The sequence below is a fragment of the Rhyacophila brunnea genome, unplaced genomic scaffold (genome assembly GCF_057557595.1).
Source record: "Rhyacophila brunnea isolate RB1 unplaced genomic scaffold, BYU_Rbru_1.0 scaffold_19, whole genome shotgun sequence".
Taxonomy (NCBI): Eukaryota; Metazoa; Arthropoda; class Insecta; order Trichoptera; family Rhyacophilidae; genus Rhyacophila; species Rhyacophila brunnea.
This window is the reverse complement of record NW_028232848.1, coordinates 30,681,881-30,970,238: the sequence shown is the minus strand read 5'-3', so window position 1 is coordinate 30,970,238 and position 288,358 is coordinate 30,681,881. Positions and strand designations below refer to the sequence as shown.

Genomic DNA, 288,358 nt, shown 5'->3' with positions numbered 1-288,358 from the left:
AGTAACATTTAAAAAATTTTATATATAAGTATATCTATATTATTATGACGTATGTTAAGAATTATTGAAATTTATACATATTGTAGGTGATCTAAGATAGAACAAAAAATACATACTAGAGATTACTGTGTAATTTTCACAAGACGTTTTTCTGTGACCACTACTACTATTATTTTACTACTGATTCACTTCATTCAATCATACGGAGGCAGGGTGTACGTGACAGAATAGAGATATTCCAACAAATTCACAGTCACAGACTAAGCAGTGGATCAATGTAGGCTGATTATGAATATACACAATCAATGTTACCGTATAGTGTATGAGATGTATGTAGTGATATAGACTATATTAATTTTCCTCCGTAAATTAGACTGGAATCGACTTCCAGTGGTTTTATAACTAGGAGTTTAATATTATGTAATAATATTAGGATTGTGTTGTATTTTATGTAGGCTATCTGTACAAAATTGATTAGCTATAAAAATGTAACAGACTACCTGGCGAGACAAAATGTTCTGCCAGTGAGCCATTTCTACCTAGGGACATATATATAGATATTGTTGTCACTTGTCGATTAAATTTACATTCCTTATTAATATACTACGCGATAATTATTGTTACTTTTAAATAAATACCTCTCCATCGCAAGATCTTTTTTAATACATATACATCACAAACATAATAATATGTTCCCTGGGTTCTTTATCAAAAAAATGTCATTTTATCTAACTAGAATTACCTCATTTAAATAATCCAAAATTTCACAATATTTATCCTAGGGATTGCAATTGCAATTTCTATTGCATACCGGTACTCGTGAGATATATGAAAAAAAACAGAAAAAACATTTTATAATAAAAATATTCCATATACTTATATATTTTAAATTTTTAAAAATAGGTAAAGGTAAGATATGGTTGAGATGCTGATGTTTACAAATACATGGTAGGTAGTTGAACTATTGGCATTTTCTTCATGATTATACAAACGAACAGTATTTAACAGGGATTTCAGACATATCTACTTAAAAATACACCTGACAACTTCTAATACCCGCGAGCGACTGGCGGAAATATTTGGATAAATTTAAAATTACGTAAGTAAGTACCTACCTACCTTCAATGCAAATGTATTTCACAAATTTGCATGTGACATTACTGGTCACAAAGGAAGTCGAAGAGCAACGGAAGTAAACCAAACATCGCGTAACCCGACATAAAAATCACAGTCCTGTCAAACTTTTATTGTTAATTAATACATTTTGTTTCTACTTTCAATAACGAATATATCGGTATTTCGGTATCGAAAAATACTATGATACCGGTATTGCAATCCCTAAATTAGCCCCCCCCCGCGGATTATTGTGAACGATTTTCAATACCTTATTTTTCTCAATATTTTTGTATGCACGTTGCAAAACATTTTTGCATTCTGATCATAAATTGATTTTTAATTAAAAACTGGCGATAATATTTAATTAGGAAATCACTTAATTAAAAAATGTTTACACAACATAATGAGATTAGATAAATATTAATTAAACTCAGATTTTTTTAATTTTCCAAGAAGCCACATAATTATTAATCAACGGATATTTTTTTGTGATTAATATTTTTATAATAATTTGTACAACATCCTTTCATTTCAAGCGATTCCGCAATATTTTAAATCTTAAGCAACGCGGTTGTAGGGTTTTTTTGCATCCATCTATGTATTGAGACCTCATGTACGAAATCATAGCAAAATTTCACACAATTTGACCCGAGGCCGATGTTTACAGTGTACAAAAAAATACATTAATGATGCCGACAGAAGTGTAATGAGAATATCCGCGGCCAATGTGTATAAAAAATAATTAGTTTTTCCATTCGCCAGCCTCCGCATCTCATGTATACTGTGGCATAATACAATATGATAAGAACTTTCGTTGTCGTGCACCAAAATGCGTGTGATTATCATATTGATTTAATCCAGGGGTAGTCAACCTGATCCCTACCGCCCATTAGTGGGCGTTCCAGTTTTCATGGTGGGCGGTAGGGGTTTTAAAAAGATTTTCATTATGATTATTTTCTTTATAAATCACCATTACTGTGGAACCGGTGGGCGGTTAGAAAATTTTACTACTAACAGAAATACAAAAGTGGGCGGTAACTATAAAAAGGTTGACTGCCCCTGATTTAATCTATTGTTGTTTACTATGTGATTCATTCACGGTCTTTTAACAATATGATTGTTATTTCTCTACAATTGGTTCATTTATTAACTCACCTCATTCACGCTAAAAACGAACCATTTTTAACATTTAGTATAATCGACCCTGGTCAAAATTTAAATGAATGTCTTTTCTTCATTCTCTTTTTGAAGTTATACTTCTTTTGGGGCGTTTGGTAGAGGGTAAAATTGAGAGCTGCGCGCGCACACCGTTACGAAAGTGCGCGACAGTATGAAGTTAGCTGCGAATCAGTGAGCTGTATAGAAACGCAAAGTTTGATAGTAGAATTTATTATTGTCGGCCATTTGCAATTCCTTATGTAAACAAACGATTAAACGTCAGAGTGACAGTTGTGACTTTAAAAATAAAAACAACGAGTAATAATAATAATTATATAGTTTAGTAATATAAGTTAAAATGTATAGAAATAAACCAATGGCGCTCCAATAAGCACCCCTTTTTCTTGAGTGTGTAATTTAACAAGATAATTAAGAGCTAGTCGAAGAATTTAGGATATCATAAGTTTTGTTACGCCAAAGAAGTATAACATCTAACGCTCGTACATAAGTACACACACCGATTTTTTTTTCTCTTCTCTGTTTTCTTAACGCACATCAAGTATCAGCCACAAGCATCTGTTCTCGTAGCTCAGTACACGAACTTTGTCTTTCAATTCTTCTTCATGTTCTTCGGTATCGAGTAGTCTTCGAATAGGCTTGGATGCAAAGCAACTTCAATTTGTGCTTTTTCACTATATTGGTATTGATCCAATAAAACCGTCGTTTTCCCAACTTTCACTTTCCATTTCGGTGTCAGACAGTAGACATGTGTTAAATGTTGCGAATTATTCGTTGAATAAAAGAAATGGTTTTTTATACATTTATATTCGGTGGATGTGCGTGGCAGCGAGTAACTACGAACCGAGAGAGTAGAAGAAACTAGTGGAATCCTTCGTCCAGCAGTGTATCACAACCAGCTGACGATAATGATATAACATTATATCTACAGCTCATTGCAATAATTAATTGAAAAAAATGTATTAGCATTTTATTAATTCAAAAATATATATTTCCATCATTGCCGCAAAGCCTTAATTCGTCCCCGGTAATTACTTCTTAAAGAGAATCTCCAACTAAATTTATTCATACTAATGCATCATTGGCTTCGAGCAATTTTGAATATTTTATTAAAAAAAAACATAAACGTGTAAAGAGAGAAATGTTTAAATCTGAAATAACAACATTATGTCCTAATTTTAAATCTTTTGATGTTACGTATTCACAATCAACCGTGGGCATCACATTTACACTTATTATTTAATTGGTGAATTACATCGAAATGTTCAAGTATCGTGATATTGGTAAATAATTTTACATACTTCCCTGCAACCCTCAATCTTCCCCTATCAATCATATGTATTATTACGGAAAATATGACTAAAGTATGCAGCTTTGTTAACACATATTGGTTAATCAATTTTATAACCTAATTTGCCCATAAAATTCTTACCATACCCCAAATACAGCCACACCTTCAAAGCCTAGTCTTCGGATGGTCTAATTGTTTATTAAGAGGTATTCAAACTAAATTAAATAGCGGCGTTACTTCAAAGAGACCCATAGATAGGGCGGTCTTCTAACTGGACAGCGCAAGCGCTACGTAGACAGATAAGGATATAACTCTATGTTTAGCGGCGTGACTTCAAAAAGAGACCCATAGATGGCGCTGCCCATTGACTGGACGTCGCAAGTACTATGTGGACGTATTAGGATTTAACTAGGGAATCCAATCCCAAGCCAAAATTCTGATCCCGGGATTTCGGGATTACAATTTGACAATCCCGGGATCCCGGGACTGGTCCCGGGATTGGGATTTTTTTCCATTGTTAATATAAAATTTTTATATTTACAAATAACATTGATAAAATCGGTCAAAAATAAATCTAGTATAATTTATACTATTTAAGACATTTATTGTTAATATTGTATACGTTAAATCTTGGAAATACACAAGTTTAATGGAGTAAATAATATTGTAATATAAATAATAATGTGAATTTAATATGAGATTGCTATTTCTGATAGTAAAGACATAATGAATAGATCAGCGAGATTTAAAATAGTAAAACAAATAATCATGGCGTACTTATGGCCTTTCCGCTTCATAAATCTAATTAGTCAGCCAAATATGAAACTGCCGTAAAACGTATGATATCATGGTGGAATTACTTTGTTAAAAGTGCGAAGCATTGTTTTTTTACCAATCTTTCTCATTTTTAATAATCTATGTGAAAAAATAAAATGAATCGGCAACCTACACATCAAACTTCATTCAAACTCAGTTTATTTCTAATGTAGTTATTTTGTATTAAAAGTATTTTTTCTGTTATATTTTCCATAAAAATTGATAAAAAAATCAATCCCGAAATCCCGGGATTATGTTTATCAATCCCGGGATTCATAGGTATCGAAAATAGCTCGGGATCCCGGGATCCCGGGATTGGATTCCCTAGATTTAACTCTATGTTGATTCTGTAATCGATATCTCTCACAGATCTCTCACAGTCTAACAGCCAGTCAGCTGACCATTTTGAATATACAGGTCCTCTATTTTCACACTAAGCAATTTACACTATCGAGATTCGTTTCTATTGATAAGTGTGGTATCTAGTGTTTAAATGTGATACCTAACTGAACTAATCTTTTGGCAAGTTCATCTGGTTATTTGGTCGAGCGAGTCATCTTATCTTGTAAATCTGTTTTCGTGTACCGTTTGAAGTATTCTCTGTTGTTAATGGTAATCTCTGTGAACTCGGAATAAATACTAAAACCGGAAGTGTTTCTATAGTATATATAACCCAGGGAACTCACTCTTTCTTTTATGTGTTATAACCAGTGTTGCCAACCGTACTATAATTATAGTATTATTTGTACTATAATTTTGGTCCGCGTACTATGTACGATATATAGTACGCCCAAAATACCATAATTTTGAATATCGGAAAAAATATGTAAAAAGTACTATAATTTCGATTTTTTCGTTCGATAAATTGGTGCAAATTACTATAATTTCGCGATATAAGAAGATTCGGAGAACTTTGCTTACTTGATTTCTTCGGTAAGCATTTTTGGTCGGAAGAGGTAGGTACCTAAATAAAAAGGGGTCTCGGAATTTCCTAAATTCTCCGTTACATTTTACATTTTCAACAGATGACAACACGTACTATATTTTTTCCCCAAATACTATAATTTTGGAGGCTCCATACTATAATTCCACTTTGAAAAGATGGCAACACTGTATATAACTAAAACATACTGTAACTGGCGACGAACGTGGTCCCAAAGTGTTTCTAAGTTATTAATAAATAAATAAAAACCATCCTATAATTATTAATAGTTAATATTATATTCATAAGAAAGGAGACACTGAAGATCTGAAAAACTATCGACCAATTAGTCTACTGCCAATTCTGTATAAGGTTTTCACGAAAATACTCTCAAACCGTCTCGAAACAGTTCTAGACGAGAACCAACCAAGAGAGCAAGCCGGATTCAGAAGAGGCTACAGTACTATGGATCATATACAGGTTGTCAGGGAAATCATAGAGCGCTACCAGGAATACAAACTGCCATTATATCTTGGTTTTATAGACTATGAAAAGGCGTTTGATTCCATCAAAAAATTCTCAAGTATAGACGCCCTTAACAACCAAGGAATTTCCAGACGCTATATAAACATATTTAACAGTATATACAGTGATGCCACAGCATGCGTGAAACTCCACAAACGGTCGTGTAAATTCCCCATTAACAAAGGTGTCCGGCAAGGTGATACCATTTCACCTAAACTATTCACCGCTACTCTTGAGGACTTATTTAGGAAACTTGATTGGGAGGAAAAAGGTGTTCCAATTAATGGGGAGCACCTCAGTCACCTGCGCTTTGCAGATGATATTGTTATACTCTCACAAGACCCGAAATACCTCCAAGGTAGAATGCAAGAACTCGCGGATGTCAGTCAAACGGTCGGTCTAAAGATAAATGTCTCAAAGACAAAAGTGATGAGGAACTGTTTTTCGGACCCTGCGATTATCTGTATTTCTGGCACCCAACTCGAGCAAGTCAGCAGCTACGTCTATCTCTATATAGACGGAAGCATGCACGATGAAATTGCTCGAAGAACAAAGCTGGGATGGAGTGCTTTCGGACGTCTGAATATTATCTTCAAGAGTGACCTACCATTATGTCTTAAGCGTAGGGTGTTCAACCAATGTGTGCTACCCGTGCTCACGTATGGCTGCGAGACGTGGACCCTCAACACGAGAGATGTCCAAAGGCTAAGAGTCACACAGCGAGGCATGGAGAGGTGCATGTTGGGCATCACGCGAAAGGACCGTAAGAAGAACGAATGGGTTAGGAAGCAGACAAGAGTACGCGATGTAATAGACGTTGCCAAACAGCTGAAATGGAGATGGGCGGGGCACATTGCTCGCCGAAAGGACGGCCGCTGGACATATGCTGTCATCCAGTGGTACCCAAGGGGTACGAAACGGCCACAGGGTCGCCCTAAAAGCCGCTGGATTGACGAACTGGTAAAGTTCGGCGGAAATACGTGGCAGCGAACGACACAGGACCGAGAGAGTTGGAGAAAGCTTGGGGAGGACTTCATCCAGCAGTGGATTGACCCCGGCTGATGATGATGAATATTATATTCAAAATAGCGACACCAAACCAAAAGTTTGAAGTGAACCAATTGAACGCATGACCCAATGTTAGGGACATTCGTCAATGACAAATGGTATTAGCCTCAATAAACGTCTTCTTAATAATCGAGACCTAGACACGAGACAATTTTTTTTACGGCATGAAGGTATGAACGCTAAATCAAGAGCAATCACGTAAGATCGAGGCCTTAGATATACTGTATTTGAACCTAATGATGTATCCTCAATTCCTTCAACGGATATGGTGACAAAAACAATATGTCGACGTCCTCGAATGAATGGGAAAGGATCCCAACAGTACAGATTTCCCAAACTCATTGTCCAACCAAAAATCAACGAACGTAGATCCAAGACTCCAAGACGCTGCATATTGTGATTTAAGAACCTCCGTGGTTGGTACGAGTACAGTTACACCGAACTCTAATGAACCGAAAAGCAGATGATAAAGCAAAAATTACTCTGGTAGTCACTGGTATACATTGTTATACATTTTATACCTTATTTTCCCTTCGCTATATGCGCAAAATGACGCAGTGTTTCAGTTCTATTATCTCAAAAAGTAAATCGACAACATCCATGTTTTCTCTCTGGAAAGTATTAATGAATGTTCCTGATCGACATAGTAATTAACAAAAAAAGTTATTTTTTAAGTATCCATATTTGAAATACCAGACCGCCCCAAATTTTTAATAGAATAAATTTAACCGCGTTAGCACCTGTGTACCAAATTTAAAGTCTCTGGGTTCACAGAAAGTAGATTAAAATTTACCGTAACAGAAAAACATGGCAGGTTTTAGTCAAATATAGTAGATACATACTGTTAAGTAATATTTAATAAATTCACGATATAAAATTTTATCGTGTAATAAAAAAAAACTAAAATCATTTTAATGCCAATTCTTTATTGGGCACAAATCATTTTTAGTGAAAGTAATAAAAACAATTAAATGGCTATTCTTTGGGCTATAAAAATAATATTATTCCGGAAAATTTGTATACCACCCACAATAGTGAAACATTTTTTTTTATCAAGGATTCAATAATTTGATATGCTTATTCCGAATCTATTGTAATAGGTAGGTTTTTGTTGCTGAACAAAAGATTTATAAATAGTCAATAAAAATTCAAATGAATTGTGTTTAGAAATATTCAGCTTGCCTATTTAAAATGTGCCATAGCCATCGAATTACGCAAAAAATTAAATATTAATATTTTATTGATGAAAAAAATCAAACATTTATTACATTCACGTGAATCATTATTATAATTTATAATAATGAGCATCACGAATTTAAGTGCTCGAATTGGACCGGAACGCATCGGAGTTTATCGCTCGGGCTCTAGGTGAAACGAAATTTTGCATATGTCGCCAATCGGCGAGCGGCATTCGAGGTGGCAGTACCTACGTTGATTTTTATTGTGATGGCGTCGCAAGAATATATTCTTATATCGTGTAAAGATTACTAAAAAACGTTATGCCTGTACACGAAAAATATACCATGACAATGAATATATTATTATTATTCGATACTAATATAACAATAAACATAACACTAAATGGACGCATGTTTATGACAAATTATGTTCCGTGCGGCACACCTGATTAGCTCAATCCACGCATCGTATAGCCACGATCTCTTTATATCATGCCTCAGCCGAGGTATAGCCTTAATAAATATAATTCCGATAGCCTATATCCCAATACAGTACATTTTGATGAGGAGTTTTAAATGTGTGAGTGTCATACGAAAATGAAGCTCACATTATAGACGTGCAACACCTTCAATACACTTCATTGCATAAACCGAGAGCAGTTGTCAGTATTCGACGTATGACGTATTCTTGACACGTGCTTAAGTTTATCCCGTATTCTTCCGCACTCAAGATCGGTTTCCTGCTTCTCGACACCCGTTAGGTATTTCAGTTCCCATCATTTCTGAGTTCCCTGCGCATCTATTCTATACACAATACTGCTTTCGGCCTTTACGGCAGCTAACTAGGGTAGGAAAGTACATCGAAATATTAACACTTATTGTAACAATTACAATAATTTTGCCGTCTGAACTATCAAAACTGTCTATCTCACTCTAGAATTTATCACAGCCAAGGGAGGTGCTGTTAAAACATAGCACTTATTGAAACAATTACAACTAATTTATTGTAATTCTTACAATATGTGCTAATACTTGGATACTTTCCTACCCTAGAGCGGCCGAAAGCCATGACGATGAAGAAGAAAAAGTTTTTTTATTTTATTCACCTAATCCTTGCCTCGGCGTAATGATAAAAAAATGTACAGTGAGAAATTTTTATTAAATTTATTTCTCTAATTTAACACTAGGCAAAGAGATAATTATTTTGATTCAAATCTCAGTCAAAGTTGTAAACAAAGATGTTTAATTGATCATTATTTTATCTAATAAAAATTGTTAAGTAACTTTATTGCACTGCTATTTCTACTAAGTGAATACATCATTAGCTGCATTGTACTGGCTATAAAAAATTCATACATAAATTAAATTAAAATAAAACAATACATTATTATTATACATACCTACCTATCTATTACAGAACAGTAAATAATTTCCTATTATTTTTAATTTATTCAAAATTCACACCGTTTAAGTTATGATTAAAATAGTCAATGAGACAGCCGTGAAAATTCACAGACAGACAGCCATAAACAGATGACGATAAAATTAAAACATACATATTTATGATATATGAATATTTTTATTTTATTTATATATATGACGGCACAAATATCATCTGATTTGGTAAGCCCAATCCGATAATGAGTAAACTATAGATTAGTATAGATAGACTATAGACCAGTGATGGCGAACGAATAGCACGCGAGATGTTTTTGCATGGAACGCTAACGTTCTATGATGAAAAGGAAAAAAAATAAATACTTAGTTAGATTTAGTATCTTTTTAGCAATAATATTTACCAATCGATGCGCAAACGGAAACGACGAAATTCGTGCGTAAATGACAGATCGCATTGTATAAAAAATAGCAGGCAGATACTCTTGAAGAATAAGCATTACGTTTAATTTAAATAGCATAGATCGGTCCCCAGGTTTTATGCGACACATGTAATATTATCGCACTGTCCTCATCAGGTGGCGGGGGAAGCTCTGATCGATTGATCGATTTTCAATCATTTTACAATGCTTGAGACCGCTGTAGCGAGAGAATGCCGTATCTGATCGGAACAATTCTGGCATATTAGTAATTTGTGCATAGCTCATTTAGTGCTAACAACGCGACTGGCGCGTTTGCAGTAGTTGGCTATTAGATATAATTAACATAATATTTAAATGTGGTAATTAAAAAGTAATTAACTGATCAGCAGTGAATGTAATAAAAATGTGGCAATTTGAAACAACACCAAACCGGCTCTGCTTTTGTCAATCGATCACAACTACAATAATACACCAATTTACACGTATCATCGATCTATTATTACGACGGTAACAATATATTATTATAACAATAATATTTTATTAATAAAATATATTTATTTTTTTGGGGATTTTTTATTTGGTATGTCATGAAACAACGTCCCTTTTCCAGGTGTGCTGGGGGGTAACAACATTTGAATGACACTGATGTAGACTGTAATAAATCAGAGCGAGAAGAGAGGAAACTGTCACAATTCTTTGTTTATTTCACACAGACGTAACGTTGAAAATTGCACGCGTTTACTGAGATGGTAGCAAACAATGAGACTTCGCAATGTGTTTTGCATGGTCTTCAACAGTATTACATTATAATAATTGCCTCTCACGGCTTATCTAAAGCTTTGATGTTTCCGTAATAAAATATGCAAACTGAAAAATAAATTCGCACGGTGTGAAATAATTTGACAATTCTCTTGTCGAATACGACAGTTTTTATTCGTTTATAATCAACGTGTGTAAGCCATGTTTTATATAAGAATTAATAATTACTGACGTATTCATGGAAGGAACGAAGAGTTTTGATTGCCACTAGTGTTCTCCATATTTTTGTATGGTGTCAACGTCAACTTAAGGACCCTAAGGGTAAGGAAACAGAATATTGATGCATTCGAAATTTCGGCGCCCAATGCTTCGTATTTCTTGGACAACACAAACATAGACCCCTCCAAACCACCCTGCCCCGCACCACACTCGATCTTAATCGAGCGTATCATGAGGACCTACGTTTGGATATGAAGCATCAGCAGTTGTTTACGCCTGTTAATGTCTCAGGAGCAGCTACCCAAGACTGAGGTCGCCACGCTCTCGAGTGAGCTTAAATAGTTGCCGGGAAGAGAAAGTCACATGGAAATTATATAACAAAAAATGAAACGTAATTCAATAAAAATGCTATGGGAGAGAAAAGCACGGAGAATTAACAGAAATAAATGGATTTAATGATATAAAAAACAAAGCTGAAACAATACCAACACACTAAACTATGTGAATCTCAGAGTTTCACGTTTGAAATAAGCCGCCGCAATTATTTTCTAAAGCTTTATAGTTGGCCTTTGTGGCTACCAAGTCAGACGGCCCAATGGGCTCAACAGCTCGTTGGACTGACTTGAGTATCTCTTCCCTTTCGGAGCACATTCTCAGACATTCAGGCAGACAAGATGTGGTTTGCATCATGTAGCTCTCCACCACATGGACATGTTGGTCAGGTGACAAGTCCAAACCCAAAGAGCTTGGCATAGACAATCATCCAGAAAATACAAATAAAGGAACGGTTCTCGATAATCTAAAACACATTATTAGTAAGCTTGTGGTGAAGCACGAGCTTCTAGCTGGCGCTTAAGCAGAGAAAGAGCGTACAGGTTCGATCAAGTGAAAGACCTTAATGGAGGCAGTCTTCACCCTGTCGTGAGAGAAGCAGATGACCGTGAGGGGTGGAGACTCTTGGTCGCCCAGAAGATAGGTCACGATCATCAGCTATTTCGCATCCTACAATCAATAATTTCGTTGATTTCTTGTCGTATTCCATTTTGAAACGATCTGTCCAATAGTGACATGTTGATAGAAATATAAGTAGACCTACTGATATTGAATATAGAATGAAGTTCACATTTTCAACACTGCAAAACACTCTTTACTGACTAATCTTTGATAAAAGGAAATATAGATGTATTATTTTTATAAAATACATTTGTCAAAGATCTAATACCGGCCTAAAAACACGTCGACGTTGAAAAATTCGGTATTTTTTTCTGTAGTTCTTTTCGATGATATCCTCTGCGTTTTAAATACATTAGAATAAACATAATGATAACATACATAAATCAACTTTCATTTCATTATTTATGTGACGACATAAGTCATCCACAGCACATGGCCTCCTATAGAAGTGCTTCTCAAACTTTTTCATATCACGGCCCCCGAAATCAGAAAAAATAAATCCAAGGCTCCCCTCCCCAAAAATTTTAGTCTCTAGTGACCAACAGTACTTTATTTAACATTAATTATTATTATAGGTACAGTTTTATTAAAAATAATAGAACATTTCATTTACTTGCTTGTAAAGCAAAATTTAATTAAAAAATAACTTAAATTATCAATATTAAATCAATATCCGGCACAGTGTTTGAAATGCTAATTCGTAGGGTTTGCTCCAAAGTCTCCGTTGAAAGACATGACCTATGTTTATTTTTTATTACCAGTAATGATGAAAATGCTGTTTTGCATAGGTAGGTATATTGTCGCAAAAAGAATTACAACCAACAATGCTGCTTTTGCGATTGATGGATATTTTTGCTGTCACCTTATCCAAAATTCTCCAACTAGAAACAAAATCTATAATATTTTCACCCTGCAGTGAAATAAATCGTTGAAACGTTGCGTCTTCGATCCTAGGATCACGTGACTTCTAATGTAAAATACCACAGTAATAAACTGTTTAGCATAATGTTGAATAAAGACACCTTTTGATAATCATAAAAATACAATAGAAAAAATCCATAAAAATGTATATACTTTTAATATATTATTTTACTTTCTTATTTCAGAAGTCCTTGATTAATTTTTGTAACTGAAATTGGTATGTGCCAAAGAATGCTGATCTTACCTAATTTTTTTTCAGAATTGTGTGTTAAAAACTTAAAACAATCAAATTCCTCTCAAATATATGCTAATCGTATAAATAAACATATATATTTAGCATATTTTTATTGCAGGCCGATTTGCATTGAAACACAATAATAAAATTTTATTGCTATTCTTTTGCCCGATACAACTAGTTTTTTTATTTAAACTTTCCATCAACTGACCTAAGACAATATGATTATACTGTTATTATTCTCAATGCCAACATATATTTTAACTAACCTATTAAATTGAGCTAGCATTTACTTGGTAGTATTCCATTTCACAAAATGATAATAATTTATATTAAACTGTAGAATGCAGTGGTTTCCAAACTTTATGCTACTAGGCCCCATATTTAAAAAAAAATGACACCCCCCTATTTCCGATTGAACCCATTGAACCAATATGCTGTTCGAGATAATAATATGTTTTAAGTCGATAGCCAGCGCTTGAAATGGAAAAGTTTACGAACCGGACCACTCGTCAATTATCTGAAGATAGTAACATAGTTATCAATTTTTTTATGTGTATTTTGTAAAAATAAGTGTTTTTTTTAATATATTAATCTAATAAGAGATTTTTTGTTTAATTGCCTATTAATTATTTTACGATAATTTTACCGATTTCATGAACCGGAACAGCGCTCCGGTCCATTTAAATTCCTGTTGATAGCTATGTTTAGTTGTAACACCATTGAATAAAAACACTCACAAAATGAGACGGCGTGATGTTTCTTCCTCACTCTGTTACTATTCAACAGTAATAACACATACTCACATGAAAACTGTATTAATTTACTTTTCTACAGGTAGTATATAATAATTATTTACCCATATTATATGGATTCCCACGTGAAAAAGGAGTCAAGTTGAGGGTTTGGAGAGGGAGGCGAAGCGATACCTTCAGATAGACAGGCCAACTCAAGAGTGCCACATCTTTTTCACTTGAGGGCGCTAAATGCTAACAGGGATGGAGCCAAGCAGGGCTAGATAAGGACTGTAAGTGCACCAGAGCGCCGTTCCGGTTCATACAATTTCCAAAATTATCGCTTCGTCTTGTGGACAAAATAATTTGACCACCTGTTACCTGACCGCCTGGCTTGAGGTAGACACGCCATATAACTAAGACTATTACACACTTATTTCTATTAAATACACATACAATTAGAAAACTATGTATTTATATATTTATCTATGTAAATAAAATTATCGAGTGCTCTGGTTCGTAAAATGTTCCATTTCGAGTACTGGAGCCAAGCCGTGGATAATGGTGCCAGGGATGGCCACATCATTGATGATTAAATTCCATTATATCAAAAATTAGATGGACAACCACCATAATTTTATAAAATAATTTATATCTGAAAACCGTACATGAAGAATCTTGATACAGTATACGTTAGTGGCGTGCGGTGACCTTTGCTTGTAGGAATGCAGATTGCGATTCTATAGGTACCTATTATTTTCTACATATTAATATGGTTATGTAATTATGTAATTAATTGATTCCTGACAGATGGTCGATGGAATAATATGTTACGTATAATATGTTGTAGCCTAGCAGCTCTGAATTTTTTTAGAAATAATTAACTACGTAATATTATTAATATAGGTAAAGTTAAGTAAAATATATGATATGATTTGCATATAAATACCTACATAATAATAATAATATATAGTACTAAATCGATTATTTCTGGGGATGCGTAGAATCTACAGCATGCATGGACCGCACTCCACTATTATCTATACATTTTAAAGTCCTAAACTCAGCCTAAACTGGAGTGAGACCCTGACAGATTTTTTTTCTTCATAAAAACGTTTCAGATTTTAACTTATCATTTTATATTATAGAGTAGATAGGTATATATTTTTAAATACGTATTTTACATATGCTTGGTTTTCCATCAACCACCCGTCACATTTCCACACTCGTTATGCAGGCATATACCGTGGCGTAACGAACGTTATGCGCTCTTCAAAATTGTTCTGAAAGTGTCCCATGAGCAACTTCCCAAGACCTTGGTTGGTGTGCGCTAGCGTGTGCGTGATTCCTATTTCGATATAATATATTATGGTCAATTCTCGACGAGAAAAGATCTTCTCGCTGGCCGTAAAATACTGCAAACTTTTTAAAGGCCGATACCAAGTCGAAATGGAATAACCGATCGGTCCAACTGAGAAAGGACCGACTTGAGAAGCTCTTCTCTTTCAACCAACATATCGGGACACTCCCAGAGGAAGTGATCGGCATCGTGCAATTCGCCACATAAACAAGTCGGAGATTCTATTAGGCCAAACTGACAAAGCTTGGAGGCAAAACTACCATGTCCGGTTAAGAACTGAGAAGTTCTATGGTCTGGAGTCAATCTGGTTATCTCCATATGCCACTTTATATTTGGAAAAAAAACAAATGCGTTTGTCAGCCCTTGGAAGAGGAGATCTATCGCCCTTCCATGCACGCAACGCGGTGTCATGTTATCGCATACAATAACTTTTCGAGCGCACCGGCCCACGATTGTACGAGGGTGGGTCAATAATTCCTTAGAAAAAAGCATTAAAACAGTTTTTATTTTTGTATTTTTTTTTTATTTCTCAACATAATCTCCTTGGAGCTCAATACACTTGGTAAGACGTTTCTCAATTTTTTTTACACCGTCAGAAAAATAAGTTTTCGGAAGGTCCTCAAAATAAGCATTTGTCCGATCGATGACTTCTTCATTTGAAAAAAAACGTTGTCCACTTAGCCATTTTTTTAAGTTTGGGAAAAGGAAAAAGTCACTGGGGGCTAAATCTGGCGAATACGGTGGGTGGTCGACCAATTCAAACTTCAATTCTTCAATTTTAGCCATTGATCGTAAACATGTGTGAACACGGGCATTGTCCTGATGAAAGAGGATTTTTTTCCTGTTTAAATGAGGCCGTTTTTCTTCAATTTTGTTTTTTAGCTGGTCCAATAAAGATGCATAATAATCCCCTGTTATTGTTTTTCCTTTTTCCAAATAGTCAACGAAAATAATTTCACGTGCATCCCAAAATACAGTAGCCATAACCTTACCAGCTGATTTTACGGTTTTCGCCTTCTTTGGACATGGTTTGCCTTCGCAATCCACTGCTTTGACTGTTCTTTCGTCTCGGGAGTATAGTGGTGTATCCATGTTTCATCCACAGTCACAAAGCGACGAAAAAATTCATCCGGATTGCGTTGCATGAGCGACAACAGGGCTTTAGAGGCCACCACCCTATTGCGTTTATTGTCGACTGTGAGCAAACGCGGCACCCATCTTGCAGAAATATTTTTCATGCCCAATTTGTCATGTAAAATAGAAATGACGCTACCTTTTGAGATCCCTGTAACCTCAATTATCTCACTCAACTTTAATCTTCGGTCACTTAACACCATATCGTGGATTTTATTGATCATTTCTGGTGTAGTCACCTCTACAGGACGTCCTGAGCGTGGTTCATCCTTTGTTGATGTACGACCACGTTTAAATTCATTTAACCAGTTATAAATAGTTGCAAGTGAAGGAGCAGATATGCCGTGAACTAAATCCAACTCATTTTTTATTTCCTTTGCTGTTAACCCTTTTATATTAAAATGTTTAATAACAGATCTAAACTCAATTTTCTCCATTTTCCATTTTTCCATTTTCCACAAGCAAATTTTTTTTTAAATGTACGAGAAACACAACAACCCGACCAATCTGATTGAAACTTCGCAGCATACTGAATCGGTAGTGCCGCTGCATGAAAACAAACCGCTTACAGTACTAGTCGCGCCACCTGTCGGCTTTTCTAAGGACTTATTGACCCACCCTCGTATATAGACTTTTTACTACAAACAATTTCTAACGTTTATTAAAATATATGTCCAAACTTGATTCGTGATCAAAGTATGTCATTTTAAACAAACGACCTTGTCGCAAAATCGATGTTATTTAAAAAAAATAACAACAGTTTTTGTTATGATAATTCAAAAATTTTGGCGCCGTCCAATTCGTATGACGTCATTCGTGGCTCGATTATCATTCGCTATTATTATGACAAAAAACTGAGTTTCACAATTTATTTTTTTCCCAGTGAAATTTGCCGCAATTAAAAACCACAGTATCGCGTCAATGTGAAATTTGATACACACGAAAATAGTAATGAGTGATGATTAGATTTTTTTTATTATTAATTAAAGAAGAAGTTTTGTATATAATATATTAATAATATTTATTTACTTTAGATGATAGAAAACGTTCAGCGTCAGAAAAGGCAGTGGGGTCATTAAAAAATTGTTACGTTTTATTGCCTTTTACAATTTCTTCTTCTTCTCCGTATCGATGATTTAATGGCTACAGGCAGTGAGTGACTGGTTCAGAGACTTGTGATTGATTTTGAGACCCCACTATAAAAACTTAAATAACAACCTTACATATCAAATAACAAACCGCCCTCATGGCTCCGGGCGTATACGGTATGGAATCGCGCGAGAGAGGGTGTAGTTTGGTTAAACTGATTTATTGACACCAGTGACGTCTCTTTCATTTTTAGTCTTAAAATGTATGCAAAATTATTAGGAGTATACATACTATTATCATCTACTGAACATCTACGAAATCCACTCTCAAACAGCGGTGGCTTTAGTTACACGAATGTCTGAAGCACTGACTAGTTTGGAAGGTCCCTTATTATTATTTTTTAATTATGCTGCTGGTACTTTATAATGAAGTGACCGCATCTCCGCTTCATGGAAAACAGCTACTGCTTACAAAAGTTTGCCACCTCTAAGCAACGCAAGGCCTGTCTATTCCCACAGAATGTCACTGATTGACACAGTGGAAAATACAATTGTGTTTCCATATCGCGTGCGCGAGAAAAGAGTTCCTGAGTAGGTATGTAGAAATTAAGTGAAAGAGTTTATATGGCGCCATCAGATATACTTATTTCCGGGACAAAGGAAATATGTATGAACTGGCTGGGATCCATCCGAACTCAAAATAAATTTGAAAACAAAGCAAATACAAATACAATAACCTGGGGTATTCAAAGCGATAAAAATGGATTATTATAACGAAAAGTTATAGCATGACAAGGTTGTGAGCTTCATGTACCCTTTTCACATTGGGAAACTAGATAAAATTATTCAGAGATGTCAGGCCGATAACATAATCTGCACAGCTATTCTAAACAGTTAACGCTTTAGCACGTTTCCGTTATTTCTATTGGTCCAAATTAACGCGGAAGCAATTCCATACATAAAGCGGTTATCTGCAATAATTGGTAAATTCGTAATACGGAAAATTTTTGATTTGGTAGACATGTGTGGAATACGTCTTTTATTTGCGGACCTCGGTCAAATTCGGGTTGGCGTGTATCTATGATTTTTCCATCCGAATCCCGAAATTTTGTATTGAAACGTCAAACAAGAATTGAACATTATCAACATAACCTACAATTATATTAATCATGTCATTGTAGTATGTATTAAAAAAAAAAAAAGTTACTACTCGTCACTCGATATTTGACAGCTCGCGGGGAACTATATATTGAGGCGATGGCCTTGACCCGTGACGTAGATTATTTATCAAAATATTCGCATCTCAACTTTCAATATGTAATTGACGTACTCTATCTCGCTCTAAAAGTTAACACATCCAATAAAGGGGGTGTTAAAAAGATAGCATTTTTGACAGTTAACTTCTTGTGATAATTAACAGCATGAATACAATCAGTTATATGTTAGGTACCTAATATTCCTGTAGGAGTAAAATAAACATTCTTTTACATAATATTTTTGAGAAGGACAGCACTTCATGTTGAAATTTCTTCAATGTGAATAATTATGTTTTGATGGCGGATACAAGAGAAATAAAATTGATTCCGTGTTTTCTTATTCAACTTCAAAGGTTTTGTTTACCATAAGTGAAAGGTGAAACAATAATGTTCGATAACAATCAGCATCTGAAACGATTATTGACCAAATATTTATTTAATAGCCATGGTGCTCGTTTTAGATCGATTTTCCGAAACGTTAAGACATAAAAACGGCGGCTAATAGTTGAGCAAAAGATAATTTAATACAACAGCTAATTTGCAATATGTCAACACTGAGATATCATATAATATTGCCGATGTTCATTCGACTCTTCCCTTTTCTTCTTTAAACATAATATCGTCACTATTCTGCCAGAAGACACTAATTCGAAAAAAGACATATTGAGTTAGTTATACCAAAATATTCCTTATTTCAAACTTTACCGTCTGGAAACCTTCTTAATAAAAAAAACAGTATATATTTTAAAGTCATCCTTTTTACGATTACTTAATAAACTCACATGATAGACCATTTCAAACATTTTAACAACTTCAAAGTCAAATTACTCAAAACTAGTATTCTCCAGTTAGTGTGTTCTACCAGATCAGAGACGAATATGCACTATAGTTACATGTATATCTTTCGGAGTCTCTTACCATGGACCCCCTTGGTTACCACCAAAGATTTTGTAGGTTCCTGTATAGTGTATATTATTATAGATAGAGTCGAAAAGTAAATTCTCATACAAAATTTCAGAGTTCTCAAGTTTGGTGATTATTTCTTTCATACAATAACGGAACATTCAGTGATTTTTATAGTGAAAACATAAGGCATAAAGCCCATTGACGCAGCGAGTGCGGCGCTCGCGCAAAATTTCTACAAGTGGCGCATAAATCATCAAAAATACAACGTAATCAAATACGCCAGCGCCCACTGGATTTGGCGACGCATTATACGCGCGCGCCGCATGAATCATCGTTTTTTCGCGAATCACCGCTTCTCGGCGATACGAATGAAAGAAAATACAATGGAGTCCATTCATTGAATACAGCGAGCAAAATCACGCTGCGTGAGGCATCGTCGATGGACGGGCGGAAAGCAATTATTTGATTACAGAGAAGTCATTGTTTTATTTTATTCCGTGTCATTATATTTCGCTGGTTGAATAATGTCGTCGTAAATATTTATTACAAGCCCCGAAATAATATAATATTTTTATTGCTTTGTTATGAGAGACGCTTTAAAAATAATTGTTTTGTGCTGCTTGGGCCGCTTACTACATAGGTGAAGGGTAATTCGCGGCGAGAGACGTGTGATTATGGTTATGAATAAACACTGCATACGCGGACTTCGCCCGCCCGACGCGTTCTGTGAGCGCTATCGCTAAAAGCGAAGAATATTCGACATTTTCGTTTCTTATTCTTATCACACATTTCTCGTTAAAAATCTCTTATGAAATCTCTTCTGTATGCGGAGAAGATCCAGATAGGATCGTAGAACCAGTGGAAATAACGAACGAACCTTTTGAATTTTTTTGTTATTACATTATATACGTATATATATAATTGTATTATTTTATTATCTAAGTAACAGAGCCGTCTGTCTCTAATATATTATAATATACTAGCTGAAGTACCCGGCTTCGCACAGGGTCGCTTCGTGGTTATATTTATCTTAGATATTTGAAAAATAATAAGAGGTAATTATTTTTTTTATTATTAAAATATCTGTGTAATAAAATATGGCAATATGTAAATAATTCTAATAGGAGTAAAGGTCAAACATAAGAACACTAAATTAAAATCGAATCCAAAATATGAAAACGTTATTAATGTTATTAATATGTAGTAAAAAAAAAATCAAAATTGGATGGGACAAACAAACTACAAACTTTGTATGTTATATAGTAATAATTTAGAAACCTTCGTAGGTGTGCGCACACAACTGACAAAAGTTTCATCGCAATCGGATGAATGGTATAGGAACGCATACGAATAGTAGAAGAAGATGATTTTCTAATTCAGAAATCTTCGTGGGCATGCGCATGACAACTCACCAAAGTTTCATTGCAATCGGATTAATGGTATAGGAACGCATACGAATAGAAGAAGAAGAAGATGGTTGTACTAATTCAAAAACCTTCGCGGGCGTGCGCACAACAACTGGTCAAAATTTCATCACAATCGGATGAATGGCATAAGAACGCATACAAATAGAAGAAGAAAAAGATGGTTGTACTAATTCAGAAACCTTTGCGGGCGTGTGCACAACAACTGGTCAAAATTTCATCACAATCGGATGAATGGCATAAGAATGCATACAAATAGAAGAAGAAAAAGATGATTGTACTAATTCAGAAACCTTTGCAGGCAAGGGCACAACACTTGATCAAAATGTCATTGCAATCGGATGAATGGTATAGGAACGCATACGAATAGAAGTAGAAGATGATTTTCTAATTCAGAAATCTTCGTGGGCGTACGCACGACAACTCACCAAAGTTTCATTGCAATCGGATGAATGGTGTAGGTAGGCATTCGAATAGAAGAAGAAGATGATGGTTGTACTAATTCAGAAACCTTCGCAGGCGTGCGCACGACAACTCACCAAAGTTTCATTGCAATCGGATCAATGGTATAGGAACGCATACGAATAGAAGAAGAAGAAGACGGTTGTACTAATTCAGAAACCTTCGCGGGCTTGCGCACAACAACTGGTCAAAATTTCATCGCAATTGGATGAATGGTATAAGAACGCATACGAATAGAAGAAGATAGAATAGAAGAAAAAGAAGATGAAAATGGTTGTATCAATTCAGAAACCTTTGCGGGCGTGAACACAACACATAATCAAATTTTCATTGCAATCGGACGAATGGTATAGGAACGCATACGAATAGAAGAAGAAGAAGATGGTTGTACTAATTCAGAACTCTTCGCGGGCGTGCTCACAACAACTGTTCAAAATTTCATCGCATCGGATGAATGGTAGAAGAACGCATACAAACAGAAGAAAAAGAAAATAGTTGTAACAATTCAGAAACCTTTGCGGCGTGAGCACAACACTTGATCAAAATTTCATTGCAATCGGATGAATGGTATAGGAACGCATACGAATAGAAGATAGAATATAAGAAGAAGACGGTTGTACTAATTCAGAAACCACAACAACTGACGAAGGTTTCATCGCAATCGGATGAATGGTATAGGGACCATACGAATAAAAGAAGATAGAATGAAGAAGAAGAAGAAGAAGATGGTTGTACTAATTCAGAAACCTTCGCGGGTGTTGGCACAATTACTGACGAAAATTTTATTGCAATCGGATCAATGGAATAGGAACGCATACGAATAGAAGAAGAAGAAGAAGAAGGTGGTTGTACTAATTCAAAAACCATTGCGGGTGTTACCACAACAACTGACGAAGGTTTCATTGCAATCGGATCAATGGAATAGGGACCATACGAATGAAAGAAGATAGAATGAAGAAGAAGAAGATGATAATTTTTCTAATTCAGAAACCTTCATGGGTGTGCATACAACCACTTACTAAAATTTCATTGGAATCGGATGAATGGTATAGGAACCATACGAATAAAAGAAAATATAATAAAGAAGAAGAAGAAGATGATGATTTTTCTAATTCAGAAATCTTCATGGGTATGCATGCAACCACTTACCAAAATTTCATTGCAATCGGATGAATGGTATAGGAACGCATGCGGGACAGACAGACAGACATACAGACAGACAGACATTCATTTTTATATATTAGTATAGCCTATACTCTTCCCGCAAGTGCAAGCAATAAGTTTACAAAGTTTTATCGCAATCGGATGAACGGTATGGCTGCGCATTAAATACGAACAAACAAACACACAAATATTAATTTTTATATATTAGATAGTATAGAATATACAGATGAAGCTTTTAATATAAAGCCTACCCACCTTTTCGCTTTGGATATGTTATTTTGGTGACTCGACAAAACAGAACAATGACAAAACAGAACACCCAGTGAAAAAATAAAACATTATTTTTGTCATATATATGTATTAATTAAATAGGTACCTACTCAAGTTTACAAAAAAAATATGTATTTAATACATAATATAAGCTTTGCATCTTGGCCATTTGGCGTAAAAGCCTCAATGCATCTACTTAATTTTGACAATCATGCACAACTGCACATAATTATTAAACTCATTATTTCGTTGTACCTAGTCAAGCGTTTTGAACATATTAGATTGATTAAGACAAGATATACCTAGCTTGCCGGCAACACCAAGTTAAGGCTTTCCAGCGATTAGGAATGCAAAAAATATATAATTTAATTTGATTTTTTTTTACGGCGTATTGAAAACCTGTGTGATTAAAAATCTATAATAAACATAATAATATAGAGATATGAAAATTTCATCAAAAATCATAGTTCTGTTTCTTCATGTTCTGTTTATTCATAGAACTGTTATTTTAAGCAATGCAGTTGCCTACCGCAGCCTATTTTTCTTTAACAAGCACTCTTAGCCACTGGTATTTTCAATTTCATTCAAAATATTCAGGTCACTACAAGTGTTTTTTCATTAACTTTTAACTGTGTATTCAAAATACATTTTTATATTGAATACATCAATATTCATTTAAATACTTATTAAATTGTGTATGAAAAAACCTGTTATTTAAATAGTGTGTATTGGTGTGGTTAAAAGCCAAGTCTTGGTCACTTTTTATTGTTATAACTTATAACCGAATAGCAATGACACAGAAAACAATAGATCCGAAAGTGAATGATTTCATATTTTAATATCCTCTTATTTTGAAAAAAAACATTTCACAACTAGTTTTAACACATAATATAAAAAAATACATTTGCCCATTTAAATTTCAACACGTAATTTAAAAAATGGCAATGAATAACAATAGGCTAGCAATAGTAATAATATTAATGTTGCCATATTTCACTCTGAAGTTACATTTTTTTAAGATATAATATTTGAAAATCCTCACTTTGGAATACAAGTAGGGATACTAATTAATTGAGGTGTTAAGAATTAATAATTACAAGATAAAAAGAATTTTTTATATACAAAGTTTTAAAAATTTTCTGTTGAATCATATATACTTGACTTGACTAGCTTAAACGATCAAAAAAATTGTATTTGATAGAAATAATACTGAAATGTCATTTTGACACTCATATCGATTTCCATAGTAACGCACGTATATATTGATAATTTAGTTGTTAGGACCCTAGCAACCAATAATAGTGGATTGGATTACGGATTTCTTCCGAAATAACTTGTCATAGAAACAGAATTAACTGAAAATGAATTAAATTCTACTTAAAAATGGCTAAAAGTATTTAAAAAATGCATTGGCATCGTGTCTTGATATATTCTAAAAGTTTCAAATGTCTAGCTAGTCGGGAAGTTAGTTAAAAATCGATTGCAAGATTTGTACCGGACAAACAACCACCAGACAAACAACCAACGGACAAAAAACCACCGGACAAATAAGAATACGACCTAATAAATACGTTGTAAAATAGAAATAGTGATATAATTAAACGATAAGTTATGATTAGGTCTCCCATCACCACCAGGTTTATTCTAAACAATTAACACGGTAACACATTGCCGTTATTTGTTTTACTAAAAAATAGCACGGATGTCACTCGGAGCAATCTCATAAGCAAAGCGATTATCTACAATAATTGTTAACTCTGTTACTCAACGACATTTGACAGCTCGTGGTTAACGCGGTCCTAAGCGACCGTGTTAAAAAATATCAGAATAATAAATTAACAATCAAATTTATATCCCTTTAAGATAAGTGCACGTTGGGGATATTTTAAATTTACAACAACGTAGCAATTGAATAAGGGAAAAGAATCAGGGGTATGCGATGTAATGAACTTCGCTAAATACCTCAAATATAAATAAGCTGTACACTTAGCTCTTAGAATGGATAATTTCTGGAGAAATTTAGTTATAGGTACACGGTAGTTAAGAGGTAGAAAACGATTGAAATGTTGACCCACATTGAGGAAATAACACAATCTATGAAAGTACAAGGCAAGGCGATGGACATAACCGATATAAGTAGAATTTGAATAAAGTGACCGTCATCTACAAGTGGATAAATTCAAACTGATGATCAATATGTACAATTATATATATCGCTATGAATAGTGGTCGCGGTAGTAAGACGCGGTCGTATAATGTAACCTAAGATTCGGCGGAGACATCGATTCTCAAAGCTCAAAACCGGAGAGCTTTCAATCTTAGTATGGTGACACATCTCACTGTCATAATTACAAGAGCCCAAGCAGCACGCACGCGTTGACATTAGCCATTGACATCTGGTTTGGAGTTTTCCGAAATTGCATGCTTGGTTAATATGTTCTGGAAAAAACAAATTATAAATTGCCAAATAATTGAAAAAAAAAATGCAAAGATGTTATAGGTGTATTATTATCATCCTTGATAAAAATACATTTGATAATCTGATCTTACAACTTTATAGAAAATTGTAAATTATTTCAGGTTTCTTGTTTACTCTGGCGTTGATGTTATTTCCACGTTTTGAGTTAATTCTTTGTTATGACGAAGGTCAAGATTTGTAATATGTAAATACATAATATAATATGTCCTAATGTATCCTTCTTATAGATAAATAATATGCTTCTCAAGCGGAGTTTCATTAAAACTAATTGAAAATATACTTCGTGATAAAAAAATAAGGTTATTTCACTATTGAAGAAACAAAACTTTGATAATAATATGAATGGCAAAAAGTAAATTACATTTTCACTTACATGCCGAGCATCTAGATTTCAATAGAATGAAGGTTATATTAAAAGCAGATTTTGAAATGAGAAATGGGTGACAGCCTCTATGAGCTTGGTCTTGTTACACGTCGAACATGCCCATAGAAATACAAACCACATCCTCTAAGAATGCAGCTGCTCAGTTTGGTTCAACTAGTTGTCGGTTCCATCGGGGCTTATCGCCATGAATCCCAATTGTGTTCCTTTAAAAGCTTTTAGCGGCGACATACTGGGTTTTGTATTAGCTTTTGTTACGTATTAAAAATATATTTTGCTTCCAAATGCTCCTCTTTCCATGTGTATTATTAACTTGAGTCATGTAAATTCAGTGAAACCACACTTCAGTGCATGGTTATTGAATAGCTGTTCCTGACACATTCCCATTCTGGGATAAGTAATACGCACGATTAAGGTGAATACTCCACCTAACAAAGGGACGAAGCGGAAAAATATGAAGCTTGCAATTTGATTTTTTTTTAATAATTATTAATTTAAAGTATTTTAATTAATGAATACGTATTTAAAAGCATTAAATCTAAAATAAACGTTACAAAATGTAAATTCGTTAAAAGATCCTATCTTATTACATACTATTTTTTGATCATCTTTATTATTAAAATTGAGTTTATTAATCTAATTTAATCTACAGTATTTTTTTTGTCTAATTAATATTTTTTTTATATTTATTTTAAAAGCATCGATTTTTATAAAGAAATTAAAAACGTGTACAACTTGAAATCCTTTTTATTTATATCAAATCGAGCTTTAATATTGTTACCAAAATAGTTAAGTTTGTGGGCCCATTCATGTTTGTGGACGAAATTTGCAATGTGAATGAGTTTGGGTATAATGAAATTCTTAAATATGGAACTAGGGAATCCAATCCCGAGCCAAAACTCTGATCCTGGGATTTTGGGATTACAATGTGACAATCCCGGGATTGGCATTTTTTTCCATTGTTAATATAAATTTTTTATATTTACAAATAACATTGATAGAATCGGTCAAAAATAAATCTAGGATAATTTATACTATTTAAGACATTTATTGTTAATATTGTATACGTTCAATCTTGAAAATACACAAGTTTAATGGAGTAAATAATATTGTAATATAAATAATAATATGAATTTAATATGAGAATGCTGTTTCTGATAGTAAAGCAAATCATGGTGTACTTATGGCCTTTCCTCTTCATAAATCTAATTAGTCAGCCAAATATGAAACTGCCGTAAAACGTATGAGGTCATGGTGTAATTACACTGTTAATTAATTTATGTGAAAAAATAAAATAAATCGGCAACTTACACATGGGTATAAATCAAATTTCATTCAAACTCACTTTATTTCTAATGTAGTTATTTATTATTAAAAGTATTTTTTCTGTTATATTTTCGTTTTTATTTTATTTTCCATAAAAATTGAAAAAAAAATCAATCCCGGGATTCATAGGTATCGAAAATAGCTCGGGATCCCGGGATTGGAATCCCTATATGTGACTGTATGGAAATATTGGGAAAAAAATATGGCAGTCAAAGACTAAATTGCTAAAATGAGATAAGTAACATTAACTGAAGGCTTGTTTTGATTTAATGATTCAAATTACCTAACTGATGATCATATCGATTGCCAAATCATTCTGGTGGAATTAATACCTACCTGATTTAGCGCTCGATCTGGTATTTAAAAAATTTCAAGTACCAATTACATTCACAGTTGGAATGAATAATATCATTCTGACTAAAGGTCAGAGAGTTGAAAGAAATGGTTGTATTTTTTTTGTTTTTAGTAATTCGCAGATAGTACAAAATGAATGAAAACAAAAATTGCGCATTTATTCATATTCTTTAGATAAGACAAGTAATCTTATATTCAAGTAATTAGTAATATATACCAGAGGCGTGCGGTGACTTTTGAAGCAAGGAACGCTGTGAAGGGGGAAAGACAAACAACAAATCATCTTGTTATTGAAATTCAATTTCCACTAAGATTTTTTAAAACATTTTATGCAATTTATATATAAATGGTGATAAAGCGGTTATTTTTCATAGTCGCCTAAATTAAAAATTAAATAACGGCTCTCGTGGTGCAGTGCTGAAGGCACTGGCCTTTCATCCGGGATCTCCGGATCCAATTCCCGGTGAGGTCACAATATGTTTACGTGATTTTCCTCAAAGCCTAGTAGTGGTTGTTTCACTTATATTACTAAATATACTACTGTATCACTACACTTCCTATTATAATTGGGCCACTTGGCCTGTTGTAGTGCTATAAATAATCTATATGTAAATATATATATATATATATTTATTTATTTACATAATTCTAAAAAATATGAGAAAAACCCTTTTAATTTTAGAATTATAAGGCATGCCCTGCGTCTACCGCGTGTGTGGACGTCCGCTACTGGTAGGTATATACATATTATGAAAAATCTGGAGGCCAGCGCTCGAAACGCAAAATTTTACGAACCGGAGCGCTCGATAATTTTACGAAAATATCAACTATATTATAGTAACATTAATTGTAAATATGATTTATAAAAATAGGTGTGTTATTTTTTTATTATATGAAATATCTAGCTCAGACGGTCAAATTAATATTTCCAAGAGACGGAGCGATAATTTTGAAGATTTTATGAACCGGAACGGCGCTCCGGTGCGTTCCAATCCATTTCGAGCCCTGATCTGGAGTAATTCAGACGCCTACTACTACTTGAAATTGGACATGCCTGATATGACTCATTAACTTAATAAAAGTGTAATCAATAAGATATATTTTGCGTTTTATTTAAATAAATAATACAATCCATTTCCACCATAAATTGACAGTCGACACAATAAAAGAAATCATTAACATCCTTTAGTTAGAAATTACTAAAATATGTAATACGTATGGAACTTGGCATGTTAGGTCACAGTAAGTAGGTAGGCTGGAAATAGCTTATTTTCTCTCATATGTTAACAACTAGTGTCAGTGAAAAGTCACGACCGATGAGTTTAAGCTGATTCTCCAAAGATAGTTTCGCAAATACCGTCGTATTCAAAAACACAGTAGCGGAACTGCCACTCTATTGCCTTAAACGAGGACATTTCCGGTTCGTGTACTAATGTGAATCACAAAGTTTGGTTTACGAGCTATGTTTAAAAGTTTTTATTTGAATATAACATAATCACTACCCATAAGGACAATATTCGGAAGAGGGTTTTTCTTAACTGTTTTCCCTCGAAAGACTTGTTGAAAAGGCGAATGTAAATGTAAATTCAACAGCTCAATACTTAGCTAGATTACATGTGGGAAAGGGCATTAATGTACTCACAAGACCCAACCCTAGAAATAATAGTCAGGAAACCGAGGTCTGCCTCTCAGACCTAACAAGGTCTCAGTTAAAAGAAAAGGTAGGGAAAAAAAATAACATAATCAACAACATCAGAATACCTTGGGCATAAGATCATAAAATTAAATCTATCAATAAGTAGACAAGAGTAAGCGATGTCGCTAAACAGATGCAATGGCAATGGTGTATACAAATGCCGTCATACAGTGGTACCCAAGGGGCACTAAACGTCCACAGGGACGCCTTAAAACCAGAGGGTCGGAGCGGACCCTTTTTTGAGTTTCTCCGCTCCAGGACCTAATACTTGCTCCAGTTCCGCTCCAGGGTATGCTCCGCTCCGGGTCAAGCCGGGTTTTAATATGTATTCAAATGTTAATTTTTTTTTAGAATAAGTAGTTTTGAAATTATTTTTATTTTTCGTATTCTATTAAACAAAATTTCCGAGAGCAAATCGTCTTTATTATCTGCCTCTTCTGTCAAAAAAAATAAGGTTATTTATCACTCGGTAGTGTTGGTGTATTTCAAATAATTCCAGTACTGCAAAGTGGTAAGTAGGTATAATATTTTAATTGGATTTTAGGATGAAAATTTAACAATAAAAAAAACATCCGGAGCAGTGGAGAACTACGCATTTTCAGTGCTCCGGCGCCGCTCCTGCTCCGGGTAAAACCCCATTGCTCCACTGCTCCGTGATCCTGCTCCGAGCTCCGCTCCAACGCTCTGCTTAAAACGTCCTCGATAGACGAACTCATAAAGTTCAGTGGATGTACGTGGCAGCAAAGAACTAAGGACTGAGAAGAATGGAGGAAGCAATGGAGAGGATTTCATCCAGCAGTGGGCCTACCCCAACTGATGATTATCATGGTGATATATAAGTATAACATTTGGTGTATTACGATAAATTTATTACTGCCTCCGTATGTATTTTTTTCTGTTTGATATAAATACTATTGTTTATCCATGTCAAACATGCAGTTTTTGTAACTATTACACGGTATATTAATTTCACTTCCATTTCTAAATAATGTTTCGCATCTCTGAACGCCTCTGTCTACACTTTGGTACACTAAAATAATTGTATAGTTTCCGAGCTCATTACGATGGTAGCGACTCGTCTCCTTATGGGTTAGCGTAACAGCTCATTCAAATTACGTTGCGTATGCCGCGTCGTTATGCAATTTTCATTGTTTTATTTGCATTTGATGTGTAATTTTATCAGAATTGAATGAATAAATTTAATCCCGGTCTACTACGTAGATAAACAGCGCAATTAAAAAGAAGTGTTCAACAGTAATCGTCTACTTTGGCACGCCACTGAGTTACATAATGTAACCTAAAATGAATGTAGATCATAATATGTGTGCATACATAATAATCATCGCCAGTTGGGGTCAATCGTTTGCCAGACGAAAACCTAACCTAACCTAACTCTTTCTAACAATTTTGCCATAGAACATATGCGCGTGAAACATATACGTAATGCATAATGACATGTTGAGCATAATCTGAAAAGACGACAATCGAAACCGATGGATAAAAAGGCAGATACTACTGCCTTTCTAAGGAAGAAGGCAGTAACTGACTCTTACACACTTTCGAGATAAATGACATAATGTGTTTTTTCTCAAACTTTAGTACTGTGAATTAATAAAAAACGGTGGTAATTTTTATTAGTAGGATATTAAAATACAAACAAAGTAATAATAAACAAGCAGTAACTGCAATGAATAGGTGCAATTAATGCCTTTTTGCTAAAAAAATGTATTATTTTAAAAAATGTCTATTTTTTCACTAAGGATTTTAACAGTATTTTAGTGATAGTACTGATTTTAAAGTGAACAGAGTATATAGCTTTCAAAATTACCTAACGGATGGCATTCATAACTCAATTTCACAAATTTTGCGAGTTACTGCCTTCTTCATTAGAAGGGCAGAATAGCACGTGATGTTAAAGAAGTAACCAAACTGATGAAATGGTAATTAGCCTAACATAACCGCTCGATAAACACAGTCGTACAGTGGTATCAAAATAAGCAGTAAACAATTACAGAACCGCTCTAAACCCACAAGATGACTAACTCGTTAAATTCGGTTGATGTTCATCACAGTTACATTTAATAATAAATTCTGTACTATTTATTTGTTATTTTTTGCGACCCGGATTTCACCTTCCGAAATCTTCAAGCATTATGCGCACTCACCAATGGCAAATACATACCTACTGACACATAATACAGTAATAAGTAAAGATGCAAGTATAACGTCTAGTGTTGGTGAGTGCACATAGTACCTGAAGATGCTAAGAGGGGAAGTATGGGGTGAAAAAATGACTCAAATCGAACATTACAAAATTAAAATTAATTAGAATTTAAAATTCTAATTCCATCAAATAACATTAATAATAGTATAGGCACAGTTTACATTATTGCCAGTCCAAATTTAGTAGGACTGGTTTTATGACTCAATTTTATTAATTTTAGAATCTGGTGGAATCCTGTAACATTGCAAAAACACCATAAAATTATTTTTAACAAAATAAACTAAGCATTTATTTAATTTTAATTTATGATGATTTTATTGACAGTACTTATTATAAACTCAATCGTAAATATCAGCTCGAACAGTTGATACGCTACATCTATCTGGGACAACAAGTGTCTATAGATGGATGTATATTTGATGAAATTGTTCGCAGAGTAAAGCTAGGCTGGAGTGTTTTTGGCCGCCTGAATAATGTCTTCAAAAGTGACCTTCCACTGCGAAATGCGAAAAGTGTTCAACCAGTGTGTGCTTCCCGTGTTCACATATGCGTGTGAAACATGGACCCTAAGTAAAAGAAAGATCCAGAAACTTAGAGTAGCACAACGTGGTATGGAGAGGTGCATGGTGGGCATAACGCAAAAAAAACAAAAAGAGGAATGAGTGGATAAGGAAGCAGACAAGGGTTTGCGATGTAATAGAGTTTATTAAAAGCCTTAAATGGAGATGAGCTGGACACATAGCTCGAAGAAGAGACAATCGTTGGACAAATCTAGTCATCCAGTGATATCCAAGAGGTACAAAACGTCAATGTAGACCTAGAGGCCGTTGGATCGATGAAATGATAAAGTTCTGCGGAAGTACGTGGTAACGCAATGCACATGACCGAGAGAAGTGGAAGCAGCTTGAAAAGGCCTTCATCCAGCAGTGGATAGATTCAGGCTGATGATGATGATGACTTATACTTGATAAATATCACCATATGAGTGAAACACGTATCGTAAAGAAATCTTGTGAAGACAAAGTAAATTAACATGCAAATTTACGACCCACAGCTTCTTAGAAGTCGTACTTGATTGTTTATAGAATAATATTGTTATTTTTGATTACATATTATTATAATCCTATCAATATGTATTGGAATATAAAACGCATATTACGATACCTACTAGAAAAAATATATTATTATAAAACATTGTAAAGAAGGTATTTAATTTAATGAATGAAATTCCAAACACAAAAAACAAGCATTTTATTCAAATTGGTACCTATTAATTATATGTTTTTTTTTGTTTCCAACGGAAACAACTGTTATTGACCAATTGGGAAGGATGTGTTGTGTTTAGTAAGAAAGTTGTTTGTTTTTTTTTCGTGCGGGTAACACTTTTTGTTAAGTAAGTATTTAAGTGTTACGAAAATATTTTATTTTGTTATTAGAATGTTATATAATGTGTAGTTAAAAATAAAATATAAAGTACACATGAGATTAAAATATATAAAAAAAGATTAATAATTTGATGTGTATGTTGCTGGCACCTACATACCATCCGCAATTTTTATTTACGATAAGTTAGTAAAAAAAATCTTAATTCGGTATTCCATGCGAAATATTGATTCTCCGATTTATATTATCATGTACCTATCATGTAAGCTCCATGACTCGAGACCACAATTGAAGCCTTCGAATAGTTCGAAATAATATAGTGTTGGCGCTGAATGCTTCGTATTTCTTAGGACAGAGCATAGGTGAACCATTCAATCATACAGGGACTGCATGATATAGGAATGACTCTCGACAATTAATACTGCCCTGCTAAGTAAAAAGACAGTATTGACATACACTGTCTTTTCACTTAGCTAAAATATACACTTAAATCAATCTGTTGACGCAAATTTGAACCTGAACTCAATAATTTTTGAAGTTATACTTCTTTTGGCGCGTTTGGGAAATCAGATCAGAGTGTATTTTTGGCGTGTGACATGTAACACATAATTTATTTTTTCACACGAAAAAAAACGCGCTCGGTTGGATTCGAACCACTGATTGTTCGGTTATCAGCCGAACACACTATCTTTACGCCATGGTATAATACTGCAATCGTGACGATTAACCAGTATAATATTATAGTTTAGAATTTTGCCTTTGGATTATTCAACATTAATAGCACTAAAGTAATGCCGAGTGATAATTACATTACATTCCATAACTGAGTTTTTCAAGTTTTGTGGCGTTTGGTAAAGAGTGAAATTGAGAGCTGCTCGGGCACACCGTTACGAAAGTGCGCGACAGTATGAAGCTAGCTGCGAATCAGTCAGCTGTATACAAACGCAAGTTTGATAGTAGAATTGTTCCGTTGCCTAGGCAACGAATTTATTATTGTCGGCCATTTGCAATTCCTTACGTAAACAAACGATTAAACTTCAAAGTGACAGTTGTTGCTTTAAAAATAAAAACAACGAGAAATCATTATATAGTTTAGTAATATAAGTTAAAGTGTATAGAAAGAAACCAACGGCATTCCAATAAGCGGTCCTTTTTCTTGAGTGTATAATTTAACAAGATAATTAAGAGCTAGTCAATGAATCTAGTTTATCACAAGTTTTGTTTTTGTTTTGTTACGCCAAAGAAGTATAACTTCTAACGCGCGTACATAAGTAGGTACACACACCGAATTTTTTACTAAATTTATAAGGGAAATATGATTAAATCTTTCTTCCACAATCTGATCATTCGAGAATAAAATTTCCAACAAATATCCCTTACGGGCGTCACACTACCGACACTTGGTATCTACCAGTGCTTCCCAAACTTTTTCATATCACAGAATACTATTAAAATTATTAAATATATAGAATTTTTACGTAGGTATTTTTTACTTTTTCTAACTCTAAAATTAATAAAAATATAATATAGAGAATATATAATATGTGACTACTATAATAGTAGTGTAGTGAAACAGTAGTGTATTTAGTTATAGAAGTGAAACAAATACAGGTCAGCGCCTTACGCACTGAACCACGAGAGTACATTTCACTTGACTGAATATTATGACATTTTTCAATTCATTTTTTTTTTTTTTTACAAATTGTGGACATTGCAAATTAGAAGATTTAGACGTTCACAACATGACATAAAACATTATTATAAGGAAGGAAGAAAAACAAAGTAATAAAAGGGATAAAAATGAAAATATAAAAAGAAAACATAACTTAAACATACCAATGCAGTGAAAATACAATTATACTTAATATATATAAGTTCAAAGAAGTAAACCGAGTTTGCTAAGGAGACCCTATTTTAAGTATTTATAAAATAGCGACCACCTAAACTTACCCTCACGCAAGTGGAATATATCAACACCAGAAGCAATTTGGTTGAACATAGTTATCGCCCTCCCAATTGGCATTACCAGTTGCAGGTTGATTCTGCACCTTGGGAGAATAAACAACTGATGCTCTCTATGTCTAAGATACTCGTAGTTATCAGGGAGACACGGGTCAACACTGCGCAGAATGGCAGAGTTCTCATTTATACCTCGTATAAGTTGCAAAAAATACGTAGCTCTCTTTCTCAGTGGAAAAAATACGTAGCTAAATAAAGATCTCTTCTAAATTGCAGACTGCAGTATGTAAGCATACCTAAGAGAATGCCAGTACAATATTGTATAGCGATTCATAAAAGTGTTCCCAATAAGGCTTATACAATTTCTTACTACTTATAAATAAAAGAAAAATATTATAAGAAATGTCGACGAAAATATTATTTTTTATCAGGAAGAAATTTTATAGGTAATGTCACATTTTTTTCAGAACGCTCGCGGCACACAGGTTGGGAAGTTTCGATGTAGACAACGTAATATTGAACATTGATATTAAAATATTCTTAAAGATTGCCCTTTCATTATAATAATTACACGGTCATTGAAAAGATTAACAATCGTTAAATAATTATATTGAAGAGACGATTCACATAAAGCTCTCAAAGAAAATAATTGTTATTAAAAAGGTAGTACTCATTCTTAAATAATGAAAGTTCTCTCAATCATTGTATTTTAAATTTCGAGTCCAAAAATGCATTGTTTTTTTCAATCTTTTTTTGAAGAGAGTTTTTAACAAAAGAAAGGAACAAAGATTATTTCACTTGAATAAAACAATTGAAATGATTGTTTTAAATATATATATATTATACGAAATATAGTAATGATATTATTTGGCTGGATAGTATTTAGAAACATTTAAAGCACATTAATGATATATGACCCAATGCAGCATGTAACTTTAACTAAACAGTGTATGTATTTTTAATTATTAATAATAAGTTAATGTATTTTTATTTAAGCAAATAATTTATATTTATTTCATAAATATTTTTTTGACCATTTTCGATCCTCATAATTAATAATTTTGTTTTTTTTTTAAGTTATAGCTACTTCTTTTGGGGCGTTTGGTAGAGAGTGAAATTGCGAGCTGCACGCGCACACCGTTACGAAAATTCCCGACAGTATGAAGTTAGCTGCGAATCAGTCAGTTGTATACAAACGCGAGTTTGATAATAGAATTTTTCCGGAATATATTATTGTTGGCCATTTGCAATTCGTTATGTAAACAAACGATTAAACGTCAGACTGACAGTTGTTACTTTAAAAATAAAAATAACGAGAAATAATAATTATAGAAATAAACCAACGGCGCTCAAATAAGCGGCCCTTTTTCTTGAGTGTGTAATTTAACAAGATAATAAAGAGCTAGTCGAATAATCTAGATTATCACAAGTTTTGTTTTTGTTTTGTTACGCCAAAGAAGTATAACTTCTATCGCGTGTACATAAGTATACACACCGATTTTTTTTTACGAGAAATGGATGTCAGCCATTTGCTCAACCTATTAGGTCTATACTGTGACTCATAGACAAATTGAGAAACAATATGTGTACTTATCAGACCCAAGATTCAAACCTGGGACCCACGACGCTATAGGCCGACGCTTAAGCCGCGCGGCCATCGTGGGTTATCATGAATATTACAAATATGTATTTTAAACAGTTACTTATACATTTAAAACTTAAATACAGAATTCGGGGGCTAGTAGTATGACTAAAATTTAGTATCTCCCCATGCCAGCGAAAACGGATTTAAAAAATAAATAAAGTATATTTCTTTCCCGGCGGGAGCATTCAAATAGTACCTGAGACGCGCCATGTGGACAATGTTTATAATAAGCATTTTTCAACTAATTAATTTTTGTTGTTGCCCATATTATGGTACGTTGTGTTGCAGTGTGTTACTTTGCATGTATTCTAAAAATGTTTATGTAATATTACTAATATAAGTAGAACCTTTTGTAGAAGTAAAGAGAAGTAATATTTACCTTATGCGATTGTGCAATAAATACTTTCATGCTAATATTATTATATGGGGATAAACAACTCACCCCGTGTCAGCATATTGATCGGCGATATTAAATATCCATTTTCCGCAGTGTCAAATTATGGCAAACTCAGTAAATAGCTTAGTGCAATAATAATTTCTGCATATCCGTTTTTTCACATAGTCAGCTACATCCGATGACGCAAACTCCTTTTAAAATAGCTGACTCAATTATAATAGGTATTTCCTAAATATAATTTTTTGATATTATTTTGATTGTGAGTACCTTCGCCAATAAATAGCGCACCACAATCGATTGAAAAGGTAATTCGATTATAAGTTTCCGGTAGAATATATCGCACCGAATTTGTATGTATTTATTATATTGTACCTACCGATTGTACTTCTGTACTTATGTAATAGTAAGGAAACTCTCGCTTCTCCATCATCACGAACAACCACGACCGTCTTTCATCTCCACCGCCGAACTCATCATCATCATCAGCGGCGCGACAACCCGGTGTGGGTCTTGGCCTCCTCCAACAGCTCCCTCCACCTGTCCCTATCCAGTGTAGCCGCTTTCCAATTCGGTACACCCAGAATACGGCAGTCACTGGCAGCTCCATCCAACCAGCGAATCTTTGGCCTACCTCTTCTTCTACGCCCTATTGGATTACTGGACATCACTCTCTTTGCCGGTTCATTGTCATTCATACGGTACACATGACCTAGCCATCGCAGTCTCCCAATCTTAATTGATTGAATTGCGCTGCAATCTTCGCACAGCCCGTAGAGCTCAGCATTATATCTTCTCCTCCAATTGGTGCCGTCCCTGATCGGTCCATATATAAGGCGGAGAGATTTTCTTTCAAAAATGTTCAAATGTCCACCGCCGAAGTAGATACTTATAATTACATAGAGATTTGTTGACTATTTCTAATGATGCTCTTCACCTACATCATCTATGGACCGCACGCCACTGCTATGTGTGTATTATTTTAATTTTAAGGGTATGCTATAAAGGTAACCGGACAAAACAGAAATTGACAAAACAGAACAGTGACAAAACAAAACAGCCAGGGGAAAAATGAAACATTAATTTTTGTGGAATCTATTAATTAGGTTAGGTTAGGTTAGGTCATTATTTCGTTGTAACTAGTCACCCAATCATTTTGAACAACATAATATTATATTGATTGAGATGAGATATCCTAAGCTTGCCGGCAACACTATAATATATACTGTACGGCAACACTGTATATAATTTGATTTATTATGGCGTATTGAAAATCAGTGCTATTAATAATCTATCAGCATACTAGAGATAGGACAATTTCAATATTAAATTTATATTTTTCCTGAAAGGACATAGTTATATTTATCATTGTTCTGTTTTGTCACTGTTCTGTTTTGTCGTGTTCTGTTTTGTCATGTTCTGTTTTGTCATGTTTAGTTTTGTCATGTTTTGTTTTGTCATGTTCTGTTTTGTCATGTTTTGTTTTGGCATGTTCTGTTTTGTCACTGTTCTGTTTTGTCATGGAACTGCTATAAATAGAATCCGCGTTTACTTTATGGTGACTGCTTTAAAACAGATGAACTCAGTCTGTTAATGAGTTATAAATTTCTCCTCACCAATCATCATAGAGTGGAAATGAATAATATGACAATTTTCGTCATAGAAAAAATCTAAAATTTTAACGTACTTTGTAGATTCTTTAGAAACGTTAGTAAGTAGGTATTATATAGTATAATTATTATATACTATTATCAATGTAGTAAAATTTACTGGCAGTAAAGAAAAACGAGTGCCAATAAAAGGGAAAGTCAAATTACGATATCCGTAGTTATTTCCTCGGTATGGAAGTTAATATTGTTAAAAGACTATTTTACGAGGATTGATTGTCCAGGATAGAGTTTCGAAGAGAAGAAATATGTAGACATACTAAAGGTCGACGAGTGCGAATGTTTACCTTCTTTATAATCAATGGTTTAGTGCAAAGATATTGTATATCCAGTTTGGTATGTTTTGAGAAAATCGAATTTTAAATGCACGAGAAATGGACATTCGTGAAGTTACTGCCAAAAGTCGATAATTTAAGTATTTAGAGTTAACAGCAGATTATATGTCTATACATAAATATGTATGCTAGAAAAAAATCAAGTAATCCGATGTAATATTGGACATGACCATAAAGCACAAAGAAATTAGCATTATGCCTGATTTTATAGGGCCTGATTTATCTTATTTCGTACAGCACATTTGCCCGAATCTAGTGGATGCAGGTTCAAACCCCACTCTGAGCAAATATTTATTCTAATATATAGCTTTCGGCGAAGCTATTCTATACACAAGGCAGCTATCGGCGGCTATTGACGATAGTTTATTCTTGTATTGAGGCCGTTGTTACAATAAGTTAACCGTCTGAACTGTCAAAAAGTGCTATGTTTTAACAGCCCCTCTCTTTTACAGACAGTTTAGACGGCTTATTCTAACAGTTATAATACCTCAATACATACATATGATAAAGTGATAATATTTATCACTTTGGCCGTCGATAGCCGCCATATGCAGGTATATAATCAGTGACGTTCCTAGGCAAAATGCCGTCCCTAGGCAAAATGATGCCCCTAGGCAGCGCCAAAAAGCCTCCCCATTTTTTATACAGTATTTTTATCACCCTTTCATGACTCCTGTATTTAAGAAATGTGTTGTATTGATACATTACTAACAAAATATACACCAATAAAGCATACATAATTAAATTTAGATATAAAAAGCGAATACATATAATTAAGTTAGACAGTTACCCAAATCAGCAAAGTCTGATGTCGTATTTGGTTGATATTTCTGACACATTTGGTTTGTACCATTTAGCAATACACAGATTTAGTTTTCCACACCATTTTTACAAAGCTATTATTGTAGGTAGGTACAACATGTAAACAAAACATTTTTAACTATTTCTATAAGTAGGTATACCAAATCTCGATTTGCCGCCATTCAAGTAACCGCCGCCCCCAAGCGACGCTCAATCTGCCTTCCCCCACGGGACGTCACTGTATATAATACACTTACTGATGTGTTCCAAATTAAGTGTGTTATACATATTTGATTCATGACTGAATAATACATAAGATTTAAAAATATAACATTCTTTATTCAACATAATATACACTTTAACATCTAATTAAAAATTACATTTTTATCTTTGCTTGGATATTTTATTGCTTGCTTTGTGCAGTTTTTACTGCAGAATAGAAAACGAAAGTAAAATGATTGCATATTATGTGCGGAAACAAGAGGAATGTAAATAATATAATAAAGTAATACATACATAGTAAGGTGTAACTGAGGTCACCTGTGTTTTGTTGCATCTTGAATTTGCAACTTGTTGGTCGATAAATCAGGTGGATGCATCTGCCGTGCGGCCCTACCAAGGCCAGTAGCGGAGTATGGCAATGCGAATATTTTGCTAAGGCGTTTAATATATTAATATTCTATACGTAGTGAGACACAGCGGACAACCCATAGAGATTTCCTCATGAGAAACGCTGCTAATTTCCACTTGGGAAGTCGATTATTCCGGAGGATGGTGGTATTTTCCAGCCCGTCTATCTGACAGTGCCTGGAAATATTTTATTATTCTTCTAGTTATGGCAGTTAACTGAAAACTTCAGAAGGGTTATTCAAACATTGGATCTAGAGTGGTCATTGTGACCCAGAACTTCACGGAACCCGGGGGTTTCTGCGAGAATCGCAATAGTTTGTGTAGCATGTACGTACAACTAGAATCCGTTTTACGGATCATCATATCTCGTGTCCGAAAACTTATACGTATGCAGTTCTCCGTGAAATGTTAAATCGGAAATATATGGCCGTATATTAAATACCGTCCAACCTCTTTGGGTCGTATACTGTACTGACATAAAATCATGTCTAGCCAGCAGCAAACATATTTTGAAAATAGCCGATATACTGGATTATTTGTTAGGTTAGATTTTCATTCTTGAATTCATGAATTTTGCCAAAATCAGCTATGAAAATTGAATTAATGTTCATATGGAATCTAATAAAATTGGAGACCCTATAGTATACGGTCATCTTTGAAAGCTCAAGGTGAAATGCAGGGATATAGGCATACAATAATGAGAACTGAAATACTAAACAGGTAAGGCGAAGGCAGGCAACCGACTCGAGTAAGGAAGAATCCGGGTTAAACTTACACACGTGTCAAGAATACGTTGTACGTCGAATATTGAAAACTGCTCTCGGTTTATGCAATTACGCTCATTTAATGTTGTTGTATTACACACACTATTGCACGTACATAATGCGTGGTTCATTTTCGTAGGACACTCACACCAGCGCTCGAAATGGAAAAGTTTACGAACCGGAGCGCTTGACCATTTTCTGAAAATATTAACATAGTCATCAAATGTTATGAAAATAAGTGTGTTAATTTTTTTGTTATATGGCCTATCTAGCTCAGACGGTCAAATTATTTTTCCATGAGACGGAGCGATAACTTTACCGATTGCACGAACCGGAACGGCGCTCCGGTGCGTTCCGGTCCATTTCGAGCACTGACTCACACATTCAAAAACCCTGCACCAACATGCGGCGCATTGAATATAGCCTTTCGGTATTCTATTTATTATCTGTTCTGTGGTGAAATGTTTTAGGTACAATTTACAGGTAACCATCATATCTATCAGCTACGTTGAGTTTATCAATATTTTACAAAATATGGGCCGCTGACTGTTAGGCATGGGACAAATGGGTGACCGGAAAACTGGATTACGGGAAAGTAATCAGAAATACTAATCCTCTGTTTCTGGAAACCCGGAATTTTAATTCATCACTAGAATACTGTATATATTTAAATACTAAACTAAATGGCCGCCACTGTTTCAAAACACGAGTTTATTCGTCATGTTTTATTTACGTCTATAATTTATGTTAGTTTGTAGTTATAATGACGGCGGTCTTTTCATTGCTATTGTTTACAAAATTATGCCATTTTTCATTATACAATTTCCTGGCATCTTACTTATATAGTTATGTTATATTACATATACCAATTTATTTTCATTTCAAAGCAAATTCAAAACTACAAGCTTGTTAATTAATTGCAGTAAATTTATTTCTAATATTGAAACGCTTAGAAACCATTCGAATTACAATAAAAAAAATACTTGTCCAAACACCACGATTATCTCAGTGTAGCATTGAAGTCTTGAGAATGTCGTGGAAATATAAAATAAACAATTAATAATTAGGCAGACAGGAATACGCGATATGATAGAAATCGTCATGCTTATGGCGTGGCAATGGGAATGAAATGTCGCTACAATCACTGGATAAATGCATACATACAATGATCCGCTTATACCGAGGGTGCACTAAACAACTACATGGCCATCCCACAGCCCACTGGCGGCCTTCGTAGTCCAGTGCGTAAAGCGCTGGCCTTTCTTCTGGGCTCCGGGATCGACTCCCGATAAGGCCACACAATATATTTGTGTGATTTTCTCAAGTGTGGGTGTTTGTGATTATTTTACACCTATTACTGATTACACTACTGTCACTGGGCTTCATGACTAGCTGTAGTGAGAATATATATTTGTATACACAATTGTATATAGTCGTCATGTTTGGCGGATATAACTATGAGACAGCGAAATTATGTGGGCAGATCTTCAACTACCAGTAGATTGACCTTAACTGATGATAATTAAATGGATGAGTGGTGGAATGCCCGCTTATGAAGTCATTGGTCAATTATACTTTATAATAAATCTTTTTTTTTTTAATTTCTACTTACTCCGGGATGAGCTATGTTGACACTTTGCTTTGGTTAGGTCCTTACTTAAGCATTGTTTGTGATTGTTCACCTAAATATTGTATGCATGTTTTTAAAGTTTCCGTATGGTAAAGATTGACCGGTGGTAGTAGTTGTCACCGTTTCCAGGGGGCACCAGCGTGGCACACGTCATGCATGGGTATCAAATGTGAAAAACAAGGCTAAAATCCAGAAGACGCTTTAAGGCGACAACCATACCTCTGATCGTTCTACCTGAAGAAGATAGACAATCCGCATGGGAGGCGAACCTAGCCTCTGAGGGTCTCTAAGATTGGGTAAAGCCAGCAGAACATCTCCCACCTGGAGCCAGTCTCGGGTACCGTATATGGAACGCCTTAAAAAGACTGAGAACCATGGTAGGGCGCAGTCGAGACAACGTGGTGAAGTGGGGGTTCTCCGATGACCAAACTTGCGAGTACGGTGAAATGCAAAGCATGGAGCATCTTTTTTCATGCAAGGCTTGCCCAGTAAGCTGCAATTTCGACGAGATCCTACAAGCCGTGGAAAATTTTGTTACTTTCTCCAACTTCTGGAGCGACACATTATAGCTATTGAAGACCCGATACGACGAAGATCTAAATATTGTAAATATTGGTAAAAACACAAATGTAATTAATTAATTTGTAATTCGTTTATACTTATTCTAGTAAAAGGCAACTAATCCGCCTCTAATTATTATAATCAAGTTTTGATAAGAGCAGAGGTCAAAGTTTCAGTATGAATTTGTCGTTTGGTGTCAGTACCTACGTGAAATAACTATTACAAATCAAAGATAGGAATGCCTATTACTTTAAGCTTTAATAAGCAAAAAATATTGTAATGATCTTTAAGCTTCGTCGAGTGGAGGAATAATGAAGAAAAAGAAGAAGATATCCACGTAATACGGATGGTAGTGCGGTAATATAGTCATCTCTCGTCGACTTGTAAAATGCAGCTTATATAAATCATTCATCTCGATTTGTATTGCATAAGAAATCATTGCCCGTTGGTGGAGGGGTCAAATCATCTGCCTGTACCTTCACAATATTACATCCCAGTTCCTTTCTCTCGGGTCAAACGTCACTGGCGGTACTAGAAAATTGCATGCGGGCGCTGTAGAGTTTACGTATTATCTATTCTATACGTTCGTAATTTTTTTTATTCAGAATCAAATTTATTTCTCTGAGACCCTTCAAAGTACCTATACACTATGAAAACATAATTCAGGAAAACTATCAAGTTTAATCTAAATATTCAATTATTTGTAGGTACAACCAATACCGATTAATTTTACAACTTTTTTATAATAGAAAGATATACATATGAGGCTCTTGGTTTCGATTGGAAGTTGATTACCTCTATTATATTTTTTTTTTTTTTTATATTTTTCTTGATTCTAAGTACATTTCTGTCGTAGGTATGGAAATTCATAAACTGTCAAATTAAGCTCAGTTTTTTAGTAAAATAGTATTAAACCGGAGGGGGGGGGGGCGGTTATTGCAATGTCAGTTCCGAATCAACCGATTTTTGACCAATTTTAAACATGTTTTCTTTAATAATTTTAATGATTCTTGTCTTTTTGTTTCGTTATTCGCCTTTCCATATTATTTTCAAACTAGAAAAAATACCAGGTAGGTGGCAGCGCCAACTGTCAACATTCTTTGATATGACGATATGCTAATACTGCACTATAAGAATCAACCAAACTATTATGAGAGTATCCTAGCATTAGTTTACATTCACGACCCGATTAAAATAAATTATTCCTTTACTTGCGTGTCACTTTATTTTTAAAATTTTGAATTTGCATTTATGTGAATGTTTTCTCTCATGCGTTACAGAGAGACAGATAAATCAGGACACATATTATACTTATAAGTATTGTATAATTTAGTTACAATCTAAAATGTACTTGATGGTTTTTTGTGAATATCTCAAAATGGCGGATTATGGAAGTAACGACCTTTATATGCAATATTTTACTATGTTCACTATTTTGGTTGTATTACATATTATTTTCTTTAAATACTTACTGTTTCAGTCATGTTGTGAATGTCTTGAACTTGTACTTTGTAATGTACACCCATGTTATGAAATTAATGAATAACAATCTTTTTTTCCGTCACAAGATTTATCTAGCACCTAACTATTACACTCACCCTTAAGGCGACGACCATTTTATTTCACTGCCTAAATCTAAAACTAAACTCTAAAGTATGATAAAAACAAACAGGTACCTATCAGCTATTTAATTAAAAAAAAACGATATTATAAAACGTGATTACCAAAAATAACTTTAATTTTAGAGATCTGGATAAAGTTAATGAAATATAATAAGCTACTGCGTTTAATCAATAATATTGATTAATGATTTTAAACCAATTTAAATGTAGCGTAGATTGATAAAGTTTATATTTATATTTGTCATATCCGAAATTTTTTAATTGACATATCTGTTTACAAATAATTACAAGATAAAAAGAACTTTTTATATACCACGTTTTTTAATTTTCCGTTGAATCATATAAACTTGACAATTCTATGTATTAATAAATATTTTTTTTTACTTGATAGAAATACTGAATAAATATAGAATACTGAAATGTCATTTTGACTTTAATTTCCATAGTAACGCACGTATATACTAATAATTTAGTAACTAGGACCCCCTTAGTAACCAATAATAGTGTTTTACTTTTTACGATTTTTTTTCCGAAATAACTTTCCATACAAAACAGAATTAACTGAAAATGAATTCAAGATGGCTAAAAGTATTAAAAGAATGCATCATCGTCGTGTTCTGATATATTCTAAAAGTTTCAAATATCTAGCTAGTCGGGAAGTTAGTTAAAAATCTTCAATCGTCCAATACAAATCTTGGACAAACAAGAATACGAGCTAATAAAAACGTGGTAAAATACGTATTGATAATGACAGCAATAATATTAGGTAAGTATATAAATTGGCGATTTTGTATATCGAACACTATTACTTACTATTGATTACTATTATCACTAAATGATAAAAATATTTTAGAAGATAAACGACGTGTTATGCAAATAATTTAGAACATCGATTAAACCATTTTTTTTAAATATCAATTATTAGACTCGATAGTTGAATACGATACAAACAACACTGATACGCAAAAATGACTTATTGTAGTACGTACTTTCTTTGAACTTTGAGAATTGGAGCAAATTATTATTCACCGTAAACAAATTTATGCAAAATTTAAGTAATTCACAAGAGGTCGCTCTCGGATTTCGACTAATAAATACGTTTATGCTAAATAAATGCAAATAAAAAAGAGAATTCGGTAGTTTTTTTGCGGTGACAATGACAGATTGTAGAGTCATTGATAACTTACTATTCACGCAAAGAAACCAAAAAAAATAAAAACCGAAAAAACAGGTCTCTATTTTTTTCTGTCAATGTTTTATCGTTAATCTTAATTGTCTGTCTTAGTTTTGTCAACAGTAATATAAATTATACACGCGTTAAAAATATCATCTTGAGTCCAGGTATATACCCGTACAGATACTCTGATCTGGTCGGCCCGACATCCAGCGTGACTAAATCAACGCAGCTATTTTTAACAGTGATCATGTTAGCACGTTTCCGTTATTTTCATTGGTTCAAATTGACACGGATGGCATTCCATACGCAAGGTGGTTATCGACGTATTATTTATTGGTAAATTTGTAATACGCCGTAAATTTATGTTGGTAGACATGTCGGTCAAATTCGGGTATATTCGTGCTAACGAATACGCCAGAACACAAGAATTTAGTATTGAAACGTTAAACATATCAACATAACCTACAATTATATTAGTCATGTCATTGCGATTGCAGCACAAATGTAGCTGCAGTACAACAAATATTATGTTAATACTAACTGCTACTAGCCACTCGATATTTGCAGCTCGCGGGGAACTATAAATTAAGACGGCGGCCGTGACCTAATTATATTTCAAAACAGTCTGATCTTGCATCTCAATTCACAATTCCACCTACGTGAGAATGAGTTTAGGTGGATGTTGTTTTATAAATTCTTAAAATAGGGTCTGCTTAACTCATCCGGTGTACTTCCTTGTACCTATCTAATTCATCTACTGATATATCTCTTTTTTTATGTAATACTGCTATATTTATATATCTTTGTTTCTAAATGTCATGTTGTGAACGTCTTAAACTTATAATTTGTAATGTCCACAATATGTTAAAAAAATAAATGAATTGAATTGAATTGAACATGTAAAATTGATATACTCTATCTTGCTCTAAAGGTTAACACAGCCAAGAGAGTGGCTGTTAAAAGATAGCAGCTTATGACAGTTCAGACGGTTAACTTATTGTAATAATTAACTACCTGAATACATGAAGTGATAAATATGATATATTTATTTTGTTTCGGGAATTTCCTGACGGGAATTCTCGAGAAATTTTCGAGATTTTCCATCCCGAATCTCGAGAATTGAAATTTTTAACATTTCGGGAAATCCCGGATCTCGAGAATCTTTTCTCGGGATTCGGGATTTCTTTATTATCAAATATTAATTGAAAAAACGATTTTCTATATGAAAAGAGTGGACAGAAAACTCAAAACGTTCAAAGAGCGATCGGGGCATTTAACACAATTAAGCCAACGTCGATTCAAAATGATCGCAATTTTTGCAAACGCAGGGATTGACAGTCTGTGTTTTTTAGAAATTCCATTTTAATAAGTAATGTTTTTAATTATTTTTGTTTTCTGCTTTTATTTTGTTTGTCTTCATATTTTTTTATTATTATTTGTCTGTTTTTACACTGATTTATGGATTTTTACAGGTTTTTTTTAAATTACCCGATATCTCGAGAATTCTTTTCTGAAAATCCCGAATCTCGAGAATTCAAATTTAATCATTTCGGTAAATTCCGAATCTCGAGATTGAGATTTTCTCGGTAAATACCCAACTCTACGTGTAGCTCTTTTTGAGTGTTTTGGGTGTTTTTGCTTATTGAATAGAACCGACGCATAATGTCTCCTATTTTATTTAAGAATCAAAATTTTGTTATTAAGCCGGTAGCGATGTTAGCTATGTATAATATTTGCAGCTGTATAGTTTTGCCAAATCAAAAAATTAGGAACATAGAATCTAAAAAAAACAGTTTAATTGAGCTGCATTTACAACTGTGCCATTGATATATTATCTACCTATAATTTTCCATAATTATGAGATCCCAGTTACCGTGGTAACAAATAGAAAATACATATAGCATTGCAAAAAATGTATCACGTAATCCGAACGGATTATAATATTATTGTACATTTATCAAAGTACTTCAATTGTTACAATAAATCTGATTTCCATTATTTCGTATACCTAAATATTGGTATTATCTTTATAGAAGCGTAAATAATCTCCATTTCAACGTTTCCTGTCTTCTTCTTTTAGCCTTAATTCCTGTTCCAATTCATCCGAGACAATAGCCGGAGAAAATTGGTTATGTGATTATAATTTACGAAAATTCTATGGGAACTTTTTACGCGCGGCTTAATAAAAATGGAAATTCACGATTATTATATTAGCGTATTGATAACATTACACGATTAGATTCGGCGGATTTTGTAATTGGGTGTTCATACAAAGGTGGATTTTATATGAACTAATAAACTATTTCTTTTATTCAACGAATAAGACACAAGATCTCAGATTGTAACATTCTATATACTGAATAAACATAATTTGAAAACATCTCATGCATATACAGTATACACACTAGAAAAAATCGTTTTGTAGAAAAAAATACGAAAACCGACGGGACTTGAACCTGTATCTGCTGGATTCGCGCCAGTATGATTTACCAATTAAACTACGTGCGCCTTAGATAATTACGAATTACAAACGAATGATTAACCGTATAACAATTTGCTATTCTACCTGCGGTTCATGTTGAGTGAAATTAAATAACAAGCGACAAGCAGATTTTTTTCTACATGTGTTTATACAAGACATTTGACGTGTTGCAGTCGGGACGAGTTTGTGTGTGCAACAGGGCTTAAGCTTAAGCTTACAAGGCGGCGTGGCAAATTTGTAAAATTTTCTACACCCTAGAAGAGGGCCTACGAGGAACACTCAACGCACACAAAAGGAGACGTCCATCGCTTTCCCATGTTTAGTACCTGCGATTTCGTCACCGGCAGTGTTGCTTGCTTTTGATTATTTCAGAAAGTAGATCGACGGTATATTTTTTACACTCGAAACTATATTAACCGCTAATGAATAGGTACTGTAACTTTGCCCTACAGTACGTAGTTGTCCGTAGTATGGCACTTAATTATATCAATCAGTAAACTCAGTCGAAGTTCACACTAGAGCGTGGCAACCTCAGTCTTGGGTAACTGCTCCTGATACATTACTCGGTATAAAAAAACTGTCGATGCTTCATACCAAAAGTAGGGCCTCGTGATACGTTCGATTAAGACCGAGTATGGTGTGGAGCGCATTGGTTTGGAGGAGTCTTTGTTTATGTTGTACTTTTGCCATAATATGGCCGAAGTGAAGATTTCTAGCTTTAATACTATGCAGAACTTCTCAGTTCTTTTCCATTCATTTGAGGGCGTCAACATTAGTCACCATCCTAGGCCAAAGGACTTTGAGGATTTGCCTATACAGCCATATCTTGAAAGCCTCAATTCTATGTGATATTCCATGCCACAGTAAAATATTGACGAACCGTGCGTAATCATTTAATTGCTATATAGCCATTATTTCATGGTCGCAATTTTATAGCGTTATATATATGCAAAATACGAAAACGGGGATCGGCAAATAATGGGATAGGTACACGAAAAAGCGGTAGGATATGTAGTTCTGTAAATTGCTGCTAAAGCGCGACCCAAATTGAGCTGCATGTCACGGTGCTTGTCGTATACTGTCACTGGCTGCCGCTACGGGAAAAAAGTGTGTAATGTCGTTGTTCTTGGTGTTGCTAAAATCTGCCGTAATCACTAAAACAACAATGAGGGCACTTCACGTTGAACTGCACTGCATCGGCACCTGCATGACGTTTTGAACGTTTTTATCATATTCCACATGACTGCACTTTTCGAATGTCATGTCAAAATCACGTTTTTTTGTTTTTAGCGGTTGGAACTATGTATTATCTATGAGAATGTTGTATATTATCTATGGTCTGCAAGTTGGGTTCTATTCAAAATATTATTTATGGATGTCGTTAACGTATGCACACGTATAAACTGTTAAAATTAATTGAAATTAGCGTGAATAATTATTAATAATACTTAATTCAAATTACTAATACATTATAGTAGGCACTCTTCCTCAGAGTCATTCTTCAGTGAATTTACGGAGACCATCTCAGTTTAAAATATTCTGCTACATGACGAAACCATAAACTAAATTTTCGCCGCTACAGCGTGACAGTAGGTGACATGCACCTCAATGTGGGTTGCGCTTAAGACGTCCGCAATCATGATATTATAAGTAATGATTGGTCTATATATTGTGTGACATATTATCTTTATATACGAACAGCTCTTACTTATTCCGTTTATAAATAACATAATATTCTTGTGGTATGTACGTATAATACCCAAATTCGTATAGACGATAACTTTAAGAGAACATGAAAGAATTGTTCAATACTTTATATAATTTAAACAAGATCTAAAAAATGGCGAACATCGCATAGTGTATGCGAAGCTTGTTTAAATAGCTACAATAAGAAATGTAGAACAATGCCTTTCGAAAATTCAGTTCACAAACATGAAATGGCTACATTGTTGTTTCTATAAATCTTCTCCAAAGTTGCAAACTTTTTCTCATTATATTTAGAACCGATATTTACATTTGTGCACTAAGCTTAAATTTAATGAGCTGAGAACATATATCTTAGTCAGGTTGACACTTAGTGATTGCGTTAGGTACAATTCTTCTACTTCTTCTTCGGAACCAAATGAGTTAAGGTGATGACCCGGATGATTTGACTATCTGACAGCATTCTCCGTGGCTTGCGTCCGCCTCTCCTGGCATTCAACGGCAAGCAAGTCTATTGTGTAAGTCACGTGGCATTCTTGATTTGATCCATCTAACGAGAGGGAGGTCTTCCTAGTCGTATCCGACCTTTGATCTGATCAAGTATCACAAGTTTTTTCATTTCCCTTAATATTTTTTTTCTGTGTCTTAATAGTACGCGATCACAATAGTTTGAATACCACTACTCTATAAAATTAATCCTTTGGGCAGGCCATCTCCTAAATGTATAATACAATAATTATAGATAGATAATAAATAAAAAGTCGGTGTGTGTAGGTACTTATGTACGCGAAGTTATACTTCTTTGGCGTAACAAAACAAAAACAAAACTTGTGATAACCTAGATTAGTCGACTAGGTCTTAATTATCTTGTTAAATTACACACTCAAGAAAAGGGGCCGCTTATTGGAGCGCAGTTGATTTATTTCTACACACTTTAACTTATATTACTAAATTATATAATTATTTCTCGTTGGTTTTATTTTTAAAGTAACAACTGTCACTTTGAAGTTTAATCGTTTGTTTACGTAAGGAATTACAAATGGCCGTCAATAATAAATTCGCTGCCTAGGCAACGGAATAATTCTAAGCTATAATATTATACTGTATAATCGTCACGATTGGAGTATCATACTGTGGCGTAAAAGTAGTGCGTTCGCCTGATAACCGAACAATCGGTGGTTCGAATCCAATCGAGTGCGTTTTTTTCGTGTGAAAAAATAAATTATGTGTTACATGTCACACGCCAAAAATACACTCTGGTCTGATTTCCAAAACGCGCCAAAAGAAGTATAACTTCAAAAATTATTGAGTTCAGGCTCAAGTTTAATTGCATTCAATAAATTTGCGTCAACAGATTGATTTAAGTGTATATTTGAGCCAAGTGAAAAGACAGTGTATGTCAAAGGAACAATTCTACTATCAAACTTGCATGTGCAAACAGCTGACTGATTCGCAGCTAACTTCACACTGTCGCGCACTTTCGTAACGGTGTGAGCGAGCAGCTCTCAATTTCACCCTCTACCAAACGCCTCAAAAGAAATATAACTTCAAAAACTCAGTTATGGAATGTAATGTAATTATTGCTCGGCATTACTTTAGTGCTATTAATGTTGAATAATCCAAAGGCAAAATTACGAATAATTAGAAATAAAAACATAAAAGTAGGCATACTTTGGCCACACAATAATAGCATCCCGAGATATGATCTACGTCAGCATATTCCCATTTGAGGGAAGATCTCCGATAAACGGGTCCCTGAAGAATGTACTGGCTTAAAAATTTCAAAGACTGGTTTGAGTTCAGCACTCCACCCCTATTTAAAGCAACAATGGCCGAAGTCATCGCCGACGTCTATAAAGGATTTGATATAAAAGGAATATAACTCCAATTGAGAACAAAAAGCGAGTCAGGCCAATAATTCACTGACTAGACAGAACAACCAATGACTACCATATACTTGGAGTAGGTACCTACTTACCGAATTGGAAAATAGCTACTTTTAATAGGACAGCTGGAGAGAGTTGCTGGAAGAAGCCAGTGTTGTCACGTTCCAGATGTTAATTATTACATAATAGTTTTATGATTATATATTATATAGCAGTGCGGTACGTTTCTGTGTCCAGCACTTAAAATAATTAAATAAAAACGATAATAGTAAAATAATACATGAGTTAGTATTACAGAACTCGATCAATTGACACTGAGCCAAGTTTAGAGTAATTGAATATAAATTATCTATTACCGCACCGATTCGGATGATCTGATTACCGCATCGTGTGGTAGATGCTTTATTACCCAATGATTAAATAGAGCAATAGAAATCGATTAAGTATGTACAAAGGGTTTTGTCGATCATGAGAAATAAATAAATATTCCAATCCAAATAAAAAGATAGTTTTGTTAAAAACTTCACTGAATTTGATTGAGATTTTGTCAATAGATGTTTCGAGTGTCTTCAAATTATATTTGTTTTAGTGGTTAGCAAAAACATACAAACGAAAGAAAACAAAAGAAATACCACCAACGATATTTTTACTTTTAGTTTTAGTGCAGTATCATCATTATCATCAACACAGTTTAATTTATTGCTGGATGAAGGCCACTGCAAGCTCATTCCATTAATATCTACTATGTGTATTGCACTTCGTATCGTCATATCGGCGAAATAGTTAACTTTTCGTATACGATGGCCTCTAATTCTACCTATCAAATGTTTCAACTTCTAGCGTTCCATCTATTTCGATAATTTACATCTTCTAGTTATTTAATTTCATTAAGAGTGTTTAGGAAACTGTAAATATTACATCGCATCACCGTGTTTGTTATTTTATCATATTATTTCATTCTCCGTCATCCGTGATTTCTCGACTTTTTTCGTTCTCAAGATTATAGAATTCTTAAATTCAAGAATTTTCTTTTCTCGAGAAATATATTTATATATTTTTCTCATCCGGCTCAAATTTTCTATGGGTCGAATCGGTTTAAAATCAAATTCGAGATCTTTTTTACGCATTTCTAAAAATTTTCACTGACGAAATCGAAAGCTTTTTTTTAGTTAACCGACTAAAAGAAAGAGAAGATGTTTAATAAATAAAAATATAGGCGAATATAAAATCTAGTGTTTTTCCATTTCAGATGCAGATTTTTTCTCCGTTTCAAATTCCCATTGTTATTTGTTAATAACAATTTCTCGAATTCTCAATATTATCAATGATGATTTCTCGAGATATGATAATTCTCGTTATTTCGGAAAATTTATTTCTGGAGATAAGGGATTATCGTTTTTTGATTGTTTTTCTCAAATTCTTGAGAAGAGATTTCTCAAACACAATCTCTATACAGAACGGATTAATAAGATAAAAATGCGAGTCAGTCGCCATAAACCATACCTTTTAAGCCAGTTTCTATTTATAACTTATTGACGGCCCAACAATATAACGCAAGAACGTTGAGAAAAAATGTAAATTATGATACAGATGTAAATATTAAAAATATTATTTACGCGCGTTTAAGTTTATCTCATTTATCTTCACACTGAAGAGTTGTACCTTCTTACAGCCTGAAGGTAACCCACTTATTGTTGTGTTTCCTTGTCATAAGGTACGCGCTATGACCGGCATGCACTTTACCACATTACAGTAATGAGTGACATTAACGAAATTGACCCCTTTTGACGATTAGGCTGGAACCAGCTTCTGGTAATCTCATATTCAAGAGTTAGCTTAATTTTAATTAAGAGTAGTCTAAATTTTATGTGTTTCATGTCAAAACTAGCTTTAAAAATATTGTGGCAAACATTTACCACATGGTTTTGTTTGTGAGAGTAATTCTTTAATAACTTCAAGTAACTTGTCTAATTACGTGTGTCGTAATAAATATATAGGTAATTAATTACTAATTACTAAAATGATTTCATATACAATACTTTCGCGTGATGTAGGCCCGCGATCGCTATTCTAGTGCTTTGATATTCACCTGCCAAACAAACCAATACGAACGTATGACAGAGCCTTAATAGTATTAATACTCGTGCCTAAGTACGTATGTGAGTACCTGACTACCTTCTGGCGACAGTAACCACAAAACCGTAGTAATTCGAGATGCCAACTACCCGATACTTTCACTCGAAGATGCACTGTCATCCGAGTGACGCAACCTCAAGGTCAATGAGATACGGTCAACATAATTAAATTAATTGATAATATCACGAGCCTTGAATTTTATTTAATTAAAATGTTTACTCATAAGATGAGCTGATGAACGTTATAATTTTTTAATTATTAATAATATTATAATGTTACAAAATTTTGAATAGAAAATGTTTCATTGTCGAATTTCAGTAGAGTGTTTCGTAATAGCTATAATATCATAACTTAACACGAAAGTATTTTTTAGATAAAAATATAATGATAATTATGTTTCACACGACTAGCAGTCAAGATACATTAACGAAGCAAGATGTAGGTCGCTATAAGCCTCTTTCTTAATTGAAGCTAATTAACTATAATTATAATTATTTATGAACCGAATATTCAATTTAAAAACGATAATATTATTATCCGTTGTTATTAAAATGAATACTTTAAATTTAGATAGTCGGTTTGTCTCAATACTTTGCCCCATAGGCTTAAAATCTTTAAAATAATTTGTTGATAATTAACTACAGCTCACAGTGTCTGCTAAACTGTTAGGTTCCAAGTGTGCCACGAATCAGAAAAGTTAAAACTCACAGCTTGATTGGTTTCCAAGCGTAGACGCTTCCTCAAACAAATTTTGTCTGAAGTGCAAAATACAATAATATAAAACTTATCTGCATCATTTTTTAAGTCACTTATTTATCATATATATAAAGTAGGTCATCAATCCTTTGGCAAGATACGACAGAACACACCTGACATTAATAGTAGAAGACAATTTAATAGACTTGTAAAACGATTCTGTGCACAAAGCCTCATTTTCTGGGCTAGAGTTGTGAAAATTTTGGATTTCGGTTAGGAATACAATATTTTCGATTGACTACTATTTATAGCCGTATCTTTGCAAATCAACACTCATGAAAATGAAATTAAAAAGACAATTACGTTACTACTGACGCGTTTATTGGTCTAATTTATAAACGCGTTTTGATATAATTCTTTCTTAAAATCAATTGCATCTTTCTCATTAATATAATTATTACCTAAATTACCTATCTTATTCTTCTTTATTTCTTTCACCCTGTCACGCCCTAGCATTGGGGCATATGGTAAGCACAATTTCGCGCCACTTCTTTTGGTCTATCTCCAACTCTCGTACCATGCCAGACATGCAGCGCGTAGATCAGCTGTGTAGCACCGCTGCAGGGTGAGGGATGGACGGCCACGGCAACGGAACCCTTGAGGCTATACTACAAGGGTACGAAGTGTCGAATTGAAGTGATGAATTACCGAAATTTTTATTGGCTGTATCACAAAACAAATTCTCCTTTCAGTGTGCCGTTAGGTAAAATAGTTTGGCATTCGCTGACAGAGTATAATATATTTGAATTACCTCAGAATACTCATGTACTTGTAAGTATACAAACGCCATGATACCATTGCAGAAAAATAATGTTGCTCCAGCCATTCCCAATCAGATTGCAGGCTCTTTAGGAGTATCATTTTCTGCCACAAAACGGATGTCCGCTTTTACAACATTTTCAACATTTTCAAACCCTTACGCCACCCCTAACGTATATACAGCTATACCGAGTGTGCAATATGGACGAGACGGGTTCTGTTACACATTACGTTGGGTTTTTCATTTTGAAAAAGAATACATCAACGAATTAATAATTGGCATTCAAAAAAATATAATTATTGGTACTCAAAGTTATCTTAATAAAAATATTATCTCTAATACAATGTCTTTTGATATCAAGTAATTACAGCAAAAAAAAAAACAAAAATATAATCATTAAATGTAATTTTTTAATTACAAATGAAGAATAAAGAAGGTCATTAATGATTATCAGATGATTAAAAATGTTTCTTAAATTTGCACAAAGATGTTTGTTGCAGTTATAAAGATAGACCTTATTGTTAAAAAAAACTTGTTTTAACAACAAAAAAATGTCTGATTCAATCTTTTATTAGGTCATACGGAAGTCATTTATTCTTTCGAATAGAAGTGAGAGATTAAAGAATTAGGAAACACTAATAGGTAAAGCATAATGTCAGTGCTTACATGCATTAGAAATTAAATAATATGAATGATAGTTTTAAAAAAATCAATCTCTTTTTAATGTATGCATATAAAATTACCACAACGCTTCTGTATTACGATTTATTTGTAAATATTTAAGATGAATAAATCAAAAACCAATTTATTATCTAGATATCGGGTAATACGTCTTGTTGCAGACAAATGTTTTAACAGAATATTTAAATAATATTACCATAATTTTGTATTATTATTATCGTCATCGGTCTGAATCGATCATACGCTGGATGAAGGCCTTTACAACGAGCATTTTTTTTAATAAATATAAAACCTTTTTATACACATAATAATATAATTCAGTGATATACAAACTGCGACCCGCGGACCGTATGCAGCCTAAAATAACAAGTACTTCATCACCAATTTCACTATTAGATTAAAAATAATAAAATATGTGCCTCGTCTAGTCATATATCATTATTTTTCAACACTTTTACCCACTGCGTCTCGTGAAAAATTAGAAAATAGATAAATTAGCCCTTCTTTCAAATAGGTTGTGCACAACTGATATAATTGAATAAAATATTTAAAAAAAAAATGTTATTTTTAGCCGCCATCTTGATATTTCGTGGGAAATCACGTTTACTATACAGCACTTTAAAATACATATACATATTAATTGAAAATAAATCAAATCAGACGGTAATTATAGAAAATCGAACTTTCGGCCACCGTCTTAGTATTTAACGGGCTTGCAATCGTAAACTATCTAGTTTAACTTCAAATTTGTATTCAGGACAATAAAATATATGTCCAAGCTTAAAATCAAACGATAATTTTAGAAAAAAATATTTTTCTCAGCCATTTTGGAATTTTGGGGCTCCTGTTCATTACGGCAAAATTCAATATTTTATACAAAAGTACACAATTTGATGGTTCTCTCGAGCTAAGCCGCCAGGCTATAGACCGAACCAAGACGAGGACAGATAGAGTAACAATAAGAATTCATATTTTTAATAGCTATTTAAGTTAATATCTTGTGGTAGAATGTTAGATAATAAAAATGCAACATAATAATTATTTAGATGATGAACTAGGCAAGTTACGTTATTGTTCATGTTGCAAGCAGGGATAGCAATACCGGTATTTCAAAACCGGAATCCCAGTATATTCCGATACCGAAATACCGGTTTTAAAAATCAGATAATACCGAAAATATCGCTATTGAAAATGGAAACAAAATGTATTAGGTAATTAACATAAAAGGTTTACCAAGACTGTACATTTTTTGTCTGTTTACGCGATGTCTGGTTTACGTCCGTTGACCTTCGACGTCCTTGGTGACCAACAATAACACATGTAAATCTTTATAATTATATTTGTCACTAGCAATCGCTTATGATTTTGTCCGCTTGAAATACGGAAAGAAAGGTTAAAAAGGCACACACAATGAAGGACCGACTGATTCGTATTATTAATTGAATGTAGTTATGCAGAATGTAGCCAGTCCACAATAATGTCGAGCTGAAATAATGGCACTTTGGCAACAACATGATATTAAAAATGTATGTAAAATGTAAAACTGTAAATAGTATTTTATTTCAAGAATATTTTTTTGCGGCTTGGCTATTTTCAGCAGAACGTAGAGAAAACCTTCTCGCATCTGATCTATATCATATCTCATTTATTTTTATTTTTTGTGGACTGGCTACTTTCTGCATAACTATGTCCAATTGTTCTATTTCTATATTTTTGCAAGTTGTGTTCTTCTTGAGAAGTGTCTTTTTAGATATCGAGAATCGAGATGAAGTATACAATAATTATATTATGTTAGTGCATTGGCATTATTGAATGTACCACGATGGCTGAGCATAAAGTGTCATGCAAAATTCACAATTCGTGTGTTTGGACCATTGCTCATAAAAATAAAAATCTGTTATTAGAACCTCTACTCTACTTCGTGGGGACCCATACTAGTAATCTTATGATTGAACTTGTGTATTACCAATAATTTAGTCTATAAGCTATGTATATATGCAAGTTTCATCAATGTGGTCCAGTAGTTTTTTTAAGTTATAGCCGATCAAACGGACAGACAAACAGATACTCCAATTTTATTTTTAATATACAATATAACTAATCGACGTAAGATAAATCATAGGTGAAGGATTTGAATGTTCTATTAATTTTATTAGGCTTAGTGTAATTTCATTATGAGTTTATGATGACTATATTAAATTTGTCATTCGCCTCTATCATAATTCCATAATATCATAATTCCAGGCATATTTAAGCTATTGGAAGGTTTCTAACGAAAGGCTAAAATTGTTCTGGTGACCAAATTAACATAAAGGCTGCAATGAATTAAACGACCACGATGGCCGAGCTGCTAACGCGTCGGCTTATAATTTCGTGGGTTAATAATCCCAGGTTCAAATCCTGGGTCTGGCGAATACACATTTTGTTTTTTTTAATATGTGTTTAGAGTCAGAGTGAGGTCCTAATAGGTTGAGCAAGTGACTAACATCAATTTATAGTCTGTTAATACAAATCTCCACTCTGTGGAAGCCCATGTGGTCTTCTTAACCATCGGACATGGTAAAAAAAAACTATTATAATTAGATAATTTGGTTGATTACTAATCACGCTGAAATTTCTTATAACCACGTGTCCGAGGTCTTATCTCAAATTCCGTCAATTGCATGAACTGTATCGGTAGGTTAATTGGTAAAGCAAATTGTTCGGAATGCAATACATATCCCGCTCTATACAAATGTTTGTTCTAATAAGGATGTTTCTGAGGTGTTCCAAATTAAATATGTTCAGTAACAAATGCTACCTAAAGTCTTACATTTGTACATTATTCATTGAATAAAATTACTAATATTTAATCAGGGTGGGATGAAGTCAATATTGATTCCGATAAGGGTGTTTAGGTACTTGGAAATATGAGTATTTACCGAACGTGATATTTGAGTATTTTACACATGATTAAATTCTAAGCTCTAAGTATGTATACTGAAATATGCTAAATAATATTTTATTACTTTATTCCAAAACTTATTAGATATAGTACTTTTAATTTTAAAATAAATTTTACTTTCTTAATATTTGTTTTGGTTAGTGGTGTATTAATGTTTTTACACATATGTGGTTATTTCCGTAGGTAATCAATAAGCAAAATTTCTTACGAGCTTATCTGTCATTAAATCAGAAATATCATAATACCAATTTAAGTTTTTTTCGTTATTGCGAGGGCAGATTTTTGAATGTCGAACGGCGGGAGACGCCATCGTCGGCGCCCCTCCAAAAAATGGCGGCGGCATCGGCGGAAGAAGCAGCGAAGATGAACTAGCCCGCCCCGATATAAAAGAGCCGCTCGCCTCTCAATCGACGCACTCATTCACCCCGACCTTTCGGTGTACCATCATCTAAACAACATGAATACCTTTACCGTGGTAAGTTTTCATACATAACATACTAAACAAATTTACTAAAATTCATAATACAACGATCAAAACAAACGAAATTCAAATCAAACCGCTCGTATCAAATTGTTCCTTTTTTAAAATTGTGATTGAAATAATAATAGTGACATCCGTATCTCTATGGATTAATTATCAGTGTGATATAAAATAAACATGTTCAAAATACGAAAACAATATTACTATCTATACTCATATCAAAACAAAAGAAACGCAAAGCGATCTGTTCGTAAAATTTTGTTCCATTTTTGAAATTGTGATAAATAACTAATGGTGACATTGTTTATTCTCTATGGATGATTAATAATCGTGATATTATAAAATGGACATGTTCTAAATACGAATATTTAGCATCAAAATTTGATATCCCATGGTACAATTTCACTCCTCTTTTAAAATCGTGAATATTAATAATTAATAGTGACATGGTTTATTCTATATAGATTAGTTTAGTCGTGCTATATCAATTAACACGTTCCTAATATACACTCGTGAATATAGATTTAGTATATCGTTCTTTATTAAATTTGCACATTTTTGCACCGTGAATTTTTCCCTGTTTTATAGAAAGAAAAAAAACTAAAATGAATTCGTGAATAAAAATTAATTAAAAAACGTAGATTGTGTTTAATTAAGTTCGTCCACAAAAATAAAGTGAAATGTGTTTTTTTCGTCTTTATATAAAAAAAGTTTTAATTAAAACGTGATGTGCATAAAATGTTCTCAAAATTTTCACCGATGAATCGATAAAAACGTTTCCCAAACTTTCGCCGGTTTTAAAATAAGGATCGAAATACTGTGATAGTTTGGCTGATTAGAGATGCACATAGACCTATTATCATTCTGATAATATATATACATATAATAATAAGTACTCGTTTATAATAGAATATATTATTTTCTTCAGTTTGAAAACGAGAATACGTACTTTGCATTTAACCGAGAAAATTGTTATAACGCGTAACCCTTTCTTCTATTAAAAAAATTTATGTAATTATAATATTAAACCAGTGTTTACTTTTGCCGTTTTGAAAGTATAAAAATATATAAAAAACTTTATTTTTTCGGAAAAATAATACCGCTTTCATGGATGCTGAAAACATTTATGCACAAGTAAGGCTAAACGCCCACAAGTCAGGCTTATGATAATCGTAGGTGCCGGGTCTGAATCCCAGGTCTGGAAAATTCACGTTTTGTTTCAATGTGTTTTTAGAGTCAGAATATGGCTCTAACACTTGGCTTATATCCATTTCTCGTAAAAAAATCTGTCACATCGTGCCGATTAAAAAAAACTAAACAAATTCACGGAAAACCATTATCTAAAAACTTAACCATCTAATATTTATTTGTATATAAATTGTGAACGGGTTATTTGGATTTGCAAAATTTTGTTATTTTTTTTTAAATTTTGCAGAATATTCTTTCTTTTTTATTTATTTAAGGTATGACCTATTTTTGTGTTATATTATTCGTTGGCGGATTTTTAATATTATGTAAATTTTCTGAACTAAAAAAATGTGTTTTCTCTGACAGTTTATTAATATATAATATTTTAAAAATCCGGACGCCATACAGATTCGAATTTCGAATAATATAATGCAGTTGTTTATCTGCAAAATTGAAACTGTCTAGTTAGATCGAACATCTCATAAACATAACAGTTTATAACACATTAAAATTTATAAGAGTACACTTAACTTACAATACGTACATTTGCATTAACAAAAAAGCATATAACAATATATTGTGATTTCGAAACCATTAATCTGTTTTCGAATTAGTGCCACATACGTCTTTGTGGTACGAGTATCGACCGTTTTCAATTGTTGCAGTGAATAATTTGTATGTATTCGTGTCGATTAGAAAGTGAACATCTCTCCACAATAGTGAAAAAAACCGAATCGTGATTTATAAACATAATACGGAAGGTTCTTCAATCGTTTTACTTTTGTCCAGACAACCGATTGACGTTTTGTAATTGTGTTTTAATTGCTTCATTAGTTCGTTGATTGCATCTATTTGTATTACATTTAAAATTATGCTTTAATAGGGAGAAAGGTCTGTACTTATATCAGTGGTAAACCCATCCCTAAGAAAATATTTTTTATTAGAAGCGTATATTACATACTTATTTATAATTACATTTTATTCATACTATAATAAAGTATAGCTTGGAAAAGCTTAAGAAATATAATATCTATTACAAAAATCCTAGAAAAATAAATACCAAATTGGATTGCAATACAAATCTTCCGCTTTCCAAGTGACTGATTCGATTTTTTAAATTAGTAATTCAATATATTCAATAAATCTCATGAATTAAAGAAACATTGGGTCAGAATTTTTACCAATTAAGTATAGTGAATTTAATCCTGTTAACTGATAACAAGTATAATTTAGTTAAATTCAATTTTCTAATATTATAATACAATTAATAATAAATTCCATAAATTATTTTATTTCCATAGTAATTTAGTCATCATTTTTATAGTCCTAAAAAATCCATAACAAAAATCCATCGCCAACTAATGATATTAGTGAGTGGCCAAAACCGTTCTGGATATTTAATACATTAGAAACATATAGATTTTTTTTTTCAATTAATATGATTATAAATTATAATGGTAAACGATAGAACACACATTTGACGATAGCCGACAGATTTTATATTTAGATAACTGTTCAAATATAACTAAATATTTCGTTGGTATATCTTGTAAAACTCATAAATTTCGAAAATTATTATCGAACATATGTGTAACATGATATACAACATACTAATCAATCTATAAAACCTCCTAATTTGCGTCCATATAACGGAAATATAAAGCATATTAAATACCGAGAATCATTATCATTTTTTGTTTCTTTGGTTTTTTTGTTTTAATTTTTTGAATTTCGAACTTATATTTTAAAGAAATATTAAGTACAGACCTACAAACTTATCTGTAGAATGGCGAAAAATAGAACTACGAACTACCATAGGACGCAATATTTAAAATGTCATTCAAATGTCAGATTTTGTCCAGTTACAAGTCTTAATTGGGTAGTTTTCGACATTGGCTCCCCCATCACATTCTTCAGTTAAGTTTGTCGGTCTGTACTCGGTTTTTACAGTCGTCTAAAAAAATATTGTTTTGTATTTTTTCTTTTGTTTTAATTTTTTGAATTACGAACTTATATTTCAAACGAATGTCACATTGTCGTTTAACTTTTGCTTTTAATATCTAACCGCTTTATTCTTCTGGTCGTTGAATATAATATTCTCACAGTTCTGATTATATTTTCATATAAAACATTGAGTACAAGAATAAAATAAGGTAACATAAATTAGACATAAAATGAACTCTCTATCGCTCGTAGAAAACGCAAGTTCAAGCCGCAGTTTCATATTAAAACAGCATCGCAAATCGCAATAATAATGCCGGCATTATAGAAATGGTTGGCTCAACCTCAAGAAGAAAAAGTGATAATAATACTCTTCGACGATCACTTTCATAAAACATAAGATGAATTCGGACATCGTGGCCTTTGCGGGTCACTTAGTAGAAGAAAGGAAGACATTTAAATTACATTGTTATACTGAGTCACGAATTGATGACTTGTACTGACCTATTCAGTACTGGTCAATCTTATTCCACCATTGCGGAAAGAAATTGATTTAATAAATTAACCACAACATTAACTGGGCAATGTGGCATAATGAAGAGTAAAATATAATCATCATCAACTACCTTTCAATAAGATCTCCCATTATTATCCATTGCTATACTAATACCCCCTTTACACGTGCATGGATTTACTGTTGACAGTGAGAAAATGTATGGGTAAAGATGTATTATCCTGCAGTTGGCAAGATTGCATGCATGAATCAAAAAAGTTCGAAAAGCTTCTGATTTTTTTTCGATCTGCGCCTGCGCAGTAGAACAATAGTGGCGAATCGCCCGACAAAAAACGAACTACTAGCGCATTTTCAGGTTGACGAATTTTCACTACCTGTCAAATAGTACGAAATAGTACCATAAAATGACAACATCGCGTCTCGCTCTGTCAACACATTGACTGCTAACTAGATAAATACTTTTAAATTACCACATTTAAATAACATGCTAATTATATCGATTGGCCACCTTAATCGTTACGCGCTGGGCGCGTCTTTAGCGTCCAATGTATTAAAGAATGAGATTGGAGAGACTCAGCACTTTTACGTTTAAACAGTTATTGTCACAATAGTTTAAAATAACCACTATTGCTGCCAGTAAATCCATGCACGTGTGCAGGCGCTATTACGCTACCATGTACTTTCTCAGAACTTGATGAGTTCATCAATATCAATCAATAGCAATTCTATGGTCGTTTAGAAACCCATGAATGCATTTGACTAATGATTATCCACTCGCCAAGGAATATATTCGTCCCGTTGCAATTCACCGGTTTGATTCTCCGGTGCTCTTTCTGGGATTTCGTTTTTCTTGTGCACATTTTTGTTTTAAAAAATGCCCAATTATTTTGGAATGGTTATATAATAACTTTCCTTCTTCAACCCTTCTGAACGGATTTTAAATCCACTATATTTTGATGGCTCCCCATAAAATAAATATAAAATACTCCCCACAGTAAATCTAAAAGTAAAAGTATAATACATGCAATTTGAACAGTAAAATAACATAAGTTATGAAATATTAATATATACAGTACCTAACTAATTAATAGGTACTGTGAAATAAAATAATTTTAAGCAATCTATAATACATAAACTAAACCACACGATAGACAGCATAGTAAAGCATCACACCTGTCCTGCGACGGGGTATTTTGATGACCGCAGATATATGGGTTAATGCGGTGGGAATGTGAAAATGTAGAAAAATGCAAATGAAACATATATTTTTTTAATCTCTACTCCTGTAGATAATAATTTTATCCATTGAATACCCCAAAATAAATTTTATAAACGGCAATTATTATAAAATATATTATGGAACCAAAACTAAGACCTCAATGTTGCAATTTTACAAAATTGGAAGCATTCAATTCGATCAAAGTAATCGAATCTCTATATAATTTCTGTTTTGTTTCATGAGTTTTGTTATTTAATAGACTTGCAGAGAATACCATACCATATTAATTAAAGATAATTAAATGTGTGATTAAAATAATTATGTAAAATTAAATATGTCAAGTACCAACCTTTTGTTTCAGCAGTACTACTTATAAAGTCACAAGACGTATATTTATTGATTTGTTACATATATCACTACATACGTACATAATTAATTAAGATAGAATATATCCAAATATATATAATAATTAAATGGATTCTTATTATTAATATTTGTCTTATTTTTTCAAACAATACTATATGTAGGTACCGAAGTATGGACGTCAAAGTGTGCGTTTGCCACATGTTAAACATCTTTCGAAATAATATCTCTTTTCCCACGGCTACAATATCGTTAATAACATTACACGTACGTATTTTATATAATTTGTAATTTAGGTAATTTTAAAAGAGTTTTTTGTTTATATTATTGTGTCTTAAACGTGTTTTTAATACACACGTAGTATTTTACTGTGTCATTTTGATATGAACAAATAATTAATTGGAAAATAGTTTCACACATACAAATCTATCACGTGGATAGTAATGTAGAAATTGGCAATCGGTATAATTAGTTTGATAATATTGTTAATAGGGATAATCTATTTGTAATACTTTTGGTCGTCACATAGTATTGACTCGTGTGTCCCTGAAATCTTAGAAATTGTGAGCATCAGTTTTGTGTTCTCCCGAGGAACAGAACTAAACTGCCATTGGTGATGCCAATTGGGAGGGCAATGACTCTGTTCAACCAAATCGCTTCGGATGTTGATATATTTCATCTACGTGAGGATGAGTATAGGTGGACGTCGTTTTATAAATTCTTAAAAAAGGTTCCACTTAGCTCATTCGGTGTGCTTCCATGTTTTATGATTTATATTTTTATATATTTTTTTAAATAATTTTGTACCTTTTACTTTACTTTTCATACTGTTTTTGTGATACTGCATATATTTATTTCTTCTTTACACTGTTTCTTTGTTTTTAAATGTTATGCTGTGAACGTCTTAAATTTTTAATTCGTAATGTTCACGGTATGTAAAATAAATAATTGAATTTGAATGTTTTACCTTTTTTGAATATTTTTTTTCCGCATATTTGGACTAAACAATGCATTTCGCAGTTAACGATTAAATTTCTTTGTTATAATTATATTTTTACGGATCCGCTACCTGACACAATGAACAATAAAAGTTTTCAAATCGCGGTAAATCAAAATTTGTCTTCCTGACACCCAACGTTACCAACGCACGAATGTTGCATGCTAGGAAGTAATTAAGAACGTACTGTTAAAATAATAACAATCTGATTCAAAAATATAATAATTTCTTTCTTTCCGTTTCCTCAGTGCGCGCTTGTGGCGCTAGTAGGATGCGCAGTGGCTGAGGCTCCTGGTGGCTACAACTACAACAGGCCCAGCGGCGGAGGAGGTGGTGGTGGATACTCCCTCGGCGGGGGCGGTGGTGGATACTCCTTCGGAGCATCATCCCAAGGAAGCTCCTTCGGAAGCGGCGGCGGTGGCGGATACCAAGCCGTCAGCTCCGGCCACCAAACCTCAGAAGGACAACAAGTAGACCCACAACTCCTCGAACAGATCAAGCAGATCCTTCTCCGTGAAGAATCTCAAGCCGGATCTCAAGGAGGACATGGAGGCGGCGGACACGGAGGCGGTGCCCCGTCATCTTCATACGGAGTACCTTCTTCATCTTACGGAGTACCTTCATACAGCTCGAGAGTCGTAGGAATCGATCTTGAAGGAGTCCACCAAGCTCTCCAGGTCGCGCAATACGTACAGCACTCCTCAGGATCATCAGGCGGCGGTGGATACCCAGCGGCCAGGCCATCAGGCTCATACGGCGCACCTTACTAAAGTGCACACACTTTTCTTCATCCCCAACCTTATCCCAGATCCTCATCCATTCCCTTACAATCATTCATCTACCCTTGCACATCCCTACCCATCCCGCCCTTGACAAGATGTACGCGCCTTTCTGCAATATTTGTATAAAGCATTCTTATCTAAGTTTAAGTTTTTTAATTTTATATTTATGATGAAAAAAAAACCGAAAATACATTTTTGCCACCGTAAAAAAAACAAACCTGACGACTTTCAATTTTTTACCACTCCTCTATTTGCGACAATCACTTTTGGAGACGAATAATTAAAATAAATTGCTACAAAATTTGAAGTAGCTATAGTGATAACATCTTGACAGTCTCCATAACAAAAAAAAACTACTTACTATCAACATTATAATATGTTCAAACTAGTCATTAATACTATCTTCCATTATTTAATATTAATTTCTAGTGGCGGGTTTACGGACTAAATGCACTGAACGATTGTGAGGCCTCTCACGATAAAAAATAAAATAAAAACCATTAAAACCCTAGTACAAACAAATATTAATGTCTCTCTTTTCCAGAATCACCAAAAACAATATTATTATTACAATTACGTATGTGTTGTTTTATTGCTCCTTTTAATATAAGTTACAGGGATTTTGTTATGCTTTTGGTAATATTTTATACTGATTTTTTGAGAAATACGCACTTTTTTAAATTTTAGTATAATTTATTTAATAATCATGACGTGACTGTTTCGAGGCCCCTTTTAAAATCTTCTGACGATCATCTTCGTCAAAGAAAATCACCGCTGCTAAGATTTAATAATAATTAAAGGTCAGTAGTATTAATAAATTATATAGCATACAATAATCTAATCATAATGCCAATAATCATTAATAAACAATCAAGTTTCCATTATTTCGCTTAAAGTGCTCCAAACTCTCGGTTGAAACCAGCGCTCGAAATGAGCCGGAACACACCGGTTCGTAAAATCCTCGATACTACTGCTCCGGCTCGTGTAAAAATTAAATTACATTACATAATTTACTGTAAAACATTTATTTCTACAAACGATAATGAGATTTTGTGTTATTTTGAAAATATTCTGTTTACCATTTCAATTTATATTCAATTACAGACTTAGTTTTTTATTGGGTGTTTCTCATAGAAACAAAATTTTCTATTTCAACGCCTGCTAACCGATGAGTGAGTTACCATAGAAACAATAAGTATTGACTCATATACAAATTATACATAAATATTAGTTGCTATAAATAATTAGCAATACAAATACTAATTAATGCGAGTGTTGTACCTTCCATTGGATTTGGCTTTAGTATGCCAGGTTTCACCTTCCGACATCTTAAAGTATGTGGATATATTGTATGTTATTACTAAATTAATTAATTAAATGATTTATAAATAAAACAATATTTAATAATAATACGAGTATCAAGTAAAAAGCAGTGACGTCCCATAGGTTTATTCAAACCGTGCACGGCGTATGGGCACTGCATATAATATAAAGGTAAATAAGATAGTAATACAATTGTTGACAGTATATTTCGTGAAAAATTTCCCCTGCGGCGCTGAAACGTGTCACTTGCCCAAATCTACGGTAGGTGTTTTTACTTAGGACGAGCACTATTCGGAAGATTATCAAGCTACCATAGTATTATATTACATATAAACGATATTGTATACGTCCAGTTTTGTATTTTTTTTATGAAAATCGGACTTTAAGATTTGAGATGCATGAGAAATAGACATATTATTATGTAATTGGACGTACAATATTTTTACAGCATAAAAATACGATGCAAAAGAACGTTTTGTGTATGTTGATTATAGATGAGTGATACTTGATTTCGACAAAAACTGGACATACAATATCTTTGCACTACATCATCATGTATTATAAAGTTAAAAAAATCAATTCACCAAATTTAAACCTATCCGAGTAAATATTAACATGTATATAAGTACCATAATATTATGCAGTATGGGGGTAGCCAACCTTTCGGATACCATGCGCCAATTTTTTTCACAGACGAGTTCAGAAGCGCTATAGAACTCAAGCACCTTTTCTACCTTCTTACGTTCACGTTTGGGGTTGAAAAATAGGGATGTGTGTAGGATCTGCTTCGCGTAGGGGAGGAAAAGGAATAACTCAATCACGAAATTAAATTGATTAATAATTTATTACAGTTCAAAAAACACACGTTTATTGGAGCACCAATCTACAATAGTCAGAAATGATCTCTTGGACGAGAGGATGATCGCTGTCGTGGACCCCGCTGATGGTGCTACAGTTGCCTGAGAATCTCGTTTGGTGAAGATAACTCTGGACCACAGTTGTTGAATGTTATGAGAGAGAGAGAGAGCTCTGATCAAGATGGAGCACTGAGAACTTTTGAGCGTCTGGATTGCTCTAGTCTTTCAATGTTTGGTGTTCAATTTGGTACTGAGAGCAGCAGAATTTTTTTTTAAATTTGAATTAGTTATTCGCGACCTTGTTTTGCTTTTAATTAATTTCATGGATGAAAATGCTTGTTCACATCTGTATTTCCAAAGTAAGATTATGCGCAAAGATGCAATGTGCCACTTGTAATCATTGCGCCACGGTTGGCCATCACTGATGTAGTACGTAGTTACATTATGTACTTGTTGTTTTAATTTTCGTTTTTCGTAATAGATACTGCATTGTCATTTGCAGATTTAATTTCAATGCGCGTTTTATTTCACTGTCCGCGTGGTCAATCTAAAATGACTCATGCTTACTATGACAAAATATTATTTTATGAAACCAAACACTCGAAAAAACAAGTGTTTTCTTAGTTAAATATTTTAAAAAAAACATGTCAGTGATAGATTGGTATCTACTTAATAAACAAACTATAATATATTATATTATTATAATTTGTGCTAGTGACCATTATCACTCCCCTCCATTTTGCGTGTGTGAAATATTTCAACTGTCACTTTGTGTTTTGGTTTCTGGTTTATCGTCTGCGTTTTAGGATTTGGAGGTAGATAATTGATACACTGGAATGGTTTCGGAAACGACGAGGTTTATTTGGTGTTAATATATACTATATGGTTACATTTTTTATCATTTAATTCTACGGAGCGCAAAATGTACGCGTTCGCGATTTTGCTGCTTGTCGCGATCTGCCCGCCAAAAAAGAAAACCGTTGGACTCGCGAGCTGTGCACAATGCGACGTTGCCATACGTGTTTTTTTTGGACAATGTTGCCGGTCAGATATTATTTATTAGTGGTATTATACATTATTTAATTATTTTCGCAATCAGCCGTTATTATTTGTTGGCTTTGATACCGATTCGGGCGTCTCCAGGTACACAAAGACACACCCAAATGGGGACCATACGGGGGCGTCACAAGCGCACCTCTCTGGAAAGGCCCGAATGGGGTCGGGCCAACTAAGGGCTGATTACGATAGCGTGTGTAACTGGACAGTGCGGTGGCTTGATAAGGGGTGGTTGCGTCTCTAGACGTTGAAGGATCGAAGCCCCACCGGTACGTCGGCGGCCGGAGAGACTCGGATGCATCACTGTAGCATAGTGGTTCGCGGTTCCCGGGCCCACCGTAAAGCTGCTGAGAGAGGAGGGCGTCGCGCCCAGCCCTCTCAACACCCTCGGACCGTCGGCAACCGGAGAGTTTCGGATGCAGCACTACGCCGCTTTGTGGGCGTAGTGGTTCGCGGCTCCCAGGCCTACCGTACGGGCGGATGCTGAGAGAGGACGTCGCACCCAGCTTTCCCAACAGCGACCGTCCGAAAATCAGTCGATCCCTCACGAAAGTGCATACCGGCGCATTACTTGACCCCCTTTTTTGCTCGCTTGCCCTGCCGCGGCTATCGAATTACACGCACTGCACTGATATTATACTAATATAATATGCGAAAACTTAATTTTATACTTAAAATGGCTTTAGAGTTTATAAAAATAATTTTAAAAATATATCAGGGCCCGAAATGGACCGGAATGCCATTCTGCCTCATACAACCGCTCCGGGTTGTAAAATTTTCCACTTCGAGCACTGAAATAACTTATTATACATCGCTTCCAAACACAAAACACTTAAAACTAACTAATCTATGATGCTAATGGCTGAGGATGCTGCTTGGCTGCTATCCGCTGATGGAGGCTGCTTTGCTCAGCTGAAGAAGGCCGCTTTGTAGCTCTTTTCATCATGGTGCATCTGGGCCAGGGCTGCTTGCAAGGCTCACAGACACGCTGCTGTTGACGAAGGGGGCTCAAGCGGCTGATGATGCAGGGCATTTGACGCCGTTTTCCCTCGTTGGAGCCAGGGTCTTGCCCGATACACTCGTCCGTGGGCCAAGTTCGCTGGCGGATGCAGTTGGTCGGGAGTACATCGGGAGCCATGACTTCGCAATCCGGGTGTTTCTGCTCTTTTCTTCACTGGCTTGGCTTTGGCAGCATCCTCTTTCTACTGTTTATTATTATAGTTTGTTGAGCGCCACCAGAGGCAAGCCTCTGGATGTTTCTTCCTCGCCGTTTCCTATTCCGGTGTTTGGATCTCAGGGTGTGTGTTCGGGTGAAAGAAATTCCACCTGCTTCTTGATTCCAGACGATCAAAATCAAGAAGCGTAGTCCCACGTTGACTGGGGCCACTTATCACTCCCCTCCATTTTGCGTGTGTGAAATATTTCAACTGTCACTTTGTGTTTTGGTTTCTGGTTTATCGTCTGCGTTTTAGGATTTGGAGGTAGATAATTGATACACTGGAATGGTTTCGGAAGTGTTAATATATACTATATGGTTACATTTTTTATCATTTAATTCTACGGAGCGCAAAATGTACGCGTTCGCGATTTTGCTGCTTGTCGCGATCTGCCCGCCAAAAAAGAAAACCGTTGGACTCGCGAGCTGTGCACAATGCGACGTTGCCATACGTGTTTTTTTTGGACAATGTTGCCGGTCAGATATTATTTATTAGTGGTATTATACATTATTTAATTATTTTCGCAATCAGCCGTTATTATTTGTTGGCTTTGATACCGATTCGGGCGTCTCCAGGTACACAAAGACACACCCAAATGGGGACCATACGGGGGCGTCACACCATAAACAAATGGAGAATGTTTTCAATAGACAGTGAATAATTCGTAGTAAAAAAATCAAACAACCAACTTATAAACACTTCTCAAAACTGAATTTCTTCCTCTCTGTCATGTGCATTGCGTTGTTATGTATTTCAGCGGAAATTAAACCATTCCCGTACAATACGCCTGAATTAGATAGCTAATTAAATTATATGTTGGGTAGTTACTGGGTGGTTTGCGCATAGACTTTTTTCTGACTTAGGTTGCACCATGGACGATAAACTTTGATGACACATACAAGCATAAAACAAGTGGTTCTGTAATATCTGAAATAACTTACTTTTTCTGAATGAAATTAACTGTAGACCACATTAAACGAGATTTAACTAATTTTAGTTTCAAATAATAAATGCTTATTCAGAATCACGACATTCCTTATCTGGTACAAAGATTTATGAAGTCCATGTAAAAATAATACATAACATTATGAACTTTTCAAGGGTTTTTTTACTATATCGTCGACCCAACAGCCTCTAGATTTATATAACGGATGTTTTATACCGCTTAGGGATAACTGAACGACTAGATTTATTCAGTGATGGTCTCTTCTTTAAGATAAGCACATTTCCATTCAATTTTTTTTATCAAAATCTATTATTAGCCCTGTAATATTTATTTTTTTGACATCACACTTTATGCCCGACTGCCAACATGATCCTTTCCATACCACGATCTGGTAGGTAATCCGTTTATTTTTTCAACGGGTCTGTGTTCTGCATTCATATATTATGTTTACTTGAACTACGCATTAATTATTGAAGACTTTGCTATTTAGATATAATTAAGTTCTATCTAAATATCTAAAATAAATTTTTGCATTACGTACAAAAAAATATTGACAAAAGAATTGCTGGCATTCTGACAAAACTCGCTATGTATCAGCAAAATATATAGTACTCACATTCACATTTAAAAGTGTATAAATTAAATTTTTTACATTGATATTAAATATGATGATGATGATGATGATGATTAAACTGGCGCTAAGGTCCATTTAGGTCCATGGCCGACTGCACAACCATCCTCCAGGTGTCTCTGTCCAGAGCTTCTCTTTTCCAGTCGGTCACACCCAGCTTCGCTGCATCCCTGCTGACGGCGTCCGACCATCTCTTCCGAGGTCGGCCTAGAGGCCGGATACCCACTGGGACTCCCTTGTAGACCCTGTAGAGAGCTCTGCTTTCTTCGCACCTTACAACGTGACCGGCCCATCTCAGCTTTCTTGCCCTCAGAATATTCAGAATATCAGAATATATCAGAATATTAAATATAGTGGTAATAATTTATCACGTCGTGTCTTATTTAAACTTATTGCCAGTTTAAAGAGTATTGTTTTTATAATTCAATTAGATATTTAATTCTAACATATCCTGTGACTTCCCTAGGCAAAGTGCCGCCCTTAAGAATGTCATTCTTTTTCATTTTTAGTTTCAAATTTTTGAAATTTCGTTAAGTACCTACCAGTGGCGTGCGGTTCATAGTTGCTGTGGATGCGGAGCATGCCCAAAAATGCTCGATAAAATAGTATAATAAATATTGCTAATATACCTAATATATTTTTGTACAATTAAGTGGTAAGAAAGAAAAAACGCATGTTAAGTGTTGAACCGAACGTCGTTTCAAGATTCGATTAGTTAGAAAGCTCTTTTAATAACCAAATTAGACAATAATATAGTAGGTAATGTATAGATGTATTTTCGTCTATCTACAACAAACAAATACACAAAAAATAATAAACTTGACATACACACCATCTATTGAGAATTAGAGCATTTCCACAAAACATACTCTCAAACATTTTTATGATAGATTGGGAGACACCCTTGTGAAAATGTTCCCTGTGCGATAAACCGCCATTATAATTATATGTATTGCAACACAACGATAATTATTTTGTCAGGATTTTCTATGCTTTCACTATTTTTTAAACTAACGTATCGATACTTTCTAACGAAGCAACCGCATCGTCTGCTTCATTAAAAACCACCACTGCTTTCAAATATCGTAATATGTATATTTTTGTTCCATCATTCGCCGCCCTATGCAACACATGATATGCCTATCCCCACGGGCCGTCATTCAACCTGCCACTTCCAGTACCTAATAGTAACTTTAACCTAATCTAACCTATGATTTTATAATATACCACAGCACAGAATTGATTATTTTTTTGTTCCCTGTAATATGCCTATAATAAATTAAATAACAAAATTAATAATATCGTGTATGTTAACAGTAAATAAAATACAAATTTTAAAATATACAATACATTTTGAACATCGATAGATTTACATAAATTAATATCCAATCGATAAAGAAACGATTCATTCATATTAATCGTGAATAAATAAAATTATACAATGATTGGTTTAGAAAAAAAAACACACAAATTTGACTATTAAATGTTTGACGATCATTAAACTACTGTTGGCTTCTTTTAAATAGTTACGAAAAATACGTATTCTATATAATTAATTATCTAAATCGTTTCATCACACATGTTGAGAAGAAAGATTTTGATTAATTTATTTTTAAAATTTTTCGATTTCTTTGATGAAATTATAAAGAGATTGGATATGTATTGCATTTTAAATCAAAATAGCTATAAAATACAAAAACGTGCTAATTATAATTTGATTTCTCGTTCATTTTTATTGAGGTTCCAATTATTGGAGTTTAAATGCAAAATGATGTAACTATAAATACGTTAAATTGAGTGTTTGTATTCTTGTGCTAGATTTTTTCCTTCATATAATACATAGTGTGTAATTTTGATACTGTAAAGCAGCGTTTCTTAAGCTTGATATAGTCATATATGTCGGGATATTTTTTCGCAGGAGAGAATTATTAATTTATTATTCATACAGTACTTGTATATACTTGACGGTTGGTGGTGGAAACTTAGGTAGCACACATTATCTTTTTCTCTTCAAATTCTTTCTTTAAGCACCATGGTGTATGGCTGTTACATCAATCCCGTGTGGCTACGTATCGGGATAGCAGAGTTAGCACGTAAAATGTTTTCTTCCAGACATATTTTAAGAGCCAAAACACACAGAGCTCAAAGCTAGTGCCGTTTAGGTTCCCTGCACCATGCGCGCATAGCACGGCTTCATTCAATGTGCTCCGCCACGACGCGTCATGGAAGGCGGCCCTGCATATCCACGGCTGTGCATATATGACGTGTGAAGACGGGGAACTGAAAATCAAAAATAATTACACATTATTATCGATACATAAAATATATATGTACATAATAATGACTATGCCGCGCATGCGATATACTCATTCAGCTGAGCCGAACACAAATATATTATTTTATGACATATGACTATTTTCCTTTTGATAATTCATCAAATGATCATTTTCCAACTGCATTTCTACAAGGCATCCTTCCTTTTCACTCCCTTGAACCCCGCTCTTGAAACATTTTTTCCTGTTATCGCGAGGGATGGTTTCCAATCTGGGGTCCTAAAGAATTTGAATTTACATGCGCCTGTCAATTATCTACGTGGTCGCAGTCATGATCTATTCTGGGTTGGAACCATTTCCTCGTGTCAAGCCTATTACCATTAGCGAGGGGTGCAATTAATACAAGTCAATGAGCTCTCCAAAGACATAGACATTTTCACTGAAGTGCTATGTATCTTGTCTTCGAATTTTTATTTTACTGTATAAAATTGTATGTTTTTTTATTTTTCCTTCTTCTCTCTTGCGAGGCTAATATTTGTTATAGTGTAAATCTCATGCTGTGATCGTCTTAAATTTAGATTTTGTATGTCCGCAATATTTTGTTTTCTTAAATAAATAAATTATAACAATATTATAATTTAATAGATAATATTATTATCTATTATGGTGACATACTCGTGCCTAATATAACTGATTTTTGGCTCATAATAATTCATCTTGTGGTGGAAATAACCTAAATATCGATCAATAATATCTATATATCAGAGGCATCGTGTCATATGTACGATTTTGCACCTAAAGTATCATTAAGTAAATTCACTTTTTATTCATAACAGTGACATCGAATTCCTAAAACCAAAAAATCTAAATAGGTATATATTTTTTTAATGTGTTCTTTCTGGACATACCTACGATGTGCTGGATCATAAGTACAAGATAATTACATTGTATTCAAACACCTAACTAAAAAAAGCATTCGATAAAAAAGTGTAGGTACCTACTCATTCAACTTTTTAGAGATCATTTATATCCGCCGCGAAACGGAATACGATTTCTGCGACCTGGTACTGGGTCGCGATCCACCAAATAGGAAATGCTATTGTAGAAAATAAACATGATGAATTGAAAAATGATTTAGTTTGATAGTAATTCTGTCGGTAAATTTCACGATCACGAGGATGGACCTTTTAAAGTTGATATTTTAAGTGTACACGAGAGTACGTAAATAATATGGCAACAATAAAGCAGCAAAAAAAGTGTATATGTTACGCCGAATGGGCGAAATTGACTATTACATGAAATGGGCAAAATTTTGCCTAAATCATAAAAATTACAAGCCCGTTGCCTTATTCATGAATTAGGCAAAATATCTAGTGCGTGAATTCGGCAGTAATTTTTCTGCCTAGTTCATGCATTGGACAAATTAGATAGTAGCGCTACGGTGGTGTTTATTGTAACTAAACCAAATGTGTCAAATGATCATGCATTGGTCAACATAGATGGTCGCGCTCCGGTGGTGTTTTTAGCAACTAATTAAACTAACCAAATGTGTCAAATGTCATTGATTATATAAAAACATACCAATCAATAACTACAATGATGTTCATATCCATTTACTATGCCTACAAAAAACTAGAACTATACTATGATAACGGAAGAATTTTAATAAAATGTATTTTCGCAATTTGATTCGTGCTTGGGTATCAATCGTCCAGTGGTCGATTGTTTGTTTGTGATAGTTTGTTGATACTTGTTAGCTAACCGCAAAATGGGCATTCAGTTGAATTCAAAATTACAAAACCTAACCTAACCTAACCTAATAATAATAATATTATATTATGTCCAATTACAACTAATAAAACCATCCGTATTACATTTACTTTTTCTACCGTCATATTGACAGTTTAAGAATTCCATACCCTGGCGAATTCACACACTCGGCAGATAATTTACCTAATTCATGAATAAGGCAACGGGCTTGACTATTACATGAATTAGTCAAAATTTTCCCCATTTCATGTAATAGTCAATTTCGCACATTCGGCGTAACATAATATACAAATTAGTAACGTTTCATGGGGGTAGGCCAACGCCCCCTGAAACTGTAAACTTCAATAATACTGCTAGTTATTGCTCAGACTTCGAATGCAATATAGTAAACTGTAAAAATGATGATTAAAATAAATAGTAGGTAATTATTTGAATACAATATTCAGTGGAAAATCTTCATTTATTGTGAACAGATTACCGCACTGCATTCAGATATAATCAATAACTAGCACCACCAAGTTTCAGTGAATTAAACAGTTATTGACGTGGACAGCTGTTTAGGGCCACAAATTTAATATCCCGGATTGATATTTAGTTTAAAAAACGACATACTGGGGCTTTCAGGGAACTCAGAAATAATGGGAACTGAAATACATAACGGGTAAGGCGATAGCAGGTAACCGACTCGAGTAAGGAAGAATCCGGGTTAAACTTACACACGTGTCAATAATACGTTTTACGTCGAATACTGAAAACTGCTCTCGGTTTATGCATTTACGCTCATTTAATGTTGGTGTATTACACACACCATTGCACGTGCATAATGCGTGCTTCATTTTTGTAGGACACTCACACATTCAAAATCCTGCTTCACCATGCGGCGTATTGAATATGGCCTATCGGTATTCTATTTATTATCTGTTCTGTGGGGGCTTCTCAATTGGTAGGGCCCCTGTGCCGAAAGAAAAGGGAAATATTTGTATTTTGATGGTTTTATAATTGCTTGTGGTAATTTATTAATCTGTTTGTGCATACGGCCGTATTTAATGTGCATACGGCCCTTAGATAGGTATTCAGTGGGAACTTAGCGAATGTGTGGGTATGTATGTCTTCACAAAGCATTAAAAATAAATTGACTTCATGTCCGGTCGCTTGCCTTTACCATCTATTAGTTCGTTCGTCGATCAGTCTCACTTTTACTTGTCATCCTCGTTATCAACACTCAATACATATCATCTAACTAGGATTACCAGAGTATCGACATATTTTATCGAGTCATTTGTTTCGAGTGTTCGAAATCGAATGTCTACCCACGGTAATATAAAATCGACTGAAGGAAATGTGTAAGACCAAAATTCATCACGAAGTATCAGAGCAGTATAATACCCGAGGAGATTATTGAACCTGAAAAAATAATGATAAGCTTTCAGTCGGATCAATGAGTTGCTGATATTTATGATTGCTTTACTATTGAAACCAGGAGATCTTAGGCGAACTGTAATAGCAGCTAGCGTCACGGAATAGACGTATACTAATAGCGAGTGAAACAGTGATTTTGTTTCCAAATGCTTTTTTTAACCACACTGGACTAGCCTTCTTACCGGTCATGAACATTTCGCCGCGAAACTCCACGGGTTCCGGGTTCCGCTTGATAGAGAATGGGCCGGATTTCATATGTAGACATGATCACCAAGAAGTTGAACACGCTGTCTGGGATTACCCGCTGATAAATTCTGAGCACGTGAGGCTGTTTGCCAAGGTCTGTCCTTACACGGACCCATTTGGCCACGCAAACTTGATATCAACCGAGGCCTACTTTGGGGCATTTGAAAGATGTGCAACATCGTATGGAGAACAGGTTAATCGGGTTGATCCCGATTTCTCTGTAGATTCATCATCGAATTCAAATTTTGATATCCAGTATGGGGATACAGAGAACCTTATTTAGCTTTAAATTCTTTTTTAAGCACCACGGTGCATGGTTGTCACATTAGTCCCGTGCGGCTCTGTATCGGGATAGCATAGTGAGCATTTATAATATTTTATTTCAGACACTTTTTTTTTCGTACCCATCCCAACAATCTATCCACCTAAACTTCCATTATAACTTGCATGGTCTCAACTCGCAGATTTACGCCGACCATCGTGAGTAATCTTTAATCGTATATATCTATTACACGCAACGGTTAAAAATGTATAAATTTGATCGTCACGATGTTTGTGGAGATTGGCTTAGGTATATCGTATGTTAAAATAACAGCAAATTTTTTGTTCAGCCTGGTGACTTCACTAATTACTTCGGACAATTAATATATATTTAATCTTTAAGTGATTTCTCCTCTAAGATCGTCAAAACTAACACCCCCTTGACACTTCGGGTCTAGGACGATTTGGCACCGGACAACTGGACGCCACGGAATTCGAAAATAAATAGGCGTTAGGTACTTATAGGTACTTTAAAAAAAATAATTAATATTATTTATATTTAAATGATTATATTATGATTTAATAGTTGGTGGGAATGTAAATATGCAGACGTAAATAATGATTTGATCGTGCATATGTTTAAGTTCCAACAAAAAAAGAGTTTTTTATTTTATATAAAGCCTTAGGCATGGTAATTCTCAATCCGTAATAAAGAATGCATTATATTGAATTAAAACTACTAAGTAGTAGATAGAAACTGATTAAAATACATCGTCTACGTTCTGTATACGTGTCTACGACAGTGCGGCGTCCAATTGTCCGGAGTCCAGTTGTCCCATTCCCGACACTTCTTACCGGTATTTATCATCTTTTGGCTCGTATTATTATAAATATTTTAAAATAATCAGTAACGTCTGAATAACAATCAAATCATAAACCCAAACGCCAAGATGATCTGTAGTACTTTTACTAATAATTTGACATTTTGATGTGATATATTACTATATTATAACGCAGATCGTATACAATCACAAAAAAACTTATATCGGGATCGGGTTAGCTAGCGTCTAATTAAAGTAATCGAGAAAATTAGTAAAAACAAATACCAACATTTTAAGACGAGAAAATTTTATGGACACCCTATTCGCATACATTAATACAGATCCTCAGATGCACACACGCACACAAAGGAGGTCGAGAGGAAAAGAGAGAGAAAGCGATTTTATAATGCGTAAGAGTGGTTTGCAACTGACCCACACATCTTCTATACCTAATATATCTTTAATATTGCATGTAATAAAATTGTGTATAGATATTATAAAAAACCATGTTGTACAACTTTATATCAGTTGACTACATAGGACAGTAGTTAAAAATATAATAAAGACGTTTTGTGTTGGACGAACATTGTTTGGAGTTTTTTTTTTATATTGGAATAGAAATTATAAATATATTATACATCAGTGGTTAACAATTCCAATATTCGAAATTTATCACATTCAGTTTTTGGTTCATCTTAGAATTATTTTCTAAGTTGGCACCATACCGTTTTTCTAATTTACTTACTGGTCGTGGAGGCCTTGGGCTATATATAGCCTATGGTAAATCTGGACCCGCAGCCACTGATAATAAACATAGCGACATCTAAAAATACTGCACATTTGTATGGAGGAGTAATATTAAGGACGCAAAAGAAGACGTGGCATCCCAGACTATAATTTCCTAGACATCTTGAGGTTATACTCGCGGGTACAGATGCACTGGTGAGATCGATGTGATCGAGAGATTGATTATATTAATGAACTGAGAGACTGGGCTCGAGTGGAATGACGGTTGACTTTGTCGAGTGACCGGACTCAATGTGAGAGTGGTGCGTCGAGTGATGGACTCGAGTGAATGAAGATTGTCCTTCCAATGTATACAAATGCAGTACATAATATATTACAAGTAGGGATTCCAATCCCGGGATCCCGAGCTATTTTCGATACCTATGAATCCCGGGATTGATAAACATAATCTTGAAACTTTCGGGATTGATCTTTTTATCAATTTTTATGGAAAATAAAATAAAAACCAAAATATAACAGAAAAATACTTTTAATAACAAATAACTACATTAGAAATAAACTGAGTTTGAATGAAGTTTGATTTATACCCATGTTTAAGTTGCCGATTCATTTTAATTTTTCATATAAATTGATAAAAATGAGAAAGGTTGTAAAAAACAATGCTTAACACTATTAACAAAGTAATTCCACCATGATCTCACACGTTTTACGGCAGTTTCATATTTGGCTGACTAATTAGATTTGTGAAGCGGAAAGGCCATAAGTACACCATGATTTGCTTTAATATTTTAAATCTCGCTAACCCATTCATTAAGTCTTTACTATCAGAAACAGCAATCTCATATTAAATTCACATTATTATTTATATTACAATAATATTTACTCCAATAAACTTATGTATTTCCAAGATTGAACGTATACACTATTAACAATAAATGTCTTAAATAGTATAAATTATACTAGATTTATTTTTGACGGATTTGTAATCCCGAAATCCCGGGATCAGAATTTTGGCTCGGGATTGGATTCCCTAGTTACAAGAGATATTGTTGCAAATAACAAATCATAAAAGACCCTATTGATCTAGTTACGATTGAGGAAATGCTGAAGATCATTAACGCTTTATTGTTTTTTTTTTTGACAATAAAACATACATATTATTAAAGTGGGTCATTCATTTAATGCTGAATGGTATGATTGCTACATACATGACGGGTGGAGATTGGGAACCTAAAATTATTATCAAGCGAAAAAACTGCATACTTAGGCCATGTTTTCCGACAAGTATGATTTACTACAACTCAAACTGCAAGGGGAGGTGGAGGGCAGCAGAAGCGTAGTAGAAGGAGATTTTCTTGGCTATGCGACTTCTTTAAGTGAGACAATGTCCAAAACGCCTTCAAAATTAAATTCAATTTTTTTATTTATTGACATATAATATTATGCACTTGGACGACTTGACCAATTGACTATATGGCCGCGCTAAAAGCCGCTGGATCGACGAATTGGTTAAGTATGGCGGAAATGTTTTCAAAGGAAAAGCTAAGTACCATGAGTCGTGGTAGCTAATTTCTTCCCTGATTCGTCTCGATTGACTATTATCCTACTTAGTTTCAATAGCTTCGGATAGATAGTAATATATACTTATATATTATTTTATCATGATCGTCGGCCAGGTACAGACGAATTTGAGTTTAAACCAATACCGCGACCATCTACTATAGAAAAAATAAAGGTTATCAAGTTGACTTTAACCAATTTACGAAATGTAATCAGCGCTCGAAATTGAAAATTTCGCGAACCGGAGCGCTCGATAATTATTCGAAAATATTACCATATTTATTTAATTTGATATAAATTTTATAAAAAATAAGTGTGTTCGATTTTTTTGTTATACGCATATGCTCAAAATATTTTTTTTACGAGACTGTACGATGATTTCGGGCATTTCATGAACCTATTCATTTCGAGCCCTGAATGTAATTTATAATATCTAATCACATAAAGGAATCTGACCAAATAAACACTCAATTAATATTTACAATGACACAATCATTTATCTGTTTACACACTTTTTTATATACTATATAAAATTCTTTTGAATCATAATTAGTTTCTAGCAATATTGAAGAAAAAAATCACTACAACCGTCTATTTTGATAATAAATAAAGATAGCGAAATAGTTTTTTTTTTAAACAGAAATCGTGTCAAATAGTAGAGCCAAACCGTCGGCATATTGTCAATATATCAAAGCATCGACAGGTAAATAATTTTTTTTTAAATATTTATGAATTCAAAACGGTCATTAATTAATTATCGACGACGATTTGTCGGGGAAAGATGATACTTTGGTATTTTACAAATATAATTAAATGAGTCAAATTACATGGACTAATGATTTATTGAAAAGAAATTTTGAATATATCTGAGCATACGTATATTTTATATTAAATTGTAGTTTTGCGTACTGACAATAATAAGCGTTAATCCCCGTTTACAAGTGCATGGATTTACGACTGACAGTACGTATTATCGCGGTCATAAAAATAAAATGCACGTGTAAACACTGTTATAGTACAAGTTGCAAGATTGCATGCATGGATCAAAAAAAAACAGAAGCTTCTGAATTTTCACGTGATAGCAGAGATACTGCCTCTGCCCATTAGAGCGATAGTGGCGAACCTGCCGAAAAAAAATAACTACACCATGCAAAACAATTTTGACGTTTACAAATTTCGTTTCGCGTTTCGCTAACGCTTGAAGAATGAGATTAGCGAGACATTCACCGCTTTTATGTGTACAAATTTATTATCGCGATAATTTAAAATACACACTAATGGTGCCAGTAAATCTATGTACATGTATAGTCGCTATAAGGTATAAGTTATAACTGTTGTAGAGTTATAACTTGTGACATATCTATAATATTCAGAAGGTACCGGTAACTAGGTATGAGTCTACACCAGTGGTTCTCACGTGAAATTTAGCTATGGCCGCACAATTGACATTGACAGTTCTATGGAAACATCTGGTGGCCGCATCAAATTTCACTTTTGTTGTGATTGAAAAAATTAAAACTAAATTTTATTTACTAAAAAATGGATAAATTTATTTATAAACAAGTCCGTTTAATAAAAGACATTTTAACATTTTAGTACATAAATAAATATCTATTTAATCAAAAATAATGCAAATGGAAATTCCTCAATACTCCTTTTTTCCAATGCGAGCCGCATGGTTGCTTCTAAGTTTACATCTGTCAACTGGCTTCGATATTTGCTTTTTATGAAGAGCATTACATTACACTGAATGGTCTTTCACAGTATACAGTAGTAGAAAAAATCGATAATATTAATAAAGCAATTCTTGCCAATTATTTGAATTAACTTTATTCTCAGAAACGGAATATTTCACACATGACATCACAAAAACACATTATGGGTCATTTGAGCGTGGAAATAAATTTAAGACAAGTCATGCGTAGGTATTCAACCAATTTTATATATTTTATAAATAAATTTTTGAAATATTATTCTGTAAAGCGCTGGTGGCCGCAGCAAAATCCTATGGTGGCCACACATGAGAACCACTGGTCTAGACTGTAGACCAGAGCTGAGATTTAGAATATGATAATGAAGATACTATAATATAATATGCGATATTTCATCAGTAACAACCCAATGCAGGTTTTGCCTACCTACAGAAACATGTCGACGCCATTCAGGCTGTCACAAGCTTCCTCCAATGCCCAGTGATATAGTATATGTCGCACCCCCAGTAAAATACTGTCGTAAGTCTGAAATGGGCGTTTTCGAGTTATGGATGTGGTTGGATTCGTATTTTTTTTTGCTATTTTAATAAAATACTATCGTATCTCAAACTCAAATAGTGTCGGAGAGAAAGCACTTAATACAGTACATTACTTTCCGAAAACTGTTGAATAGATAATAAAATAGTGTTGTAACTAAGTTACGACAGTATTTTACAAGAAGCTTTCTAAAAAACTAAAACAATACTTTTCAAAAAAATACTGTTGTAACTCTGTTACTACAGGAAAATCTTGAGATACAGCGTAATTTTCTCACTAATTGCATGGATATTATTGTTCCAAAGTATTGAAACAAAAAAAACTGGAAGCAGCAGAGGCAACAATTTTTGTTATCAACAATTAAATGGAAGTAAAATACAAGAAGTATGCAAAAAATACTTTATCAACACATTTGGGGTGAGTGAAAGGTACTGCTCCACTGCATGGAAAACAAGAGATCTTCTTTCCGGAACGCCAATTCCAGAACAAAGAGATCACAAAAATCACAAAAAAATTAGTGATGTTTAAAAAAATGATATAAGAGCTCACATTAAGTCTTTCCCAGTGATCGAGTAACATTATTTGCGTGCACAGACGTCCAAATTGTATTTAGATGGTAAATTAACAATTGCTGAAATGTATCGGTTATACAAAAAACAACAAGCTGACAGCAATATGCCATTTGGAAAAGAACACTATTATACGCATCTATATTTAATGACGAATTTAATATTGGCTTCTTTAAGCCTAAAAAAGATTTGTGCGTTGAATGCGACCTATACAATAATTCTTCACCACCAGATGAAAAAAAACAACTTCAAGAAAAATATGAGACACATCAACCTGGAAAAAAGAGGCAAGGGATGAAAAGATCAAAGACGTAGCAGAGTCCCGAACTAATGGCCAAAATAGCGTCATTAATGTAGCTGTATATGATTTGCAGGCTGTTTTACCGCTTCCTTGCGGAAATGTGTCAACTTTCTATTATAAACGAAAGTTTGGCAATGTACAATCGTACAGTCTATTATATCACTGAAAATATTGCAAACTGATACATGTGGGACGAGAGTCAAGCTGCATGAGGATCCAATAAAATTGGTAGCTGTGTACTCGATTACAATGCATGTAAAAAATATCACCACAATGAGCATTTTATTTTTTACAGTGACAATTGTGCCGGGCAGAATAAAAATAAATACATTGCTGCAATGTATTTATATGCCACCGGGAATTCACAAAAAAATACAACGATCTCTCATAAGTTTTTGGTCACCGGGCATAAACAAAATGAAGGCGATATCGTCCATTCTACAATTGAGCAGCAGAAGACCAGGGCTCTAAAAAGTGGACCAATATTTGTGCCCAGCCAAATGATTACCATTGTACAAACAAGTAAGAAAACAGGACAACCATACATAGTTAAATCCATGACGACAAATAATTTTCTCAACATGAAAAAACTAGCAGATGAAATCGGTAAAAATTACAACACGGATGAAAATGGAGAAAAAGTTTTGTGGCAGAAGATTAAAGTTATAAAAGTAGACAGAGACTATCCATACATTATTTTTTTTACAACCAGTTATCATGAAGAATGTAGGAAATTGAATGTTCGACAACAGCAAATAGGCAAACCGTTACCAATGGATGGTCTCAATATATCCAAAGCATATCAAGAGTGGCCAAAAATAACGACAATTAAAAAGAAGGATTAGCTTTCCTCTGCACCGCTAAACATCGTGAATTTTATTATGATTTTTTGCTTCTCTTCCAAGTGATGTTTAAAAATTAAAAATCGTATGTAAAAAATTTATTTTCCCATTAAATTAAATAATTTAGTATTTTTTTGTTGTTTTGAACTAATAATTGTATTTTTCTTTTTTTTTCAATAAATCTTTAAAGATTGTACCATAACTTAATATTTTGAAAACCTTCCTTTACAGTGCCCAACAAATTAGTTGAAATTATTAGAGTGATGGTAGGGAAATTTACATAGAAAGTATTGAGTTGATTCAAATTTTACCATGAAATTGTCAAATATCCTAATAAAATACAGTCGTAACTCAGAAATATTCAAATATCTCCGTTTGTATATGTTTTAGAGAAAAATGATGAATACAGTTGAAAATAGATCATGTTTTTCCATAAAAATGAGTAATAATTTTTACATTCAGACTTTTCCTGTATTTACAAAGAATATTTGAAACTTCAAATGGCTCTCCTGCAAAATGCCAATTTTTGACTTACTACAGTATTTTACTGGGGGTGCGATGTATATATTTCCACACAGCCCAACAACCTTATACTAGGTCTTCCGAACCTCCTTCATCCTTCCGTTATATTGAAGACGAGACTTGTGTGTGGTTGAATATCTTCCATTCATGAAACATGACAGAATCACCTCATTTTCGCGTGTTTTCAGTATTCTACTAGTTAACGCTTTAACACGCTTCCGTTACCTATGTTTCTTGATCTGAAATTACAGCGATATCACTTGAGTCAATTCTGTATAACGTGGTTATCTAAAATGCAAGTTAACAGCCTCTGCGTATGCACAATGCGACTGAGATTATTATGTCACTTTGACGTTTTGCTTAACTTTAAAAATGAACTGATAATATGTAAATATGTGCTAGTTTTTTATTTTTATTTACCTAGTTTTTTTTAATATGGCGTTTATAATTAATATTACATTGTATATTCTACATCGGACAACGGTACATTACCTTATTTCAAAATATTTCGCGTAATCAATACCATCTCATAGCTACCGGACGTGTAATACGTATATTGTGGCTTAGCTCACTGCGCGGTGACGCTGATGTTATAAAATATTAGTATTTGTTTTTATAGTAATTTATTTGTCTCTCGGAATACGACATAGCATATCTATCATTTTTTTAAATTGATTTTAGATTTAGGTGATATGTGAGAATAGCTCTGGGTGGACTCTCGATTTGCAGTGTCTTTATAAACCGTTGTATGATTTTGTTAGACAGTGTTACTTTTCTAGTAACTTCTTGGCGTGGTGATCGCATGTATATATATATATATATATTATGGTTTCCATGACAAAACAGAACAGTGATAAAACAGAACATGACAAAACAGAACATGACAAAAAAGATAAGGACAAAACAGATAATGACAAAACAGAACAGTGACAAAACAGAACAACGATAAATATAACTATGACCTTTTAGGAAAAATATAAATTTAATATTGAAATTGTCTTATCTCTATTATGTTGATAGATTTTTAATAGCACAGATTTTCAATACGCCATAATAAATCAAATTATAAACCTAATTTTTGCATTCCTAATCGCTAGAAAGCCTCAAATAAACGGGACTTAACTCAGTGTCGCCGGCAAGCTTAGGATATCTCATATAATATGTTCAAAATGATTGAGTGACTAGGTACAACAAAATAATGACCTAACCTAACTTAACCTAAATAGATTCCACAAAAAATAATGTTTCATTTTTCCCCTGGCTGTAATGTTTTGTCACTGTTCTGTTTTGTCATGTTCTGTTTTGTCGTGTTCTGTTTTGTCATGTTCTGTTTTGTCACTGTTCTTTTTTGTCATGTTCTGTTTTGTCACTGTTCTGTTTTGTCACTGTTCTTTTTTGTCATGTTCTGTTTTGTCCGGTTATAGGTAAATCATTCTACAGTGTCAGGCGATTCGCGCGTGTATTGAATTGCTTGCGACAACGCTTGTTTCAATGCTAGCAAACAATACCACTCCATCTGCAAGCCACATTTGCCGTACCCATGGTGCCACTGTAAAACGATTTACCTATACCATATTATAAATTCGTCGACTTTCTCTAATTCGTAGTCATTCATTGATCATGAGTTATGAGTTGTAGTATAGGAGCCGATATTTAAAAATATTTAAATAATTTATACGCTGTATTTATTTCATCGGCTAGATAAAACAAACGAGATACATAAATAACTGTATCGGGATTATTAGCCACAATTTAATTATATGATTTTAAAACCCATTTAACATTTTTTAAAGGTCATGTAAAGAAGAAATCAAACATACGGCAACACCTGAAATCTCTCGAACTTTGTAATAAATACTCTCGATATCCACTCTAACCTAAGTACACTCCTTCCATACTTCAAACTGTCAAGAATTTTGTAGAAAATTTCTCCAATAATTATCGAAATCTTTCTTTGGTTTTTTTCTATGATTTTAGCTGTATCATACATAAACTCTTGCAGGCTCATTTTTATCGATATGTATACAATTATTATTTCTTATTGGTATTTTAAACAGGTAAATAGGTATATATTTTTTAATATCAACAAAAAATTTTGCAGACAAACCGGCGTATGTGAGATATTATGTTATCTACACATAACTACACGGAATACACTACATTTTGAGGCAGGGTTTTGAATGTGTGAGTGCCCTACGAAAATGAACCACGCATTATAAACTTACAACAGTGTGTGTAATACACCGATAATAAATGCATGCACACATGTCAATGCATAAACCGAAAGCAGTTGTCAGTATTCGACGTATGACGTATTATTACCACGTGTTTAAATTTATCACGTATTCTTCCTTACTCAAGATCCTGCTTCCCATTACCTGTTAGGTTTTTCAGTTCCCATTATTTCTGAGTTCCCTGGTTATTTACTATCTAGCTATATTGCTGCAACTACATCTGGTCTCCAAACTCAATAAACAGGTCCGGTTTTAGGGCGATTAGACCCAGGGAACACCTAATTAATGGGAACTGAAATACCTAACGGGTATGGAGTACCAGACAACCGATCTCGAGTGTGTAAGAATATGGGATAAACTTAAACACCTATCAAGAATACGTCATTTAAGCTAGTCCTTCATTCTGACAACTGCCCTCGGTTTATGCACTGACACTCATTCAATATTGGTGTATTTGAAGGTTGCAACACACACTATTACACGTATATTATGTGTTTAATTTGCGTAGGACACTCACACACATTTAAAACCCTGCTTCAAAATGTAGTGTATTCCAGTATAGCTTATCTGAATTATATTTATTAATCTGTTCTGTGATCGGGCCCCGTGGTCTGTGAGAGTTCACTCGGCCTAAGTGAATTTTAGCATCGCAATATATTTCTTTTATTTTGTTAACTGTCAATTCATGGTGGAACGGCATTGTATTGTTGTTTTTATTTAATAAAACGCAATTTTTTGTAGTACTTATTCCACTTTTAATCAATAGATTAGGGCCGGTTTCGGAGGCGGACGAAATTTTTTTGGACGAAAAAATTTGCTCCAATAGTAAAAAAAGTCGCCTGCGGTGCTATTGTCCTTCGATAATATTTTTACACAATTTCTGTACAATGTTTAATTGTGTATGGATACTCGACAACTGCATAATAATCCAAATGGATGTAAGTATTAAAATATACAAAAAAACACTAAATATACACATTAATTTTACTACGTACACCATTTGGAAAACGCTACTGTAGAGCGTCACACTGCCTTTATCCTTAGAGATATTTAGGATATTAAAGATCCTAGCCTGGGGGCCGGCTTCAGGGTGTGGGGGCCATGGTTAATACCGTTAAGTAAAATAGTGCAGTAGGAGACTTTTTCAATATTAGAGCAAATTTGTAGTGTCTGTTTATCTCACTTAACTAGACGACACACCATGCCGGCTGCGGTTACGTGTAAATTGTACGCAAAACATTTCACCGTAGTATAGTTCGCTGTGAGCTTTCTATCGGAAAGATATGACCGTATACTATACTGTCTCCAATTTTATTAGATTCAATTTGAATATTAATTCAATTTTCACAGCTGATTTTGGCAAAATTCATGAATTCAAGAATGAAAACATAACCTTACAAATAATCCAGTATATCGGTTATTTACAAAAATTGTTTGCTGCTGGCTTCCTGTAAAGTGTAAACTGACAAGAACCGTGTTTTATTTAGACATAATGTTTATGTTAGTACTATACGACCAAAAAAGGTTGGACGGTCTTTAATATACGGCCATATATTTCCGATATAACATTTCACGGTGAGATGTGATACCTTTGTTGGGGCCATGAACAGGACCTGGGTCAAACTGTGCAGGAGGATCAAGTGGTTAATCCGCAATTTTATTATAGTAGATAACCGCCTTGTTTATGGAATTTCTCCGAGTGATATCCGTGTTATTTTGGTGCAATAAAAACAACGGAAACATCATGTTAACTATTTAGAATAGCCCTGATACTATTCACACGTCAAAGATAAACACTCTATTAGCACAGAAGGTGTTCTTCGGCACCATTGCTTTTACAACTAACTAACTACCGTAATGCCGACAAATTTTGCTGCTCATCACAATTGAGTAGCACCAATTGCATAACTACTTCTGAGTTGAATTATCAGCACCCGTAATGATTTGCAGCGTGTCCAATCAGGAAATAAACCAACATAATGGCCGACGAGTTGCACTGACGCCGGTGGATCAATTATATTAGCGTATTTTTTGTAGCGTGATGCGTTGAAATGTGGTTACCACGTACCATCCTATGGTCCGGTCGCGTCTTTCGTAATCGCGGACCCCTCATCAGAGTTTATGTAATTCTCTTTTGAAGACGATACTCCAGAGGTGCTTTCTTCTACGGCAGTGATTGGCAACCGTGTCCAATGGATTTCCAATCAAATCGAGTAATTATACAAAATAAATATACCTGTCAGCCCGAGGCTAATTTTGTAAAAATTGCGTGTGCAAGAAACAGGAATCGATTTCTAATTGGACATAAAAAATCGTAAATATTAATTTAATTTTATAATTAACATAATAATATGCGTACATTCAAATGTATTTATTTTCATGAGCGACCATTACTTCCAGTTTCAAGACTGGAAGACACAAGTTTCAATCAACAGAGAGACCGGAAGGGGAAAATATTTTCGGATAACTAGACTGCATTGGTCGGACTTTGTAGAAAGATAAAATGTCAAAAGGCGATGGAGGGTGTTTGCGGCAGACAAGTGGAGTGGAGATATTTCCTGGAGACTGCATGGAAAATACCATAAAAAGCCTAATTATTCACAACGTCCAGAGAGGGCCACTTTTTCGACACTATTTTTATGTAATAACTTGTGATAAAAATAATTACATAATAATATTATTATAAAAAACTCCAGTATTTTTTACACCACTCTATAATAGGTTTCTTTAAAGTTCTACCTATACTTATATACATATATACTTACCTACTAGTACCTCCTGTTTATTGGAGATAAGACCAATGCGAAATACATTGGTTTTAGACGTGTAATTACATAATACAGTTATAGTTAACAACCCAATTATAATATATAATACCATAGTTTATTTTACCTATATTCATCAACATCTTTGTGTTAAGTTAAACCAACCAGGTACGACCAGGTGCCCTATGTTATAACTTGTGACATGAAGTTACCCGACGACATGACGTAAACTCAATACACGCATCGAGGTGAGCCGCCCAATGTTCACGGCTCACCATAGATATTATTATGCTGAAACACCTATTTGTGTATGGGGACAATGAATAACGCCAGTATTTGAGTAGCGTTAATTTCTCGAATGCTATTGACTCACTCCGGTAGTACGTCACAATGATGTCATATGACGTCATGTCGACCGGGCGACTTCATCTCGCAAGTTACAACATAAGGCCCCAGGGTCGGTCTAAGTGTGGCCAACGCCCGTGTGCTAGCTCAGAATTGCCCCCCACAAAATAAAAATAAACATAAGCGATACTATAAAATACCTTTGAAATAAAAAACATTATCTACAGCATGAACGATTTTTTTATATACCTACAACTGTAATGCATTTATTAGTCATAGATCTGAGACTTTATAGGCCTAAATAAGGATATTAGAGTACTTTTTTATATATTTTGCTCCAACTCTTTGATTTTCCCCCATGTAGTAAATCTAAATAATGACTTTCGTCGGTAGGCATAATTCATATAATCAACATTAGATCAGTTTACGTAATTGAACATAATATTATATTATATATATAGAATTTAATATATAAAAAATATTACAATATATAGCATGTTTTTTCGGACTCTTGCCACCCGGGAGTTTCGTACCCCCAACACCACAGCTTGGCATGCTCCTGGATACGAGCCATTGAAATTGACGAGGAAAAAGACTAAAGAAATAATCAAATAAGTTAAAACTGAAAATAATAGCAAAGTTTAGTCACACCATGAGCCATGCCAAGAGGTATCACTCATATCAGCGTCAGCATCATCCTATTCAAGGGAAGATTTCTTGTAAACGAGTTCCTGATAAAAGTAGAATATATATGGCTCAAGAAACTCAGAGACTGGTTTGATCTCATAACTCAAATCATCTCCAGAGTAGTGACAATCAGGGGGGAAATGGTTATAAATATAGCCAATGTCAGAACGGATATGCCACAGAAAGAATACAGTACACTACAAGGCATGATTGAGATACTATTTATATCGAAATTGATGTTTGTCTATAATATACATTTTCCAAAGAAGAAAATAGTGATTGATGAAAATAGTTTTCACCAAGACCTGAACAAAAACGTTGCATAAGTACGAGTGAGAAAGTATTCGGCACCCTTATAATATCTGCGACACGCGCTAGAGTAAAATAAAAGGTTTACAGATGTGTGAAATGATTTTCTGTGGTGTCGCCGCCAAATCTTAGTTTGTTGTTTAACTAAGCGTCGATAACCTGCGAGCGCGTGTTGCTAAAATTGATATTTTTAGTTAATTAAGTAGAAAAGATGGTTCTGTGTGTTGTATTAAAATGTGGTAGCCAAGTAGCAAGAAGATGGTATTACGTTTCATAGGCAGGTGATACATGTTCGTGATAATTTATTTTTATATTATTATATATTTTAATATCATAATATATAGTATCAGTGACCATAATATCAGTGACCTAGTGTTTCTTTAAAATAACTTAAATTGTGGATATCTTTACCTAATGGTTGCATTTTGACCGCTTAAAAATACTATATAACGTAAAAAAATAAAAAATTAGATTTAAATTCTGAGCGTCTAGTGCGAGCACTAGGTACTTTATTTATTATAATTATAATTATTTGTTACTCATCTTAAGAAGTTTTTGGAGCAATTTAAAAGGAGGCTCTAACTATTTACCATTATAGAACATAACCAGTAGCTACATTACTGAAATGACTACATCCAAATGGCGGAAATTTTTCAAGAAGAAACATCAAAAATTTAATAAGAGATTTTGGATTTTCAAAATGAAAACTTATGGAATCTACCTGACCATAAAATAGTACCCTCTTTTAAAATAGTGAGCTTACAAAATTAAATCCTGTTTTGGTATCACATATTCGTGCAAATCTTTATTTTCCACGATGAACATATTAATAAAATCAAAAACCAGATCTCGTTTTATCAATACCAACCAGCCTTGATTATTGTTTACGATTGGGATTATCATCTTGCACTCCTATCTTTGAAAAATTAGTATGTGAATTCCAATATCAAAGATCATACTAATTGTGGTTTGTTATTTTGATTACAGGGGTCCTCATTATCCGAGTCCCCGCATTTACGAATTTGCAGAATAATGCAAAAAAAAAAACTATTAAACCACATAAAAAGAGCGCTTGAAATTGAAAATTTTACGAACCGGAGCGCTCTTTAATTTTAGGAAAATAATTACCAAGTTATCTCATTTTATATGTATTTATAAAAAAATAAGTGTGTTAGATTTTTTGTTATAATATATGACCTATTTAACTCAGACGGTCAAATTATTTTTTTTCACAAGACGGAGACATAATTTTGGTGATCTTATGAATCGTAGCGGCGCTCCGGTGCGCTCTGGTCCATTTAGAGCCCTGCATAATAAAACACAAGCGAAATAATGCACAGTAATAAACTGTCACCTTCAATCTTTCAATCTTTCAATCTCACACTCCCACGCTTTTTCTGTCTTGCTCACGTGTATTTTTCTTTTCTAAACATATCTCAATTAAACCCATTTACTAAGGAATTTTGGTGCCCGTTTTATGCGGATATTTTCAGTTTTATCGGTTTTATTACCTTTTCCTTCTTTATAATAATGTTTCATGTCATGTTTTGAACGTCTTAAACTTGTAATTTGTAATGTTCACAATATGGATTCCAATCCCGGGACCCCGAACTATTTTCGATACCTATGAATCCCGGGATTGGTGAACATAATCCCGAAACTTTTATGGAAAATCAAATAAAAAGGATAATATAACAGAAAAAATACTTTTAATAACATATAACTACATTAGAAATAAATTGAGTTTGAATGAAGTTTGATTTATTAGCCATGTGTTGCCACATAAATTAATAAAAATGAGAAAGATTGGAAAAAACAATGCTTCGCACTTTTAACAAAGTGATTCCACCATGATCTCATACGTTTTATGACAGTTTCATATTTGGCTGACTAATTAGATTTATGAAGCGGAAGCATTAAACCTATGTATTTCCAAGGTTGATCGTACACAATACTAATAATAAATGTCTTAAATAGTATAAATTATAATAGATTTATTTTTGACTGATTTTATCAACGGTATTTGTATATATATTTTTTTTATATTAACTATTAAAAAAATGCCAATCCCGGGATCGTCAAATTGTAATCCCGAAATCCCGGGATCAAGATTTTGTCTCTGGATTGGATTCCCTAGTCCACAATATGCTCAAAATAAATAAATTGAAATTGAAAAAATGGTAGATGCGCTGGTTTATATCTTCAAGTAACTGGTTGACCATCTGCGTCAGTGTACCCAGGTTCATGGGAGAGTGAAAATACTGTACGGTCTGTACGTGTCTCGTTATAGAGATAATTAATACGAAGAATGGTATAGCACGATTGTCTGGTCATAGTACATACGAGTATCGAGATGCTCATCGTTTCTCTGTTCCGCCAAATAGGAAGTGATTCGTAAATGACTTTCGTCCGGGGAGACTTTGCATCTACATAGTTGACAGAGATATACAATGTAACTTATTATAATTTGATAGGTTGGTACTAGGTTAGTTTGAGTAGGTAGTCAATTTACAAAACTCAGTTTGTCCATTTTTGCAGTTAAGAAATAATCAAGAAAAACATAGGATCCAGCACTGGCGTAGGGTGACTTTTAGAAAGAGGTAGGCTATGGAGATCAGAGAAAAGGAACACACTTGCCAGGTATACTTACGGGAAATAAGAAGATAATACGATATTACTACTGATGTATATGTGTACATGAGTGACACAATAATTCGATGAAATCTCAACAGCTTAATGACGACATAAACTTGAGCGATGATTTTAAATTATGTATTTTTCTAAACTTTTATACACATGAAAAATCATTACATAAAATTATTTACTATTTTTAAAAACAGTCTAACTAGGTATATGTATTTATATATGAATGAATGATATAGAATTGTTTTTTTTTATAATTATCTAATAATTAATTATTTTAATAATACATTATACGCAAAGATTTTAGGTCTACCCATCAGAGCCTATTGTTTTCTATACACTGGGATAGACATGCTGAGGTCACGTGACATACAGTTCATACAAAAAAACCTCACAATTGCCTGCAAATAATTCGAAAAATTTGTTAAAGACAGACGTCGCGCTGTGGCATATTTTTTTAAACTTACCTTTAGACACACTTTAAGTCACAATCTACCAAAACCCGACTCCTGGAAGAAATGTTATTGGATTGTTCTGTTTAATTATTATGTTTTATGATGCACTTTCATCAGATTCATTCCTGCGAGTACCACGCCTTCTTATGCATTACCATTAGCATCAGCAAGAATTACACAAAGGACACCCACAAGTGACTCCGCCTATAGAAATCTGGATCTGATCTGATGATTTTTCGTAAACAGATTAAAGTGGTCGAAAAACTATCTATGTTGAAATATGGATCTACACGTGCCCGTTTAAATAATTCCACGTACAATAAATTCACATTGAAATAACGGTGCATATTCTAAAGAAGCATTAATGTTATTGGCCTATTCTACTGACGTGTCCACTTTGATACTGCGATTTTATATTGTGTAAAGTTGTGTCATGTGTATATCAGTGGTTGAGAACATTGACTTATAAAGTTAATTTTAATTATATATCAACAATATTAACTTGAGCAGGTATTCATGTAGGTTGAACAGACATGTCGTATGATAGGCGGGTAGGTACGTGGGCAAGGTAGGTTAAGTCAGTGCGTCTCGTCGACATGGAAATGAGAAGGTCTATGGGACCGACGAACGTAATACCAACATAATGGACATTTAAACGTTACCCGCACGAATATAAAATTATTATTTCATAATGTTGCCAGGTATTCATGCTGTCCACGTAACCATTATGTGATGTTTCTCTCTCGCCACAATGACAGTAATTGAAGAACTTTTAAATACCTTGTATTATAAACATACGAATTATTATACACGGGCATATAATCGGCCACAATACAACTATCAAATTAGCCGAAGAGAAAGTGTCATAATTACTTCATGATAAAATCATTGAAGAATTCTATGCATTGTTCCTTTTTTGAAAAAATCTACACAAGCCAATAATCTTAAGTCTAATTTAGACCAGAGTCGAACTTTAAACTGGCTAAAATGATAAATAAAAAGTCATCGAATGTAGGTATTTGTATTTACATGTATGTGGTCCACAAAAGTTTGAAAACAAAAAAAAACTATGCAGAATGAAAGAGTAATTTCACATCGCATATTTAATTGCAAAAATTAGATAAAAACAAAATGTTACAAGCATAAAAGAAGTTTTTATACAATGAACCACCCTAATTTAAATAAACAATATTGTTTAAAATCACAAAATAACAATATCTGTTCAATTAGGCTAGCGTTAATATATTATTATCGGTGTGGAGAACATAAATACTCTCTACTTACCAATTTAACCACACTAAATCGTTATAGAATCGGTATCGAATGTTGTAAGACAAAAAGTAAAAATTCATTATTATATTCAATTTTAGCAGCAGTATTTCTCAAACTTATCATCATACTATTATTCAACCCCCGTGGAATATCAATCACATGTTTGATTCATGTCACTAATTTTAGTATGTTTACAATTTGCACAAAGAAGAAGAAATGGAAATATGAAATTCACTCTGAAAAGGTTCATGACAAGTCGAGAAAAAATGTTGAAAAACTACTAGACCGATCAGAACTTAATTTTGACTGTTTAATAATACCTCGCCACCACCCATGGGGGTCGCAACCCATTGGTTGGTAATTCATGCTATAAAAACATAGATTTTACCAGCGTAGCAGATTTATATGCAGTATCTATCAGTCTTTCATATTATTTCCATAGTATTCCTAATAAAATAATAGTATGGAAAACCAATTTACAGTATATATCTGTACACTAGAGAATGAACCACAGAAGTCCAGTTTTTACCGTTTCTGAATTAAATATGCAGAAAATTTTCTTTTATTTCATTACACAAATGAATGAAACACTGAAGTCCATAAGTAGTAAATTAACCGATATAGCTAATTAAAAAATCACTGAAGTCCAATTCGCTTTAGTGCATAAACAACGGTGTCCTTTTTACGATGTTTACGCTCTAAGAAAAATGTTAATAAACCATTATAATAATTCCATAAACACGGAAGTCCAACAAACGTTTGGTAGGTACGTATTATCTATACTATAATTTTCATTTTTCTTGGTAAAAATCCACACGCGTAGTCGGATTTCGACAAAATTTGGACAGTAGACGGAGGCTGACGAGCCGGAGTGCGTGGTTGGGGTCTCAAATTTCAGATTTAACCCGTTGCAACCCGGGGACAGTTTTACGGTTTTTGCGGAAAAAAGTCGCCGCGTACAAGGTCTTGAAACGCGGAAGTTAATGCTGCAACCCCCATTTTTTATTGAAAATGTCGCTAGAATGTGTACATTTAAAAAATATTGGCGTTTATTTTAGCTTGATCGGAGGTCAAATGGCAAAGTTAGATTAGAAAAACTAATAACCGCCAGGTTGGCGCGGGCGACGTGTTACGCGTAGATCGGAATGCTTCACTCACTAGACAATAATTGTATGTAGTGGCATCAGAGCCGGAGTGCGTGGTTGGAGTCCCGAATTTCAGTTTTAACCCGTTGCACCCCGGGGACGCATCAGAGCCGGAGTGCGTGGTCGGGGTCTCGAATTTCAGTTTTAACCCGTTGCACCCCGGGGACAGTTTTATAATAATAAATAGAATTTGTACTACTTTTTTAGATATTTAAATGCAATAAATGTACAAAAAATAAAAATCTAAAATATTATATTTTTTACTTTTTTAAATTCAATTCCTTGCACTTTACGTAACTCCCGGGCAGCGCCGGGTGATGCAGCTAGTTATACATAAACAAGTATTACAAAAATGTTTGATTTATTCTCCAAAGAATATAACCACATGAATGAACCCAAAATTGTGGCTCTGTCGCCATATACCTATTCAAAATGGATTTTCAATTAAATAAAATAAAAATTTAATTCGGGTTTGATTTGCCAAGCAATGATACCTGTGACGCCTTCGATAGCCCTAAGATGAGTCTTAAAGATGTCAATATTTCTTTTGAAGAAAAAGAAATTCAAAGACACCTTTTGGAAGACCACATACAGGAAACAGCTGCAAGAAAAAAAATTACCAGTATGAAAGTAATAATGGTTGACTTTGAGAAGTGTTTACCTACTCCATATAGTTTCCATCTGAGAAAATTGTGGACTCTGAATTTTACAATTTACGATGATGCAAGTGGTGAGTGAGACACGACACTGATGTGGATGAAATAAAAAGTGGAAGGGGTGGCAATAAGATCGGCTGCTGCTTGATGAAATGGGCATCTAGCAATGTTTTAGCAAATATTGAAGAGCTGACGATTTGGTATGATAATTATTTGCCCTGGCCAAAATAGGAATATCATGATTCTTTTTTCATATACCTGGTTTCTGAAAACCATTCCTACGCTGAAAATCATAAATCACAAATTCATATTACGAGGCCATTCACACATGGAGATAGACACTGACCACTCTATAACAGAACGTAAAAAAAGATGCTGAACGGTATGCAGATTGTTACTCCATGGGATTGGGTTCAGTTTGTAGGGACATGTAAAAAAAACAAGCCTTTTAAAGTTATTAACATGGAGTTAAATGATATAAACAATTATTGCTCTTTGTATGCATCATCTTCAGCTCCTTTTGTGGCTCGAAAAAAGAATATTGATGGCACACCTTTTTTTTCTTTTTTATTTATATCTTAAGATGGCGCTGGTTATCTACGTTATAAGGCGAAGTTCTCCGATGAAGATTTCCAAACTGTGGACCTCCGACCTTCTCGCTCGCCGTAAAACGCCGCAAACTTTTTAAAAGCTGACAAATTTTCCCCCGTAGATACCAAGTCGCAATGGCCGACCGGTCCAACTGAGGGTCAAACCGACTTGAGAAGCTCCTCTCTTTCAACCGACATAATATGGGGACACTCCCAGAGGATGTGATCGGCATCCTGCAATTCGGCACATAGGCAAGTCGGAGATTCTATTAGGCCAAGAGCTTCGAGGCAAATCCACCGTGTCCGGTTAAGATCTGCAAACTATGAAACAATGGATATCTCCAGAATTTCAAGAATTTCAAGAATTTTATGATAGAATTCCACATAATTCCTCATCAGCTGATGTCCCGGAAAATGACCAGGAATAATTCTCATTGCGTTGATTTTTTTCTAGAGCAATAATAAATTTCAAATAATCTTGTACTTATATAAATTTAAAAATATATAATTCCTTTTCATATTTAGACTTACTGAAATATTTTGTGTATTTATAATAAAATAATTATTAATAATATGATGCACAGGAAATAAAAATAATTTATTTTTACCTATATGGACTTCCGTGTATTATATTTTATAGGTGAAGTATTGCTTAGTGGTATTTCTACATTATATGTTAGAACATAAAACACGGAAGTCCATTAATTTATTAATTCTAAATAATTTGGTATTTCTATCTATACTATGGTCATAAACAAATTTAATTATGAATAATACCGTTTACAGGCCCTAATTACTATAGTTTTTTTTTTAAAGTTATAGAGTTTCAAACATTTAACCTACACTAAAATCACTCTCCTGAACAAAAGTCCAAACGTGACTTCCGTGGTTCATCCTCTAACGGGTATTGATATGTGTTACTAATACGTACTTACACCGTACACAGTTGGCAACACTACGCGACTCACAGATATTAAATCAAATTTAATATGTTCACAAAATAAAGTTTACCCACGTACCCACCCACCCCTTCGAATTTTTCGCATAGTCACAGGGGTACGAATACGACAAATAGAGGAAAACTGTTCTAGATGTCGTCCAAATTTATTATTTAACCTGGTCCAGACTAACATAATAGGTATATTATGTTTTTAAACATTTACCGCTACACAAATACAGGTGCTTAGATAATTATTAATTTGTTTTAAACGATGTGTCCTCACTAGTGATATAGTGGAGCCGGAGCGCATTGGATCTGTGCTCCGGCACTTCTTCAAATAGTTCTTATTAATATTGTATTATCGACAATAAGTAATTTTAAATCACGTGAATTCAAAAAATTATGTCTTCGTTATTTTTAACTTCGCGATTAGTCAGTCCAATTCCGTAGTGCTTATGAGAAAATATACCGTAATTTTTAGTGAGGAACTAGGATTTTAAATTACCAGCGATACGCCCTATTTTATTTCGCACTGGTCCCACACCTGCAAAATGAAAATTTTGAACATTTAAATAATCGTACAAATTTATATTCTACAAGACCACTTGTCGTTATTTCCTATGAAACAGTCATCTCAATTATGTCCACACTAGCTTATCTACCTACACATTCGCGCATGTTTAGCACATAAACGAATAGTTTGTAAACAGTTTTTATACAATGTCATTTGTTTAAGGACAGATGTAGGCTTCTGGTGTGCATGTATTCAATTTTATGACTCAGAAGAGTGGATTTGCAATAGAAGACGTATTAAAAAAAACTAAACGTCTAGTATTTTACTACGTTTTTCTTAGCTCGTATTTTTGTTTGTCCGGTGGTTGTTTATCCAGTACAAATCTTGCAATCGATTTTTAACTAACTTCGCGACTAGCTAGACATTTGAATATATCACAACACGATGCCAATGCATTATTTTAATACTTTAGGTAGAATTGAATTCATTTTCAGTTAATTCTGTTTTGTATGAAAATTTATTTCGGAAGAAATTCGTAATCCAATCCACTATTATTGGTTGCTAAGGGGGTGGTCCTAGCAACTAAATTATTAATATATACGTGCGTTACTATGGAAATCAAAATGACATTTCAGTATTCTATATTTGTTTGTTTGTTGCAAAATAGCAAAAAAAATATGATTTGTTGACAATTGCCTTATTTGTCCTAAATTATTAATACATAGAATTGTCAAGTTTATATGGTTCAACAGAAAATTTAAAAACGTGGTATATAAAAAGTTCTTTTTATCTTGTAATTATTTTGAATTAGCTCTACAATCCGATGCGGATCTGTGCCACGAAGAGTTTTCTTAACATATTTGTTTTGACTAAAATGAATATTGTTAGCCATTCGCTCAATCTAATATGTCCATGCTGTTAGATCCAAACACACATTTAAAAAACAATGTAAATTTACAAGGCCCGGGATTCGAACCCGAGACTCACGACATTATGAGCCGACATGTTACCGATCTCAGGTACAATCATTACGATTACAAAAACCTCAATTGTATGTAAACGTAAACCATGTATTAATTCCCCCCATTGTTTATTGTAAATTGTTTTGACATGGTGAGATACGCTTGTCATCTCATTTGTCATACTATGCAATACGATATTGCGAAAAAATGGAGTTTTTAATATAAGTTCTTTTAACTGTTGATAATTAATACTTTGATCTTTAATGTCACTTTTTATGTGTCTAATGATGATTACATGTATTGAAAGGTAATTGCTATCTAAATATCATTTCAGTTTTGATGCAATTTAGTGGAATGGTTACGAACTTTGACACGGTTGTAAATAATAAGTATAATGTGCATCTGCAACATAAATTATAATATAGAACTTTATTTAATACCTCTATGTATGGAACTAATAGCTATAATAATAAAATTAATATTATAATAATTATGATACAGTGGCCAACCAGTGGCGTGTGGTGATATTTGACATATTAAATCCATTACTATTACCTATTGGTTACATGAATAAACAGAACATAATATAACAGTACATGAACAAACAGAACAGTGACAAAACAGAACAGCGATACATAATAGAACTATAACTGAAATTGTCATTGTCGTATCTCTTTTCATGTTGTATAAATTTTTAATAACACAGGTTTTCAATACGCCGTAAAAAAACGCAAATTATATAATTTCTGTATTCCTAATGGCCAGAAAGCCTCAATTAAACGGGACTGAACTCGGTGTTGCCGGCTTGGGCGACTAGGAACAACGAAATAATGAATAATTCTGTGGATTTGTGCATGATTATCAAAATCAAGCAGATAAATTGAGGTTTTTATGCCGAATGGCCAACATGCAGTGATTATATATATTAAATACTTATTATTTATATATATTTAGTTTATAAACTTAAGTTTTATAAGTATTTAATTAATAAATAGAAACGACAAAAATGAATGATTTATTTTTCCCCATGCTGTTCTGTTTTTTCACGTTCTGTTTTGTCGCCGTGAGTCCAATCTCTTTGATATTAGACAATATTTTAATAGATTAATTATACTTAGGAATCAATAGTTTTTCAAAATATTATTTTCTCAACGCTGACTTTCATACAGTATATTTCAAATAAAAACATTTTCGTTTTAAATAATCGATTTTTTTGTATGAAATCATATTATATATGCAGGGCTTCTCTGATAATAATATTATGTTAAATAGATAAAATATTGTAATTTACTATATAATCAAATTTTCAACATACCTACCTGTATTTTGTGTCTAATAGATTTATGTAAACAAGTAATGTTATACACAATATGTCAAAAACGAACCCATGTTATATTTTTATTTCATAAAATATTTTCAAAATACACAACATGTGTAAATAGGTAGGAAATAATATAATAAACTTTTTTTTTTGTTTGTAATTAACTGTAATTATTTGTGTTTTTTATTTAACCGTTTTATCTAGACAATAATGCTATGTTATTTTTTATAGAACAATATGTAAAAACAAGACCATATTTCTTATTCCAATATTTAACCATTTGCTATGGTTTATGTTTAATTTTTCAAAATATTGTGTTTTTTGTGTTATTAAAAATGAAATACTTACTTCCATTTGCATTATTCTTTCTTACCCTGAATCCTTATAAAGTTTTTATTGCGGGAACTTTTTATAATGAAAATACGTTTATCATAAAATGGTTGTAAGCTTGTGTTGATAAAAAAAAAATACTCAGTGGGGCGTTTTTATGTCCGAGTATGGCCCATTTGCAGCAAAGTGTACCTAATTTCAGAGAAATAAAACTTTGTCTCACAAAACGAGTACACACTGACATTTGTGTGCTAACTCTGGAGGAGTCCAATCTCTTTGGTCGCCGTTCTGTTTCATGTTATGTGTATTCATGTTTCGTTTATTCATGGTCTGTTATATCATGTTCTGTTTTGTCCGGTTACCCAACAGGTTATAACATTATCGATTGATTAGTACCACAGTATTGCGGTGCGAGTTATTCTTAGTGGAAACACAGTTTGGGACCAGTTTCATCCACTTCAATGTGACATTACCGACATACAAAATATACAATATGCAGCTCTGTACATATACTAACAATTTCAATTTAAAGTGAGGCTGGTTAGAATGATTATTAATTAATCGTGAGATTTTTTACAAATTCCCTGTCATTGAGCTTTATAAAGCTTCACCTGCATAGCCAGTGATTTCCAAACGGGGCTCCGCAAACGCGAAGTAAAACTTGAAATCATTCTAGTTATGGAGAAATTTATGTAAATGTTATGTCTATCAAAAATCAAAGGGTTTAAAACAAACTCTCTGCAACACGTCGAATTCGTTGTCGTGCGACATTTTTGTTAGAAAAAACATCTACATGTTGTAAGAAACAAATTTTACTCGGAAGGGGCCGCAAGTTAATAGAATAGCAAAATGTCGCATCGGCGCATGTGCAGACACTGCTTTTTCATTCGTTTAGTCGAGCCGCGACATCACTGTCCAGGCATGGTCTCGCCTGTGCGCGTAGAAGAGAGATACAGCATTGTCGGCGATTTCAATTTATGGCCATGTCCCAGTCGAAACGATTTTGTATATGTGTACCGGGTTTATTTAAGGTGTGCTTTTTTCCACTAATTTTGGAGAAACGTGTTTAGATAAGTTGTCTTAAAAAAATAAAAAAATTAACACCCTGTGTATGTTTGTGGATGTACGTTTATACCACAAATTCAATTATTATCTTGCGATACACCTTATAAATAATTACCCACAGTAAACAATAAAATGTAGTATATTATAATGACTGTGGCAGCATTTTTCTCAGCATACCTACATTTACAACAAATTAATAAGACATATGAAACCCAGTCGTCATTTACTAAACTTTTGAAACAGGGTTTGCTTGATTACTTAAACCCATAAAACCAAGAGACACAAAGCTCGACGACAGTCGTCAAATATTGAATGGGCATTTCGTTTGAGAGACAGACGTATAACACGTATTTCAGTTTATTCCTCAGGTTTCCACACCAAATCCGTACCCTGTTATAAATACCACACCTGATAGGTCATAGGGTAAGCCAGTTCCCATTATTTTTTATACTCTGCATTTGCCCTTTTTAACTTTATATTGTCTCACAGATACGCCTTCCTCAAGATATTACATGTCTCAAGGATTCCGTTGTACAAAAAGTGTTGGGAATCACTGGTAGGTATATCATAGAATATATTTCTTTCAATTGCATTGTATAAGTCTATAAGTGACCTACTTTCTTTTCAAATAATTTCCAGGATCTGTAAAGTCTTTGTTTCTTTTTGAGTGACAATGACCGCATTGTCGATTATAGATGCATCGTAGAGAATTCAAGAGAAATGAATCGACAATTGCAGGTAATTTTGTCGAGTACTGCATTGATGACTGCTTTCTCTCGTATAATCAAAAATTACCATACGATCGAAAATTCATAGACGAATTCCTTAGAACTGATCTCGTACAAAATAATTTGTCACGTAGTTTTATCCTATTACAGAGTTTCTATTATCTACTATGTATTATTTAGTAATAGTGTGTAGAAGTTGAATTATTGAAACCATAGCATTGTAGGCACTAGCGACCTACAATAAGAACCTATGTTGTTCGGTCGGTATTATAGGAAACTGGAATTGGAACATACCATAGTACAGACATACAAACTTATCTGGAGAATGGCCAAAAATGGAACTACGAACTACCATAGGACGCCATATTGAAAAACGTTATTTGAATGTCAAATTTTGCCAATTACTCGTCGTGATTGGGTAGTTTTCGACAGTGGCACCCCATTTCATTCTCCAGATAAGTTTGTAGACATTTTAGTAGATTTATCTCGAAGAGATTGGACATATATTTGATTTATTTACTATTTCCGCAATGTCAATTAATAAGATAAGTACAGTGGCGGATTTAGGGCCCGAGGCCCCCACGATAAAAAATAAATAAAAAAACATTACCTAATTCCAATCCCCTACATACCTACCTAGTAAAAATCTCAATGTAGTATCCCTTTTCTAGAATAACCCCCTGTAAATTAAAATAATAATAATTAAAATATAAGATGACAATAATAACACATAATAATATTACTAGTTTATTTTTTTCCTTACAAGTACGTATGTGATTGAGTGGTCGTGTTTATATGTATGGTGCAAAGAGAGGGAGGAGTCCAATCTCTTTGGTATGATGAATGGTGATGTTAGTTGCGGGGATTTGGTATATAGTTTAAGAATTTTATAACTGGTTTGAACTATTTCGAGCCTACTTTTTAAATTTTTTGTTGAATCCATTGTAGTAGTAATAAGTAGGTACCTAGCAGTGGTGGCAATTAGTGACTTTTTGAAGTAGATTATCATTCATACTTACCGGTTTAAAATTTTTAATTTCTTTTATTTTGATAACTGTCAATTCATGGTGGAACTGCATTGTATTGTTGTTTTAATTTAATAAAACGCAATTTTTTATAGTACTTATTCCACTTTTAATTAATATATTAGGACCGGTTTCGTCCGCCTCAGTTGAAAATGTCCCACTGAGGCGGACGAAACCGGTCCTAATATATTAATTAAAAGTGGAATAAGTACTATAAAAAATTGCGTTTTATTAAATAAAAACAACAATTAAAATTTTTAGAAAAAAAAATATATTCGTTACTAATAATGAATAGGTACACAAAAATGGAACGTAGAATAATATCGTAGACATTAGAAAATATATGGTGTTAGTTAAATTTATATAAATGCTGAACAAAACACAATGAGGATAATTTTCCGTTTTATTTTTAAAACCAAAATGCAATAGACATACCTACCTAATCCAGGACTTGACAGCTAGAGGTTGTGATTGAGAAATTTCGTCTCGAGAATGGTCGTGAAATAAATTTTCCGAAATTTAGAGAAGTCTCATTTCTTGAAAATTCAGTATTGTAACTGTTAATAGGCTAAGTTGTCGAGCGCAACTACAACTCTAAAATTTCGTGGGTAAATAAAAACATCGACTTTAAAAAAAGTTAAAATATGTAAAACTTCAAATCCAGGCAGGTGGATAGGATACTCCACCTGCCAGAGGCATATAGCAGAAATATACGAAGCTTGCAATTTGAGACATTTTTATTATTATTGAGTGTTTTAATTAGTAAATACGTAATTATAAAGTAATGTAGGTAGGTATCTAACAATATTCAAACTCAAATATAAACTTGTGTATCATATTTTTGTAATCATTTTTTCGCAAGCTTCGAAATTTTCCGCTAGGTGTATCTGGTAGGCCAACCATTCACCGCAAGTAGACATAAAATACCGCACCATATTATTTTTAATCTTTGTTAAAAACAAATGAAAAATTTGTCAACTCTACAGAACTTACTATCAAGTCTCAATACTAGTTGTATTATTCGAACACCTTCCTTAATTTGGCGCCTCCAAGCAACGCATGATGGGACGTTATTCCTGCTACCCTCATTTCTCACTTATTTTGAAATTCCATGTGAATTTCTCCATACGATATCCTGAAAATATTTTTGTATATTATATATTTTAGGTGAGATACGTACCTACTTTTCAAAAACAAATTTATATCATGAGAGGAAACATTGGGGGTCACAAATTCGTGCAACAACGGATAGTGAACAAATCACCCTTATCAGGAATTATTATTTTTTTAAACACCTCGCGGCGCCCCTGAATAGTAAGTTATCATTGCGCCCCAGGGCCCCGCGCGCACAGTTTAAATACCACTGTTGTACGTAAAAGAATTAGAAAATTAGGAAACTCGAAACAACAATTTCGATTTCATTCAATAGGTCGTTTTTTTCTGGATACATATAAAATTTTCATTCTTTGAAGTTTTTTTTTTGATACAAAATGATTAATCAATATTATAAAAAATGTTGCGATTAATTAAAATGAAAATAAAATAATATTGTACATCTCTACAATCTACATAATGAATAATGATAATAAAATTTATTTATTTTGATAATTTTTATATTTTTTTTTTTTACAAAGTTGGTGTCTATTATTGACATCTATGTACATTTTTGTTGAGCTTAACGTCGATATTTCATAAAGCAGTTAACCGCTTTACCGGCAAACGCTATTTCCTGTCTAATTTTGTAAATAGTGATGTGTTGATCATCTGTCAAAATGTTTACACTTTGGAGTTTATTTGAAGCTTCGATCCTATGTTTAAACGCAATATGCATCCTAAACGAAGAAAGATTTCTTTCTAAAAGTAAGTCATACTTCAATTCAATATTGGTTCCATTTCCCTACCGGATTCTCTTGGCCAAAATATGCCGGTTTGACAGCACTTTTTCTAAACAATGAATTTGTAATATAATCATATTATTATGTATTAAACTAAGCATTGATTTGTTTTAAAGTCATGTGGACCAACGTCGAATCCACCCAATGTCATTTTCGTTGACTAATTATGTTTTTATTTAAGTAGATGTACTTACTCATCTGTATTCATTGGTAAATTTTCTCTTTTCAGTTGGATGGGGAAGTGGTGGATCAGGGTATACACAGGGCTATGGAGAACAACCTTCATTCAAGGGACAAATGTTAAATTTAGTTCAATCTATAAGGACTGTTACTAGAAGTAAGTTATTAAATTATATGTACTAAGGCGGTTTGCCATAAAGAAAATAATCGCACCGTGAGTGTAAAACCAAGCATGTGCAAAAGACATATTTTAGAGATATTAGGGTTTGAAGTCTTCGTTTTGTTAGGACAAATAGAGTTTCTAAAAAAAAACCATAATATTTGGTTAATATCTACATTATATTGCATGTTCTTTCAGTTACTTCACTTTTACATTATCAAGTTTCAAGCATTTAATCTCGAAATTGAAAAATTTGCACATGTCTTGGTTTTACACTCACAATGCAATATGTCTGTTGCTCTGTCGGAAAGTATAAAATTCTTAAAAATATACAAAAAGGGTCGTTTACGTTCGATACCGCCTGCACATCTGTCCACCTATCCGCCATAGCGATTGTAGGATCAATACAGTGGAGTGTGTGTTTGGCGGTGTACAGAGAGAAGTTGCTGAAATGTGTTGTTCGCCATTAGGTTGGTAGTTTAAACCTGCTAGTCCTCTGTGTGAGACGGTTAAAGATACCGTTGTTGCCATAAAGATTCTGGAATTAAGCAAAACAAGGACTCATCGGTTGCTATAAATTTTGGGAAAAATCCCTCCTTTAAAAGAATTATTTCCATCTAAATCCCTATGTATGTATGACTAGACTAATTTAAAAGTTTTATAAAATATGGACACAATTTAGAAGGTATGAACTGTGGATTGATTTTTGGAATGATTAGATGTGTTATGAGCGTGTTCAATAATAATTAATATCTCCTTTGTCAAAAAACCAAAATAGGATTTATGAGTATTATAACATAGATAGATCGACGCATGGCATTTAGCCAGCGATGTCCTTAAGTGTAGATATATAATCATGGTCGCACTAGATTTTGGTAAATTTTGTACAACTATAATATACTTCGTACTGGTTTAGCTCATAATCATATTTCCATGTTCGCATTTGCAGTTTCTTTTCAGACTTGGAATGTGTAGTTGATGAAAATTGGGTTCCTAACAAAATAGCAGTGGCGAAGGGTGGAGGTAGGCTGTTAAGATCTGACATAAATACTCCACACTAAACCTTGTCAGAGAAACGTATTTGTTTTCATTGCACTCATCCTACAATGTGTAGATAGTGTTTGTTAGTTATTGAAATTAAATTAAACCCTGCCTAATCTAAATCGCCAGCTAGACGATCATGCTTTACGACAACCTTGCGCAAACTGGTTTGTATCGGGAAGACCGTGTGTATGGATGGGAAAACTGTCGCGAGCGACAACCCGGTGTGGGTCCTGACCTCCTCCAACAGCTCCCTCCACCTGTCCCTATCCAGTGCGGCTGCTTTCCAATTCGGTACCCCCAGAATACGGCAGTCACTGGCAGCTCCATCCAACCAGCAAATCTTTGGCCTGCCTCTTCTTCTACGCCCTATCGGATTGGTGGACATCACTCTTTGCCGGTTCATTGTCATTCATACGGTGCACATGACCTAGCCATCACAGTCTCCCAATCTTAATTGATTGAACTGCGCTGCAATCTTCGTACTGCCCGTAGAGCTCAGCATTATCTCATTCTAACCGGTTTGGCGGCGTGCGTATTATAACGATATTATATTGATATTTTAATGGTATATATCTTCTCCTCCAATTGGTGCCGTCCCTGATCGGTCCATATATACGGCGGAGAATTTTTCATTCAAAGATGTTCAGGGCTCGAGTTAATTGAACAAAAGTTTAGTGTGCATTATTTATGTCGAATGCCTCCACCCCTCGCCACTGCAAAATAGAATACTATAAAAAAATAATACCTAAGTTCGTAATCTTGTACGATTATAATAATATTTCTAATCGGTTTCTTTATTTTTGTTTCCAGTTCCATTAATATTCTTAAATGTATTAGCAATATTTTTCAAATTAATACTCGGTTGAAGAGGCACGGAGGATGATAAACGATGGACGATGAAAGACAATAGAAGAAGAATTATCAAGATAATACCACATTACAGAATGTTAATCCTTACAAGATAATGAACTAACCCTTTTCTACCTATTAATTAAGTTATTGTGTAAAAAAAACAAGACTACAAATCCATTTTCGATAGTTTGGTTACTGTTTGCTTCCATTAGATCTGTTACGATTAAATAATTGTAATTTTGCATACTTAAGAGTATTTTCGCACCAATTTCTTTCCCACAAAATTGTACCATTTGACCAGTTTTAAAATATTGTTTTGAAATATTATGTTTGTCAGCTATTTATTGTGTCATAAATCATTAACTTGTGAAACATTTATACTTAAATATCTTTATTGTGATTTATACACATAATATATATTTTGTATAATAAAGAGATAAAGTTTAAATTGTTGTTTTCTTAACAAATTTTTCTCAATATTTAATGTCTAATATTTTCATAACAATATTGTATCATACAATGATAAATAATTTATTAATATCATTTTGGACGGATAACAGTACAGTGACATCTACCCGTGGATGCTAAATACAGTTTTTAAAACGAGTTGAATTCAGTTTTATTATAATTATTTAGCTTATTGTGTAATTCCCTAGATGCTCTTTCCATAAAAATGGACCATCAAATAATAATATAAATATAATTACACAATGAAATTTAAGACACGGGGATTTGAATATATCTAATTGGGAAAATGAAGCATTTCTCCATACTTCAAAATATGTATATTTTCACTTATATGACCTACCTACAGTCAGGGCTGCACCGAATGGAGATGTTAGGGTGCTGCAAAATACCTGGAAAAGGCAATTTTATGATTAAAACTTAATATTATCTTACATTCAGTGACGTCCCTAGATAAAATGCCGCCCCTAGGCAGCGCCAAAATGCCGCCCCATTTTTATACAGTATTTTTTATCGTCCTTTCATGACTCTAATATCTAATAAATCTCTTGTATGGATACAACACTAACTACATAATAATATATAGGTACAAAATAAAACATACAAAATTAAATTTAGACATAAAAAGCGAATAAATATACCCAAACCATCAGAGTCTGAGATTATTCAACGTGGTTTATATTTTACACACATTTGGTTTGTTCCATTAAATTTAGCAAAACACAGATTTATTATTTCCACACCATTTTTACTATGCTATTATTGTAGGCATGTAAACAAAATAATTTTAGCTATGTCTATATATACCAAATAATTCTCCTCGATTTGCCGCCCTTCGAGTAACTGCCGCCCCCAAGCAACGCTCAATCTGCCTACCCCCACGGGACGTCACTGCTTACATTCAAAACTGAGACTTATATTTGAAGTTGTACCTACGTATATTACGTATAGATGAAGAACAGCCCTTACCATAGACTACTATACTTTAAATTAACTAATTTACCAAAGGGTGACAGATCAAAGAATTAAGGTATAGTATATTTAAAAATACAACGTAATAATCCTGTTTAGGAGTCCAAGATCTCTGGTCTACGACTAATGTATCATAATTGTATAAACAAATACTGAAAAGCATTAATACTCTCAATAGAATAGATCAGTATCCTCAGTGACGTCCCGTGGGGGTAGGCAAATAATTGATGGTCGCTTGGGGGCGGCTGTTACTCGAATGGCGGCAAATCGAGTAGAATCATTTGGAATATATAGAAATAGCTACCTTAACTCATTTAGTGCTGACAACGCGACTGGCGCGTTTGCATTAGTTGGCCATTAGATATAATTAACATGATATTTAAATGCGGTAATTAATTAGTAATTATCTGGTCAGCAGTAAATGTGTTAACTTAGTAATAACGAAAATATCTTTTCATTAACAAATTCAGCTCACTGGTTTTTTCCGGGTTCGCGATATCTAGTTTAGGTACTGCCGTTGCCCTTCGGCGTCTTTGATGACCAGAAATGACACGGGCAGATTTGCGAATAATTAGTCTGATATTTTGTTAGTAATAAATCCATACAGCACATTTCTTAGATACTGCACTCATGAAAAGATGATAAAAATACTGTATAAAAAATGGGGCGGCATTTTGGCGCTGCCTAGGGGCGGCATTTTATCTAGGGACGTCACTGAGTATCCTAATACAATAGGTACCTACCTATAAAATATTTCTGAGAGGGGCATGAGTCGCAAAGCTATAAAATTTGAAGAGGCATTTTTTCTATTGAATTTGTTCAACCAACAGTTAAAAAATCGCCTGCTCTGAATTTTTTTTAATGAATTAACTCTGTTTTATTTAACACTTGGATTAATATATTTCTTTTACATTGCCATTAAAATATTTATATTTGCGAGGATTGGCACTCAGGCGGCAACTGCCTTTAACATAGCGCTACCTACATCTACAATCTACCTAAAATTGTCTAAATGATCCTAATCTTATTTTTAATACTTACATCCACTAGCAAATTTTTAGTGTGCGTTTATCTCACTTATTTGGTCGACTCGCCACGCCGGGCCCCCCATTAGCCCGGGCCTTCAGGCTAGAGCCCTGTCAGCCCCCCCCCCCATGATTGTGGGGGCCATGCAGTAGGTGCACCAAATAACGCGCAGCAGTTCGTTTGATGTTTTAATGCATTATTATCTATTCTTCTTTTTCCTGGTCTGTGGGTCTTAGCCTCCTCGAGCTTGTGCCTCCATCTAGGTACCCCGGATATATGATGATGTACCATGGTCCATGGTTGTATGGTTTTATGTATTCTCCGGCCGGGTGGCTTACTTTTTTCAAAAAAGATTTTTTCTATTGGTTATAACATACTCTCTCAGAAAGTGTTTTTCTAAATTATATAATGTTAACGAGAGGTGTTTGCAAAGATGAGAAAAGACACGGAATCAAAATGACAAAACACACCAGTACTACACGTCTACAGATTATTCAGCTCCGAAAGATATCCATTTTTATTCATTTTCGACATGGCACATGGGCCGTTATGCAACTCAAAATGACTCCCCATATTATTTCTTGTATTTTGTAAGTATATAAATTATCAACCTAGTCATTTCTTTATGTGTAAGTAGATTAAATAGATAGGTAGATAGATACGTGCAAGAAAAATGTTTAATTTTTTAATATATAAACTAACTTTGCCATCTCCACAGAATCTACTCAGATAACCTATTTGCTTCTTTAATTTACCATCCTCTTGGGATGTGCTACCCCTAAGCAACGCATAACCTGCCTACACGGATGAAACGTCACCCCTAGAAGGAGTAGTAAATTAATAATGATAAATAAGTAACATTTTAATAAAAATAATAATATGTAGCTATCACAGAACAGATTAATAAATAGAATTCAGATTGGCTATACCCCAATGCACTACATTTTAAAGCAGGGTTATGAATTTGTGAGTGTCCTACGAAAATAAACCACACATTATAGGCTTGTAATAGTGTGTTGCAACCTTCAAATATACCAATATTAAATCAGCGTCAGTGCAGAAACCCAGTGGTCAGAAAGAACTACAAAGTTAGAATGACGTATTCTTGACACAAATGTTTAAGTTTATACCAAATTCTTCCACACTCGAGATCGCTTGCCTGTTACTCCACACATGTTAGGTATTTTAATTCCCATTAATTCTGTGTTCCCTGGTAGACTATTTTTGGTATTTTTGTGTACACATCGGATAGGTACACGAATTATCATAACCAATGTTCCCTGTAAGGTGTGCGCATGTGCGCGCGCACATCTACCAAAATGTGTCCGCAAACATGTTTTCATCCTCTGCACAGTCCTCACACAAATATTTATTGTAAAAGAAAGTTTCCTTTGCCAGATTTTAGTTTTGCTCGAATGCACGAAACCATCACATGCACAAACAATTCAATCAATATGAATATAAAAAAAACGTTCTGTAAGTTTAATATTTTACAACGTTTTTCTTAGCTCGTATTCTTATTTGTCCGGTGGTTCTTTGTCCGGTACAAATCTTGCAATCGATTTTTAACTAACTTCCTGACTAGCTAGACATTTGAAACTTTTAGAATATATCAGAACACGATGCCAATGCATTTTTTAATACTTGTAGGCATCTTTAAGTAGAATTGAATTCCTTTTCAGTTAATTCTGTTTTGTATGAAAAGTTTTTTCGACACCATTATTGGTTGCTAAGCGGATGATCATAGCAACTAAATTATTAATAATATATACGTGCGTTACTATGGAAATCAAAATTAAATGTCAGTATGACAATTCAGTATTGGTTCTATGATCGTTTAAGCTAGTCAAGTCAAGTATATATGATTCAACAGAAAATTTAAAAACGTTGTATAGTTGTATGTTTTTACTTCAAAAATTCTCGTTGTAGTGTTATTATTATTTATAAAATCACTGAAATTAATAAATATCTTAAAATATAAGTTTTAACGAAAAATTTATTTTATGTGTGTTTGCGGAAGGGGGGTGTAAATTTACTGCATCGGGTGACACCAACCCTAGCTCAGATGCGTTGATGATCCGCACACACAATAGAAAAATTAGAAGGAACGTTGATCGTAACATAATAATGCTGAAACTATAACACTTTTTTAGCAATCGTTTGATAATTATTCTCGCAGAACACCGGTTGGATATCACTTCCTGCGAATAATTAATTGAAAATGAATAAAATTGACTCTGCCGATAAAAAGGTTGGATGTCACTATAATAATATACGAAAGTTATTTTTCAACACTTTCTTGAATAACATTTTTATAACCCGCTTCATTAGTAAAATTTTTATGTCTGTGAACCAATACGGATTGCCTAGACCAGTAGTCGGCAAATTCATTAGTCAACAGAGCCAAATACTAACAGTTCAACAATTGAGATTTCTTTTGAGAGCCAAATTTCTTATTAAACTGAAATTATATACCTATGTAGGTACACTGTTTATTAACTTAATAAACTTTAGTTAACGATGTAAGTCTTATTTGAACAATAGGTACACTGAATAAAACTTGATATCATACTTAATAATGATCTTATTTATTGATAAAAATTAAATTGTAAGTAAGGTATCCATAAAATTAAATCATGACAATGACAGGACTGACAAACACTCGATGTGAATAATAGCCATGCATTTCCTTGGAAAATTTGGGTAAGTCAGGTTTGTATGTTGATGTTTTTAATGTTAAGTCTTATCAAAGACGACTTCTCAACTGCTTTCTTCCTTGCATCATCGACAGGATAAATGACGCGTGTTGAGTTGTAAAGAAGTGTCCCTCCAAATTTCACTTCTTGTTATGCGCCAATTTTTACCGACAAATTTAATAATACAGGTCGGTAGGCCACTTCAGTTTTCAATAAACGCGAAAGTCTCGGTCCATTCAACTTTAAATCCACGGTTTTCGTCATCCGTTTTTCTTTGCTTCTTCTTTGTAGCTTTGTGAAATAGGGCAAAGAGTATTTGTGGCAGAGCCGCACTCAAGGGGGCAAAGAGTCACATGTGGCTCTCGAGCCGCGGTTTGCCGACCACTGGCCTAGACTATCCGTATGAAGACACCGGCAGCCCATATTTATGTTATTAATAATTGTAACATTGAGAAAGTTAAAGATGCGCATCTGGTGCCCGAAACCAATCAATCGACGTCGTAATAATTACATCGTTAAGCAGTACCTTGCAGCCAAGATTCCGATCAGAGACCTTCGGCTAACTAAAAAGGGCGCGCCATCACAACGATTCAAGTCCAAGGTTACCTATGTTATATAAGCTATGTTACACCTCGATGCATTTCGGTGCAGTGAAGTACCCAAAAAATCGGATAAAGACAAAGATATCGAAAAACCTTTCCTATATAGAGATGAAACCTTAATTTTCAAATTGAAGCAAAAAAAATATCAATGGTCCACTGATTAAGTTAGCTACAAGTGATTTCACATTACAGGTTAATTTACAGAAAACTACACACTACTGTTATGACCATGACCCACATCCTGAAGTGGCCCCCCAGGCCGAGATCTTCGGCGGGGCCCCCTAACTATCGCAGGGTTAAAAGCAGTGTGTCCCTCTTCAAAAGCGTTTCCCAAATGGTGTTGTAGGTAAAATTAAGGGTATTCGGTGTATTTTTGTATTATTGAATACAGCCATTTGAATTATGGAGTTGTCGAATTTCGACACACAATAATCAACAATCACACAACCACATATTTAAAAAATTTAATACTCTTGAAGTAAAATAGCGCCGCGGGCGACTTTTTTATCATTATAAAAAATGTGATGTGTGGTTATCTCACTTATAAAGTAGACGCGCCACGCAGCAACCGCCCCCCCCCCCCCCTTGTGGGGGCATGGCTATGACATTCATTTGCCAATTTGCAGAGCGTATAGAAAGACAATATTTAATACTAAATAAGATACACATAGATATAAACGTAAAAGTCTCAAGTAATACATAAATGTTCAGTATTGTTTTCATATTATAGTAACGCCACATTGTCGAGGTGCCTTCGTCTGATAAGATCTTATACAAAAAATGCCGCTTTATTTCATGGATCGATGACTGGCATTGATTAAAGATTATCAAGTTAATTCGTTGTATGATACTAACAATGATATTGTTATGTTTGACACACGGTTGGTTTCATTGATTCAAACTGACTGATTCGCGATGAAAACAAAAGGAAACTCCTCCATGGCCAGTGACGTCCCGTGGGGGTAGGCAGATTGAGCGTCGCTTGGGGGCGGCAGTTACTCAAAGGGCGGCAAATCGAGGAGAATCATTAGATATATATAGAAAGCTACATAAACTTAGTAACAACGGTAAAGTCTTTCCATTAAAAAAATCAGCTCACTGGTTGGAAACAAAATATATATATTAATTAGATAAGTACCTACTATACAATTTACAACAGGACTTTATTTTTTTGTCGGGTTCGCGATGTCTAGTTTACTTCCATTGTCCTTGGACGTCACGTTCTTCACAGTCACTCGCCAGTTATGGAAGTTGTCAGGTGTATTTTGTAAATGTACCTATCTGAAACCGTATACTCGCAATATTGTCTATTGAGACAGAGATGGCATTTAAGTTAAATTTAGTCGTATAGGTAGATACCTATATATTGATAGTAATGTACCCATACAACACAATTCTTAGATATTGGAGTCATGAGAGGATGATAAAAAGTACTGTATATAAAAATGTGGCGGGATTTTGGCACTGCCTTGGGGCGGCATTTTGTCTAGGGACGTCACTGTCCATGGCACTCCTAAATGAGGAGGTAGCTTAATGACGATTAACTCTCTTCGCCCGAATGAATGAACAACGAGCGACAATTAATACATAATTAACCGAAAATAATAAATATAAACCATATGGTAGGTATGATAACCGTGTTGCTAAAATTGCTATTTTTGTGTTAAACATAAAATCAGTGTTAAATATGTTTAGTTAATTAAGTAGAAAACATGGTTCTGTGCGTTGTATTACGACTTGCTTTTCCCTCCACCACCCGCCACGTCACCCGTTATGCAGGCGTATACGGTGCCGTAACGAATGTTAGGCGCTCTTGAAAGTTGTAGCGAAAGTATCCCATGAGCAACTTCCTTCAAAAGACCTTCTCCCTCGCCGTAAAATAACGCAAAGTTTTTAAGGGCTGATCATTTTTCCCTCGTAGATACCAAGTCACAATGGGCGACCGATCCAACTGAGGGTCGGACCGACTTGAAAAACTCTTTCCTTTCAACCGACATATGGGAACACTCCCAGAGTTAGATGTGATCGGCATCCTGCAATTTGTCACATAAGCAACTCGGAGATTCTATTAAGCCAAGATGACAGAGCTTTCAGGCAAAACCACCGTGTCCGGTTAAGAACTGAGAAATCCAATGGTCTGAAGTCAATCTGATTATCTCCATGCGCCACTTTATATAATATTAGGAGAAAAAAAAGCGCTTGTCTGCCCTTGGAAAAGGAAGTCCTTCGCCCCTGCCATGCTCGCAGCGCGGTTTCATAAGCCAGGTCACGTATAATAACCACCTGCTACTAATAATTTCTCGTGGCTTCAACCGTGGACCCCTACGCTATCCATAATCAGACATTCGGCACTTTCAGTCAAGATGAACAGCTGATATTATGTCGTATCCACAAGTGGTTATCAAATGTGAGTAGCCTAAAGGTCATACTTATTAGAATCATTAGTGTTTCTTTGTATCGACCGTGCTGTTTTGTCTTTTAAACATGCTACACGCTCGAACTAATCACCATTAGAAATTTGATGACATTTCAAGTCTACTTAAGGGCTGACATGCTCAGCGTAGGTCAAAATGGAGCTTTTATTGTATTTTCAAAACATGATCCTGGACATTCCTTAAACGTTGTAGATAATCTATTTATATAATTTTGAAGCCTTATTATCCTTTATATTTATTTTAAACATTTGATGACTGACATAACCTAACCGAAAAAAAAACTTTTTTTTAAAACGGTACATGTTCAAACACGCGCGTTCACATGATCTTACTCCCTACTTCAGTTTAAGTTTGTCAATTTATGGCTACGGCCGTATGTTGTAGCTTAACCACTGGGGAATGCCAAAAGAAATGGCATATTTCAAAAAAACACTACCTTATTCTTAGGTCAATAATTATTATAAAGCAATCATTATTCGTAGGATGTTTATCACACTTGAATGGTCAAAGACATAGCTTATAATTAGTATCTTTAGAATTATCTTCAAATGTGTTAATCTTGCCCATTTTTTGAATAATAAAATGCCTAATTCTTGTCAAATTTGGGATCACAGAGATTATCAATATATCTTTTTATCGTAAATATTTCATTATAATAATGTCGACATAAATTATACTAATGGTTTTATAAATGCGTTTAAAAATTATTAATGTAAAAAATCTTAACACCACTGCACATGGATGTACTGAAATATGACTATATTCTAAAACATTAGAGCGAGAGGTTTAAAAGAATACTATTTATTGTAATAAAAATACTGTATCCAGTCATAAAATGTTTAAAATAAATATAAAGGATAATAAGGCTTCAAAATTATATCCAGGATCATGCTTTGAAAATGCAATAAAAGCTCCATTTTGACCTACGCTGAGCATGTCCCCCCTTAATCGTTTTATAAAATAAATTGATTGATTAAACTGGCGCTAAGGTCCATTTAGGTCCATGGCCGACTGCACAACCATCCTCCAGGCGTCTCTGTCCAGAGCTTCTCTTTTCCAGTCGGTCACACCCAGCTTCGCTGCATCACTGCTAACGGCGTCCGACCATCTCTTCCGAGGTCGGCCTAGAGGCCGGATACCCACTGGGACTCCCTTGTAGACCCTGTAGAGAGCTCTGCTTTCTTCGCACCTTACAACGTGGCTGGCCCGTCTCAGCCTTCTTGCCCTCAGAATATTTCTGATCTTCGGCTTGAAAGACTCATAAAGTTCGGCATTCTTACGAATACGACCAAGGGGTCATCTTTAATTGGTACAAGTATTCTTCGGAGAATTTTGTTTTCAAATACTTGGATAGCCTTTTCTTGTTTCTCCGTAATGCTCCAGGTTTTGCATCCGTAGAGAACTATAGGTTTTACGATCACGTTGTATACCCGAAATTTCGTTTTTCTGGACAGCAGTTTGGACCCAAATATGCTCTTAAATGCAAAGAACGCTCTATTCCCACTCTTCAGTCGGCAGGCAAGCTCTGTGTCAAGATCATTTTTTTCAGAGATCCCAGTTCCTAAGTACCTAAATTGTGCTACTTTTTCAAATATGGAATTGCCAATTACAATATTTCCTGAGTTTCGGTTTTTTCTCGACACTCTTAGGTACTTGGTTTTCTCTGCGTTAACCTAAAGATTAATTTTCTTATCCGTGGCCTCCAATGCAGTGAAAATATCAACTTTATGTGCCTGATCATCGCCCAGGATCACCAGATCATCTGCATAGCCAAGAACTTTATGGGATTCAGGTCGACTCCTCCGTCACTTTTGAGAGCTTCTCTCACTGCTTTCTCTAATGCAAGATTGAAAAGCAACGGTGATAGAGAATCGCCCTGCCTCAGCCCACCTGTCACCTCGAAGGATTCCGATACATCTCCTTGGATAAGTATCCTGCTTCGCGATCCTTCTGTACATACCCTAACCAAATTGATAAGCTTTTCTGGGAGCTGAAACTCTTTCAATATTTTTCAGAGAGTTTCTCTATGTACAGAGTCGTATGCAGTTTTGAAGTCAACGAAGAGACAGTGGACATCTTGGTTATATTCCCACCTTTTTTCTAGTATCTGGCGCAGTGTAAAAATCTGATCCATTGTGCTGCGATTTCTCCTGAACCCACACTGATAGTCACCCAGAGCAGCTTCTGCATAAGGCAACATTTTTGCCAGGACAACATTTGAGAGAACTTTATACACTGTCGGTAGGAGAGATATGCCAAGATAATTTGTGCAGTTGTGCTTGTCTCCTTTCTTGAGGATTGGGGACACCAGTAACTCTCTCCATTCGTCAGGTATTCTCTCTTCTTCCCAGATTTGTTTCAACAACACCAGCATGGAGTTGAGAAGAGCTTCCCTCCGTGCTTGAGTAGTTCCGTGGGAATGTTGTCGTTGCCTGCCGCCTTATTGTTTTTCATTTGCCGAAGAGCTCCTTTGAGTTCTGCTTTGCTGGGTGATGCAATAAGTGGTTCAGCTGTGTCTACAGTTGGATATTCAAGTGAGATGGATGGATTGGAGCTTTGCAGTAAATCTTGGAAATGTGTTCTCCATACATTAAGAACTAAGTCCTTTTCCGCCACTATATGACCTCGGGTCTCGGATTGAGGACATTCTTGATTGGAATCCTCTTTTCTCCAGATTGACTTCTGCAAAGAATGACCTTGTATTATTGGCCTTAGCTTCTTCCTCCATTTTCTCAAAACGGCGTTTCATAAAGGCTCTTTTACACTTTCTCAATTGATTTCGAGCTTTATTTGCCTTGTCTGTGTATTCCTTTAAATATTTCTCCTTTTGTGGATTTTGTAGACAAAGGGTTTTTGCCGCTTTTCTTTCACCTACTATCTGCCGGCACGTGTCATCGTACCAAGACTTATCAAATTGTTTTTTTGTTACTATTCCTAATGTACTTTCCGCCGCTTGATGGATGGCTTGTTTTATTTCTTGCCACCGGTCCTCGACATCCCGAGATATCGAGCCCTCTTCCCGTATTTGGGTTCGATTAGAGACTTCCTTAATATAAGAGTCTCTTTTAGATAAGATATTAAGGTTTTCTACGTGGTATTTCGTCCTTATTTTGGGAGTTTTGCGGATGGTTTTCGAAAGTTTTTCTTTAAAATTAGCTATTGACAAGCTGTGGTCCGTGTCACAATCTGCGCCTCTGTAGCTTCTGATGTCTTCAATTGTCTTCCAATGCCGGCTGTCTATAAGAAAGTGGTCAATTTGATTGTGCGTCCTGCTATCTCTGGAATTCCAGGTGACCTTATGAATATCTTTATGTGGAAACATAGTGCTCCGCACAACCAGATTCTTAGCACTGCAGAAGAGAGCAACCATCTTTCCATTTTCATTGGTCGTGTTATGCAGGCTTTCACTTCCAATAAAAGGTCTATAGACCGCCTCTTTTCCCAGTTTCGCGCTAAAATCCCCCAATACACATTTAATGTCATGCCCTGAAAGTCTGTCAAATGTTGCTTCAAGGAGGTCGTAGAATTCTTCCTTTTCGGTCTCGTACATTAATTCAGGTCATGTACATTAATTAGGGAAATGTTTGACCATCTTGCGTTGATTCGGAGTACACATATGCGTTCACTGATGGGTTCAAACGAGTGAACGCTGCTTACTGTCTCTTTGGCAACAACAAAGCCTGTTCCAAATATATGTTTGCCATCCAAATTCCCGCTATAATAAATGACGTCTTGTCCAATGGCAATTTCACCACTATTTGGCCAGCGAATTTCCTGAATAGCGGTGATTTGGACCTTATATTTGGTTAATTCTTCCACTAGGTTTTGTGCTGCTCCTGTTCTGTATAGGCTTAGTACGTTCCAATAGCCAATTCTTAGTCCGTTTTTCTTGCTGGGTCGTCTTTGTGAATTTGCCATTTGTCCGAGGCACGGTTGTTTAGTTTTGTGAACCCTGGTTGTTATTTTACGGGAGTGGGTGGTTAGCCCTCTGCCCAACCCCAAACCTGGAGGGCCAGGTCTGTTGGTCCGCGGGAGATATTTTATTTTTCTCCTACCCTTGATTAGGGCATTCTCCTATCCGCCACCTGGAGACGCGCTCTCTAGGGGTTACAGACTCCCCCGAGAGTATATTTATAAAATAGGCTAAAGCCGCGTTGACACGGTCCAAGTACGATCCAAGTACACTTGGATCGAGTGCCATCCAAGTGACAGCTTCATACTAATTATTCCTATCCAAGTTAACTTGGATGAGTAGGCCGCGGTCCAAGTAGCTTGGATAAGAATAATTAGTATGAAGATGTCTCATACGAGTGCACTTGGATGGCACTCGGTCCAAGTGTACTTGGATCGTACTTGGACCGTGTCAACGCGGCTTAACAGAAAAGTAAGAAACATTAAAATATTCACACACACTAATAATAAAAATAATGAATACCGTTTATTATATACTTCGAGTAAAATTCAATAAACTGTGTGCGATTGGTGTGAATACCACTCTACTTTAAATCTACCGAAAAATGTCATAAGTACCTATTTTTCTCTGATTTGAGTACCTAACCAATTGTATTAATATTGACTTGCTCTACATATTATGTAAATAATAACATGACTTTTAAAAAAATAATACGTTTGGATTAGATGCTGTACATCACTATTACAATATAATTGAAAAACATTATTCACCTTATTTTCCATAAAGCGAATTCACATACATGACGTCATGTAAAGTTGTTTAACGATCAAATTTTCCACCTCCAACAGTTATTATAATATTATATAACATACCTTCCAGTTATTATTTTAGTGTTCAGATAGATTAGACAATATTACACATTTTTTACGATACGCTTACCTACTGAAGCCGAAGATTCCCGAACGCTCGCCTGTTGCCGAAAATTACCAAACACATAATTAAATTATAATGTACAATTTATTGTAGGTAGGGTTACTCCAACAAAAATTAAATAATACCCATTACAGGTAATCAGATAGACAATGACTCTTTGTTGTCAAGACAAATTCTACAGATAAACAAAAAATAAGATGACATTGAGCTACTTTACAAGCTGCTTGTTGGCGAATTTACAATCTCCTTTTAAACTCGCCCAGTGTCATCATCGAACAAGCAAACAAGCAGATTGTAAACAATCTACCGAGAAAAGTTGAAAGCCGGGCTACTTTACACGCTACTCGCTGGCGTGTGGGCCAGTCTGCGTCTGCGCAGTAGAGCGATAGTGGCGACCTCCCGGTAAAAAAAAACGAACTACGTCCTGTCAAAATAGTCGCTAGCTTCTGGCTTCTGAGCGAGTGGAAAGTTTTGTGTGTCATCATCACAATCGCACTAGCTGACTCGCCCGCTTTTAAATTCACCAACAAGCAGCTTGTAAAGTAGCTCAATGTCATCGAGACTTTAGGATTGCTGGATGAATGCACAATTCTTTTTTTTCGGTTTTATCATACGGTAAACCCTAAATTTGGCATACGGTTTTGGCATTATGGTAATTTAGTGTACGGACAGGACACTCTTATAATGCTCCTCGTCAACTGTTAAATAACTGCACTTTACAGCTCGTCGATCCCTATTAAAAAAGTCGGATCTTTTTTTTCGGATTATTACGTAAAAGTTATTTAAACACTTTAAACATTTATACCACAATCACAGTTTTTTTTGTTTGTTTGAAAAAATTCGAGATACTCAAGTTAAAAATGACGGATCTACCGAGAGTGTCCGAATAACAATGTCGGTTCTTACCAACCGATATTGTTGGCTGGGCGTGGGTGAGCAAGTGCGTCGGATCTGACAGTTGCTGCCAGGTTGCTGCTATGTTCACCGGACAGACGGATGTTTTTATAAACGTTTAGAAAAGTTTCTATAACCCGTATTTTTATTCATTATGGCAAGCAATAGGTCACAAAGGATATTTGATGAAACATCTTTGATTGCTCGTACTGAAAAATAGCATTTTGCAGATCTGACTTTTTTAATAGGGACCGACGAGCTGTACCAAATGATTTTTATAGTTTTATTTACGGTTGGTTACTTGATTGCACCTAGAGTTAATCAGTCAGATATAAATGCATAATGTGCATGGCGCCACTGAGAGGTGACCTCGGGGTGTATAAAGTTACATACTCGACTGAGACAAGCGACTTGTCCTTCACTGGGACAGGCAGGTAAATAAGGAAATGTAATTGGATCGCTTCAAGAAAATTGCACATTGTTTGCCAATAAACAGCGGTAGAGAAATTAAAAGGGGTTGGAAAATGTCGCAACATTTTCCTACTGCAAGCAAACAAAAGATAACTTGCAATGATGGAACGCAGAGTAAGCAGTCGGACATACTCATATGACGTCACGCTTTAAGGGGTTGTCTGACAGCGTTGCCAACTTAGCGTTTTTCTTCCAGGTCTAGCATTTTTCGATAGGCTTGCAAAAAATGCATCTAGCTTATGGCGTTTTTGTTAGCGTTTTTTATGCCTTCAACAGCTTTAAATGTGCTGAAAATAAACTAGATATTTAGTTTATTTATTTTCTTGCACATCACAATATGTCATATCTGACCATCAGATTCAATATTTATTGAAGGTAGGTCGGTACTTGAGAATTAAACAACACAATGAAACAATATGAGCATTCTTGACGATATAGTGATATCATGGTATTAGATATTATAATTTAATGTGTGCTTAGGCATGTGGTATCGGATTGACGATTATCGGGGATTCCACTCTCTGATATTACTAATTATTGCTTATCGTGGGTTGTTAGATAAATAAATTATTTTTTGTCAATGTGAGTTTCTCGGAAAATTTGGTGAGATTTTTACCCATATACCGATTTTTTTTTTCAATTTTTGCACCTTTTTTTCCATATGCAAAAAAGCGGTATATTCACAAAATCTAGCGTTTTTCCTGCCAAATGGCTTGTTGTCGTGCCCCGTCTAGCAGTGGCGAAGGGTGACTTTTGAAAACAGGTAGGCTGTGGAGAAAGCACACTTGTTAGATGTATTTACGGGAAATAAGAAGATAATCCTACATAACTACTGATGAATAGGTAGGTACACAAAAACCGATAAAATTTCAAAAGCTGGTTTCAAATTAAGCAATTAATTTGAATTATGTATTTTCCTAAATATAAACGCAAAATACGCTCAAAATATATTGAAAATATCCGTTGTTGTGAATCTGTTCCATAACAATTTATAATTTAACCCGTAAACTAGACATTTTAAAATAATTCTATATTTAAAACACAGACTTAGATACAATATCAGATTTCAACTTCCATAATTGGCTGAATAAATTGTCTTAGTCTATGAATAAACTAACTGACAAATAAAAATCACGAGGCCCCACATCCTGAAGCGGGCCCCCAGGCTACGATCTTTGGGCACCTGTACCTATCGCTAAGGATATAGGCAGTGTAATGCTTTCCAAACAGTAGCGTTTCCCAAATGGTGTACGCGGTAAAATTAATGTGTATATTTAGTGTATTTGTATATTTTAATACATCCATTTGAATTATGGAGTTCTCGAGTATCGACACAAAATTAAAAATTGTATTGCAAAACCACATAATTTTAAATAACAATATTATCGAAGTTACTAGTGAAGCAAATTTATGATGTGTATTTATCTCACTTATGTGATAGACTCGCCTCGCCGGGCCTCTCCTGAGGCCGGGCCCCCAGGCTAGGGCCCTGTCACCCCCCCCCCCCTTGTGGGTGCCATGCACTACATACTACATCCCTATTCAGAGCGACGGCAGATAAGGAAAGGTAGGTATACCTACGTTAAAAAGACACTTTGAAATAACATCGAAAATATCACAAAATTTAGCACATTATGCAGTTTATAAAATGAAAATAACAGACTATAATAATATATTGGATGACGTGTCAAATAGCAAGACATTGATTGTGTCGATCTGTTTAAAACTATGTGATAGATCCATGTTATTTTTGTGATATATAACAATAATTATTATATATGTTACGCCGAATGTGCGAAATTGAATATTACATGAAATGGGCAAAATTTTGCCTAAATCATGAAAAATGCAAGCCCGTTGCCTTATTCATGAATTAGACAAAATATCTGAAGAGTGCGTGAATTCGGCAGTAATTTTTCTGCCTAGTTCATGTATTGGACAAATTAGATAGTAGCGCTATGGTGGTATTTTTTGCAACTAAACAAAATGTATCAAATGCTCATGCATTGGTCAAAATGTGCATATATTATCTATGGTCAAAATAGATGATCGCTTTCCGGTGGTGTTTTTTGCAACTAATCAAACTAAACAAATGTGTAAAATGTGAAATGTGAAATGTCATTGATTATAAAATAAAAATATACCAATCAATAACTACAATGACGTTCATATCCATTTACTATGCGCAAAAAAATCTAGAACTATAATATGACAACGGAAGAATTTTATTGAAAAGTATTTTCACGATTTGATTCGTGCTTGGGTATCAATCGTGCAATGGTCGATTGAATGTTTGTGATAGTTTGTTGACACTTGATAGCTAACCTCAAAATGGACATTCAGTTGAATAATTGAATTCAGAATTACAAAACCTAACCTAATAATAATAATATTATATTATGTCCAATTATAACTAATAAAACCATCCGTATTAAATTTACTTTTTATCCTGTCATGTTGACAGTTCAAGAATTCCATACCCCCGCGAATTCATGTACTCAGCAGAAAATTTACCTAATTCATGAATAAGGCGACAAGCTTGACTATTACATGAATTAGCCAAAATTTTGCCCATTCCATGTAATAGTCAATTTCGCACATTCGGTGTAACATAATTATACACTTATTTCGTAGGTACCTACTCTTTTTTAAGGGTTGTTGAACCGTAGACTGAAACAGATATAGGAAACATGAAACAATGCTACGCCTAGGCCCTGGACTAGACGAATAATTTCTTCGCTGCATTTTAATGCATTAGGGATGAAAGGGAAACCCTCCTGTTGCTCTGCAGGGGCAGAAGGGGGAGAGAGGTTTGAAACGAAAGGGTGGCCACCAGTTAGAGGGGCTCTTAGAAGATCAATAAAATCACCACGCTGGTGACACGTGGTTAAATTACTGGTTACTCTCCAAGCTTTCCTATTTACTTTAATAAAAATTGTTTCCATCTAAATTTAATTCTAAATCATTATTTTGAAATTTGATTTTCTATGTGCGAACAGGTATACAGTATAATAGTTTTTGTGGTTCTTGCATTGGGTTCTTGTCGGTTTACAGGTAGCCAGCGGCAAACAAATTTTAAAAATAGTTGATATACTGGATTATTTGTTACTTTATGTTAGGTTAAGGCTATACCTCAGTTGAGGCATGGTCTAAAAAGATCGTGGCTAGGCGATGCGCATATTGTGCAAATGACGCGTGCCGAACGAAATATAATTTGCCATATAAATCCAACATGCTTCCATTTAATGTTCTGTTTATTGTTTTATTAGTAACAATAATAATATCTGTATTCATTGACATGTTTTGTTTTTCAAGGAAATGGGTAAGGTTTTATAGTCATCTTTACACGATTTAAGAATTAATACCCCCGTCGCCATCACGAAACAAATTGACGTGTTCACAACTCGACGTTCGCTCTCCGATTGCCAGCGAGTCCAAAATTTCGTCGCACCTATAGTTGAAAATTATTTGCCGTTTCACTGAAGTACCGTCTTAAGTTATGTTATGTTACTTTAGGGTAGGTTAGGTTTTCATTCTTGAATTCATTAATATTGCCAAAATCGGGAAACTTAGCGCGGTTCCTGTAAACCGACTTGTACTGTTTTGGTTTTTTTGTCATGTGTCATGTTATGAATTCTTCAATTTATATATTTTTTTTGTTAAATAAATAAATTTTAAATAGTATAGTATAGTTTTATAGTAGCTACCATTATATGTATCTGTCTAAAGTAGGAACGTACCTATATGACAAAAAAGTTAACATTAACTTTGATATTTTCAGAAAATTATTAAGCTTTCTGGTTAATAAAGTTTTCTATTTCGAGCGCTGGTTATTAACGGTATTTTATACGCCCTGCAAATTGGCAAAAAATGACATGACAGCACCGCGATTTCCTAACTATCGACTCGTGTGTCAGCCGACGACATGACGTAATTGTGACGTCAGCCAATACACGTCCGAGGCATGCCGCCCAGCGCACAGTGCTCACCGTAGATATTATTATGATGAAACACCTATATGTGTATGGTGACAATGAATAATGCCGCTGTCTGACCAGCGTTATTTTCTCGAGTGCTATTATCACTCCGGTAGTACGTCACAATGATGTCATATGACGTCATGTCGAGCGGGCGGCTTGCACTCACAAGCTCTAACATAGGCCCCCTAGCAGTGACGTCCCTAGACAAAATGCCGCCTCTAGGCAGCGCTAAATTTTCGCCCCATTTTCATACAGTATTTTTTATAATCCTTACAACACCCCAATGTTTAAGAAATGTGTTGTATGGATACATTAATAACAAAATATATACAACTATATCCAATTTAAATGCCATCTCTACTTCAATAATCAATATTGTGAGTCCACGGTTTCAGATACATTTAAAAATACACCTGACAACTTTCAAAACACGCAAGCTAGGTAAGTACATATGTACCTATTTATAATTCGTAAATCTGCACGTGTCATTGCTAGTCATCAAGGACGTGACGTCAAAGGACAACAGAAGTAAACTAGACATCGCGAAACCGACAAAAAATACAGTCCTGTTAAACCTTGTATGTTAATTCTTAATACATTTTGTTTCCAACCAGTGAGCTGATTTTTTTAATCGAAGGATATTTTCGTTATTAGGTACTAAGTTTTGGTACCTATTTCTATATAATATACCTAATGATTCTCCTCGATTTGCCGCCCTTTAAGTGACTGCCGCCCCCAAGCGACGCTCAATCTGCCTACCCCCACGGGACGTTACTGGCCCCTAGTGTGAAGTTCTCTGCAAGTGAACCTGCAATTATTCATAGTTAGTTAGTTGTAGCTAACTTAATCAGTGGACGAGATATACTTGTTTGCTTCAAGTTCATACATTTAGGCTCGTATCTCCATAGAAGAAGGTTTTTTCAACATCTTTGGGATAATATAAGTTTTCATGCTTGCTCTACAAAAAGAAAGCAATGCAATGACTATCTATCCCAGAACGAAAAAAACGATTAGAAACTGCGATAAGTTTGTCTCATTATTTGGGTCGGAGGGAGATTACGAGATCGTGGTGCTTAAAGTGTAAACATATTCTTATCATCTTATCAATTATTCGTGTTTTTTCCCTTAAGGCTTATACTTCAGCTGGGGGACGGTCTAAAACGATCGTGACTACGCGACGCGAAGATTGTGCAAACGACGCGTGCAGAACAAAACATAATTTGTCATAAAAATTTAACCTGTGGCCATTTTATGTTATGTTTATTGTGCTATTAGTAATAATAATAATATATTCATTGACATTTTTTCTTTTTCAAGTAAATGGCTAACGTTTTTCAGTCATCTTTACACGATTTAAGAATTAATTCCCCCGCCGCCATCACAAAACAAATTGACGTGTCCACAGCTCGACTTTCGCTCTCCGATTGCCAGCGAGTCCAAATTTTCGTCGCACCTATAGTTGAAAATTATTTACCGTTTCACTGAAGTATGCTCTTAATATTAAAAATACTAGATCATTATGCGAAACATGGTACACAAAGACGGATTTTTATGAATGACGTGAGACGGTCGCTTCGTAAAGAAAGTATAGATATCTTAAAAATCATCTATTTTACCCAATGGCGATTGGCGACTTAACAATTACTGTAGGTACTTGTAATAATCTACTACTACTTCATCATGTTCGATCCTTAGAGGATCATATGGGCCTCCACAGAGTGGTGGTTGTATTACAAGATTTTGTTTTTACGAGAAATGGATGTTAGCCACTTGCTCAACCTATCAAGTCCATACTCTGACTCAAAAAACACAAATTGAAAAACAATAAGCGTACTTGCCAGACCCAGGATTCGAACCTGGGACCCACGACGCTATATGCCGACGCTTAAGCCGCTCGGCCATCGTGGGCTTTGTAACAATCAATTATTGCGGTTTATCGTGACATTTTGGTAAGGAGGGGGGGGGGTCCAAACCTGGCAATGCCCCGAACCATTGCCCACTGAAGAAGGAAGCCGATACATTACACGACTGGTCCTACTTTTCGCCCCTCCCGTTGTCTATGGATGACCTGTCATTGCCTGTCATTGCCTATAGTGTGCTCATACTGACGCGTCTGTCGTGTTCATTTGTAGGAGTATTCTTAGTTTCAGATTATTTTAAGGTATCTTGGAGACCTTGGAGTTCATCTGATTTAGTGGTTATGTGTTATAGTGTTATTAATAATTGGAAGTGACGATCAAAGTAAGTAAACTTCTACTGTGTATAACAGTGGCGAAGGGTGGAGGTAGGCTGTTAAGATCCGCCATAAATATTTCACACTAAACTTTGTCAGTCATACATACTTGTTTTCATTGAAATAAGACTACATTTTACAGATGGTGTTGGTTAGTTTTTTAAATTCAATTAAACCCCGCGAAAACCAAGCCATAATAGATAATAGTCAAAAAATACTCGTATATCTATAAAATATCTAAAATTATGCAATTAAATCATACATACATTTGGATATTTTATAGATAGAATAATAATTTTTATCTATTATAGTTTGGTTTAGGCATAGCTTGATGAATTTAAAAAATGAACCAACAATATGTGTAATACGTATTCTTAATCTAACGAAAACAAATAAGTAACAATGAAAAAATGTGCACAATTTTGTCATATCGCCTAAAATATACCAATACTATTATGGTTTGGTTAAGACAGGGTTTAATTGATTTTTAAAACCCACGAATACCATCTGTAAATTGTAGGCATATTTCAATAAAAACAAATACATTTGACTGAAAAAGGTTAATGTGCACTATTTATGGCGGATCTTAACAGCCTACCTCCACCCTTCGCCACTGGTGTGTATAATAATATCATAATACTCAATGTGACAGTCGATTCTAAGCGACAATAACTAATAACTTATTATTATACTCTTCACTCATTATAGAATACCAAACTCTGCTGGCAAGTACGTTATCAATAAATAGTATGGCAGTGGACCACTCGTTGCTTGTGCAAAACAATATGCTCAGGCTTTATTAATCTAAAGATGGCGGTGCCCGAACGTAAGTACCAAAAACCACCACTGTTCGGAATAGTATTTATTTAATAATAGAACAAATTATTATTGTCTGATGATGAATGAAAGCAGTGACGAATAATTAATATCTTTTATTATGAGTCCACATTTCTTTCAAATTACACCCAATCGCTCGAAATACACTTAGTCATTCAATTCCACCCACGACGTATCTATCATAGAGACATTTCTAGATTGTCAAAATATGCAGCGTTTGTATTTATTAGAAATCTTATACGTGATTGTATTTTGTATTGGCTGTGTGTGCATACTTAAACAATGAGTAGGTACAATAATCATAATACATACAATAATAAAATCAATTATATATACATATTGCGGATATAATGGAATAAGAAAAAAATCATTATTTTCGATTAGGTATACAAGAAAAAAATCGATTGACACCCCGAATTGTGAAGTAAATGAGAGAAGTAAAAACCCCAAACATTATCTTTAGCAAGATAATATTATCTTTTTCTTCGGCTATATCCGCATCTTAGTTGGAGTATATGGACACCACACAGGGCCTCCAATAATCCTTGTCGCTAGCCAATTTTCTTGCATCGTTTCTATAGAGTATAGATAGTACTTCCAGGACGCCGGAATCCGGTTGGCTTGAAGAACGGACAAGCCAGGTTGAGGTTCTCTTTTAGCATTTTGTAGCACATGACCAAGCCAGGTCTAACAGGTTCTCTTATCTCCTCGTTACTCCTAAAGTCATATCCAGTATTCGTCGCCAACATCTGTTCTTGAAGCTCAGTATACGGCATTCGTAAGGTGCCATGATTCGCTACCGTGTAGCAGCACCGTCAGAATGCAATGCCGAATAGGCGGCATTTGGTTTTGACCGAGTAAAATACTGAGTCCCAGACACTCCGCATCTAGTTGCATGTCACTCTAGCCATTCCCATTCGAATACCGAGCTCTCTCTGCAAAATGCCATCTCTCCTGGTGTATATCAGTATACCCCCAGGTTTTTGAAGCTGTCGACACTCTCGATGTTTTGCCCGAGATAATATTATGGTTGAAGCAAACTATATTCCGGTCAATCTAGCAGAGTTTCCCAAACTGACTTAACTCCACCCCTCCCTTTAGACTTATTTTTCATAAACACCCTCACAAAATCCCCTATATAGTAAAGCAAAAATAATCAATTGAATTTGAATAGAAAAAAACTATTTACAATTCGATAAGATAATGTAGGTACAACCTAAACGTGTGATTAAGTGCTGCGTACTGGTGAAATCATTGAAATGCGAAGTTTGTTGTTACACAAGTAGAAAGGATTAACTGCTTGAAATCGCATTAAACGATGCATCATCTCCTATATATTATTATCCTACAGCTTTCCCGGTGTTTGGCGAGCGATTGTGTGCCTTATTCGTCATGTCCGATGGGTTAAAAAAAATCGGTTCTCGGATCGTTTAAAATGGGTTTTCCATAGTTGACAGCCGTTTGACGAAATTCCACTCGAAGTCGGTGATTTTTATTCATTTCCCGATACATTTTCCAGCGACACGCCACTTTATTGACAACTGATTATGTCGGGAATTTATTTTTTCACAATGTTTGCAACACTCAAACCAACTAACCAAAGATGGCCGCCTTAAATTTAAAATGCGTTTTAACCGATATATACAATCAATTTTCATAAACTAATCATAATAAGATAAACCGATAAACAATTAGAACTGGTTTATTTAAATTTTTATGAATTAAGTACTTTGTTTTTAGTTAAGTTTCTACACCTCTGACGGAAAGGAAGTCTTTTGACACTACGTATTTATCACGCTATGTATACTTAACTACATTATTCCAATTTACTCACCACATATTTACTTATCGGATGCATTCGAGTGGCTATATTTCGAAGTGAGCACAATTTTATAAAACTAAACACAGTCACAAAAAAATCACTTTTAAAAACTATCATCCGTCATCTCATCATTACGAATTTGTAGCTGAAATTATTTACGTCTTATAATGATTTTAAAGATGCACGTCACTATATAATAACTCACATTTATAGCAAGTACCTATAGATAACTATAATTATTCAAATAAACAATAACATTTATACGAATTCACATTAAAAATGTTTATTTCGTTTCACTGCGGGCGCGCACGTATCGTCATTTCAACGCAAAGAATAATATTTCAAAATTTGATGTCACTTTTGTTTTTTTTTTTGTAAGGCTGTTGAATGAATTTTTTTTTGAACCAATGAAACTTATATACATTTAATTAGCTCATTATAACCCAAAAATATTTAAAAGGTATCAACCAGTGTTGCCAACTAAAATTTTCAAAGTTCAGTAGATTTTTTGATTTTTTCTTCAAAATAACAGTAGCTTGACAAAAATGTATGAAATTCAACGATTGTGTTTGGTGAAAGCGTGCATATTGACATAATCTCACAAGTGTCTTTCATAATCATAATTATTTCTTCTTTTCCTGGCAAGAATTTCAGTAGATCTACTTAAATTTCAGTAGACATGGCAACACTGACTAAGCGATCAACCCAGTGTTGGCAAGTCGAAAATTAAAATTTCAGTAGATTTTGACAAAAAATTCAATAGATTTCATAAAATATCAATTTTGAAAAATGTGGTTTATTAGATATGATTTAAAACTAATAAGAATAACAATAACTAATTATATTAATTCATCAGTTAATTTACAGTTATGGAGAAACACAAATATCAGTAGATTTCTTGAATTTCGAAAAAAAATAAAAAATTCAGTATATTGGCAAAAAATATCAGTTGGTCTACTGAAATTTCAGTAGACATGGCAACACTGGATCAACCATAGAATATTATTTCAAAATTTGATAACGTAACATTTTTTATGGCTTAAAATGATAATTTTCTAAACCAATGAAACTTATATACATTCAATTAGCTCATATAACCCAAGAATATTGAAAAGGTATTCAACAATAATTGGTGTTATACATATTATTTAAATCATTATCAACCAGGATCAATCCACTGCTGGAAAAAGGCCTCCCTAGCCTGATTCTATTCCTTTCTGTCATTTGAATTCCTGTATTTATCAAAATCGGTGATATTATATTTATCCTCATATTCATATCGTCATCATAATCATCGACCTGAACCAATCCACTGCTGGATAAAGACCTCCCTACCCTGATTCTACTCCTTTCTGTCATTTGAATTGCTGTATTTATCAAAATAGGTGATATTATATTTATCTACATATTCGTATCGTTATCATCATCATCATCAACTAGGATCAACCCACTGCTGGATGAAGGATTCCGCAACCTCATTCTACTACTATCAGCGAAATGTCAAACTGTCTGACGTGAATAAAAAACCCATCCCGAAGAGAAAACTATGGCGCCATCTATGCATACTTCACAAATTATATTAAAATCCAACACCGCCAAGCCGTCTGCAAGACCTAGCCTGGCGACCGCCAGCTGGCTCAGCTAGTATTAAATAAATCTTTTAAATGAAACGTTTGTTCTTATCTTATAACTTATAACATAACAGTAGAATGTATGACCACTTAAAAATATAAACATACATACCTACTGCTGATTTTTTTCCAAAATTTAACTGTAATTCCTTTTTTGCCGTAAACAGACATGGCATAATTTGTCATAACTCCAAACCACGTACAGTTATTATTTATGAGTGCAGAACTAACATCCCATTGGATAATGCCTCAGAACAGATTAAAAAGAGATAATACCTATTGGTGGGAAGAGGGGTAATAACTGTTTTCAACGAAATCGTTGAATGCAGTTATAGCGCATATTTATGGGTTCCATTTACGTGAGGTGAGGTGAGTTTAGGTTGATAATATTTATAAATCTTTAAGAAATGTTCTATTTATATTTTACATTTTTTTTACGATTTTGTATTTTTTTTTTTTTTTTAATAATATCGATTAAAGTATTTTGAAAATGTTATTAATTTTCTTTATTTTTTTCGTGTCATTGCAAACGTCGTGAATTTATAATATTATGTAATGTAAATTTCAAGCATCGTTTAAATAAATAAATTTGAATTATTCAGTTTCCAATATTGAAACTGTATATCTATGCTTTAGTTAGGGGTTAGTTAGTTATAGTAATGTTTAATTTTATCATAAGTAAACGAATTTATAATCTAAATTCTAAATAATTTTAAGTGTTATAAACTTTCAAATATTGTATTATTCTTATATTGGTTAAAAACACAAGTGCATAAGGTATTTAATTTGTTTTACCTGATACCTACTAATATATTTTGTATGGCATCGTCGCATAGCAGATCAATAATAAACCCATGTTAGAAGCAATCAGAAATGCGTTACATTTTGCCCCGGCCTCCTCTGAGTTTTCATGGTAAATGCAAGTGATTTTAGTTTCAGTATGAGTCGACTACCTTTTCAGTCGAATTTGTCTAGATGCGAGTAGGTACAGTTTCTGTACGTACAGTCGTTGCTTTCAGCGGTCAGCCAGACAGCTTTGAGTTTACGTTTAGTCAATCCCGCGATTGCTGTTCGTTCGGTTGTGGCGCGGTATTGCCGTCAAAGTAACAACTTTTATTCACGTGTTTGCTGTTTCACATCCCTAGCCGGCTTTCTGTGTTTACATAAATACAAATAATAATTCCTTAGGGAAATCTTGGAAGTAAATTAATTATACATTTTTGTAGTGTTGGAACATTAATGTGTTCATAATAAATTTAAACGTCAAATTCGATTCGAATTTCGAATAAGCAGTTTGTAGTGTTTTTCTTTCTTTTTAACTACGGCGGTTAGAAGAAAGATGCATACTGTTATTTTTAACCTGTAAAAGTTAATTTAAGAATTGTTTCGTGTTACAATAAATTTGTAAAATGTTTTCGAAAGACTCACCGCGTAATTCGACTGCGGACCCGAAGAAATCCATAGAAATGGACCAACTGAAAAATAACACCAAACAAGGGAAAAGTTCTCCCGAACAGTTGTCCCCGGAAGTTTCAGTCAGTAAAAATCCTGACAATCCTGAGAGCGATGTCATTATCGGAAGATTTCGAAAGATCAGTTCTGCCAAATCGATGGCTACCAATGGCAATGCCAAGTATTCTGAGTTTCCAAACGTTGACAAGCCAGAAGGAGATGATGCCGAGCAAGGATTGATATTTAAGCCCATCGAGAGAGATAACTCTAAGCCTGAACTTGGAGACAAGTTTGAAGATGTTTCTGAAAACGTCAAAATTGTGCCCGCAGCTAACAGAGCTAAGATTACGAAGAGTAGTTTCAGGAATACGGAGAAACCTTCGAGATTCAAGGATAATCCCTCCACGACTAGATTTCAGGTATGATTCTTATTACATTCTAATTCGTGCAGATGTATATGTAAATCTACAATGGGAATATTGTTAAAAGACAAATCATAATAATATATTTTATGTAGGTACCTATGTAATATTTCTACAAAATTTATTTTGTATGATTAAACAATTTCGACTATTAATAAATTGTTAGTACCTACACTATTATAGAATTTAAATTTAAATTCAAAGTTATTTAAAATTTACAAAATACATTATTGTGTTCTGAAGCACGAAGACAGCGAAAAACAAATTCCCTATATTATAATAAAAATGGCGTATAGGCATGTACACATTTTGAATCAGTTTAGATTTGAAAAAAAAGTAAGTACTTTCATATTTTCACTTTTATGGTGAGAATAATATAGGCGCCTGCTCATAGTGGAGTTTATGTTAACAGACTTTTTACTAGGAATGATTGTTAGCCATTCGCCCAACCCGTTCGGTCCGTGCACTGGATCAAACACACATTGAAATTTATTTTTGCAAGTGGCAAGCCACGGATGCAGAGTCGGGCGCTCTGAACCGTACCACTTTGGATTGGATTTCAAAAGGAAGCTCTTTGAAATAACCTACTTCAATTATTTATTACATGTAGTATAAATAGATAAACTAAAACGTAAAATTTAACGAGGTTGTCGCGCGACATGTTGCCAGTGTGGACCCGGCATTATATTTTAGTACGACTAATGATGAAAATAATGATGCATACATGTGTCTATATGAATAATAAATAACTTAAATAGGATGTTTCAAAAATTATTTCAAATATGAGATAATTACTTGATATCACAAAAGAAATAAAATAGGTACTTACCTACTTAAATAAAAAAGGCGCACACTGTCAAATATGAAATAAGTACCTACCAATAAAATGTTAATTATCACACCTGGGAAAAGCCGGGTTAGGTACTTTATATCGTAATTAATACGTCGTTTCTAATAAGCTGTAATTTATTTATTCTCAGTGTATCGGTATAGGTAGTTGGAGATATACAAAATAAGTTGACTTTATTTCAACTACATAATAAGCCTGAATATTATACAAAATCTATTTGTATAATGATATAATCTTTCAGTTGGCCAAAGTAAAGCTTGACTAATCTTCATATTACGATAAACAGCTTCCACTAAGCAAGGTTGTAGCGTGCGAAGTATGTAACTATGTATGTACTTATTATACATGTGCTGCTGTAGTTTTGGTTTATTATATGTAAATATTTATAATAATCTGTTTACGTTAAAAAGTCATTTCTTTCGCATTGGCTGTCTATCTATCTATATCATTAAGTTTCAATTATTATTAATTATTGATAGTACCAGTACCTACTTACTTAGTTATTGATAAATTGTATTGTTTCGTAAAGCAATTTTACACAGTGTGGCAATTAGGTCGATGATTTGTCTAATGTAATTTTAAATACAAACTTGTGTTCGGATCGGTGAGACGAAATAATTGTTGGTGCTGTATTTTGGAGGGTTGTTTTCAAAATATTAAGACGATCCACTTAGTCACGGAATTATTCATAATTCACAAGCGACCAAAACAGAATGTCCGTCAAATACACGAGTAAAATAATCTTATTTATTTTTTGTACGGGTACCTACCTACATATTATTTTCATGCGGAGACAAAAAAATATTCATCGGATTTTGTTTTCGAGTGCAAGCATAGAGTTTTTAAATCTGGTTTTTTTTTTTTTAAATTTTACTAAGATTTTTTTTTTGTTTTATTCATTGCGATTAGAAAAGCCCTGATTTACTTTCAGTTATTGTATATATAACAAAAAAATTAACATCATCGAAAAGTAGATACTTTGTAGGCCTCGTTCACCAAGTACTAAGTAACACTAAGTATATCGAAAGCGCTGAACACAATATCAAAATTTGGATTTATGGGCTAAGTATATCTGTAGATATTTATCACTCATCAGATCAATGAAATGCGAAAGTCGCCATACACCAAGGCGTTGAAGCCAGCTTTGATGTATTACTTAATAACGGACAGATCTCAAATATTACCAATATTAAATGCGCGTTTTGTTTACGTGACAAACTTAAATGCTTATTATAGGTACCTACATACGCAACTAGGTATTAAAAACAACGTTCAAACAAAAAAGTATTCTTACACGTGCTTAAGTTCATCTCATATTTCTCCACCATATCCGACCTTAAGAAGATCGTATTATGGGCTTCCACAGAGTGAAGGTTTATATTAACTGATTTTTGTTTTTACGAGAAATTGATTTAGCCACTTGCTCAACCTATTAGGTCGATACTCTGGCTCCAAACACACATTGAAAAACAATGACTGTGTATTTGTCACGCTCAGGTTCTTTCTCCTCACTTGGGTATCATACCTTCTTACAGCTTCACTCGGGAAGTCAATCATTTCTCATATTTTTGTATTTCCTTATAATATGTATTTAAGTAGGTATGTACTTTAGAAAAACCCAAATTTATTTAATTCCCAGTATCGCTTATATACGTATTTACTATTTAGTTTGAAATCTAAAGCAGATAATATGTAGTGTAGATAGTAGATGCAATATTTACTTTGTAAAATTCCATTTTATGAGTTTTCATTTTGATGGAGCCCGGGTGCTGAGGGAAGTTTCGTATGCATAATATGAGAATTGCGGTCTATTTTGTGATTCGTTTACCTGAAACGATAGTATACATGAAAAGTCACGGTGTCAACTCCGGACCCCACTCATCATGTCCGTAATCAAGTACCTACTTGTTTTATAGTAGGTACATTCACTGTAATTGAACTGCTCATTGAATTCATTTGATTTTGTAACAATAAATTTTCTATTATTATAAGTACATTTATTTTAATTCAAGCAGTTAGTTACATTGAACAAAATTGCACTGCGATCATTGCGTAAGTAAAATCACATAATTTTATTTTTTTAAGTTTTTGTACACTATGACGTTTTCATGGTTTAATTGATTTATTACCTACAGTTATTGTGAAAAATGAAAATTTGTTTTTAATACGTAGCCAAATAAAGATCTCCTCTAATTTTAACAGCCGGACAGCATGTAAACATACACAAGAAATCGGTCTGATAAAGCCTGGGATCATTTATTATGAGGTATTTTCATAATATTAGTTTACCCTAATAGTCGAATATCTACTTTTACTATAAATTGACTGTTCCATTATTATTGAAGAACAACATCCATGACAATTACTTAGCATTTTTATAGGTACGAGTATAAACATTACATTTTTGAAAGACGTGAAAGTTTAAATCGTCACTGTTCTGGCAGAAGACACTAATTCGAAAAAATTACATATTGAGTTAGTTACACCAAAATGTTCCTTATTTCAAACTTTACCGTCTGGAAACCTTCTTAATAAATAAACAGTCTTTATTTTAAAGTCATCCTTTTTACGATTACTTAATAAACTCACATGATAGACAATTTCAAACATTTTAACAACTTAGAGTCAAATTACTCAAAACTAGTATTCTCCAGTTAGTGTGTTCTGCCAGAACAGAGACGAAATAATTTGTATGTTTGAGTAGGTATCATATTATTATAACATTGGCTGTAGCAAAAAAATAAACCTTACTTTTGAATGTATGTATGTCAGTTGTGAAGGGTGGAGGTAGGCTGTGGAAATCCGACATAAATAATACACGCTAAACTGTGTCAGTCATACTTATATGTTTTCATTTAACTAATAATACAAATTACAGAATGATAGTGTTAGCTAGTTTTTGAAATTCAGTTAAAGTATTAAACCCTGCCTAAGCCAAACCATAATAGTGGAGATCAGCTCTGGAGATCCGATAAAAATAGTGCACACCCTGTCAGTTATATATAGGAATTTATTTTCATTAAACTGAGAATATTGGAATAGAACTGAGCATGCTTAAACCAAACCATAATAAATAAAAAATATTATTATATCTACGAAATATAATGTATAATTGAATGGGAATTTTTTAGATAATAATTTATAGATAGAATAATGTCTCAATTGACTTTAAAAAAAACTAACCAACACCACCTGAAATTTGTATTATTAGTTTAATGAAAATAAATAAGTATGGCATTCTAATGGATTTATGTTTGGTATTATTCCATATACTCATATGGAATAGTACAAAACTTAAATCCAGTAGAATTGAAATTCAAATTCCATCAAGCACCCTCGGTCGATAGTATTAAGTAATATTATAAACAAGTCTGCACTATTTATGTCGGATCTCCACAGTCTACCTCCACCCTTCGACACCGATGTATGCGATAGCAATGGGCGGCATATTATCTTTAATCGTTTTATAAGTATGTATATCTGAAGATGCCGAAGTGATAATATTAGGTACCTATATGTACGGGTGCCGGGTGGTGCTTTTGATCATACCATGGCAATTCGCAATCAGTTAAATGTTAACGATAATAATGTGACTTTTACCAGATTTTTGTCGTTATCGCTGCTATCTCACGTGTCAGACAATTATTTATTGATGTAGCCACATATATTCATATTATTACATGTCACGCATTATAGAGGTGAAAAGGTGTATATAACAATTTTATCAGCGCTCGAAATAGTTTATAAACCGGACCGTATGCACTAAGTATCTAATATGCACTACTACTAAAATTTTTGGAAGGTAACGTTTTTCTGCGCTGCTGGGGAAAAAAACATTTTTTACGAAATATGCAATCAAAAGTGGTACTTATTATTATTTTTTCTTCCCTTATCTGCCACATATAAACAGTCCATAGTTTATCTGCGACCACAAGACGTGACTACTTTGTAGTTATATATATATATATTTTTTTTTTTTTAGAATTATTAATAACCATATCCTTGCTTTTTCGTGCAAGGTGGTTGTTAGTAATTTTGAACAACACCCAGGCTTTGAGAAAAACACATACATATTCTGTGTCCTGACCGGGAATCGAACCCAGGAACTCTCGAGTGGAAAGCGAGCGCCTTACGCACTGCACCATGAGAGCCGCCTCTAGTTATAGGTATATTATTGAAGATCGTTTAATTAGTTCAATGACTAAAACGAGTATCATACAATGTTCGGAGATATTTAAGGTGTCGGAAGGCAAATCTTAGAATACTAAACCGAAATTATCAGAATTTATGTTTTATTATATCGCCTAAAACCTAAAATCTTATTATTGTTTGTAAAAAATAGGTGTGTGTGTGTGTGTTTACAGTACTACTTTATTAAAAATTGTAAATTAATGTAAAGAATTTTATAATAATTCCCGAACCAGAGCGCTTTTTTAATGGTTCACGAGAGTGAGCGGTAGTCTCGAGTACTTTTCTCGGAGCTGTGCTCCGTTGCGTTCCCGTCCATTCCGAACGCTGTAATTTTATACGATTTGATAATACCTAATTACAAGTGGCGTGCGGTAGATAGATGCTGTAGGGTTAGCCACTCACCCATCGCATTGGGTCCGTTATACGATGAAACTGAGTTGTGTTGGTATAGATATACTATCATAAATCGTGTTAGAATTTAGAACTAAGCTTATCTCAGTATAAAAAGTATGAAATGATATGTCAAATGTTGGCATGTGGCGCCCACACTCAGCGGACAACTTATAGTGATGGATCTATTATAACACCATCATTTCCATAGAAATAGGTAGTAAGCTAATCAAAATTAGTGTTTTAATTTCTGTATTTTACGGAGATAAAAAATAACATCGCATGTTATTGCAATCCAACTAATTATAAGTACATAAAGATACTGTTATCACTCTAAAATGAATAAAGAAGTTAGACCTCCAAATAATTTAAAAATGGCCGTCTCATACAAAAGTGTGGACACCCGAGTGACCCTTTTTTTTTTAAACAAATTATTTTATTTGAAGGCATAAAGCCCATTGACGCAGCGAGTGCGGCGCTCGCGCAAAATTTCTACAAGTGGCGCGTAAATCAACGAAAATACAACGTAATCAAATACGCCAGCGCCCACTGGATTTCACGACGCATTATACGCGCCCGCCGCATGAATCATCGTTTTTTCGCGAATCACCGCTTCTCGGCGATACGAATGAAAGAAAATACAATGGAGTCCATTCATTGAACACGGCTACCAAAATTACGCCGCTCGAGGCCTCGTCGATCGACGGGCGAAAAGCAATTATTTAATAACAGAGAATCATTGTTTAATTTAATTGCGTGTCAAGTTTATCGCTGGTTGAATAATGTCGTCGTAAATATTTATTACAAGCCCCGAAATAATATAATATTTTTATTGCTTTGTTATGAGAGACGCTTTAAAAATAATTGTTTTGTGCTGCTTGGGCCGCTTATTACATAGGTGAAGGGTAGTGCGCGGGAAGAGACGTGTGATTATGGTTATGAATAAACACTGCATTCGCCGACTTCGCCCGCTCGACGCGTTCTATGAGCGCTATCGCGAAGACAGCATGTTGGAAAATCCCTCTACTAATAATTCCTCTACTAATCTTCTAATTTGTCTTTATGAAACATGTCTATAAATGTTCAACCGTGCTGTAGATGCTCTGCATCCCCAGAAATAATCGATATAAAATATAAATAGTAAGTATATATTTAATTCTTTAACAGCATTCTTATACCTAGCCAATCGTCACCGCACGCCATCGCTAATTTAATTACACACCTACATATAAATTTAAAATACTAGAACTCGAATAGGTACATTATAAGTGAATGTCACAATATCGGTACGTGTACCATAGTTTTCAGATACCTATCTGGTTTACACTATTTTTTTATCGACCTTTATTAATAGATATGTATAATATTAACTCTTTTCCATTATGTACCTACATGCAAAAAGGTCTTAAATTTACTGATAACTATCAATAACCTTGACGTTATTTGGTAATGAAGATTAGATAACGAAACAATGTATTTTGTCATGTTAATATTGGGAATTCACCTATATTGCTGATCTATTAAATTTACTAGGTGGAAAACCTATCCGAGGTTTTTGAAAAAATATCTAAAATCTTAGGACCTTCGTCTCTCATTATGAATTTTTGGCTGGCATCTATCGAACGTGTATCATGTAAAATAACAGATAAGGATTGTCTAGAATTTGATACCTAATCCCATCGCCATATTTTCTACCACCGCCAAAGAAAGTGTTTTGCGTATGTAACCATCTGCGCTTACTTGAACTACCGTAGCAAAATATGTAGAAGACAGTCGACGTGGTATGACGGCGTATATAAGGGGAATACGTACATACAAACACAGCCATAGTCGGCGTTAACGTCTGCGCCTACGTGAACCACCGAACGGTGAATTCGATCCCCGGTCGCCTGTCAACCCTTCCAAAAAATACTTAATTACGTGACATATTGTGACTTCTTGAAATGTTCAAACACGCGCGTCAATATCATTTTACTCCCTACTTCAATTATAGTTTGTCAATTTATGGCTACGGCCGTATGGGGAATGACAAAAGAAATGGCGTATTTCAAAAAACACTACTTTATTCTTAGGTCAATAATTATTATAAAGCAATCATTATTCGTAAGATGTTTATCACACTTAAATGGTCAAAGACATAGCTTATAATAAGTATCTTTAGAATCATCTTCAAATGTGTTAATCTTGCCCATTTTTTGAATAATAAAATACCTAATTCTTGTCAAATTTGGGATCACAGAGATTATCAATATCATTTTTTATCGTAAATATTTTACTAAAATTATCTCGTCATAAATTATTCTAATGGTTTTATAAATGCGATTAAAAATTAATAAATGTAAAAAATCTTTACATCACTGCACATTCATGTACTGAAATATGACTATATTCTAAAACATTAGAGCGAGAGGTTTAAAAGAATACTATTTTATGTAACAAAAATACTTTGTGCAGTCATCAAATGTTTGAAATAAATATAAATGATAAGTAATAAGGCTTCAAAATAATATAAATAGATTATCTACAACGTTTAAGGAATGTCCAGGATCATGGTTTGAAAATACAATAAAAACTCAATTTTGACCTACGCTGAGCATGTGGGCCGTTAAAACAAGTGAAATGTAATTTCTTATCTGATTTATTATGTAAACTTTTTTTTCCTTGTCCGAATAAACACGAAATAAGTATTGGTATCTTCAAACCTTCAATTTTCTTCCTATTTTAAGCTTTATTTCTGTCGCGCGTGGGGACACCATACCCAATCACGCCGAAATGTAATTTAAACTATTCATTTATCTATAAAATATCTAAAATTGTGCCATTAAACCATGCATAGTTTTAGATCGTTCATAGATAGAATAATATTTTTATCGATTGTGTTTGGTATACCATGGGCTGAATGAATTTTAAAAAACTAAACACCATCTGTAATGACTGTAATATGTATTCTTATGTATTTTTATATGTATTTTTGTGGGATCGCCCATAGCAAACCTAAACTATTATGGGTTGGTTAGGCAGGGTTTGTGTAATTTAAAAAACTAACCAGCACCATCTGCAAATTGTATTCTTAGTTCAATGAAAACAAATTAGGGAAAGTGTGCATTATTTATGTTGCCCCTCGCCACTGATGTATATAATACACAATACTTATGAATGTCCCATTCATTAATGAGAATTATGCAATTGTAAATCCCAGTATTTAAAAAAAGTAGGTATGGAGCGGTTGAGAATCACCGGTATTGATAATGGCGTGACAACCAAAATATCTATTGACAAAAACATTTTTTTAAGTAAATATAGATACTTATTACAATGTAACGCAATTATTGTATAAAAATAGCATTCCGATAAATCATTGCAAAGTGGCGACGTGGTGTCTATGGGAAATAAACATATACCCTTTTTCAACATTTTTTACGAATTAATAATATAGTCAAGATTCACAATATAATAATTAAGATAATGATATGAAAATCACGCTCTAAAAAACTGTAGTCATATCTAACTATTACAGCGCTCGAAATGGTCGATTTTACGAACCGGAGCGCTTGACTATTTTCCGAAAGTATTAACATATTTTTATGTAATAATTTTATGAATTATAGGTGTAAAAATACCGAAGTGTGTTAGATTTTTTTGTTATTCCTATATTTGCCAAACTCAGACGGCCAAATGGGATTATGGCATGCAAATTGTCGGCGTCGCGGACGGAAATTTAGGTTTACGTCACATCATAAACATAATTTTATAATCATCCATTTAGTTTCGTATAAAGTTTTAAAAATATATTTTAAGTAAATAATTATATTATTTTTGATACTTCACGAAAAGAATGCAATATTTCATTTATTCCACGAGAGAGAACGATAAAGTCGGAGATTTCATGAACAGGAGCTGCGCTCCGGTGCGTTTCGCTCCGGTGCGTTTCGCTCCATTTCGAGCGCTGAACTATTAACAGAAATATTAATAATAACATTTCCAAGTCATCAATCACATTGTAAAAACAACCCGTAATTATGTAGTTAGGTATGTAACGAAATATACGCATACATTTTAAAAACACCAAATTGGTCGCCTTTTAGTTAATGGAATAACGGGATATAGGTCAATACTTGTTTTTATCACCATTTATTAATATACTTTCTAATTTCTCCTGTGCGTATCAATTATGTAATGAATTAATTATTGACGGGGGGAACTGTAGAGGAATTTTTAATGTTATGCCATTTGACACGGTATCCAGTAACAGTGACGTCCCTAGATAAAATGCCGCCCCTAAGCAGCGCCAAAATGCCGCCCCATTTTTTTATACCGCATTTTTATCATCCTTTCATGACACCAATATCTAATAGGTACATGTGTTGTATGGATACATTGCGAAAAGAGATGCCTGATTTAAATGCCACCTCTGCTTCAATAGACAATATTGCGAGTCCACGGTTTCAGATACATTTTAAAATACACCTGACAACTTCCAAAACTCGCGAGTGACTCTCAAAAATATTTGGATACATTTTAAATCAGGTATGTAAGTATGTACCTACTTATAATTTAATTGTAATTCGCAAATCACCAAGGACGCGACGTCCAAGGACAATGGAAGTAAACTAGACATCGCGAACTCAACAAAAAAATATAGTCCTGTTAATTTTTTTATAGTAATTAATACACTTTGGTGCCAACCAGTGAGCAGATATTTTTAATGGAAAGATATTTATGTTATTACTAAGCTGTTTAGGTATCTATTTCTATATATACCTAATGATTCTCCTTGATTTGCCGCCCTTCGGGTAACTGCCGCCCCCAAGCGACGCTCAATCTGCCTACCCCCACGGGACGTCACTGTCCAGTAATAATAACACGGTTATCGCTTCATGTTGCACATTCTGCATAATTTACAAATAGATTAAATTATACTCGTATCTACCAGCAAAAGAGCTTTGCGATCATTTGTTTATATTTGCCACTATCATGGAAGGTTTCAATTTCTTGCAGATATCATTCATTAGTATTGCAAATTGTACTTAACCATGTTTTGAAATCAACGGGAAAACGAAGTATCTGGTTACATATTATAAGCACACTGTATGATGGCAATTTTGTTCGAAATAAATAAAAAAAGATTTCGTGAAATGATTATGCTTTTTCAATTTAAATTAAAATGAGGATTAAACGAGTAGATTACACGTGACATATTATATAATTCGTTAGACGCCGTTTTTACGCCCCTACATACATATTATATTATATGGGTGGAACAGGTTTCAAACATGTAATTAATTGCTATATATATTATATTGACATAATATACTATACGTAGGCATGTGTCAGTGGCGAAGGGTGACTTTTGTAAACAGGTAGGCTGTGGAGAAAGCATATGTATTTTCTTAAATATAAACGCAAGATACGCTCAAAATATATTGAAAATATCCGTTATTGTGAATCTGTTGCATAACATTTTATAATTTAACCCGTAAACTAGACATTTTAAAATACTTCTATATTTAAAACACAGACTTAGATACAATATCAGATTTCAACTTACATAATTGGCTGAATAAATTGTCTTAGTCTATGAATAAACTAACTGACAAATAAAAATCACGAGATAAATTATTTATTATTTTTAACAACAACCAATATTTATATGTGATTGAATCCCTAGAAATATTTTTTTAAATTATCTTATAAATTATTTTGAATAATTGTGCACTTACGTAAAATGTAATCGCTCCTTAAATAGCTTACCAATTTATATGGGACGCCGCAGACGTCTTGAAATTATGAGAAACAAACTTCATATAAAAAAAGTTTTCGATTCACGCGAACGTAATCCATACAATATGTGAAGCGAATAAATGGTGCTTATTAAAATAGTGGAATAGGTGGTAAAATTATTATGACAATTATACGATAGATGTCGTTGGGCATATTGAATATATTATAATGTGATTATATTATTTAATATTTTTCTTAATTAAGAAGTTTCTTGGAAAGTTGAATGGAAGAGTCTTCGCCACTGGCATGTGTATACATATTAGAAAAAGTGAGATCGGAAAATTGATAACAAATTGCTCGCGTAATTCTTTGTAAATGTATATATTTTTTTAATTTCCTTGCATTTATAAGCATGCATAATGAACGGCTGGAAGGCATTTGATGAAGATTTAAACGTCTGAATGCAATGCATCTTTATCGTTCATTGTTTCAAACTTATTTCTAACTGATATTATGTTATAGGTATCCACTTTTCTTATCAAACTAAACGTTCGAGAATGCCAATAATATTAATAATGTTTGTTGTATATAGAATCAAAATAGTTTTTCAATTTTGTTTCTAACTCATCCTTAAAGAAAGACACATCGACTGCTTTCAATCGATGTATCACATCGGACTGTTTATAAGTTATTGTCTAAAACAGGGTTTCCCAAACTTTTTCTGCAATGGAACACTTAGTTTATTTTGTAGTTTATTCATTAGCGCAGCTAACCGTTCCGCCAATTTTGGCAACTGTCGTTAAACTGACAAGACTTTTCAGCCGGTCAGTTAAAAACAATATACCCCATCTTTTCATGCGCACGGTGTGAGAAAAGATGGTAATCCACCTTTCATGGCCCCCACATCCCGAAGCGGGCCCCCAGGCTAGGATCTTAGGCGGGCCTCCTACTTATCGCTAAGGTTAAAGGCAATGTGAAGATCTACAGTTGCATATTCCAAATGGTGTTCGAGGTAAAATTAAGGGTATTTTTAGCGATTTTTCGTATTTTAAATACACCCACTTTTATGTTGATATGCACAATTATGGACATGTCAAATATCGACAATAATCAAAAATTGTAAGCATAGAAAAACCATATATTATTAAACAGACATTTTTTTACTATTAGTGCATGTTCGTGATATGTGTTTATCTCACTTGGCTGGTCGATCTCTCACGCCGGGCCCCCCGTAAGCCCAGCCCCCCCCCTTGTGGGAGCCATGACCTATCTAGATACTTGACGTCATAAACATCAGTGCAGATTTATCATCACTCACCTTTCAATATGAAGTAGATTCTTTAATTATTTTAGTTTTACTTATTTTACTTTTAATGTGTTGCAGTGTATAAAACCTTTCCAAATGGTCGCGGAACACCTGTTCAGGTTCGGCGGAACATAGTTTGGGAAACCCTGGTCTAAAACATAATCTATTAATATATATATTACATTCTAATTAAGCCAGTTTAAATATAAAATGTGTTTATATGAAGTTGATCACGCCGATCAACACTAGAAATCAATAAATCTATCTGAAATTCTCGAGAACCTATTATTGAATGAATTAAAACTGAAATAACAAGTGTGCAGTCATTCATATAATATTAGAATATCTTCAAAATGAAATAATTTTCTATCTGCAAGTATTCAATTCATTTGTTTTTTAGATGGCGGCGGCTGAGGGTGGCCATACGAGTGATGAGCATTCCGGCGATGACAGCGACGATCCTTTGACAGCACACAATGACTCCTACGTCCACGACACCAGATACTCCAAAAGCTTCAGGTGAGAATAGAAATAGTAATTTTGCCATAATGGGATATGAAACCGAAAGAAAAACTATCAACACACAATATTGGTATCGAAAGAAAGTATTTACACTGGTAGCGTATGGGAAGAAAAGTATAATTTTATTATATACGGGTTACTTTGTAAGACGTATCGGTTTGAAAGAATAATTGGTTCTCGAGACACTATTTATGTACGTATAACCAAATTTCTTCCAAACTAAATTAAAACCAAAACACACCAATGGCAAAAGTATTGTAACCTATCGTGTCCATAATAAAAGTACCTAAGTACCGAAGTATCGGCCATAAAATATCGAAACATTTTTGACACCCATAAATATCGGTGCAACTAGCATTCATCAATCATGAGTCATGAGTCATGACCTATGACCATTTATTATTATTATTGTACGTAGGTACCTTTGTAGTTTCTATTTGAATCCCAAATTATCTGTCAAGATAATTTAAAAAAAATAGTCAATTACATAATCTACCATTCATGCCTGAGCATATAGGCCCTATCCTAATAGAGATAGACCATTTTACTTAAAATGGTTATCGGCCGATAGGGCCCATGCTCTAGACCAGTGATTCTCAAACTTTTCTCAACAAACGCCCCCTCCTAAAAATTGAAGACGAACGCTCTAATTTTTTCTGTTGTAGTGATTTATATTTTTTTGATGCCTACTTTATTGAGCATTAATTATTTTATGTTTTTCATAAAACGTTTAACATAATACATTTCGATCGGTCCATTAACAATTAATAGGTAATCGAAAAATGTAGTGATAGCAGTAAGCATAGGTACTTTTTTCAGATGTTAACTAAACACCAAACAGAATTCCATTGCAGGCGATTTGCTTACTTCACCTACATAATGTAGTAAATTTTGAAAAGGAAAAGAGGGGGTAGGACCCCTGCTTGTAATTTAATACCAAATGAATGTTGTATTTCCTCAAATTCTTAAAGTAATATGGATAAATGATTATTTGAAACGAAATTATGGGTGCACTGAATATCATTAAACCACACCTGCGCACAAGGGGGGAGAGTCCGTGGGTCCGGACTCCCCATGAATGAAAAAATACAATGTATAATTTAGATGTATAGAACATTACTTATTATTTATTATTCTTCTTCGTCGGCAGCTTATGGCCATTTTCTAGGTCCATCAGTGGCGACAAATCGCGCCAACTCATCAAATCAAAATTTTTTTTTTTTTTTTAAACAGAACATTACAAATTATTAATTTAAGACGTTCACAATATGATATTAGAAAAACAAAGAAAGAGGGAAAATTATTAAAACAGTATAGGTAGGTATATAAAAAAGAAATGGATCAGTTGTAACAGTAACTTATTAAACAGTAGAAAGTGTAAATACAAAATTTTTAAGGAAGTACATCGAATGAGAATATTTTAAGAATTTATAAAACAATGTCCACATATAGGTACTCATTCTCACGTATGTGGAATACATAATATGTCAATATCCCGTTTTTCTGTACGCGCGAATGCACTAAACCATGGGTAGTCAACCTGCGGCCCGCGGGCCGCATGCGGCTCACTGGGTGTCAACTTGTGGCCCGTGGAGCAGTGAGAAAATAAAAATAATATCAAATGCTGCCGCTTGATGTGCTAATTTCGCAAATTGAGATTCAATATTGGCTCAAGATTTTAAAAAGCACCGTGTGCTTTTTGCTGCATTTGCAACGCCATTCTCCGTAGACGTGAATTTATTACCGGGAAATTTACAAATGGAACACTGAAATATGTTGCGATGAATAGTTAAAGGAGAAATTCCATCAGGTTGGTTTGGAAGAGTTTTACAAAACACATTTGGACAAGGAGAAATATCCTACATTTTACAAACAAGCTCTAATGATGACTTCGCTATTTGGAAACACTTACACGTGTGAACAGCTTTTTAGTCGGACGAAGCATATCAAATCCCGAGTGAGAACACGAATCACTGATGTGCATTTGGTAAACTGTTTGGGTGAAGGAACAACCTCACTCGATATCGATATTGATGCACTTAGTTCTGCCACACAAAAACAAACTTCTCACTAAAATTTATTATTTTAATATTATTTTGTTTATTTTTTATTATTTAAAAAAGTCTAATCTAATAAATATGTTTGATTCTCATTTTTGTTTTATTTGATTAACATATAATATATTATATTTCTTTTTTGTTTTGTATAATAAAAAAAATCGGTTGTGCGGCCCGGTAGGAAATCTCATTTTTAGAATCTGGCCCGGCTGCTGAAAAGGTTGGCTACCCATGCACTAAACTAAACCAATTTCATTATGCGATGTTTATTGCCAAGCTTATAAATCAGTGCCAGACATCGATTAAATTTATGCGTCAATTAATATTCCACTTTGATTATTTTCATTTGCAAATCGACGCAATGGAGAGGTTTTTTTAAATTTATTGTATCCTCGTGCACACTTCCCGGAAATAAAATAAATACCGACCGCATCGTTTGCAGGAGACGTTTTGCATTACTGGTTTTTCTTCATCAGAAGGAACATGACAATGGATAGTAAGAAAAGAAGTTTAAGAACGAGTATGTATGCACTAACTTAATATGTATAATATCGACCCGCAGTGGCGCATCCAGGATTTAATATTGGGGGGGGGGGGGCAAGGAGGAGAATGTAAATTAGTCCCATAGGATCTTTTTCTTCTTCACAGCCTAATTTATCGTTTATCGGTCTTTTGTCTATTGCACTCGATGTACCTACACCATGGTCCCGACATCCTGAAACGGGCCCTCAGGCTAGGATATTTGACGGGCCCCCTACCTACCGCTACGATTAAAGGCAGTGTGAAACACTACATTAACGTTCTTCAAATTGTGTTTCAGTTCAAATTAAGGGTACTTATACAGTGAATTATTGGCGATTTTTAATACATCTACATAATTTTTTGTTTATTTTGATACATCCATTTTAATTATGGAGTTGTCGAGTACAGATACACAATTAAAATAATCGTACAACCACATAATTTTAAATAATAACATTATTGAAGACAACTAGCGCTTTAACTTGACTTTTTTTACTATTAAAGCTAATTTATGATGTGTGTTTATCTCACTTATCTGGTCAACCCGACACGCCGGCCAGCCATGACCTACACCACTCCGGAATTCGGGTGGACACCGAGAATTTTTTGACAGTTCCATTAGGGATTGTGTTTCTAAAAAAACCTGACATAACTGTTTCAAAATTTTTGTGTTAGAAATTAAAATCTAAGTTTTTTTTCTAAAAAGGGCGCTGGAGAATAAAATTATTACAAATCATTTTTTTGCCGTGTTTTTATTTGTCTAAGCCCGGAGTAAGCCCAAAGGTATAGTTTATTGGCTTTCAATTTCAATGTATAAAATCATTCTGATAATGTTCATTTTTGGGGGGTGCCAGCATACATAAATGGATATTACGTCTTTGAAACTAATATCCTCATAATATAGGTAAAATATTTGGTTTAGGTTTAGGTAAAATGTTTGTTACACACTTTATGCTTACTTTTATACATGTATTCTTCTACTGGCTATCAATTCTATCTTTTCCTCATGGCTGAGAACACTACTTAAATAAAACATAATATATTATTAACATTAGCTAAATTGTAACTAACACATGGTTATAAGACCGTGAGAAGCCAGTTCCAGTCTAATCCCCGAAGGGGGGACTAGTGGATGTTAGTAGGTACATGCAGATAAGAATTTATTGATAAATTCGGAGAATCGAAAAATGTCACATATCTACCGGTTTTGTTCAGGCTGATGAGTAAAATTAATAAATGAATGATTGTCTGATGCATCTAACTAAAGAATAAAAATCCCTCGTTAACGACTCTTATTATAATTACTCAAATATTAATTCATTCTTTCTTTTGTGATCCGATGAACGTAGCTGAAAAATAACCTTGCCCACATTGCGATACGGATGATCTTTGAAAATTCTCATTCGTGCCGTTGGCTTATTCTGCTAACATGTCCACTGTAATATATAAATTTAAGGCGATACTTCAGTGAAACGGCAAAAAATTTTCAACTATATGCGCGACGAAATTTTGGACTCGCTGGCATTCGGAGAGAGAATGTCGAGCTGGAAATATGTCAATTTGTTTCGTGTTGGCGACGGGGGTATTAATTCTTAAATCGTGTAAAGATGACTAAAAACGTTACCCATTTACTTTAAAAAGAAAACATGTCAATGAATATATTATTATTGTTACTAATAGACCGATAAACAGAATATTAAATGAACGCATGTTGGATTTATATGACAAATTATATTTCGGTCGGCATGCGTCATTTGCACCCGCGACCCGCAATCCGCGCATTGCCTAGCCATGATCTTTTTAGACCATGCCTCAACTGAGGTATAGCCTTAGGCATAAAGTCCACTAAAGCGGACTTGCGGGGCGCTCGCGCATATTCTATGTGAATCATCGAAAATACAACGTAATCAAATACGCCAGCGCACACTGAATTTGACGACGCATTGTGCCCGCCCGCCCCATGAGTCACCGTTGTGTGGCTTCTCAGCGGCCGAATTAAAGAAAATACAACGTAGTCCATTCATTGAACACGGCAAACAAAATCACGCTTCTGGCAGCGTCGTTGATAAGACGGGCGAGAAGGCATTATTTAATAACAGTGAACTCTTTGTTTAGTTATTGCGTGCCGATATTTCGCTGGTAGAATGGTGTCATCGTGAATATTAATTACAAGCCCGAGAAATTTAATAATATTTTTATTGCTTTGTTATGAGAGACGCTGATAATAATAATTATTTTGTGCTCCTTGAGCCCCTTATTACATAGGTGAAGGGTAATGCGCGGGTGGGAGGGGGCCTATTTCGTACAGAGCGCCACTTTGGTGGGCTTTATGCCTTAATATGACTGACTTTATATAAATAAATGGTCAATGATTGTGTCTTAAAACTGTTGTCACACGTGGTAATTGATATCGGCACTACCTGTACAGTACCGTATTAAGGAGCACGGAATATTGGGTAGGCAGTCGACAAACTAGTTCCGCTTAGTAACCCGCGATAATGTGCTAAATTCAGACTTGTGTGATTGTTCTCTGACTGGGTGTATGTATAAAATTTTAATGAATCACCCACCGTTACTCGTGCTGAAGTCTGTGTCATTATTTCAGGACCGTATTTAGATTAATATGGTTTACAATCCCACTTTATTTCACACCGAATTCCGGTATTACTTTTTATATGTTGTGCTCTTTTTGCACGGTTTAAAGAAAGTACCGACTATTTTTTTTTTTGCTTTAACACGGTTTAAAAAAACTAAAAAGAATAAAAATACGTATGTATGTACATTTATGAAAAAAATGCGTTGTAGTGGACCGCACACCTCTGTTGCATACATAATATGTTGTCACCAGATGTCGCCCAGACATACATAGGTAAATACATGGCGCCACTAGTCAGTCACTTCAGATTCGATACGAGAGACGCGCCGCGTGCTTCGGCGTTCATTAAATATTACCAGCGATGAGAATTATTTTTCGCCAGCGATAAACAGCAGTAAGCGGGCAGGTTTATTGTCAAGTAACGACACTGAATGAATATATTTCTCTATGCTAAATTTAATTGAAATCGAGAACTATGTGTTTTATGTATATATCTTTTTTATGTATAAACAATAAATAAATTCGATTTATTTTAGAGTTTAAGAATTTCGTATGTTGAGTTGATTTTAAGTAATGGAACCCATCATCTACCATTTTTGTATGGGCACCTTATCTTTTTTACACGGTTTTATTTTGTGCGGTAGTCTTTGGAACATATCCCCTGTGCAAAAAGAGGATCGGGTGTACAACTTCAATAAAGTGACAATATTATATGTTTGGATTTTTGCGATTTATGTTCTTATAATGTATGACAAAATTACTACGAGTTTATCATATTATACGAGGCTTAATTAATATTTTTTTTATATGGCGGTTCCCTTGAAACGTTTTGATAAATCTCGACGAACCCATACCTGACCGGACCACACAGTGCCCGAGTCGTTAAATAACAAAATAGTTGTGTAAAGCAGTAGTCAATGACATACCTGACCAAAGTGCCACTATTTAAGCAGAACGATACCATTTACTGTTTTGTATTCTCAAATAGTTTAACGTATCAGCACCGCAGGCAAAAAAATATTGAAGCCAAGAAACACATAGCAGCGTCGCATATTCTCATATATTGTCATAACTCGTCCGACTGCAGCACGTCGAATGTGTCGATTTTGTTCGTGTTCTCAGAACACACGTAATTTAATGTACCTCTACAGACAGCTCGAATCCATTTTAGAATTTAGACATTTTAGTTTGAAAAAAAAAATCATCCGACATGTGGCGCAGGTATAAAACTAAATGTCGCACTCCGCCATTAATTTTGGCTAGCCGCGTGACGTCACTGTTCCGGCATAAAGATGCAACATTGCGCCCAGTTTTGATTTATAACTATATCCCAGTCGTGACTATTTTAAATGTGCGACTGTCCCAAATTGTATAGCAATACATCTACTAGAGTGCAGATTTTATTTGCTTTTACATAAATAAAATGAAGAGTGCGTAGTAGGCGACGAAGAGTATTTCTTACAACTGGATTCCTTAAATTTTCGCTACAATAAGAATTTTGAATTCCCTTCCCAAGCAAAACACTTACTATGTACGTCAATAAGTACATATTCAACATAGACCACGTTGAGCCTTTTTTCCTCTATTGCCAAATTGGTTTCAAGTTGCACCTTAGTGGATTCTTACGGAACCCCTGACATGGCTCACAGAGCCCCAGAATTCCGCGGGAAATTATTAGTATTTATACATGTTCAAACAAATTCAATTCCCTAAATGCGGCCCTGTACACTGTACAGCATCCCATGCGAATATTATTCATATCACTTATCTATAGAGAAACCACACATTTTGCAATACCTACGTATTTTCTTTTGCTTGCCTGAATCATAATTTACCGAGAACTCGGCGAAATGCATAAACATTTTTGAATACCTAATCAGATATCGGCAAACACTTATGATTTCATTGGAATTATTCATTTATTTTACATACGTACTTGAACATATTTAAAATTTTGCCATTTACTATAAGGTAGGTAAGTATATTTTATTATTCTGAATCACAGACGCAGTGCTAATATCTTCAAGTCAGAGTTTCCCATTTGGTAGTTTGGAAACCGAATACGAAAATAATTCACCGACCCGTTTCAATTTTGTGGCGTCTCGATTCGATATAAATAAAAACGATTTCATGTCATACACATTTTTTTTGAAATGTTTATAAAATTAAATTTAAAATAAGTACACTAAAACTATGAATTACTCAAAAATCTATATGATTATCGAAATATAATATATTAATAAGAGGAGGCTGTTCAATGAGCGCACATTTTATAACTTTTTTTAAATTGTAAATGTATAATTCATTTTAATACGTAGTTATTTCTCTTTTTCTGCTTTCAGATACGAATTGGTTAATTAAAATACTGTAAAGTGTAAATTATCAGAAAATTCTGTTAAGGGGGAACATGTTCGTCGAAGGTCAAAATTGAGTTTTTATTGTATTTTCAAACCATGATCCTGGACACTCCTTAAACGTTGTAGATAATCTATTTATATAATTTTGAAGCCTTATTATCCTTTATAGTTATTTTAAACATTTGATGACTGCATAAAGTATTTTTGTTACATAAAATAGTATTCTTTTAAACCTCTCGCTCTAATGTTTTAGAATATAGTCATATTTCGGTACATAACTGTGCAGTGGTGTTAAGATTTTTTACGTTTATTAATTTTTAAACGCATTTATGAAACCATTAGTATAATTTATTACGAGATAATTTTTGTAAAATATTCACGATAAAAAATTATATTGATAATCTCTGTGATCCCAAATTTGACAAGAATTAGGCATTTTATTATTCAAAAAATCGGAAAGATTAACACATTTGAAGATGATTCTAAAGATACTTATTATAAGCTATGTTTTTGACCATTCAAGTGTGATAAACATCTTATGAACAATGATTGCTTTATAATAATTATTGACCTAAGAATAAGGTAGTGTTTTTTTAAAATACGCCATTTCTTTTGTCATTCCCTAGTGGTTAAGCTACAACATACGGCCGTAGCCATAAATTGACAAACTATAATTAAAGTAAGGAGTAAAATTATGTTAACGCGCGTGTTTATTCATATTATTATGTACCAAATTTATTAAATATAACATCGACAGTATTTTCATAACGAGTAGGTACCTACGTAATTGTCTTTAGAATAAGTTTGGTGAAAAAATGCCTTCATTCGAATAATACCTAATATTTTGATTCAAGTAAATTTATTGCATATTGACCACCCTATACTGCGACGTTTTTAAATTTCATTTATAAGATTCTCATGCATTATTTATGAATGAATGCCGCACATGTGTGTGCAACTTTTAAAACCGTATTATTTTATGAACATAAATTAGAATAGGTACAATTCACTTCGTACTAAACAACTAAACTCATATTAGAAAATATTAACAAAGAATGTTTGGGTCAATGACATTTGCTATATTCATCATCAGCGACTTACTTAGCAGAGGTAGGTAATGTAAGTATTTTAATTAAACTAATTATATTACACGTAACTGCCTAAGTATAATTATTAACCACCGAATTAGCTTTTCGTTATCAATGTTATGTTATCAATATCATTATCACTTTTATTATTATCACTACGCACCCTAGCACGACACAGCCTCGATCCATAGGTAGTAGCGCAGTGTTGTCGTTTTTTCATCGTCCTACCTCTACCAAAAACACAAAAATAATGGGAAGAGGGTTGTCCTTTGGTCGAGGCTGTAACAAGGTTTAAATCAGGGAACTCAGAAATAATCGGAACTGAAATACCTAACGGGTGTGGAGTAACAGGTAACTGATCTTGAGCGTGGAAGAATATGGAATATCATTCAATATTGGTGTATTTGAAGGTTGTAACACACGCTATTGCACGTCTTTAAATTGGTTCATTTTTGTAGGACACACACATTCAAAAACCAGGGTCAAAATGTAGTGTATTGCGGTATCGCCTATCGGAATTATATTTATTAATCTGTTCTGTGGTTTAAATCTAGACTCTAAAGAAATAACTTATAATTACTTAGATATCACGACTTGGTTATTATTGAAATTGGTACCATGAGCTTTATTGCTTTTGATTGCTCGGCCTTTTTTCCCGAGATTCGAGAATAATCGAGAGATTTTCTTTTTGATTTCTTGAGAGTTTATCGACCTTATTACGGAATTATCTCTTTTCACCGATTTTATTCCGGCAAAAAAAAAATAACAACATTTAAAAAAAAAAATCATTCTAAATAAACATCGAAAGCTTTTTTAGCTCTTTTGGCAAATATAACCGAGATATAAAATTTTCTTGGAAAGCTTAACCTAGTGATATTTTCTTGATTTCTCAAGAATCTCATTGATTATTTCTCAAGATAAATTTTACAAAATGAGTTTCTCGAGATTCGTAATTGGTCTTTTCTGATTATTTCTCGAGATTTCTCGGAACGATATTTCTCGATCAAAAGCTCTATTTGGGATGGGAATTTTAGTAGCAACATCGAATGGAATGAATGAATAAAAGTTAAGAATTTTAGATGTCAGGTAATGAACGTCGGAGACTACCACGAAGTATTCCTTTTGTTTATGTCGAAGTGTTTAGCATAGCATTGGTGTATCTATATACTATTAATTGTTATGTGATGTGTGTTTTGCTATGCCATTTAGCATTGTAGGTATAAATAATGTGTAAATATGTTAAAGTGACTCGTGTATGCGGAATCTAGACAAATAGTAATATTATTATTATTTTTCGATATAGAATGTAGATTATACATTTAACGTCATTGTGATTATATTATACTAATTCAGAATGTTAAATATTTTCTTTGAACGTAGGTTCTACGAGATTTTACAAAAAAAGGTTTGAAAACACTGATTGTAGGTAGGTACTACAATATATCGATATTTTTCACTCGTAACCTCGTAATAAGCCGAACTTCAGTCAAATAAAATAAATAAAATGCATTGACACCGATCTGTTTCAGGTTAGTTTGCGTTTTGAGATAGGCATTTTTTTACATTCGAATAACAAAAACGATTACTTGAATAATGTATGAACGAACCTACTTTCAGTGCTGTGCATAGAAAACTTCAGACCGCAGACGATTTACAGTTGGCGAATATATTTTACTGATACATTTTTTACTACTTCCCGCGGGGTATAGACTGCTCTCTGATAAAGCTTGTCATGTTATTATCTGTACACCTGAGGCATAACATGATAGTGATTAATGAGACTTATCATTAGCTGGCCGCATCCTTTGGGATCTCTGATTGCTTAGAAGAGATGAACATTAAACCGCACTGATTAAAATTGTTTTTATTGGTCTGGTCATCTGTTCTACTATAAAAAATATTAAAATGTACATTACCAATTTCCTCTCACAAGCAAAGCCAGTGGGCATCCACGGGAGAAGATTATGTTAGCATACGTTTTACGAGGAGTGATTCTTATCTAGTTGTCTAACCCAGGGATGCACCAAGCGAGGGTGTTGCGGGTGGGAAGCACCCAGGTGGATCAGAAAAAACGTTTTTAAAGGATTTTTATTAAAAATATTTTTTATTCAATTACATAAACTGAATCTAATTTGAATACAATATGAATATGTCTTAAGTACGTTGCCTTCTGTTTAAAGGCGGCAAATCGAAGAGTTTAAAAATACAAGAATATGAAAAAGTATTCTTTTAAATCCTCAATATAATGGGTCAGTATCAGAGCATAATAAATAAAAAGTTTCTGCAATTTATTTTTGTATTACAAAAGATGTCAAGGGTTAGTATGTAAATGTAGAATTTTTAATGAAAAATCAACATGTGTTTATTTCACGGACACTAAAAGAATTCTTACCAGCAATAATCAAAATTGAGATTCGGAAGTAGCGATGCCAAAAAACCGTGTAAGTATATTTTTGGCGGGATTGTTAAAACTTTTCACTGAACAATCAATAGACCAAGAAAATAAATTTAAAAAGTCGAGAAATCACAAGCTCTACACATCGTGTTCGACCAATAATTATTCTGAAAAATATGTTGGTTTGATTAATTTAACCATGACCTTGTCACCAGATTTATAAAATAACCCTGAAAACTATCGGTTTTAGATCATTTATATTTTTGTCATTGTCTATTTTTTTTAACAAATTTTAATGTAAATACAGATGGATCAATAATGCTGCCATCTAATATCTGTTCTGAAAACAAACATATTGAAATAAAGTTTCCTAAAATACATTATTTTTCTCTGACTTCCTCTCCAAACATACATACATTTCCCAATGAGTTTTGGGGAGGTTGCTCTTGTAAGCGGCACATTTTCTTTTGTCTAGTCACACTGTCGGGCGGCATTCGCAGTAAATTATGTCGCAGCTAGGAATCCAATCCCGAACCAAAAATTTGATCCCAGGATTTTAAGATTACAATTTGACGATCCCGGGACTGGTCCCAGGATTGGCGTTTTTTTTTCGATAGCTACCTAATATATATTTTTTATTTATAGAAATAGCATTGATAAAATCGGTCAAAAATGTCTAGTATAATTAAATTTATACTATTTAAGACATTTAATGTTAATATTGTGTACGTCCAATATTGTAATATCGATAATAATGTGAAGTATTTATTTAAGAAAAGACAACATTTATAAAATTCGACGTAGAAACAAGTGCCCGCCTGCACGTCCGTGGCACTGGCGGTTAGAGTCCAGTGTTGCCATGTCTACTGAAATTTCAGTAGATCTACTGATATTTTTTGCCAATATACTGAATTTTTGATTTTTTTCGAAATTCAAGAAATCTACTGATATTTGTGTTTCTCCATAATTGTAAGTTTACTGATGATTATTTTAATAATAAACTTGAAATGATTTACGCACGATCTTTTTTGATGTGTTACACTTCTAAATTGACGAAGAAGCTCTACCCAAGAGCGCCATTTTATCCATTAATATTATCATTGTTTACAATAAATTAATATTATTAGTTATTTTTATCCGTATTAGTCTTAAATTATATCTAATATACTACATTTTCCAAAATCTACTGATATTTTATGAAATCTTCTGAATTTTTTGTCAAAATCTACTGAAATTTTAAATTTTGACTTGGCAACACTGGGTTAGACGCCGTTCGCGTGCCAGAACATCAGTGGCGTGGCGTCTAGCTGGTTAAATGAACGAATTTATTATTTTTCTGATGTTCTTACGATTGCGTATGACAACAAAAAAATGTTATTTATTATCCGTGAGCATCCGACCATTCTCCCTGTGACATGCGCAGGTACATACACTTCACTAACATAATTTTGTACACATATTAATTGAAGATTTCGGGATTATGTTTACTAATCCCGGGATTCATAGGTATCGAAAATTGTCCGGTATCCCGGGTTGGATTCCCTAGTCGTAGCTATATTAAAAGTTTCTTCATTATCACACCTGTCATCAAGTCTAAGTACTAACGTGTCAGTTTACAAACTTGAATGTTTGTGGCGCGGTCGTACCAATGTATCTCTTACATTTGGCTGAGACATCGAATCGTGTTACTCAAAAGCCGAAACCTTTACGCTTTGGTTACATGGCATATCTACAACCATACGAGCATAGCAATAGCATTCTCGATGCAAAAATATCTACTGCTTACTAATTATTAGTCATCGTTTAACTTATTTAATATTTTTTGGGTATACTTAGTATTATATAATATGTCGATCTTTACAATGACTTTGCAATAGTGTTTAAGTTGGTTGTTTCTTTTCCAGACATTTTACCAGAGAAGCGCTGCCTCGTCTCGACAACTATAGGAATATCATGTCTATACATGCGGCATACAGGCCAACCCTCGACGAACTTCATAATGCCACTCTCAGTTCAAAGGTTAGTGACAACTGATATTTTACATATTTTTTCTCTTTTCTAACTTTACAATCTTGTATTGTTGTTTAATTTAATAAAAGGACAGTGGATAAAAGTGGAATAAGTACTACAAAAAAATGCGTTTTATTAAATTAAACAACAATACAATGCAGTTCCACCATGAATCGACAGTTAACAAAATAAAAGATATTTACAATCTTGGCCGTGGAAGAGGCATACCAACAAATTTTTAACATTTTATCATGCATACTAGTTGTTATCTCTATATTAAGCCATATTTACAAAAATCGATGACTTAATAGATCTCACTAAGTCACGCCAGTTAAATTTGGGTACAACAGTTACATTTTATTATACTTACTTATTAATTATAAATACTTACATATAAAAAATGAGATAAAAGCAACCGTGCTGCAACCGATGAAGTTTGATCATTGCTTACTCTTGTGTTACACAGTGTAGAAGGCGAAACCGGGATATTTAATAATCTTCGGCCCCTACTTTAGCGACATTATTTCCAATTCAACTGGAATTATTTTTATAAAGTTGTATTGATATGCCTTCAAAAGGGTTAGGTCTACTGTATTATTGAATTGTGGATGTTTCAATACAATTTATTCATAAATATTTCATCTCATTTTTCTTTACACACAACGTTGTGCCAAAGCTTTCGTTTTGTAGGTACTGCATTGCAAAAGTCGATTTAATATACCAGTATGCAAGCGCGCACACAAAAATGGTGTGATAGTTGTCCATTTCGAAAAAAACCTTAGAATAATAAATTAAATAAACGGAGTTCGGTCAGTGCCACTGACATAATATGCCCTTACCCCGTCTAATATTTACCGCGCCCCGTAGCCTCCTTCGCGGACGGGTATTACCTTTACCGGGTACATTCTTCTTGGCCACACTACGCGGTTTTTTCAAAAAAAATACTACCTTATTCTTAGGTCAATAATTATTATAAAAAAATCATTATTCGTAGGATGTTTTATCACATTTGAATGGTCAACGACATAGCTTATAATCAGTATCTTTAGAATTATCTTCAAATGTGGTAATCTTGCCTATTTTTTGAATAATATAATGCCTAATTTTTGTCAAATTTGGAATCACAGAGATTATAAATATATTTTTTCATCGTAAATATTTCACTATAATAATGTGAACATAAATTTTACTAATGGTTTTATAAATGCGTTTAAAAAATAATAAATCTAAAAAATCTTAACACCACTGCACATGGATGTACTGAAATATGACTATATTCTAAAACATTAGATCGAGAGGTTTAAAAGAATACTATTTTATGTAATAAAACTACTTTATGCAGTCATCAAATGTTTAAAATAAATATAAAGGATAATAAGGCTTCAAAATTATATAAATAGATTATCTACAACGTTTAAGGAATGTTCAGGCTAATGCTTTCAAAATACCATAAAACCTCCATTTTGACCTTCGTTGGGCATGTCGGCCCTTCAGTTTTGCTCGGTATACCCGAGAAGTAGCTCGTTATAAAAGTGAATAAATGTATGGAGAAAATCATAAACTAAAATGTCAACGAATGTTTCCTCATTAAATCCGAGATCTCGCTACTTCCGTGATCGTAATAACAAAGTTCGACTGTATTTCGCTGCAAAAAAAGTATTTTGCAAAAATATAAGAATAAAATCGAAAATCGCGAAATAGTATGTCACGCCTTCACATGAGGATCGTGACATTGACTAGCGAACGTCGCTGACAAAATAATAAATTATTTATTATTATTATGCGTTTCCATTGTTTGCCCTCAGTACCTACCTGTTTGGCCCTGTGTATTTTATTCTTACTCGTGCATAACTGGTTACGTCTTTTTAGTTTACTTTGAATGTTTTATTCAGAACCGCATCTGAGATATTTCGAGCCCACTTTATTTGAATATTTATTTGACACAGAATAAATAGTTGGCGAATGGTTTTCGCCTGTCTAACATTGGCTAGTTAGAGTAACTTAGAAGACACAGTGCTAAACTGTGCGAATTTTGAGTTTGATTCAAAAATGTGATGACAAATTGATATTAATTGTTGCTACATACGGTTGATGTCGTATCCGTCCATTTGCTAACACTCAATCGTTTTAAAAATACCTTTAATTATTTTTTCATAACTTGCTCGATTGATAGGTATGTTCAGGAAAATTTCATCAAAATTATTTATCATGTTCTATAATGAATATATTATAATTGATATCTCACTTGGTATTCGCCACATAAACACAATGCTTACGGGCCCTTTTAATTAATTTTGTAATTAACGTGTTAATTTGCATTTGAAAAGTAATTAGCAAATACACAATTTTGTGCGGCCCGTAAGCTATGGGTTAAATGAATCAAATTAAACACGTGTTTTGTTCACATATTTTATATCTAAAATTATTTATCGCGTAAATAAATATTACCTTTTTTAATAAATAGTTTAAAAATCCTAAATATAAATTAGAATATTGCCATCAAATACAAATTAATTACACAGTCCTCACGGTTGTCCGACCCCTAGACTCAATTATTGTAAGTCAGAATTTTATCAGCTGTAATTTTCTCACAGTATGTAGCTCCGAGCATATCCTTCCTCTCATAGTATAAAAATTATATTATACTTATTAGAAGTTGATTTATATTACATATTTGGTTATGTTAACGAAACACGTGTAGTATATAAATAATTTCATTTATAGGGTTAGTAACAGTTAAACTTCTAGGGGGAAAGCCCATCCAAACAAACAAATTCGTTATAACTCAAAAACTACTTTAACTTTATGATAACATTTGAACAGATTTTAGACTACATTATTGGTACCAATTTAAATTACTTATAGTAGACTTTCAGTACCTATCAAAAAAGATGTTTATAACCTGAAAATCGATCAAATCAGACAATATCAATGGGAAAATTTAAATTCAGGCTGCCATCGTCATTGGGTTTTGAAATCTGCGCAGGAACCAATGCACATTTCAGGCTTCAATTGTTTTCATAATGTAAACGCTGAATCCATTGAAAGGGTAGGTACTTATTAAATGCGACTATTTGTATTTCGTTACTACGTTTCTATCTTGTTGTATGAGAAAGTTATTTTGTCAAATCACCTTCAGTTATCACAAATATGTGTAGTTTTATGTACGTCTTCATTCTGTGTTTTCCAACCTTTTTACTAAAGCGACACACTTGAACCTGTAACTCCCATGACATAGGAAGCATTAATATATGTAATGACATATTTTATACCTACTCATATAACGCACCCTATAAAGTGCGACTCTCACCAGTCGACTGAGACACTGCATGGAAGGCGCGGGAACCCAACCTTGCTGATTGTCGTGCTAAATTGTTATAACTCAGATTATATGAATTTAGTAATTGTGCCTATCTGCCGAATCTTATGTTATTATGAGATTTTTAGGTTAAGAAATTTGAGTACACACTGGGGACACTGATAAATACGCAGCGTACATTAAAATAGGAATACTGGTAAATAGGCATGTAGACTAAACTGGTCCTGAGGCCACTTCGCAGCCCTGTGTTGCTGGAACCGGTCATTCTGGAACGCCCTTGCGCAAAAACGAGTATCAAGCCCATTCTACAGTTGTCAAGGTTGCCATTAAAAATAATTATTATTCTTCGGATGCTGCAAGTTACCTCGTAGGGCCGGTCTTCGGATAGCACATTGATGCACACATCGAACATAGTGAATTACAGTATTTTCAACTAAATGGGTATTATAATAGGCAATAGGTGACTAATCCATACAAGACGTTGTCGACTTGTGATTTGATCAGTCCCGATGTTTATAAAAAAAAATTAGGATAATATACTATATAATTATGTTTTATTTTAATGAATACTAGCTGCCCGATACTGCTCCCTATGTGAGTGGTGTGGGACCAATTATTTGGCAGGGAAAAATAAGGTGGACATTTTTCATTTTCGTTTTAATAAATTTTTACATAAAAGTGAAATATTATTATCATATTTTATCACCTTTAAAAACTAATTCATAAATAAATTAATAAAATTTAGCTTGTAAGCTCCCATTACAGAGCATAATATTATATTCATTTGATTTTCAAAATCTTCTGTTATCAAGTATAAAAATAAATTATTTTTAAATACTTATCAACATGATATTACGATATCATCCAAATTGTCCTACTGACCAAATAATAGTATCACATGCCTGCAGTTAGGTCCGGACCATGGCCCCCACAAATTGATATGGCTCTAGCCTGGGAGCCCGGGCTCAGGAGGAGCCCGGCGAGGCGATTCAACCAGTAAGTGAGATAAACACACATCACAAATTTGCTTTAATAGTAAAAAAAGTCAAGTTAAAGCGCTAGTTGTCTTCAATAATGTTATTATTTAAAATTATGTGGTTGTACGATTATTTTAATTGTGTATTTGTACTCGACAACTCCATAATTAAAATGGATGTATCAAAATAAACAAAAAATTATGAATATACACATTAATTTTACCGCGTACACCATTTGGAAAACGCTACTGTAGAGCGTCACACTGCCTTTATCCTTAGCGATAGGTAGAGGGGCGGCCAAAGATCTTGGTCTGGGGGCCCGGTTCAGGATGTGGGGGCCATGGTCTGGACACTTCGACGTTGCTGCTGTATTGCGGCTGAATTTCATGAGCTTTGTTAGATCATTATACTATTTCAACATTTTTGGTTTTTAAATTTGTAGCAATCAATAATAAAAAATAACGTGTGTATGACACCTTCTGACATAGCAGTGATTTCATTTTTGTTTTGAATGTCTGTCATAGAAAATTGCAATATAAACGTAGATTGTACACAAGTGACATTGGATACAATATTCTTTTGTTTGTTTTTTGTAATCTTGTTTAAAATAAATATATATCAGAATAATGAATTTTGAATATGGAATGATTACATTTAAATAATATGCATACAAATATTATGTACCTACTCCTTACTAATTTAATATTACGATGCAATGCCACTCGGTTTGTTTATAAATAGTGCGTACCACTTATACATAATAATATAGAGCTTTATGATATTACTAGCCGTATCACCCGGCGCTGCCCAGGACTGGAATGGTTTAATATATGAAAATAAAAATTCTAAATTCAATACGTGAATTAAAAAAAAGTAAAAAAAATATAATATCAGAGATTTTTAACATAATATAGTATATTTTTGTACATGTATTGCATTTAAATATCTTAAAAAGTAGTACATATTCAATTTATTATTTTAAGGCTTTTTTTCTATATAATATAAATATCCATCCATAATATAAATAAATATCCAATCCATCATTCCAGGACTTTTCGATTTACAATATTTGTGGCTTTTACATTTGGTGCCAAAATATATAGATTTTTACTACTCCCCACTCTTGATGCCGCTACATACAATTTTCCGTGAGTGAAGCATTCTGAACTAATGTGGCACCACGGCTCGGTTGGCTCCCTGCCGATTAGCGATTCTAATAACACAATTATTTGCATCGAACTTTGCCATTTGACTCCTATTGAGCTGAAATAAACGCCAATATCTTTTAAATGTACACATTCTAGCGACATTTTCAATAAAAATTGGGGTTGCAACATTAACTTCCGCGTTTCAAGGCCTTTTTCCGAAAAAACCGTAAAACTGTCCCTGGGGTGCAACGGGTCAAATCTGAAATTCGAGACCCCCACCACGCACTTCGGCTCGTCGGCCTCCGTCCACTGTCCAAATTTTGTCGAAATCTGACTGCGCGTGTGGATTTGTATAAAGAAAAACCGACACGACGGTACAAACAAATATATTTTCGAAATTATAGTACAGATTATTTGTTAAAATACCTAGGTAATTAGTAAGTACCTACCTACCTACATATTTTAATTACATTTACATTTGCAGATATTTGCATCTGTATGTCCATACTGATTCGAATTATTACGTTAACGTGTACCATCATTTTGTTTACTATATTTACAGTCTGGAATTTATCTACTTAGATTTTAGTTATATTAAAATCTTGTGCAGCTATTTTATAAACATTTTTCGTAACTCTATTTTCAGCAATAAAATAGCTGAGTGTGTTTATTCGGGTTTAAATATGAATTGTAAACATATCACTTTTTCGATTCAACAGAATCTAGCTAGGTATAATGGCGAAATCGCTCCCACTTCCAGTTGCGTTATTTTACTTAATTTACTTTCATATTTTCGTTTTGACACCATGACTGACACAACATAAGCATACCCACCCTGTTATCTCCATATTTATTTACAAAAGTAAATAATTACAGTTCACGACTGTTTCCCCAATATCGGGAAACATTCTTTTTTTGTATTTATATTTAAAAAAAAATATATTATTCAGTGAATCGAACCATGAAATATATATTATTTTAGTTAAAGTATATTACCATATTCAAATATTGTCTAATATGCTATTTGCATAATTAGAATACTATGCAAAGTAACAGTATATGACTATTGTCAGCTAATGCTTAACAAGGCCTTCAACTAATATTCAATAAATAATTAATGTATTCTGTTTCCTACTTTTTCATACATAATTGTGTGACTATGCTTATTATTTGCTATGCATAAAAATTGCGACGAAGTATACCGTTATGCAGGTAAGTACCTATTATTTTATTGAACGTTAATTATTACCGGGCATCATTACCTACTTAAGTTTTGCTGGTAATAAGTATCTACTTAATAATTTATTATACTGGCAACATTGCTACTTGCCTACGCATTATAGTATTTCGTGTACCTTCATTTTTTTTTTAAATAGTTTAATATATACTTCAATAGCGAAATTTTAAATTTTGCCCCCCCCCCCCACAAAAAACTACAATATACTTTATATAATAAAAAAAAAATACTAATACTGAAAATATTAGATACGTTATAATAACGTTAAAATATTATGTATAACACGTTTTATTTTTTGTAAAAACTCCACTATAATGGTTTTAAAAGAAAGTTTTTGTCGACTCTACGATTTTTGAGTTATTTATGTTGACAACCTATTTGAATCTATAAACCCATCATCAGAAAGATGTATAAAATCTAGATGACTATAAAAATACGTTTAAAAGCTTAAAATTAAAAAAGATGTAGAATCACACTAGCATATATATTTTAAAATACAGTAAAATCTCAATTATGTGAACAGGTAATGAAGATATTTTGAATAACGATAAATCTAGATAATGTAAAATATAATAAAACATCCGGAATAAACCTTTTTACTAAGTAATTATAATATATTTTAAATTGTACTCTGTTCTTACTATCATTTGAAAGTGATAATCAAAAGGTAATCAGGATAATCCAGGTCAGCATAATCGAGGTTCTACTATAAATATTCATATTTAAAAAAAATAACTTTTTCCTGTGCATGGAAAAAATATGATTTTTTTTTATCAGAATTTACAACATTTGAGATAAAAATAAGATATCATGACAATTGTTAAGAATGTTATAACACCCTAAAAGCATGGCTATAACATAAATAATATAAGTACAGTTTTTTTGTTGTACTCGAGAATATATATTTTGATTGAAGGATTACAAGGATGTAAATCCGCCATTGCTTCAAAGGTTTTTTTGTTATAAGTATTAAATATTTTTTATCATTACGGAAATTCGGAAACTCGCGTAGTTGTTTGTAGATTCTATCAAAAATATATAAAATATGACTATTTTTCACGAGAATTTTTATTTTCAGCACTTTCAACTAGTTAAAAGTTCCAGCTAGTTATGCAAGCTGAAGCTATATGTTATGATTGATTTCTTCTCATTTTTTCAAAAATATAAAGAATTTAGATTATGAACATACATACATGTTAGACACTTTTATTTTTGCCAGCCTATAGTTTTCTTTTGGTGTCAAAACGAATTGCAATTAATTGTCAGACAGTTGATTTTACATAATAGTGCCGTTATGATAATGTCACGAGACATGCGTCGACATTTTTTATAGAAATTTGGATAAACATAATTTTCAATTGTGGTGTATGTAAACTATACTCATTTTTATTCTTTATGCAAATAAAAGGCTGTTGCATGCAACGTGAAATGACATTAAACATTAAAGAAGCCTCTTGATTACAAAAATAGAGATGGGTTTTAGTATGTACAGTGCTCGAAGTGGACTGATTCGTGAAATCCTCAAGACTAGCGCTCCGTCTTGTGGAAAAAATTTAAATGGCGCTCCAGTTCGGAAATTTCTATGAAAATCATTACATTAATTTACATATTTTAACAAGAAACTTGACATGTCTTAGACACATATTTCTATAATTAATAATAATAAGATTTTGTATTGTTTTGTTACAAAATTTTTAAGCGATCTTCTTTCTTTTGACCATCTCCGATCCTAATAAGATCATATGGGCCTCCACATAGTGGAAGTTATATTAACAGATGTTTTGCTTTTACGTGAAATGAATGTTAGCCACTTATAACACCTGGTAGGTCCATACTCTGGTCCTGGTCCAAACATATTGAAAAACAACATTTGATTTTGAACACTAATGACAATGACATATTATTATGTATTACTAATTCGATGAATTTTCAATAGCTCACTGACGATTTAAAATTGAACGATGAGTTTAAATTACTATGTATTTTATTAAACATTTATACACACCAAAAATTATGTTTATTTTTATAAACAATCTATACTTACCTATTTATATGTGATTGAATGCCATAGATTTTTTTTTAAATTTTCTTATTATTAATTATTTTGGACAAAGTTGCATTCATAGATAATAGTGGGTATTATGCGCAAAGGTATTATGCTTCGTCTTTAGAGTCTACCTTATTGCATACATTGCCTTAGACGGGCTGAGGTCACGTTAAGTAAAGTCCATACAAAAAAAAATCAGCAATCTTCGCTGAATAGTCCATATTTTTTTAACCTTTCTGCATAATGTGTTCAATTACACATTATAGTCAATTTGCAATTAATAAATATTTTTCTTGCGAAAGTAGGCTTTAATTAGTCGTCTAGTATGGGGTCTTCGCCACTGGTGTATAAGTTATATAACAAAAAAACAGACTTTTCTTCTTTATTTCCGGAAAATTATTGAGCACTCCGCTACATAAACTTTTCTATTCCGAGCGCTGAGTGTATAAGTTTCTGTTTGCTTTTTTCAGTCCAGGTAACCTGTTTATGCAGTTGCTTAGTGTGCTGGATAAGGATGCATAGCTCATCCTAAAGAGCTTAAGTGCAAATATAACTCTACTTCCAGTCAAGTGTTGGTTTAAGTTGCCATTCTTTACGTACACGTTATGCATAATATAATAATAGTTACCGAAGGCAAACATTCACGCAGTAAAACGGAATACCTACCTAATAAAATTGCCGTGCTAGTAGTGTTAGTACCTATGTTCTTTTTTGTGTGGTAGATCGTTCATTTATTCAATATCGCCGTTGAGCTGTTGAAACCACCGATGTGACAATTTTGTCGAAATTATTTTATTTTATCTTCTATTCGTTTGTATTAGACCGCAAAATTTGTTAATACCCTCATTGATCTGTAACTGTAGTGTTTCCCAACCTTTTTGCACCCGCTGACCGGTGAAAGTAGGAGAAATATTTCGCGGACCGCTGCTCACGCAAAATAAAAACTATTATTTATATAGTGTGTAAGTATTTTGTTTATTAGCGTTTAAATAATTTATTCTACCTAATGTGACATGGCCCCTACAACGGGGAGGCTGATAAGGCTCTAGCCTGGGGCCCACATAATAAATTTGCTCTAATAGTAAAAAAGTTGCCTGCGGCGCCAATTTATTTGAAACTATAAGATTTTATAATATATGGCTGGGCGATGCAATTTGATGAGATATGATTGATATAATTAATTGATAATTGACGTGTAGAATTTTATGTTTTATAACAATGTGTATTTCCTGACTAATAAAAATGGCTATTAATCAATATAGCGAATGGTCGCATTGGCTACCACCATAAAAGGGGGTTGTGATCAGATTTTTATAATGTGTATAATGTATATACTCAATAATTAAAGTGGAATTATTGAAAAATAGAAAAAAGTCGCTAAAAGTACACCCTTAATTATACCTCGCAGAACCATGGGGTTCTGTGGAATACCATTTGGAGAACTCTACTGTAGAACATCAATCTGCCCTTAACCTTGACGATAGGTATAGGTCCCGCTTCAGGATGTGGGGTGGAGGCCAGACTGATAGACATAATATGCATATGAAAATCACCATGAAAAATCTATTGTGAACAGAAATAATCAAAAACCAAAAGTATTGATAATTGTGTGGATTCTGCGGATCTTTGATTACCGTGGCATCAGTGTTGTTTCGGAAAGACGTAGCGCTGCATTGACATCAATTCGGTTTCTCTATTTAGTTTGCATTACTGACATGGCCGAAAAAGTCTTCTCAAATCAATGTGTAGTCGAAAATACCAAAACAAAGATATTTCTTGTACATTAATTATTTTATTTGCATGACGATTTGTTTGGATTTTTTTAGTATATTTATGCATTTTAAAACGGGCAACCTACTGTTTGCGGACCGGCACAAATTTTCTGCGGACCAGCGGTTGGGAGACACTGTTCTACATATCACCAAAATTTAAATATAATTTTGTAATAATAAAAACCTCCGATATAAAACCGTAATGTCCATTATAATGTACTTACTTTGTTTACCTCGCATTAAAGATATTACTACCCACTAACTACATATTTAGATACATACATATTTAAAATCATTTAAAATTTAAAGGCTCACACAAAAGAATAGAAACTCTACCTTCATTTTTGTACTCATATCCTCGCATCCTATACCTATTTGAAATGTTTTCTGTTAAAGATACATAAGAAATAAGCAAATCTATACATATACATTTTCAAACTACAGATAGTTCCTAGGATAAAGGATTTTAAGTCTGATTAGTGACATCACTGGCGGCTCCCTGCTTAGGTCATTCGGTCATTGACCTGCCATAATAAATACCTTACAATCGACATAATAATATTAATAATATGTGCAATGTCATATATAATAATATTAATAATAATCGGTGGATTTGAAATTATAGGGCGCGCGATATTGTGTCGGCCCAGTCTATTGGGCTTTTTTTTGTTTGGGCGATAATTCCCCGAACAAAAATATTGTGTTCGCCGGCAGTCTGAAAATTGACCCAAATTGAATATTTTTATAAAATTTTCTCTCTCGTTTCTCATACATAAGACAGAGATCGATATAACACAAAATACGAGATCGAAGCTTGTAACGGTGCGTGAATTACTGTAATATCGGCAATGCCCGAGTGTGAGACAAAAGATTTTTTCACCTAATTAAATGAAACAGAATGATAACACTGACTAGATAATTGGTCTCAAGACGCAACTGTGTATGCGGTTCGGATTCGTTGACAGGTTTTGACGAATGCCTTTGGTTATTTTAATCATATGTAAGGAGTTTTTGGTGCAGTTATTGCATATACACACAACGTTTGGTTTTTAGTGATTTATAACATTTTTGTGAAGCAGTTAGTACGCACGCAGTAGCAATTGAAGTCTGTGATACAATTATAATGGAAATGGAAGAACGATTCGCATCCAACGATCATCTCATTATATCCGATTTGTTCAATAAAGAAAATTACACTGATTTTAAAAATAATTTTTCCACACGTCAAGTAAATTTGGTAAAACTGTTAGAAGAAATAAACATAATCAAGTTAAAAAATGAATTATTGGTGTTTTATCAACGAGATGATTTGCATGGCGCTAATAGTGCAGTTTCTTTTCTACATTTTTTACTCAGCAATAATTTCAACGAAACATTTTCCGAGTCGATCAAAGTTCTCCAATTTATTTGCGTCATACCAATGACAACAGTTGAAAGTGAAAGATGTTTTTCCACTCTCAAAAGAATAAAAACCTTTCTACGCAATAGGGCCAGGATAGACTGACCGCTCTTGCAATGCTCAGTATTGAAAAAAAATATGTGGGGAAAATAGACAATTTTTATAATCGTGTGATTGATGATTTTTCAAAAAGCAAAGAAAGAAAAGTGGACCTAATTTACAAAAAATTATAACGCGTTGTGTGCAATTTCGGTTAACGATGGGTTGGCGTTATGAAAAACGGACATTTTTCGAAGGGTAAGTAGGTACCTACCTATAACAATTTCTAGCACTTATTCTATAATGTATAAAAAGTCAATTTGCAATACGTCTTTTCAGTATACAACGAAAAGGCAAATTAAAATAATATATTCAAAATTGACCTGCTAGCTTTTTCCGGATTAAGCCGCCAATGAGTGACATTGACCTGATTTACCCCTTCGAGCCTTAATTGTGTCAGTCAACTAAGGTTTCCGCGAGATTTTACAAGGTTTCTGCTCTCTGGTTGGGAATCACTGCTTTATGATGGTAGTTCTTCATTCCGTGGCCAGTCATATACCTAGTCGTACTCTTTATTATTACTGTCATTTGCGGCTAGCAACTTGAAACACGTCCTCAGTTTCTTTGGAATGGCGTCCAATTGGAATTGGATGCGACACGGGATAGGAATAAAAATAACTCTCCGAAAGGAATTCGCGATGCGGTCTAAGAAAAAAGGCGCCAAACAGCGTGCGCCGGAAATAGAATCGACGCCATGTTGACTTTTTTCATAAATCGAATAGTGTCGTTGGAAAAAGGTGATTCAAATATTTTCGTTAGAAGCTCTTATGAAATATATTTTTCGTAGTAAGTAAGTTTATCTTATTAAAAATATATTATTGTTGAATTCCGATTCCCAGAAGAATTCGATTAGTTTGTAATACCAAGAATTTATTGGCTATACCTATTATACTGAAATGTGTTTCTGTGTTGATATCATTTTACGAAATTTTTGTAATAATAATTATGAAGTATCTGAAAAAACTACTATAGTATACTATACTACTAAACTACAGTGCGTTTAGTATATTTCTTTGGCGTAGCAGTGGTTTTCAAACTTATTAGTTTCACGGCGCCCTAGATAAATATACGGTTATTTGGATGGGTGAGAATTTTTGTCACCACGCAGTTTATCGAATCTTGAAATCAAGCTAGACACGTCATTATACCCAGTGGCATACCTTAATAAAATGTCATCCTCAAGCAGAATCAAAATACCCCTCCCCATACACCATCTTTGCAATTAGCAGGAGGACTAGCGAGCGACAGGGATTCTTGGAAGCGCCGTCTGGTTTCCATACGTTCCAACTAGGAGGCGGACATGGTCAAATTCTAATTCAAATTTATTTCTTTTACATAATATAATCAACATGAAACATTAAAAAATTTTAAGCGTTCACGACATGATAATATAAAAAATAAATGTTATGTTATAATATTTAGATAAAAATTCATGGTAAAATATGAGTAAAAAAAAATACATGGAAGCACACCAGGTGAAGTAAGTAGAGCCTATATTAAAACCTTATTAAACAACGTCCACCTTAATTCACCTCACGTAACTGGAATATATCAATATCAAAAGCGGTTTGATTGATCACACTGCTAGAATTGGCCCATATGTTATTTTTTGTCACTTCGGTAGAGATGTCATATCGAAGTATCGATAGAAAATATGTGATACCAAGTATCTTATCGGTAGCTGGGATCAATATCGTATCAATAAGTACCTTTATATTATTAGGTAGGTATATAAATGTAGATACTTTTGTTTGGCATCCCCACCATGCAATGACCGAATTTTTGCCGAGAAAGCGACTTGAGTAATTACATTATTTGCACAAGCGTCCAATTTTAAATTTATATCTCGTATTCGCTATGTTTTGTTTATTTAGATCGTGTTGTAAATAACAGCGATTAGAATATTAAATGTAAATTTAAAAGCTAAAAAGAGAAACCAAGTAACTTTTTTTACACAATAGAAGCATGGTATGGAATTCAAATATCGAACATGGTTTACTTCAATACACTTATACACCTTTATCCGTTGTATATATTATTAAAATGACTGTTTGTTAATTGTTTTGTACCTATAAAGTATCATCAAAATATATTGAATAATAACATTATACCCCGTTTACACGTGCATGTATTTATTGCTGACAGTGAGTATTATCGCGGCCATAAAATGCACGTGTAAACACGTATTATCGGACAAATTGCAAGATTGTATGCATGAATCAAAAAAGTTCAGAAGCTTCCTAATTTTTACGCGACAAATTTACCGTGCAATAACGATAGGAGTGAACCTGCCGATAAAAAAACGATCTTCACCGCGCAGAGATTCATTTTGAAGTTAACCGATTTTCACGACCTGTCAAATAGTACCATACAATGACGACATCGCGTCTCGCTTAAGAATGAGATATGCGAGACAGTAGTTTAAAATACATACTATTGGTGCAAGTAAATCCATTCATTTGTACAGGCGCTATTATTCTATGGATCTATCCAGATAAAGATTGTACCTATATCGGTTTTTTTTACCGTACCTAATCTCTTAACTGCAAAATATTGAATTTATCAAAAAGCAATTTTAAATTTAAAATGCCCACATAAATTTAATCTTGGTTCATTTTTTTGTCTAACGTTGAAAAAATATTTTAAAATAAATAAATGAAGAAAAATATGACAATAGTTAGATTTTCAATTATTCCACTAATTAAGAAATTAATGTCAGCTATCAGTGATCAAAATATGATAAGGTTTTTGGTCATGTTTTGATCAAACTAACCGCAGTGTCTGTTCACATATCACAGTGATGCACAAACCGCGGACCAAAATAACAAGTACCTACTTCATTATCAAAATTTTCATTGAATACGACAAAATTCTGATTTCCTATTATGTATATAAATATACTAAGTTCTATCACCATACATACACTTAATTTTTTTCTTTTTAATGTTTTTAGATACGTATTGATACGTCTCAAATTTAAAGCTTCATATTTTTTCTCTGTGTCTCTGGTAGGCGGAGCTTTCATCTTTCAAGCGCCTGCCTAAAATACAGGGCCATAGTATTATAATCTCAAATAAATTATATACTTATCTGACTTTAAAAAAAAAAATCGACTTATATGATATCAAGTCTGCATTACAAATGAAGGCTATTTTATTCTCAAACTGTAGGTAAGTTTTACATTTAGAGCAATAAAAATACCACAGAAACTGCACAAATCTATGAATAAAAGATGTCACTGCCTGATTTATATTCGACGTGTGTTCCCAACAATATGTCTTGCAAAACAACCTACTACTTATGTATACGCACGTGTTTTGTTCATTGGCGAATAAATAATAATACAAATTTTATTTAATGTTGTACCTTGGGTGAACTATTTTTTAAACATGTTGTATATTATAAATATATCACTATGCTAAAGACACTTAGCACATGTTTTATTCAGCGTTTCTCAAACTCCCTCTTCATGAAACACGCGACATAGTAATGTTTTTCATAAATACGTTTCAAATCGTGTTCTCTTCCATCGTTCCAGGTCATATCAGCATCCCGTAGCTCCGCCTTATACACTCTATATATAGTTTTAGCGGCTTTCCAGGACGCCGGAATCCGGTTGACTTCAAAAGCAGGCAAGCCAGGACCAACGTCGCCTCATTACTCTCAGCGTAATGAGAGGCTGCTTATTGCGTTCTCATCATTACTCCTAAAGTCATAACTAGTACTCATCGCAAACATCTGTTCTCAAAGCTCAGTATATAATTGGTATTAGCCTTCGTAAGGTACCATGCTTCGTTTCCGTAAAGCAGCACCGTCAGAATGAAAGCGTCGAATAGGAGGCTTTTGGTTTTTGATCGAGTACAATCATCGTGGGTACGAAACAAATTATTAACACGTTTTTATTATTTTTCTATTGGCCTACCGATTTGGTAGCCCTGGAAAATGAAAATTAATCATTTTTTTTTAATAATAATATTTTATGGTCCATCAATTTTGGTATCTTTATTTACACTGTTAAAAATCAAGTGGCAACAGATCGCTAGTTATTTTTTCAGTCTGCTTATTGCTTTGGTATGATAATTTTTGACCGTCTGAAAACTGGTCTGAAATATTTTTCAATAGTGTTTAATATCAATAAATAATTATTTACGAGTTGATTTGTATTTGTTTGTTTAACGACCATGTATATAATCAATGTTTGTATATTTACGATAACATTAATAGCCACAGAAGAAAGCACTTATCAAATCAAAATAACTGTATGGCTGATGTCATACTGAGAGCTTCCATTACAACAGGGGTGACGAACTTGTTTGTTGTTGGGGTCGAATGGTTCCATAAAAATTTACTCACGAGCTTGCCTACAAAATTTAGCAAATATAATGCATCTATTATAGTTCTTCTCGAGTACCTATGTGTTTGAAAATAATTAGATATTTGCATGTTTTTAATTTGCAGGCATACTTATGTTAATTGATATGGCTGTTCACCAGCGCATCTATTCTACACACAAGATAACAATAGCACCATTTCCATACACCTAACAATGGCACCAAAAAATATAAATGTGTATAACTTGAAATCCTTTTTTTATATGAAATCTTAATTAGGTATGGTCCCAATATTTAAGCTCGATTTGATATAAATAAAAAGGGTTTCAAGTTAAACACATTTGTATTTTTTTTTTATAAAAATCGATGTTTTTTAAAATAAATATAAAAAATATTGAAACTATGAATTAGTCAAAAATCTAAACGTTAAAAAATTGAAAATTTAATAAACTAAATTTTAATAATAAATATGACCATAAAATATAATGTAATGATAAGATGTGACCCTGCAACGAATTCACATTTTATTACATTTTTTACAATTGTAAGTTTATCTTTGAATTAAAAAAAAAAAAAAACTTTTTAATGTTTACAGATACATATTTATTAATTAATACAGTTGAAATTGTAAATTATCAAAAAAAATCTCAAATTGCAAGCTTCGTATTTTTCCGCTAGGTTCTCTGTTGGCAACTAGGATCCCCCTTAAATACGTCATTTTGCGTATATATTGATTAGTCTATATAACTGACAGGTATTAGGTATAATCACAGCCTTTATTTACTAAAACTATGAAACCTAGATATAAAATTTGTTATATTCATAGTGATACGAGTTACCTACACATCATGCTAGTTCGTTATCCTATTTATAGTGTAGTATGAAAAGTATAATATAGGTATATCTAACTATACGTATAAATGTATAAAATATAATATTTTGTACGCGATATTATTTATGTATAGGTATGTTAGAATAAAAATTGATAATATTATAATAATTCACAACACAAACTACTGTATATTTTATAATGAAGTTTTATTTGTATTTCATTATAAGTTTATTGTTAATGTGCAACAGTGGTGTTTAAAATCCAAAGGCCCAAATTTACATAGTCTATTATTGTCCGCGCAGATACTTACGGTCCATAATTAATCAAGGTCACGCAGTTCGAAGGCCAAGACCTATTTTGTACTGAGTCACATAATATGTATTTAGTTCCCTTGTGTCAGCCGGACGTTGCAGGAGATGGATATCCATTGGCGTACCTACTAGCTATTTTGTAAACAAATAATATTATTCAGGGTTCTGTTATCGTTACGGATAGTAACAGACAAGCCCGAACAAGCGGGGGTGTTAGGGGCCACTGCACCCGGGCGGCAGTAATCAGAGGCGACAAAATACACTCATATAAAATTCGATTATACAAATTGAATTATATGTAGATATATATTATGTAAGTATTGTTTGATTAATTATGTATTTAATTAAATAACACACAACTTTATAGTACTTATTCAACTTTATTAAATTTTGTACCGGTTTCGTCCTCTTCAAAGGGACGTTATTATCCCTCTATTTAATAAACAAATAATTAATCAAATAATACAACGCAGTTCCACCATGAATTGACAGTTAGCATTATGTAAGTAATTCTGGTGCATATTGTTGAAAAACGTCACTTTCCATAATATAACATACCTATACTTAGGAGTTTAAAATGTGAAATAAAAACATATTGTTTCACAGTGTTATACGACAATTGCGAAAAGCATTCTCTCAAAATCTCAATAGACCGGGACAGTCATAACGTAATATATATATATGTATAATGTTTCTGCAAAATGGTAAGTCTGTTTTACGGTAAAGAGCGTCAAAAATGAATAGGCATAAAATTGCAAATTTTGAATATACGAGTTTTCTGATAAATTGTTTCATGTATAGAAAAAAAGCTTTCGGAATAGCCACTAGGTACAAACATGGCTCTTATTAACATACAGGTTCTTATACAGCAATGCTGAGATGTTATGCTTCATTGATTCTGAAAAAAGCATGCGATGGATAGGGTAAAATGATTGAAGTTGACAGGCATCGACAATAAAGACCTTAAACTAGTTGCAAATATATATAATGGCAACGAAAAGCCACTGTTAAATTCAGCAACAAAGTGACTGAAAGCATCGAGATTCATAAATGAGTGAGGCAGGGCTGCATCCTGCATCTTATGCCCAATGCTGTTTAATATTATGTTCAGAAAAGATGGAGCTCTAGAGGGAATCAAAGTAAATAAATTTCTACTCAATAACTTATGTTAGTGTATGCAGATGATACAGTCCTCATTGTAGACATTCGAGAAGGTTTACAATAATTACTCATTAATGGGGTAACGGAGATCTGCAACAAATGCGACCTAAACAAAAATACTAAAAATACATGAGTATAAGCAAGTCCCCTGTAGATGATAGAACGTGTGGATAGGAAGAACATACTATGTAATCCCGACTTAAACCTGCGACTCAAAGTGATATTGGTTAGATGCTATGTATTTTCAGTGAGATATGGAATGGAGGAGTGACTTAAAGCTTTCGAAATATGGGTGTACAGACGCGTGCTCCATATCAGCTAGAAAGACAAATTTACGAATGTCAAGAATGAAAAAGACAGAAATAATAAAAACAAGAAAGTTGGCAAACTTTGGCCACATCATGCGGAACCCGAGAGATAACAACTTCTGCATATTATCATGCAAGGAAAGATCTCCTATAAGCAAGCCTCTGATAGAAGAAGAACGTCCCCAACTGGTTTGATCTCAGCAGTCCATACCTAGGGGCGGCATAGTATATGAAAGTATGGTGAAGCCGGCAAGTATGGTGAAACAGGTTGGTAATCAATTTGCGGCAAAATTTCCACGTTTACATTATATTATATGGTACGTTATAATGACCAAAGTAAATCCTCCGTGATGCCCTGCATTTTTTTTTATCGCGTCGCCATTTCTCGTGAGTTATCGGCTGTTGTCGGCATGCTTCATTCAGTTCTATGAGGAAGCCAAATAGTTGCCTATCTATACTTTTAATACATCTATGGTCCATACCTATTAAGAGTAGCGATAGACAGGAAGAAAATCTTCGAACTCATCGCGGACGTCCGATATCGGATATGGCACAAACAGAAGATGAAGAATATAAAAAGAGATAACAACATAACCATTAATTGACACTGACTTGTGTCTGTTTCCTGATTTTTTGTGTCACAAATTTCCCGCTTCTGTGAAATATGGATTCTTTTGCCTAACTAGAAGATACATTTATCATAGGTTTCATAACGCTTTCTCATTACAAATAATTCAGAATGTATATTTTGTTTTTTTTTTATTATGCTGTTATTTAAAATATTTGTTCTGTTGTTGAAATTTACAGTTTTTTCTTATTTTAAATATTCCTCGGCCCAAAATGGTTCGTGGGCAATAGGCATTGTGTATACCTGGCCTTTCGTATAAAGCGGTCCTGCTCTGACCTCCGCTTTAGATGTTAGAAGTTAGAATGCAAAAGCTCTGCATCGTTTCTTGAGACGATTCCACTCCACTGGCCTTTTTGATGGGCGCTCGCATTGAATCTTTTTTGCAAGCCAGTTGTGGGGTATGCGGGCGATCCTTTCTTTAACGTTTGCACCAAGCCAATTGAGTTCGCGTTCCATCATCAGAGCGTTTATCCAATTCAATTGTGGTTTTATATTTAGCCGCACGGCGCAGGTTACGTGAGGTGGCAATTAGAACAAAATATTATATTGAGCTCGAGGTCATTGCTGTCCTTTTCTCTATTATCGTTTCTCGAAAGGCTTCGAAGAACACCTCCTCCAGAAGACCGAGTCTAAACATTTGAGAGTGAAGATGAAAACGGCGACTACTAGGACTAACGTTTAAATCTCCCGCAAGTCATTTTGCATTGCGGATTCATTTTAGCAAACTTTATAAAACCATCTGTCAAAAACGCGACCATCGTTTGTTAAATCTACAGTATTGTGAATTTGTTATCAATGGATGGCGTCATTTTGTTAATAATTACTGCTTGCGCACAGGATCGTCGCGTGGGTAGGGCGATCGGGCGACCGCCCAAAGCGCCGAGCGTAAGGGGTCGTGAAATTTTAGAAATTACACAATGTATATTAGAAAAACTAATATTCTTATTATATTATTTACATCCTATCTAAAATAACATGTCACCGTCCACCAAAATATGAACATTATTTGATTAATTCTCTGATTGAAGATTTTTTACCATGGGTACGAACGCAAAATCGGATATAGGGTAGAAGGGTTATATTAAAATATATTTTCAAAAAGGCACAAATAGGTACTGCATACATTCTAATCCAAAAATCTAAATAATGGACTTATACTTATGCCGTGCGGTATGACTAATTTGTACATCACTGTACTATTTAAGTTTCTAAAACTCTCCCAAATACTTAATGAATACGAATTTAATATTTTGCATCGAATCCACAATACCTCTCCCTGTTTAATTTACTTCCCTGTTAGATACACCGTTTGCAAAATTGATCTCGCCGGCTGGCTGCCGTCTGATTTGTACATTTATTTGAGTCAGGTCGTTGAAAATCTTGAATAACACAGTTATCTAGGCCTCGAATGTGTCCTGGCCCAGACCACGCTTGGAAATATCGTCCAATGGCAATTGACCGATTAGTTCACAAAGTGTTGCTCCGTTCGGTTCAATGATAAGCCTTTGTACTCTTATCAGTGGTGCCGGAAGCGGTTTCAGGATAACCACTCAAAAGACCTGTGCATATCACAGCGTGCCAACGCGTCGACTCAGGGCATACACAATCGCCCGATAAATACTCCGTTACCTGTAGATTGTAATTCAATTGATTTTTCGCTTACTTTATCAATACCTACGTTAAAATGTTATTGGACCATATACCTTTCGAGTTATTGATCTTTAAAAATATTTACTTCCCACTTGCTGTGTAACGTCCAATACAGCGTTGTTTGCCTGCCCGGTTTGCTCCAAGCATTTTAAGAATCAGTTCAAAACTTAGCCGTTAAGGAAACGGACCCTGATTTGAGTTACCCCATCTCCACTTTATATGACGCCATAAATGTGTTAGAATAGAAAGTTTTTTGTGCCACACTTCCTTGTCCCGAAACTGCACGGGACTGATGTAGCAACCATGCACCTTGGTGCATAAAGAAAGAGTTTAGAAAATAAAAAAGGTATCTTAACTTGCTCTGACGTCATTCATTTTTAGTGACATCAAGTGTCCTCTGTATACGTGTACTGAAAAAAGTCAGGTGTTAAAAATGTTGAATCTAAAGAGGGATCGAATTATTCCGTCATCCAGACAACACAACAAACTTTTCAAATGCCTCACTCTTGGTTGAAATCAAGTCGACGTGGCCAATTAAAAATAAATCCATTATTTTTATGAATTTTCTGAGCTTATTTTGTGACGAATACTACTTTCGTAAAGTTTTTTTTATTGATTTTTTGTTTTTTTTTATTGTTAAGGGTAGAATGTCAAATGTCGAAACAGGGGAAGAATACATCAGACACTGTATGCAAATTGCTTGTATACCGGCAAAGTCACTAAAGCCATTAAATAAGTATACAGGAAAGTGCAATAGATGTCAACGGTGATTCAGAGAATTTCAATCGGGGAATATACCTACATTAATTTAAGCGTCCCCCAAGTCAACAAAATTTTACGACACCGAGTTCAATCAAATCATCAGTAAACAATTATGGAATTATCACAAATACTCCGATCTCCGTGGTCCACAGTGCTGGAACATTTAAAATGATTAGTAAAGTGAACAATTTCATTCGGAATGGGGTAATTTTTCATCACAAAATTTCCAGTGTGGCTTCAAAAAATTATTAGGAGTTGGACTTGACATTCTATCACACTCTCCATATTAACCGGTATCATTCCTTTGGATTATTATCTATTTATGTCTATGATACAAACGATTAAATAGTGTGGACGATGTAAATATAAACAACACTTAGTTGGATGTTTTAATTATTCGACACTGGCAATATTCTATAAAATGAGAATCGAAAACTTGATGGGAAATTAATTTTAGATAAATGTTTAACCTTTTTTTAATAAAATTTTACACTACTTTATGAAGTAATGAAATGCTTTCCAGTCTTATTATAATAATATCGTAATATTAGATGTGTCAAAAGTGTTTTTTCGTTTTCTATTCAATTTAAACTAATGAAAAAATCATCCAAACTATTTTTTTTCCACCTACCAGTACTAACTATTAGATATTTTTTCCTGATATTATAAGAGTTTCCAATCAGTTTTCTAAATACCTAGTGGATATTTTTGTTTCGTTTTCCTCAAAACTTCTCAATACGATATCATAGTTTAGATTCGCGTAAAAAATATATTTAACAATACAAAATATCAGCCCGGAATAAGATTTCTACTTTGTATTAATTGGAACGTGTTTTAAGTTCAGGTCTCAGCTTTTAATCTATCTAGCTTTCTACAATGATGTGTGGACATGAACTATAAAATTTTATTACCATTACAATTAGTCGGGTAAAGCATATAAAATTTAATACCCAATTTATTTTTACGATATTGATGTCAGGGTTTTTGAAAATAACTATCACGACGCCATCTATTTTCTTGATATAATTTGTCATTTATGGGTATGCCATCAAAAATGTATCGATCGTTTTGACCGATAAAGTGGGCATTCTATATCTAATGTAATATTTTTAATTATGAAATTGTTTTCCTCCTTATTACTATCATGTTCACTCGTGTGCTTTCAGAACCTGTTAGAATGTTAGATGTTAACTTAGGTATATACATAATGTGATGAATAAATTCCCTGGCAACATGCATATACATACTTTTAAAGTCTATGAGCGGAATGCAGAAACATTTGTCATAACTAAAATTTCCTTAGCAGAAAACACTATGCAGAAACACTGTCCTTGGTTAAGATCATTTTTATTGAAAATAATACCATATTTAAAAATTCTCGTTAGGTAAATTAGGCAAATTATTTTATAATTGTTAAACGATGACAAAAATATGACAACTGCATTTTATAAATGCAATAACTATAAATACATATTAATATTTAATTATAATACTCTTATGTTTCCATTATAAGTCATTATACGTGATTCCACAGGCACCACAAGATTTTTTTTTAACATGGTAACACTAGCATCAATTGTCATTCTTCATCTGGTATTTTGTATTTCTGCGGGCTGGCGTATAAAAATAAAATAATATTCTGCAAGTACATGCCAAACGAATTAACACTATCAATATCCATATTGAGATACATTGTTAAATGAATTTGAGTGTATGGACTGTGTTAGATACATGCGAATTTATTTTGACAGCAGCTGTCAGTGGTAAATGGTAATACAGAAGGGAGCGTGTTCATAACAAAAGTAGTCTATGGTTAAGGATTCCTTAACTCTATACTCAGGATTGTCTATAGTTAAGTCATGCTTTTCGGCGACTTATCCTTAGGAACGAAATCTTAGATTGTGCATTCCGCTCTATGATCGTCTGCCTGATTTACCTGCGCTGGTTTCTCCAATTTTTTGGTCACATACCTACCACGCATGGAAAATAACAACTTGGAAAACTATGTGATATTTGATCACGTGGAAGTCGATGGGTATGAAAAATACCGCAGCTCTGAGTAGGTACCGCTGGATGCTGAGAGGGGTAGAGATGAATCGTGGAGAAGACAGCGATCCCCAGTCATGAAGTCCCGATAAAGAAGAAGAACAAATAATAAGTGCACACTTAATACACGTCAAAGTGCAGATATCATAATATAATGCATACACAAATGAGGCAAGAACGTAGTGCCCTTAAAATATTAAGTTAGAAGGCGACGAATATAATTTACTTCCGTGACTGGCACCATGACTTTTTGTGTAAATATCTCAGGTACAGGGTAGAAGAATCATAAATGATACTGCGTCTATCATGTTATTATGCAAGCGAATACAAGGCGAAGACGAGGTTTCCATCAAGTACCAAGCTACGGATGTGAAGAGTGGGAGTCATGACCACTTCCTAACCATGTCCATGACTTCTTGTATACCTAGTATCTTCTCAGATATACAAATCACAAAATAAACTGCATTTCTCGTATTATGTATACGAAAAGCCTCTCAGCATCTGGACTACATATTAGAATATGATTTTTTTTGTATATTGTGTCAATAAAGTAATGAAGTGTAATCGAGTATTTTTGTTGCCTATTGGGAAGCATAGTTAAATGTTGTGTAAGTTACCATATTTTATTTCGGCATATTTGCTTACTGAAACCCCACCATTTTGATTATATGATATGACATTATTGTATTCAATTGTCGACTATGTGAGATGTGATGCCGATGGCCGTCGAGACAATTATACTAAATGTTGGAGCCAGTCAGCGTGGTATGTGTGCGCGGGGCTTAGAGGGGCGATCCATACTTAAAAACGAGACCACAAACGGGCGTTAATGGACGCACAGGTTTAGGTAAGAAAGATCTCATTACCCCATGACCTTTTGGAATCCGTGTTAGCTTACGCTTAAACCGATGCTAGCGTCGTTTTAAATGGTTTGATTTGTAAATATAAACGGTTACACATTTTTGTTATGGTGACTTTGGCTTTTTAAATCCAAATTTTTATAAATGAATGTATATCAATAGTTAATGTTTGTTTTATTTTTATGATTTTATGGTCACCGTGTGTTATTGTTATTAATATTTTATTATAATATCAGTTTGTGGACACAGTGTACGCGTTACGATATTTTATTACATAAAATGGCATGTAGTGGCTAGCGTATATTTTTTTAATACCATAAAATTTTTGGATAACTATTATACCATTGTAACCATAATTATTATGAAATTTTACACGCTGTTTTTTTTTTAAATACGATTTGACGTAGCAGTATTATTTGAAGAAACGGCTTGAGGTTTGGAGATCATTTTACTGCCATGCGGGTTTTAAGTTTTAACCCTTCTATGGCCAATCAAAAAATAGTTTTTACATCCATGCAATTTGCTCTAATTTTCAATTAAATTATATCTTTATTCAGAATTGAATACTTACTTATAAACAAGATCGATTACACCTAACGCCATACGGTGACACTTCGTCTTTAGGTTTATCTTATTTTATCTTATTTTGGAAAATCACCTTTGTCCTGTTTTTTTTTGTCTAGAAAAACGTAAATACTTTATTTTTTCTAATAAAACACATTCGATTGCACCAGATATTGCCAAGAAGAGCTAAAAAACCTGAAGTCAGTTCCTGGAGGATTTTAGAGTAAATCTAAAAAATAGTATCTAGTCTTGCTAGAAGATAATTTTAAAACTTCTTTAAGTAAAGCTTAAAAAAGTCTAGAGTGCAAAAAACTGTCACTATGGCACTATGTTCATCAATGAAAATCATAAGTGTAAAATCATTTCCTTGGTTTATAATAAATACGCTAGAAATTTATTATCGGAATTTGAAATATCTCAGATAACATAGTTATTACAAATTATTCGCAGTAAGTACCGTTAGGTAAAATGGATAATGTGATAATTATTTGTTATATCTACTAATACGATATGCCTGAAGCGTAAAGTATTCAACCAATGTGTGCTACCAGTGCTAACGTATGCTTGCGAAACATTGACTCTCAACGCGTAAGGACCGCAGAAGAAACCAGTGGATAAGGAAGCAAACAAGAGTGAGAGATGTGATAGAGGTCATCAAATTGATGAAATGGCGGTGGGCCGGACATATCGCACGGCAAACGGACAACCGATGGACGAATAGTCATTCAGTGGTACCCGAGGGAAACTAAGCGGCCAGAAGGGCGCCCCAAAACCCGCTGGATTGACGAACTTGACGTGGCAAAGAAAAGCAAGGAACCGAGAAGATTGGAGAGAGCTGAGGGAGGCCTTCATCCAACAGTGGATCGACCCCGGCTGAAAATATGTATACTAATACGATATATGTCCATATATCGTATATAATATGTCTTTCTTCAAGGCTTTCATATTGTTACATTCTTAAATGTTGTATTGATTAGAAATACCTAATCTAATTTAATATCAATTGTCAATACGTACTGACGCTTTCTATAAATCAAAGTAATTCAAAGTTATGTTGCTGTCTTGGTTTGACTTATAATGATAGGAATTTATTGGCGAAATTCTCCACATCTCAGATAGCAGAATATGTAGTTATTTAGATAAATTAAGTTAATCAGAGACGGAAAATTGAGAGTGTACTAAAATTTGTAACACGAACGTTAAACATCTGAGGTGTAAAAGTGAAAATTCGAAAAATCACAAAATACATACAAATGCAAAGTTTCAAATCTCCCACAAAATTTTCTAGGAAAAACCCCTTTTGACACGCAATGCCTGTATTTCGTGTTTTAACACAGTTTTTTGTTTCTTCTGCAAAATTTAATTTTTGTCACATCGAAGGTTTTGGCAGCAATGTTAAATTAGGTAAGGCAATTTAAGGGTTAATCCTCAGGATGTATAAAAAAATTAATGACTTTCGGCGGATGATGATGAAGAGTTGCAAAAAACGGCGAAATAAAAACGTTCTCGTTTCACTGGTCCATTGTGCGATTTTTTCTGGGAAGTGAATTCTGATATAGATACTCACACACACCAGCCAGTCATACTCATTTATATATGTGCTTTTTCTTCTTTCGTGTTACAAGTTTCAACATGTGGTGGCTGGTGGCCTCCCAGACAATTCTTGAGAACCGTTGTCTAATCTGACGAATCGCAAGACTAGTTTTTTCCCGCTCCAGAAAACAACATTGTCGATTTCAGACAATGATTATAATAAATACTGTGGTCGAGGTGAGGTTACCTAGTCTAAGATTGTTTTATTATAAAAATATCGTCGTCTTTTTAGAATGTTTCAAAATCTCTGTCTCTATAAAGTCAAATATTTTACGAATTAATCTTCATATTTGACATTTATAAAAATTATAACTCGATGTAGGAGGGCGCAAAAAAAATAGTATTTGTTCGCACGATTAAATAATAACAGTACCAAATCGTGTGTTGTGACCTTATGCTAAGATATATCTTAATTATCCGCTCACCGAACATCAGTGTAGTATTCCCAGGTCGTAGTAAATCTCCCTACTTCTGATTTTTTTATGTATGTATAAATGAAAAGGTGGAAATTTTATTGTCATATTAGGTACCTACTAAAAATCGGTAAAATTATTTTTATGTACGCCAGTACATAATGATTTAATTTTAAATTGGTCCCAATTAAAACATTAAAAGTCAAACGTTTTCACAGCACTTGTAAATCCGAAACTGCTAAATAATTAATCGATACGATATCGGATATTCTAATCAATTCTTTGTGCTATTCAATATGAATCGATTTCTATCGCCAACTCTTGCGCCTTCCGCCATTCCAGACCTGCAGCGTGTTGATAGCTTTTGTAGCACCGCTGCAGGATGAGGGAGGGCCGGCCACGACGACGGAACCCTTGAGGCTGTGTTTGTATTAGGTTTTTTTTTAAATAGTAAAAGAATATAGTCAATTGAGATTTTCAGGGGTCTAGTGACGCACGCCTAGATTTCTACAGCCGTGGAATAAACTGCCGCTGAGTTATGGACACAATCAAAATATGTTTGAGGTTTAATCCCCCTGCCTTTGTTTGGCCAATGACCAGCTGTCTGGTGTTACATTGATCTGTAGACGTCATAGTTTTTTTTCAGATAAAGTAAAAAATCTTAGATCATACAATAATTAAATTTATTCATGAATCACGTTCATAAATCAAAGGCTGGCTCACACCAGAATTTATAATCTTGTGTGAATGTGTACATAGCATATTATATATGTAGGTACGTATCGTATCTATCGTACACTATGTATGATTCAGGTCCGCTCTGAATAATTTTGATACAGTGATGTATGTACAGTTATCTAAATTTAATAATAATTACAGGTGTAATTTGCGAGTTTTTTTTTTATTTCGATGGCATTGTTTTTTCAATCTTCTACTGCCGTGTTTTTATGCGAGAGATGTGCCTCAAATTTTCCGGTAGCATATTATATTCCACACTTTCATGGAATGGGATTATTGGTAGTTGTAATTTTTTGGTTTTGATAATTGATGGCGAACCTATGGCACGCGAATGTTACTTTTGAAAAAAAATACAAAAAAGTTTTACAACATACCTACTTACTTAATAGGTATTATAAAATATTAAAAAATAATGACGATATACCCATGCGTATTTTTTTCGATTTTTATTATTGTTAGCAATAATATTTACCAATCGATGCGCAAATGGAAACGACAGCGATTCATGCATAAATGACAGATCGAATTGTAGGCAAATAAATACTAAATTAAGTATAATCTAAATATATAATTGCATAGATTGGTCCTTAGGCTTTGTGCGTTATACAAAATATTATCGCACCGACCACATTAGGTGGCGGGGGAAGCCGCATCGTGAACCTCTGATTTTGATCGATTCACAATGCTTGAGACCACTGTAGCGAGAAAATGCCTCATCTGATCAGAGCAATTCTTATGTCAATTTGAGCGTAAAGAACCAAACTAAGTAATACATTAACAATCAATTTTATTGCTACCCAAAAAAATGGTCGTAGTACCTATAACAGTATCAAATATAGGTCCTTGTTATTTTGTCTCAAACATAATCGCTAAAAATGAAACACCGTTCAGTAAGTAATGGGGAATATAATATGAAAGAACTGTGGTTAAAATGCTCCCACGATCTGCTTAAAAAAATTGAAAACAAGAAAAAAATAATTCAATGAATATAAAATATGCCTTAATAGTAACAGGGTGAAAGATAGAATCGTATTGAAAAGTTGAATTTTTAAACTTTTAACATATAAAATTCTTCATTTTTTTCCAATATTTTTTCGGAAACTTTTGGCACGCGCACGTAAAAAGGTTTGCCAACTCTGATCTAGTTGTTCTTTCTACCGCGCAGATGGTTCTGAAATCATGTTGCCTCACCCCATGGAAAAGCTCTTCCTGAATTTCAGACACGATTTCGGGTGTATGGTGTATGTCGTCACAGGTTTGGGCTGTTCACTGCTCATCGACGGGTTTTAAGCATCATGCATCCACCTTTCTTACGTGATGTAGGCGAATCCAAATATGGGGCAATTATATTCGCCTTTTTGTTTATAAGTAGCAGTACGTTTATAATATTCTTTTATGTATTAAGTAATATTCTGTATATCCGTTCAATGAATACATAACAAGTAATGACGTGTTGTACTGCCATCAGAAAAATAGACAAATTGACGTGATTATTTTATATTGTCTTGTTATTTCGAATAAAAAAGTACAATGGCACGTTTTTACTACATAATATGAAATTAGGTAGGTCAGGTATGTGCAACTTCAAGCAAGCTGTGATGTACTATTCAGTATCAAGAATGACAGTCTACCACACTCTTATATTGTCAGTATTCAACATAGACACACACTATAATATTTGGCAAAAGAAATATTCAATTTCCTATTAGTTGTGAAAATAATCTGTTTCGGGCTTCTTTCTACTTATTGTGAAACTATTCTTCTACTGCGCAACTGCAAGAGGAAACTATGCCTCATTTTAAATCGCGGCGAGTCACATACATTCTCTTTCCCTCCTTCCTGCGACAGGCTGTGAGTGATATGACTCATAGTACATTTGAAAACGACCTTCACGTAAGCTAGTTAAGGAAATATGAATGGGAAAGCTTAACGCTTTCCTTTCAAAACCTCAATGAAGTTATATTATATTACAACTGAAAGCTTTTTATATTCTCACTACTCAATTCCTATGTTATTATGGTGTGATTGGTCAAAATCCGTTTCACGGTCGACGCTTTAGTGTGAGGCTTCAGTGCCAGCGTTCGGCGCAGCGTTGAGCGTTCTGCGCAACTCAAACGTATAACCAAAAAAAGACATCTACGAACATTTTCACACACGGTTATACGTTTGAGTTACGCAAAACGCTCAACGCTGCGCCGAACGCTGCCACTCAGGACGTACACTTAGACATACCTGATGTTGGTTATTTGATAATTACTACTTAATTATACAGTATTCAGTGTTACAGAGTTTTCTAAATCCCCCTACAGACGGTTCAATGTGGTCGACCAGACATTCTTCTAAAAAAAAATATCATGTTTTTACCATAAGATATGACACTACTCATAAATGATTAATAATATGAATTTGGATGAACACGACGTTCCAATTTGCTTGTCTGATATCACATTTAATTTGGTGAAGCAGACAATACATTTTGGCGTGCATTTTTCAAGCAAGTATTAATAGACAATTTTGAAAAGTTTTTAAATAACAACTGTCAGAATTTTAAATGAATGGTAAGTATTTATTTCAAAGTATCGGTATAAGCCCGCCAGTTTTAATGTTGAATGTAAAATAATGGTACAGCAAGAAATAATATTCAAAAATCAGTAGTAAAAATAAATAATCATTATTTAAATGACATGGGCCAATAGATAAAATCAATATCCATTATTATTTTGATAGTATGAAAAGTAAAAAACATTCAATGGGGCGCACGGCATTTTAGGGTTACCATTATCGCATATAAAGTATATTAGTCTATGCATTCATGAATATCGGTAAGAACAAACTATTTATGATTATATTATTATTAAAAGAAGATCAAATAATAAGAAGTCGCAGAGGTGCAGAAAAAAGAGCTAGATGGACATTTCACACAATAAATGCGAATATGATTAAATTAATAATTGATCAAAAATATAGGTTCTCTAGGTAGGTACTACAAATATTACAGAAATCATTTTTTTAAACTATGTACATTTTTATTACCTATTATTGCCTAATTTTATAAAAAAATGAATCTCAGTTTGGGTACAACAATAATTAATAGTATGATATTAAGTTTATCTCAAATAAAATTTAATGCTAAATTAATTAGTTAGGGTTCGTGGATTTTTTATATTTTACATGTTTTTTACTCATCACTACAAAAAAGGTTTTTTTCAACGTCTTTTAAAATTACTAATTTATGTAAGTATCCTAATTATTTATATAATATGTATATTATTATTTTTACTATTAGTGTAAATGCCGAATCAGATAATAATTGGATTTATTTGATTTGGAACCGTTTGGTAGAATGTCCACGGAAACGCTTTTCTGACAACTAATTAGTGTTGCCAGTACTTAAAATTAATTCATAATATATTAGTCTCTAAAACAGAAACATATTTGAAACGTCAACTTGTTGTGAAATTCTAACCTCCTATCGTGGTCTACAATAATACAAATTTAACAAATTGTCGTATTCATTCATTTTAAATATACAAAATATAAAGAATGCTTCATAAATAGGTAGCCATTTAGTTAATTTATAAGATTTATAGGTATGACGAGTTTTAAAAAATTACTTTTGATTAGAGCTTTTCATAATTATTGACCACTTGTTCATGTCGACAGTATGATATTGTGACTTAGACGACAATCGAACATATTAAATTCGGTAGGTAATATAAAGATCATTCCGGGTTGATTTAACACAGTTTGTAGTTTAGAATCTCTGTTACAAAATATAAATAAAATGAAAATAAATTCTTTGTCTGACATAATAATTATAGTAATGATATTAAATCGAACTTGCATGGAAAATAGTGCTGGATTTTGAGATAATAACACCAAAAGCGGCGTCTTGTTCGCGTATGGTTACTTATGAATATTAGGTATTGATTATTAATCTTTAATACATATAATTCAAGTGAACTCCTATGGTGTAAATATCTAACATATTAATATGAACACCTCACGATATATAAATGCCGAAATGCCAAAACACTTTTGCTGCCACAACACAGATTGCCATTTATTAGTCTATGGATCGTCCGAATTGGTTTGACGTTTCATGTCAAACCATTTCTGATGGTCCGAGAACGGTTTGATTTTCAATGATACACTGAACCAAACGTCAAATCTCAAACCATTTCCGGTCAATTACAATTTGTATGTATATTGTCTATGGTTTAATTTGATTTGTTTCGTTCATGTTGAAAGAAACGAACCTTTTAGGTTAAAAATGTAAACAAGACCGTGAAACGTATTGCCATTGGCGAGCCAAAAGTCCGAGGACAATTTTATTAATAAGTCGTCCGATTTGTCTATGCTCTGATACTGATCAACGAACGAATAAAAAAATCGAGCTGTCAAAAGTTGCGATTATCGTAATGTTTTCCGATAATCCTAAAATGTTGTGTTATTTATATGTAGACTTGCATAAAATAATATAACAGTAAAAACAACACATATTTTATGTTTTCTTTTATGAATTTCATAAACGTTTTTAGTAATAGGTTGGACGTAATTGAAGGAAAAGATTTTTATGTTATCGTTTGACTGGGTGTGTACCTATTCTAGATTATCATTTTCAATCATTCACATTGATCGACATCGGTCGTCTTTAGTAATAGGTTGTATGTAGTTGATATATCATTGAAGGAAACGTCTTATTCTGTCATATGTTTGTTACAATTGATTATTATTGTGAATTTTTGAACACAAGAAATACATTTATTGTAAACAACTGAAGTCTGTCTTATTATTTAATTCTGATAGGTACTGAAAATAATATGTAATAAGCACTATACAAGTCTGAAGTATGTCTTGTTATTATTGCAAAGTTGAAAATGTATATAATAGACACTACAATTTATTTAACTCCGCGATGAAGTAGAGTAGGGTTTGAATCTCATAAGGTAAGGTTACATATATCTTTGAAGTGCGCTTAGATCAAGAGTGTACACAGCTACCTACAACTGGTGGTTCGGAAGGTGCAGTTAAGTTAAGTTACAGCTGATAGTTAAAATGAAATAGTATCTTAAAGGCACTAGAAGCTTGCTCAGGAGACTCGCATTGCATCATTGAGCCATTTTATAGATACACAAATGCTGCTACACTAAATGGGCGTAAGGGATGAAATAATAGAGAAATACCATTCTAATAGTACAATCTGTTCTGGAGAGCCAGATAGAAAGAACAATACTATCCTACTAAATTTAACATAATAAGGAAGCTACTAAATAAGTTATTTCTGTAAAAGAAAAAATCTGTCCAAAATAGATTTTATACTGACAAATTGATATTTATACTTACCGTTAATTATTTAAATAATTCCCGGAAATTGTTTAAATAATTCCCTATCATAATTTAAATACTTCCATTGTTATATTATAATACTTACCAATAATCATTTTTACTTGCTGTTCATATTAAATAGTTCCCACATTTTTAATAAAATACTTGCTCGATTTTTTATTAAAATACTTGCTGTTAATGCATATATATACTTACCCAATAATTTGAAGCCATACATTTTGTTATAGTTTACAGGCGCGCTTCGCTTGCTATGTAACGTTGCGGCTGCATGGGTTTCGAGTTGATGTCGAATTGATTATAATATGTGCGAACTGCCTATCCAGATACAAATTAGGCTAGACGTTATACTTAAACTCATTTAGTTTTTACATAATATCGTAATAAATTGATAATAACCGCATAACCAGCGCTCGAAATAAAAAAATATAAACCGGAGCGCTCGATAATTTTTCGAAAATATTAGTGTGTTAGTTTTTTGTTATACATCTTATATACTTACTTGGACAAATGCAATAACAGTCTTTAGGCATCTGATACGTACTATTACTAAAGATTTAGGCAGGGAACGTTTTTCAGTACCGCAGGCGAACAAAACTATTTTTTACACAATATATATAAATAAATGGTATTATTATTTGTCCTTACTTTATCTGCCGCTTATAAGTAGTGCATGGTTTGTCTACCTTTGCGGTAAGTCAATGCTTTGTACTTATACATAATATATTATTTCCATCATTGAATTAGTTAAATTAGCAATATCATACCATATCCAAATCATTAAAAATATCTGAGGTGAATCCTGAAATACTAAACTCAAATCCTATAGAATGGTACAAAACTCAAATTAAGATCACATAAAAACTTTGTAACACAATAACATAAAATCTTATTACTGTGTGTTAAACTGTATGAAAAAGTGTAAATTTATGTAATGATTGTCATGGTAATAATTTCCTAACCAGAGCGTCATTTTTAATTTTTCCACGAGACGGAGCGGGTAGTCTTGAGGATTTCACGAACCGAGGCTGTACTCCGGTGCGTTCCAGCCCATTTCGAGCGCTGCGCGGCATAGGTAGTAGATAATAAAAATGCAACAGCCAGTCACCATAGATCAATATTTATTTTTTTTGGTTTATAAGTTATAACTTAATAAAGAGCAAGCCAATAAAAACAAAGCCCCCTGAAAGTCCTTAAATATAACCAATATTAAATGCAAGTTGCGTTTACGTGACATTCCTTAATGCATGTTATGATACAGACATTAATATTAAAAATAACAGATTCTTTTAACACCCGGCTTAAGTTTATCCCATATTTAGCCACATTTGAGAATCGTACCTTCTTACAATCACAGACTAGCTGAAGGTAAATCAATTTCCATTATTTTTATTGTGTAGCCTGGTTGATACTTAATAATATTGTACTGGCTAAAACAATAATCATAATTAATAATGCTACTTTTTATTAATCCTACGTGAGATTAAAAAATCAATTTCGTTGCCAAAATAAGCTTCTTTGTTATATTTTCATTTCATTTTGCGGTAAAACAGATTTTCGGCGCGCATGCCTCACCGCAGATATTGTCAAAATAGTTTATTATTATAAGCATGTCTAATTTTGTAATATTTACATAAATACATTCTTACGTAATTACATCCGTACTACCACGCCTCAGTGGAGACATTATAACGCAACATACTGCAGGTGTCCCAAAATGCATTAAGTACCTAGTTTGTGTTAAACTAGTGTTATTTTGCAGCATCCTGCGGTGGATTTTGATTGAGCGTGCACCGCAATATACTGCGTTTTTGTAACGACTTGCGGTACGTACGTGTGCGCCGGCTCATAAGTTTTTATTAGTATTTTTTGTTTATGTTAGCATATCAAAGTATATTTATTATAATATTATGAAAAGTTGGATTTCAACTTTTAATCTTTTCTGAATTATTGAGCCGAGTCTTGTTTTAAAACCGAACACATCTGGTGCTAAATAAATACGAATATTAGTCTAAAATCACGATTTTTCATGAGAGCCATATTAATATTGAGTCCTGGACATTATAATATGTGTCTGTATTAAATGACGCATTTTATCGACGTGGATTCGACTAACTTATCTCGTTTTCTTCGTTAGGTACGCATATATTATAATATATGCACATTGTGGTTAATTGGTCATATTCAACACATTTTTCAATTTATCACACTTATCTCTTCTTGGTTTTCTAACACAGAAATTTAGTATAAAAAGTGATATTAATTTCCATATCATACGTTACAAGAATTATAGGCAGGCCCACCCTTAGGCCCAGTACGAAATCTAAATTCTAAGTCAGTACGAACAGTAAAAAATTCAAATTCAACAAATTTAAATGGTTTTCCGTGAAAATGTACTATGAATGGTATTGTGAACTGTAGATTCAAATTACAATACATGCTAACTTCAGAGCAATTATACTAAAGAGCGATGGTATTGTCCGGCTATATGAAGCCGTTTTCTTTGCGTACGGCAGACAGTAAAACCTCAATTTTATTATTATGAATTTACATATGAAACATTATACCATCGTCTTGTCAACTAAAAATATTTACCACTTAAGTTATATTTCACATAAAACACGTACTCCCGTCAGTCAAACCCATAGATGTATTAAATAGAGTCAAACCATAACTTACCGGCTTCATGTCTAGCTTCATTAGGCATTTATTCATATGTCTTCTATCTGACTCTAGCGCATATTGCGGAGATTATACGCATGCCGAATGGTTTCTCACTCGCACGTATGGTTATTTTTTGTTCAAGCCTTGATACCAACTAACATGCTCTTTTGATGCTATCGCCCCCGCGCGCTATCGATAATAAAAACCAATTTGCCAAAGGTCGGTTTGTTACAAGCCACAACTCCATGCATGGAAGTCCGCCTTCGACGATTTGTCTACCAGAACTCCTGTATTTTAAATGTGTAAGAAGTATCTAATCTAATGGCTTCACTTTAAACACAACGTGTGTCACAGTATAATGGCAGTTATTAATTTTTGTTCCACTCGAAGGATAACTTTGTGGAAGGCTACGGTCAAAAACCTTTGAATTGTTTTATATTAGGTATACTGTACGAAAAAGGATTTTTGATCGCTCTTTAATTTCGGTCGCCTTCGCGCACTGCATAATATTTCGCACGTATGAAAGGAGCGGGCCTGATTCTGGGAGTGTCATAAATTTAATTAAAATATTAATTAATTAAAATTTATAGTATTTTCAGTACTTACATTTTTATTGGTTTATGATATTATTATCGTAATAAAATAAGTAAACAGCCACATGCCAAAGTGTAAAATGCATTAATTGTTTATCTTGGATTACTGTACGGATATTTTGTGTTATCTTTTAATTATTTGTAATTTTCCTATTATCTTGTCAATGTAAATATTAATTGATATATAAAACTAATCCTTTGATTTAAATTGTACTTACAATATTGTAAAAACGGACCTTCGTAATATAAAAAAAATAGCAAAGTCTAATGTGTGTTAATAGTGAGAGTAAGAAATATTATTAAGTACCTAGTTTTTGTATTACAATACAATTCGGGAACGTTATGTTTTAAATGTTATTATAAAAATTAATATCATCTGCATTATGTCACCTCCGAAGGCAGAAGAGGGACTTTCGGTTACTCCCTCTTGATTGTGAGCACAGGCTGATATCGTATTGCTGGGTTCTCCTCCGGCGACATATTGTCAACAACGGATGTTGGCAGAAAGAAGTGATGTAATTTATTTTCCAGGATACTTGAATACGGGTTACAGCGTATACAATTATAATTTAATTATAGAAAACTCTTGCTACTATCGTATGCAGGGCTTTTTTGCAATGTAACGCGGTGGAACGGCGTTCCGGCACCTTTTTTTCACGGTATTTTTAATGTTTCAAAAGCAATTAGATGAAACATTGTTCGCGATGACATAGTATATGTTAATTTTCCTGAATCATCTCATATGAACTCCTAATTATTACCCCAATAAGAGCTTCGTTGAAGACCAAAACAGGTTCGGCACTTTAGATCATCAAACTCGTCGCCCACATTTGACACTTTTCATCAAGCATCACACTGCCTTTAACCTTAGTGGTAGGTAGGGGGCCGCTTCAGGATGTGGTTACCATGGAAATCACCATATACTTTTATTCAATTATATGACGTTTTTAGAATAGGTAAATTGTTTGGCAAGAAGTGAGTTCCGGCACCTTTTTTTTTATAAGCCCTGATCGTATGTAGTCTCAATATCATTTGAAATTAATACGACGATTGCGTAAACCAAACTGTAAGTAGAAAACAAGTTAACAAATGGTTATTTTTAGCCTCGTGAGCCACTGTTTGAATGACTATGGATCGTTGTCATAATGATGTGTGATGGGTAGACATTATTGTCATACTTGGACACTGGGAGACAAATTGCTGTTTCTAATCAACGAATTGGATGCACAACAATGATCTTCGCGACTGACGAGTCGCGTTAATAATATGCACTATCTACCCAGGGTGCTGAATGAATATGCCGTTCTTCTTAACTGTATATAATAATTTATATTTGTATGTTTTCTAGAATACAATTAACATTCAATTTTACAGTTGAGCTCTATGAACTAATGAATAATAAGTAATGAGGTGTATTATAAAGATACGAATGTATGTATACGTTTATATTAGGATTGTCAAGTGGATAACATTTACAGTGACGCCCCGTGTGGGTAAGTAGGTCACGGGTTGCTTAGCGGCGGCAATTAATGAATGAACATAATATACGATTATTACAATTTGTACTTTATATTACGATTGTAAGTGGATACTATTTACAGTGACGTTTCATGTGGTAGGCAGTTCATGCGTTGCTTAGGGGCGGCATCATTTCAACATTTGAAAGCAGTGGTGGGACGATGCGGTCGCTGCGTTAGGAAGTGTAGAAATCTTAACTTTTAAAAAACACGTGACCAACACTCGTCAGCGCCACAGACCTCAGTAATAATTGTGTATGGGATGTTTCCGTACTATATTTAGTATGGATTATGGTAGTATTTTTAAGATTATAATGTAACATTCAAGTATAAATTATAATACCATAATATGTTTAAAGCTGACATGTAAGATTGTGTACCTACCTACCCATTATGAATAATATGTTAATTTTGAATGCAATATAATCATTAATTTTGTATATATGGACTTGGGACTATGGGATTGCCGACCGGTTACCGCGTCGGCTTATAATGTCATGGTTCCCGAGTTTGAATCCCGGGTCTGGAAAATTCACATGTGGTTTTTCAATATGTGTTTGAACCAGAGTATAGACCTAATAGGTTGGCAAGTGGTTAACATACATTTTCTCGGAAAAACAAAAATCTGTTAATACCATCTCCACTTTGTGGAGGCCCATATTATGATCTTCTTAGGATCGGACGTGGTAAACAAAAAATGGAATGTAACAACGGTGTATAAAATATATACAACTAAATAAGCCATAGCTGAGACTTCGTAACTTAGGAGTAATAAAAAAAGATTATTACTTTAAGTATGACGTACCTGACAACTTTGCAAATAATTGAAAGTAGGGATTGCAATACCGAATGAAAATATCAACACCGGTTTTTCGGTATTTCTTATGTAATACCGTTTAAAACATAAGTACTTATCGGTAAACATAGCTATTGCAATCTCTTTAAAAATATAATTTTATAGAAAAACCCTACCTACCTACATTTATTATAATGACATTTAAAAATATGTATTAATCACAATATTTTAGAATTATTGGTGATTTTAACAAATAATTTGAATATATTGACAAGTTCAACTAAAGCCCTCAAAAAGGCTAGTTCATTGAGTGTAAAAAATAAGCACATCTGCAGGAAAGGTTCTTCAGTGCAACACTTGCAAAATCATCAATAGTGTTTTTTTTATTTCGTGATGATAACAATATTTTAATTTATCGAGACAATTTTATAAATGAGTATATTGTGAGTGGTTTCTTAATACCGAAAATTTTGTATTTTTAAAACCGGTATTGCAATTCCTAAATGAAAGGGAGGGACGTGATGAGGTTTACTATTGTTCAACGCTTGAAATGGAAGATTTTATGAACCGGAGCGCTCGATAATTTTCCGAATATACATATTTATATCTCTATATATATAAAAATCTCGTGTCACGATGTTTGTGGTCGCACTCCTCCGAAATGGCTCGACCGATTTTTATGATTTTTTTTTATGTATATTTGTTAGGTATGAGAATAGGTCAACAAGTATATTTCATACCGCTAGGTGATTAGGGTATCTCTATCCAGAAAAAAAATTCTTTTATTTTTTTGAAAAATTCTTTTTGTATTTTTTTTTATTATTTTGCATCAAAAAATACCTATAACCCCAAATTTTCACCCTCCTACCCCCACCTTCCTATTTTTTAATCGCGGTTTTATTATTTTTGTATGAACAAATTTAACCGTCGTTCGTATTTCAAACAGAATGAAATTATTTACGTTGTTGAATGACAGATGGCACTACGTCCGAGAAGAATTCAAGAGAAGCGTCACGTCATTTTGACATTTCATTCGGCATGTCACAACGCAGTGCGTGCAAAATTTTGTATGATTTATTTTAATTTATCTATTTTTGTGTGCGTGTATTACAGTGCACAATGCCAGCAAGACGCAAGGGAGGCCATTTGGGCCGTCGAACGAATAAAGCAACAAACATGCGAAATAGTAGAGCAGAAAGAACAGACGAACAAATCCAACACGATAACAAAAACGTGCGTGTGAGCATGTCTCAATTGCGTGCATCTCAATCACAAGAGGCACGAGCTGAACGAAATCAACAACGACAATTGGAACGGAGCCAAGCGCGCCGGTTCGTAGTTAACACACGCACAGCAAATGACAACAAAGGAGCAACAGAAATAGATCACAATACTGCGGCAAATGGTCAACAATTCCATTCTACGTTCAAAATCAAAGGCCAAGTATACCACAAAGTAGGCTCATTGCTGCCAATGCCAAACGAACCACATAAATTTTTACAAATCTACTTCATGGACGGTGAGGACATCAATCGTGTGGATGCATGTTGCGGCTACAATAACCTCAATTCGCCTAATGCCAGGCGCATCGTCGGCAAACTGGACGCCCTATTGAATGAGCACAATGAATTATTGAAATTCTCCAAAGCACACATGCACGAATTGCAAAGTGACAATCACGCTATTGTCATCAATCCTGATAAAACACCAGCTGGAGAGCACGTACGTCGATTCAATGCGCCTGTTGTTGACGACATTGCTGGAATCATGGTTGGCGACCGCACATCGACGCGAGAAATCGTGATTCGAAGAAGAAACAATAATCTGGAGTTCATCACTGACACACCGTTTATACGACGCTCTCCAATATTCGCTAATTTTCTGGAAGGGACAAGACGGTTATTGCATAAACATTAAACAACGAAATCCTATCACAGGTAATTCATTCATTATGAACATCATTACTCATTTTGAATTGAGAAAATGAATGGTTGGTGTTTTTTTGTTTTTATCAGCGGTCATCGTCTACAGCGCTCCATTCCTCTTTCTTTCATAGATCCCATCCCCACACACTTACGATACATTCGTTATTTTTTTATTTAACAACCAAAATATTCACTAGAAATAATTTATATGGCAGAACAACGTTTGCCGGGTCAGCTAGTACTTTTATAAAAATAACTATTTTAGATTTTTGTTAAATAGTCTACCTAGCTCAGGCGACCAAATTAATTTTTCCACCAGACGGAGCGCTGCTCCGGTGTGCTCCAGCCATTTCGAGCCCTGCTATCGTTGTAAATAATTATATTATTTGAGTTATATAGGTACTGACCAAAGCAAGTATTTCGTATTAATTTATGTTAGGTCGTAAAACATTATCGATGACACTGATAATGACATGTCCCCGACACAATACGATTGTTATTAATAAGGTAATTATTCTGCGGTATTGCCTACTTATTATAGAACGAGAATACCCGCCAAGTCTACCTATAATAGTTGAGGCGACTAGTTTGCAATAAAATGCATTCAAGCGAAAGACGCTGGAAGTAAGCCTTCAAACTATATTGTTATACAATATGCCGTTGTCAAGACACCCGGATAGATCCAAATCTAAATCAACACTGTAGTACAGAAATTATCAACCTGTTAATTAATTATCTTATTTAAAATAAATTTAATGTAATATACGATAATATTTTAAGTGATTTGGTATACGCGAACAGAATGTTTCCAACTATTATCTCGCGGACCCGGTCGGGAATCACTGGTCCAGAAAAACGAAGTTACGTACAGTTTTATCATGAAGTCACACTCGTATGTACCTATTACAAAAATTAAAAACAATTTTTAAATAATTCCACAATCTCTATTAGATGTCGACATCGGCAATTTTACTATTATAGTGATCTCAAATGTCACAGGACTGGAATCTATAATCACGACAGTGATTGATTAATGATTATATTGTTGTATACAATTAGCTTATTGTTATGTTATAAACAGGGAACTCAGAATTTCTTTTCTGTGGTTATAATGTTATAAAGCTATTTTGACAACCACTGCATTCTTCTTATCATTGCTACCGCGACAATTCCTATTGATATAGGCATTACATTATATAGGTAACTAACTATTTATATACTGTTTCCAGTTATATTATATTACTTATTGTAACAACGTTTTCATATCAGGCAATTATCAGTATTATCACGTTCTTCGAATTTCAATGCACTATGCATGCATCTTGATAAGAAATAAACACTTTCAATGTAACTTTGAACCTGCGAGGTGAGATGAATTAAATCTTTAAAACCACACAACAGAGAAGTTAAAACACTTAAAACAGCTTTTTGCAATTAAAATTTGTAAAGCCTTTTAAGTATATAATATTTGTACAATATATTGCAGTATACGGGAGACAGTTTTGAAAAACATCGGAAACATAATATTATTAACTAGAAGAAAAAAAAGTTGGAACGAGTGGGACTCGAACTCACGTTGTTCACTTTCCGGCAGTGGTAAAGGGTGGAAGTAGGCTATTGAGATCCAACATAAATAGTGCACACTAAACTTTGTCAATAAAACATATTTACTTTCATTGAACTAATGTGTAGGTAGATAGTGTTTTAATTTTAGATATTTTATACATTGAGGATTTTTTATCGATTATGGTTTGGTTTGGGTAGGGCTTAATGATTTAAAAAAAAAATAACCTACACCATCTGTAAAATGTATTCTTAACTCAACGAAAACAAATCAACTTAACTATTGTAGTTTGGTTTAGGCAGAGTTTTATTGAATTTTAAATATTCAATGAAACCAAATAAGTATGACTGTGAAGGTTTAGCGTGCACTATTTATGTCGAACCTTAACATCCTACCTCCACCCCTCCCCACTGCTTTCCGGGTGAGTGCTTTTACCTCAAAACTATTGATCCGTTTATGATTAATTGAGAAATTTTTCTTTTAATTACAATTTTAACTGAGATACCTATTTCAAATTCCACCAATTAGGAAGTAATCTGCTTTGTGATCAGTTAAAGAAAACGATATTATTAATTTAATCGTAACAGGCTTCCGGACCTAGCCAAATTTTATTATTGACGTTTTTTTCACTTATGAATAATGATTTTTTATCGTAGCTAAAACTCAGTTGTAAATAATGGAAAAAAAAACCATACATTATATTATTCCAAATGATCCAACTATCCAAATCCATGATGAATTTTAATTAATCTAATCAATTGTAAGTTTGCGTATACCAGTGGCGGAGGGTGACTTTTGGAAACAGGTAGGCTGTGGAGAAAACACACTTGTTAGATGTATTTACGGGAAATAAGAAGATAATCCGACATAACTACTGATGAATAGGTAGGTACACAAAAACCGATAAAATTTCAAAAGCTCACTGATGGTATAAAATTAAGCAATTAATTTGAATTATGTATTTTCTTAAATATAAACGCAAGATACACTCAAAATATATTTAAAATATCCGTTGTTGTGAATCTGTTCCATAACAATCTATAATTTAACAAGTAAACTAGACATTTTAAAATACTTCTATATTTAAAATCAGACTTAGATACAATATCAGATTTCAACTTACATAATTGGCTGAATAAATTGTCTTAGTCTATGAATAAACTAACTGACAAATAAAAATCACGAGATAAATTATGTATTATTTTTAACAATAACCAATATTTATATGTGATTGAATCCCTAGAAATTATTTTTTTAAATTATCTTATAAATTATTTTGAATAAATGTGCACTTACGTAAAATGTATGCGCTTCTTAAATAGCTTACCAATGTATATGGGCCGCTGCAGACGCCTTGAAATTATGAGAAACAAACTTCATATAAAAATAGTTTTCGATTCACGCGAACGTAATCCATACAATATGTGAAGCGAAACGAGATGTCGCTTTTTTTTTTAAACCTTCGAGACATGCCATAAATGGTGCTTATTGAAATAGTGGAAAAGATCGTAAAATTATTATGACAATTATACGATAGATGTCGTTGGGCATATTGAATATATTATTATGTGATTATATTATTTAATATGTCAATATAAAATTAAAAAATAGTTTTCTTAAGAAGGTAGGCTTTAAATAATCGCCTAGTATAGAGTCTTCGCCACTGGCGTATACCATTGCACTCTTCTGCGAAGTGGATGATTTTGAGTGCGTACCACGTTGCGAATACTACATTAAATTTACTGACACAGATTTGAGGATAGTCTCCCACCGTTATATCCGCTTTTCCTAGTACATACTTGTGTGGGTAGGTGTGGATATAATTTGCAGGTTTTAGATTAGAATCGCAAAGGCAATTTAGGAGAGACAAGCTGGGCAGTAAAGCGACCTAAAACAAATATTGTCTCGTTCGCCAGATATATTATATGTAACTACAGTGACGTCCCGTGGGGGTTGGCAGATTGAGCGTCCCTTGGAGGCGGCAGTTACTCGAAGGGCGGCAAATCGAGGAAAATCATTTGGAATATATAGAAATAGCTACCTAAACTTAGTAATAACGAAAATATCTTTTCATTAAAAAATTCAGCTCACTGGTTTTCGTTCGCTTCGGTTCGCGATATATAGTTTACTTCCGTTGCCCTTCGACGTCCTTGGTGACCAGAAACGACACGTGCAGATTTGCAAATAATTAGTCTGATGTTTTTTTTATTATTATTTTATTTATTAAGGCCATGCATTAGTTGAGGCACGGTCTAAAAAGATCGTCGCTAGGCGATGCGCGGATTGCGGGTGGCGGGTGAAAATGACGCCTGTCAAACGAAATATTAATTGTCATATAAATCCAACATACGTCCATTTTATGTTCTGTTTATTGTTCTATTAGTAACAATAATAATATATTCATTGACATGTTTTCTTTTTAAAGTAAATGGGTAACGTTTTTAGTCATCTTTACACGATTTTAGAATTAATTGACCCGTCGCCATCACGCAGCAAAGTGACGTGTTCCCGGGTCAACATTCTCTCAGTGAATGGCAGCGAGTCCAAAATTTCGTCGCGCGTACAGTTGAAAATTATTTGGCGTTTCACTGATGCGTCACCTTAAGAAACAAAAAGTTATTGCAACCAGCAAAGTTTCAATAAAATATTAGTAATAGTTAGTAATGTAACCATACAACATATTTCTTAGATATTATTGGACTCATGAAAGGATGATAAAAATACTGTATAAAAAATGAGGCGGCATTTTGGCGCTACCTAGGAGCGGCATTTTATCTAGGGACGTCACTGCGTAACTACAATATATTTACTTCCTGAAACGCTACGAAACTCTGCAAGCAGGCTTGTATTACGGTGCTCATGCTTTGCATGCAGCGCTGAGCCAATCTTTGTTATGCTTATCAAGTATTAATAAGCAGCATAATGACTGTCTGGAATGCGCTTGATCAAATTTTTCATATCAATCTTATAAACGTCTGGAATACAATCCATCTTTATCGCTCATCGTTTCAAACTTCTTTCTAACGGATATTGTTTTATATGTACCTATCTATACAATTTTCTTACATACCTATATAATATATTTCCTTCGAATAAATCCAGTTTAAGTATAAAAGGTGTTTAACATTACCATGGTGCGAGTTACTAAACTGTTTCTAAGTGCTCCGCACCTTCTTCGACTTAGGTAGTAAACGACACATCGTTTGAAAGGTAAGAATATTCCTACATGCTAAAAAAGAAAATTTTGCAAAATGCCAAATCCATGTAAAATACACGATTTTACAGTCTTCAGCATCTTAAAACATTTAATATATAGAGACTCACTCTACATACGCTAACGAATAAAATATTATTTGGAATTCTCCAGTTATGCCTAACAATACAATTGCACAATAATGAGACTAACTGCCGTAGAAAAGCTAGAAAACTACCGAAGGCGGAAGAAGGAGGCAGAGGATGGTTCACAAATGCCGAATAAAATTTGAAAAAAAGATCCCCAACACTCAACTTGTCGGCGTGACATTTTACGTAATTTTTCATCTACATTAAATTTTTATATTGAACCCCGGCGTGTTTTTATAATATAATATGCAATCATTATGACCTTGCCTTCGCTTAAAAGTGGTTCAACAGTATTTATTTGTCTGTAGGTATATAAACTATAATAGGTACACATATTATATTGGAATGTAAAAACTGTAAATATGTCATATTAGCTACAAGATAATAAAATACAATATATATGGTGACAGTAATATGTTACCTACAAGAACACGTGGAGACAATACGGTAAGAAAAGTGTAAAATTTAAAGTGACTTGATCTAATTAGGTGCATAGTTATCTGTCACAACTGTCACAAGCATTATATATATATCGTCGGATTGTATATATAAATACTTAATATCCTTTCCAACGCACATTTTCTAAAATATCTTGAAATTATAGAATGTTGAGAGAATATCTCTTCACATTACGGATTTTACATTTGAATACTAAAGTAAATTAAAATGCATATAATTGTAATTACCTACACATCCGTTTAAATGTTTTTCCACTCAGCAGCTATCGCCAATCAGCAAATTTCATGCTTCTTACTATATTAATCGTAAATCGATAAGATAAGCAATATAGAAGTTTATAGTAATGCACTTGATTATAGTACGACTTCTATATCTTGGCCGATGCATCATCTCGGCCAACCAAGGAACTAAATACAACCCCCTCCCCCAAGCTCCTTCTCTTATATCTCTATGTATCAACAAAATGAGCAAAAACAATATTATAATTTCACATTTTTATGATCTAATAGAATATACACAATCGCACGTCTGAACCAAGCACATATGAATCGCATAATTTCAGAAGCCCCTAAAACGATTCTGAGAATGAGAATGAGAATGGCTTTCCATTTTAGGGGTATTTGAAAAGCATACCCAACCATTTTAGCAGGTTTTGAAATTTACCCTAATTTTTGATCATACGTATTGACGGTTTTTGACGGTTTTTAAACTTCAATTTTTGACCATCATATTGGTAACAAAAATATCCATCTAAATACATATCTAATTCAAAAAATTTCATAAACCGTTTTAGGGGCTTTTGAAACTAGGCGCTTCATATATTGGATATATTATGTACACTGCTGTAAGTGCAGCGCTATTGAAAGGTGTTCGCCAAAATATACTTAATTTCAGATCACAAACATACATAAGTTGGCAACACTCTTTTTTGGAATGTCGATAACAATGCAACTCAAAATTCTTTATAATTCATTAAAAAAAATCTTACGAAAAACCCTTTTTGAAATTAATCATTAGTTTAATTCTATTTGACATAATAATAAATATAAATTTTACGGGAATGTCTGGATTGATTCGGTGTTAAACTGTAAACAAATCGTGTTTTTTTAATTAAATTGAAATGAACATTTGTGTAAAAATTTCAATCACCATTAGAACAAGGTTTTTTATTTGGGTACGAACAAATATATATAAAGATAAACATCCAAATTTGTTATATTATATATATACTATTTTACTTTTTAAATAATTCGAAAATTACATTTTGAAGCTGAATTCAATACACGTCATGCAACACGCTTGACAGCTTGAAGGCAAGATACGGGCTATTAAAAGTGTATTCCTGCAATGTTCAGATACGGGAAATTACTAAAATGGCTGTGTCATTTTTGTTAAAATAACTACAGATATGGGAATTTCGCAGTCGATGGGGAGTATTTTTGTTGTTTTTATTACATCAAAAAGTCATCTTTGTCATATAGGTCAGATACGGGATATTGACATTAGGACATCGAAATGTTTAACTAATTCTTGGTAAAATCTTCTCAAAAAATTAGGTTTTTTTTAAAAGTATTTTATCTTATATTAAATTTTACAACAATAAAACGAGTTGCTGTTTCGAGTAATATACGAGTATAGGGGGATTATATTCTGGAGTAAAAGAAAATGTTTTTCCATTCTGAAACACAACTATCTGTAGGTATACGTACGCGATCAAAAGCACTTTGACATGGTTGTGAAAATATTTATAGAATTCGATACGTAATATTCACATAATATGCTCTTAAAACGCAAAATAATTAAAACAAGATTTGCTTTCATACTTCTGATAAACACCACGTTTGTTTAAGCAATAAATTACACTTTATATGTAACTTACTGCATTTGCAATAAAATTATTAATACCTGATGACAACTGCATAGTATAGTGCAGGCTCGATATAAAATGTGATACATCGACAGAGGCACATAACGTTAGGGAAATACCTACGCGATGTAGTTCTTCTCGGATTATCTTTTTGGAGCAAGACGCTCCACAGATCAAAAATATCCCAGATTGGGTGACATAATATTGTTATAAAATATTATTAGAAATGAGACATGAATCAATAAGTAAATTTATCACTGACCGAATTTCCACAGTAGTGTGTTATATTGTTAAATATTAGGTATAAATAAATAAGGGATACATTTTAGATTGAGTACGGATTAGACTATATTTATTGTGTAATTTTAAAAATTAATTATATTCCCACAATATTGTAGAGGTGTAGTAACATGAATTGTAATTTTTCACATCATAAAATCGATAGTTTATGATGTCTTTGTGGAACATCTGCTGTTTAGGGGACCTACGTATTCTCCCCTTGACCCTTGTCAGTCGGAAGATCGTAAGTACAATAAATCCCTATTCAGTATCCAACCCATATATATATATGAAGCATCTAGTAAATTTATAGATGGATACTTGTTCCAGACGCCATACCGATAGGTTATGTTAAATACCTGATTTTACAAATTGTTAATTAATTGAATCCAATAATCCTAGATAAAATCGTTAATTATTAATTTTGGATAATTATAGTATCCTGGCTAAACAGAGCTATTCTATTTGATGTAAATATAATTGATGTTGAAATTAAATTACAATAAATATCATAGATCTGCACAGTGATAGATACAAGAAGGAAGAGCTGAAGTAGTTAGATATAAATAAAATAAAATATAACTTCTGAATAAGTCACTTTTCCCATTTCACTAAATGGTGAATACATATCAACGCTTTGGGAGAGGGGTAATTTAATCATTAATGTAATATTCTATTGCATTTCCCACACTGTTGTTTAATTTGGATTTAGTCTTGATATTCATCGGCTGTCAAAAGTAATATTATGTTAATGGCCCACATGCTCAGCGTAGGTCAAAATGGAGGTTTTATGCTATTTTCAAAGCATGATCCTGGACATTCCTTAAACGTTGTAGATAATCTATTTATATAATTTTGAAGCCTTATTATCCTTTATATTTATTTTACGCAGTTGATGACTGCATAAAGTATTTTTATTACATTAAATAGTATTCTTTTAAACCTCTCGCTCTAATGTTTTAGATTTTAGAATATGGTCATATTTCAGTACAACCAACCATGTGCAGTGGTGATAAGATTATTATATTTATTAATTTATAAAACCATTAGTAAAATTTATGTCGACATTATTATAGTGAAATATTACGATAAAGAATTATATTGATAATCTCTGTGATCCCAAATTTGACAAGAATTAGGCATTTTATTATTCAAAAAATGGGCAAGATTTACACATTTAAAGATAATTCTAAAGATACTGATTATAAGCTATGTCTTTGACCATTAAAATGTGATAAACATTCTACGAATAATGTTTGCTTTATAATAATTATTGACCTAAGAATAAGGTAGTATTTTATTGAAATACGCCATTTCTATTGGCATTCCCCAGTGGTTAAGCTACAACATACGGCCGTAGCACATAAATTGACAAATGATAAATGAAGTTAAGATCATGTTAACGCGCGTGTTTGAACATGTACCTAACCGATTTTTTTTAAACGTTACATGTTCATATATTCTAAAACATTAGATCGAGAGGTTTAAAAGAATACTATTTTATGCAGTCATCAAATGTTTAAAATAAATACAAAGAATACTAGGGCTTCAAAATTATATAAATAGATTATCTACAACGCTTAAGGAATGTCCAGGATCATGCTTTGAAAATAGCAAAAAATCTCCATTTTGACCTATGCGGCGCACGTCCCCCCTTAAGTGTCGATGTTGTGTGTCAATACTTTTCTTTCAATGTACCGTTAACCAAGTATTGATAATTTTTCTTCACTAAGAAAACCTTCACAACCTAATAGGAATATTTTATGTTCGTAGTTTATTGGCGTTCAAAATTGTGTATTCATTTCGAAAACTGTATTTTGCTTTAGGTGCCTTGAACTTATTATGGTTTTTATGTTTAAACTTAACGATATCGTGTGTACAACTTCATAAATTCAGATTCACTACACGTGAGTTTAGTGCAAGCAACGTTTTGTAGAGGAAAACTCCACATTTTGGGGAACACCAATGTTGACATTAAGTTGGGGAGCCACCTGAAATTTATTCCACCAACAAAATGATTGTCTTGTTTCCCGAATTGCCCCCCATAAAATTATAATTATTTAATATATACAAGTTAGGAACCTATCAAATTATATGTTTTCTGGGATGCTGAATTAAAAAGTAGACTCCAAAATGTTCTTGGAAGTCCATAGGACGAGATATCCAATGTAGTGATTAGGTACATGTTCAAACACGCGCGTCAATATCATTTTACTCCTTACTTCAATTACAAGTTTGTCAATTTATGGCTACGGCCGTATGTTGTAGCTTAACCACTGGGGAATGACAAAAGAAATGGCGTATTTCAAAAAAACACTACCTTATTCTTAGGTCAATAATTATTATAAAGCAATCATTATTCATAAGATGTTTATCACACTTGAATGGTCAAAGACATAGCTTATAATAAGTATTTTTAGAATCATCTTCAAATGTGTTAATCTTGCCGATTTTTTGAATAATAAAATGCCTAATTCTTGTCAAATTTGGGATCACAGAGATTATCAATATAATTTTTTATCGTGAATATTTTACAAAAATTATCTCGTAATAAATTATACTAATGGTTTTATAAATGCGTTTAAAAATTAATAAATGTAAAAAATCTTAACACCACTGCACAGTTATGTACCGAAATATGACTATATTCTAAAACATTAGAGCGAGAGGTTTAAAAGAATACTATTTCATGTAACAAAAATACTGTATGCAGTCATAAAATGTTTAAAATAACTATAAAGGATAATAAGGCTTTAAAATTATATACATAGATTATCTACAACGTTTAAGGAGTGTCCAGGATCATGGTTTGAAAATACAATAAAAACTCAATTTTGACCTACGACGAGCACGTGGGCCGTTTAGGGCTTATAAGCCGTGTAAATAAAAGGTCGAATATGATGAATTTGGGGTATCTTTGGGAGCCAAACTTGGATAGACTGTAAATGTTGTAGAATAGATCTATGATCTCTTTTTATTTCTCAACCTAGAAATCAAGATTTTATCATCACATACCTACAATATATTAATACTGTTGAAGAGTACGTATTATTGTAAACATCGTCGTTTTAAAACTGAATATGTATAAATTCACATTTATTTAGTAAGTAGGTAGGTACATCAGATGTCCGTGGTTACAGCATCTTTTTAAATTAGTCTTTTGTTAATTACGTGCAGTATGTCATTATTTTATCTAGCATCTGGTAAAATATCATTTCGGTAGACTTTCCGTGACATCATAATATTATATTATGTAAGTATATTATACCTATGATGTAAAATAACTAATCTTGATATTATGATATATATATATCAGGGAACACAGAATTAATGGGAACTGAAATACTTAGCGGGTGCGGAGTAACAGGCAACCAATCTCGAGTGTGGAAGAATATGGGATGAACTTAAACACGTGTCAAGAATACGTCATTCAATGCTTGTCCTTCGTTCTGAAAACTGCTCTCTGTTTATTCACTGACGCTCATTCAATATTGTTGTATGTAAGGTTGCAACACACTATTGCAGGTCTATAATGTGAGCTTCATTTTCGTAGGACACTCACGCATTCAAAACCATGCTTCAAAATGTAATGTGTTGGGGTATAGCCTATCTGAATTATGTTTATTAATTGTCCACTGTATTAGCAATGAACACAATTTATACCTAATATGTACCAACACTAGGTTTTAATTTATTAACCTATTTATAGGTTAATTTATATTTTTAATATAATGCACGATTGGCAGAAAAGTCTGCGAAAGGCGTTTCTACTATAACTAGACAAACATACGCATGGCGTTTTTTATGTTAGAGTGGGTTCGCAAGTTTTCGGTCAGTTACGAAAACGGCAGCCCGTATTACATGTAGCAATTCGTTAAAATTACTTTCAATATGAATTATTAAATTACTTACAATATACATCGCGTATTACTATGACATCTCATCTGATTCACTGTTCTGTTTTTAAAATAATAATAATAATAACCATCACTGTCATCTGTCTCCGCACCAATGTTTATTAAGTTGTCCATATTGTGTGTCTATTCCTAAATCACTTGCCCTATAATAATCTTCGATTTTTATAACGTGCTCACAGCATTTTTTTACATGTATTCGGAGTGTAATTAATAAATAATTTATGCTTCATTTTCGTAGAACACTCACATATTTAAAACCCTGCTTTAAAATGTAGTGTATGGGGTATAATCTATCGGAATTCTATTTATTGATCTGTTCTGTTGATAATGTATTATTTAACTATATAGTTAATAAAGGGTCATTAAATTTGATAATTTACAGAATATTGAAAACAGTATTTAACTTTTAAGTGATTTATTAAGTTTATCAGTGCACTTGCAGACGTTCAATCCTTAGCGCAGTATTAAATTTCGTCGCCCCAAAAGCAAAAGGGCACTTGTGCAAAAATTGACTCTTAACGCATTTTAAGTATTTTTTGAGTGAAAAAAAATCGTAGAGAGGTTATTACTTAATATTTAGAAATGAAATTTGGAACACATGTGACCTAATTACTCAAGATTAAATTGCATTTTTTTTTTATAATTTGTCAATTTTTTATTTTTAAGAGGTTTTTAGTCACATGTTACCTTTTTCCTATATGCATTTATGAATAGCTTTATCTTCATCTTTTGATTTGCGAGCGTTCACTTTACGCTTATTGTGATCTTCCAAAATATTTATTTGAGCCTCTTTGTCCGCTGCCAACATGTTTTTAAATTTTTCACAAGTGCCCTTTTTCTGCAACGAAATTATTTTTTTTGTACAAAGGCCCTTACTCACTTTTAGATAATTACACTTTCACACGAAGAAAACTGCATTCATAACTCAAAACCGTCAAAATTGCACATGTGCCCTTTTGGTTTTGGGGCGACGATTTGTTTCTTATTCTTATTATGTATATGAGCGTCATCCAATCAGTAATAATTATTTATTTTATTATTATTATTAGGTAAATTGTTTTGTCTTGTAAGAGCTTTTTATTTTCCCTTGTGCCCATTAATGTCAGTAACTGTCTGACGTAACTCTGTCTTCTTAATACCCGATCACGTATAACGTCAGTACACGCAAAGACACGTATATTTGAAGTAATAGCTTTATCACGTGCATGGATACTACGTACATTGATCGGATTCGATACGATTCAACGTGAAAATTTTACAAGTACATACTCAGTAGACATTTTCCAATGTGTAAAGAAAAACCTTTTAATCCAACTAGAGCGTGATTGATTTTCCACAAATTGTATTGATACTGTTACGTACTATTATCCGCATATTACAGTGGCGAAGGGTGGAGGTCGACTGTTAAGGTGATACATCAGTGAAACGGCAAATAATTTTCAACTATAGGCGCGACGAAATTTTGGACCCACTGCCATTCGGAGAGAGAACGTCGAGCTGGAAACACATGAATTTGTTTCGTGATGGCGACGGGCGTATTAATGCTTAAATCGTGTAATGATGACTGAAAACGTTACCCATTTACTTTAAAAAGAAAACATGTCAATGAATAAATTATTATTGTTACTGATAGAACATACGTTAAAGTGCCCACCACCACCCGTCATATATGCACTGCCGTGGATATGCACGGCCGCTTTCTATGACGCTTTAATTTTTGTCTGAAAGAAGTGATTTTAAGTGCTCATTCCGTCCCGAGACGGACCCGCACGGGACCGGTGCTGCAACCATGCACCGTAGTGCTTAAAGAAGAATAAACATAATATTAAATGGACACATGTTGGATTTATATGACAAATTATATTTCGTTTAACATGCGTCATTTGCACCCGCCACCCGCAATCCGCGCATCGCCTAGCCACGATCTATTTAGACCGTGCCTCAACTGAGGTATAGCCTTAAGATCCCACTTAAATAGTGCACTCTACACTTCACTACTTCACAATATTATTTTATTATACCGACAAAGTTTTGCTCGTTTTATGAAATTCTTTTTATTTATATCAAATTGAACTTCAATATTTTGACTATACATTTAAATTAGCCTATGGTAGGTTGAACATTCACATTAAGAAACACTCCTTTCATAATATTCTCTTTCATTGCTCAGGCCATCACTATTTTGACCAGCGGCGTACCATTTTATTTTCCACAAAATTGTCTTCACCTAATAATTATTAATCTTTAGTCACAGTTCTAAGTATTCTCACGATACGTGGGTTTCAAATTCAGACAATTACTAACAAATTAAATGGTCGCAATTTTAACAAGAGATGTCAATTAGCTTTCTTGACCCGACCATTGCGGTGGACGCTCGACCTATTTCAATACTCCACAGTAATTAACGATAGTATCAAGTAATTAATTGGGCTAAAAATAATATTACCCACTAACAAAGATGCCTTCACCTTACTCAATAAAACTAGTTTCAATTAGGTAGTTACTCGTATTAGATTATATTTTTTTGACAATACATACAGAACATGTACCTTAATCGTAATGCTTTATATCAGTGGTGGCGAACCTATAGTATTATTATATATGATTTTGCATGGCACGCGATTGAAGAGAAAAAAAGTAAACATTACGTTTATGTAAATATAATATGATTGTATAGGTCGGTCCTTAGGCTTTATGCGTCACATATAATATTATGGCACTAACCTCATTAGGCAGCGGGGGATGCCGTGGCGGGAACCTCTATTTTTGATCGATTTACAATGCTTGAGACCTTTGTAACGAGAGAATGCCTCATCTGATCGGAGTAATTCTGGTGTCAATTTGTACCTACGTAGAGAACCAAACTCATTTATACATAAACAAATAATTTCATTTCTATCAACAAAAAATGGCTGCACAAAATAAGAAACAAAAACTTGGTGGAGCTAGTAGTAGTAGTAATTCTGGCAGTCAGTTTCAAAATTGGTGGACCGAAATGTATGGCGTAATTCGTAATAATTGAAAATAGCGACAAAGCTATATGTATTGTGTGATATGTTCTGTGAATGGTATCTATAACATCATTTTTAATAGGATTCTTAAAAACCATATTTCCCCATGAAAAACTGCTTGCTTTGTAACGCGTTCCTACGTAAAAAGGTTCGCCAACCGTGATTTATATGAATCAATGAATGAGTCAAAAGTCATTCCAAAGTTGAGTATTGAATCAAAAAAGTTAAATACATTATTATCACGATTATTCTGAACCGAATAATGAGTGTAGAGTTTTCGATGATATCGAAATAGACTGATGAGAGATAATGCATTATTGATTCGACGAATTGTCAATCTATTCAAATTTTCATTATACATATTACTCATTGTATACCTATTACTGATTGTGATTAGTAGACAGACATGAGTTATATTTGATGTTTGACTATTGATTACTTTAAAGTTTAATTCATCGAATTTTTTATCTATGTTAGTAATTAGTGTAGTTAATCTCATATTAATATAATTTCTAAAGAAATTTACATTTATTAATAATATAAATATATATATTATGTTTATCAGAAACTATAAGTCAATTTATTATCACCTTCGCCAAATTCAGTGCTAAAAAAATTAGTAATGCATTGACAGCATGGCCCCCACCCACAAAGGGGGGGCTGACAGGGCTCTAGCCTAGGGCCCCGGGCTCAGGAAGGGCCCGGCGTGACGAGTCGACCGATAAGTGAGATAAACACAGACCACAAATTCGCTCTAATAGTAAAAAAAGTCGCCTGCGCCGCTATTTTGGTTCAATAATTATTAATAATTAAAATATTTGATTGTACAATGCAATTTTTAACTGTGTGTCAATACTCGACAACTCTATAATCCAAAGAATCGATACACCATGGAAAACGCTACTGTAGCGCGTCACACTGCCTTTACCCTTAGCGATAGGTAGGGGGGCCCGCCAAACATCCTAGCCTGGGGGCCCGCATCATGATGTGGGAGCCATGATTGACAGAGTCTGTCTCATCCTTTTTCGTTTAGTTTTAAATTATAGTTCCAACGGACTAGAGGTATTTAAAATATTATTTCAGTTTGTTTTAATAGGATTTGGCATTTCACTCTGTATGGGCGGCGTTGAAAATGTTCTTGCCAAAAGCTAGGTCGACACAGACGCCAATAATGGCGTTGCCTGGCTAGCAGATTGGTGCACCGCCACCGCCCTTTCCTATATGTACATAAATGCAGGTCTGTTCTTAGGACGATTGGACCAATCGTTAAATTTTCCAGAAAGAAAGAAAGCAAGAAAAATATTATTTTGATTAGTTAGTAAGTAATTTTGTTATACATATTATTAAAATGAATTATTTATTTATTAAAAGCAATTTGGTTGCACTAATTCCACTTGTATTGTATAACTGGACCGGTTTCGTCAACCTCAGAGGGACATTTTCAACTAGGTACTGAATAATACACAACACATATTAATGTACAATTTACAATACAAAAATATTCACAAATAAATGAATAAGCCATCAGAGAACATTAATTCAATCACATTTGGGTAATTAAAATGAATAAATATAATAGAAATTAATAATTAAAATGCTCTTGTAATCGGTAATTTCTGGCTGCAAAGTAATTTTGAACATTTCACGCATACAACACACACATACGATTGCACATGTATTTTAAAAAACACACACGATGGCACCCTTTTTCGCTGATATTTAGGGGCCTCGCGCTCATATTCCGGTCGGACATAGCTCTTGCTAGGACCGGCCCTACATAAAATATGATACTCATAGATTTTACTTTTAACGTAGATAGAAAAGATAGGCAAATTATTTGTTTAACTAAATAATTGATATTTTATGTTTTGGCAGTGTCTAATGTCTAATCTCTAAATAAATATCAATATACGCATATTAAACAGTGGCGTAGGCTACTAGAGGAACTCTGCCGGAATTGAATCTAATCGGGCCACATTACTACTCTGGATTTTGGCATTGAATCTAATAGTCTGATAATAATATGAAATAATGAACCATAAGAACATTATAATAATACATACCTTATGTATACCTACCTATATATTATGTGATTAGCAATAATATTATATTTTATCTTGTATAACGTATACCAGTGATGGCGAACATATGGTACGCGTGCCACTATTGGAACGCAAGATGATTTTGCATGGCACGCGAATGTTTTATGTTGAAGAGAAAAAAATAGATATAATACCTTCTTAATAACAATTTAAAATATATATTTTTTTACAACAAAGTTTTACAAATCTATATAATTATATAAGTAAGTATTATATACTTAATATGACAAAATAATGTATATAATAAATAATAAATAAATAGCCGTGCGAATTTTTTCGGTTTTTAATAATAGTTTTACCAATAATTTTTACCAATTGATGCGCATACGGAAACGACGAAATTCACGCTTAAATGACAAATCGCATTGTATAAAAAATAGCAGACAGATACTTTTCAAGAATAAGCATCACGTTTAATTTAAACTGCATAGATCGCTCCTTAGCTTTTATGGGTAACACATAATATTATCGCACTGACCTCATCAGGCGAACCTCTGATTTTGATCGATTTGCAATCATTTTACAATGCTTGAGTCATTAGGCGGCCACAGACGTACAGTTTTCGTAGCAGGTTGAACATGGCACAGACAATAACTGTTCAATAACTGTACGTTAGTGGACACACCACAGATCAGTTTAACTACCCCATTTAAATCTGTCGGACTGTCAACAGACGTGCCCATATACGTACAGTTATTGTCTGTGGCAGAGCAAGAGTCAAAAACTATGGAGGTTAGGTTCGCGGAGATATTACACAGGGGTATTGTTTAAATTAGTTTTAGGTAGGGTATACTTGCACGATATTGATACACGAATAATTTTACTTTGAATTTATTATGGTTATAATTATTGTTTTTATTATAAACAAATTGACATAAAATACACACCTATGACGTTGGTAAAATAAACATGATTTCGCTAGTGGATTGTGTATTTTATCGATTCACCGAAACAATATTATACACATTCGTGTAAATATAAAATATAATCTTTTCTTTTGAATAAATTATTCCCTTTAATGGACAGTATTAATTATCTATTTGGTCATATTTTTAGAAAACGGTAATATTTTTAAAGGTATTGATTTTATATACAATAAATTTAAACATGCCACAAAATTATATTTACATCAATCATCAGTATAATAATTAATTACTATGATATTATTAAAATATATACATACTTAAATTTTATATAGATTTACCGACATTGTCATTCACAATTAGGTATATTTATTTATGTTGTGAACGTCTTAAATTAATAATTTGTAATATTCACTACATACAATAAATAAAATTTGAGTACTGAGTTATTAGTCTATATTTTCACAATAACTTAATATTTATAATGCTCTCTAAAATTTTAACATTTATATTATATTGTATAAAATAATATGTTTACATAAATAACTATAACTTTGTTTTACTCTCGTAAAAATAAATAAAATATACTATTTGCGATCTCCGCGTACATGATATTATTACATTTTTAATTATAAATGAATTTGTATTTTATAACAAGCAACACCAGCCGCAGTTGTATCGCGCGGTATATTCTACTTTACGTTACCAACATCTAACGTCACCCGAGAACTTTCGGTGAGTTGAAATTCCAACAGTTTTACAAAAACACGGGAGTGGGGGGTCGCTGGCAGTTTGAACCTGGCACACATCTGGCAGGTCGAAAACTGTCCGTCTATGGGCGCAATAGATTATCTACCAAAGATAACTGTATGGCCGCCATTACGTATTAACTGGCATGTTCAACCGGTTACGAAAACTGTACGTCTGTGGCCAGCAATAGTAATGAGAGAATGCCTTATCTGATTGACCAATTCTGGCGCCAATTTGTGTTTAAAGAACCAAACAAAGTATTACAGTAATACTCAAGAACTCAATTTATTTTTTGAACATGTTTAATAAAAAAAAAAAAAACATTTTTTCCTGTGAAAAACTGCTCGACACGTCAGATAATAATATTTGGGAAATTTTGGCAAGCGTACGTAAAAAGGTTCGCTAACCCTGACGTATACTGATCATGGCGTAATTATTGGACCGCAAAAATTCGCGAACAAAAAACTGTGTCGACTCGTGATGTTAATGAAAAATTCATCGCATAATAAAATAATTCAGAATTCAGTCACATCTCGCTGCAAAAACGCAATGGCAGCTCGCGCTCCGCATGCAATTTCACGGATCGATACTTTTAAAGCGGTCAACAACCAGTCTATAAGTAATAAAATATAATTTTATTTACTTATAGGTTACTTAATGTCGATTTAGACAACGTAAGCAGATGCGGAACATAAACCAAATAGAATATAAAATAATGTGCTTTGAAACCGTTCCACCATTTGTAACGTTTCCACGTTTGACATTTCATTTTGATTTCCATAGTAACGCACGTATATATTAATAATTTAGTTGCTAGGACCACCCCCTTAGCAACCAATAATAGACTTACTTTTTACGGATTTTTCTGAAATAGCTTTCCATACAAAACAGAATTAACTGAAAATGAATTCAATTCTGCTTAAAGATGGCTAAAAGTATTAAAATAATGGATTGGCATCGTGTTCTGATATATTCTAAAAGTTTCAAATGTCTAGCTAGTCAGGATGTTAGTTAAAAATCGATTGCAAGATTTGTACACGACAAACAAGAATACGAGCTAATAAAATATTGTAAAATAGCGTACCTAATAGCAAGAATACAATTACAAAATCATAAAAACGTACCTACACCGACGTTCACCTGAACTCGCTTTCACGTAATTGGAATATATCAATATCTGAACTGATTTTGGTGCACAGCTATTGCCCTCCTCATTGGTATTACCACGGCAGGATAATTCTACACCTTGCGAGAATAAAGAACGGATGCTTCCGATTTCTAAGATTATTATCAATGTAGGTATATACGTTTTGAGCCATTTTATGCGACCCGTGTTTCGCCTTTCGGCACCAATGGCAAATCCACACTGGCAACGAATGCAGTTAATTATTGTTTTTACCTATAGCAATTTAATAGAAAAGTATAAACACATTGTTTTAATATTTTGAAAATTCAAAGTGTATCTAAAAACCCGTAGTCAATATACGGACACCATAATACTAAATAAAGAGTGGATGTATTACTAATATCACTAATACATAAACCAAGTCAATTAAAGTTTGGAATGAACTGTACGTATGTAGGAAAACTCTTATTTTCTCAAGTTTATTATTATATTTGTAATTCTTCATTGTGTTAACAGTTTTATGATAATAGAAAATCAATATTTTGTAATACACATCAATTATTGTATCCATCAAAATTTGTTATTATGCTGCTATAATGAAGAAGAAGAAGAAGATATAAAAACTCAAGGGTCATGTAGCGCGACTACAAGATGAGAGATGGACTAAAAAATTTACCATGTAACGGCCCAGAAGGGAAACGCTACAGAAGAAGACCCCATGCGAGATGGCAAGACGACATCACAAAGACAGCGGGACCAAACTGGCTACAGATAGCCAAAAATAGAGCCCAGTGGGACTCTCTGGAGAAGGCCTTCATCTGAGGAGGGGTTCTTGCAAACCAAACTAACTAGTATCTTAGCATTAAAAATATTATTTAAGTTACAAAATACATAATATATGCTAATATAAACGTTACATACCACTGTTTAATATGTGAACATTATTTAATAATATTATATACAAAATTAAAAATCTTAATATATATTATACAAAAATATTAAAATAATAATAATTAATATTATATAAACTAGATAAAAAAGAAAGAAAAGGAAGAAAATACAATCATGTATAGATATATATTATACAGAATAGATATAATCATTGGTTATAGGTATATACCTACATTAGATTTAGTGAATTCACTGTTATCTACTTTTTTGTTTGTAAGAAATAAAAGGATTTTTTATTTATTTATTTTATAAAAACTACGCCTTGATATTATAAACTAAAATATTTGACAGGTTAGAATGAAAATTAACGCTATATTTAGAGAGATTTGAAAATGTATGTGAACCGATCTATCTAAATTCTAAATCAAACAATAAATTTAAAAAAAAAAGTTATTATGTCGGTAACAAATAAGGCAGGCTGAGATAGTGTAGATCGTATCTACGAGCGGCACAAATCTGAATCCGACCTCATTGAGGCGGACTGGAGCCTCATAAAGAGTGCGATTGTGTCGTCGGCTCGTACCGTCCTTGGTACCAGAAGGAGTGAGCAGCCAAAGTGGATGTCTGACGAAACGTGGGTTGAAATTGGTGAACGAGCCAGGCTGAAAGCCCTGAGAGACGAGGAGAGAGACCCCGACCGAACCGAGGACCGCCGGACTGACTACCAGACCCAAGACAGGGTAGTCAAACGATCCGTGCGGTTGGACAAGCGCAATTTTATGAACCGGCAAATTGAAGCGGCAGAGGAGGCAGCAAGCAGAAATGACACCAGGAAACTCTTCCGAATCACCCGTGAAGTCTGCGGCAGGCGACCACCGACTCCCGGAGCCATTCGTGGTCCCAGTGGAGCAATAGAGTCTGACGCAGAATGCGTCAAGAAGATTTGGAAGAATCATTTCTGCGGAGTGCTGAACCGCCCACCCCCCTTGGATCCCTTTGACATATCTGCGGAAGCTTTACTTTTGGACATTCCCCGAGCGACCGACATTTCCGATTGCCCGCCCACGCACACCGAGATAAAATCGGCTGTGAAAAGGCTCAAGAACGGAAAGGCACCGGGGGGAGACGGGATTCATCCTGAATTCCTCAAGTACAGCTTGAGCGCAATCCTGCACCCTATGTTTCATCTGATGACAAAGGTGTGGGAAGAAGAGCGCTGCCCAAGGGACTGGGTGAACGGTGAAATCATCACACTTCTTAAAAAAGGTGACCCTCTAAGCTGCGACAATTACCGAGGCATTACGCTACTCAGTGTTCCGGGAAAGATTTTGGCAAACATCATTTTGATGAGAATAAGGGACCCAATAATGCACGTCCTCAGGAAAAACCAAGCCGGGTTTCTACCTGGTCGAGCGTGTGCAGACCAAATCCACAACCTTCGATGTCTTCTCCAGCAGAGCCATGAGTTGAACAGTCCGATGGCCTGCTGTTTTGTGGATTATGAGAAGGCTTTCGACAGTCCGCACCGCCCCTCCCTCTGGATGATACTGGGAGCATACGGGATCCCTCCCAAGATCATTGCCATAATCAAAAGCCTGCACGAGAATAGCGAATGCTGTGTCAGAATTGGAGACACTGTCACGGAATGGTTCGGGGTCACGACCGGAGTCAGACAGGGTTGTGTCCTTGCACCGTTTCTCTTTATCATTCTCTTTGACTTCATACTACGGAAGTCAATAGCACCCGACCGAGGCATACCTGTTACCCCCACGGTGAAGCTATGCGACCTGGAATACGCCGATGATGCTGTCCTATTCGACAACTCAATCGAGGGCATTCAAGAGACAATCGACAGGTTGCATAACAACTCCTCTCGCTATGGTTTGAAAATCAACGCGAAGAAAACCAACGTCTTGTGCAATAGCACCTGCCCTGATCCAGATTTCCCTCTGATTAGCGATGGACAGAGCATCGAGAGCGTCGACAGCTTCAAGTACCTGGGGGTACACATCACGGGAGATGGCATTTTGCAGAAAGAGCTCGCTATCCGAATGGGAATGGCTGGAGCAACATTCAACTCGATGCGAAATGTCTGGGACTCACGATTGTACTCGGTCAAAACCAAATGCCGCCTATTCGACGCTTGCATTCTGACGGTGCTGCTTTACGGTAGCGAATCATGGCACCTTACGAAGGCTCAGAGCAACCGTATACTGAGCTTCGAAAACAGATGTTTGCGACGAATACTGGGTGTGCGGTGGTATGACTTTAGGAGCAACGAGGAGATAAGAGAACGTACCAAGCAGCCTCTCATCACGCTGAAAGTGAAGAGGCGACGTTGGACCTGGCTCGGCCACGTGCTGCGGATGCCAGAAGAGAACTTTAACCTGGCTTGCCTGTTCTTCAAGCCGACCGGATCCCGGCGTCCTGGAAGGCCGCTAAATACAATCTACAGAGTGTATACGGCGGAGCTACGGGATGCTGGTTTGACCTGGAACGAAGCAAGAAGACTGGCGAGCGACAGGGATTCTTGGAGGCGCCGCGTGGTGTCCATATGCTCCAGTTAAGGGGCGGATATGGGCAAAGAAGAAGAAGAACAAATAAGCACTGAGTCTTATTATAATTTATTTCAAAATATGTATAAAGTGCAACGTTTTAAACCCCTGGTTTATTTCTAAACAAATAATATAACCATCATCATGAATGAAAATACAAAAGGCGTGCATAACTGTAGAGGCGTTTAAAGGTCGCTTTATAAAATTCCGACCGCTTTACGAGTACATTTTTTATGAATATATTTAAATAAAATAATGCTGCACCATGCGCCGCCTTTGCGCATGGAACAATGTCTGGTTTATTTCTAAAAATAAATCTGAAACCGTTATAACTTATAAAATATAATATAGAAATAATGTAGAATTACACTACGAAGATTTCCTTTATTCATAATCGGTTGCCTGCTCTTCCAAGACCCAATCGGCGACTTTTCGACGCGGCCCGTGGTCCGTTGGGTTTTTAGTTCTTTAATGAACTGGACCTTGTACATGTGCTGGTGAAGATCTTTACACAAAATTCGCCATAAACACACGTATGAGAGGCCTAGTTTGTGCGATCTTTTTGAAATCGACATTTCTGGCGTTCTTAACCCCACCCCCTCCCACCCTCCATATAAGACTGCCAAAAAGAATTTCTCGGGAATTCTCGCGAATGAGTAAATATTCTTTAACTTCCGAATATTCGATAATTGAAAAAAATCGTGAAATCATAATCTCTAGATTAGATTCTATCTATGTAGGTTACGAACTAGTTCATAGTAAATGTACACATTCAAAGAGTTTTTAGCAGATTCTCAAAAAAAAAAAAAAAAACACATAAAATAACTGTAGTCAATGTCCATAACAAAGGAACGATAATACCAATAATTCACAATTGATAAATAATTCTTGTGTTTTTTAGTAACTATGTAATGTTCCAATTACACGATACGACGCGATCCCAGTTGACCGTCTGGCCTAGCGATCTGCGTCGTAAAAATGTCAATTTGAAACAATTTGGACCGCAGTGTAAAAATACATTTCACACCGACTTTATGGACAATTTCTACGAAAATGTACAGTAGAATTTCGATTATCCGAAAGAATATAGTAGATTAGTAGAAGATAGCAAGGATAGACAACAAATATTTTTCTCTTCACTTTCACTTGTTTTTTAAATTTTTAAAACACATTTAATTCCCAATAACCCAGATCCAGATACCCGTGGCAGAAGGGAATAACAATTGAGTATTTTGAATATGTACAGGTACCTACTGACTGTGCTTCAGGAAATGATGTCAAGTAAATATTATGTAATAAATATAATAACTCGCTTCACCCTACGTTTGAAGCCGTGTTTTGTAGGTTCGAATGCATAGCTGGTTTTTTCAATGTGTACTTCATCCAGTACAAGCCTTAGATAAAAGACTTATGCCGTCTCCACACTGGCAACAAGTTGCTGGCAACTTCATTAAATTTTATCATAATTATCGTAAAATCTAACAAGGTTGCCATCAACTTGTTGCCAGTGTGGACCCGGCATTAGGTTTATAACCCCCATTATATGGCAGTCCATATAGATACTTCGATGAGGAGCGAATATGGTAGATAATTTACTATTTTACCTAATAAATTAATTAATGTCACAAGCATGGACCACACAACGAGGGGGCAGACAGGGCTCTAGCCTGGGGGCCCGGCGTGCCAGGTCGCCCAGTTAAGTGAGATAAACAAACCCCAAATTTTCTCTAATGGTAAAAAAAAGATCGTCTGCGGAGCTAGTTTACATAAAGGATATTAACATTTACAAATATGTGGCTATCATGTGATGCAATTCGATGTCGCTAAAAATACACAGAACGCCCTGAATTTTATTTTGCGGAACCCTGGTGTTCCATTAGGAATACCATTTTTAGGGAACACTAAAGTGTAGAACATCACACTCCTCTTAACCTTTGTGATAGGTATGGGAGCCCGCCAAACATCCTGGCCTGGGGGCCCGCTTCAGGGTATGGGGGCCATACACACAAGTTTCTTAATTTAGTTTATGTCCACACCTCGCCATGACGCCTGGAGTAGATTTTGCGCATGAGGGCACTAAAATATATAAGCTATTCATAATAATAATATCTATGTAGGTATAACGAATGCTTGAAAGCAGTGTTCAGTTTCTAGATTTACAATATTTCCTAAAATTCGTGTTCCCTTCGGATCCAACGAAGTACCTAATAATTATTGAGGATCCAATAACAACAATACCTTCATTGTGATACTTTAATTTTAATTGTTGAATGACCTGCGATAATTGATTGTCCTGGATCTTGCGACCCCAGTTAATTAAATGATGATTCACCAAGTCACCAGCATATCTTCACGATTTCTGTAGGTGGAGCCGAACGTCATCGGGAATAATAACGATCTATCTAATATGCGTAACCCTTTCTGGACCCATTGTCTTCTGCTCGCCCACAATTAATATAATTAAGTACAAATATCGTCTTATTTGAGTTAAATACTTACCTATTAATTAGTGGAACCAATCGTAATTTTTTTCGCAAATTAGGTTAGATAATGATGTCAGCAACCTCTTTAAATTTCGATTAAAATAGTTTTTGGTCAAACAAATTTTGATAATTATCGTGAAATTTAATGAGGTTGCCAGCAACTTGTTGCCAGTGTGGAAACTCACTCATTTTTTTTGAAAATAGAAATACAACGAAACACAAAATTATAATTAAACACCATATTCTAATAGATATTATACCAAACACATTTGGTTTCAAAATCAACCTGGATGTTTTAATAATTATATTTTTCATGGTTCTAATAACTAGTATTTTTTTATCATGTTCAAGTTCATTAAAAATGAAATCAAATCTAACTCATTTTGCTAGTAAAATAGTATTAAACAATAGCGCTCGAAATGGACAAGTTTACGAACCGGAGCGCACGACAGTTTTCTGGAGAACAATACATAGTTAGCATAGTTAGAAGACATAGTTATCAATTTTTTTGTGTATTTTATAAAAATAAGTATGTTAGATTTTCTATTATAAGGCCTATCTAGCTCAAACGGTCAAATTATTTTTTCCACCAGACGGAGCGATAATTTTACCGATTTCAGGAACAGGAACGGCGCTCCGGTGCGTAAACTTGTTAACGTGTTATTTAAATGTGGTAATTAAAAGTTCAGCAGTGATTGTGTTTTAATCAGTCCCAATATTTTTAATATTTTTTGAACAACTGAAACATGGTTTTTTAATTATTTTATTTCACCGTTTGCTTTTTCTAATTTTAATATTTCCAAAAAAAATCAGTCCTGAATGTTTTTTTTGTGTATTCATTAAGGCAACCGACTTTGAAATAGCCTCCTTACCTCTTATCATAAAATATCTTTATATAAATAACATGAACGGTCATAAAGGGTTATCTCACTATACGTGATTCAGTGTTCACCGTTCGTCAAAGGCACGATGATTCACGGATTGATTAATCGTAAATTAAATATCAAGGTACAAAATTGACTGCCGTGTGCCTACGTCGCCGGGTTTTTGTGTACCTACTAACGACATACATATCGCAATTAGCAATAATATTTTTTAAGCCATTATCATCATGATAGCCTAAAAAATTGCAGAAGAGCCCGATTCCACGAATTGACCACTCCAATTTAATGCCAAATTACTTTCGTCATGGCATAGGTCAGTGGTTTCCAAACTGTTTGTTACTACGCCTCCCTTTTAAAAAAATCTAATCTTGGCGCCTCCCCCCCCCCCCTTTTTATTTCATTAAATGTGTCGCTGAGTTTCAAAACCCGCTATAACACTTTTTCATTATCTTGATAAAATCAAACAAAAACTTTTTGAACTAAAAAGGTTTTTGAATGTTTCAGTAGTGTTATAGCGGGATTTGATAGACACATTGATTTTATTTCATAAATGACAGTTAATCGTAGCTGCTTTTGAGAGAGGCAATAAAATTTTCATGTAAAGATTTTAATAACGAACCAACGATATATATATCTTAATTATTTCAAAAAAGTGTTATAGCGGATTTGAAACTCAGCGACACAAATAATACATACACCTTTTTAAATAGTCAACAATGTACTAATACAAAAACGAAAAAAAAATAAACAAGGCTTTACTACTTCATTCATTTCATTTCATTTTTAAATTAATTTGGTTTTCATGGAATGAAATGAATGTGCTTGTTTATTGGCACAATTATTAGTAGTCCATGCAAGCTCATCATCGTTCATTGACAAATGGATTCTATCCTGAAGCGGGGCCCCCAGGCCAGGATTTTTGGCGGGCCCACCCTCCTATCGCTGAGGTTAAGGGCAGTATAATAGTGTTCTAATGTAGTGATTCCTAAATTAAACACGGGAGTTATCATTTAAGTGGGTAGGTATATAAATCATCATATAGGTATCACATCAAATTACAACGCACAACCACACATTTAAAATATTTAATAGTCACGAAATAAAGCAGCGCGCAAGCGATTTTTTTTTTAACTATTAATAAAATCATGTGAATAAATTTCAAACAAATAGACAAGTTTAACAACAAATTATCGTTCCTAAACAAATTTGCCTCAAATTTCAACATTATGATTTGACCCTTTTATTTCATTTTTTCACGAACTAAGTTTGTAAACTTTTCGCGCCTCCCTTTGCAACACTCCGCGCCTCCCAGTTTGGAAATCGCTGGCATAGGTAGTATATATAAATTAACTTTAATAACTATTATATATACAAAATAGTACGCAAAACCAAATTACACAATATTATTGTAAAATCTATTTTTAATAATAAAAAATACCTAGTATTATTGTAGGAAAGTAGTAGTTGGAATCTCATAAATTGTCAAACCCGGAATTTCGGATCCTTTTAAAATAAATTACTACCATACTAATGTAGTGCAGAATACTGTTTTATCGACAGTAGTACATGCAACATCCATTGTCTTTGTATTATATTATAATTATTATTGAATTTTATACTCAGTTATCTTATTTCCCTGTCCACTATAAGTCTCTTATATATATTTTTGGGGTGGAGGTGTTGGAGATGGATAGACCGGAGGTTGTTGAGTGGATCGAAGAGAGCGTTTATTTACTGATAAAAATGAATACAATGACAGGTGTGAAGTTAACCGTGCAAAGTAACGCACGGTGAAGTCTACTCAGTCCGAGGCGTTCTAATAGTGAGTACCACGTCCGAGGCATATTGGTAGAGTGCCATATTCCATCAACTGTGACTCGCTATTTATTGAAATGAATATTCGATAAATTGCGGCAAGTTATTATTGATGTAGGTCATAATTGGGTAATATGCTGACTGCCGCATCGCTACTACCTCGCACCATTTCTCTGACAATGACGAGGTTTAGGGTTATCGACCCTCATCGACGTATCTCACATTTGCAGAATGTGCTGACCGTAGATGAAGTGATATGTGATAATTGGGCAATTCGCCGATTATCGCCTTGTATTCACGGATCATTATTTGCTGACACGGCCTGGGGTTGTTGACCCCCTATATATTTATTATTATGCTATATTCTGTTACGATAACGTACGTAGGCAGTGAGTAAACTTATTCTGGGACCGAAACTTTTAATATTCTGATTTATACATGTAACATACGTATTCTCAATTGTTTGTTTTATATATTCATTAATTTATTGTACTTTTCTATTGCGTATGCTCAGGTGGTTCACAAAATGTAGAAATAGGAATCATAGTGGATGTTTGATTGTATGTATGAAAGTCTTAGTTAATATCCTGCCGGTGTTTCTGCTGTATTGCGAGCTATTAGTTATCCAAACCGCCGCACCTCAAGTTATTGTTGGTGTATACATACAGTGACCGTTATTCAATGTTGTATATGTAGGTACTAGATAATTAAATATTTTCTCTCTTCTTTTCCAGCCTGGAACAAAAAGCGCAGACCTAGACAAGGGTTTGGCAGGAGAAGGCGTTTTAAAGTTCGGATGGATCCAGGGAGTCTTGGTGCGATGTCTCCTCAACATTTGGGGCGTGATGCTCTTCCTTCGGCTGTCATGGGTCGTTGGACAAGCTGGAATAGGTATGTAATATTACGATTATGAATTATTGTCATTTATAAAACTTTGACTGGAGCTAGAGTCATACATCTAGTGGGCGCCAATTTGCTAACGTCAGCTGTCATTATGGCGTATTTATTTTAAAAATCCGTTCTCAATCATAAACTAAGTTCATTATAGTAGGTAATATTTTCAATATTGATATTTTGTAAAGGTAGAAGAATGATTCTTCTGGCATTGCGGCCACGACAAAATCACTCTGCAACGGTGTGTTACTGTGATTTGAAAAATACAAACGATACCAACACCTAAATTAGTTGCCTACACTGCCAGAAAAATCTGACACCATTCTACTATAAGGTGACCTTGCGTCCTTTATTTGAGCAAGGGGTCCTTTATATTATTTTATTATATTCTGAAAAATCCAGTTTTATCATTTATTTTGAAAATTATACTTAGTTTTTGCGTACCCGAAAAAACATCACAGGGGTAGTCAACATTTTTATACCTACCGCCCACTTTTGTATCTATCTTAGTAGTCAAATTTTCTTTCTAACCGCCCACCGGTTTCACAGTAATGGTGATTTATAAAATAGGGAAGTAACTTTACTTCATAAAATTTATAAAGCAGAGTAAGGCAACGATGCGCGAGAGGTATGCGCAGACGATGATAAAAGACGCAGGCTCTTTTGTTTGTAGTCGCACTATAGCGCCATTTTGTTTCATTTACGTAACGTGAACTAAACTTATGCGAGGACGATACAAATAGTATATTTTCTGAAATTTAAATTGTTACGGGGAATTCTATGAAAACACAATGAAAATGTTTTTAAAACCGCTACCACCCACCATGAAAGAGGGAACGCTCACTAGTGGACGGTAGGGACCAGGTTGACTACCCCTGATCTAGTAGGTACCTCAGAGAGTGGCATATTCGTTTTAAATTATTTTAAGGAAGTACATACAGTTTAAAATTAAAATATTTCTCTTTTCTGAGGGGGATATCTTTTTCTGCAAAAAAAGCAAATGAATTCTAGTGGAATTTTTAATTTTGGGCAAAATAGTAAAAAGAGCACTGTCGACTTTGTTTCGGGATTGTTTTTTAAGGACAATTTGCAAAAACCCAATATGTCCACTTTTTTATAAATAGGTACCTACCATCTGGCATTTTTTCTGAATTTTACGCAGGTTATACTTTGTATTTCGGATAATTAAATATGTAATTTTAGATATTCTTATTTTTCTGTACATTCCTACTGGGTACTTCTGGATTTTAAATTGTCATAATTATTGATTTATTTTGATCGTTAAAATGTAATATGTTCAACAGCTAGTACGACATATTACTATGAACATTACCTTGTTCGACGAAATATTGACATTCCAAATAAATTCAAACAGTTTTTTATAATTTAGCTAAGTGAATCATTATTTATATTTGTATTTTATTTTTAATTTGCAGCTCAAGCCATGGTCCTGATCTTGACCACGACAGTCGTGACGACAATCACCGCACTCTCCATGTCAGCCATCAGTACGAACGGTGTCATAAAAGGCGGTAGGTAAAATCAATTTTCATTACTGACCACTAACTATATATTTTACCCTTATCTTAGAAAACTTACTTGAAGTTATTTCAAATGACTTGTATCGCTTACTTTTCTGAGATTTCTGAGATTTTTAAAATTATTAATAGGTATGACCATTATTATTCAAAGACTATAATATTATTTACTTCTTACTTAATAATGTGCTTGTGGTCAATCCACGTTATTGCCAATATTATAATAATATATCATTGTTTTGTATGTACATATTACAGTGATGTTAGAACGTTTTCATAAGTTTCACATCCTATTTTATGAAAAAAAATGTATTTTTTTACTTACGTTTATCATTTTATAACAATTGGTAATATTTATTTTTTTGTTTTGGGGTTTCAAAGAAATAAGGTTTAAAATATTCAGTCCCGCATTTAAACACACCTGGTATATTTATTCCACTGATAAACCAAGCTTCGCATACGTAACAGGAGTTGAAAGCTTTACGTTTACACTGTGGCACAATCAAAACAGTTCGATGGGGAAGCAAAAAACAGTACTACATATACATGCAGCAATCATACCACTCAGCATTACAAGTGTGACACACTTCAATTTATGTTTTGTTGTCAAAACCGATCAAAGTGGCGGAAATAATCGTCAACATTTCCTCAATCATAACCTAGATCAACAGTATCTATTATGATGTATTTAATTGCGACAATTACTCTTGTAATGTATTGATTTCATTTGTATAAATAGCAAGGACGATCCATAACTCACCACTCATCTCGAGTCCGTCACTCGACACAGTCATCTGCCTAACCTAACAGTAGATCGGTAGTCGTCGCTATCATATCGCGGCTCGGTCTGAGCACGAGCTCACCGCGATCACTCTCTACACTGTTTAATTTACTCCAACCATTGTAACTCTCTGTACTCTGGATTAGGGAATCCAATCCCGAGCCAAAATTCTGATCCCGGGATTTCGGGATTACAATTTGACAATCCCGGGACTGGTCCCGGGATTGGCATTTTTTTCCATTGTTAATATAAAATTTTTATATTTACAAATAACATTGATAAAATCGGTCAAAAATAAATCTAGTATAATTTATACTATTTAAGACATTTATTGTTAATATTGTATACGTTCAATCTTGGAAATACACAAGTTTAATGGAGTAAATAATATTGTAATAAAAATAATAATGTGAATTTAATATGCGATTGCTGTTTCTGATAGTAAAGACATAATGAATGGATTAGCGAGATTTAAAATAGTAAAGCAAATAATCATGGCGTACTTATGGCCTTTCCGCTTCATAAATCTAATTAGTCAGCCAAATATGAAACTGCCGTGAAATGTATGATATCATGGTAGAATTACTTTGTTAAAAGTGCAAAGCATTATGTTTTTCCAATCTTTCTTATTTTTAATAATTCATGTGAAAAAATAAAATGAATCGGCCACCTACACATGGGTATAAATCAAACTTTATTCAAACTCAGTTTATTTCTAATGTAATGCCTTATACTTTTAGTACGTAGCATGATAGTTGATATCGCGACATCATTAATAATAGTTTGTGCTTGACGTTAAAGTTATCTGACTATACTTTTCCTATCTTTGATTTTTTATCTATTTCGCCCAGATTTTATATTAGGAAAATGATAATATAACTATTTAATTATGTGATGGTCAAGTCACCTGTGTTTCCTGTTAACATAGGTAATTACTCTTTTTGACTATCAACAAAAAATGCAGGTAACCAAATCGTTACATATTATCCGAATGTATTTATTTTTATACGAATTGAATATGTAAGCTACGTGGAATTTGATTTATTCATGATACGCAGCGTGTCTTGGGTTTGAATACCTTCACTATCAAACTGAGCCTGCTGTTTTTCAATGCTTGTTTGGACCAAAGCATCTAGCTAATAGGTTGAGCAATTCGCGGCCAATATCTACATCGGATTATACAGCAAGTGGAAAAAATATTACCATCATCATCACCCGAGGCGGATCCACTACTGGATAAAAGTCCCCCAGTTCATTACCATAGGAAAGATCATTGGTATACGAAGTGATAGAAGAATGGTCTCATTTCATGGCTTAATAACACCCGTGATTGGTACGAATAAAATTCCACCGAACTGCTTAAAGTAGAGGACGATAAAGTGAAGATCGCACTTGTGGTTACCGACCTACGACAGGAGATATCATATGAAGAAGAAACTTCTGTACCTAATTTGGTAGTAGGTAGGTGCGTATTAACTTTTTCCTTTTTACTTATTACCTATTAATATATTGGATTTTTTCTTCTCCGTACTGCTCTCTCTCATAGACACACCTAGTTCCAAGTATTTTAAAATTATTGAATACAAATACTAATGGTTACAACCATTGAACACAAATATGGATCGATTATCTGGTGTCCTTATGAGGTTACCTATAAGCTTATTTTAGAACGCGTTCAGAAGAAATTTCTGACAGGCAGTGAAAATCGGTTAACCTCAAAATGAGTATAGTTCGTTTTATTGCCTACAGGTTCACCATGATCGTTCTACTGCGCAGGCGCTACGAAAAATCCTACTGTCTCATGAAAATTCACAAGCTTCCAAACTTTTTTGATTCATGCATGCAAGCTTACAACTGTAGAATAATACATGTTTACAGTAATAATAAAACACCAGAATGTTTGCATATATTATGTAATAAAGGTCTAAAATTAAATTTACTCGAACAGTTAGAAATTAATCGCGAATTATCCAAAAGTAATCACATAATTAATGAAAATTTGGTAATGCATTCGTCGCCACTATTAAATATAATTTAAACACACGATTAAGACAATTATACTAATAATATTTTAATTGATTAATAATGTCAATAAATAACCAAAGTAATCGAACACTGTAATTTTGATAAATTTTGTAAATTTTGATATCCATTAAAAAAACCCACTTAGGGTTTTCAAAGTATTAATAATATTACAATTAATAATAAGTGTACAAATTCATAATATTGCTGGAACGAATAAGAAAATGTATTCTGTCTCTATCTATACACGTATAGTATTTAAGCAAAGGCAAACGGCCTATCTGAATAGTCTTGATAATGGTGTTACAACCGAAATAGCTATCGACAAACCTTTTAAAAACCTGTAGAATTTAATATTAATTATATTTTCATTTCTTGTAAACCAATGATGTTTGAAAATTTTCGCTGTGTCCATAGACACGCCTTTAGAAGGGAAAAGTCCACGTTCAGTTCGGGCTTACATGCGAATTAGAGCCAAACCGACGCAAGCCTTCCTTGATTTCAAATGGATCCAATAGGAATCAAGTAAGAATCGCCACAGTTTGCGTTAAATTGCAGCTTCTTGTGTCTTAGCCTTAGACTATAGATACATCTAGACGCCACCCATTGCATTGCTAAATGAATTGCGTGCCGTGCGTTTGGTTTGTGGGCGAGCGAACACATTCGTACACAAATGTTTGAGACCATAGACCATTTCGCTAGTGCTCGCACTAGACGCTCAGAATTAAAATATAATTTTCTATTTTTTACGTCATATAGTATTTTTAAGCGGTTAAATTGCAACCATTCGGTAAAGATATCCATAATTTAATTTATTGTAAAGAAACACTAGGTCACTGATATTAAAATATATAATAATACTTATACAAATAAATTATCACGAACATGTATCAACTTACCTATGAAACGTAATACCATCTTCTTGCTTATCAGTACGGTTACCACATTTTAATACAACATACAGAACCATCTTTTCTACTTAATTAACTAAAAATATTTACCACTGACTTTATGTTTAATACAAAAAATATCAATTTTAGCAACACTCGCTCGCATGTTTAGCTATGCAACAAACTAAGATTTGGCGGCTACACCACAGCAAATCATCTCACACATCTGTAAACCTTTTATCTTACTCTAGCGCGTGTCGCTGAGATTATAAGGGTGCCGAATACTTTCTCACTCGCACTTATGCATCGTTTTTGTTCAGGCCTTGGTCATAGCCCTTGGTACGTTGCGCTGTAGATAATATTCTAAATCTAAGCCACACCGTTAAATGCGTTGTTTTTGTATCGCATATTAGTTCGGCCCTGTATCAGTTTCGAGAGAAGGCCAAAAATACAATATGATAATATCTACGTACTGAAAATCAGAATTAGATTTTTTGTGGTGAGTTAAGAAGAACACGTTACCAGTCATAAATCACGTAAACAACTTTTTACTTAGTAAATATTACACTTTGGTATTATTTATAGCATTTCTCAAGTAAAACTAATCGAGATTATGCAACCGTAAATAATATGGTGAATATATAATATTTTTCGAAAACAATTTCCATGTTTCACTACACGAAATTAGATTTTCCATGTAATATCTACTCATCAGGCCAAGTCAAATGGTGGGAGGTGGGGCTGCTAAGGGCCTCAATTTTTAACTATGTTACAATAAATCCCTTCATAGCTTGTTCGCAATGTGTAACTAACAATTAATCTGTTTTTACAAAATTTCGGAATGCCCCTAATTTCACCTCGACAAACCCGGTTCCGTGGAACATCGTTTGGGAAACGTCGCGGCCTTAACCTTAGCGATAGGTAGGGAGGTCCGCTTCAGGATGTAGAACCCATGATACCGTATGGGCAACAGGTAGATTGCGAAGAAATTGTAGGGCGATCACAATTCACAGCCGTGTTCGCAATAATTTAGCTATCGCGTACGATGTTGCCAAATTGCATATATTCATGTGTATATAATTTTAAATAAATTCCGCTCAACCCATTGATACTGCTTTACTAATTATTAGTTGACTCTTTTTTACATGACTATTTGTGTTAGATTTCGCAAATTTTATAGGTACATAGATCGCGACTAATTTATTACGTGAAATGTCGATCGCAACTACAAACAAGTTGGCGACCCCTGAATTATAATAATATATAATGACATTAATGACGAATGTTGCAATCTTACATATTGTGTAAGTATTAGGTATAATTATGTCTTGAATAAAGAGTAATTCAATTGAAAAAAATGTAATTAAAATAAGTGATGGGGCGCACCGTACTACCCGCACGTCACCTCATCATTCCACCGCTACTATCTGACCAGTTCATCTGCTCATGATGAATTGTTGCAAGTGCATTATTTATGTCGGATCTTAACAGCCTTCCACCATCCTTCACCATTGGTGTGTGGCATAGTATTGTTACAATATGTGATTATCTTTATTGTGACATAAATAAATTAAAACCTTCAATGTCAGAAAGCAATTAATCAAATTTTAAGTAACACAAAACGTTGACAGCGGAATTCCGGTCCGGTTACTGGCTTATGTCACTTTTGAAAACGACATTTTTTTTTTTATAAACCATAATAATATATTGTTTGTTGATAATAATTAACGACTCCTGTTCCAGTCTGATAGATAGATATATTGCACTGCGGATGTATGGGAATTGAAATTGAAATTCACAAAGGCCGATTATTTTGTCACTTTGGCAAATAATGGCTAATGTTCAATGCATTCCTGAACATCCGACACCGCTGAATCGTTTGTGCAAAAACAATCGTTTTAAGCTTCGGTCTCAGTTGAGTATTTTTCGGAAAAATTCCCAACTACCACCACTATTTCACTGCACCAATTGCGACTATTGCGAGTGGAAAGACAAGTATCAAGACATGATTATTAAATTGTTATTACCATTGTTACTTACTATAATATTATGGCTATGCAATTGCGTAGGCCAGTGTTTTCCAAACGTTCGACATCTGTGTACCCCCTTCTATAATTTTCGTAACACTGAGTAGAGGTGAATTTAATATTTAAGACGGTCAATAACACCAACATAATATTTGTTATCCGATAGAATTTGCTTTATGTGTACATGTGCAGTCTGGCTACCCATTGGCCGATATAAATAGACAGTATTATCAATTATTTTAATTACATTTTATTGTATTTAATCTTTTAGTTTAAACTATTATTTTTGAGCCGTTCTACACAAAACCGTCTTATAAATTTGTACTGAGTCTACCCCTCGTCAAAAAAATGCATAATATACTTTAATAACAATCAAAATATATTAAGTTTTCCTTTTTTAATACCTACATAAACAAAATAATAAAAAATGAAAAATGAAATTCAGTCATAATTAAATATAAATAAAAGTTATCAATGAGAAGAATAAAAATGTTTATGTTGGGAAAGATCATCATAATTTGGTTATCTGGTTGTTAATTTTAATCTGAGATGCGGTTCCACATCCAAAAGCCTGTTCCTTTGTTTTTTACTTAATGTCTACATATGCTGAAAAAGCAACTTCACATACATATGAAGTTGGAAAAGGCAAGATGTATTTCGGGACTTTCTCTGTTAAAACTGGATCCACATGTTGCATTTCAACCAGAATGATGTTAAAGTACACTCCTTATATTTATTTTTCAAGAATCCGTCTGTAGCTAATTCCAACAATTGCTCTTCTTCCGCATGCGATAAACCTTCTAACATGGATGTTGTGTTAATGCTTGTTGCACCAGGCGCAGCCAAAGCCCGGTGCAGCACGTACCCCCACCAAACTCTTCCCGTACCCCAGGGGGTTCGCGTACCACACTTTGGGAAACACTGGTAGGTCGTAGACTCTACGGCGTAGACGTAGAGTAACCAAGGTAATAGCGACTCAATAATCCCCTCGCGATATATTCCATTCGCGGTGGGTACAATGGAATAATTACGCTGGCCTGAATCGCTAACATCAGCGAAAACAACATGCATTCCTTTTGTTTGTATAGTTGTAAAATCAAACCCGTTTGGAGAAGGCCACTGTACCTACCCCAGAACATATTAATAAATATAATTCCGATAGGCAATACCCCAATACACTACATTTTGAGCACGGTTTTGAATGTGTGAGTGTCCTATGAAAACGAACCACACATTGTAGACGTGCAGTAGTTTGTGTTTCAATCTTCAAATACACCAATATTGAATGCGCGTCTGTGCATAAGCCGACAGCAGTTGTCTGAACGAAGAACAAGCGTGTTCTTGACATCTGTTTAAGTGTATCCCATATTCTTCCACACTCGAGATCGGTTGCCTGTTACTCCACACCCGCTAGATATTTCAGTTCCCATTATTTCCGAGTTCCCTGATACCCACCAACCAGGCCACTCTGGGTGCAAACTGCTCTCTTGCCTCCCTCTCTATCCCTCTCTTTCTGAAAAATTGGGACCACAGATTAAAATTAAATAAATGAATGACGCTATTTGCTTTCTTGTAAGATAATAAATGTAAATTATCCCTCCAGGATCAGTTGCCTTTTTTCTTTCCTTCCTAAAAAGTTATTGTCCGTCTAAGCGGGATTTCTCGAAATTCTAGAAAGTAAAGATTTTTTTTTTGGCTCTCCTTATCAATTTCTTTTGCCCGTCCAGGCATTTTTACTCGCTTAAAAAAATCTATCCAGATTGAAATTCGAGACATTATTTGATTATATTATCATCTGCGTTATATTGGCAAAGGGCTTAATGAAGATTATTTTGATTATAATTTTATGTATCGAAAATAATGTAACAGAGTACCTAATTAATGATCGTTAACATTGTCTTCTTAACAAAAGTATTATATTTATTTTCCTAGCTTCTTACATATGTTTTCGGCACTTCGTGTTGTTTTCCTACATATTATTATAATATGGTAAAAGCTCAAAATCTTATAATAGTATTCACTTGTTATTCCTGATCTCGACCATATTAAACTGTGCACATGCTTTGTAAATAAAATCTGCCAACAAATTAATTTTAAATAACCGTACTTCCCCGTATTTCAATTGTCGGTTTTTACATGTTAAATTCGGACTTCGTACATTGAACTTTCCTCGTTTTATTTTTATTCATAAATGCGAGCAATTTTCATAGAAAGAATTTTGGTACTGTTCGGTTATCAGGAATACAGCGGAAAACACATTTTGAAAATACCCGATATACTGGATTATTTGTTAGTTTGAGTTAGTTTAGGTTAGGTTGGGTTAGGTTAGGTTAGGTTAGATTAGGTTTGGTTAGGTTAACCTAACAAATAATCCAGTTTATCGGCTATTTTCAAAATGTGTTTTCCGCTGTATTCCTGATAACCGAACAGTACCAGAATTTTAATACAATTTTAGGGATGATCTCATCCGTTCGATTGTCAAAAATAACTTCCTTTAATAGGTATATTATTTATTCTTGTTCCGTCTTCTATCGAGGCGATCTTCACATTGTTGTCTAATATCTGGATCAATCCGGTGGAGCTGCACTCGTACCAACCACGGAAATTTTTAATCCACGATCTTCGGCGTCTTCCTATGCCACGTATAGAGATTCCAATCCCGGGCTATTTTCGATACCTATGAATCCCGGGATTGATAAACATGATTTCGGGATTGATTTTTTTATCAATTTTTATGGAACATAAAATAAAAGCGAAAATATAACAGAAAAAATACTTTTAATAAAAAATAACTACATTAGAAATAAACTGAGTTTGAGTGAAGTTTGATTTATACCCATGTGTAAGTTGTCGATTCATTTTATTTTTTCACATAAATTATTAAAAATGAGAAAGATTGGAAAAAAGCAATGCTTCGCACTTTTAACAAAGTAATTCCACCGTGACCTCATACGTTTTACGGCAATTTCATATTTGGCTGACTAATTAGATTTATGAAGCGGAAAGGCCATAAGTACGCCATGCTTATTTGCTTTCTATTTTAAATCTCGCTAATCCATTCGTTAAGTCTTTACTATCAGAAACAGCAATCTCGTATTAAATTCACATTATTATTTATATATATATATATATATATATATATATATATATTTAATATTATTTACTCCATTAAACTTATGTATTTTCAAGATTGAACGTAGATATACAATATTAACAATAAATGTCTTAAATATTATAAATTATACTAGATTTATTTTTGACCGATTTTATCAATGTTATGTGTAAATATAAAAATTGTACATTAACAATGGAAAAAAATGCCAATCCCGGGACCAGTCCCGGGATCCCGGGATTGTCAAATTGTAATCCCGAAATCCCGGGATCAGAATTTCGGCTCGGGATTGGATTCCCTAGCCACGTACACCGTTGATCTTTCGTTAAATAATACCCTGAGGAATGTTGAACTATTGTTCTGTCACAGTATGATCGAAAATACTGTAGTATTACAGTTCTGAAGTCACGCAAAACTTTTCGGTCTTTCCAGTCGTTTGAGGACGTCATTCTGCTGGTCCAAAAAGATCAAAGACCTCAAATCTCCGTGGTATTATGTTCGGTTATCCATTCCTTTATGGCCTTTATGCCATAGTAAAAGATTGATAGCGTATAAAAGCGATACATACGTAGTCTCAGATTGTGATTTTTCAATTTTTTCAATTCTCGAAATCAATAATATTCGTTTTCTTGAGAATTCATATATTTTAGATTTCTCGGGAATTTTCGAGATTCTCGAGAAATTGACATATATTCCGGCCGATTTCAACCGGACAAAAAAAAATACCGACAAATTTAAGATTTTTTTTTATACAAAGAACTCAATTTTTAATTTCCAGTTGCAGTCGGTAGTTCAGTGACAATTTTTCGATTTTTCGAGAATCTCATTAATGATTTCTCGAGAAATGAGAATTCTCGAATTTTTGTAAAATCAGTGAGAACATTTTCTAATCTTTTCTTGAGAATGTTCGAGACGAGATTTTTCGATTGCAACGTCTAGTCTCAGGTCTATGAGATCTCTATTGCCAAGGAGGGTCTCATTTTGAAAAATGCACTGTTTTCTCTCGGTTATTCTTCTAATTTACCCGAAACTGATCACAATTCACCTTGACCCTTGTCTCTAAACATTTTAATATTATATTATATTTGTATCAGGTGGCACATACTACATGATATCGCGGTCGTTGGGTCCTGAGTTCGGCGGATCCATCGGTCTGATCTTCTCCATGGCGAATGCGGTGGCCTGCGCCATGTACGTGGTAGGCTTCTGCGAGTCCATGATCGACCTCCTTAAATCCTTTGGGGCCAGTATTGTCGACGGAGGTATACAGGTTTGTAACTGCTGTGTACATTGTTTCGTGTCAATTCTGAGAATTTTGTTCTTAAGGCGATGTCTTAAGGGGGGACATGCTCGTCGAAGGTCAAAATTGAGTTTTTATTGTATTTTCAAACCATGATCCTGGACACTCCTTAAAAGTTTTAGATAATCTATTTATATAATTTTGAAGCCTTATTATCCTTTATAGTTATTTTAAACATTTAATGACTGCAGAAAGTATTTTTGTTACATAAAATAGTATTCTTTTAAACCTCTCGCTCTAATGTTTCAGAATATAGTCATATTTCGGTACATAACTGTGCAGTGGGGTTAAGATTTTTTACATTTATTAATTTTTAAACGCATTTATGAAACCATTAGTATAATTTATTACGAGATAATTTTTGTAAAATATTCACGATAAAAAATTATATTGATAATCTCTGTGATCCCAAATTTGATAAGAATTAGGCATTTTATTATTCAAAAAATCGGCAAGATTAACACATTTGAAGATGATTCTAAAGATACTTATTATAAGCTATGTCTTTGACCATTCAAGTGTGATAAACATCTTATGAATAATGATTGCTTTATAATAATTATTGAGCTAAGAATAAGGTAGTGTTTTTTTGAAATACGCCATTTCTTTTGTCATTCCCCAGTGGTTAAGCTACAACATACGGCCGTAGCCATAAATTGACAAACTATAATTGAAGTAGGGAGTAAAATGATATTGACGCGCGTGTTTGAACATGTATCTACCGTTTAAAAAATATAAAAAAAAATTCGGTTAGGTACATGTTCAAACACGCGCGTTAACATAATTTTACTCCCTACTTTAATTATAGTTTGTCAATTTGTGGCTATGGCCGTATGTTGTAGCTTAACCACTGGGAAATGACAAAAGAAATGGCGTATTTCAAAAAAACACTACCTTATTCTTAGGTCAATAATTATTATAAAACAATCATTATTCATAAGATGTTTATGACACTTGAAAGGTCAAAGACATAGCTTATAATAAGTATCTTTAGAATCATCTTCAAATGTGTTAATCTTGCCGATTTTTTGAATAATAAAATGCTTAATTCTTGTCAAATTTGGGATCACAGAGATTATCAATATAATTTTTTATCGTGAATATTTTACAAAAATTATCTCGTAATAAATTATACTAATGGTTTCATAAATGCGTTTAAAAATTAATAAATGTAAAAAATCTTAACACCACTGCACAGTTATGTACCGAAATATGACTATATTCTGAAACATTAGAGCGAGAGGTTTAAAAGAATACTATTTTATGTAACAAAAATACTTTCTGCAGTCATCAAATGTTTAAAATAACTATAAAGGATAATAAGGCTTTAAAACTATATAAATAGATTATCTACAACGTTTAAGGAGTGTCCAGGATCATGGTTTGAAAATACAATAAAAACTCAATTTTGACCTACGACGAGCACGTGGGCCGTTAAGTATAAAAATACGAAGCTTGCAATTTGAGACATTTTTTTGATAATTTACAATTTCAACTGTATTAATTAATAAATAAATATCTAAAAACATTAAAAAGAAAAATAATTTTTATTTTAAGTCAAAGATAATTTAGCTTAGGTACAATTGTAAAAAAATGTAATAAAATGTGAATTTGTTGCAGGACCCCATATTATTATTACATATACTTTATGGTCACATTTAATATTAAAATTTAGTTTATTAAGTTTTCTAAGCTTCGCCTAGGATATTTTTGACTAATTTATAGTTTTAATATTTTTTTATATTTATTTTAAAAAACATCGATTTTTATAAAAATATAAATGTGTATAACTTGAAATCATTTTTATTTATATCAAATCGAGCTTCAATATTGGGACCATAACGAAATAAAATTTCATATAAATAAAAAAGATTTCAAATTATACACATTATAAAAATCGATGTTTTTTTTTAAATAAATATAATAAATATTAAAACTATGAATTAATAAAAAATCTCTTTGATTGCTGGTGGGATAAAAATCATGACTATCTGATATACACAGAAAGCCGTGTTAAATTGCCAATGTCTTATCTCTGACGAAATTCGTGTTGTGCTTTTCAGGACGCCAGGATAATAGGTGCCATCACAATCATAGTCCTGACGGTGATCGTGGTGGTGGGGATGGAATGGGAGGCCAAGGCGCAGCAGGGCCTGCTGATCATCCTCCTCGTGGCCATTGCTGACTTTGTGTTGGGGACCATAATTGGTCCCAAGACCGACCTGGAAATGGCCAAAGGATTCCTCGGATACAACAGTAAGTGAAATGACTTTTTTGCTTGAGTTTTAATCAGAATACAAACTATAAATTAATGTCAAGTAATTTATTTAATTGTTAAAAATAATATTTAATAATATTAATTATTTAACTGGAATATTATTATTCAATGATAGCGCCAATCAGTAGAGTGTAATAGACAGTGTTGCCAACTCTCATCGACAAAAGTATGCCAGCTGCGATAAGAAAAAAATCCTAGATTTTCTGAAAGAGATTTTGTTTATCAATTAATTCTGTAGTAAATTATACGCATTTAACTTTGTGTGTCAAATTTAGTCCTTGCATAACTCTGGTACCTATTCACTACCTCTTAAGTATAGGTAATAATAAATTTCTCGGTCCTGACATACCTATACAACAAAAATTTCTTTTCATGTTGACCGTCACTAATCAAACGTTTCTATGCCTATCTATCATTATGTTTAATACCTCCACGCTGTAAACTTTTTGTGTCAGCTACTATAGATGTCTTCATCATCATCACCCATGGTCGATCCACTGCTCGTTGAGGGCCTCCCCTTGCTGAGACTTAACCTTATAAATATAATTTTCCATTCAAAACTCTCAAATGTTACGGCGACTGATAACATGCGACACAATGCTAAAACATGTTTTGAGTTTCTTTGTATTTTTTCAGTGACTTTGTTAGAGCAAAATCTGGTGTCAGATTATCGGATAGATGATGGAGTGGAACATAATTTCTTCTCCGTCTTTGCTATCTTCTTCCCTGCTGCTACAGGAATCTTGGCCGGGGCTAATATATCTGGAGATCTTAGGGTAAGTTATTTGTGTAGTATTCATTTCATCATTTAACATCAGAGACGTTTGCCAACTATTCTGCTAGGCCTTGCAGACTATATCATGCTCTCATTATATACCTACCTCAATTGTGGCCCTCACATCCTGAAACGGGCCCCCAGGCTAGAATCTTTAAGGTTAAAGGTCAGAGTGCCGTTCCGGTTGAAATCCCCAAAATTATCGTTTCGTCTCGTGGAAAAAATATTTTGACCACTTCAGCTGGTATATTATGTCATAATATGTACCTATAACAAAAAATCTGTCACACTTACTTGTATAAAACACATATAATTAGATAATATGAATACGTGTATTAATTAAGGCGCTAAGTACCAAAAAGTAGTTTTGCTTGGGGCTACAAAATACTTATTTGTCAAATAAAATTGTATGAAGCAGACATTTTGAAAAATGTAGTTTCAAAGTATAAAGCAATCTCGGCAGCTTCTATAATTTTAAAACTTAAATTTATTTTCAATTTCCACAGTACATAGCTTTGAAATTGACATTTCCGGTCACGGTGTAAGTACCACGCAAAGAATCTTATTTTAGGGTCTAAGTACCAGCTCAGGGACGCTAGTGGGATCTAAGTACACACTGATGACATTTTCAATAGAGATGGGTACAATATTATAAATTAAAAAAATAAGGTTTTTCGATACTTTTGTTTTATCAATTCAATTATGTATTTACCTAGTCCTAACACAATCATTCTGCGTTTTATTTCAGCGATGTGCATATGACCCTAGAGACTATAGATCAGTGGTTTCCACGTTTCCGCGATGAATGTGCTTGTTTAGTGGTCAATCCAAATTTATCATGTTCATTGACAAATGGATTCTATCATGGGCCCCACATCCTGAAGCGGGCCCCGAGATCAAGATCTTTCAACCACAATTTTTACAATTAGTAGAATAATGTTAAAAGTGGATTATCAAACTATTCTAGAATAGATTTTTGTTTGTTTCAATATATATCTGGCATAGAAATAATTTAAATGTGGATACAGTCATGGCGAACTTTTTTTTTTGTAATTTTGATTTCCAAAGCTCCAAATTTTTATGAATGCCTTCACTTTGTCTTTTAAAATCAGTGAATGCATTTGTAGTCCTTGCATTGATTTATTCACCTGCTTATTTTAATTTCAACCAAATACAACAAAATCGTATTTATCGTAATCGTATTATCGTTCCTAAACAAACTTGCGTCAAATTTCAACATTATGATTTGATCTTTTATTCAGACTTCATTTTTTCACGAGATAGCCAGCGCGCTACACAATAGTGTAGAAGTGACGTATTATAAAGTTTGTCAATCAGGTTTGCAAACAACCTTTTATAGGACTGTTTTTTTTGTATGGTTTATAACTAGCGACCGTTTAATAAACTATGCATTTGCAAACTTCATACTTGTGGCTACATTAATTTTTTCTTAAATTTTAAATAAATTCAACATCTACATATTCAAATAAATATTTGTCACGTCACTTTCACTGTATGACAATATGGATTCTGGTTTTAAGTGAATTGTGTTAAACTGTCCACTAGTTTTTAGTTTTTTTTTTTACATTTTAGACACTTCCATCATCTTTTTGGCGACGTTTTTTAACAGAAGTCGTGAGTGTCAACACACCGTTTTCAGCCATTTCATATGGAATGCCGTTGAACGCTGCAGTGGTACTTACACCCTTACATATAAAACTCGCCAATGGACTTACATCGTCGCCAGATTTAAATATTTTATTGTATTTTTTTGACTTGCTTAAGGCACTTAGATCATAGTTAATAGTATTGGCGTTGGTATGTAGAACTGTTTTCTATAAAAATGTCAGTTTTGAAAATGTTGGTACTTAGCGCCTTAATCAATACACGTATTCATATTATGTTAATAATATATATGTTAATATTTTGGGAAAATTATCGGGTGCTCCGGTTTGTAAACAAATCCATTTCGAGCGCTGGCTATACAAACATTTTCCATATTCCATATTCCATATTTCCATTTCCGTATTCAAGGAACAATTATGAGTATTAAGTGTAAATTTAGCAATCTTTTGTATTTTTGAAAACATCTACTTACCTACTTATTATGGAGTTGTCGAGTATCATCAGCACACATAATCAAAAATTGTATCGCATAACCATACGTATACGTTTATCTCACTTATCTGGTCGACCCGCTATGTCGGAAGAACCCTGTCAGCCCCCCGTTTGTGGGGGCCATGACCTTAATATGTGATTCTGAAATATAATCAAAAGTTCACGTTGCATCGAATTACAATTAATTATTCATAATAACTTTTAACATGTTCAATACTCTAGAAAATCATATGTTTCGACACGATAACACTACTATTCTGAATTGATATAATGTATTTGAAAACTTTTCAGGATCCCCAATCCTCGATCCCGAAAGGAACGCTATTGGCCATATTGTTGACTACCCTATCTTACTTGGTGATGGCTTTGATGTCCGGCTGGACTGTGGCCAGAGAGGCCTCCGGAGACCTTACCGATTTGGCCAACGGGACATTCCTCAATTGCACCGGTAAAATCTGCGAATATGGCCTGCATAACAGCTTTCAAGTGAGTAGAATATCATTTTGGAATCATAGATCGTGCCACATATTTGAATTCTATCTTTCCTTTAGAGCAGGGGTTCACAAACTTTTTCGTCAAAGGGACAATTTTAAAATATTTGGCGGGTTGCTCTTTCTTTTGTAAATATTTTCTGTTTTTAAAAAACAAGGCAAAAAAATAAAAAAATATTTCATTGTGTAAATTTATATTTTTAACTAAATATACATTAGGTATTATTACACTAAATAATATTTTAATTTTTTCACCATGTGATTTATGCAATTGTTTGTTTGAAACAAAATCCTGCAATCTAAGCTTAAATTTTGTGGTAATTTTTAATAGGTATTCGATATGAATAAAAATTAATACAGATTTAACATAAATCTCGCAGGTTACATCAAAGTCACGCGGGACACACTTTGTGAAACCCTGCTATAGAGTAAGATTAAGTGAAGTGCAATAGATTACATTATTTCGAGAGAACTTTATGTGTAGAAAACGTATACTTAATGAATAATACAAATCGATATGATTCTTTTGAATGATAGATAATATAATATATTATCTATCATTCAAAATTCATTCATCAAATATCATTCATATTATAATATGTCTACTATTAATAATCTACATAAATATTTATTTGAATTCTCATTTATGTATCAAATGTTCAAAGGTTTTTATATCAAAGTATCAAATAGGTCAGCTGAATATTTTTCACAGGAATGAATTTTAAAGGAAAAATTTTAATTCAATTTAAAATTTTAAAGGAAATTGAATTTTAAAAACTAACCAACATCATCTATAAATTGTAGTCTTATTTCAATGAAAACAAAATACGTATGACTGACAAAGCTTAATGTGCACTATTTATTGCGGATCTTAACAGCTTACTTCCACCCTTCGCCACTCATATAGACATATATTTTTTGGTGTTTAAATTTTCATTATTTTATTTAATATTTTTTGTAATATTATATTGTCATTCAATCTATATGTATAATGCAGTCCAATTTATAATTCTCACTTCAACACCTGTAATTTATTTACAAATGATTCAGTATTAAAAACTATACATAAATCATTACTGAACGTTGTCGCATTAACATGCTATTATCGCATAATTAAACTGTGCCACTATGTCAAATATACATGCACTTTACATACTGATTAGAATAATGCTTTAATAATCATTCCCAACAATCCAAGTCTTACCGGCAGCCTCTATGATCACTTCTTAAAAATCATGGACACATTCAGTTCATGACCAGCCCCATTGTTAACATTGTCCTAATTAATTTGCATCGGATACAAAAATAGATAACATTTGCATAATATATGCCTTAGGTATTGTAATTCTGTATGTTTTGCACTAAGATTCATGATCAAATAATAGATATAGCTCTATTTTGAGATATCTAAAGCCGCATTTAGACCAAACGAGCGAATGTTTGTTCTTCCCTCACTCCAACGAGATTCTTATGCTCGCTCAACAAAAAGCGTTTTGGAGTGGGAGAAGAACAAACATTCGCTCGCTTAGTCTAAATGCGGCTTTATATAGATATTATTCTTTCAACCGGGTCGATCCCATGCTGGATGAAGGCCTCTCCTAGCTCCCTCTACTCTTCTTGGTTTTTCGCTGCCACGTACATTGACCAAACATTATGAGTTTGTCAATCCGACAGGTTATTTCTTGTCTCTTGGTGTCCCGTATGACTGCATTAATTGACAAACGGTTGTTCACCCGAACGACATATCCGACCCTTTGCAATCTTATCTGCTTGGTGATCTTCATCACATCGTGTACTCTTGTCTGCCTCCTTATCGATTGGTTTTTTTTGTGGTCTTTCCGCATTATTAAAAGTCCAAGTTCTATACTGAAGTCTATTCTGTACAAGTCGAGAATAAGAAATAAAGAAAAATTCATGAGCATTACTGTAAAAATAGAGCCGGGTATTGGAGCTTTGACAGTGCACGCAGACACAACCAGAGCATACGGTTACCACCGGAGTCTGTGGTCGTGACTTCCGTGCATACTTCACAGTATGCGTCGTCTGAGCACAACTCACAATAGAGCTCAAAAAGCCTACAGCTAGCGCCATCATTGACTTCCGTTCTTAACCAATTTTACCATACATTCCTTGTGTACATTCACGCTGAAACACTGTACGAGTGAATCCCACACAATCTCTGCGGAATGTCTAGGTGTGCGTATGTGGTGGGCCTTATAGTCCAATATGTAAGGTACTAGCTTAGCAAGTTAAATTCCCGGTGAGGTCACCATAATAATGTGCATTTATGTTATTTTCCCAAATCCTGTGTGCTTCTGCGAATGGTATACTATTACTACTTCACACTACTGTCATCGGGGCTTGTTATCTATTGTTAAAAATAATAAAATACAAACAACTTATTAAGGTTGCATCGCAATAGAGATATGTGAGAGCCCACTTACTACATGTACCTAAGTGTTCTGAGAAAGCATCTTTGTGTCCATTAGAAATAGGCTGAAAAATATTAAGCCTCTTTATTAGTCATCATTTATTTAATCAAACAAATATTTAGATAATAATAAATAACCTCTGTGGAATAAGATTAACTTTGAGATATTATACTGTGTTATTTTATAACTTCACCGTCAACATAATTTATGACATCTATGAGAATTAGAACAATATTAGATTAGTAATTGTTTAACATGAGAATAAATAATGAATATTCATCATAGGTAACCTTATTACTGTTAATCATTGAATTAAATATTTATTTATTTGCTTTAACTCAACTTCACAATATGTATATTATATAGAATATTTTACAGTTCTATACTGTGATAAAACGTAGACTATTACAATTGTTTATACAGAATATCACGTTATATCAATGTCAACATCTAAATTCATGGGTCGTGGGTTTGAATTTAGCATCACTATCGAAAATGTTGAAAACCTCCCTCTATAGAGACGCAGCCTAAAGTTGTGATTATATTGAGATGCACGTCGCGTACTGTCATGCTGTCACGGCAAAAAAATTTGTCTACGGTTTCGTCATTTTGCAGAATATTTTGAACGATCAAGATCTCTGTAAATTCAATGATACGGAGTGCTAACTCTAATGTATTAGTACCTATTTTATTATTAATCATTATTCATACTAATTTCAATTAATTTTAACAGTTTCTACGTGTGTGTACGTTAAAATTACTTGCGATATTACATCCATTCATAATATTTTGAACAGAACCTAACATACAGACCATAGATAATAGACAACATTCTTATATAAAATACATAGTGCCAACCGCTGAAAACAAAAAACAGGCGATTTCGACATCGAGTTGAAAATATGTAGGCACAGATTAATGATAAAAAACATTCATTGAGTCATGCCGGTGTCGATGCACTGCGGTACGCGTGAGGTGACCTCATCCTTGTTCTTGTGATTTCGGCAGATTTTGGTAACTGACAATGTTCGTTTAAAGGTTTAAAACGTGCTACGGGATGGGAGCATCAGTCTGATAACATTTTAAACACAAAGTTAAACGATATTACACACTTTTTCTCATAGCGGCAGCTTACTGTGACTTCGCGTAATAGTGTGCGACGTGCAGCTTATTTGTCTGATTATGAAATTAGCTACAAATGACTTCGCATTGCATGTTTATTTGCAAAGAACTTCATACTACTGCGTTGGCATTTATTTGCCAATTTGAATGATGTATAAAAATACAATCCGTCATGATAAGTACATCGATAAGCAGCCAATAATATTACAGCTCAGCATTATTATTTAGTTGGAAAATCGTGTAAAATTTGTGTAAAAGCATTTATAACTGCACTCGTAAGTAATCACATAAAAAATGGCTGCCGTTGTATGTAAAAATTAGATTGGCAACTGAGTGATCTTAATATTTGTGGAGTTTACTAACTCAACCATACTTCATAACAAAAATAACATATTAGATTTCTTCTGTCCAAATTCTTTGGCATCTACCAATTTCACATATTTTTTTCAAACTATTGCACCCAATAATTTGAACGAGTAGCTAACAATCATTTCTCCTTTAATGGACCTATTATGAAACCTCTTTGGGGCGTTGTCAAGATCCACAAATCAGATCAGATTGTAAAACCAATTAGGTACATATTATTATAATGAAAAATATATTTTTGTTTTTTTTGACACATCATTTAGCAGTAGCTGGTAGTTTTGGTATGCAGATCACTGTGCAGGGGTGCCGCGTTCAGACTCGTTCCGTGCCCCATAAATATATTTAGCAGATTATTTTCTCCCTTATTTGGTTATTTTTTAATCTGTTCTCCAGCATGGTTTATTGAATAAAATATTTAGAACAATAATTATTATTGTCCAGCTATTGTGACTAACTAAAATATTGAACATTGTAAATACTGATAAACTGGTATCTTCAATATGAGAAAAAACAAGTAGTTTTCCATCATCCCTCACTGTGTTACTTTAGTGTTATTATTGATTGTGATAATTCAGTGTTCTTCTGGAACTTTTTCAGGTAATTGAACTGGTGTCAGGATTTGGGCCGTTGATATACGCAGGATGCTTTGCAGCAACATTATCATCAGCTCTGGCGTCTCTTGTATCTGCACCAAAAGTGTTCCAGGTACAACTTCTCATTAAACTTATGCCGATTTAATGTAGGATCGTACATAATAATTTGATGGTCTGTATACTGTCCTCAATTCTTTTATACAATCTTCTTATTATGGTCATTGTATCCGATTTCATCTTCAATTTGCATTTTGTATTTATTTTGTTTTAAGATAGGTAGGAAGTATATAAAAGTGGTAGTAAAAAAGGTGACTGACTCATTTCCATTGAAATATTTCAAATTATAATTTACAATAAATTTGTTGAGTTTGAAGAAATATCTAAATAAATATAAATTGGCGCCGATTATCTCCAATAGGTTAACTAGCCTTAAGGTTGTACCTCAGTTGAGGCACGGTCTAAAAAGATCGTGGCTAGGCGATGCACGGATTGCGGATCGCGGGTGCAAATGACGCATGCCAAATGAAATATAATTTGTCATATAAATCCAACATACGTACATTTTATGCTCTGTTTATTGTTCTATTAGTAACAATAATAATATATTCATTGACATGTTTTCTTTTTAAAGTAAATGGGTAACGTTTTTAGTCATCTTTACACGATTTAAGAATTAATACGCCCGTCGCCATCACGAAACAAAGTGACGTGTTTCCAGCTCGACATTCTCTCTCAGAATGCGAGCGAGTCCAAAATTTCATCACACTTATAGTTGAAAATTATTTGCCGTTTCACTGATGTACCACCTTAAATAAGATTTTTATACAATGATCGATCATAATATAGATAAACAATCACGGTGAATTACAAAAAAATGTTTATACATAAGTAATATCAAAAACAAAACACATCCTGAGGAGACCTCCAGTTTGATTTCATTTACAAAGAATTTACAATACTGTTTAAACATACCTACTCAAAATAATAATATTATTCACCTTTTTTCAGGCTCTATGTAAAGATAAATTATACCCAGGAATCGTATGGTTTGCAAAAGGCTATGGCAAAAATAACGAACCTGTCCGAGGATATGTTCTTACCTTCTTCATCGCTATATGCTTCATCTTGATTGGTGAGTTTTATATCTTTTACTAGCGACATTTGTCATTAACGGGTAGTTACTCGAAATAGGTATAAAATTGGGAATTTTGGGCTTATTAGAGGTTTGTTTACTTGAACAATTCATTGACTTGATACGAAAATGTGTGATTTTTCAGCAATTCGTAACACTAATTTATTTTAAGGCCAATTATAAAATATTACGTACCATTCATTATAAAATTGTCTTTCCATTAATTATTTTAGTATTTATTGAATGGTAAAGAATATAATATTTTGCAATAATAAATCATCATCTATGATTTTACTATACTTATTGGTGTTCTCGTGATCTGTTATAGTATTATTTAAAAAAAAAATCAAAACTTTCATTCATTTAATTACCAAATATGGTTATTGCAATGTATTATTATTTGTCTATTATTTTTCAGGCGAGTTGAACATAATTGCTCCGTTGATTTCAAATTTCTTCCTTGCTGCGTACACCCTCATAAATTTCAGTACGTTCCACGCGAGTTTGGCTAAGCCTGTAGGATGGAGACCAACATTCAGGGTATGTTTGTGTATTATAGCACCATTTACCATCATCAATGACTATTTCCCCATGTCATGATTTTCTATCTCAAACATAATATTATATGAAATATTATAGCATACTATGTGTTATTATATCATATTATTTGATAATTAATCCACTTTTCATGTAACTCACTGCAGGACGTGAGATTTTTGTCGACATTTTTAAATTTAGAATTTAAAATTCACTAAAAAACATGTTATGTATCAGTGGCGAAGGGTGGAGGTAGGCTGTTAAGGTCTTCCATAAATAGTGCACATTAAACTTTGTTAGTCATTCGTATTTTTTTTTATTGAACTAAGACTACAATTCACAGATGGTGTTGGTTAGTATTTAAAAATCAATTAATCGCTGCCTGACCCAAACCATAGTAGTTTTAGTATACTTTAGCCGATACAACAAAATTGTGCACACTTTTTCATTCATACTTATTTATTTTCGTTGGATTAAGAATACACTTTACACATATTGTTGGTTCATTTTTTTAAATTCATTAAGCCCTGCCTAACCAAACTATAATAGATAAACAATATTATTCTCTATAAAATATCCAAAATTATGTCTGATTTAATTGCATAATTTTAGATATTTTATAGATAGACGAGTATTTTTTAACTATTATCTATTATGGCTTGGTTTTCAAAAAACTAACGAACACCATCTGTAAATTGTAGTCTTATTTCAATAAAAACAAATACGTATGACTGATAAAATTTTGTATGCACTATTTATGGCAGATCTTAATAGCCTACCTCTACCCTGCATAACTCTCACCAAGACGTATCTACAACTTACTCGGAAACAGTATTTTATAGTTGTATGTCAATATATTTTAAAGGAGTGAAAATACGCCGAGTAAGCAAAATGGACTATAATAACTGACGCTTCAAATTTCTTATATAGTAAATTTATCTAGGATAACACAAATTGTAGACTTCTATTTTGTACAAAAATTACATTATGCATTATTCTGTTCATTGTTCTTTCAGTTCTACAATATGTGGCTATCATTGTTTGGCGCCATTTTGTGTGTGGCTGTCATGTTTCTAATTTCGTGGTGGACCGCGCTACTCACATTGTCTGTGGTCCTTGCTTTATACCTAATTGTATCATACAGAAAACCAGGTTCGTAAATATATTATAATCAAATTAACCCATAATTATTAACTAAATTAAAACACAATAATATATAGGCGGATTACTTAATCTACATAATATTATCATAATGATCAGTGTAGCTATTCTATACACAAGCCGGCTATCGACGGCTAAAGTGATAAATATTATCACTTTATCATATTTATGTATTAAGGCGGTTAATTGTTACAATAAGTTAACCGTTAAACTGTCAAAACTGTCTATCTTACTCTAAAAGTTAACACAGCCAAGAGAGGGGCTGTTAATACATAGCATGTCGTATATTTTTATTAATCAATAAAATGTCTTTCCACTGAGAATTGAAAACAAGTAAGCCAGCTCTCACATCTAAACTCGCCTCGTCTGCCGCACAGCCATAAATCAAACCTTCCAAGAACGGCGATCCAGTGTTACATACGAAGACCGCGCAGATCTACGTAGCTACAGTTGCACGTAACCTTCGAAACGTGCAGATATTTGGATGCGGCAATTGGCGACCTAGTATAGGAATGACCAATTCGTAGGTGTTTGTATGCGACCTGGCACTTTGACTCGTAGCCCGAGAAGCATGCAACTTGTCGATTGCAACAGCAGATGTTTTATTCAAACTAAACAGTCGCATTCGACCAATCTGATTCGAGCTCCATTTGGTAATGTGTGTTTTGTGAATAACGATGATGTCACATTGACGTATTTGACACGTTGCAGGCGAGGTGAGTTTGAATTTGAGAGCCGGCATAGTGTCCATAATATTTATTTTTCAAGAGGCATTGGCGATATTCGTCACGTATTTATTAAAAATATCACTGTTCTATAAGCAGGCAACGTAAAGACTCGACACTCAATTTACTTAGTTACCCATTCCTTATATTTTAATTAAATTTTGATCGGTACATTTCTTAAAATACATACTTTAATTATAATATGCAATTATACTTTTGTATAGATGTGAACTGGGGATCAACGACACAAGCCCAGACTTACAAACAAGCTCTTCTGTCAGTGCAGCAGTTGAACAGTGTAACGGAGCATGTCAAGAACTACCGGCCGCAGATCCTCGTGCTGACGGGAATGCCTGGAGCCAGGCCGCCTCTCGTGCACTTCACATATCTGCTCACCAAGAATCTCTCACTCATGCTCTGCGGTCACATTATCAATGTAAGTAACATTAAATAGCCGCAAAATAATAATATATAATGCCGGCTTTTCTCCAAGACATTCATATAAAAGTTGTGAATAGATTGACAAAAAAATTTTAAAACTATCATACCTACCTAGGTATATCACCGTTTGTATTGATAATTTAATATTAGTACCAAAAGCCATTCATTGTCTAATAAAATGGTCATAGATCAAGTCAATTTAGGCAGTATAATTTCATCTAATTGAAATGAATAAAATAGCTACGTACTAATTAATAGAGAAATGGGACTTAATAAGAAAGTAGCTTATTTAAAAAAAATAAAATGGTGTTTGTACTTGAAGTTATACTTCTTTGGCGTAACAAAACAAAAACAAAACTTGATATGACCTAGATTCTTCGACTAGCTCTTAATTATCTTGTTAAATAACACACTCAAGAAAAAGGGCCGCTTATTGGAGCGTCGTTGGTTTATTTCTATACACTTTAACTTATATTACTAGATTATATAATTATTTCTCATTGTTTTTATTTTTAAAGTAACAACTGTCACTCTGACGTTTAATCGTTTGTTTACGTAAGGAATTGCAAATGGCCGACAATAATAAATTCGTTGCCAAGACAACGGAACAATAATTCTACTATCAAACTTGCGTTTGTCTGACTGATTCGCAACTAACTTCATACTGTCGTGCACTTTCGTAACGGTGTGCGCGCGCAGCTCTCAATTTCACTCTCTACCAAACGCCCCAAAAGAAGAATGACTTCAAAAATAATTCCAAGTGTATTTTTGGAATTGTTAAACTCCGCTCGCTAGTTAAATTCTTATGTTTTTTCTCCTTCGTGAACAATTCGCCCAAATTGAGTTAGGCAGTTTGCAGATTAAGGAGTCGATATGTCAATCTAATCTATGATTGTTTTATTTTGTTTCAGGGAAAAATTAACAACAAAATGCGTAGTGCTTTGACGAGCAAGTCCTATCAATGGTTCACAAAACACAAAGTGAAGGCTTTCTATTCAGTCGTTGATGATGTCACATTCGAAGCTGGAGCAAACGCCTTAGTCCAGGTATAAATCTGCACGATTTCCATTCTCTGTACAGGGTCATTTTCTCATATCACAGACATATTTATATCATAAAAGATTATGAATATTAACAACATGTATTCTTAAGCTTCCTTTATTTACCTAAATGATCTGTCTTTACCCAGTCTATTTCCTATCCAACACATCTCAGAAAAACGATACCTGGTATAAGTGGCGGAGGGTAGAGATAGTCTCTTAAGATCTGACATAAATAGTGCACACTAAACTTTTTCAATCATATTTATTAATTATTTTCATTGAAATAAGCTAGGAACAATCCACTGCCAGATAAAGACCTATTTTTTCACTGCCACGTAATTCTGCCTAAATTGGTCAGTTTGTAGGGGTTGTCGATGTGAGGGCCAATGGTGTTGTGACGAGGAGAGATGAGAAGTCGTTTTCGTGATTATGAAGGGTGTGAGTTTATTTAAATTGCGTCAGTACATGTGTACAATTGTTACAATAATGCGAATCACAGCACAGAGCGATGTGCTTCAGTCGAAAACTTACAATCGAATAATTCTCTTTTTATCAATCATGACGTACTGATTACTATTTTTTCAACATATTATTATGTAATAATTATGCTATTAACTAACTAAGTGAGAACAGATATACAAAGATTATTGTCGCGGTCATTGATTTACAAAGTTAGCTATAATTTGATACCTACATGGAAATGCCTATTAAATCGATATGTAATATCGCCATAAGTTTATCGATACAGTTGTTTGGCCGTTCAATACCTTTTGGGTACTGCTATAAGACTGCATTTATCCAGCAGTTATCTACTCACGAATTGTGCAGTTATTTGACGACATTTATCACATTGCTGTCTACTCTTGTCTGCCTCCTTATCTATTTGTTTATTTTTTGGTCTTTCCCCATTATGCCCAACATGCACCTATTAAGCTATGTTTCTTTAGAATGTAAATTCGAATTCCATCTCAGCCGATGGTATTAATTTTTTAAATCTATTTATGTATCTACTAATATTTTCTTTCAGGCATGTGGAGTGGGTAAACTAAAACCTAACATTTTACTGATGGGTTTCAAGTCGGATTGGAATAAATGTCCCAAAGATGACCTCATTGAATATGTAGATGTATTACAGTAAGTAAAAGATGTTTCTGCCCTATTATTTGATGATTCTCTAACCAAACCTAAACTATAGAAAAATATACTGCTCTTCCCGTATCTCAGGAGTTGAAATCGTATATTGACTATCACTAAGTGCCGTAAAATGATAAAGTTTGAAAACCACTGTGCACCATGTCCTTAATTCTTAAATTAAATAATTAGTTTGGCAGCTCTGACAATCATTACTGTCATACTGACATGTTAAGTTAATTATTATATTACCATATTGACAGTTAGATCACGATACACAGGTCTTCTTCAGCCCCGGTATAGTGAATAATTCCCAAGGAAACTATTTTTACTCACAAAATATGAACACATTGTTGTAAAAATCAGTGAATATGATTAATTAATTGTGTTGTAATACTAAAATGTTTTTATATAATAATCATTTCAGTAAAGCGCTTGACGTTCACATGGCCCTGGTAATTCTCCGACTGCAAGATGGCCTGAACTACAGCCACGTCCTCGAAGATATGGACAAGACTATCGACTTGAACAGCATCAGCAAGGATCTGACGTCTCTCAGTCAAACAATGGCGGCTCATAGAGAATCCAATGAGAGTTTAGTTCCTGGTCAAAACTATACTCAAATGTCACAAGGTGAGAGTTAAATATATATCTTTATATTATTTTCCTTGATTTACTATTAAATGGTCACAACAAGGGATTGCAATCCCATTTAAAAAAAAGTTTTTTTAACAATCAAAATGCTGTAATCTCATGGCAATAAAAACGTTTTGCTTAATATTTTGTTCATGCTGTCAACAAACTGATGAATTATTTTGTGTTAACAGCCAGCAGTTTGTCCGACATGTCCACTCCTGCGTCACCATCTATGCCAAGGTCGATGGCAGTGTCTGCCGATCCTAATGCTGATGACACCCACAACTCAAATCATAAAACATCCAATCACAACAACGTAGACAATAGGTAATTTCATGATGATTTTTACTGTAATAAAATATAATAATATCATAGTTTTGAGTTATTTAAGTTGACAGTTGTTAAGGGATATAACCCTGTCATCATAATGACACTACAATAACTTCCTCACTAGGCATTGTTTTAATGGTTTATTTATTTCAGTAAACACGGGTCCAAGATGGCCGATGTAGTGAATGCTGTGGTGGAAGCTGTCGGAGGGAAGAGCGACTCTAACAACAAAGAAAGGCGGTGGTCGCAATACCGAGCCGCAGACGGCAGTGAACTCCCCAAGAGCACTCTACAGACTCTCACGTACTTCCAAAGAAAACACGGTGCTAACGCCACAATCGATGTATGGTGGTTATACGATGACGGAGGTAATAAACAATTTATTTCTACTTTATAGTGGGTGTAATGGGTACTGATATCATGACATCATCACCGTCATGCTTCTTGTTAAAGTTGTCCATCTACTAGTAATAATTTCTATAGCAACTGTATCAAATTATAGTTTTCTTAAATTATAAATTTATCTTTGAATTTAAATGTTTTTTTTTATTAATGTTTTTAAACACCAACTTAAACCAACACTTGTATGAATTTTCATATTTCTCATTATTCTTTTACTAGATATCGCTATGAACCAGAGAAGAAAGGTGGACGTAGGCTGTTACGATCCGCCATAAATAGTGCACACTAAACTTTGTCAGTCATACGTATTTATTTTCATTGAAATAAGACTACAATTTCCAGATGGTGTTAGTTAGTTTTTAAAATACAATGAGACCCTGCGAAAACCAAGCCATAATCTATAATCGTCAAAAAATACTCGTCTATCTATAAAACATCTAAAATTATGCAATTAAATCATACATAACTTTGAATATTTTATAGATAGAATAATATTTTTTTCTATTATAATTTGGCTTAGGCAGGGTTTAAAGAATTTAAAAAAATGGACCAACAATATGTGTAATATGTATTCTTAATCCAATGAAAATAAATAAGTATGATTGAAAAAGTGTGCACAATTTTGTAGTATCGCCCAAAATACACCAATACAATTATGTTAGGCAGGGTTTAATTGATTTTTAAAAACTAAGCAATACCGTCTGTTAATTTTAGTCTTATTTCAATAAAAACCATATGTATGACTAAAAAAGTTTAATGTGCACTATTTATGGCGTATCTCAACAGCCTATCTCCACCCTTCGCCACTGCTATTAACATCATACTCCCCCTTAATTGCATGTTCCGTAATTCCATCACTCGATGTTTTTAATACACATTATACTTACACTTATGATTAATTATTATTTTATTGAAATAACTACATTGATTTACATATATGGAATATTTTTCTCGTTTAGGTTTGACGTTACTGTTGCCTTACATTATTTCAACGCGAAGGAATTGGCAATCTTGCAAGTTGAGAGTGTTCACACTAGCCAATAAGAAAGCAGAATTGGAGTTTGAGCAGAGAAAGTAAGTTTGATACCATCACAATATTATATTACTATTTTACCATCATAAATCAGCAACTTCCTCATTTAAGGCTATACCTCAGTTGAGGCACGGTCTAAAAAGATTGTGGCTAGGTGATGCGCAGATTGCGGGTCGCGGGTGCAAATGACGCATGCCGAACGAAATATAATTTGTCATATAAATCCAACATGCGTCCATTTAATGTTCTGTTTATTGTTCTATTAGTAACAATAATAATATATTCATTGACATGTTTTCTTTTTCAAGTAAATGGGTAACGTTTTTAGTCATCTTTACACGATTTAAGAATTAATACCCCCGTCGCCATTACGAAACAAATTGACGTGTTCCCAGCTCGACGTTCTCTCTCCGAATGCCAGCGATTCCAAAATTTCGTCGCGCTTATAGTTGAAAATTATTTGCCGTTTGACTGATGTATCGTCTTAATGTTTCCAACATGGACAAAATAATATAATGTTGGATCTTTTTTCATATCATGTTCACGCGCAAGAAAATTTTTATTTTATCAAGAAAAAATTTTTATTTTATAAGTTTCCTCTCAAATATTAAAATTCTTTCCAAATTCAAAGTTCAGACCTTTTTATAAAATTAAACATTACTCAAGTCAAACCATTTGATATGACATCCTGAGGTAAGACTATGCCCGGTTGAACATAGAAAATTGCCTTGACTTGGACATGGTCATAAATCAAAACTTCTAGCAATGTTAGAACTAGAAAGCTGAGACCATGCCGGGACAGTGAAATCGCATAGCTAGCCGAATCAAATGAAAGACAGTGTATCTATACATGAACCGATGCAACATTTTGCTATTCTACCTGCGGCCCATGTCAAGTGACATGCGACAAACAAAGGTTTTTACTACCAAAATATTACACTGACACTAGGTATGTGTGACAGTGCATTAAGTTACATGTGTTTTGTGAATGACAACAATATACCTCAATAAATTTATTCGACGTGTTGCAGTCAAGATGAGTTTGTATGTGCGACTGGGCTATTTCACAACACAGAAAAACACATACTTTTTGAAACTGTGAAGTATGGGTTAATTGTAGCTCTTGTGGCATGGGTATGTAAACGGGAGATGAGTTGAATGTTCCAAATTAATCACAATATAAGTGTTATCAACTTTAGGTATTCAGTTCAACTACTAAGTTTAGTTTTTTTTATATGGATACATTTGATTAATAAATACAGAACTGTTTTTACGGTTGTTTATTGTTTCATGTATATTTTAATATTATATGGTACATAGTATGGCTTTATTATTTTAAAAGTTTTATGTATATTACGGACAAAAACAGTATGCAAGGAACGATTATTCAATTGAGATATTATTTGTGAACTGCTTAATTGAAAGGTTTCATATCGACTCCTCCTTAATACATAATATAAGTTCAGTTAACGTCAGTTTATGTCAACTGTTTTCATAACGAATACTTCATTATCGACTGAGACTGTTAGTTCTACTTTATGTGAATATATGTCACTATACGACGCCACTGAACTTGTAAATTTCACGCAGAAGCAGAAACATAGAAATTCACAAACAAAGTTGTCCAAAACTCAATTTTCTTTCGACTACTTGTAATTTGTAGTGATTTTAAATTTATTTATCTTAAAAGATCTTCCAACGGTGATATGCTGACCATACAGAATAAATTTTTGTAAAGCATGTTAAGTAGAATTTACACTAGGCCACATACAACCTACGATCCATTAACACTGTTATCCAACCTATGTGGATAACAGGCACAGCTAGCTCAGGGTATTGAGTTTTCGCACTATCTCTCTGGTGAATTCCAATCCTTTACGGAAAGGACCGTCGGAGCCATATGGTATCCGACGGATGTGTTTGTCATACCGTTGCATCGGTCAATTAATTGCGAGTATTGATAAGTTGAACTCGAAATGGACGCCAACGAATTTTCTCTGAAAGAAAAGAACGTAAAAGAACATAATATAGGGTACAATAATTAAATTAAATGAAACACCGTGATAATTTAACCTCACTGCATTTAATGTAAAATTATAATTAAAAGTCAATGGTACTATATCGTAATAACAAATAATTACGAAAGTACATAATGGCGATGCAACGCCGAAGGGAATTCACCACCGTTCATACACGATGGTATTTTAATACATAAACGAATAATTGCGTTAGACAAAAGACGCGCTACCGTCTGCAAACTATGATATTTCTACAATTAATCCTCAGCAATTTAACCTAGTTTAAACAAAATATCCACATGTGAGTGAGGCTATAATTAAAACAAACAACTTAGACTAATTAATAATAAAAATAAAACGTATTTACACGCCGCTTTTTACGTATTTACACGGAGTTGCTGTTCCATGACCTCTCGGGTCGGAGTTCAACCAGAAAAGAAAGGATTAGAGCGGATATCGACCAGCCAACAATCGATTCCCCCCACCACTTATCAAACCCGGATGCTTTCTTGAAGTACCAACCGCAGCATTTTTGTGTTGCTCGCGAGAGAAAAACCTCTCCACTAATTAAAATTATTAATTAGGCCGTTGGTGACGTCTGCAATATCACAAGCATTATGTCCGACCAATGTATTGTTCTTTACTAATCATCATTTTTTATTTTATTTTATTTCCAGCATGGCATCTTTGTTGGCGAAGTTCCGTATAGACTATGCCGATCTGACCCTCATTCCTGACATCACCAAGAAACCCCAGGACAGTTCCATTAGTTACTTTGATAGGCTCATCGCCGACTTCTTGGTGCCGGAGAATCCCGACGATCCCGATAGTGGTATGATGATTTATTGTATTGCTACAAAAATATAAAGTTATTATATTACCTACTTGATATTTTAGATGCTATGTGGGTAAAGTGTTCAGTGATATATTTTTTAATCGATTCAGAAAGTGAGTTATATGGAGATGGAGCCTTTGTATGATGAAACATGAAAATGATAATTCAAGAAGTTTTCATAAAATTTACAATCATTATTTAGATGATCAATCGACAGCAGGTTGGCGTTTGTATTCTATGAATATCCACAGAGAAAAAGTTGACCACCTCATAAAATATTTATTATAAGTGTCATATTATGTAATAATTATTTTACCATAAATAGTTGTAAAGGAGTTTTAAGCTAACAGATTCATTTGTATCGCTTTATTCAGAGATTTAATAAGTGACTTGGGCTGAGCTGCTCTTTTTATGATGTAGCCAACTCCAGTGTGTACATGACTTTATATCACAAGAGACGTTTAATATTTGTTTGAAATTCACAGCGCCAGTGACGGAAGCAGACCTGCTGTCGGTGCGTGACAAGACATACCGACATCTGCGGCTGAGAGAACTCCTCATGCAGCACTCGATGAGCTCGAGTCTGGTAGTGATGACGCTGCCCATGCCCCGCAAGTCGCTCGTCCCGCCGCAACTCTATCTCTCGTGGCTGGAGGTCCTCACCAAAGACATGCCTCCCTTCCTGCTGGTCAGAGGAAACCACACGTCCGTCCTCACTTTCTACTCTTGAAAGTGCCCGGTGGAATCGCCTGCGAGTAGTAGTTTCAATTTTTTTGATAGGTACCTTAATAATTTATTGAATTTTCCATTGACACCTTGGAGGTTTAATGCGAACGGATTTATTTCTATTTCGCAGATCATTTTATTTTGATTGTATTAAGAATTATAATATTATGTATAAATAAATCTTACCCCTCCATAAAATAATATAATTTATAAAATTATTATTATATCACACGATAGAGTATATTTTGAACTAACTAGATATTGCTGCATACATACAATCATTGATATTGGAAAAGTTATTGCTATGATTTTTATTAATACTAAAGGTCTGGGAAATGATTGTAACTTCATTGGTATTTGATAATACCCAAATGATTTGCGGATTACTTGTTTCCTTTTTTAGCAAAATTACAATATGCATCTCCAGAATATTTGAGAGAAGAAAAATATACATACAGTCGAACTTAGTTATTACGAGGAAGCGTTACTCATTATATCGGAGAATAGGTATTTTTAAATGAGCGGTTACATAACACAAAAAGTCAAAAATAAAAAATCTGAAAACCATCGTAAAAATCCCCGAAACAAGCATGGCATTCATAAACTGCAAAAGAAGTTGTTTATTGTAATGAACGCTGGTGGGTACCTACTGATTTCACAAACCTTGGATTTTTTACTTATTTCAACCATATGCGTGGATATTTTTTCAATAGTGTCAACGAAAACACGAATTAGGTAGGTACTTAGACACTTAACTAGTGTCATAAACGTAATGTGATCCCGGCGGCATCCTGTCCGGTCGGATTTTATTGCTTAGGGTCGAAATGTTTTTAAACGATCGACACATTAACAGTTTTGAGAAAATATTTGACGATATTTTCGCTTGGTATATGCTCATTATAACAGTGAATGTATGGAGAAAATCATAAACTAAAATGACAACGAATGTTTCCTCAATACATCCGAGATCTCGCTATGTCCGAGATCGTAATAACCGAGTTCGACTGTAATTACAAAAAAGGTGAAGACTTTTTCTGAACCGTTCTGGTCTAATCGTCAAAACATTCGATAGGACAAATATATAATCTCAAAAAAAACTCCCTGTGAGTCAAAATAATATTATCAAAGACACAATACATATTAGAATTATGCACCCATTGTTTAAAAATGTTAATAAACCTAGTTTAAATTAAAATTTATTATCACCGAAGCAGCCATTGTGTTTTATTATTTTTAGGAATAAACACTTCTGTTAATAAAATTAGAATGTTAATTAATAAGTGTGTACTGTTTTGTTAATCTAAGTTCAATGTTATTTGGTTAACATTAAATTTATTTATTTTTCTCTAATTTAATTATCAATAGAACAATACTTAGGGATGAAATCATTTCTTGTGTTACAGATTTAGTAGAGATATAAAATAATACTCATGTTATTTGACATCAGACTTTGTTTATCATTATAATAAGGTTGTTTTAGGTATGAATGTTTATTTAATTAAAATACTTTATGGCGCTATCTAACAATAAATTATTGAATTTATTGAATTTATTTTTATTTGGTGTGTAAAAGCATCTGTAATTATGATAATTTTCATTAAAATTAATTAACAACAATGGAAATTTATCATTAATACTTCACAATGAATAGAGTCATCACAAACTATTTGAAGGGCCCAGAATAACAGTGTCAATCCCTGTGTTCAGTCATTGAAATCGTGCTGGCTTACATAATTTGGAAACACCTCAGAAACATACCAATTATTATGGTGTTCAGTAAAACATATAACATTCTTAAATCTTGTGAATTATTCGTTAAATAAATAAAAATAGTTTACCTGCACCTATACCTTGTATCAAAATATAGTCGGCCCTGTATACATTAATCTGGCATTTTACCTGCCACCAATAATTCGAGGTTGACACTATGTTACCTCAACAAAAAAAAGATAAAGAAAAGATACTCAGAAAACAACTTTTTCGACAGAACTTTTAATGTCAGTTATATTTTTTATAAACATAACAGATAAGCGTGAAGTTCGATAGTTTTAACAGAAAATATTACATAGTTAGAGCAAAAACTATGCAATCGACTTCATGTAAGAGCAGTTGGAATTAATAATGGTAACAATAATTAAATTTATCCTATGTAATTCGTGTGCAGTAGAAGTTATCGAAATTTGCGCAATTTTAAGGTTAAGTGGTTGCACTATAGTAACACCTTATAGACGATTTTCATAGATGGCAAGTTCGGCTCAATTTTAACAAAAATGAGGGTTGACACTATTATTAAATTTTATCTTCAGACTACAACAAAAATGATTATTTTGGGATGCTTGAACCCTTTCTGTCTTGAGGTCATTATAGAATTTACTTCATTAATCAAATTATTAGTGCGCTGTAAAGTATTTTTTTTTCTATTGCACTAAAGTTAGTTTACTGTTTGACAGTTTGATTTATCTCGTTTGTGACACATTTTAAATGTTCTTTTATAGATTAAGTTTATAGCTAGGTAATTTAAAAGTTATGTGATATAAAAAGTAGAAGTGATTTATCTCACATTTAGTATTCTTTCGTTTTTTTATAATAAGCTATATTATTATAATCTACTAATATATGCACAATCATTCATCTCATTTCTATTTGAAGAGTGTACCTTAAAATATTTCAATCTCAGTGTTTAAATTGGTACTCTCTTGCAAAGTACACAAATTTATATTGTTTAGTTTTTTTTTTGTTAGAAAAAAACAAGTTTTTGCTTAGGGCCTGATGCATAGAATGGTGGCATGGTTGACAATGGTTTATATAAAACTTACGAATTAAGAACGCTATGCATAGATGAAAATGAGATAACAGATAAGCAAAACAGTGAGTTATATGGAAACATTGCTTCTAAAAGTATAAAAACTGCATATTATAAATCAATAGTTTATATACCTAAGCGTCTTGAATTTAAATGCATGCATCATTGATAAACTATTCCCAGCATTATTTTTATTTATTATTCACAAAGTTTTCCATCGATTAACGGATTAAATGCTCGCAAATTATTCATTCCATTTTGATTGGTGTTTGCTTAGATAATCAGTATTCAATACAATCTTTGTTTGTCTGAAACTAAATTTACTATATTTGTTTATAAAGCTTAATTATTGGGAGTACATTGTAACCTCACCGAGAATTGAACCTCCGAATCTGTGCCTTACACACTGAACTACAAGGGCGCGTCTTGTCAGTTTTGTTTCAATGCTTCAGTGCCACATGCTAATCGTTTTGCATTAGTTCTCATTTCTTATTTATCTGGAAATTGGCTGACTAGTGCATAAGCCGACTTATTTAATTAAGTACTATGTACTATGCATACAGCCCTTAGGTATAGTTTGATTTAGGTTTTAAGATATAATTATAATTCACTTTACTTATTTTAATTTGATAGGTAAGTATATACAATACTCCGAATGTTACTTTTAGGATGACTAAAAATATTTTACCGGCTTCAGTTTTTTAAATATTACATAGGTCATAAGACGTACATATGTTAATAAAAAAATACCCATGGACTAAGTCATTGAGTTCATTATAATTTATCTAAAATTTCATTTTGCAGCTACATTTATTTTGTTTAATATTAGTTAAATAATATATTAGGGTTTGTTAGAACAATTCAGTACTATATTTAGAAAATAACTATAACATCTATTGGTAAAATAAAATATTAGCATGTATTTATATTACTTTCAATAAAATATCACTCATCAGAGATATTATGGTAACCTTTTCTATGCCTCACGATATTACTATAGCAGTATCTGATGGGTCGCAGATTTTTAACGACACGTTGAATGTTGAGCGTAGCTCTTACTACAATCGCTGTAATTCCGATAACTTGTGGTTTGGTATTTCATAATTATTCAAACAGATGTCACCGTGTATTTAATTTTTTAGATTATGCAAATCAATCGACAGTGGCTAATAATTTGAGTTTAAAGTCTGGAAATTTGTATGTGATGCCTGTCGATCACGGCATCATAGATCGAGAAAACTCGCTGAAGGCATATAACCGGTTAATAGCTTAAAACACCTAAATGTTCTAGAGAATAAATGGGAACAAATTTAATATGATAAAAAATATAACTCATATAATATTTTTATAACATTGTGTAGGTACATAAGAAACAAACTACACAACATTAACATTATAATATTATTGATAATTATAATAAATACACTGTATTTTAGAAGATAATTTAAGATTAATTTAATTTCTAGATTGATGTATGTTTATTGTTGTTTTATATTTAGTTTAGTACAACAATTATAAGAAAACTATATTTTCACAATTTGACTTTCTATTTTCCTACTGTTCATTGGGAGTGTGTAGGGGGTACGAGGACATCTAGCCACAGCATAATATGAATTATACAAGTTACTGATTATTATAGTTTTTTTTTTTAAATTAATTAATGCTTGTCTAAAAACTTCTCATCAATTATAATAATAGATAATAAAAAATCGAACACTTTAAAAGTGTTTTTTTTTGTAATTAGTATTTAATTACGTCTTGTATTTCTGTCACTAGATGTCTTTTGAACTTATTATACGCCCCCTTAATTGCACATGCAAGAATAAGCCTCCTGACCATTTTCGATGTAGAACTATTAATACATTAAAATGTCATTAACCGATGGTAAAAGTGAACATATCTACAAGAATATGACGTGCTATACAATAATAATTGATATTATCACTACACTACAACAATTTTAAGTGCACAAATTTATCATTGTTTAATTTCATATCAGCAGATTTATAATTTCATTTGTAAATGATATGTTGATTCGATTGACATTCCAATTGTATTTTATTGAACGATTGTGTACTAAGTACAAAAAAAAATCATGTGCAAAAGTATAAGTTTACTATTATTGATTTGCGACTTGTGATTGAATCTGTACTCTACCTAAAATAAATGTTTATTAACAAAAAACAAAAAAAAACCATTATTTTCGTCCTAAACAATTATCAGTTTCTGACCGTACCTTTTATGTTAATCCGCCCCTGGCCGCATACATTATTTGCAGTATTTCGCTTTACAGATTATGTTGTAGCAAGTTACACATTTATGCTCTGAGATTTATTTTCCAAGTTCAGGAGATAACACCGTTGAAAGAAAGCCTTATTTATGAATTATGACCAATAGAGGCTAAATTATATATTATGTGAGTGAAAAAGAAAAAAAATGTTACTATGACTAATGATTTAATAACCTACAAATAAATGTTTCAATTTTTATGGCAGCTGCACTCAGACAAGGTGACGCAAATCAGAACGATTTTTTTTTCAAATTCTTTCACTACCACATACCTACTTCAGTTGCTCTACTAAAGTACATTGAAATGATTTTTTTTACCCAATAATTTTGTTTATTAAAAGAATAAAATTATTCATTACTAGAAAACCAAACATGGAAATACAATACCTACCTCTAATTTCAGTATTAAAAGTTTACTTCTGCGTACCTACCCATTAACGCCATCTGTGGTTGCTTTGTAAACCCCTCCATCTGGCTAGCTTTTCCATATCCTACGGCGGAAGGTTTTACAGGGAAGCAGCTGTCCATTTTCTTTATGAATTATTTAGATAAACAATCACGTAAAAATGTATATGTTGCCGACAAGGAACTCAGAAATGAAATACACAACGGGTAAGGCGATAGCAGGTTACCGACTCGACTAAGGAAGAATCCTGGTTAAACTTACACACGTGTCTAGAATACGTTTTACGTCTAATACTGAAAACTGCTCTCGGTTTATGCATTTACGCTCATTTAATGTTGGTGTATTACACACACTATTGCACGTGCATAATGCGTGCTTCATTTTCGTAGGACACCCACACATTCAAAAGCCTGCTTCACAATGCGGTGTATTGAATATAGCGTATCGGTATTCTATTTATTAGCTGTTCTGTGGTTGCCGACTTAGTATCCTAACTCAGCGATGGCGAACCTAAAGCACGCGTGCCATGAGAAATTCTGATGGTAAGTACGCAAAAGAATATTTGCGAGAACGATAGCATGATATTATATAGCAGTAATTCACAACGTTAAAATGTATGGAGTAAAACATACGCAAGTACTCGGAAGTACTGAATGAATCTGGGAGACAATTTAATATAGGTAAGTATAAATTAAATCAGAAAATGAAAATATTATTGTAGAAAGGAAAAAAGAGTTAACCCTCACTTTTTTCAAAATAGGTTTTACTGGTTAATAACATTGTACATGACCAATAATACACAGTGTCCAAAGGATATAAACTGCAAATGCCGAATTATTATCTAAATTTAGCATAATATTTTTATTTTGAAAAGAAGGAAGTGAAGTGGAAAAAAAGACTTAAGGGGGGACACGCTCGTCGAAGGTCAAAATTGTGTTTTTATTGTATTTTCAAACCATGATCCTGGACACTCCTTAAACGTTGTAGATAATCTATTTATATAATTTTGAAGCCTTATTATCCTTTATAGTTATTTTAAACATATGATGACTGCATAAAGTATTTTTGTTACATAAAATAGTATTCTTTTAAACCTCTCGCTCTAATGTTTTAGAATATAGTCATATTTCGGTACATAACTGTGCAGTGGTGTTAAAATTTTTTACATTTATTAATTTTTAAACGCATCTATAAAACCATTAGCATAATTTATTACGAGATAATTTTTGTAAAATATTCACGATAAAAAATTATATTGATAATCTCTGTGATCCCAAATTTGACAAGAATTAGACATTTTATTATTCAAAAAATCAGCAAGATTAACACATTTGAAGATGATTCTAAAGATATTTATTATAAGCTATGTCTTTGACCATTCAAGTGTGATAAACATTTTATGAATAATGATTGCTTTATAATAATTATTGACCTAAGAATAAGGTAGTGTTTTTTTGAAATACGCCATTTCTTTTGTCATTCCCTAGTAGTTAAGCTACAACATACGGCCGTAGCCATAAATTGACAAACTATAATTAAAGTAGGGGGTAAAATTATGTTAACGCACGTGTTTGAACATGTACCTAACCGAATTTTTTTTTATTTTTTTTTAAACGGTACATGTTCAAACACGCGCGTCAATATCATGTTACTCCCTACTTCAATTATAGTTTGTCAATTTATGGCTACGGCCGTATGTTGTAGCTTAACCACTGGGGAATGACAAAAGAAATGGCGTATTAAAAAAAAACACTACCTTATTCTTAGGTCAATAATTATTATAAAGCAATCATTATTCATAAGATGTTTATCACACTTGAATGGTCAAAGACATAGCTTATAATAAAAATTTTTAGAATCATCTTCAAATGTGTTAATCTTGCCGATTTTTTGAATAATAAAATGTCTAATTCTTGTCAAATTTGGGATCACAGAGATTATCAATATAATTTTTTATCGTGAATATTTTACAAAAATTATCTCGTAATAAATTATGCTAATGGTTTTATAAATGCGTTTAAAAATTAATAAATGTAAAAAATCTTAACACCACTGCACATTTATGTACTGAAATATGACTATATTCTAAAACATTAGAGCGAGAGGTTTAAAAGAATACTATTTTATGTAACAAAAATACTTTATGCAGTCATCAAATGTTTAAAATAACTATAAAGGATAATAAGGCTTCAAAATTATATAAATAGATTATCTACAACGTTTAAGGAGTGTCCAGGATCATGGTTTGAAAATACAATAAAAACTCAATTTTGACCTTCGACGAGCATGTCCCCCCTTAATATCAGATTAGCAAAATAAAATACCAAAATAATTTCTTGATGCACTTAACCCATAGCTTACGGGCCGCACAAAATTGTATTTTTGCTAATTACTTTTCAAATGCAAATTAACACGTTAATTACAAAATTAATTAAAAGGGCCGTAAGCATTGTATTAAGATTTATGTTTATTGTAGGTATATTTAAATTTTTACTGAAAACCATAACAAAAAAGTTTTTGTACGTCCTGTAAAATTTGATTTGTGTGGGTTAAATCTAATCAAAACAAATTTCTTTATTTTACATATTATAATGAACATAACAAATTATAAATTCAAAGTGTTCATGACATGACATAAAATAAGTGTTTTTAAAAATAAAAATACAGAGAAGTGTGAGTTAATAATACAATCTAATATATAAAAAATAATATTTGTTTGTGGGTTTGTTTGTTTGTTTGTTCGTTTTGAATGCACTGCCATACCGTTCATCCGATTGCAATAAAACTTTGTCAACTTATTGCTTGCACTTTCGCGAAGAGTATAGGCTATACTAATATATAAAAATGAATGTCTGTCTGTCTGTATGTCTGTCTGTCTGTGTGTCTGTCCCGTATGCGTTCCTATACCATTCATCCGATTGCGATGAAATTTTGGTAAGTGGTTGTATGCATACCCGTGAAGGTTTCTGAATTAGAAAAATCATCATCTTCTTCTTCTTCTTCATTCTATTTTCTTTTATTCGTATGGTTCCTATACCATTCATTCGATTGCGATGAAACTTTCATCGGTTGTTGTGGTAACACCCGTAAAGGTTTCTGAATTAGTACAACCATCTTCTTCTTTTTCTTCATTCTATCTTCTTTTATTCGTATGGTTCCTATATCATTCATCCGATTGCTATGAAACCTTCATAAGTTGTTGTGGTAACACCCGTAAAGGTTTCTGAATTAGTACAACCATCTTCTTCTTCTTCTTCTTCTTCATTATATCTTCTTTTATTCGTATGGTCCCTATATCATTCATCCGATTCCGATCGTCAGTGGTTGAGCCAACACCCGTGAAGGTTTCTGAATTTGTACAACCATCTTCTTCTTCTTCTTTATTATATATGTATTCTTTTATTCGTATGGTTCCTATATCATTCATCCGATTGCGATGAAACCTTCATCAGTTTTTGTGGTAACACCCGTAAAGGTTTCTGAATTAGATCTTCTTCTTCTTCTTCTTCTTCTTCATTGTTTCTTCTTTTATTCGTATGGTCCCTATATCATTCATCCAATTGCGATGAAACTTTCGTCAGTGGTTGTGCTAACACCCGCAAAGGTTTATGAATTTGTACAAACATTTTCTTCGTCTTCTTCATTATATCTTCTTTTATTCGTATGGTTCCTATACCATTCATCCGATTGCGATGAAACCTTCGTCAGTTGTTGTGATAACACCCGCAAAGGTTTCTGAATTAGTACGACCATCTTCTTCTTCTATTCTATATTCTTCTATTTGTATGAGTTCCTATTCCATTCATCCGATTGCGATGAAACCTTTATCAGTTTTTGTGGTAACACCCGTAAAGGTTTCTGAATTAGTACAACCATCTTCTTCTTCTTCTTCTTCTTCATTATTTCTTCTTTTATTCGTATGGTCCCTATATCATTCATCCGATTGCGATGAAACTTTCGTCAGTAATTGTGCCAACACCCGCGAAGGTTTCTGAATTAGTACAACCATCTTCTTCTTATATTCTATCTTCTTCTAATCGTATGCGTTCCTATACCATTCATCTGATTGCAATGACATTTTGATCAAGTGTTGTGCTCACGCCCGCAAAGGTTAATGAATTGATAAAACTATTTTCTTCATCTTTTTCTTCAATTCTATCTTCTTCTATTCGTGTGCGTTCTTATACTATTCATCCGATTGCGATGACATTTTGACCAGTTGTTGTGCGCACGCCCGCAAAGGTTTTTGAATTAGTACAACCATCTTCTTCTTCTTCTATTCTTATGCGTTCCTATACCATTCATCCGATTGCAATGAAATTTTGATCAAGTATTGTGCTCACGCCCGCCAAGGTTTCTGAATTGAGGCAACCATTTCTTCTTCTTTTTCATCTATTCTATCTTCTTCTATTCGTATGCGTTCTTATACCATTCATCTGATTGCGATGAAATTTTTGTAAGTTGTTGTGCGCACACCTGCAAAGGTTTCTAAATTAGTATTATATAAAATACAAAGTTCGTTTAATCCAATTTTGGTTTGTTAGTGCATATTAATAACATTAATAACGTTTGCGTATTTTGGATTCGATTTTAATTTAGTGTTCTTTTGTTTGACCTTTACTCCTATTAGAATTATTTTCATATTGATATATTACACAGATATTTTAATATTAAAAAAATAATTACCTCTTATTATTTTTTAAATATCTAAGATAAATATAACCACGAAGCGACCCTGTGCGAAGCCGGGTACTTCAGCTAGTAAGTAATAAAATAAGAAATAAAATAAGAAAATAAATAACAAAATAAAAGTAGATGGAAGCACACAGAGTGAACTTTAATAGACCCTATCTTAAAAACTTATCAAAACAACGTCCACCTAAATTCACCCTCACGTAAGTGGAATATATCAATATCCGAAGCGATTTCATTAAACATGGTTACTGCCCTCCCAATTGCCATTACTAATAGCAGGTTAATTCTGCACCGTGGGAGAACAAACAACGGATGCCCTCGATTCCTAAGGTAATTATCAGAGACACACAAGCCAACACCACCAAGAATGGCAGAGTTCACATTTACGCCGCGTATAAGTCTGAAAAAATATGTAGCTAAATAAAGATCCCTTCTAAATTTTAAGCTACAGTATGCAAGCATCCCTAAGAGAAAATTAGTCGGATAGAGCCACGGATAATATCCATACAGCCGAAAGTAAAGGAGACTTAAAAATTTTTGGACTCTCTCCACCATAAGGCCGTACTTCAACTGATGCGAGGCCCAAACGATATACCCACTCTCAAGTCTGCTTCTAACTAAGGAATTATAGAGAATTTTTAGTACCGTAACATCCGAAAAGACCCGGGAAGTACGCAAGACAAAGCCCAACATCTTTATCGCCTTTTTTACAAATGGTATCTATATGACCACTAAACGTCAGTTTACCGTCAAACGTAATTCCAAGATCTCTTACAGATGATATTCGCGAGAGAACTCTGCCATGCATCGATTACTGGAAAAACAATACTCGTGAGGCTTTAGTAAACGATAAAACATTGCATTTATAAATATTGAAGTCCAGTTTGTTACGCCTGCCCCAATCTAATATATTATCTATATCAAGTTGGAGTTGACGACAATCGTCCAAGGTGACAACTTCCATGAAGAATTTCAAGTCGTCAGCAAACAACAAAAGCATAGCATTTTTAATTACCAATGCTATGTCATTTATAAAAATCGTGAACAGCAATGGCCCCAAGTTTGAGCCCTGAGGCACACCAGAAAATGTTTCAAATGTCTGTGACTGATAAAGGCCGTACGATACGTATTGTTGACGATTCTTAAAATAACTTCCGAATAACCTGAGAAATCGATCAGACAATCCAATTAGTTGGAGTTTTTCCATTAGAATATCGTGATCGACTCTGTCAAATGCCTTTGAGAAATCATTATAAGAACAGTCAACCTGGCTGCCTCTATCTAGTACTGACGACACATAATCAGTGAATACCATCAGGTTGGTTTCCGTTGATCGGCCTGCTCTAAATCCATGCTGTTCATTCATTATAAATGACTCAATTTTTGAAGAAATCATGCTGTGCATAATCATCTCCAGAACTTTTGCTGGTGCAGAGAGAACAGCTACCGGCCTGTAGTTTTCCACTGATAACTCTGTACCACTCTTATGGATTGGAGTAACCTTTGACATCTTCCACGTTTCCGGAAAGATACCTGTCTCCATTGTAAGATGATATATATATATATATATATATATGCAAGTGGGCCTTTGACAAAATCAACACACCCCTTTAAAAAAATATGTAGGCACGTTATCAGGTCCCAAAGAGCGAGTATTTTTTAGTTTTTTTTAATAAATTTTAACACATCACTCTCATCAACGGGAAAAATATCAATGGACTGGGCACCGCATGATGGCTGTCTCGACGTGGATGCAACATCCAAATAAGGAATACTACTTGCGTAAACAGACCTGAAGTGACCAGCAAATGCTTCTGCCACTCCATGTCCGGTCACCTCTTCGCCTTTCCAACTCATCGAATCGGCATACCCACCATCCCTTCTTAATGATTTAATATAATCCCAAAACGATTTGGGATTTTCACGAATGCAATCTTCTACCGATTCCATATAATATGTTCGATAGGCCATTCGAACAACTTGCCTCACTCTCAAGCGATAAAGGCTAAACATTTCATAGTCGCGTTGACTATGCTCAGCCTTCCAAGCTTTGTGATAGTAATGCTTGATCTGAATCTCCCCAACAATCTCCCGAGAAAACCACCTCGGGTATCGCCTTCCACCACGACATGGATGAAAAACATTCGTCAAACACATTATATACAGTATTATAAAAGAATTGTACCGCCTCATTCACATCACAAATCCCGAGCAACTCACTCCAATCCACTTCATTCATTAATGAGTAAAGTAGCCACCTTCGAACTTCCATCCCCTGCACCGATCGGTTTCATGTGGAACCTGAGCACAAAAACCAAAGTAGGATGATAGTCATCATCTCGTACAAGAGGGGACATGCATCGGGAAACTGACAAATTGATGTTGCTGAATACCCTATCCAGAAGCCCATTACTAGAGTTAGAAATATCATTGTACGGAGAAAATCCAAAAACAGCGCACATAAATTCCAGGTCACTGTTGACCCTTTCACCGCTGCGCGCTGAAGTTAGATTAAAGTCTCCCATCACAATAATACTTCTGTCTCCAATCAAGTTGACACTAGATAGCATATTCTCAACAAAACATTAAGTCCTTTTAACAGTCAATAATTACATATTTATTTTCCTAGTAGATTTTGTAGACGTGAAACTGTTATTTTTATCATAGGGGGCCTAAAATCAGTCAGTACGCCACTAAGCGTGCTACTGACCACTTCAGTCACTTATTGCTAGCTAGTTCATAATAAATATGGCATGATAACAGTTTGTGGTTATATAAAATCACTATATTAAATTTTTTCCTGATAAATGAATAGGTACAATGTGAACATATTATATTGAGTAATAATCATAGCATTAGTAGGTATTTAACATAGCTGGAATGGTAAAACGCCCCTTTTTGTAATTGGATAACAATGAGCCATCTGTTTTACCATCATGGTTTGCGTATTTCGATAAGAAAATTAATTGTAAATAAATTAAATACGATCTTCGTCAAGTGAAGCATATTTTTGTTTCCACAGAATGAACAGACCTTTTAACGAGGAATGGTTGTTAGTCATTCACCCAACTCATTAAATACTTGCTATTATTCAAATACAATATATTAGTACTAATAGTAACCTTATCGTATGCGGCAGTGCTTTTAAAACTGTGAAGTAAGTAATTATTTAATAAACTATTTTTTTTAATCAACGAACAATTCACAAGAGTTGCGAACAACATTCTTTATTGAACTTACATTATTTTAAAACACCTCAGAGACATAGATACATAAGTATTATAGAAAATGTTGAAAAAATAATCGAAATAATCTAGGTATCTATTTAAAATTATGCCATTTAATCATACATCCTTTTAGATATTTTATAGATAAAAGAATATTTTTTATCTATTATGGTTTTGTTTAGGCAGGGTTTAATTGAATTTTTAAAACTAATCAACAATATCTGCAATTTGTATTTTTTTTAGTTCAATGAAAACAAATACGTATGACTGACAAAGTTTAGTCTGTACCTACTAATTATGTCGGATCTCCACAACCTACCCCCACCCTTCGCCACTGGTATCGATGGTTAACCACTTTTACCCTGGTACCCCACACCTAGAGTTGGGTTTGGGGAATTTCCCGACGGGAATTCTCGAGAATTTTTTGCGATTTTCCATCCCGAATCTCGAGAATTGAAATTTTTAACATTTCGGAAAATCCCGGATCTCGAGAATCTTTATTCGGGATTCGGGATTTCTTTATTATTATTGAAAAAAACTATTTTCTATATGAAAAAAGTGGACAGAAAACACAAAACGCTCAAAGACTGATATGGGCATTTAACAAATATAAGCAAGTGTCGATTAAAAATGTGCGCAATTTTTGCAACATCAGGGAATTTTGTGTCTCAAAAGCGACGCAATTGACAGACGCATCGATTGACAGTCTGTGTTTTTTGAAATTCTATTTTAATAGGTAATATTTTGAATTATTTTTGTTTTCCTACTTCTATTTTGTTTGTCTTCTTACATAAGTAAAAAAATCATATTTTTTTTGGAATCTGTCTGTTTATACACTGATTTTAGGATTTTTACAGTTTTTATTTAAATTTCCCGATATCTCGATAAATCTCGAGAATTTTTTTTCTGGAAATCCCGAATCTCGAGAATTAAAAATTTCATCATTTCAGGAAATCCCGAATCTCGAGATTGAGATTTTCTCGGGAAATACCCAACTCTACCCACACCCAAATGGTATTCCGTATGAAATTGCATTGCACAGTCACATATTTAAAATCGTTAATATCTTTTTGTTTGGCCGCAGGTCGCAGTAAATTTGTGGTGGAGCCCGAGCCCCCAGGATAGAGCCCTGTCAGCCTCATGATGTAGCCAGCCTCGTTCTCGGCAGGTATTCTGTTGCAATTCTTAAAGTATGAAAAAAAATTGAAACTATTGGAGATAACTCCATTTTTTTTAAACTCCAAATGCCAGCTCCGGCTTGTTTTCGAAGCCTCCCAAAATGTATCGCTAGATGGTACCAACTCGCCAACTAAAATTTAAAATGTCACAATAATGCAAAATATATGCAAGATTGTCTTCAATAATTTAATTCCAATAGTGATGGAAAGAATCGAAGATCATGCGCGAACAATTTTCGCAAAATAAATAAAAATAGTAGGTACTTCGTTCCGTATGAAAATTCATTTAATTCGCAAAGAGATTTCAACGCACAAAAAATATTTCAAAATAGCGATTCATATTGTAAAATTATAGATAATAAATAAATTAAAATAACTCTTACTTTTTCACTATGGTCCAATCGAAAATCTACAAGATACCGAGATGTCTTGTAAGTATAATTTTGTTTTAAGGGGGCGTGTAGTGCTACAATAGGAACATCTAGCGAGATTATGAAAGATGCACTTCAATACTTTTATATTTAAAGTATTAAAACTTTTCATAAAATAGCTAGAATGATTTGTGTTAAAATTAACAAGCTAGCATTTTATACATACCTTCCCAGTAAAATCAATGTTACATACAATATATTTTAACGGCCCACATGCTCAGCGTACGTCAAAATAGAGCTTTTATGGTATTTTCAAAGCATGATCCTGGACATTCCTTAAACGTTGTAGATAATTTATTTACATAATTTTGAAGCCTTATTATCCTTTATATTTATTTTAAACATTTGATGACTGCATAAAGTATTTTGATTACATAAAATAGTATTCTTTTAAACCTCTCGCTCTAATGTTTTAGAATATAGTCATATTTCACTACGTCCATGTGAAGTGGTGTTAAGATTTTGTATATTTATTATTTTTTAAAAGCATTTATAAAACCATTATTAAAATTTATTAGCTTTTAAGTACTTACCTATAAGTACCTAACGTCTATTTATTTTCGAATTGCGTGGCGTCCAGTTGTCCCGGCGCCAAATCGTCCTGGACCCGTTCAAATTACCTTTCATGCCAATTCTAATTTTGAATTTTCATGACAGATAACGTTTGCATATTTTGGATTGGATTTTTGATGTTCTTTTATTTAAATTAACTGTCAGAATTATTTTCATTTTAACGTGTTGTATGCCTATATGGTAGATACTTACAGATATTTTAATATTGAATAGTATAATTATTATTGTTTTGTTAAGTAAGATAAATGTACTTACTTATATCGATCAACGAAGCAACTTCTTACGATGCCGGGTACTTTAGCTAGTATAGGTATTATAATAACCAACCAAGAATTATAAGAGCTTGACAACCCAAGCACAAAACGACTACGAAGTGTAAATTATCTGAAATATAGAAAGCAGACCAATAAAATGGAATGGCACATATGGCGGATCATAAAGCAATAAAACAACACATGAATTAAATTGAGATAAAAGAAAACTGCACAAATCACGTCATTATTTTCGGTGAGCTTATTAAGTCCGCGCCGGAGCGATCTGCCTTATGATTCCAATTGTATTCAAAAGTAGCCATTACAGGCAGTGGCGTGGTCACCCAGAATTTCTATGATGTTGTAATTAATACTAAATCGTAATCAACGTGGTGCACGATCTCCTGATCTCCTCTAGTTGGCGTTCCGTTTTAGAGCAGTCATCCTCAAATCCTAGATTATTATTGTTTGGTTACACGGTTCAATCATCGCAACATAGCCCTTCGACCAGTGATGACAAACGTCCCGATTTTTGCGAGACGTACTGCTTTTTAAGCAAAAATAGACCACAATTATTTAACAAATACAAATAAGTCGTTTAGGTTAAGAGTGGTGGAGAAGTAGATATAGACCTGATGTATGAAGAATTTAATTTGTTGAAATCTTTTAATGATGTGATCGCTAAAAACTCAAAAGACTCAGCAATGGCATCAGTTATTCAAGTTATTCCCTGAAAAGAAGATTAAAAATATTTCAAGCTAATTTCATTTAGCAGAAAGAAACTCTTCAGGAAGTAGGTAAAAGCTTCTCTTACAAATTCGCTCAATTACAAATAGGCGTGTCGGAAAAAAATATTATTTTATATTGTTATTGTGATAGTTAAAGGGTTTTGTAGTTTGTGCTGTGTAATTTATAATTGATATTATAGAATAAACGAATCGAACGGTTAATTATACAAATCAGTCTATATCTTCATCGTGTATATCTGTCTGTCTACTTTTCTTTCCCTATTTCTTGCGGACGAAGTCATGATAGATCTCTAGTAGGTAACATAAAAAACTCTTAAATGGAATATGCAGCTAAAACGTTCTAAAATTGATTTCATTTTTGCTAAAACAGATTTTTGAACGTGTCAGAATAAAATCATTTCTACTCCACTGATACCCAAAATATAAAGAGTTGTTCCATTTTTAAGTCAATTCTAAATTCAAATTTCAACGCATCTTTAAAATCAGATGTATTCTAATTAATTGAGGCCAAATTATCGTCAAATCATAGTCATTTTATGCATCTATTTTTTCAAATCGCGGTCATTTATAATAATATGAATACGTCCATCCATCGGACAGTGGTTAAACGGCGTAAGTCCATACGATAATCACTATAACTTACAACGTTAACCGACTGAAAAGCTGGCATAAACGACGATAACCATCTGTCACTTGGATCATATTTTATTTATATTTTAAAGTGAAAATGGACTACTTACATTCAAAAGTCATACATACATAATTAATAATTTTCAAAAGATACTTTCATATAACAGCTATAATGAGATCATTGCGCCAAGATTTTATATATGCACCTAAGTTAGACAAAAACTAATATTAAATTTAACTTACTGTAGCATGGGGTAACTTTGGCCCAAATTATTCTTCTACTACATGAAAATTGATATATAAAATCGAACTCGAACAAAATAATGAGCTGAATTTTTTTTTCGACCATGTCCGATTCTCATAGGATCATATGGGCCTCCACAGGGTAGAGGATTGTATTAACAGATTTTGTTTTTTTACGAGAAATGTATGTCAGCCACTTGCTCAACCTATTAGGTCAATACCCTGACTCACACAAATTGAAAAACAATATGTGTACTTGCCAGACCCAGGATCCGAACCTGGGACCCACGGCGTTATAGTCCAACGCTTAAGCCGCGCGGCCACCATGTACCCAATATTTTTAGTTAAGTAAAACAAGTATTGTTAAACATGTTTTTATTTATTAGGAAAAAATAAGTATTATAGTTTCATTTGATTATTTTTCTAAATTTTCCATTGGCTAAAGTTTTACAATGACCCAAAACTATTACATGGAATACAATGAATTTGAATGATGGGCTCAAGTTTACAAAGTGTTACTATCACACACCCAAGATTCGTACAACATTTTGTAAAAAAAAACCGAATTTAACCACAAAAACAATGCAAAAATGTTACTAAAATAGAAAAAAACCTTCATATTCCTTAAGGGGGGACATGCTCGTTGAAGGTCAAAATTGAGTTTTTATTGTATTTTCAAACCATGATACTGGACACTCCTTAAATGTTGTAGATAATCTATTTATATAATTTTGAAGCCTTATTATCCTTTATAATTATTTTAAACATTTGATGACTGCATAAAGTATTTTTGTTACATAAAATAGTATTCTTTTAAACCTCTCGCTCTAATGTTTTAGAATATAGTCATATTTCGGTACATAACTGTGCAGTGGTGTTAAGATTTTTTACATTTATTAATTTTTAAACGCATTTATAAAACCATTAGCATAATTTATTGTGAGATAATTTTTGTAAAATATTCACGATAAAAAATTATATTGATAATCTCTGTGATCGCAAATTTGACAAGAATTAGGCATTTTATTATTCAAAAAATCGGCAAGATTAACACATTTGAAGATGATTCTAAAGATATTAATTATAAGCTATGTTTTTGATTATTCAAGTGTGATAAACATCTTATGAATAATGATTGCTTTATAATAATTATTGACTTAAGAATAAGGTAGTGTTTTTTTGAAATACGCCATTTCTTTTGTCATTCCCCAGTGGTTAAGCTACAACATACGGCCGTAGCCATAAATTGACAAACTATAATTAAAGTAGGGAGTAAAATGATATTGACGCGCGTGTTTGAACATGTACCGTTTAAAAAAAAATAAAAAAAAATTCGGTTAGGTACATGTTCAAACACGCGCGTTAACATAATTTTACTCCCTACTTTAATTATAGTTTGTCAATTTATGGCTACGGCCGTATGTTGTAGCTTAACCACTGGGGAATGACAAAAAAAATGGCGTATTTCAAAAAAACACTACCTTATTCTTAGGTCAATAATTATTATAAAGCAATCATTATTCATAAGATGTTTATCACACTTGAATGGTCAAAGACATATCTTATAATAAATATCTTTAGAATCATCTTCAAATTTGTTAATCTTGCCGATTTTTTGAATAATAAAATGCCTAATTCTTGTCAAATTTGGGATCACAGAGATTATCAATATAATTTTTTATCGTGAATATTTTACAAAAATTATCTCGTAATAAATTATGCTTATGGTTTTATAAATGCGTTTAAAAATTAATAAATGTAAAAAATCTTAACACCACTGCACAGTTATGTACCGAAATATGACTATATTCTAAAACATTAGAGCGAGAGGTTTAAAAGAATACTATTTTATGTAACAAAAATACTTTATGCAGTCATCAAATGTTTAAAATAATTATAAAAGATAATAAGGCTTCAAAATTATATAAATAGATTATCTACAACATTTAAGGAGTGTCCAGGATCATGGTTTAAAAATACAATAAAAACTCAATTTTGACCTTCGACGAGCATGTCCCCCCTTAAGACGATACATCAGTGAAACAGCAAATATTTTCCAACTATAGGCGCGACGAAATTTTAGACTCGCTGGCATTCGGAGAGAGAACGTCGAGCTGGGAACACGTAAATTTGTTTCGTGATGGCGACGGGGGTATTAATTCTCAAATCGTGTACAGATGACTAAAAACGTTAACCACTTACTTGAAAAATAAAACATGTCAATGAATATATTATTATTGTTACTAATAAAACAATAAAAAGAACATTAAATGGACGCATGTTGGAATTATATGACAAATTATATTTCGTTCGGCATGCGTCATTTGCACCCGTGACCCGCAATCCGCGCATCGCCTAGCTACGATCTTTTTAGACCATGCCTCAACTGTGGTATTATATAGCCTTAAACTATTCATAAAATATTGAGCAAATCAGACAATATTATAATAATATATAAAATCAACAGAAGTTGCAATGCTACATGACTAAATCTCCCAATATTTAGATATTTCGTTGACTTCGAAAATATCTCATTTAGAATGTAATTACACTTTTTAGGTGGTTGAATTTTCTGCACAATATCATCCCATGTATTGTATACAAAAGTGTATCTATGTTATAGGGCTACTTCCAGCTTTTTTATTAAGTAATTAATTTATTTTAGAATACAAAACATTGTGGACATAACAAATCTAAATTCAAGACGTACACAGCATGAGATTTACATTATAAGTCAAATATTAGCCTCACAAGAGAGAAGAAGAGAATATAGAAAAAAAATATAGTAACAATGATAATAATAATAACAGCAAAAATCAAAACATACTTAAGTACAATTTAATATAGAAAAATATCATTTTTGAGAAAAAAAAATACAATTTTATATAGAAAAATACAGTTTCAAAACAAAATGCAAAGTACATCATTGAAAATGTCTAGGAGCGCATTTACTAATCGTGCACCCTTCGCTAATGGTGCCTGATAGGCTTGACACGAGGAACATTATATACATACACTTTACATGGATCTAACAACTGCACCTTCTATCAGTATTTCCAAAATCTTACCAGGAAAATAAGACCCTTCATACATATTATACAAATATTACAAAGTTCATTGCCTTTTCTAAAAATAAATATTTTTACTTACCTGCCGGATCTATCTATGTCAATGACATTATTAATGGACGACGCACTCAATACAGTAGCTAGCAAGTAAATTCGCGCATGTATAGGTAGACGCCACGCAATTTCAATTATGCGATATCACGCATCGGGAATTTATAGCAATATGGCCTTTATTGTAATGGCGTTAGAACAGTGTTTATAATATCAATGTTCATTTGAGCGAACCCGTTCGAACCGAACCATTCGGCAGACCCAACAAAAAGCATCAGGAATTTATAGCAATATCACCTTTATTGTAATGGCGTTAGAACAGATTATGCCATTCGGCAGACCCGACAATAAAGTGAGTGTCATTTTCTTTTCCAGATGATTCGTCCATATTAATGTCATTGATCTATGTTCGTCAATTTAGTGCGAGGACCGAATAACAACAATAATTTTGGTGATGCAGCCTAGAGCAAAATAAATAAATAATGTAATATGCTGACATTAAATAATTATATCATAAATAATTAGTGAACTCGAACATGACGTGTCAAAAAACATCAAACCATAACAATGTGTTTGCTACCTTTTCATCAGGTTCACGTGAGGTAAATTGAAATTTGAAAAAACCCATGATTCACTCCGAATTCAATAATAAACGAATTACCATTTATTATAAAGTAACATTTTGTACAACATTACATTCATAATATAAATCGTCATCTCAATACTACAACTAGATAACTTGACTTTCACTGTTTTT

General features: G+C 33.7%; 3 protein-coding genes across 3 annotated transcripts; all 3 read left to right on the top strand.

Moving 5' to 3' along the window:
• Positions 1–59,602: 59,602 nt before the first annotated feature.
• LOC147072906 (uncharacterized) lies at positions 59,603–66,853 on the top strand. Its single transcript, XM_085945855.1, has 2 exons — positions 59,603–59,648; positions 66,125–66,853. Exons 1-2 carry the CDS (start codon positions 59,631–59,633, stop codon positions 66,644–66,646), a joined length of 540 nt encoding a protein of 179 aa, XP_085801981.1. The 5' UTR covers positions 59,603–59,630; the 3' UTR covers positions 66,647–66,853.
• A 41,129-nt stretch (positions 66,854–107,982) lies between these two features.
• Positions 107,983–110,833, top strand: LOC147072905 (immediate early response 3-interacting protein 1). Its single transcript, XM_085945823.1, has 3 exons — positions 107,983–108,114; positions 108,379–108,486; positions 110,344–110,833. Exons 1-3 carry the CDS (start codon positions 108,027–108,029, stop codon positions 110,397–110,399), a joined length of 252 nt encoding a protein of 83 aa, XP_085801949.1. The 5' UTR covers positions 107,983–108,026; the 3' UTR covers positions 110,400–110,833.
• A 25,512-nt stretch (positions 110,834–136,345) lies between these two features.
• Positions 136,346–271,938, top strand: Ncc69 (sodium chloride cotransporter 69). Its single transcript, XM_085945873.1, has 22 exons — positions 136,346–137,166; positions 150,028–150,146; positions 163,069–163,183; positions 232,853–233,009; positions 234,449–234,544; positions 244,477–244,652; positions 246,746–246,938; positions 247,597–247,736; positions 250,145–250,339; positions 254,862–254,969; positions 255,866–255,989; positions 256,408–256,529; positions 257,543–257,678; positions 258,637–258,848; positions 259,765–259,899; positions 260,924–261,030; positions 261,455–261,660; positions 261,855–261,990; positions 262,147–262,361; positions 263,355–263,469; positions 266,124–266,278; positions 266,767–271,938. The coding sequence occupies exons 1-22, from the start codon at positions 136,705–136,707 to the stop codon at positions 267,009–267,011; spliced, it is 3,669 nt and encodes a 1,222-aa protein (XP_085801999.1). The 5' UTR covers positions 136,346–136,704; the 3' UTR covers positions 267,012–271,938.
• The last annotated feature ends 16,420 nt before the right edge of the window (positions 271,939–288,358 follow it).

Excerpts from the sequence above, each read along its gene's own strand:
- LOC147072905 (XM_085945823.1), top strand. The coding sequence starts at position 108,027 with ATGTTTACACTTTGGAGTTTATTTGAAGCTTCGATCCTATGTTTAAAC. Across the intron at positions 108,115-108,378 it reads AGAAAGATTTCTTTCTAAAA|TTGGATGGGGAAGTGGTGGA; the intron begins GTAAGTCATACT and ends TTCTCTTTTCAG. Across the intron at positions 108,487-110,343 it reads TATAAGGACTGTTACTAGAA|TTCCATTAATATTCTTAAAT; the intron begins GTAAGTTATTAA and ends TTTTGTTTCCAG.
- Ncc69 (XM_085945873.1), top strand. The coding sequence starts at position 136,705 with ATGTTTTCGAAAGACTCACCGCGTAATTCGACTGCGGACCCGAAGAAA. Across the intron at positions 163,184-232,852 it reads ATGCCACTCTCAGTTCAAAG|CCTGGAACAAAAAGCGCAGA; the intron begins GTTAGTGACAAC and ends CTTCTTTTCCAG. Across the intron at positions 261,661-261,854 it reads CTATACTCAAATGTCACAAG|CCAGCAGTTTGTCCGACATG; the intron begins GTGAGAGTTAAA and ends TTGTGTTAACAG.